At 47.6% G+C, this 288,358-nt stretch overlaps 4 protein-coding genes, 1 long non-coding RNA gene and 1 pseudogene across 7 annotated transcripts; 2 read left to right on the forward strand and 4 right to left on the reverse strand.

Annotated features, from left to right (window-relative positions):
* Positions 1 to 2,015: 2,015 nt before the first annotated feature.
* Positions 2,016 to 149,183, reverse strand: LOC149369494 (uncharacterized). Its single transcript, XM_089558863.1, has 10 exons — positions 149,087 to 149,183; positions 147,709 to 147,861; positions 141,840 to 142,041; positions 105,739 to 105,842; positions 90,540 to 90,742; positions 78,635 to 78,800; positions 42,860 to 43,141; positions 34,407 to 34,551; positions 29,200 to 29,469; positions 2,016 to 2,485 (listed from the first exon to the last, which is right to left on the reverse strand). Exons 2-10 carry the CDS (start codon positions 147,829 to 147,831, stop codon positions 2,367 to 2,369), a joined length of 1,614 nt encoding a protein of 537 aa, XP_089414989.1. The 5' UTR covers positions 147,832 to 147,861; positions 149,087 to 149,183; the 3' UTR covers positions 2,016 to 2,366.
* LOC149369495 (uncharacterized) lies at positions 11,134 to 13,219 on the reverse strand. Its single transcript, XM_089577876.1, has 2 exons — positions 12,224 to 13,219; positions 11,134 to 11,184 (listed from the first exon to the last, which is right to left on the reverse strand). Exons 1-2 carry the CDS (start codon positions 13,217 to 13,219, stop codon positions 11,134 to 11,136), a joined length of 1,047 nt encoding a protein of 348 aa, XP_089434002.1.
* LOC149369496 (uncharacterized) lies at positions 41,160 to 42,183 on the reverse strand. Its single transcript, XM_089558864.1, is given in 1 exon segment — positions 41,160 to 42,183. A coding segment is annotated over 1 exon segment (948 nt). The 3' UTR covers positions 41,160 to 41,235.
* On the forward strand, positions 97,048 to 98,032 carry LOC149369497 (uncharacterized; annotated as a pseudogene).
* LOC149369498 (uncharacterized) lies at positions 113,847 to 119,101 on the reverse strand. Of its 2 annotated transcripts, XR_016285397.1 has the most exons (3): positions 117,177 to 119,090; positions 114,043 to 114,480; positions 113,847 to 113,995 (listed from the first exon to the last, which is right to left on the reverse strand). It is a non-coding gene; the product is annotated as an uncharacterized LOC149369498 (long non-coding RNA). The 2 variants fall into 2 exon arrangements; XR_016285396.1 differs by lacking the exon at positions 113,847 to 113,995 and having other exon boundaries at positions 114,312 to 114,480; positions 117,177 to 119,101.
* A 47,754-nt stretch (positions 149,184 to 196,937) lies between the features above and the next one.
* LOC149369499 (uncharacterized) lies at positions 196,938 to 204,724 on the forward strand. Of its 2 annotated transcripts, none has more exons than XM_089558865.1 (4): positions 196,938 to 197,261; positions 198,522 to 198,629; positions 201,957 to 202,004; positions 204,275 to 204,724. In XM_089558865.1, exons 2-4 carry the CDS (start codon positions 198,570 to 198,572, stop codon positions 204,497 to 204,499), a joined length of 333 nt encoding a protein of 110 aa, XP_089414991.1. In that variant the 5' UTR covers positions 196,938 to 197,261; positions 198,522 to 198,569; the 3' UTR covers positions 204,500 to 204,724. The 2 variants fall into 2 exon arrangements, with proteins under 2 accessions (XP_089414991.1, XP_089414992.1); XM_089558866.1 differs by having other exon boundaries at positions 198,536 to 198,629.
* Positions 204,725 to 288,358: the final 83,634 nt, after the last annotated feature.

Consider the following 288,358-nt stretch of genomic DNA (forward strand, 5'->3'; position numbering starts at 1 on the left):
TCTGTTAAGCCTAGTTACGAAAGCTGCCATCCTCTGCCTGCCAAATCCTCATTGATGAGTAATCCCATACCTAGTTCCACTCTGTCCGCTAATCCACGGCAGCACAGTATGTGCCCACCCTTTAGTACTGTATACGGGTCATCTGTCCTCCGAACTTCACTGAGGCCTATGGGGTCCCATTTAATACGCGTTAGTTCCTCGAACAGCACTGCCGGATAAGCCTCACTGGATAAGGCACTGGCGCCAAACGTCGCCAGGTTCAGTTCACTTTCCAAGGGTGGCCTCTCCGGAGCCACATAATCTGAGCACCTTGAGCTGCGTCGCAGGTCTGACCGCCGCCCTTGGTTAGTTGCTCCGCAGCCACTGGGGACTGAGGGCCGAGGGTTAATTGGCTTGTTCATAGGAGGTTGTGGCCAAGTACGACACCAGGTTTTAGAAATCCTGCTCTGGTGAGGGAGCGGATTTTCGGTTCAGGGCACCGAGGTCAGGCCTCACCCCAGGCCTCATTATGCAGTTCGATAGACACGCGGAGTTTTTTTTAACACGGTCACATTCAGGAGGTGCGATCGCGGCAGTAAACTGATCAACACTCCTCTTCAGTCCTTTCAGTATTTCATTGGTTGATCTGCCTGCCACTCCACGTACTGTATGCTAGGTGTCAAAGATGTGGAATACACCAGGGCTTCCTCGCAAAACACAAAATAGTTCAGGTGATATATTGTGCACAGTCGTTTTTTTATGGCTAGTGTGCGTTAATGGGTGGGCACAGAATTTTAAATTTCTCTGTGGCTGTAAGCACCCCAGTCACACCTGCTGCTTGGCATGTTTTCTTCAGAACCCATAGTGCGTGCTGTTTTTGTCGGATTTGACAAGTAGCAAACGGGTAATGTAAACGGAATCCGGTCATTCTGTCAGTTAAGACGGTCGTCATGTGATATTTAAGGAACAATGCGCGTGTACTCTAAAAGATAAGCGAACTTAAGTGAAAAGAAAAATAAACACAAGCAGAGGGAAGAATGGAAACGAAGAATGCAAAAAAGACATAAAAGCAAGCGAAAACCATCTAAGCATCAAGAAAAGGAACAGTAAGGAAATAAACATACGAGCAATGTGCAAATCTGATCGAGAACGAAAAGTATTTACACCTTCTTATCTTCTGGTTGCTTACCTTTTCTGTCTTGGCGGCTTTGTCTTCACTACAAAAATTGGCGTAACGCAGCCGGACGCCGTGGAGCGGCATGTTCGACGTCTACATTGCATGATCACAGAACATAATTGTTAGAACGCGATTCTGCAAGAGCAGCGCTAAGTTGTGCTCAGTATTCGCACTATTCTTATTTTTGTACTTAACTCTGGTTGGAACCGTTTGCAACTACCTGCACACACGCTTTGCAAGTACAGGATATATGGGCAAGCAACATGCGCTTAGGCAATGAAACTCACGCCCGTCACAGAACTGAGTGGTAGAGCGAAGGGACACAGCATGATTGAGGCCGGACACTGCCAGACACGGCCGTGCGCTGCTCTGTCACTATTTGCTCTTTCTCCCGCGCTTTAGACCTTCGAAATTCCACACCTACTAGCTAATGTTCCGCCTTTGCATACTGACTAATTTTGGTGCGACTTTGAGATGGAGAGCATAACAATATTGCGCGAACAGCACGGGTATGGGTGGCGCTTTACACTCATTACAGGCGGAAGGTGAGAGTAAACCCTGCATTCACTAAATTTAGCGAATTTTGCGTCATAGCTCATACGCTTACTCCAGTTCAATTTAATGATGCACTTAGCCTGTACTGACCAAAGTGCGCAATGACTAACAGGATGCAGCAAGAACGGCTGGCAAAAGAATGCAAAAACTGCTTAACTGGCTAAAGTAACTATACACAGCAGCACCGCACAACCATCAGCTTCTCAACATCGTACAATCTGCAATATCAACACTGTGGGCTGTGTTTCTCATAAAGCAAATAACCCATGTTTGTCCTATCTGTAAAACCTTTATTAAGGGCTTCAGAAATAAGACCGACAACGTGCACTCATAAGGGCAGATCCCTCCCCTTCCCTTCCGTGGGCTACCCGCTTTGTAAAAGCATGAAAAAATTTTCTTTCTTCAGACTTCGGCGTGCTAAACAAGCCCTTTTCGGCTTAATGACAGCATTTCTTCTCCTTTAATTATCACTTTTCGCTGCAGTGAAAATAAATTTTTATATTAGCGAAGGATAGTAAGAATGCCTGTAGCAGACTGACACACGTATGAGAGGAAACACTGCACTAAAGATTGCTGCTTAAAGCACCGGACGGTAGGGGCAGCCGCACAAATGTCACAGCGCGCCCGAGATGCCCTCCTTTGACTTCGTTGACTGCTAGGCTCCCACAAGGCAGCGAACCAGAGCCGGTCGGTTGATTTTGGACGTCTCCGTCTTTGGCAAAAAATCCACAAAAAAGACACCACCGTAAAGGTGCTTGTGGACCGCGAGGTTACCTGCGCAAACAGAGAAAAGATGATGTTTAGGAGCACACGGTGTCGGCAGTAGCTTACCCATCATCATCATCACAGTGACTATACCCACCGGCGAACAAAGGCCCCTCCCATACACCTGCGATTCTCCGTTTCCTGAGCCAGCTACGGCCACCCTATTCCTGCAGACTTCTTAACCTTCTCCACCCATGTAACTTTCTGCCACCCCTGCTAAGCTTCCCTTCTCGTGGTATCCAGGCCGTTATCCTTTACGACCGTCGGTTATCTTGCCTTCGCATTACACGCCCCGCTCAAGCCGATTTCTTCTTCTTGATTTCAAATAGGTTGTCTTTAACCCGCGTTTGTTGCCTGACCCACTCTGCCCAATTCCGGTCTCTTGACGTTACACCTATCATTTTTCTTTCCATAGCTCTCTGCGCTGTCCTCAGTTTAGGTTCAACTCTTTTCGTTTGTCCACACGTTTTGACCCATATGTAAGTACCGGTAAGCTGCAGGTGCTATATACTTTTATAATAACGAGTATTGGTAAACTGCCGTTCATGACCTGAATGAACCTGCCAGATGCGTCCTACCCCATTCGTCCAGTTATTTCACTCTCGTAGCAGTTCATGGTTAGCTTGTAATCTCGAGTGCCCGTGTAAGTCTTGCGCGGCGAGCCAGTAGCAATCTAAAATCAATACGAGAGATCTTGGTTACCTCATGGTCGAACAAATGGCGCACAGCCGGAATAAGTAATGGTACTCGAAGAGAAAGGCGCGGACATCCATCAAAGTTTATTGGAAAAACCTCAGGTGAGTACAGTGCACCCACGTCATTCCGATTTAACGGGATAGGCGAAAATGCGTGTTTACGGATGTACTATCAGCAACGAATGAAACGCGAACAAGAAAAGTGAGGTGGCAACACAAAAACAACAATATCTTAGCTCCTGGATAAGAAATACAAGCGAGGTTGAATAGCACATCTAAAGAAGAGTCTTCGCGCCTTCAAAATAAATATAGTAGGAGCTAGTATAGAGCTCACCCCGGCAATGAGCCGCGTATTTTGCAGTCCGTGGTTCTGTTGTCTTGTTCGCGTTTCATTTCTTGCTGATAGTACCATTATCGGGAGAACTGGAAAAAAAAACAGCTCATATGCACACTTTCCCAGAAGTGGTGGCTTCCCGTAAATGACTTAAGTTTATATAAAAATGATGCGTTCGCGTTTCTTTAATATAGTGTGGCCGTGTAGCCTGTATATGTCTCTGGAAGAGCACGAATACATGCACGCTATTTCAGTTACTTAAACCCACTAGCACTGGACAAGCGGGGATGTACTATCGGGGACAAAAGTGGCATACTTCACGAGGCGAGAGCCGGAGCAACGCAAAACTATGTTGCAACGCCATCTACAGGCGACATCTGAGATCGAGACAGCGAATAGGTGACCTAGCAGGCATGTCACTTGGCTTGTTTCAATGTTTCGTTCTTTAGTTCGCCAAAATGCCGCAGTTTTCCGTTGCTCCGGCTCCCGTAGCGTGGAATATAGCACTTTTCTGCCCGATAGTACGTGCTGCTTGTTTTGTGTATCTCTTACTTTTTCCCGGCTCAAGGACGCCTCTACTATTGCCAATGTCTTCAGCTGCTTTGGTGTATTCGTAAATTTTTCTCGTCTGCACGGTGACCGCTAGCATGGAAGAAGTGTGGACGTGCGTGTCTCCTTTTTTGGTTGTGTTTCACTTTTTGCTGTTCCAAGCTAACCGAATCGAGAATGGAAGCCGAGGGCTTCTTTTTAGTTATCCGTTAATTTTTCCTTCTTTAAGATGGCGGCCATGCAGTGTCAAAGTGTAGGCGCCTACGTGTTGCCTCTCTTGTGTGTGAACTACTTAGGGCTCTTTTTGGTGTGTGCTTTTTGGACACCGAATCTGTGCGCATCGCGAGTACCTCGTCCGCTGGCACCCGAGGGCATTAAAAAAGGGCCGTATGGGCAGGACCTTCGCTCCGCTCCTCGGTGGGAAAGCCGTCCCCGCGTGCTCCCGGGACTCCGAGCCCGCCGCACCGCATTCTCGAAACCGCAAGCTGCTCCGGAAGGACCGTCGCCTTCGGGGTTCAACCTGCCTGCGTGTTGGTGGACGGACTGCCGCCCAGCTCCCCGGTCAAGTTTATGTTCGTTCCCCTTCTGAACTTTCTTCAACTGTCGCTAACTGGACTCTGGCTTTTGTTCTGACCTGTGTGGACGAGTGTTTATTCAAATGTGTAACACAATTCAGTCTATTTAATGCGGTTCGTTTTCACGCATTTGTTTTGTGGGATGTCCATTACGCCTGTATAAAAGCTGTCGTATTCCTCGTATCGAACTTATAAACGTTGTTTTATTGTTGTTATCACTTAACACGTCTCTGTCTCATTCACTACGTTTGCTTACCGGCTACGACGGGGATTTCGATTGATGGTTGCAGCAATCAGTATAATGGCTTTGCATTTCGGTGGAACAACATCGCCACTCCAATTTGGGAGCCACAATTCTCACTCGCTCACTGTCTTCATCGCAGGCACCCTGTAGCCGAGGGAGCTAGATGGCCTGCTCAGACTAACTGAAACGCGGCAACTTTACCGGAATTGATGCAAGTTTAATGTCATACAACAGTACTTACGGCCGACGGGACCAGACGATGCGTCCAAATTATTCACCTCTGTTGCTAATTGACTTATCATTCATAGTTTCAATAAAATTAGGCAAAATTTATTTCCTGGAGTAATACTTCTTTCTACGAATATAGCATGTGAAGGAAAAAAAAACAGCCCACCGACAGGGGACAATGAAGAAGACAACACCAGCCTTGTGTTAGTTCTTTTGTTCTTTCCTTCAGTCAAGATTGCATTTGATGACATTTCCCATCGAATGCAAAGCTGCAGCCCTTTCCTCTCCTTCACGGTTTTTTGCAGGACCACCTAAGGTCCTTTCCTTCTCATATTCTCATTGCTACCGATGCCTCGTAGGATCGCGAAAAGGCAGGTGTGGGCATTATTTCACGTACATTGGAATGGGCCTTTTCTCTCCGTCTTCCTGACTTCACTACAATTTATCTGGCCGAATTGTTAGCAGTGACTTTAGCCTTACGTAAATTAAATCCTACCGTTTCCCAAGTAATGGTTATGACGTTTCCCAAGTAATGGTTATTTGCTCTACATTATCATCACCCACTGAGTCTCGGGTACTACGCCTCTTTAAGTAGCTGACCCCGCTCCATCTAACTTCGGTGCGATTGCTTTGGGTACCTGGGCACATGGGCATTCAATTAAATGAGGTTGCCGATTGCTTAGCAAGGGCCCCTCTCTGCAACCCAGTAATTGCTGTCCTGCCAACCTGCGCATATACATCGGCGGTGAGGTTTCGCAGTTACACATTATTTCAGGAATTTTCAGCCTCGGTACTTACTTCATCTCCCGAATATCAGCATCTTCTGCATCCTTGGAGTAGCAAAGACTGGCGCTCGCGCACACTGGAGGTCTCTTTCACGCGTTTGCGATGCCGAGTACCTCTGCTAAATTTCTACCTTCACAGATCTGGTGTGACGGTTTCTGCACTGTGCCCGTGTTGTGCCGAGCCTGAGACAGTGGATCACTGCCTGCTGTTCTGCCGCCGCTTCTCTTCCTTGAGGAGGCGCCTATTCGAAATTCTGTTTCACCACCTGGGTCGGGCTCTGTCCGCTGCGGTTGTTCTTTCCTTTGGCGCTTCTTCGCACGGACGAAGCCGCAGCAGTGTGCGCTGTGCTGTTCATATTGTCACGACCAGAGGAGCCGTGAAGGTAGACGTCGGGGAGAACCCAAGACCGGGAGCCTTCTTTTTAATTATCGAGCCAGCTTCCACGACACAGAACAGAACAGCGCGCCACGAGAGCCCACCGCCGCTTCGTCGTCGTCTTCGACTCAGCGCGGAGGCCGCGCGGCGCGTTAGGCACGTGGGATTATTCCCCCCCGCGAAAGCAAACATCGTCTCGATGTGGAATGGGATATGTACAGTGAGGGGAGGACTGGGGGTGAGGTGAACTATACAGTGCGCGCTAGATGACATGCAGGGGAGTCAAGTTCACACGTGGGGTAAGGGGAAAAGGTACGAAACAGCGTGAACACAGCGCTCAGTCACGCGAAAAGTACGGCTTTAAGCGCACTACATGCACGATTTCAGGCCGTTGACGCTGAGGGCCGACGACCACAGTTCCATGGGGGACAACTTCGTAGTTGACGCTGTTCAGGCGGCGCAGGACCTTGTACGGGCCAAAATACCTGTTTAAAAGCTTTTCGCACAATCCCTTGCGGCGCACTGGTGTCCACACCCACACGTGGTCGCCCGGCTCGTAGTGCACGTCCCTGTGCCGAAGGTTATAGTGTCGGGCATCGGCGCATTGCTGGTCCTTGATGTGCAAGCGGGCCAGCTGACGGGCCTGCTCTGCTTGCTCCACGAAGTGGCCAGCTTCAGGTGGAAGCTCTGCGTCGCCGTACGGCAGCATGGCGTCTAGCATCATGCGGACCTCTCTGCCATACACGAGACGGAACGGGGTGAACTGGGTGGTTTCCTGCGTCGCGGTATTATATGCGAAGGTGACGTACGGCAAGACCTCATCCCAGGTTTTGTGTTCAACGTCGACGTACATCGAGATCATGTCCGCCAATGTTTTGTTGAGCCGTTCCGTTAGACCATTGGTTTGGGGATGATACGCTGTTGTTGGTCGATGAGCAGTATGGCTAAGCGCTAAGATGTCACGTAGGAGTCGGGCTGTAAACGCCTTGCCTCGGTCAGTAATGATGGCCGATGGGGCGCCGTGTCTAAGCACGATGTCGTGCATAAAGAAGTGGGCAACTTCGGCTGCAGTACCTCGCGCAAGGGCCTTCGTTTCAGCGTAGCGGGTCAAGTAGTCTGTGGCGACTACGATCCACTTGTGGCCGGAAGACGAGAGAGGAAATGGCCCCAGAAGGTTCATGCCGACTTTGTCGAATGGTATTTGTGGCGGCTCGATGCACTGAAGCAGCCCAGGAGGCTTGAGCGCGGGTTTTTTTCGCCGCTGGCATTGCCGGCATGTCCGGACATAATGCTTGACACTTGAAGTTAGGTTGGGCCATTAATAGTTCTGCCGGATTCGGGATAAGGTGCGGGTAACTCCAAGGTGGCCGGAAGTCGGTTCATCATGGCAGGCAAGGAGGACTTCATCCCGCAGATCAGACGGTATGACGAGCAGGTAAGTTGTCGGACTTGAAGTAGAGTTCTTTTTATAAAGCACCCCTCTCCGCAGGCAGAACGACGATAGTCCACGAGCTAGGTTTCGTGGTATTTCAGGGCACCCACCTTCGAGATGTTCGATGAGCAGACGGAGCTCGGCGTCGGCACGCTGTCTGGAAACGAGCTCAGATGTGCTGACCGCTCCAAGGAAGCTATCATCGTCGGTGGTGTCTTGCGGAGGAGGTTCGACGGGAGCACGTGACGGGAGCACGTGATAATGCCACGAGAGCCCACCGCCGCTTCGTCGTCGTCTTCGACTCAGCGCGGAGGCCGCGCGGCGCGTTAGGCACGTGGCAATATTTTCTTCTAGAAATGCAGAGACTCCCATGCTAAGTTAGATTTTAATTTTATTTTTTTATTATTATTATTTTTTCTATTTATTTTTCTGACTAAAAAATTTATTTCGTTATTTTTTTCTCTCTTTCAGTCAGTGCGAAATTGAACCGTTACATGCACTGCATTCGAATTTGCACAAAAAGCCGTCGCTGCGTCTTCGATCTCCCAACTAAAAGGTCCCCTGCCGTTGCGTCGTCCAATATGTCAGCCTATACCCTATTACTACTCCTTTTCCTCTTCTATAAATGCTACTCTTTCCAGCAGTTCACCGCCTGTGTCTCGGCCACTCCCATGTAGTGGGTATGTGGCATTTTATTTGAGGCGAACCAACCAAACATTGTCACTGCGTTTCTTTTTTGCCTTCAGAATGTACAAACAGCTGAAGTCTCCATTTTTGCAACGCTAGCTCTACTCAGCTCTACTCTACTCAGCGCAACGCCTGGTGCCAGTACTTGACGCTCAGGATCAGCCAAGGTCAAAGCGTTCAAGGTCAGGTCAGTCGGTCTAGCTATATCTCTGAGCACAGCACGTCTCATAATGAACCATGAGTTTGGACCACAGGTTTCCCCCATTGGTTAATTATGCAGTGATGTGGACTAATTCTTGGGGCAAAATAATTAGCGTTAATTTGCTGATTGCAATGAAAACACAACTTTTCTTTATAGCATCGAGTCATACCGTTGGAAAGCTTAGGTGAAGTGGAAATGGACTGTCGTAGCAGCGACCCCAATTACTTATTTTTAATAAAAAGCAAAATTTGTGGTATAGGATCGAATCATATGCTATTGGTAAGCTTAGGTTGACTGCAAACGCACCGTGCTAGTTGGCGACCCTCCCGTTAATTACTACCGTTAACTGTGTAGTGTTTCGCAGGACGACACATCGATGAGGACTAGTGCGTGGCCCCCAGGCCCACGCCCAAAGAAAAAAGCCCCGTTTATTGCAACCTGACAAGTATATATACAGACACGGAGTACGTCACGCATGCGCCGAGCATCACAAGAGTACACGTCCACTTGCTACGATAGATACTATCACACGAGGATCGATAACACCACATCTTCCCTTTGCCTTTGAGAAAACTAAAGCAGCAACTTGTAAAACAAAATACAACAACTATTCAATGTAAGCGATTCCATGAATGGCATTCACAAATACCGTACCGTTCCGGCTTTCTTACTTTTCGACCAAAGCGTGCGACATGTTCACCCTGTACCGCAGGCGAAGAGGTTTCCGGCGGCGGCTGCAACGGATCACTTGGGAGAGCTGCTTCCGTTCCGTTCTCCTCGGGACCGTCTGGGACAGTTTGTGCAATGGAAACAGAGTTTCCGTTCTCCTCTGTACCATCTAGGCTAGACAGAAATTCATACTCCCCGTCCCTGAAATCCGAGCGTCTGTTTGGCGCCTGCTTGATGAGCGCTCGCCGGTTTCGTTCAATCTGGCCCCCGCTCTCCAAAACCACAATATACGAGCGTGGCCGCTTTGCGCGCTGAAGCACCACACCTTTTCGCCTGTAGTCCTTGACCCAAACAGAATCACCTGGCACCAACGGGAACATATGTCGGGCAGCATGCCGGCGATCATAATTTTGCCGCTGAGTCTCCCTGAAAGCTGCGTCTTTTTCCCGTGCTTCCTTGAGATTGGGAGTCTTTGGTGCCAGCTTCTTTGGGTGGAGAGGCAAGGTAGTGCGAAGGCGCCGCCCCATGAGTAGCTCTGCTGGCGTTTTTCCTAGGGGTCCCGGCGTGTCCCTGTATGCTAACAAAGCCAGATGTAGGTCACCAGATTTTAGCAACAGCTCTTTCACAGTTTTTACCATTCTTTCTACCTCCCCATTTGCCTGCGGGTACCTAGGGCTACACGTCACACGTTTGAATCCATAACAGTTCGCGAACTGGCTGAACTCCTGGCTGACAAATTGAGCACCGTTATCGGTTACCAGCGTTTCCGGTATACCGTGGGTAGAAAACACTTTCTTGAGATGATAAATAACTTCTGTGCTGCTAAGAGAGGTCAGCGGACACAATTCTGGAAATCGAGATAAGTAATCAACTATGAGCAAGTAGTTACAGCCTTTCACATGGCAGATATCCGCGGCAACCCTTTGCCATGGCCGAAAAGGTGTCTCGGTCGGAATCATTGGCTCCCACGGCTGGAAGCGAAATTGGGAACACCTGCGGCAGTCGGCAATGAATACCGCAAGCTGAGCGCTTAAGCCTGGCCACCACACAGACTCCCTTGCCCTTGCTCTACACCTTACAACCCCCTGGTGGCCCTCATGAAGCAGTTTTAACATTCTGCTTCTAAGGCAGTGTGGCACAACAATGCGAGTGCCGTGCATGAGGACACCTTTACATACGCTCAAAACGGCGCGATCCTGCCAATAGGGCCTCAAAACGGCCGATAACGAAGGTAGACTAGGCCACCCCTCACGGACGTAGCGACACAACGTACGACAAGTCTCGTCCTTCGCCTGTTCTTCGGCTACTAGCCCGAAGTGCTGCGACTCGCTCAACTCAGATAACACGCCGGCAACGTAACAGTTGACTTCATCGACGGAATGAAAGTTCTTCGTCTTTTGGCCTGCCACTGGTGCTCTGGAGAGTGCATCAGCTATTTCGAGATTTTTGCCCGGGACATACTGCACCTCAAAGCTGAACCGCATTAGCCGCATTCTGAACCTTTGAATGCGAGGCGGAACCAGATCAAGTGGCGTCTTTCCTAGCAAAGTAACCAACGGTTTGTGGTTTGTTTCCACAGTAATATGCAGTCCGCGCACATAGCTTTCGAGACGTTCCGCGGCCCATGTTATAGCTAAAGTCTACTTTTCAATTTGCGCATAGCGCATTTCAGTTGGTGTCAATGACCTTGAGACGAAAACAACGGGCCGCTTTTCTTTATTCGGTTGTACTTGCAGTAAAACTGCTCCTAGGCCGTACGACGAAGCATCTGCAGAAATAATCGTTGGACGTTGTGCATCAAACTTAGCCATACACCTATCTGAACAGATAGCACTCTTCACGCTATCAAAAGCTATCTGCTGAGGCGCTGCCCAGACCCACTCAGTGTTCTTTTGCAGCAGTTGACGCAAAGGCGTCGTTGCTCAGCCAATTCTGGAATGAATCGTGAACAATGATTAGCAAGACCTAAAAATCTGCGCATTTCTGCAACGTTCGATGGCGGCTTTAGATCTGCAATTGCTCGAACCTTCGCCGGATCCGGGCGTATGCCATCTTGGCTCACGCGGCACCCAAGAAAACAAAGCTCTTTTACACTGAACTGGCACTTTTCTTTGTTTAGGGTCACACCATTTTCGGCCAAGCGTTCCAAAGTGCGAAACAACCGTTCGTCGTGTTCCTTCTGAGTAGAGCCAAAAACAAGGACATCGTCCATTAGGTTCACTACGCCCGGAATTCCCTCAAGAATCTTGCACATTTGGTTTTGGAAATACTCCGGAGCCGAAGTTATGCCAAATGGTAGCCGCTCAAAGCAATAACGGCCAAACGGAGTAATGAAGGTTGTGAGCGGCTGACATTCCTTTGCTAACCTCACTTGATGGAAACCAGAGTTTGCGTCGAGTTTGGAAAACTTGACGGCACCGCCGAGCAACCCGAGTGTCTCATCAACAGTGGGGAGCACAAATCTTTCGCGTTGCACCGATTTGTTTAGTTGAGTCAGGTCAACGCATATTCGCACTTGTCCTGACGGCTTCAAGACTGGCACTATGCCAGCACACCACTCCGTAGGCCCTTGAACTTTACGAATGACCCCATTCTTTTCCATCTCTTCCAGCTCTTGTTTCACGCCATCTCGCAGCGGGATGGGTATGCGACGAGCAATGTGAATGGCATAGGGTACGGCATCTGGTTTAAGACGAATACAGTATTCGCCTTTCATGGTCCCCAGACCGCGGAACAAGGAACCAAATCGCGTCTGCACTACCTGATGAACCGATGCTTCGTCCACAAATTTAACTATTCCCAGGGCTTCTATTGCGGGTAAGCCAAGAATCGCATTGCTCACCGAATCGACAACGAACACATCCTGTCTAACCGAAGCACGCTTCCACAGAATGTCGGCAGTAAACTTTCCCTTCAAGTTCAACCTGTCACCGCCTGGTCCTATCAGAATAACATCGGTAGGCTGCAGTACCTTGGGCAGCGCTGGAAACGACCCTGGGACAACATTTACCTCGGCTCCCGTGTCAACTTTCGCCGAAACAACTGCACCATTAATAGCAATCTGAACAAAGCGAGCCTTTGCAGATGACACAGCCAAATCTCCCACGGAAAATGTCACACAGTTCATGTTCGGTTGCTCACCCCGAGGACTGCGGATGCCTACCTCTGAAGGCCATGCTTCGGGTTCCGTAGTCATTTGTGTCCGTGAGCAGACAGCTGCGAAATGTCCCCGGCGCTGGCACACGTAGCTAAGTGCTCCTCTGGCAGGGCACGACGACCTCGAATGAGGGCCCCTACCGCAAGCGGCACACGTCTGGTGATCCGGACGTCTCTGGTTCGATGTCCGCCTATGAACAGTGTCGACTTTAGCCCTCGTCCGGGATTCATGCTCTTCGCGGTCCACAACGCTCCGAAGATCCTGCTGCTGTCGCTGCACAGCTTCTTTCAGGCGTGCCTTGGTGAGAGCACTTTTCAGAGTCAGCGCCGCATCCATTTGAAGAGCTTCCGACAACTTTGCGTCCCGTAGTCCAACTACAAACCGGTCGAGAATCATCCGCTCTTTCATCTCCCCGTAGTCGCATCTATCAGCCAGCGTATGTAACTCCGTAACATACTGATCTACAGACTCGCCTGGTTCTTGGTGGCGGCGATGGAAGCACGCACTTTCGTAGACTAAGTTCCTTGTGGCGACAAAATGGGTGTCGAACTGTGTCTTCACCACGTCGTATTTCTTCGAGTCTTCCTCGGACAAGTTGAATGTCTTGAAAATGTTGCGTGCCTGTCGTCCCATCGTGTACAGCAACGTACGCACCTGAGCCTCTTGAGTTCGCTCATTAAGTCCTGAGGCGAATCGGTAGTCATCGAATTCTTGTATCCACCCAGGCCACTCGGACGTCTTGTCGAAGTTGAAGCTCGCTGGCGGCTGCACCAAAAAAGGCTGAGACGAAACCTTCGTTTCTTGCGACATTTTCTGGGCTGTTATCCGGCTGGTATACGATACTGCTGGCGGCCGGCCACAGGCGGTAACCTTACGTCTGCCGTGGGTCCCGTATAACTTGGGCAACCACTTCTGGCACCATGTAGTGTTTCGCAGGACGACACATCGATGAGGACTAGTGCGTGGCCCCCAGGCCCACGCCCAAAGGAAAAAGCCCCGTTTATTGCAACCTGACAAGTATATTGTCACAGATTGGTCCTTAATCACACAGGCTAGGCACAGGCCCCAAACAGAGAAGCAGAGTCTCAGCTCCGAGAGCACGCGAGTTCCACACTTCTTCGTCCTTTCGGCGCCGCCCGGGGACACCTGGCGGCATTATTCCCCCTCCCCCAAAAAAGAAAGCAAAAACGTGGGCGCACATTGAGTGCACGGGAGGAAGTAAGCAAGTGAACGGTCACATGCCGCTCAACGGCTGCAGGGACAAATAAAAAGAACACGCTGAAGAGGCTACGCCCCTTACTGCGTACAGTAAGGCTTCATGCGCAGGACGTGCACGACCTCAGGCTGATGTCGACGGCGCGAACTCGGTAGAGTGCCATCGGGGAGGACTTCATACGTCACATCCGTGATACGGCGTAACACTGTGTACGGTCCAAAGTAGCGGCTCAGGAGCTTCTCCGACAGGCCTGGACGACGTACTGGGGTCCATACCCACACTTTGTCGTCGGGGTGGTACTCTACGTGTCGATGTCGTTGGTTGTAGCGTTGTGCATCCGTGACCTGCTGCCGTCGGATGTGCATACGGGCCAGTTGCCGGGCTTCCTCTGCGTGCCGGGTAAACTCCTCGGCGTCCGACGTGAGCTCCTGGTCGTCAGGGGCGCACGGAAGCATGGCGTCGAGCATTGTCTGTACGTCACGTCCGTAGACGAGGCGAAACGGCGTAAAGCGAGTCGTTTCCTGAAGCGCCGTGTTATAGGCAAACGTCACGTATGGGAGGATCTCGTCCCAGGTCTTATGCTGTACATCGACGTACATGGCGAGCATGTCCGCTAAGGTTTTGTTGAGGCGCTCCGTGAGCCCGTTTGACTGCGGGTGGTATGCAGTAGTCTTGCGGTGGGTCGTGTGACTCAGCTGGAACACCTCGTGCATGAGCTGTGCAGTAAACGCAGTGCCCCTGTCGGTGATTACCGAAGACGGGGCGCCGTGTCGTAAAACGATGTGGTGTATGAAGAAATGCGCGATTTCCGAGGATGTACTGCGCGGCACCGCCTTGGTTTCCGCATAGCGCGTCAAATAATCAGTCGCAACTATAATCCACTTATTGCCAGATGCTGATACAGGAAATGGGCCCAGAAGATCAATGCCGACTTGGTCAAAAGGTGTGCGAGGTGGTTCAATTGGATGGAGCAAACCTGCAGGCTTTAGCGGTGGCGACTTACGACGCTGGCACTCACGGCAACCTCTGACGTAGCGATGGATGGTCGCTGCAAGTTTAGGCCAATAATAGGCCTGACGAACTCGGGCGAGGGTGCGGGCAAATCCCAAGTGGCCAGATGTGGGCTCATCATGACATGCTGAAAGGATGTCGTCGCGGAGGTCTGATGGTACGACTAGGAGGTAGGTCCGGTCACCGTTACGTGAGTTTTTCTTGTAGAGTACGCCATTGCGAATACAAAAAGAGGACAGGTGGCGGGAAAAGGGTCGAGGTACGTTGGAAGCATGGCCCTCTAGGTGATCCATGACAGACCGCAGGTCAGCGTCAGCACGCTGCCTTGCCACTAAGTCCGAACTGCTGACCACACCTAGGAGACGATTGTCGTCCTCTGTGCTGTCATCAGCTTGCTCGACGGGTGCGCGCGAGAGCGTGTCGGCATCTTCGTGTTTACGTCCGGACTTATAGACAATTGTATAATCAAATTCCTGAAGGCGAAGGCTCCAGCGTGCCAGGCGGCCTGATGGGTCCCGGAGATTGGTCAGCCAGCACAAGGAATGGTGGTCTGTGACGACTTTGAAAGGGCGACCGTAGATATAAGGCCGAAATTTCATCCTGGCCCAGATGACGGCGAGGCACTCCTTTTCTGAGGTGGAATAGTTGATTTCGGTGCGCGAGAGTGCGCGACTCGCATACGCGATCACACGTTCCACGCCTTCTTGATGCTGAACGAGGACGGCACCAAGCCCAATATTGCTAGCGTCGGTGTGTATCTCGGTAGCAGCCTCCTCATCAAAGTGAGCAAGCACAGGGGTAGTGTGCAGCCGTCGGCGCAGCTCTGTGAAAGCAGCCTCTTGCGCGGCAGTCCAGACGAACGGTGTATCCTCACGCGTTAAGCGGTTGAAGGGTTCAGCGATGCTGGAGAAGTCTGCGATAAAACGGCGGTAGTAGGCGCACAAATCCAAGAAGCGCTTGAGCGCTTTCTTTGTAGTAGGACGGGGAAACTCGGCTACGGCGGCTGTTTTCTCGGGGTCGGGTTTTACACCGTCGGCGCTCACAACATGGCCAAGAAACCTGAGCTCTTTGTAGCCAAAGTGGCACTTTTCGGGTTTAAGTGTTAAGTCGGCCAATCGCAGGGCATCCAGCACGGTTCGCAGGCGTTCAAGGTGTTGGTCGAAGGTTTCTGAGAACACCACCACGTCATCTAGATAAACTAAACAGGTTTGCCATTTGAGGCCAGCCAGGACAGTGTCCATCATGCGCTGAAACGTCGCAGGCGCTGAACAAAGGCCGAAGGGCAACACCTTAAATTCATATCGGCCGTCGGGTGTGATGAAGGCAGTTTTTTCGCGGTCACGTTCATCAACCTCAATCTGCCAATATCCGCTCTTGAGATCGATCGATGAAAAATACTTGGCGCGGCGAAGTCTGTCAAGTGAGTCGGCGATGCGAGGCAGCGGGCAGACGTCCTTTTTCGTTATGGCGTTCAGCTTACGGTAATCAACGCAAAAGCGCAAAGTCCCATCCTTCTTCTTTACCAGAACAACAGGCGACGACCACGGGCTCTTAGAAGGCTGAATTATGCCGTCTGTAAGCATCTCCTTCACCTGCGTTTGGATGGCGTCGCGTTCCTTCGGGGAAATGCGGTACGGCTGTTGTCGTATGGGGCGAGCATCATCGGAAGTGATGATTCGATGCTTTGTGACCGCCGTTTGCCGCACTTTCGAGGAGGATGCGAAGCAGGTTTGGTATTGAAGCAGTAGAGCGCGTAGGTCGCGCTGTTGAGTCGCTGATAGCCCGGAGCTAATATCGATGCGATCCAGGGACGTGTCCGGTTGTACCATGTCCTCGGACGCAAAACACTCAGTAACATCTGCCAATTGGTCGGCCCACGCGATGGCAGTAGCTCGGAAAAGGCGACGAGGTTCGTTGGTAAAATTAGTAATCAGGAGCTCCGACCGACCGTTATGGAGGTGGACAAGGCTTCGGGCCGAGCAAATGCCGTGTGTCAGTAGCAAGGAAAGGTTACCCTCGGCGACTGCAGGTCCATCACGTAGCCTATCATCGCATTCAACTCTTGCAAAAACACTGGCGCGCGGCGGGATTAAGACACTCTCAGTGGAAATACGAAGGGCGGAGCTGCGTTGAGGAACATCGGAGGTGTCGTCGGCTTTCGCTGTAGAAAACGTAACGGTTCTGTTCCGCAGGTCGATAACGGCACCATTCTCACGGAGAAAATCTACGCCCAAAATCAGGTCCCGAGAACAGTCGCGGAGCACCAGGCAGCTCACTACGAACGTCGAATCGATGATCTGGACCCTAGCCGTGCACTGTCCAAGCGGAGTAATGATATGGTCCCCCGCCGTCCGGATCTGCAGGCCAGAGCAGGGAGTCGTGACTTTCTTGAGAAGCGCTGCCAATTTGCCACTAATAATTGAAAACTCTGCTCCTGTGTCCACCAACGCGCTAATGCTGTGACCGTCGAGAAGCACGGGTATGTCGAGTGAGAATCGCTCCTTTAGATCACCTGATGTCGTCGACGTCGACAAAGCTCTATCATCGGATGTCGGCGTCGTCGGGGGGTCCTTACAGCATCGATATCCAGCGACCACGCCCCCGGAGGTCGCTGTCTTCAGTTTTCCCGGCGAGGACTGGGCGAGCGGTCCGCTGTCGCTCGCGAAAAGTTCTGCGGATTCGGCGAAAATGATGACCGGCGAGGGGACGGTGATCGGGACTGACGGCGCGCCATGGACCACATAGGTTGCTGCGTCACGTACGGTTCAATCGCAGGGGGCCGTTGACCAAATCGGGGTCTTGGCGCATCGGGGGAAAAACCCTGCAGGCCAAGTTCACGATATGGGCACCGCCGGAACAGGTGACCGGGCTCCCCACAATGGAAACACAAACGTCGTCGGTCTGGGCCACGCCAGACGTCCGCTCTGCGCAGGGATCGTCGGTCACTCGGGATGTGCTGCACTGGCTGCACCGAGGGTAGCGGGACGTCGTGATTGGCTTGAACAAACACCGTCGCATTTGGGGCAGGGCGTCGTAAAGCGTCAGCATACGTCGGGCGGCAGTAGTCCGTCTCGATAGGCTGTGTAAATGCCGCTGGATTCGGGGCAGGGCGTCGCAGAGCTTCAGCGTACGTCGGGCGGTAGTAATCTGGCTGTACTGGCTGTGGTTCGCCGCGTAGCAACTGTGGCCTGATAGCCTGCTGCAGCTCGTCGCGGATAACGCCCATAAATGAGCTGGCCGTGGTCTGCGACGTACCACAGATCTTCTGCAGCTCCTCGCGGACGACAGTGCGGATCATGTCACGGAGGAAGTCGGTATTGGTGTTGAACGCCGGGAGAGGCTCAGTAACAGAAGCAGCAAGGACGGGCCGGTCGTAAGCGGTGGAACGCTGCCGGAGAACCTGCTCCATCGTGATAGCCTCTGCTAGAAACTCGGCAACAGTGCTAGGGGGGCTGCGCACGAGGCCGGCGAAAAGCTGTTCTTTCACACTACGCATTAGGTGGCGCAGCTTTTTGGCTTCCGACATGGCTGGGTCAGCCCGTCGAAAGAGACGCGTCATATCTTCGACGTACATGGTAACCGTTTCATTGGGCATCTGCATGCGGGACTGCAGGGCGCGTTCAGCTCGCTCCCGACGATCAGCGCTGACATACGCGGCGAGCAGTTGACGTCGGAACTCATGCCATGACAAAAGAGCGTCCTCACGGTTTTCGTACCACGTCCGAGCACCGTCCTCCAAGCTGAAGAAAACGTTCCTCAGTTTGGCGGCGTCATCCCACTGGTTAAATGTGGCGACACGTTCAAACTGGAGGAGCCAATCTTCCACGTCCTCCAGCTGAGTCCCGTGAAAGGATTTTGGTAGCCGTGGGTTGTGGAGGGTGTAGTACGCGGCGCCTTGCATAACTGGTTGAGGGGCAGGCGCCGAGGTAGTGTCAAATGGCCTGAGCTCAGGAGGCAGCCGGCCAGGTGTCGAGGTAGTCTCCAACAGCCCCTGCTCAGGGGGCAGTCCTAGATTGCCGCGACTGACCCGATGCACTGGCGTGTCGATAGGGAGAGGTCTGGGGTGGTCCTCGGTGTTAGGAGGGGTGTGCGACATATTCCAGGGCGATGTACCCAGCGCACTCCACCACAAATGTCACAGATTGGTCCTTAATCACAAAGGCTAGGCACAGGCCGCAAACAGAGAAGCAGAGTCTCAGCTCCGAGAGCACGCGAGTTCCACACTTCTTCGTCCTTTCGGCGCCGCCCGGGGACACCTGGCGGCAATATATACAGACACGGAGTACGTCACGCATGCGCCGAGCATCACAAGAGTACACGTGCACTTGCTACGATAGATACTATCACACGAGGATCGATAACACCACAAACTGTATCATTTTTCATCAATGTGGTCAGTTACTGACTTTTGATTATCGTTTTAGTTGCTTTTACTGCTAGTATTTCATCGATATCACTTTTTTGCGCCTTTCAATTAGCAGAAGTAGTCTCTGTACTCATTTCGCAAAGCGTTTTACGTTGCTAATAAAAGGTTCTTTTGTTGCTTTCCTTTTTCACCAAGTAGTGGTGAGTTAGACGAGGTGCGGGTCTCCTCACGCAGTGTGCTTTGCCTGCCTACGTTTTCCTCACTGTGGGAGCGTATTGTACAAATATGCCCTAATAAAGACTGTTCTGTACAGTTCTATTCAAAATTTGAGCCGCTGTTACGTTTCGAGGATTCTACGACGAAGTGCAAAGCTGCTGCGCTACAAAAGCACTTGAGGATTCCCTTCAAGAATTTCATCACATTTCTCTCGTTTTGCTTCCCTTCCTCCTTTCTTACTTGGAAAGGCAAATCCTGTTCCAATGAGACTCGTATATGTATTATGTTTCTGTTGTGTCCCCTTATTGCTTTTGTGTGTGTGCGCCCCCTCCTAACGACCACTCGCATTCCCCTCCTAACGACAGTTCGCATCCTCCTCCTAACGACCACTCAATCCTCCTCCTAACGACCACTCAATCCTCCTCCTAACGACCGCTTGCCCCTCGTCGCACGCTGTCACCAGATGCCCCCCCACGGTGCGCCCCCGCACCCTCCTCCTGTTCTGGGAAGCCACTCCCTCCCGTGGACGCTTCTCAGCTCCCTCCTTTCTTCGGGCGGCCAGTTCGGCTGCTGCCTCGGTCGACGCTGGTCGCACCCTCTTCAGCTTTAAATAAACGAAGTCTTAAAGTACCGTGTGCGTCTTCGCTGCATTCAACACAGCGACCGGACACGACAGTGGCGACGAGAAAGTGGATTCGACCCGCGCTACGCAACGCTATTGACAAGCCATGGCTACGCGAGGGTTTCCCAATCAGATACCAGAATTCAACGGCTCATCGTGGTCATCGTGGGTTGGACGCCTTCAGTTCTACTTTGAAGCTAACAACATCACAGACCCAGCCTTGAAGAGGGCCAACCTGCTGACGCTGTGCGGGGAGCAGACCTACGATACTGTCTGCGCCCTTATTCAGCCAAGCACACCAGCGGCAGTGTCTTACGACGACATCGTAAAAGCGCTGCAAAAGCACTACGACCCAAGGCCATCCGAGGTCTACAGCCGGGCTCGCTTCCAACGACGAGATCAACTGGAAGGAGAAACTGTGAGCGCCTACGTAGCCGCGCTCAAGAAGCTCGCTGCCGACTGCAATTTTGGAACGCTGTCGACAACAGCTACCGGGCAGGAGGGAGACGCAGCTTCTTCTGCTAACACCACCATGCTTCCCTTGGACGTGATGTTACGCGACAGATTTGTGTGCGGACTGAGTGACGAGTCACTGCAGCAGCGCCTGTTCGCTGAGAAGGACCTCACATTCAGCAAAGCTTACGACATCGCCGTTCGAGCGGAGAGCGCCGGTCACCAGCAGAGAGGGATTCGCCGGAACACCGAGCCGGTACACCAGACAAGCAACCAGGTGCGCAAGCCTTCTGTTGTTGTAAAATCGGTCAAAAAGGCACAACGCTGCTGGCGGTGTGACGACCAACACAACCCCCAGGGATGTCGATTCCAGTCAGCCACGTGTAATTTTTGCCACAAGCGAGGGCATATCGAAAGAGCATGCATTACGAAACGGAGACTTGCCAAGATAAAGTCACCTTCCCAGCCTAATCACAGCGTCAACGCCTCAGGGAATACGCCGCTATCTGATCTCCATGGAACAACATCAGCAACACCATCTGTGTTGTACGACCTGAACACCATGAATCTCGGCACGCGACCGAAGATTTTTACAGAAGTAAGCGTACATCACCAGCTGATTAAGTTCGAGGTGGACTCCGGCGCAGCCTGTACTCTGATCAGTGAGGACACGTTCCGAACTTCATGGCCATCTGACGCACCCGCCCTGCAACAAGACGACACGCACCTGCGAACGTGGTCAGGACAGAATCTGCCACTATTGGGCTCTGCCAACGTGCAGGTTAACTACAACGGCCAGACCCATACGCTACCTCTGCTTGTTGTGAAGGGCACAGGATCAAGCCTTCTAGGGAGAAACTGGTTTTCTCCACTAGGCGTGATGATATGCGGCATACACCAGACGCCGAGCCAGAACATGGTTGGTAAACATCAAAACGCCGATGCGCTAAGCCGTCTGCCACTAGACGCAACTGTTGACGAACCATTTCCACCAGGAGACGTTCTGATGTTCGAAGCACTGCCAGAACCTCCGCTTACAGCAGGCACAGTTGCAGCATCTACGCAGAAGTGCGCAGCTCTCCGGCTAGTTTACACAGCTGTTCAACAAGGCAACGTGCATAAACTCAAAGGGGACAACTTCGACGCTTACCGCAGGCGAGCTACAGAGTTGAGCACCCATCGCGGCTGCATCATATTTGGGTCCCGAGTTGTGATGCCGAGAGAACTACGCGCACAAGCTATGTCTCTCATCCACGCCGGACATCGGGGCATCGTTGCAATGAAAAAGTGTGCCAGAAGCTACATGTGGTGGCCTGGCATTGACAACGACATCGAAACAGTGGTGCGAGAATGCAAGCCTTGCCAGAGCAGCCGGAGCGCCCCGCCGAAAGCTCCTGTCCCAGAATGGGAAAAGCCAGACACACCATGGCACACACTGCACATTGATTTTGCAGGACCAATTGAGGGCTGCACTTTCCTTGTGGTCGTAGACGCCTACACAAAGTGGCTTGAGATAAGGCAAATGGGACAGACGACTTCGGCAGCAGTCATTGACAACCTCCGATCACTATTTGCAACGTTCGGCCTGCCGCGCAAGGTAGTGTCGGACAACGGAACACCGTTTGTGTCTGCGGAGATCCTCAAGTTTTATCGCGACAACGGGATCTCATCAGTTACATCGGCCCCCTACCACCCAGCGACAAACGGACAAGCCGAGCGCTACGTAGCCGAGCTAAAACGCGCCCTTGAAAGAGATCAGACAGGCTCGCTGCAGCGCCGCCTTGCGCGCTTTCTCTTCAAGCAGCACACGACGGTTCAGAGCACAACAGGCGAGACCCCCTCGAAAATGATGTACGAGCGTGAAATGCGAACCCAGCTCACAGCCATCCTCCCCGAGCCAAAGGCAGAGACGTTCCGGGAAGAAAAAGCAATTCCGCGCTGCGGCACGCTTAATGAGGGGCAGCGCGTCCTCGCCCGACAGTTTCTGAAAAAGCCACGCTGGGAGGAAGCTACAATTGTCAGACGCATAGGCCTGCGCTCTTGGCTCGTCAACATACATGGCACAGTAGCACGCCGACATCTCAACCAGCTGCGTAGATTTACGACGCCGTCTGAGAGCTGTCCGCCAGCGGAGAGAACACGTGCACCATCTTCCCACATAGCCTGGCCCCTCTTCCCGGAAGAAGAGACTTCGCCCAGGACAGACCTAGGAGACACAGCGAACAACAGCCAGCCTACAAGTGTTTCTCCCCCGAGCGCACAAAGCCAGCGCGCCTCCACGCGTGAGCGCCGACCCCCTGCACGATACCAGGCAACTTTCTAAGGGGGAAGGAAGTGTTGTGTCCCCTTATTGCTTTTGTGTGTGTGCGCCCCCTCCTAACGACCACTCGCATTCCCCTCCTAACGACAGTTCGCATCCTCCTCCTAACGACCACTCAATCCTCCTCCTAACGACCACTCAATCCTCCTCCTAACGACCGCTTGCCCCTCGTCGCACGCTGTCACCAGATGCCCCCCCACGGTGCGCCCCCGCACCCTCCTCCTGTTCTGGGAAGCCACTCCCTCTCGTGGACGCTTCTCAGCTCCCTCCTTTCTTCGGGCGGCCAGTTCGGCTGCTGCCTCGGTCGACGCTGGTCGCACCCTCTTCAGCTTTAAATAAACGAAGTCTTAAAGTACCGTGTGCGTCTTCGCTGCATTCAACACAGCGACCGGACACGACAGTTTCATAACGTGCCTCGTTAAAGTGATTTACTTTTGGCTAAAGAACAGACATTAGCCGCTTAGCAGTACCGCGTGTTTGAAAAACATTGATGTATTAATTGAAAACTTTGGCTCTCAGTCCTTAATACATACAAAACTTTGTTCTATCGCTTGAAGGAAATTGATAGGCGAGCTGATGTCGATTTTATTTTCTCTGTAGCTGGAAAGGTACAGATTCTGTGTAAGCGTGTTAAACATGTCTATGACGAAACAAAATTTCGTGCTAGAAGCCACAGGAATCGCTTTATGAAATATGAAAGTCGAACAGTGTACTCCATTTCTTTCACATATCTGGCAACTTGTGTATATTGCCAAAAATGGAAACGTGAGAGGTTACCTACAACTACGATGTGCTAAAATCTGGCAAGCAACACCTGAAGGTTGAAAATGTTTCCTGTGTCCCGTCCTTTGCGCTGCTCCACCACGATGTAACAGCACCAACTAGCCCAGCAACTTGCTCTTCTGAACTTCATATCTTGTTCATCGGGCTCTGTTAAATGTCTCCATTCCAGCGCCTGTGTACGTCCTTCCTTGTTTCCTGTGTCCCTTCCTTTGCGCTGCTCCACCACGATGCAACAGCACCAACTAGCCCAGCAACTTGCTCTTCTGAACTTCATATCTTGTTCATCGGGCTCTGCTAAATGTCTCCATTCCAGCGCCTGTGTACGTCCTTCGTTGTTTCCCTGTGTCCCGTCCTTTGCGCTACTCCACCACGATGCACTCTTAGGAACGTCACATGACGGGAAACAATATGCGTTTGGTTTCGACCAGCTTTGGTGCCCCACTTTTTTTTTAATCCCTGGTTCAAGTTACTTGAAACGACTTGTATGTACAATGCGTTATCCTGGTGCGCAGAGACATACGCGAGGCGCTGCTTACTTGAATGAATGCGTGCCGCATTGGCAGACGGGTGGTGATGCTCACCAATAACGGAACACGACGACACGTTTTGCAGGTTTGACGAGCTTTATCGCCACTAGTAGAGTGCGTCGTTCCTGCGACGCAGCTTGGCTTATGCGGCTCAGCCGGACAGTATGCAGTTGCAGGTGGCTGGCTAGCCGCCGCGCCGAGAGCAGACCAGCTCTGTCTGTGATTGCCAGTCGCCTTTCCAACCGGCTTTTGCTTTTGTTAACGCCATAGCCAAATTAAATAAAAAAAATCAATGGATATCTACAGAGTACGACCCCATGATTGGATCATGATGCCGGTGTCACTCGCAGATTATTTTGTCTTAGTTCTTGATCAGCTCGACTTTACGAATCTCATTTTCGTATGGTGGACCGATAAGCACACTAAAGGCAATACAGCGAATATTTCGAGTGAGATCTGTCTCTGAAAACAGCAGAAAGCAAGGTTTTGATGTTGCGCCGCAGATTTGGAGCAGGTAGAGGGTTGGTAAAAAGCTCCCTGAGCAAACGGTCTGGTTTTCTTCGGTATCTACTGGAATTTGAGGTGTCGATGAAGCTATCAAGGTTGTAAGTGGTAGAAGGTAATTCTTTTGTACTCTACACACGCTGTGAGCTTTACAGCTATCGTAACTACCTGACTACACTGATCAAAAGCTGACCCTGTGGCCTGACAATTTTTGAGCGAGCCTGTGCATTAGCAGGAACATTTTAGTATACTTTGTTATTCAGAGCACACGCGCAATATTGCAGCTACTATTTATATTGTTTGCTCGAAAGTCCTTGTGGAAGTAGGCGGCTTTTAGAAAACAGGGTCCTCGGCAATCTAGCCGCTATTTTCTGCATATTTTGTTTTGCCACAAATTTATCAGCTTTTGGGCTATGATTCCTAGGAATGCAGAAGTCGCAGTGTAGTCGACTGAGTAAGCAGGATCATGTTTCCAGAGCTGTGTTGCCTGGTGATTAATAAAATTAGAGCCGCTTGGTGGTTAGGACTAACCTTAGGAAGGCACACAACGTATTCTCATTACTGCAGCAAATTAGGATCATTGCTACATTCGGCTGTGTGTTCGTCCATCTGCTCTAGAGTACCGCACGGATATCTTACAGTTACTCAGGACGTTACAGGAATCACATTATTGTGAGTTTTGTGCAGTTGAACGCCGAAAAACCACTGAAGCAGAGACTAAAAGCAACGCACGAGGGTGAGCACAAACTGTTCCGAGAGTGCGAGCAAGAGGCTACCGACTTCTACTTCTACTAGCGCATGCATTGATTCGTCTTCTGTAATTGGATGTACCCCCTTTGACACAAGTGAACGAGCAACACGTTTTTGGTTTTCAACCGTTCAACGGAGTCCTTACGTACCCCCAAATGGTATCAAAATGTGAGGACGAGGGTACAGCGTACTTTACAGACTCATAACATAAGGCTATCATGAGTATTTCGCTACTCGACTAAGAAACAAACCACCGTTGCTCGGTTACGCTAACCCCCACTTCTGTAGCATCGACACGTTGCGGCGCGGTGCGGCTAGGGGAAAAAGTCAGCGGAAGGGTAAGAGCACAGTGGAGGAGATTGCTCCCTTTAACGGCCACTTCAGTCAGGTGGTCTGTCATCATAAGGTTTCATGCGGACAATGTGAATGATTTGAGTATGGGGTGACCGGCGCAATAAGTGAGCCGCGGTGGCGGGAGCAACTGCGTACATCACATCACTGATGAGGCGCACGATTGGCTAAGGGCCGAAGTATCGCGCAGAAACTTTCCGGAAATTTCTCGGCTGCGAATCGCTGTCCAAACCCACACAAAGGTGCCGGGCGTTTAACTGGCGTATCGTCGTCCCAGGTTATACCTAGCGGCGTCAGTCTTCTGCTGGCGGTGAATTCTTAGGCATGCCAGTTGCCGCGCTTCCTCAGCACGCTGAATAAGGTGTCTATGCCGAAGTCAGCATCAGAGCCGCAGCAGGGCTCAACGAGCAACATAGCGTCCAGAGAAGTGGCCACATGCAGACCGAAGACAAGCTGCAAGGGTATCAGTCCAATTGTCTCTTTTGTGCGGTCTTGTACGAAAACGTTACGTGCGAAAAAATTGCGTCCCAAGTTCTACGACCTGCATCAACATACGTAAAAGCGTATAGACCAGTGCGCGACTGAGTCGCTCTGCCAACCCATTTGTCTGCGGTGACACACTGTAGCACGTCGATGGCTGGTATAATTCAGTATCACCATGGACGGTGTTAAGCTGGCCGTAAAAGCTGCCCCCGGTCAGCTACAACAACGGCGGGGGCGTCATGACGCAATACAATGTTGTAGACGAAGAACTGCGCCTTTCCATCACCAGTGCTTTCGGCAAGGGAGGTGGCCTCAGCGTACCGCATGAGGCATTCGGTCACGACGACTATCCAGCCCTGTCGAGACGGTGATATCGGAAAAAAAGACCAAAAAGCTGCATGTCCACTTGGTGAAAAGTGTTGTTCGGTGGATGGACTGAGTGAAAAAAATGGGCCTGGTTTCAATGACGGAGATATCCGAAGTTGGATGTCACGGCATGATTTTGCGTAGGCCCGAACCAAGGGAGTAACCTGGACCAATGGCAGCTTTGAGGAATCCGCGCGCGTGGAAGGCTTACTCCAAGATGGCCGGCAGATGGTTCGTCATGCAGGCACTCAAGATCTCGGGCTGGAACTGTGATGACACAAGTAGGAACGCTCCTTTGTTGTTGTAAATGTTGCGCTTGTAGAAACTGTCAGATCGGAAAGGGGAGGTTTGGAGCCCAAGCAGAAAAGCACGTGCAATGAGAGCATCGAAGCCTTCGGGATAATCGATGGGCTGCAATAACTCTGAGTACTCCCTCTGAAGCTGCTATATTTGAATTGTACTAACAGCGACTAGGAAAGGGAAGTTATTGGCGATTTCTTCGGGAACTATTGTGCGGGGTTCCCGTCACATACAATCCGCATCCTGATGCTTACGTCCCTACTTGTAGATGACTGCCTCGTAGTACCCTTGCAAGCTTCAGCTCCATCTGGCCAATCACCCTGAGGGGTCTTTGAGGCTCGCCAGCCTTCAAAAGGAGGGGTGGTCGCTTACAACATGCAAGGGTTGGCCGTTGAGGTAGGATCAAAACTTGCTGTGAGCCCATATAACCGCAAGGCATTATTTCTCTGTCGTAGAATAGTTTTTCTAGGAGCATGTAAGTGTTCAGCTCGCATAAATGATAGCCAGTTATGCATCATCTTGCCACTGTATCAGTACCGCTCCAAGGCCAACAGTGCTGGTATCAGTGTGGTCGTTCGTAGCAGCGTGTTAATCGAAATAGTGAATTACGGAGTACTTTGTAGGCGACAGCGAAGCTCGAAGAAAACACCGTCTTGTTCGCTTCCCCACAGGGAAACTCACCGCTAAGAAGTCACAGTCAGTGAAACTCACAGTCAGTGAGTTTAGCGGTTCAGCGATATTCCAGCGATGTTGAACAAAGCGTTTATAATCGCAGCACTGGCCCAAAAACTGGCGAACGGCCTTCTTGCCAGTTGGTGGCTGAGAGCCTGAGACGGCAGTTGTCTTTTCAGTGTCCGGGGAACCCCTTGCGCGCTGACAATGAGACCAAGGGAGCATGGTTCCTTAAAGCCAAAATAGCAGTTTCCATGTGCGATCGTGAATCATGCGGCTTTGAGCACTTGTAGCGCAGTGTGCAAGCTCTCCAAATGTTTTGTGTTCGGCTGATAATAAACAAGGGAAAAATTGCGCAATCTTTGACGCAGGAGCCCGAGAACAATACAATTAAACAAGTAAAGAAATAAAATATGCAAAGTATATCATGAGTCCAAGTTAACACACTGCGCTGAGGGTGTGGTCTAAAACGTGCTTGTTACATGCGGCAAGAACTACACAGGGCAAGACCGGAAATGCTTGAACACACTGCTACGCCAGCACAATACGTCTTCAGAGACGCTCTTTCTTCTAACCTGGATTTAAATCACGGACATTTTTTTCTTAACAGTTGAGTTCTTGAAAAAGGAATGCATGCACTCCGCTTTTTAACAAAAGTAATGTCCTGTATTCGCATAAAAGTCTCTTAAAAAAGAGGAATATCTGTGACATATCGTATACACAAGAACAGTGACACGTGGGTGAGCACTCGCTTTCTCCTGAACCGAAATAGTGAAATTAGGTATCTGGATTCTTATCAGCAAACCATACTGTACCTTTTTCGGGAAATGCACGCACTCCGAGTTGTAGACTGAGTGTTTATGAACCATGGCTTTTTGAATAAACATTTAGTTGTTAGCAACGATTTCCTTTTCTCCTTTTCTTTTTGCGGCGCTGAGTGTGTAGAGAGTCGGTAAGAAGGCAGTAAATGTAAAGCGGAAATTGCAACTAATATTGCTGACGATGATTTGCCGCATCACATCCACGGCTACCTACGAATTTTTTCCTTTCTGCGGATATACGTGGCAGGATATACGTGCTAGCATGCGTCAATAGAAAGCGTGCGCACGCTGTCATAGAAATGCTTGGCGCTCCCGTGCTCGCTGGACAAACGGCTGGCGTCGCTGCTGACAACGATGAGCAAAGCTGCACTGGCCTCGGGCGGGTTTCGCTCTGGCTATACTATTTAGCCTCGTGGCCTTATCCTCGCCAGCTTTCTGCACGGCGTAGTGCTTCGGAGCCTAACCATCGGAAGGCTGCCGTTCGCCAGATAATATAAAAGAGTGGGTTGCTGTACACATAGTGCAGTATATGAGATGCTGTTACTTAGTTTATTCGCCCATTTGGAACAGAGCAAGAAGAGTCTTGGTCGAAATAGGAACAAGTAATAGAAGCCACGCAATTTGGTAGCGCACTACAGAATGTGCAATCTTTATGCATATCCTGGAACCCGTAAATTCGGCGTGCAGCTGCAATTTGCGAAAAAGGCTAGTCATCGAGGCTATTACAAGATAAGTGTCCAGTGAAACTTTTGGGATTGCGCTGTCCATGTCGTGCAGCAGTAAAGAAACTTTCTGTACAGTGTGGCACGTGCTACAATCAATCCATTTGAGTGCGAAGATGGCATGCGGTACGAAGAATGTACAGAAGCGCTTTTATTCCTGCTGAATGCAATAATTGTCCGCTTCATTGTTTTGTGCGAGCGAATACGTCTAGCCTACAAAAACAAAAAAACTCCGCATCATCACCCCTGCCTAGCGGTTCACCGTATACGGTGTGAAAATGACTGCATGGGCCTCCAGAGAACTCACGTTTCACACTGTCCTTGATGTCCTTGGCGAGCCTCTGGTGGTCGCGCTGGCTGCCTTCTTCCGTAAGAACAACTGCTGCCGCGGGAACCTCACCAAACTCACTGTGCGGTAGGCCCACCACGGACACCTCAGCGATCTCGGCGCAGTGTTTGCGAAGGAGCAGCTCTTCCAGCTCGGCCGGTACCACCTGGTTGCCCATACACTTTATCAGTTGCTTCAGCCGTTCGACGATGTAGAACCGCCCGTCCTCGTCGTAGTAACCGCAGTCGCCTGCGAAAAGTCCGTTGAGCCAACTGAGGAGCGCGTATTTCAAATAACTCCCTGTGGGCCCTTACGTGGTGCATGAAATGTCAGTGAACAGTGAGGGACCTGTTTCCTCATTATGTACTTTCGTAGCTCGGAAGCGTCTGTCGCTATGTTAAAATATTCATTCTCAGGTTTTCCTTGCCTTTCATCCGGCAAGAATGCGCCTGCTTTCCAGGATCGAACGGCATCCTGAACTTAGCGATGGAATTATCCTAACAGCTGACCCATTCTGTCTCTGTTTTCTTTCAATCGTACAAGAACACCTGCAATTAAGCACGCAGCACTGAAATGACAGACCTTCTCGCGCTTCTAAAGCAGTCTTGAAGCGGTGGCGTAAGCAGGAAATCAGCTGTAGAAGACTTAAAACAAGCTGGCGCAGAATGGGAGACGGGCGAACCTCTGCCTTCAAAAGATGCAGAAAAACGCGGCAGCGATGACACCGTCTATCCCGTTGTTCTGTAAAAGAGACCAACGTAACCGAAGATGTCGGACGCGCTAAGTATAAACGTGACTCAAAGCACTGTAGGTAACGGGCATGGATTTTGGTGTGCTCCCTAGAAAACAGCCGAAACGCATGCAGATGACTGCATCTTCGCGAAAAACCTCTCCCTGCCTGCGTAAACTAGACCTATGCTGCAAACATAAAAAAGATGAGCCCAAGTCACAGCGGAGCTGAAATCGTCAAATTGTCGTGCCGGGGTGACGATAAAAAATCATCTCGACCAAAAAGGGGTTCCGAGGAAGTGGTTTTGTGGACTGGTTGGCGAAGCCTCGTGAAGTAAAACTCTTTTCTTACGTCATCCTGTTCAAGAGACATTGTCGTTAAAGGTACACTCTATAATGAATCTGCCTAATGTTTCGTTTCTTCATTCATTTAGATGTGAGTGCACGTTAAAGAACCCCAGGTGGTCGAAATTTTCGGAGCCCTTCACTACGGCGTCTCTCATAGCCTCAGTCGCTTTGGGACGTTAAACCCCAATAAACCAAACCAAACCATCATTTAGAGAACAGTGTTCTGTGTTTTTTCTAACGAAATATGGGGATATGATATCGTTCGAATCTCCTTCCATCACTTCCTCCCCCGCGTGCCTTCACTTTCTCTTTTGAATGAACGCCCCAGCCGCTTCTTGCTCCCACACAGATCCGCAGAAGTGTAATGGTGCACTACGAAGTGCACTGAAAGGCGCGAAAAGTAATTTTCTATTTAAATTTTTTCTTTACTATGGACATTTTTTTACATAATACATATAAAACACTGCCTGGGTCCCTAGCGAAAGGGCCGCCGCGGTGGCTGAGCGGTAATTGTGTGGAAGTGGAAGTTGGATTTATTTTGGCAACAGCACAGTTGTCAAGGAGGTTGACAAAGAGGCAATAAAAGGCCTGACTTAGCCTCAACCTCCTGTAGCATGAGACATGTCATACAGAGCATAGCAAAAAAAGATAGCTACATCACACAGAGCATGGCAAAATAAAGAAGTCGTACAATGTACATACAGCTGTATGCATAAACACATTCACTGTATGCTACAGCTAAAACTCGCAGTAAGTATACATGTTAAAGAAATCACTTAATTAAAAGCGCAGTGGGCAGAAAATGATTAGTCCTCAAAGAAGAGTAGGCACTTATTAAGACGGTTTTTCAACATTCGTAAAGATCTGGTTTCGCTTATAAACTGGTATTTTTTCAGGAAGGTGAATGAGAAGGTCTGCTATGTGGTAGGTCAGTTTTTGCGTGTCATAGCTAGTACGGGTTTTTTGTTTTATGTATCTTGTGTGGAGGAAGTCATAATTGTGTTCGCTCGCAATATACTGCGGTATAAAGGTATCCGGATCGCGATTTAATTGGGCATAAATTACCCTAACTTTTTTGAGACTCCATTTTTCATGGCTAGTATTTGACGTTTTTTTTTTTTTTTCAAGAGCGGTTCAGTGGGTCTTTGAGAACTTCTCGCTGGGCTAGTTGGTAATTCATTGTAAAGCAAATTCGTTGTAAAAAACAAGCGCTCTGTCCCGTTCTCTTGTTTTGTGTGTGTATGTGTGAGTGGTTTTTGGCGCCTTTACTTCTGAGTAGGGCTTTGGTACGGGGCATTTTAAATCAGCACAGAATTCTTTTTGGAGCGAAAGGAAGCTTATTATGTTTGTTTATGCACTTATTCCTCAGATAAGTAGAAAGTGGTAAAGCCTCCACTGAACGAGAGCGTAATACAATACCTTTTTCAGCCAGGTGGGCAATAGATCTCTAAACCTCCATGCAGTTCCAAGTGACAGTGATATTTCGGTTCTTATTTTCTTGTACGTGAGGCGACCATTTCAGAATTTCTTCGTAAACAACCCTAAAGAAAGTGCGCGTGGGGACTCGCTCTGAGATGTCACCATGGCATTTAATGGACATATCGAGCTGAATGGGCTTGTTACGTGGATGAAAAATAATATATTTGGCCTTTTTCGTGTTGAACGCCATCTCTTCATTTTGCAGCCATAACGAAGTTTGTGAAGCCAAATATTTGTCTCAATCTCTAGCTTTAGTCGATTTGTGCCAGAAAAGAATACATTTGTGCCCTCGGTATAGCGTATATAGCATGAAGTGCCTGCTATGTGGGCTAGGTCGCTGATATGCACCAAAAATAGAAACGGGCCAAGAATCGAACCCTGCAGGGCAATATATTTTGTGTATCCTATATGCGATTTTACCTGGCTTATATTGGTCTATTGCGAGAGGTTGGTTAGATAACTTCCTAAAGTTCGTGACAATACCTCTGATGCCAATATTCCATAATTTAATCATAGTACGTCTTGTTTAGTAGTGTCGGACCCTTTCCTGAAGTGAATGAATAATCACAGTGTATATGATTTCTGTTAAAAATTCTCGATTATTTTTCTTTAATTTTAGCAGTGCTAGTTCATATGACTTGTGCTTCTGGAAACCTACTGCTGTTCTGCTACAATCTTGTTAGCATCAAAGAAGCATGCAAGTCTGGTGTCTGTAACGTGCTCTAAAATTTTAGAAAAAAATCGGTGAGAGAGAAATCGACCTGTAGTTATTTACATCATTTGGGTCTTTTTCTTATAAACAACAAAGACCGTGGCTTTCATTAACTGATTCTAAAAAACACCTATAGATAAGATTAGATTGCTAGCGAGGCTTGCAAACTATGCGGGCAACTGCTTTAATTCGTGATGCTTTTATTTCATCGTCACCGCATATACTATTAGTTTTTAAGTTCTGGAGTAAGTTAACAATTTCTAGGTAGTTATGGGAGATAACAATATAGAACTCCTAGTGATTTTAGTGGGATGGAAACTGCAATCAGAAGCACTTGTAACGGTAGCATTCGATCCTACAGAGTTTAAGAAATGATCACTGAAAATGTTCGCCAAGTTTGTTCCTGTGAACGATGGGCCTTAAATTATCAGCCCAGAAACTAGGCTCTTCTCATTTCCTGACGTTGAATCATCAAAATTTGCCATACTTGCTGAAACTTATGGGCATGATAAGCAAATTTTGTTTCATAGAACCATGCACGCTTGTTTATATCACTGCCTAGCTTATTTCTAAATTTCTTACATTCAACTAAATGTTCTGGAGTTTTAGTTTTTATAAATGTGGCAAACAAACAGTTTATCTCGATACATATTTGTTTTCAAAGGCGAGCGTTCAAATACCTCCCAACACGTGGATCATCAAGTGGATCACGGCCGGATGCCCGCTCCGTAGTTTAGGTAGCGCAAGTTAGCCATGCCTGTGAGGTAAAAGATTAGCTTTTCAGCTTCGTCTAGTCGTCCGGCTTGTTCCAAACGCTGACGCACTCGTAGGACATGCGTCAGTCCTCTACGCCGTTTTTATCCATCCTGCTGGCGAAGAGAGCCGGCACGGATGACCGCGAGGATCATTTAGATTGCTTACTGGCTGTTGCCCGGAAGCATTGTTGCCATCGATAGTGTGTAACCGTGGGGTGCTAGGGTTGGTCGACAATGCGACTCATGCGTCTTCATCGAACGTGAGATGAAGGTTTAATCAGAAAAAGGGCGAAATGGTTCACGCAGTTCAAGGGGCGATAGCTCGACCAAAGCCACACGCGTAGCAATATTAATGCGACTTGAATACACGTTCATTCTCTTTGAGCCATTTATTTGAAGGTCTCTTTTTAAGTACACCGGGGTGTCATAACCGACAATGCAGGGGCTTAAAACTAATCACTTATATGAGCCCAGAAAACGTATTTCGCGTTTATACATCGGGAATGCTTTACACCAGAGTGTCACATTGGTGAATAGGGTAGAGGTATTATGTGTCTATTTCTGCCAGCAACAGTACTTGTGCTGCATACAGAGTCCACTTGAAACCAGGATAAAACAAATAAAGTAAAATGCAGTCAACTAAAATACTTAAATGACTTCAGCGCGTTGCGAAACAAGTAAACCAGATATGCCAACATTTCAACGCGCTCCATATTTCTATGTCCTGTCGACAATGACGAATTCATTTCTTTGCAACGAGCCGTTGCAATTCAACACCACTGAACGAGTAACAAGCGTTGTAAATAATTTTTTTGCTTCCTAAGCTTGCGTCGTTGATTCTGTGCTGTGTTACTTGTAGATGTTGGATGTTGTGTTGATTGTGTGTTCATTCAGTCGTTGATTCTCTGTTGGTTTACTAATAGATGTTGGATGTTTTGTTACGCTTTGTTGGATGTTGTGTCCTACGTTTTCCCTGTTCAATCTTGCTTATTCCGCTGACAACGTACAGGCGCAGTTTCTTTTCTCTTGCACTAACCGCAAGCCAGTAGTGCGCGTATAGGAAATACCCTGCCAGACTCTCTCCGAATTTGTTATGAAAATAGTATACGCAAAGTAGGTACAAAAAAGAAACAAATCGCCAGATTACGAAAACTACTTCGTACCGGACTTGCTCCAGCCTTCGTTGTCGATGAGCTCGGCGGTTTCTTTCGGCCTCTTGTAGTAACTCCTGACCATGGACACGCAGCGGTAGCAGATTTCTCCTATTTGATGTGGACCAAGTTTCTGGCCAGTGCCCACATCTACCACCTAAAAGTGCACAAAAGGTAATATCAAACTCTTTGGGCCCAAAAGAAACATCTTTCCTGTTTGAAACGTCCATTACGGGTAATCAATTGGGGTTCACTAGAAGTGCAGAAGTGTGCCTGAGTATTTTTCACAGCACGATTTTATCATGCATTTAGTACACACCATAGGTGCATTAAGAAATGAAGTGGGTTCATTAGGCGGTAGTTAATATTTATCCCATTTGGAGAACACTTAAATGCCTCATGGATTAAAGAAATATTCAGGTCAGCTGCAAGAAACTACGTTGGTTTAATATGAATTTAATATATTGATTACGCCATAACACTAGTCGTGAAAACGTTCACGCTTCTTAAAGAACTAGAACAGCTACTACAAGTGTTTAAAAAGCTAAACAGGTGGCTACCCGTACTCCTGGCGACGTAGCACACAGGTAACTTTTCGGGCACGACGTAGGGCACGGATCATCGCCAGTCTTCAGTAAGCCGGACCCTTAGGGAATGAAGAGATTAAGGAAGTCCTGCATTGAAAGCGTGGATGCTAAAATGCTGTTAGGCAGTCTTACTGCGGTATAGCGGTGTAGTAATTCAACATTTGTGGCGACATTACAGCGCCGAAGCGCAGTGTACACGACAGAGCCGTGATGCAGGACGCCACATAGGTTTCCGAAAAAAAGCGGCAAACAGCGAGCGTAGCGCGGTACTCTTCTTCAAAGTTGTGTTCTGGATGTGTCATTGCCTCGTTTCGTCACAATGATTTATAAGTGCACATTTTCTGTGGCGATGTAAAAACGAGGTATTCTCGAAAGCTCTACAAGCAATGTCCCGTCTCCTCAGTGACAAAGGGAAGAAACCCTAGAAAGCGAGTAAAAAGTAAATGGGCTCTCATATGTTCGTTGGTAGTGCTGTAAACTCTTGCGATTGACGTTCGCATCGTTCACAGTACGAGCTTGTAAGGCGTACCCACATGCTGCGGTGTCTACAGTAATAACGTAGCCTCCGAAACAGTACATATGTCGAGCCGAGTGGTTTCGAGTGCTATCCTTTTTACGCCATGGAAAAAACTGTAGTCAGTGATGGTCCTTTTGTGAGTTTAGATTTGAAAAATGACAGCTTTGGGAGGGATTGGTGACACACTATTACGAATGCCATGTTTTGTATGCAGTACTCTTTCGCTATTGTGCGATAAAGAAACTTTTGATGGGAAGGAAATTTTCGTTGCTGTTAAACCTTATTTGATGTTCAACACAAAACGAATCCAATAAAATGACTGATATGTGTGCCTTGTCCAAGTCCAATCGATCCAGGGTCAATCCTACTTGGAACGCAGAAATTGGAACAGCAAGGCAGTTTGAAATATCATTTGTTTATTTTGTTGCCAGAAAAGTGTTATTGTAGACATGATACGTATTACTACAATACCTTTGGTGGAATCTTCAATCGCAAATGTAGTGTCATGTTGCCCTAGGATGCTTGAGCTAGCAGCGAAGCTTGGAATACTTTATGCACTATTTATTTATGACTGCTAGCGCTAGCACGAGCCATGTTTCGTTGACAGAATCTCGTTACATATAAACGCAATTGTCCACAGGCAAAGGATTCGTTCTAAAACTTTTCAAAGGGTTTCTAGTACACGCAAGTTAAGATCGGGCGCTCTTCAACCAAACATTTTGTTTCGGCGATAATGTTGGATATTAAGACCAGTTGATGCGGTGTTTAACTATATCTTAAGTATCGAACACAGTTTCTGAGCAGCTCCGGGCCTTTAATGCGCTTTTATGAGCAAACAAAAAATGGCAACATAGTGTCACATAAGGCCTTCCAAAAAGCAGCTGTGGCATTTCATTAAGGAGCTAAGCATACTTTCTTGAAATTGGCATAAAAAACATAAAAGTAGAAAAGACATTAGGCCCAGTAGGCTATTTCAATTTGTGTACACTGTATTTGTCAAGGTAACTGTTCGTAAATTTGCACAATGTATGGGCTGAATAACCCATCTGATAATCATGTTTTCTGAAGGTGTAGTTGGCAATGAGTCAGTCACATTCTGATGCGAATAAAAAATTCAGAGGATAAAAGCCGCCCGGTTTCTTTACTAACGAAGTGCATTTGAATTTGAGGAAATAGCGGTGGATAAACAAATTTTGAGCCTTCAGGCGTCCCTAAGAATCCTATGTAAACATGTAAGAAAATACGTACGAATACTCGTAAGCCTAGAGGGGCAGACAGAAATTGTTTCTACTAAAGTGTAATCCAGGGAAATGTAGTGCTTCCTTGGTTATTAATTTTCTATTCGTATTCATTATATTCTAAGCAAGATCTATTTAGCGCGGGAAGCTGGGAACATTTAAGCGCTACCTTTCACACGAGATTATTTCCAGAACGTGCGAGTTCTGGTCGGCTTTCTCCTTGCGAGCTACTCAGGGGAAGAATTACACAAAATTAAAGTTGAAATATGCATGAAAAACACAGCGGCAGCCATAAACAAGAAATGGATACCCTTATATGTAGCTTTGACCCGTATGAATCAAGAATGACAGTTTAGCACAAGTCGAAGTACACAGCAAGTCGTGGAAGCATACGACTATGCAGACCAAGAAATAGAGCTTTAGCGTTCAACCCCCAGCTAAAGAATCAGAAAGAATTATGGAGCGTGTGCCTCGGATAAATGTCAGTGAATTTCGCAAGACAAACTAAAAAAATGCCATTGTGTAAGGTGGGATTTGTTCAGTGAAGCTTCACAACGGGAGCAGGGCTAACAGCCGTCCGAGGTCAGCTTTTCGACAGGAGCGTGCACCAGGCGATGGCACTGCGACCCAAGAGTATGCCCGTCGTCTTCTTTACAATGGCCCCGGACATAAGAGGAACCATCGTGGCGACTTAAGAGGCGGACAAGACAGCGGGGTCGTGGTATGTCTTCAGGCGGTGTATGTGGATAGTCTCACGGCCGCGGCGTCTGAGATCAGGTGACGACGTGAGGGGCTCAACAATGTAGTTTACGGGAGATGTTTGCTGCAAGATGCGGTAGGGCCCGTGATACCTAGCGAGCAATTTCCTGCAGAGGCCCGGAGTACGGGAAGGTGTCCACAGCCAGACAAGAGAGCCGGGCGAGAAATGCTGGGGAGGTTGATCTTCATCGTGGCGGGTTTTCTGAAGTATCTGGGTAGCTGTCGTTAGTGACCGGGCGATCTGGCGGCAGTCTTCTGCGTGCCTGGCGGCTTCGGAAACGGTGGTACACTCAGATGCGTCAGGCTGGTAGGGGAGAACGGTATCAATGGGAACGGAGGGATGTCGGCCGTAAAGGGGAAACAAAGGAGAAAATGCGGTTGTAGACTGTGTAGCAGTATTGTACACGAACGGGTGGATGAGGTCCCAGTTCGTGTGGTTCGAACCAACGTACATAGCCAGCATGTCCCCCAGAGTTCGGTTAAAGCGTTCAGTGAGGCCGTTTGTCTGAGGGTGGTAAGCGGTGCATATCCGATGGATGACGTTGCACTCATGGAGAAGACCTTTGATGACGTCAGATAGGAAGACGCGGCCTCTGTCGATGAGGAATTCACGAGGGGCACCGTGCCGAAGGATGAATCGACGCAGAAGAAAGGATGCCACATCCTGTGCCGTGGCAGCACAGAGCGCGGCGGTTTCAGCATACCTCGTTAGGTGATCGACGGCAACAATGACCCATCGTTTGCCAGAAGCAGTATACGGGAGGGTCCTGTATAAACCAATGCCAACGCGGTCGAAATGGCGAGGCGGACAAGACAGCGGCTTCAACTCGCCAGCAATACGGTTGGTGGGTTTCTTGCGGCGTTGGCAGTCGAGACAGGCGCGTACATATTTCAAAACGAAATTGTACATGCCACGCCAGCAGTATCGGAGGCGGAGGCGCGTGTAAGTCTTGAAAAGGCCCGAGTGACCGCATTGGAAGTCAGCGTGAAAACAGGAACAGATATAGGACCTGAGGTGGCGAGGTATGACGAGGAGCCATTCTCGTCCATCACAATGCTAATTACGGCGATAAAGCAGGTTATCTCTGATCTCAAAATGTGAAGCTTGACGGCGCAGGGCGCGGGATGGTACAACCGCCGAGGGGTCGGAGAGAAAGTCGAGAAGAGCACGAATCCAGGGATCCTTGCGCTGCTCAGAAGGCAGGTCACTGATGGTGAGAGACGGAACAGGGGCGTCGATTTCGCAGAGGCTGGCAAGTTCGGCGGGGAGCGAGACAAGGCGTCGGCATCCTGATGCTTGCGGCCCGATCGGTACACGACTCGGATGTTGTACTCTTGAAGACGTAGCGGCCATCGCGCCAGGCGGAAGCCAACAAAGGGCGTGATGATCCGTAACGACGTCGAAAGGACGGCCGTACACGTAAGGGCGAAACTTGCCGAAGGCCCACACAATGGCGAGGCACTCTTTTTCAGTCACAGAGTAGTGAGACACAGCCTTGGTAAGTGTGTGGCTGATATAGGCAACAACATATTCGTCGAAGCCAGATTTGCGCTGGGCGAGCACTGCACCAAGTCCAATACCACTGGCACCAGTGTGGACTTCAGTGGGGGCCGCCGGGTCGAAATATCGCAAGATGGGTGGTGCCGTGAGGAGACGACGCAAGGTGTTGTAGGCGTCGTCGCATGCGGGTGACCAAGCCGAAAAATCAACATTGGTGCCGAGCAACTGAGTCAAAGGGGCAGCTATTGAGACAAAGTTGCGAATGAAACGCCTAAAATAAGAGCAGAGCCCTAGGAAGCTGCTAAGTTCCTTAGTGGTGGAGGGTTTGGGAAACTCAGTCACGGCTCGAAGTTTCGCATGGTCAGGGCGTACACCATCTTTCGACAGAACGTGACCTAAAATTGTCAGTTCGCGGGCAGCAAACGTGCATTTTTTTAAGTTCAGCTGCAGGCCTGCGTTTCTGAGGCATGTCAAGATGTGCTTTAGGCGACATAGATGCGTTTGAAAGTCGGGCGAAAAGATAACTATATCGTCCATGTAGCACAAGCATGTCTTCCACTTGAGACCACGCAAAACGGTATTCATCATTCGCTCGAAAGTAGCAGGAGCGTTACACAGACCAAAAGGCATGACGTTAAACTCGTAGAGGCTGTCAGGGGTCATAAACGCGGTTTTGGCACGATCTGCAGCTGCCATTTCGGCCTGCCAATAACCAGAACGCAAATCAAGGGAAGAAAAGAGCTCCGCGCCTTCTAGACAGTCCAGAGCGTCATCATTACGGGGCAAAGGGTAGACGTCTTTGCGTGTGATCTTTTTAATGCGGCGGTAATCGACGCAAAATCGAACGGAGCCATCCTTCTTTTTGACGACGACAACCGGTGAGGCCCAGGCGCAGGTGGAAGGCTGAATATCGCCGCTCTGAAGCATGGTGTCTACCTGTTCTTCAATAACTCGTCGTTCAGTGGTGGAAACATGATATGGGCGCTGGCGCAGAAGGCCATGGGCGCCGATGTCAATGCGGTGCTCGACAGTCGTCGTGCGTCCCAAAACACGTTGGTGGCAATCGGAGGAGGAGCGAAACGCCTCAAGAAGCGCAAGAAGCTGGGTGCGCTGAGTTGGCGGAAGGCTGTCGTCAATAGAGTGAATGAATAGGTCGGTCGACAGCGTGGCAGGCGCTGGAGTAGGTGAGCTGAGGGCGTCCATGGCGACCGGCGATGACTCTGCGGCAGCGTCGGGGTGGTTGAAAACATAATCAAAGAGCTGCACGGTTCCGACACACTCCCCGCGGCGCAATGCGAAGGGGCTGAAAAACGGGTGTAAGACCCACAGTGCGGTGAGGCCGGCGGATAAAGTGAGCAGGGCACAAGGCAGAGGCAGACAATGGCGGCGTAGAAAAGTAGGAGACGGCGTGAAGATGACACTGGCCTCGCGAACAGAGTCACAGGAGAGAGGCACAATCACGGAAGAGCACGCAGGAATATCGGTACTGTCGGCGACAAAAGCTTTGGCAGAAACAGGGGCACCACAAATTTCAGGCTCTTGCTCGGGATTCGGCAGCGTAGAGGAAGCTACTTGTGCCCGAGCACAATCGATGACCGCGTCGTGGAGCGATAGGAAGTCCGAGCCCAAGATGACCGAATGCGAACAGGACGGCAGAACGATGAACTCGACCAAATATAAAATATCTTCTATGACTACTCGAGCAGTACACGCTGCTAACGGCTGGATGAGGTGAGCACTTGCAGTTTGTAACGACAGGCCAGAAAGGGGCGTCTTCATTTCCTCAAAGAGCGGCAAAGCGCTGCATCTATGACAGAAACCACAGCACCGGTGTCGACAAGCGCCATGACAGATACGCCCTTTACAAAAACTTCAATTAAATTAGCGGCAGACAAACGAGGCCTTTCAAATTTCGACGACTGCTTAGTTCTCGCCTCAGGAACTGCGGCACCTAGTTTTCCTCTTGAGGGGTCGAGGGACGCCGTCGCATCGGAGAGATTGAGCGCCGACTTGGAGAAGGCGAACGGCGTCCAGAGAAGGCGGTGCGCTCAGGAGAAAAAGAACGGCTTAGGGGCGGCTCAGCAGGAGGCGAATACTGTCGCTGGGACCAGACACCGGAAACTTCTGAACGTGGCCGTGAGGCGTTCACGCGTCGACGGCAAAGCCGCGCCACATGACCTGGCAAGCCGCAGAAGTAGCAGATCGGGCGGTTGTCGGGCGTGCGCCAGGAGTTGCCCAGTTAAGCTGGCGGTCGAATGTTATCAGGCGTGCCCCAGGAGGTTTGCAGATGAGCAGTCGGTGGAATAAAAACAGCAGGCTCTCGAAAAGAACCAGGAGGCGGAGCATAGGTAGGTGGTCGAGGTCGCGCAACAACCTCCGCATAGGTCAGCGGGGCCGTGAGAGGTGTGGGCTGAGGGGCTTGCGGGAGAGCCTCAGCGACCTGTTCTTGAATGACGTGCCTCAGATTCGGAGTTATGAGTGGTGATGGCTCTTGATCGCTTGAAATAAGCGAGAGCTGCCGAGAAACTTCTTCACGGATGAAGCTCTTGATTTCCGGCAGGAGCGATGACTGGCCTCTTGCATCGTTCAGGCCAGCAAGCGAGTCGATGCTCGTGGTGTGTTCGCGTGTCAGAGCCCTCTGCTTGCGTAGTTCGTCGAAGCTCTGACATAGGGTGACGACTACGGCGACGATGCGCTGGTCTCGCGCCAACAACATCTGAAAGGCGTCGTCATCAATGCCCTTGAGGATATGCCTGATCTTGTTGGATTCGGTCATCTGTGCGTTCACCCGCTTGCACAGGTCCACAACATCCTCGATGTAACTCGTGAAGTTCTCTCCTACCTGCTGCGACCGCGCACGCAAGCGCTGTTCGGCATGGAGTTTTCTGACAGCCGGGCGGCCGAATACCTCTGAGAAGTTCGTTTTGAAAACGGAGCATCATGTAATGTCCGCCTCGTGGTTCCGCTACCACTGATTTCCCACGCCCGTCAGATAGAAAATCACATTGTTCAGCTTGGTTTCCGCTTCCCACTTATTGTATGCACTCACCCGCTCATACGATGTGAGCCAATCTTCAACATCATGGTCGTCCGTTCCGCTGAAGATAGCGGGGTCCCGCTGGCGGAGAGAACCAGCGCAGACGACGGCGGCCGGGCTCACTTGTACGGCTTGGTGGGTCGAAGGCATCGCGGTAGGGGTGGCGTTCGGCTGCGGAGTTCCAGGGTGGGAGGATATACCCCGCATCTCCGCAAAATGTAAGGTGGGATTTGTTCAATGAGGGTTCACAACGGGAGCAGGGCAAACAGCCGTCTGAGGTCAGCTGATCGACAGGAGCGTGCACCAGGCGATGGCAATGCGGTTCGCGCGTATGGCAGTCGTCTTCCTTACAATTGGAAGAAGCCCCGTCCAGCAGTGAAGTAAAATAAGTTGTGGTGATACATTGCACAGTTGTTATTGCTGTACTGAGCAGTATAAAGTGAAACGAGACCTCTTGGCTTCTGCGATGGCCACACGTAAAACACAAATATCCTACTATGAAATTACTCAGTTTGCAAGCTCACAGAAGGATTGGGATGTTCAGCTTCTACATAACATTCTGTGAAAAGCACTCTGCGAATCTACCAGTATCTATCGAACAAACTCCCCAAGACACAACAAATTCGTCTGGGATTTCATTCTGAGCTTCAGTGCGCAGAGATGTGATCTGGTCGTTCTCTTTTCCCATGGTACCGAAGACCCTACTCATGATCTAAACCAAAGATATCTTTTTTTGCATTATATTTGCACATGCTGTCATATATTCAACAGTCATTGCCATCTTATCAAAGAACTCTTCGTCTCACCAGTACAGAAAAGAACGTACCTTTACTTCCACCATCGTTGCCGGCACGCCGACGTCAGTACCGCTTTGGGGTTTGCCGATTTTCGGGGGACTTGTAATGATGCCGCAAGACTCGGTCATGCCATATTCATTCATTAAGTTCTCTATTCCAAGGAATGCCTTACGAGCTGCGTCTGCCACAGGCGTTGGGAGCACGCTTCCACCCACGAGGAGGCCTCTAATACTAGGTAGACACCGGCCTGTGCGCTGCATCTCGCGCAGCACAGCTTGTAGCAGGGACGGAAAAAGTACCGTAGCCGTCGCCTGCAGGAAACAAATGTAGCAGTAAGCAGAAAGACGGTGGCTGAGACCGTCTTTGCAGTAGCGCTTTTAACACGTGCGTGAAACCTTACGTCAACTCCACTGCTAATACACATGGGAGGTGGTCGGTCAAATGTTTTAGGGGAATCCCCCAAGGTGGAGTAGATTTGTAATAAGGGAGTAATTACTCATTGGCATCCACCCAAGCGCAGCCATACGGCTACAAAAGAAAGCTATACAGCTTTCTCAGAAACTTCGTAGTTAAAGAAAAATTCGTCCTGGTCCGGGGTTCGAACCCGGAACCACCGCCACACCGGAGCAGTCGCTCTACAAATTGAGCTAACCGGGACGGCAAGCTTATGGTAGGGCGAGAGCGAATTGATCAGTAACTCGAAGTGGGAAGAGTGTTGGTCAAATGTTTTAGGGGAATCCCCCAAGGTGGAGTAGATTTGTAATAAGGGAGTAATTACTCATTGGCATCCACCCAAGCGCAGCCATACGGCTACAAAGGAAAGCTATACAGCTTTCTCAGAAACTTCGTAGTTAAAGAAAAATTCGTCCTGGTCCGGGGTTCGAACCCGGAACCACCGCCACACCGGAGCAGTCGCTCTACCAACTGAGCTAACCGGGACGGCAAGCTTATGGTAGGGCGAGAGCGAATTGATCAGTAACTCGAAGTGGGAAGAGTGTTGGTCAAATGTTTTAGGGGAATCCCCCAAGGTGGAGTAGATTTGTAATAAGGGAGTAATTACTCATTGGCATCCACCCAAGCGCAGCCATACGGCTACAAAGGAAAGCTATACAGCTTTCTCAGAAACTTCGTAGTTAAAGAAAAATTCGTCCTGGTCCGGGGTTCGAACCCGGAACCACCGCCACACCGCAGCAGTCGCTCTACCAATTGAGGCAAGCTTATGGTAGGGCGAGAGCGAATTGATCAGTAACTCGAAGTGGGAAGAGTGTTGGTCAAATGTTTTAGGGGAATCCCCCAAGGTGGAGTAGATTTGTAATAAGGGAGTAATTACTCATTGGCATCCACCCAAGCGCAGCCATACGGCTACAAAGGAAAGCTATACAGCTTTCTCAGAAACTTCGTAGTTAAAGAAAAATTCGTCCTGGTCCGGGGTTCGAACCCGGAACCACCGCCACACCGCAGCAGTCGCTCTACCAATTGAGGCAAGCTTATGGTAGGGCGAGAGCGAATTGATCAGTAACTCGAAGTGGGAAGAGTGTTGGTCAAATGTTTTAGGGGAATCCCCCAAGGTGGAGTAGATTTGTAATAAGGGAGTAATTACTCATTGGCATCCACCCAAGCGCAGCCATACGGCTACAAAGGAAAGCTATACAGCTTTCTCAGAAACTTCGTAGTTAAAGAAAAATTCGTCCTGGTCCGGGGTTCGAACCCGGAACCACCGCCACACCGCAGCAGTCGCTCTACCAATTGAGGCAAGCTTATGGTAGGGCGAGAGCGAATTGATCAGTAACTCGAAGTGGGAAGAGTGTTGGTCAAATGTTTTAGGGGAATCCCCCAAGGTGGAGTAGATTTGTAATAAGGGAGTAATTACTGATTGGCATCCACCCAAGCGCAGCCATACGGCTACAAAGGAAAGCTATACAGCTTTCTCAGAAACTTCGTAGTTAAAGAAAAATTCGTCCTGGTCCGGGGTTCGAACCCGGAACCACCGCCACACCGCAGCAGTCGCTCTACCAACTGAGGCAAGCTTATGGTAGGGCGAGAGCGAATTGATCAGTAACTCGAAGTGGGAAGAGTGTTGGTCAAATGTTTTAGGGGAATCCCCCAAGGTGGAGTAGATTTGTAATAAGGGAGTAATTACTCATTGGCATCCACCCAAGCGCAGCCATACGGCTACAAAGGAAAGCTATACAGCTTTCTCAGAAACTTCGTAGTTAAAGAAAAATTCGTCCTGGTCCGGGGTTCGAACCCGGAACCACCGCCACACCGCAGCAGTCGCTCTACCAATGGAGGCAAGCTTATGGTAGGGCGAGAGCGAATTGATCAGTAACTCGAAGTGGGAAGAGTGTTACTCCCTTATTACTCCCTTATTACAAATCTACTCCACCTTGGGGGATCGCCTTAAGCCAGAATAAAGTATGCACTGAGTGCTATACTTAAGTGAGGAGGGCAAAGATGTATGAGCACACCTTTTACTCGCCAGATGAGCTGAACATTACGGTTTCTAATTTTGAGTCTTCCACACTAAAATGTGTACACCTAAACGCAACATCTGTCCGCAACAAAACTTTTTCTTTAAATCAATTCTTGAGTAAATTTTCTTTTAGCTTTCTGTTATTATGTTCAGCGAAACATGGAGCACGAACGAGAGTGACGTTTTCAGAATGAAGGGCTACAATACGTACTATGTCAACCGCCCTTGTGGTCGCGGAGGTGGCATTGCAATCCTCACTTTGGAACAAATGGACATTGAACTGCTTGATTCATTTAGCATAGTGACTCCAGACTACGAAGTGTTAACTTTCATTGCAGATAAGGTAACATATTCGGTCTGTTATCGATCACCAAAAGGTCATATTTAAACATTTTTTGATTTTTATGGAGGCTTTCTATCATTTGTTGCAGAGAACAAGTATAAGGTGATCGCCGCGGGTGATTATAATATTGATAGGGGCGTTAACACTCTTATTAGTACAATTTTTAGCAACCCTTTCATCTGATATGGTTTTGACAACGTTAATAATGTACCCACCAGGATAATAACTGAATATTGTGAGTCAGTGCTAGACATATTTATAACAAACCTTTCACCACAAGATATAAAAGGTGGTGCCCTGTCGTGTTCCATCAGTGATCAGCTTTCCGTGTTCTTTTGTTTCCAAGTTGCCCGCACTCTAAACTGTTCGTCGGCTGACAGTCTTTACCAGCCAGTAACTGATACGGCTCTCAACGCGTTTACAAATGAGCTGCTTCAAATAGACTGGCGCGAAGTTCTGAATATACATGATGCTAACAACGCCTACGATTTTTTAGGTACCCTCAAAAGATTGTACAATTCTGAGTTTCCTGTTAAACGGCACAAAAAGAGTAGAAAAATTTGAAAGCCATGGGTTGCACATGAACTGTACCAAGAAATCAAAGCAAGAGATAAGCTCTACAGAGAGTTCTTAAACACCCGCAACGCTGATGATTTGACCGCCGTTAAAAGGTATCGGAACCAGCTAACGAAAAAGCTGCGCACTGCACGTAAAGAGTATTTCTCGCGTTTTGGGACGGCAAAAATGTGCAGAGTGAGTTGCTCTGGGACAAATTAAACACGCTACTGCGTCGCGATAACCAACGTAGCTGCATTTCTAAACTACCAATTAATGGCTACGTTTTGCATGAGGCGGAACTGGCTGATGCTTTCAATAGTTTTCTTACAAGTATGAGTACTCCACGCAGTTCCTCAAGTGCATGTAGGTATATCAGCACGTGGAATGAAAAATCAATATTTCTACAGCCAGTGAGTGAACAGGAAGTAATTTCAACAATACAAAATTAAAAAGACAGCACCAGTAGGAATATCGACGAAATTGAAATAAAACCAGTAAAGTATGTCGCAGATGTCATAGCACCAGTTCTAACGCATATCTTTAATAAATGTCTGACGACATCAACATTTCCGGTGAAAATGCAAATTGCAAGTTTTTCTGACCACTGCGAATCAATAAAGAAACACCAGTTTGGGGTTAGGAAGAATATGTCTACTGAAGTAGCTCTGATTCACCAGAAGGAATATAGTTTAACGCAGTTTGAAAGCAAGGATATAGTAGCCAGCCTATTAGTCGATTTTTCCAAGGCGTTCGACTTGGTGAATCATAACGTTCTACTGCAGAAGTTGGACTTTTACGGTATACGAGGGTGTGGATTACAGTTATTACAGTCATATTTATCCCATAGATGTCAAGTAGTCCAAATAAACAACTCGCGATCACGAGTCCTGCCACTGCTTTGTGGTGTTCCACACGGCAGCATATTGGACCCCTTGCTATTTAACCAGTATATTAATGACATCGTTAACATTAACCAGAACGCCAAATTTATTATACACGCAGATGATACTAGCATATTTTTTCTGCTAATAACATCGATAAACTCATCACTGATTGTAATGAAACCATAGTCCAACTGCAGCAATGGTACCCATCCAATTACATGAAGATTGACGAAAATGAAACAAAAGCGGTTGTTTTCCGGCCGAAAAATAAACCTGTTTCTCCTCATGCTCATATTGTTTTAAACTCTCATCCTATTGACCTTGTTGACCATTTCAAACATCTTGGTGTGATATTCACTGCAAATATGTCGTGGGAATCTCATGTGAATTTTGTATTACTGAAACTTCCTCGAATAACTGGTGTAGTTGGTCGTCTCCGATATATGCTTTCTACTAAAACAAAAATATTGTGAAGAGAGGTTTATTGGAAAGCTCGAAGGACTGGCAGCGAAACGATGGCACAGGCTGATCGAGTAGCGGCGGCACCAGAACAGAACCAAGAGCGAGCTCGAGCTCTCCATGCGCGCGGCCGCCGGTATCGGAGGACGCACAAATCGCTTCGTCGTCGTTGGTGCTGGCGCACTGCCTTTTTCATTGCAACTATTGGTCTATAATTCTCTTTTCTGTTCACATGTCAACTACTGCCAGCTTGTCTGGGGCACAACTACATTCTCTAACACACGAAAATATTCCATATGCAAAAACGATATCTACGTCACGTGTACACTGCTGGCTACAATGCAACCACTACAGAATTTTTTCACAGTGCTCATATTACCACAGCCCACAAGCTATACCGTTACCGTTTGAGTGCTCGGTTTAAATATGAAGTGACAAAAAAATATTCATAGCCTGGATGCCTTGGCACATTTAGAAAGAAATGCGAAATGCTATCAGACTAGACATGGCGAAAACTGGAAGGTTGCTGTAGCGCGCTTGATTTCTGGTAGGGAGCGATTGTGTTATTCTCTGCCATCTCTGTTAAAGTACTATCAGTCACTGAATTTTGATTTATTTAGTTGTTCCACTGTTAAACTTAGAGACATGTTTGCCGATTGACTAACCTGATTTCATCTATTCTGATGGTTGTGTTACCTAGCTCTGAACTTTTTTCCTTTATTCTGCACTGATGAAGTGTCTTGATTTGTTTATCGTTTTTTCATTATCTGGGGCTGCCCAGACGCTGCCTTATATATGGGGCTGCGGACTCGTCCAGCTGCCAAGTGGTAGCTTTTTTTCCTTTGCCGTCCATCTGTAGCACCGATGGAAATAAAGATTTGATTTGATTTGATTTGATTTGAGCTCCCCGTCGATCTCGAGGTGAAGGCCAAACACTGCCTGTCGACCCGCGGTATCTGCGTGCCGTCAAGCTGTCAAGATCTCAGGGGTGGGAGAGATTTCCAGCAGGAGTCGTGAACGGACCACGAGTAGCTCTGATTTCTTACCCGCAGCGGTGGGACCGCAGCAGGAGGCGTACCACTGGACCACCTATACGGCTTCTTGAGGGGAGTCTGGCATGTCGCCTTCCAGTCCTTTCATTGCCCAAATGGTAACGTCATGCGCGTAGAACTCGTGGTGTGGGTTGCAGACACGTGCCAGAACAGGGGCGAGGAGGCAGCCCTGTCATTGACCCGTTAAACAAGGTCGAGGAGAGCACCGATGCTTGCGATGCCCCCTCCCCGTAAGGCAGATCGGACCCTATTGGAGAGTTTCAATCCTAGGGTGGCGGTGCGGTGAGAGAAGAATGTCAGTATGTACTTTTAGGTGCGCTCCCAGTAGTGCGATGAGGTGAGGGCGTCAAATATCGCACCCTGCGGACCCTCGTGAAAGGCCTCTCTGAAAGCGAGGGCGCTTTCGCGTGCCTGATCCGCACAGTGACAATCTAGAACGTCCTGTTTTCGTAATATAAGAAAATCTTGGGTCCATATATTGTAACAGTTGCTACACAGAAAAGTAACTGCAGCGGCTGAACGAGGGCACCAGAGAAAACGGACCTCCACTTCAGCGTCGTCTACTTCTTGCGGCTGCGATCTTTTTCCTCTTCTCCGTCCAATCCTCGTGTCACTGCCCCCTCTTCAGGAGCATCGCCCCGATGCGGTGGTACCGTCAGACCGAAGAAAAAGTGTTCAAGAGTTGCACCACGAGTCTGACATCACGGAATATGACTAAATGCAGCCGGAAAGTCACTCGGGGGGTCGCTCGTAGTACGGCTTTATTTGCACCACATGCACAACGTCGCTGCGCTTGCCGTTGTACGATGAACGAGCTGGCGAGGCTGGTGCAACTTCGTACGTTACGTCGCTGAGGCGGCGGACAACAAGGTAAGGGCCGAAGTAGCGGCGCAGTAACTTTTCGGACAGCCCGCGGCGACGAACGGGCGTCCAAACCCACACATAGTCGCCTGGGTTGTAGGTAACGTGGCGGCGTCCAAGGTTGTAGCGGTCAGCATCGATCTGCTGCTGACGATGAATGCGGTGTCTGGCCAGTTGCCGCGCTTCTTCCGCACGCTGAACATAGGTGGCGACGTCGACATCAAGTTCACTCTCACTGTCAGGGGGGTCCACGGGTAGTATAGCATCCAGGGGGGTGGTAACCTGTCGACCGAAGACTAATTCGAACGGAGTGAACTGCGTCGTCTCTTGCTGTGCGGTATTATACGCGAATGTTGCGTATGGAAGAATTTCGTCCCATGTCTTGTGCTCGATATCAATATACATGGAAAGCATGTCGGTCAAGGTCCTGTTGAGGCGTTCCACCAAGCCGTTTGTCTGCGGGTGGTAGGCCGTTGTACGTCTATGGCTGGTGTGCGTGAGCTTGAGTACAGCCTGAGTGAAGCGGGCCGTAAATGCAGCTCCACGGTCAGTAATGATAGCTGCAGGAGCGCCATGACGCAGGACGATGTTGTGGACGAAGAAGTCGGCGACTTCAGCAGCAGTACCGTTTGCAAGTGACGCGGTCTCAGCGTATCGGGTCAAATAATCTGTGGCGACCGCAATGCACCGTTTTCCTCTGGACGACTTCGGAAAAGGGCCGAGGAGGTCTATGCCAATTTGCTGAAAAGGGGTCTTTGGTGGTGCTATGGGCTGCAGAAAGCCTGGTGGCTTTAGAGGAGGAGATTTGCGCCGTTGGCAATCCCGGCATGTTGTTACGTATCTACGCACGGAGTGTAGTAAATTGGGCCAGTTATACTTAAGCCGAATCTTTGCCAGTGTGCGACTGACCCCCAAGTGGCCGGCGGATGGTTCATCATGACAAGCGCTTAAGATTTCGGAGCGTAACTGGGATGGCACAACAAGCAGAAACGTCTCCTTGTTGCTGTCAAAGTTGCGCTTGTAGAGGACTCCACGCCGCAGAATGAAGGACTGTAGTCCACGGCGAAACACACGAGGTACATGAGCATTCAAACCCTCCATATAATTAACGAGTGGCGCCAACTCAGAATCTGCTCGTTGAAGCTGCGCCATACGGGAGATGCTAATGGCACAAAGAGTAGGGCAATCTTCGGTGATGTCTTGCGTAGCCGGTTCCACGGGCGCACGTGATAAACAGTCCGCGTCTTGGTGCTGCCGACCCGATTTATAGGCGACCGTAACGTCGTACTCCTGTAAACGGAGGCTCCATCTAGCCAACCGGCCGGAAGGGTCTTGAATGCTGGCTAGCCAGCATAGCGAGTGATGATCGCTGACAACACGAAACGGTCGGCCGTAGATGTAAGGTCGAAACTTACTCAGAGCCCAGATGACGGCAAGGCACTCCTTTTCTGTCGTCGAATAGTTCCGTTCCGATCGAGAAAGTGTGCGGCTCGCATAAGCGATTACTCGCTCTGCGCCGTCCTGCCACTGTACGAGGATCGCTCCGAGGCCGACATTGCTGGCGTCAGTGTGGACATCAGTCTCTGCATTCTCGTCGAAATGAGCTAGTATTGGTGGACTTTGAAGGCGGCAGCGGAGTTCCTCGAAGGCTGCGTCTTGGGCACTTCCCCATACGAAGGGTGTGTCATCTCGAGTCAAGGCAGTCAATGGCTCAGCTAGGCGAGAAAAATCTTTAACAAAGCGGCGGTAATACGAGCAGAGGCCCAAAAAACGTCGGAGGGCCTTCTTGTCGGTTGGGCGTGGGAAACGGAAGACGGCGGAAGTCTTGTCGGGGTCTGGAAGAACACCTTGTGCGCTGACAACATGTCCTAAGAAACGGAGCTCCTCGAAGGCGAAATGGCATTTCTCTGGCTTGATAGTTAGTTGTGCAGACTGGAGGGCTTGAAGGACAATGCGCAATCGCTGCAAGTGTTGTTCGAAGCTAGACGAAAAGATGACCACGTCGTCCAGGTACACAAGGCACGACTGCCACTTCAAACCAGCTAAAACAGTGTCCATCATGCGTTGAAATGTGGCCGGAGCGGAGCAAAGTCCAAATGGGAGCACCTTAAATTCGTACAGACCGTCGGGTGTCACGAAAGCCGTTTTCTCGCGGTCTCGCTCGTCCACCTCGATCTGCCAATATCCGCTTTTCAGATCTAAGGAAGAGAAGAACCTGGCGTCCCGGAGTCGGTCGAGGGCATCATCGATCCTCGGGAGTGGGTATACGTCCTTTTTGGTAACATTATTCAGTTTCCTGTAATCAACACAGAATCGCAACGTGTTGTCTTTCTTTTTCACCAGGACCACCGGCGACGCCCACGGACTTGTTGACGGCTGTATAACATCGTCTGCAAGCATTTCATCGACTTGCGTTCTAATAGCTTCGCGCTCTTTAGGCGAAACGCGGTATGGACGCTGACAAACTGGTGGCGTGGTCGAATCGGTGACAATGCGATGCTTGGCTACCGGCGTACGTCCAACCTTGGAGCTCGCCGCGAAGCAATCTTTAAAATCAGGTAGCAGCGACGACAGAAGGTTCTTCTGATGAGGTGACAACTCCGGGTTGATTTTAACCTTCTGAAGGGCGTTACTTGGTGCGCCATCGTCGTGAAGATTCACCTGTACGGGGCACAGATTCGGCAACCTATCCACGTCGTCGAGAAAGGCGACGGCCGTTCCCTTGGCGAGGTGCTGAATTTCATTCGTGAAATTCGTCAGAAAAACTGTCGCACAGCCGTCATTCAGTTCGACAAGACCGCGCGCGATAGCCACACCCTTCTCGAGCAACAGCGAAGGGTGACTGTCTGCAATACCTTCGTAGTCGTGAAACGAGTCGTTCCTCACTAACACCAGTACACTGGACCGTGGTGGCAGCATTACGACGTCTTCGACTATACGCAGAGCGTTGACTCCTGGGCCTTCTGTGTCACTCTGCGCCACGTCTTGCTTCGTCGAAAATCTGACTCGCGCCTCGCGGAGATCGATCACAGCACCGTTTGCCTGTAGAAAGTCGAGGCCCAGAATCAAATCTCTCGAACACTCGCTCAAGACGACGAATTCACCCACGTAGACGAAACCGCGGATGCAGACTCGGGCTGTGCACCTTCCGGCCGGGCTAATGAGGTGACCTCCAGCTGTGCGAATGCTAGGGCCCAACCATGGTGTCAAAACTTTGCTCAATTCCTGGGCGAGGGTGTGGCTCATCACTGAATAGTCAGCACCAGTATCAAGTAAAGCCATGGTGTCAGTTCCGTCAATCGTCACACACAAATCAGAAGTAGCGCGTCGGATGCTGTCGCTACCCTGCCCCGGTGAGGAATCAGCGTATCGGTATATCGGCGGCGGAGGATCTTCAGTTTTCCCGACAGCAGCGGCCTTGCCTCCGGAGACCGCTGGAATTAGTTTTCCCGATGTGGACTGGGAGAACGCCGCTCAGGGTAGCCGGCGTCTCGGCGAGGGCTTGGGGAACGGTAACGCAGCGGAGATGACGACCTAGGATCGTAGCGACCGTATGTCCCAGGCCTCTGACGGGCCGACAGATGAGCTTCAATTTCGAATGGTCGTTCGCCGTTCCGGGGGCAAGGGTCGTCGGGCGCAAAACCACGCAGACCCACTCGGCGGTACGGGCAGGCCCTGTAAAGATGTCCCGCCTCACTACAGTGGTAGCAAAGGGGCCGCCGGTCCGGTGCACGCCACACATCACACTTCCGTGGCCGCTGGTAAGCTGGTCGATCAGGCACACGGGAAAGACCAGACGGCTGCGCTGCGTGAGTCGCAGTATTCGCGTCGTAGCCTGACGTTGGGGCCCGGCAGAGGACAGACGCATAGGTAGGTCTGACCTGTCTGTCTTGGGATTTCAGGCAGTTGTTGCTGCTGTGCTGCTAGGCGCACCTCGTCCCGGACGACTTCAGACAGCGATGTAACAGACGGCGCGCTGGGAGGCAGCTGGAGGGCTTGTAATTCCTCCCTGACGATCGACCTGATTAGGTCCCGTAAAACGGCCGCATCACTCCCTAGCGGCATCGAAGAAACAGCGGACCCAAGCGTGCTTACATCCCGATTGTACTGCCGGGCTCGTTGCAGGAGCGTCGTCTCCATGGTAGTCGCTTCCGTGAGGAATTCGGCAACAGTACGCGGTGGACTGCGCACAAGACCGGCGGAAAGCTCCTGCTTGACCCCGCGCATGAGGTGGCGAAGCTTCGTCTCCTCCGCCATGGATGGGTCAGCACGCTTGAAGAGGCGTGTCATGTCCTCCACATACATGCGGACGCTTTCGTTAGTCCGCTGGTTACGGGAGCGAAGCGCAGCTTCAGCTTTCTCCCGGCGGTCTGCGTTGGGGAATGTCGCTAGGAGATTTTGGCGAAATGCCTCCCAGGTGGACAGGTTGCTCTCGTGGTTCTCGTACCATGTCCTAGCGGAGTCCTTGAGCGCAAAATACACGTTATGCAGCTTACGGTCGTCGCTCCAGCCGTTGTAGCGGGCGACCCGCTCGAAGGTGTCTAGCCAGTCTTCCGCATCTTCGTACACGTCACCGTGAAAAGATGGCGGTGTTCGCGGCGTGTGGTAGAGGATGGGCGCCGGGGACCTACTGTCTGTGGCCATTTCCGGTGGGACCGCCGGTCGAGGCTGCGTCATCCTCGTCGGGTTGGCAAGAGGCCCGAACTCAGGCGACTCACCGCGGAGGCGGCGGCTTGGGCGCTGATGGACCGGTGTGAGTTCCGTCTTTATCTCGTAGGCGTACGCAGGTCGGGAAGCGTACCCAGCACTGCTCCACCAGATGTGTAACAGTTGCTACACAGAAAAGTAACTGCAGCGGCTGAACGAGGGCACCAGAGAAAACGGACCTCCACTTCAGCGTCGTCTACTTCTTGCGGCTGCGATCTTTTTCCTCTTCTCCGTCCAATCCTCGTGTCAATATGTGGCACGAATCCGCATAGAGTGTCTGGAAAAAACGACACTGGTTTCAATGAGGCGTTGAAGTCGTGGCAGTACGGCACGTTCGCATACGTTCGAATAGTTTCCTCAAGATGGATTTTACAAATAGTGGTCTTAGATTTTGTACTGCTAGCGCTTTACAAGGCTTGAGAACTAATGAACTTAGTGTAAGTTACGGTTACGATCTACTTTGTTCTGCATGTTAAATTATGAACCAAGGTGCTCCCCTGGCACACGGAAAAAGACAGTTCGACAAGCACACGTGCGAACTTTCAGCTGTGTATTGCAGCATAGCAACATATGTATTTATAATAGCCACCAACGTCCACTTTCACGACTTTGTGTTTAGCAGCTTACGGTACAGAAAATCCAACTCGACTTTATACAAGTTCGTCAAAGCACCGCTTGCAGATTAGCTAGCTTTTTTTTAACGGTATGCCTCTGACACAACAGCGCCTTTTGAGTCTCTCTGCTTGTTAGAACCTCCTGTCTGTCAAATCGTGCCTTTCACTTTCACGTCGTAATATGCGAGACCAAATTGGCACATTTATCGTGATTTTTTTCCGACTTTTTGTCGTGCTCCTTAAGCAGCTGGTTAAGCAGCTGGTACGAGCCATTGCATTGCAAGTGAGAAATTTATGACAGTAATATGCCATTTATGGTTAATGAGCGCAAAAAGACGAAGAGAAGAAGACGACAGCACGACACTTGTGTCGTGCTGTCGTCTTCTTCTAGTTAACCATGGATGCGTACCAACTAGCCCAACTTCTTACGTTAAAGTAATATGCCAGTTTTGTTATGCATGCTGACATATGTGAGTGCGAGGCACGATTCAATGGAGCGAGTACTCCAGGCAGAAGCAGTAATCTAAAGGCGTGAGTTGTGTTAGCGGCGTACTGTGTCAAGAAAAAGAACAGCTAATGCGTAAGCAATGCATCGAGGAACTTTACGAGGCCGAGTTGCATTTTCTGTGAAGACACGATAAGGCGGCGCGATAATTTTTGGCAATTGCGAAGCACAAAGTTGTGAAGGAGCGCGTGGCTGCAAGTTGTGCGGCGAACCTCATTCGGAGAATGTGAAAGCACTGATGTCTCCTTCTTATTCGTCGACTCTCTGCTTCACTTCACACTGTTTGCCTCTCTTTTTGCCTCATTTTCTCGCGTTTGAGGATTTGCATCTCTCTTTTTACTGCTTCCAATTTTGATTTATGCCCCTATTTCCACGTCCTAGAACTATATGCACGCCCAGGGCTTTTTTGATGCCTGAACGACCTTTTGGCCTTTAATTAATCAAATTAATCAATTAAATTTGGTATGCAATGATATTTTATCTTCCCCTGTTCCGTGGTTGTGGTTTTTCCCACAATTTTGGCATCTACTACTCATATCCGAGGGTTAATTGGTTTGTTCATAGAAGGTTGTGGCCAAGTACTACACCAGGGTGGCCAAATCCTGTTCTGATTAGGAAGTGCGTTGTCGGTTCTGGTCACCGAAATCAAGCCGCACTCCAAGCCTGGTTATGCAGTTCCATCGACACGCGGAGTTTTTTTTTTTTACCCGGTGGAGAATTGCGTGGCACCGGGATTCGAACCCCGGACCTCTTGCACGCGAGGCGGATGCTCTACCTCTACGCCATCGCTGCTATAGCTTAGATTTGAAGAGGGAACGGAGGAAACTGGTGAAACGAAAGGCTATTAACGAGTTAGCATTAAGAGAGAAGGTAGAGGAATTCATAATGTAGCTCCAAAACAGATTTTCCACTTCAACTGAAGAAGACGACCGTAGTGTTGAAACAATGAATGATAATCGTACAGCTATCGTTACAGAGTGCGCCGCAGAAGTAGGTGGTAGGATGGTTCGACAGGATACCAACAAGCTATCTCAGGAGACTAAATATCTGATTAAGAAACGTCAAAGCATGAGGACGTCTAACTCCACAGACAGGATAGAACTAGCAGAACTATCTAAGTTAACAAATAAGCGCAAGGTAGCCGACATAGGAAAGTTTAACATGGAGAAAATCGAGCATGCTCTAAGGAATGGAGGTAGCCTAAAACCAGTGAGGAGAAAACTGGGCATAGGTAAAAACCAGATGTATGCGCTAAAAGACAAACAGAGCAATGTCATCAGCAATATGGATAAGATAGTTAAATTAGCCGAAGAGTTCTACACAAATCTATACAGTAGCGAATGTAATCATCAAGTTACTGAGGGAGGCAGTCGAGCACAGCAATGGGACACCCCGCCAGTAACGAAGGAGGAAGTAAAGAAAGCCTTAGGAGCAATGCAAAGAGGGAAAGCAGCTGGTGAGGATCAGGCAACAGCAGATTTGCTGAAGGACGGAGGAGAGCTTGTGCCACAAAAACTAGCCACCCTGTATACGCAATGCCTTGTGACCTCGAGAGTACCAGAAGCTTAGAAGAACGCTAACATTATCTTAATTCATGTGAAAGGAGACGTCAAGGACTTGAAGAATTACAGACCGACCAGCTTATTGTCCGTTGCCTACAAGGTATTTACTAAGGTAATCGCTAATAGAGTCAGGACAACCTTGGACTTTAGTCAACCAAATGATCAGGCAATTACAAAATGAACAAGGGAGGGGAAAACCTCAGGTTGCTAGAGCCAACGTTTCGACAAGGGGACTTGTCTTCGTCTGGGCAAAGCGTTCATCATCGGCAGGGATTAAATAGGGCCTTCGCTCCGAGGAGGAAGGCCCCGGGGGTGGGGAAGGAAAGTGGTGTGGGAGGGGATGCGTGTTAGGAAGGGGAGGGAGGTGAATCATGATTCCTTAGGCTGCAATAGTGGAACAACTTATATCCGGGGGGTGTATAATGAACAAAAGGCTTTGAAGGGGCTGCGACGGGGGAAGGGGATGAAGCGCTGGGTGAACCTGCAAAACTCAGATAAAAGGATTAGTCAGCGTGGTACAGGAAAATGAGAACAAGGAAAAAAAAAATAGGCTGGCACTGGAAGGAGAAAGGAAGGGGGGCATTTCCAAGGAAGGACAAGGCAGGGGGGGGGGGGGGGAAATGGCTCGTGTTCAGAGAAAGCCAAAAAGTGGGGGCGGAGGGGGTAACAGGAGTGTCATGGTTTCCGAGAACTGGTAGTAGGTGATTAGGAGAAAAAAAAGGTGAACAAAGGGAGAGGGTGACAAGGCCGGAAATGGGGTGGAAGATATGACGTGGGAAGGGTGCAAGGAGCGACAGTATACTTATGTGAGGTTCTAGGAAATAGTCTGACCACGTGCAAGACATTTCTTAATTTAAAATTATGCTGACCCGGGAATGTACCTGAGAGATTCCAGGTTTCCTCTGGACATGTTGATCCCTGTTGGTTGCAGTGTTTTAAATTTGTGGATTAGGAATGCTTCTCTGTATTTTCTGTCTCTAGTCGATTTGAAGCCTGACTGAAGAATGAACAATTTGAGTTCGTCGAATTTGTGATGGCGTTGATTAAAATGGGTCGACAGTGCCTTCTGTTCATTCCGTGTTGTGTCAGCCCGGTGCCCGTTTAATCTGGCACTCATTGTTTGTCCGGTTTCTCCGATATATTGTTTCTGGCAGTAGGAGCACTGGAGCATGTAGATAATATTGGACGATGTGCACTCAAAACTGGTCTTTATATCGAAACTGAAATCGCTTGCCGTACTCTTAACCGTAGTCATCATCATCATCATCAGCCTGACTACACCCACTGCAGGGCAAAGGCCTCTCCCATGTCTCTCCAATTAACCCTGTCCTTCGCCAGTTGCGGCCACTATATCCCCGCAAACTTCTTAATCTCATCCGCCCACCTAACTTTCTGCCGTCCCCTGCTACGTTTGCTTTCTCTTGGAATCCACTCCGTTACCACTCTTAACCGTAGTGTCCCTTTGTAAATGTTTGCATGTCTTGCATCTAGGTCGAGAGCATGAAGTTACTGTCGGTGGTGGTTTCTTACCGAGCCTAGCATGCACGAGGATGTCACTCAGGTTTGTGTTGCGTCTGTATGTTACCCTTGGTGCGTCGGGAAATATTTTCTTGATACGGTCGTTACCAGTTAAAATGGGATGGTATTTCCGCAGGATATTGTTTATGTTTGGAAGCGCGTTTGAGTATTTCGTTATAAGTGCAGGAGGTCGTTGACTGTTAGCTTTTGTTCGTTTTTTAAGAACTACATCTCGTTTCAAAGTGGTTGCTCGTTGGAACGCATTATTAAGGGTTGTCTGTAGATGGTTTCTGGTGTTTAGTGTGTTTTTTAGCGAGTGGAGGTGTTTCAGGTAGTCATCATCGTCGCTACATACTCTTCTTAGTCTCGTTGCCTGTCCTACGAATATACCTTGTTTGCAGTGTCTTGGATGATGGCTAGTGAAATCTAAGTATTGTTGTCGGTCAGTAGGCTTCCTGTAAAGTGTGGTTTTGAGCTTGCTATTTTCTAAATGGACAGTGGTGTCAAGGAAATTGACTTGCGTTTTCGAGGAGTTGAAGGTGAATTTAATGCTGGAGTGGCATGAATTGAAATGTGTGACGAATGCCTTCAGGGTCTCAGCCCCATGCTCCCATATCATGAAAATATCGTCTATGTACCGCAGGTATATGAGTGGTTTTTTTAGAAATGAATTTAGAAGTTTAGATTCTAGTAGCCCCATAAAAATTTTCGCGTAGGTGGGTGCGAAGGGAGTGCCCATGCTTGTTCCAAATACTTGAAGGTAGTAAGAAGAATTGAATTCAAAGTAGTTGAGTGTTAGTACCAATTCAAGTAGCGTGAGGTACACTTCAGTTTCGTGCGGGTGAGGACTTTGAGTTAGAATTTTTAAGAGTGCGTCGATACCTTCATTAATGGGAATATTTGTGTACAAAGCGGCGACGTCAAGTGTGACAAGTATGCTATCTGCTGGGATAATGGAAGCGTCATTCAGAGACTCTATTATGCGGAGAAAGTGCGGTGTATCCTCGACAAAGGAAGGGAGGTGGGTGGGAATATCGGCAAGATAGTTGTTCAGGAAAATTGATAAGTTCTCTGTGGGCGTGTTATTGTTTGAAACGATAGGTCTGCCGGGAATATCTGCGGTAAACAAGTCTTCTGCGGAAACCTTATGGATTTTGGGAAGTAGGTAAAAGCGTCCTGCCTGTTTCTTTAGCGGATTTAAGAAGTGGTAATCGGACTGCGTGATTAGTTCTCTTGATAGTAAGTTTGCCAGTTTGTTCAGAATCAATTTGCAGAACTAAGAAGTGGGATCTGAATCTAATTTCTTATAATGACAAGGGTTGTTAAGTTGCCTAAAAGCTTCTTTTTTGTATTTTTCGGCTGGCAGGATAACTATGCTACCTCCTTTATCTGCAGGTTTAATGACTATATCGGTTCTAGAAGCTAAGTGGTTCAGAGTAGCCTGTTCCGTTGGGGTAACGTTTCTGCGTTTTCGAGCTTGCTTTGTTTGGTCTATAATTTCTTTCGAGACAGATTTAATGTACAAGTCTAATTCTGGAATCTGCTGCGCTTCCGGCGTCCACGTGCTTTCGGCTTTGAGAGGGATGGGATTAAGGCTGGTTACTGCAGTAGGGTGAGCACGTGTTGACCACGTGTTACAGGAAAGAGCTAGGTTAGTAATTGGGGTGTTTGCTTTTTCGGCAAAGAATTCCTTAATTCGCAATCTTCGCGCAAATTCTGTGAGGTCTCTGTGAAGTTCATACTCGTTAAAATTATTGTTAGTTGGACAAAATGTAAGGCCATGCTTCCGAATCCGTTTGTCGCTATCACTTAGGGATTTGGAAATATCGACATTGTTGCTGTCAGTGTCCTGCGGCGGAAAATGCGAATCTTTTGTCTGTATCAAAATTGGAGGGCGGTTTTTAAACTGTCCAGATGTATTCGTATCTAGCGGAAATTTATCTCTAATTTGTTTATGCTGTTGTTTATCGTGCAGCTTGCGTTCCTTTCTGGCTACAAAATCTGCTAGTGCCTGGCTTTCGCCCGAATTTAGTTCTATCTTACTAAGTTGATCATCGAGGGAATTTAACTGCTCTTGACAATGTTCTTTTAAAATAGCTATGAATGAAAGGGATGCGTCATTTGAAACCTTTTCCCATCGAGCGAGGAGTTCAGGCCTGAGCGCACCGAGGGAGCACCTAACATTAACTCGAAGTCCTTTGGGTATCGTCCTGTGCTGCGAGTAGGATTTGTAAGTGTGTAGGTGGAATCGGTAGTTAGTTTGTTTAGTGGCTAGTTTTCTGGCGACCAGGAAAATTCGTCTTTTGGGTTCGGGGCGATTGGTGCTGCCAGATGTGAGTCATCTGCGCTTGTGGCGAGTGGACCTCTTGACGAGTGTTGTGTGTTTAGGGGACTTCTGTTTGGGGGTGGTATCGGTGTCGAGGTCCGCGTCGGTGACAATCTGGGTGCTGCTAGTGTGCGTGACTAATCGCTTCGGTGTCTGTGTGAAGTGGTCGCTTTGTTGTTTAGTGGCTACTTTCGGTGTGATTCCTACGTGCTGTTCCGCTGGTGTGGGATCCACGGTTACCGTCTGTGTGCCAGCGTCGCGAGTCTCTGGAGTGAACTGTGTGGAGGTGTCCTGGGTCCTAGCGGGGGCAGGCTGTGTTCGTTCAGGGGTGTTGTCGCTTTTGTGGGTGGTCTGTTGTTGAGTGTTGGCCAGAGTGGGAGATTGAGCATGAGTGGGCTGTAGCGTCCGCCTAAATGTGTTTCTCAGCCGGTACTTTATGTTGTCTGCCATTACTTGGACGCCAAAAAAAATAGGGTGAAGTCTATCTCTGGCCAGGAGTGCCTCGGGGTCATGATGGATCTGAGCGTGGTGGATGATTTCAACGTCTTTTTGGTAATGTTCCATGTCCAGCAAAAAATTGTTAAGCTTAAACGAGTCCTGTGCGTGCGCTGCGAGTTGGCGGAATTGTGGCATGTGTCTGTGGTGCAAGTTGACTACCCTAGGAAGCACGGTTGTCAAGTGCAGTTTCGTGTTTGGTCTGTTGGCATAGACCTCGTGTACCACTGTATTCATGGCCTCAATGGTCTGTTCCGCACTGCTGTGTTTCAGGTCATTAGTCCCGCAGTGAATGACGAAGTGCGTGATGTTCTGTGGTGCAGCGGCTATCAGTTTCCTTATGTCATTGGTTTTGGCGCCGCTCTGAAAACTAATGTATGGTGCATGTTCTCCGGGAGGAAAGTGATTGTGGATGTGCTTGTATTGACTATCACCTATCAACGCTACATGTGCCAATGAAAGAAGGGGGAGAGGCTTACCTTGTTCCGTCATCTTCCGTTGACTGAAGTCCATGGTAGAGAGAGGGTGCGGTAGATGGTCCTTGGCGATCACAAAATGAACAAGGGAGGGGAAAACCTCAGGTTGCTGGAGCCAACGTTTCGACAAGGGGACTTGTCTTCGTCTGGGCAAAGCGTTCATCATTGGCAGGGATTAAATAGGGCCTTCGCTCCGAGGAGGAAGGCCCCGGGGGTGGTGAAGGAAAGTGGTGTGGGAGGGGATGCGTGTCAGGAAGGGGAGGGAGGTGAATCATGATTCCTTAGGCTGCAATAGTGTAACAACTTATATCCGGGGGGTGTATAATGAACAAAAGGCTTTGAAGGGGCTGCGACGGGGGAAGGGGATGAGGCGCTGGGTGAACCTGCAAAACTCAGATAAAAGGATTAGTCAGCGTGGTACAGGGAAATGAGAACAAGGAAAAAAAATAGGCTGGCACTGGAAGGAGAAAGGAAGGGGGGCATTTCCAAGGAAGGACAAGGCAGGGGGGGGGGGGGGGCGGGAATGGCTCGTGTTCAGAGAAAGCCAAAAAGTGGGGGCGGAGGGGGTAACAGGAGTGTCATGGTTTCCGAGAACTGGTAGCAGGTGATTAGGAGAAAAAAAAAAGGTGAACAAAGGGAGAGGGTGACAAGGCCGGAAATGGGGTGGAAGATATGACGTGGGAAGGGTGCAAGGAGCGACAGTATACTTATGTGAGGTTCTAGGAAATAGTCTGACCACGTGCAAGAAATTTGTTAATTTAAAATTATGCTGACCCTAGAATGTCCCTGAGAGATTCCAGGTTTCCTCTGGACATGTTGATCCCTGTTGGTTGCAGTGATTTAAATTTGTGGATTAGGAATGCTTCTCTGTATTTTCTGTCCCTAGTCGATTTGAAGCCTGACTGAAGAATGAACAATTTGATTTCGTCGAATTTGTGATGCCGTTGATTAAAATGGGTCGACACTGCCTTCTGTTCATTCCGTGCTGTGTCAGCCCGGTGCCCGTTTAATCTGGCACTCATTGTTTGTCCGGTTTCTCCGATATATTGTTTCTGGCAGTAGGAGCACTGGAGCATGTAGATAATATTGGACGATGTGCAGTCAAAACTGGTCTTTATATCGAAACTGAAATCGCTTGCCGTACTCTTAACCGTAGTGTCCCTTTGTAAATGTTTGAATGTCTTGCATCTAGGTCGAGAGCATGAAGTTACTGTCGGTGGTGGTTTCTTACCGAGCCTAGCATGCACCAGGATGTCCCTGAGGTTTGTGTTGCGTCTGTATGTTACCCTTGGTGCGTCGGGAAATATTTTCTTGATACGGTCGTTACCAGTTAAAATGGGATGGTATTTCCGCAGGATATTGTTTATGTTTGGAAGCGCGTTTGAGTATTTCGTTATAAGTGCAGGAGGTCGTGGACTGTTAGCTTTTGTTCGTTTTTTAAGAACTACATGTCGTTTCAAAGTGCTTGCTCGTTGGAACGCATTATTAAGGGTTGTCTGCGGATGGTTTCTGGTGATTAGTGTGTTTTTTAGCGAGTGGAGGTGTTTCAGGTAGTCATCATCGTCGCTACATACTCTTCTTAGTCTCGTTCCAACGAGCAACCACTTTGAAACGAGATGTAGTTCTTAAAAAACGAACAAAAGCTAACAGTCAACGACCTCCTGCACTTATAACGAAATACTGAAACGCGCTTCCAAACATAAACAATATCCTGCGGAAATACCATCCCATTTTAACTGGTAACGACCGTATCAAGAAAATATTTCCCGACGCACCAAGGGTAACATACAGACGCAACACAAACCTGAGGGACATCCTGGTGCATGCTAGGCTCGGTAAGAAACCACCACCGACAGTAACTTCATGCTCTCGACCTAGATGCAAGACATGCAAACATTTACAAAGGGACACTACGGTTAAGAGTACGGCAAGCGATTTCAGTTTCGATATAAAGACCAGTTTTGACTGCACACCGTCCAATATTATCTACATGCTCCAGTGCTCCTACTGCCAGAAACAATATATCGGAGAAACCGGACAAACAATGAGTGCCAGATTAAACGGGCACCGGGCTGACACAACACGGAATGAACAGAAGGCAGTGTCGACCCATTTTAATCAACGCCATCACAAATTCGACGAACTCAAATTGTTCATTCTTCAGTCAGGCTTCAAATCGACTAGGGACAGAAAATACAGAGAAGCATTCCTAATCCACAAATTTAAAACACTGCAACCAACAGGGATCAACATGTCCAGAGGAAACCTGGAATCTCTCAGGTATATTCCAGAGTCAGCATAATTTTAAATTAACAAATGTCTTGCACGTGGTCAGACTATTTCCTAGAACCTCACATAAGTATACTGTCGCTCCTTGCACCCTTCCCACGTCATATCTTCCACCCCATTTGCGGCCTTGTTACCCTCTCCCTTTGTTCACCTTTTTTTTTCTCCTAATCATCTGCTACCAGTTCTCGGAAACCATGACACTCCTGTTACCCCCTCCGCCCTCACTTTTTGGCTTTCTCTGAACACGAGCCATTTCCCCCCCCCTGCCTTGTCCTTCCTTGGAAATGCTCCCCTTCCTTTCTCCTTCCAGTGCCTGCCTATTTTTTTTTTCCTTGTTCTCATTTCCCTGTACCACGCTGACTAATCCTTTTATCTAAGTTTTGCAGGTTCACCCAGCGCCTCATCCCCTTCCCCCGTCGCAGCCCCTTCAAAGCCTTTTGTTCATTATACACCCCCTGGATATAAGTTGTTCCACTATTGCAGCCTAAGGAATCATGATTCACCTCCCTCCCCTTCCTGACACGCATCCCCTCCCACACCACTTTCCTTCCCCACCCCCGGGGCCTTCCTCCTCGGAGCGAAGGCCCTATTTAATCCCTGCCGATGATGAACGCTTTGCCCAGACGAAGACAAGTCCCCTTGTCGAAACGTTGGCTCTAGCAACCTGAGGTTTTCCCCTCCCTTGTTCATTTTGTGATCGCCAAGGACCATCTACCGCACCCTCTTTTTACCAAATGATCAGGCAGGCTTTCGTAAAGGATACTCGACAATAGACCACATTCACACTATCAATCAGGTGATAGAGAAATGCGCAGAATATAACCAACCCCTATATATAGCCTTCATTGATTACGAGAAAGCATTCGACTCAGTGGAAACCTCAGCTGTCATGCAGGCATTGCGGAATCAGGGTGTGGAAGAGTGCTATGTGAAAATATTGGAAGATATTTATAACGATTGCACAGCTACTATAGTTCTCCATAAAGTCAGCAAAAAAATACCAATACGGAAAGGTGTCAGGCAGGGAGACACGATCTCGCCAATGCTCTTCACTGCCTGCTTACAGGAGGTATTCCGGGGACTGGAATAGGAAGAGTTGGGGATAAGAGTTAATGGAGAATACCTGAGTAATTTGCGATTTGCTGATGACATTGCCTTGCTAAGCAACTCGGGACAAGAACTGCAAAGCATGATCAATCAGCTAGACAGGCAGAGTAGAACGGTGGGGCTAAGAATTAACATGCAGAAAACCAAAGTAATGTTCAATAGCCTTGCAAGGGAACAGCAGTTCGTAATTGGTAGCGAGGTGCTGGAAGTAGTAAGAGAATATGTCTACTTAGGGCAGGTAGTGACCGCAGACCCGGATCATGAGAGGGAAATAACTAGAAGAATAAGAATGGCGTGGAGCGCGTATGGCAGGTTCTCTCAGGTCATGAATGGTAGCTTACCAATATCCCTGAAGAGGAAAGTATATAACAGCTGTACCCTACCGGTACTCACCTATGGGGCAGAAACGTGGAGGCTAACAAAGAGGGTTCAGCTTAAGTTGAGAACAACGCAGCGAGCTATGGAAAGGAAAATGATAGGTATAACGTTAAGAGATCGGAAGAGGGCGGAGTGGGTGAGGGAACAAACGCGGGTTAATGACATCCTAGTTGAAATCAAGAGGAAGAAGTGGGTTGGGCAGGGCATGTAATGCGAAAGTAAGAGAACCGCTGGTCCTTAAGGGTAACGGAGTGGATTCCAAGAGAAACCAAACGTAGCAGGGGACGGCAGAAAGTTAGGTGGGCGGATGAGATTAAGAAGTTTACGGGGATACAGTTGTGGCAACTAGCAAAGGACAGGGTTAATTGGAGAGACATGGGAGAGGCCTTTGCCCTGCAGTGGGTGTAGTCAGGCTGATGATGATGATGATGAGGACTCATATCCTGCCCTAGCACTATATCGACGTCGTATAACAATTTGACGTCTAAGTGACATTTCTGGTATTCATTAATTAACTATTACTACCCATCGACCAAATTTTCCCGTGCATCATCATCACATTAGCCTCTATTCTTTCTCGCGTAACTGTCACACCAACGAATAAATTGCTGCCAATAAGTTTTCCGGACACGAAATCGTCGACATAGGGAAGTAATGCTTTTGCATTAATTGTTGGCGCCTGTGTTTGTCGTCCTGCCATTTGTGTGTCAGTTTAGCACCTTTTTCACAAGTTAACGTACACCTAATTAAGGCAGGTAATTATCGCGGATCCGTCCAAGAAAAGCAAATAACTAAGAAAATAATAATGCAGTAAAAAGAATATTAGAAAAAGAATACTGGTCAAGTAGAAAGTACATAACAGCTGTTTCATACCGATACTCACCTATGAGGCAGAAACGTGGAGGCTAACGAAAAGAGTTGAACATAAACTGAGGACAACGCAGCGAGCTGTGGAAAGGAAAATAATAGGTCGAATGATGGTCCCCTGAGCAGAAATGTGACTGCTACAGATAGTACACACGACGCTCCTTATCGGCAAACTTTGCCCCACCACACCGCACACTGGCGCCTAAGAATTGGAGAGGGAGGATGCCTGTATCCTTGCGGTTGACGTGAAAACCGAGCGACTATTTTGACTCGCGATACATAGTCGATGCTAGCCTGTTCTTCTTCAGCAGCCGCCGATGAAACTTTTCGAGTTAGAAGGAACAGCAGCACTCTTCTGGGTCTCTCGCTAAGCTCTAGTAGCTAACTTTTGCCATTTTCGTTGTCCCAGTAGATGAGCCTAAAATAAAACAACAACATAACATCTGCTTTCACTTGAGCTTGTTAGAATTCCTCATAAACTGGTGGCAAAAATCCATGAGCTACGTCATACTGCCATCAGCAGGTATGTAGGTAGGGTGCGTAAATATTTCTGATGATTCCATCCCCAGTGCCTTTTCCTGATTGGAGCGGATCGAGGCACCTCCTGGGTGCACTCCTTGTCAAGAAGGCGCCTTTTGATTTGAGGCCTCCACACTGCGTCAACCCCACCGCGAGAGCTTTTCCTTACCTGTATACATGATCCAGAAGGCCCCCACCCGCTCTCTCCACCTTCACTCTCCAGTATCCTGCACCCATGAGAAGCCCATGACGAAGCTGAACGAAAATTCTGCGGAGAAATAAACTTTGAAGACGCATTGGCAAATCGATCAATGCAAAGGGAAATGTGAAAACAGTGCTGTCAACGCAGATTTGTCGCATTGCGTTCTGTCATCGCCTATGCTATTTTTCGCTTTCCACTCAAACTGAGGATGATTTTTTTTTCCTAACTGTAACAACGGCATCCCTAGAGGCATTCCGAAGGGTTTGGATATCTATTATGACCGCGCGTCGGAACTTCTGACACTGTGCGCTATAATTAACACCGCATTTGATAGTCCGTGCGCTAAAAAGACGTTCACAGCAAAAAGGGAATAGAGACGACAGAAAAGAAGCTTCTTTCCTGTCGTATCTACCCCCTTTTTTCTGTGGAGGTCTTTTTAGCGAGCAGACTAATAAATATCAATCTGTACCGACTAGCTAGTCAGAAAGCCTTACTTAAGTAATACCCTTCCATTTCGTACGTCAGGAGCAAGGTAGTCAAAGCGAGGGCCCTCTTTTGCACCTCTTTCTTTTCTCTTTCACTTCCGCTTTACTCTCTTTCCTTTCGGCGCTTTGAGGTGTCCACCAAGAAGTGCGACAGTTCCTGTGCCTTTGCTTCCGTGAAGATTAATTTTACTGTTTTAACTGCCTATAGTGAGATCAAAAAGCAGCATATTCATTGTGGTGAGCGGAAAATAATACATGCTTTGCTTGCTGGTTTATTACTTGACTCATTTGTCATGAGCATAATTAAATACGCACTCATTTATGATGGCACTCTGTCGCTTTCTCGTCCCTTAGACCACTCGGCTACAAAAAAAGTGCGGAGTAACACGTCTCTATTTAATTTACGGGACAGCGTATACAACTCATTCGGTCCAAAAGCCGTCGGCGTAGTAGTAGTAGTAGTTGTAGCTGTCGGCACCACGGATAAAAAATATTTGGGGGCTGCGGAAACATTAGAGGGCATAAGCACGCAATGAAAAAAAAAACCTAGGTCTACGCTGAAAATCGAACCAGGGCCAGTAAAGTTGAATAAGGAGACGCTTCTACTTCGCCACGACAGCTCTTTTATTTTCTTTATTGCATGGAAGTACACCCACACTGGCAGGCTTCACGTGTGAGGTAACCAGGTCACATCACGCAACCGGCCGTACACAATCACGCCAACATCCTGCTTTCACTTTGTCAACACAAGAGAATTCCGGGAGACACACGCATGCATCGAGGAAAGGGAGCCAGGCAGGAGGTCGATATTTCGCGCCATATGCCCCCCCCCCCCCCCCCCCGCACCATAGCTCCGTGCTCTCTGAACACAGACATCGATGAACATGGCAGCTGTGTGTGGCGATCTGTCATGCGGCTCTTCCACTGGCTAACCAGGCCTATGAGCACTAAAAGATCATATAGAACCTTAGAAACTTCCGTTGTAGGTAAAAATCTTATAGTATAGGCGTAAAAAAAAAACACGAAGCAATCATGAATACTTTCTGGCTGTTGACTGAAGTGACAGTTCACAGACCATGACACAGCAGTCCCTTTTCCACGAAGCCACGTTTTGACATGTAAAGTTGAGGAGTGAAATTTAAAAAAGAACGCCTTTGCGGTCGATTAAACACACATCAGTTCCAGCCGTTCTCTTACAGTGTTGACTAGAAAGGAGAGGCAAGCCTGCTAATACATTGGTAAAGCAAAAAACGTCCCAATCAGAGCGTTTGTCATCTGTCTTCTGGATAGAGTGTATAGAAATTCCAAGGAAAACCGTAGAGTGATGAAATGGAATGGGTCGACGACTTCTTTAAAACCACACAAAGACCTTTCACTCCTATGACCAGTGGGTGCAAACAGACTAGGCATATGAACAGTTAGTCGTCTGTTAAACACAGCTAGCAGGAAGGGGTGGTTCAGTGTTCAAAAAAAAAAAACCTTAAAACAAGCTGATGAACAAACACGTGCTGAAGACCACCTCCACCAGCCTCCAGAGGGAGAAACAAATTGTCTCGACGCATAGGCTCCCACTGAGAGCGATGCATAAAAGTTGCAAAATTTCTGTGAATTTCCTGTACTTATTCCCATGTAGAACGCAACAGTTCTATGACGTATATAGGCTTCGAAACCAAGAATATAATAGAAACTTGCTCGGACAAATAGAGACCGCTGCCTACCTATCCGAGCCTGGGTTTGCCGCCTCACTAACGAGATGTCAGAATCCCAGTAAAGCCCACTATTACGATGCTGTTGCAAGAGAACCCGCAAATACTGTAAATCTTCGGAGTTCCCTTCTGATGCCGCCGAAAAAGCTTGGTTTTATACCCCAGTTACCTGTCCAGTACCCCTTTGATTTATCAAAGTTCAGAGACACACCAGAACTATCACAAAACTGCTCAGTTATGCGCAAAACCTCGGGCACACTCTTTTTATCAGAACCGAAAACGAAAACGTCGTCAGCATAAGTAAAAATCTTAATGTCACATTCCGACGGAGACAATTAGCCATGGATTGCTGTGTTCTTACTGATACTACGACATAAGGGCTCAACATATTGTTACTGGGAAATACTATTTACATTTATTTACAAGCGTAAGGGGTTTGGAATGGATAGTTCCCAGCAGGGAGCACCAACGCGAACAGGAAGCTGTATCAACCTCTTTTACTTCGTTTGTCGCTTTCACGCGGAAAGTAACTTCGTCTTCCACTTCCAATTCGTCGTAACATGACCCCCGGAGACATGAGTGCCATCCCAGCGTTTTGCCGGTGATAGAGGAGCGACGTGGTAGGGCTTGAGGCGCATAATGTGAACAATATCGGGGTGTCTGCATGATGAGGATGCAGGTGTATGAGGAGCGAGTTCATAGGTGACGTCGGTTACTTGACGCCCAACACGATAAGAGGACCACAGACATCATAGTCCCACAGATTTTGCCCCCACGGTAAGGGTACAAAAGTTTCTCAGAGAGACCGACGCGGCGGGAAAGGGACCGCAGAAGAACGAGTGACCCCGGTTCGTAGGTGACGTGGCGATGGCAATTATCATACATAGACTTCTGCGCTTGCTGGGAGGCTTGGAGCCAACTACGGGCGATTTGACGAGCGTCTGCAGCTTGAGCAATGGTGTTACGGGCTTAGGCGGCGACGGGACGGTCAGCGGATGGGACGGGAGTGCCCAAAATCAGGACGGCGTGCTTCGCGTATAAGGGATAGAACGGGGAGTAACCAGTTATGTCATGCCGGGAGGTGTTCTAAGCGAACATCACATAGGGCAAGGCAAGATCCCAGTCTTTGTGGTCGCGAGAGACGGACATAGAAAGCATGTCGGCTAATGTCCGGTTCAAACACCCGGTTAGCCCGTTTGTCTGCTGGTGGTATGCTGTGGCACAACTACAGACAAGAAATACCGCCCGCGGTCTGTTAATAATTGAGGAGGGGCACCCATATTGTAGAATAATATAGCCCAAAGAAAGTCAGCGACATCCGTCGCGCAGCATGTTGGCAATGCACGGGTGATCGCATACCGTGTGGCATAGTCTGTGGCTGCTGCGACCCACCTATTTTAGGATTCCGAGGTCGGGAATGGGCCAAGGAGGTCAAGCCCTGCACGGTAGAAAGGCTCCGCGAGAATGTCTATAGGGTGCAGAAGACCAGAAGGTGGCGCAGAAGGCTTCTTCCTGCGCTGACAGAGGTCGCAAGTGGTAAAGTAATGCAGGACTACATGGTATAATTCAGGCCAAAAGAAACGCCGCTGTATCCGGTCGTAAGTTCGTGCCACACCAATGTGTCCGGCTGCAGGCAGGTCATGGAGTTCTGCAATTATAAAAGAGCAAAAGTACTGGGGAATGCCTAGGAGAAAGGAAGGGCCCGTCAGGACGAAAGTTGCAGCGGTAGAGGATGCTATTGTTGGTAACGAAGCACTGCAGTGAGCGCTTCGAGCTTTCAGAGCTGAGGCCCTCGATGATGGTTTGCTAATATAGGTCCTTGCGCTGCTCCTCGGTGATTTTGTGTGGATGAGGAATGCCTCACAGCGAAGGAATACCGCCAGTGTCACTGAGAACAGGTTGCTCGACAGGGTACCGAGACAGGGAATCAGCGTCTTGATGGAGGCGTCCAGACTTGTACACGACAGTGTACGAATACTCCAGAAGGAGCAGCGCCCAGCGGCCAAGAAGCCAGGAAGGGTCTTTCAGCGAGGACAGCCAGCAAAGGGCATGGTGGTCCGTGCCAACAGAAAAAGCACGCCCGAACAAACAAGTATGGCTGAAAATCAGCTACAGCCCAAACCAGGACAAGGCAGTCATGTTGGGTAATCGAGTAAATTTGCTCGGCAGGTGAAAGCAGGTGCCCAGCACACACAACCACCCGGTGTGGGCCCCGGGAGCGTTGTGCCAGCACGGCTCCGATCTCGTAGCCGCAGGCGTTTGCGCAGAGTTCCGTAGGGGCCGGGGGATCGAAATGTGCCAGAAGCGGTGATAACGTCAGCAGGCGGATAAGCGTGGAAAACGCATTTATTTGATCAGGGCCTCAGGTAAAGTCGGTGACGGTCTACAGTAGGTCAGTGAGGGGACGAGCGATAAGGAAAAAATCTTGAATAAAACGGCGAAAGGAGGAACACAACCCGAAAAAACTGCCTATGTCTTTCTGGGAATGTAGAAGAGGGAAGTGCTGCACAGATGAAATTTTAACTGGATCAGGACATAAACCGGAGGCGTCAACGAGATGTCCAAGAATGGTGAGTTGCCGGCGGCTGAATTGGCATTTGGACGAGTTGAGCTGCAGCCCAACCGTACGAAAGACAGTCAGGATACTCCTGAGACGTTCAAGGTGCGAGAAAAACGCGGGCGAGAAGAGAACAACTTCGTTGAGATGCACATACATGTAGTCCACTTAAATTCGCGAAGGAGCGAGTCCGTCATCCTTTCCAAAGTAGACGGTGGATAGAAAGTCCGAAAGGCATGACTTTGAACCCGTATAAACGGTCAGGTGTGACAAAAGCTGCTTATTCGCGGTGCTGATCGTCAGCGGTGATTTGCCAATAAGAGGAACGAAGATCAATGGAAGAAATGTATTGAGATCCGTGGGGGCATTCAGAGCATCATCGATCCTGGGGAGTGGGCACAGGTCTCTTCTTGTGATGCGGCTCAGGTGGTGGTAATCGACGCAGAAATGTCAACTGCCATCTTTCTTTTTGATAAGGATGACTGGAGAGGCCCAAGGACTGGAAGACGGTTCGATGATGTCCGCAGCGAGCATCTTTTCTACTTCGTGTTTTATCACTTGGCGTTCGGAAGTGGACACCCTGTAAGGCCGGCGATGCATAGGAGCGGCCTCACCGGTGTTGATACGATGCTGCACAATAGTCGTACGAGCTAAATGGTGATCATTGAAATCAAATATGTCCTGGAAGGATGCCACAAGATGGGTAAGCGCCTGTGCTTGGGCTGCGGAGAGATCGGAAGCGATCGTATTTGTATAGCGGTCAGGTCTCGAAATGGCTGTGAAGCGACAGTCCGAAGAGGCCGATACACAGTATGTGACTGCGCAGATCGCGTATTCGTCGGTCGAGGACAGCGTGGCGAGGCACATGCCTTGAGGAAGCGCCTGGACGTGAATACTGAAGTAGAGAACAAGTAGATATGCGCTGTTTGCTGAGACTCTATGTGCAAGGACAGCATTCGTTAACAACGTTGAAATTTGGGCTTGTTGGTTCATACTTCGGAGCAATAGCGCAAACAGGACAAGGGACAGAAGACTGTGTGTGTCTACTCGTTTTTTTGTCCCTTGTCCTGTTCGCGCTATTGCTCTGAAGCATTCTTTGTGACGAACAAATCAAGGACAGGAGTGATGACATACTGGCCGTTAAGAAGAGGTAGAACCGATTTAAAAAATACGTAGGTAGCGGTTTCAGGTGGCGAGCAGGTGAACTCGGTGTACAGAGACGGTGCACAACTGGGGCAGGTGGTTCTGAGAGGAACGGTAGGTCCAACTCAACAACACTTGTAGCACAAGCAGTAAGGGATGCGTGCTCACTAAGGAAATCATGGTGAGGAAGTATGATTTCATGATGGCACTGGTTCAGAAAAGTAAAGAGCTCGGTAGTTTGGCGGTCAGAAATCGTCACACGAGCTGCAAACAGGCCGAGAACTGGGGGCGTTGTGCCATTGGCAACACTAACGACGCTTGTAGGAGCAGGCGTCAGTACTTTGCGGAGGCGGCGTCGTAGGTCGGAACTCATCATAGAGGTGTGGGAGCCCGTGTCAACCAGAGCAAAGACGGTCATGCCATCGACTTCTAAAGTCAGTAAATTGCGCGGGGCACGAAGAACTAAACGAGGATCTGGGGCCGGATCATCACTGCAGCATCACCTCTAGACGTTGCAGTAGCTCGCTTTCCGCCTGTGATCGTCCGTAAGGGCTGGGAGAGGAAGCGCGTGGTCTTTGCGGCGAACGGGAGTGACGGCGCTCTGCGGATCGTGAGCGGGGCGCCGAGACGTCGGTGGTAGGGCCTGGTGGGACAAAGGGTCGCGAGAAAGAGCCTAAGCGTGCAGCGTCAAGGCGATTAGGGGGGGGGGGGTGGAAGGGCGAGTAACGGGTCCTCTATGAGGAGTGCCACCGACTACGGAAATGACGGGCGATGAGGCCGACACGGGAACAGTGCCAGACATTTGTGATGTGCGGCACCTGTTGTGGACTTGCCCAGCGACGGCCCCTATTAGAAAACGGCTCCTCAGGGAGGTCGGCCTGTGGTGGAACCGCGACGGGGACTATGTGAAGTGGACTATGGACAATCACTTCACCAGCAGCCTATGCGAGTACCTCGCCGAAACTGGTCTACACTCCTTCTTTTAACTTTCTGAAACCTACATTCCACTCTCCCTTTTCTCAACTTATGCCTCATGGCAGACTTCTGGAATAAATAAAAAAAAGAACAGTTTAAACAGATGGGTCTGTTGTCAGGCGTAAGCCACTCGGCGGGGTTGCGCGGTCGAAGAGCGTCGTAAGCAGGGCGGACAGGGTATAGAGGAGGAACATCAGGTACTTCGGAGGGATGAATAGCAGCGACAGAGTTGAAACGCAAGTTAGCAATTTCCTGTCGCATGACGGCTTGAACAAGTGGAAGGGGCAGGGACTGGTTGGCCACAGGTGTTGCTAAGGGAGCCGGACCAATTGCTTCCAGCTCACGTCGTCCAATAGGGGTCACATTCTCAGGTGAGGTAAGGTGGTTCCGAGAACAAAATTCTTGGCAGGAGGAAGACGCAGCTGTGTTGGGCAGGCATGCGATATGCAGAGTGATCCGTCGGCTTTTGGCATCCTCGAAGCGGCGGCTTTCTTCTATGATTTCGGCAATATAGTCGCACTTTTTGCAAACTAGCAGATTGAAGGCATCGTCTGCGATGCCCTTGAGCACATATCCGTATTTTTCAGCCTTGCTCATCTCTGTATCCACCGTATAACACAGAGCCCACACATCATGAATATAGGCGACGTAGGACTCCGCGGAGGACTGGGAGCGACTTGCAAGATCTTTTAGCGGAAAGCTACCGGCCGAGTAGTTCGCCGAAAAGACCGATAAGTTTCCACTTACAGTCACCCCAACTGGTCAATGTTTCTTCGATGGTATCATACCGCTTCGACACTGTGCCTTTAAGGTAAAAAACGATGTTCGCAAGCATAAAAGTTTGGTTCCAGCGGTTGTTAGCGCTTCACCATTCATACTTGCGTAGCCAAGTCTCAACGTCGGCTTCGTCGTCCCCCAAGAAAGGTCCAGGAGCACGAAGGTGATTGAGGACGACAGAGGACACCGTTGCTGCCAAATAGGGGGGAGATGCTTCTGTCATTGTCAGCCGTAGAAGGCAGCGTCGGCGTGAAAGGTAGGTCGGGGGTGGAAGGTAGCGCCCGCTGCGTAGTTCCGTCTTGTCGCATCTCTACCAAGAATGTTGCAAGGAAATACGATTTACGTTTATTTAAAAACTTTAGGGGTTAAGCGCGTTTCGCGTATCCACAGAGATAAGTGAGACAGCTACTGCGTTATTTCTTGCCTCAATAACCAATTTTCATTTTTTGCCGCCGCAGTGCATCAGTGGTTATGGCACTCAGCTGCTGGACCGAAAGACGCGGGTTCGATCCAGGCCGCGGTGGTCGAATTCGGATGGAGGCGAAATTCTAGAGGCTCGTGTACTGTGCGACGTCAGTATCCCTCTAAAGGACCCCAGGTGGTCGAAATTTCCGGAGCCTTTCACCACGCCGTGCCTCATAACCTGAAACACTTTGGCACGTTAAGCCCCCTAAACCAACAAGTTTCATTTTTTAGAGCGCAGCTCTTTGGCGTCCGTTCCTGGGTTTCGCGTCGTCGTCGGCGTCGGCGTCGGCGTCGGCCTCGTAACCAGCTCCGCCCCCAATGTAACGCTTTTCAATTGGTCGAAATGCTCGTGACGTCACAGTGCGCGAATTTCAAATGGGGCCAATTGTACTTTGGCTAGTAACCATGCAACCAATCAAAGGGATCGTATAGTGATGCTGCAACTAAGTTGGACTGAGTTTAGTTAATTGCTTAATTAATCAATGAGCCTAATTAATATAGAGGAGAATGAAGAGGTCAGAAGAAAAGAAAAGAAAAGAAAGACGCGCGCCGCAGCGACAACAGCGTCCGCGGAAGGAGACGCTGCTGAAAAAAAAAAACATATGTACGAAGCCGCGTTCCCTCCACCACCACGCACTTCCCCACTCAGTAAGACGTTGCTCGTTTCATATACGTTGTGTCGAACATCCTAGACAGTTCCAACAATTGACAGGTTAATGACAGAACACGATGGATAGAAATACAAGAATATAAATATGAAATAGCCTAATTAACCTTTCTAGTTAGACCGCATAAATCAATAAAACCGAGAACGAAATTGGTCGAGTTGGGGAATCGAACCAGGGTCTCCGGAGTGCGATACGAGCACGCTAGCCACTCCGTAATGCCAGCTGAATGGTTTGGAATGAACAAAGGCGCGTCTAGCTAATACGGCGTCTTCGTTCACTCCCATCTTCCCCCTTTCCCTTACGGCGAGGTGCAGGTGTCCACCCAGATATGCGAGAGAGATACATTTCCTTTCCTCAAAAAATAAATTTACCGTCCAGCAAGGCGTACAGCCGAATTGGCGATGGCGTTCTGTGGACTCCCTGGCAGCGTTGCAAGACGCTGTCGCGTTCCACTCTTACAGGCGAATCTTAACATGTTAACCACACAGTAACACACGCATACAGCCAATGGACGCGTCATTCGCTGGCAGCACTTGATTCATCATTCACAACCACATTCTTAACGTACGCTCCCTTGCCGCACATGCCAAGGACGTACACCACGATCACATTCTGCGCCATTCCTCTGTACTTTGCTTTGCTGAAACCTGGATGGATCCCGAAGAGCCTCTCGAAATCATAGATTTCCTATACTGCTGTGGTGCTCGCAGAGACCACAACAGAGCGGCGGGAGTCGCTATCTACTTGCGCACAGGTCTGTCTGCAATACCAGTCGAAATGTTTGGCACGTCACATGAAGTTGCCGAACTGTGCGCCGCAAAGTTGCCCAACGGCTTGCTGGTAGTAGCTGCCTACTTCGCCCCTACCGCACTCACGAAAGACGTCGTGCACTTCCTGCAACTCGCATTAACCGTCCATCGATCCACACCGATGTTAGTAGTGGGGGACTTTAATATTGACATAAAGACAAACAGCAATTTCCTAACACTTATGCGGGAGAACATCCCGTTCCTCTCGCTCGTAACGCGTCCCACGGCTGTGACAACCTCGCGAGGCACTTGTATAGATCTCGTCTTTGAGAATCAAGCATTGCTGTACCAAGTCGAACATATATCAGTCTATTTCTCCGACCACAAAGCTTCCTTCATGACTGTCAAGAACTGTTAGTGGAGTCTTTGTTAAAGGAATACGTGTGAAAAATAAAAAAAAAAACTCTGTGAGAGCGCATACATGTGTTGCTCGATTTCTTTGCCTCAATCTATCGAAAAGGTGAAACAGCTTATTTGCTGCGCTCAAATTTCGCATTAGGAAGTAACGTAATCGTCGGTAATTTTTTTCTTTGGCAGTCGAGACGGGACCGCTTGCACTCCGCCAGGAGGGCTCGACGTCTGAACAAGAATAAAGGCAAGTCTAGTGAATGCACGGGTTTTTTAGAAACGTATCTTCGAGATCTGTACTGAGACGTACGTGAGTTATTGTGTGCACGTAAATTACAGATGTGTAATTAAGCCAGTTCAATGCGTTTCTGCTGCCAGTGGAAGTTGAGGACGTTTCTTAGCTTTTCACACACTGCGATGTGAATGCTGTATTAGAAATATTTCGATAAAGAATTCAGTTTCAGGGGTCTGTCAATGTACATAGTAAGATAAATATTTTCCACAAATGCTAATTCGCGGCGGCCTCTCATATTGCGGTAGTTTATTAGTTATTTGAAGAAATGTATGATCGAACTTCTCAGTGCAAGAAATGGACAATAAAAAAACTCTAGCGCAAAATGTTCTCGATCTATTTCGGCCACGTAGAGTTTTTTAGTGTGCACTGCAGTCACACAGTGCACGAAAGTGGCTGCGTTTCACCTGCATTAAAGTATAGCCGCTGCTGCCACGATCTGATCGCATGTCCTTAGGCAGGGTGTTCGAGCATCATATCCGCTTAATAATCGTCGCAAGTAGGCTCTCATTTGAGCGTGATCTAAAATCTACATATATGCTATAGGCGCACCTCCTGAGCATATTAGACTTTATCCGACACTCTTATTTTGCCCTCTCATGACCAGTTGCTTAAACCTCAACCTCGCTTCCACTTCAGAACATTCGTAATCGCTGTACTCCGTATCTCAAGTTGGAAAGAAATATAAACTACTGAAGAAAATGGGAAGAGCTCGCCTCGCCACGGGGATGAGGGAACAAAGATTCGTCACTCCGAAAGCTGCACTTGCGGAACGCAAGCTCAGCATTCTTTTTTGTACAAGCCGTTGGCTCTGCATTGTCCAGTGGTGCTGTGTTCGGCACAAATCAAGCCGGAACCTTCGGTGAGGCCTCCTGCAATGTCACATTTTCCTAGTGCGGAAGCTTGTTCGCCTTTAGATTATATAGAAGAACCAGGATTGGACGGTTTACTCGGTGAGATGTCGAAGCTGGCTGGCTCCATAAGCTTGGTTGTTGCTGGTGGGCATACAGCGATTTCGAAGGCGGGTGTGCAAGTCTTAGATTCAGTTCAACTCGTACATACCACTTTAGTGACGGAAAACAATATCTCCCTATTCCATTATTTTTGCCTTTGCTTCTGTCAGCGGGAAGTAGGACGCTAGAAGGTGTTGCTTCAGCCAGCTTCTGCCTACTTCCGCTCTTTAATTATTTCTCCCTGTCTCTCTCTGCACTCTCCACTTAAGCAAGCCAAACGCTTTGTTTCAAAAGACTTTGAAAAGCTTAATGCCAAAAGATCTCAGCATTTATGGTTACTGCAGGAGTATTACCAAGAAATATTACCAAGTCAGCTGGAGCGCTGTGACTCATAACTACTGTGTGTTCAAGTGTGAACCCTGGTTTGCTACCTTGTACTTATCGATGGCATCCATGAAATCCTGGGGGCCTTTCGGGGATGTCACAACGCACGTGGCGCCGTCCAGCAAGCCTAAGACGGTGTCCATCATCCCGCACTGGTGCATGATTGGGCTAATGGCTAGGAGCACATCATTTTCGCCATAAGGAACATGCACCCTGCAGAGAAGAAAGGCACGATTGTGTGAAAAACTTCACATCTGAGGCCTACCAACGTAGAAGTCATTAGTATCTGCAGCGGGTACCACCCTACACATTCTTTTGTAAAGGGCGAGATTGTAAGACGTGTGAGTGATGTAAAGAACACTTGAATAGCGAATACTTGTTTAGAAGCACACTGGCATCCATGCTACGCAGTATGATTAAATCAGTGCCTTTGGAAACTAATACGTATGCATTGCTCTTTGAGGTTTGACCCCCGGTACTCTGTCCCGCCAACCTGGTGTTTAGTGGCTAAAGAGTAGCTTGCTGTAGGAACATTTCGTTATGCAATGAAAACGCCGGTTTCCATCAGCTCAAATTATTTTTCAGAACTAGTATTCGTAACATGGATAACCATTGCCTACGCAGCGTTTTACATGGAGGAAGCTATAGGCAATTGTCGATTGCTTATTTCCTGGAAATGCACAAATCACATTATTATAAACAAAAAATTGATTCGATATCAAGGCTTCCGCCTCGCATGTCCAAATTATGGTCACTCTTTTTTATTGCTAACGTTCAGCCCATTGAGAAAGAGAACGGTGATTTTGCAGACAAGAACCACTCTCTTACTTATATGGTAAAGTTGAAAGGACCTTTTAGCTCGGATGCGCCCAGATAAAAAGTACGCGCTAAACAGGATAAATTTCCTTGCCATAAATACTTATCAACTAATAGCTGGTTCAGTGCTCCAAATATGTCTCGTTTAGCATTGAAACTACCAGTGCAGCCGGCTAATCCTTAAACAGCATCACGACAACGTCGTCATAATGGCTGTACACGAGGAGAAAAAGGAGAGGGGCGAAACACGTCATAGACCTCGCGCCGTTACTTCCCACTCATTATTCTCATTTTTTTTCACTGGTTTTCGTCGTCATACTGTGCTGTATCATCGTTCTTTTTCCGGCATCGCTGAAAAAAACTGATCGGATGTACATTTGTGACATCTGTCGTCAAAAAAGATCTAAACATGTGCGTTAACAAAAACTTAAGCGCCTCCTTGAACTGTATGGCTTCATAATACTCCAAGAAACTTTTTTCGCCCCGGTAACCATAGCACTAAGCTGCTCTAATTTGCGTCCCTTCAGAAATGAAGCCTGGAATAATAAAATCTCATGCAGCAAGAATATGCACGAAAGAGTACAAGACATGTTTTTCATGTAATTTAGGCATTCTTTTCTATTCAAAACCTGGTAAATCACTTATACACTCACAAAAGAAAAAAAACCAGCAGGGAAGCAAAGCGTACACTTTTGGAGGAAAAACAAGGACGACGCTAGAAAATAAATGTCAGCGTGGTGTTCCAGCGTCGTTCTTCTATGCTTCCTCGCCGCTTTTACGCGTCTATTCCCGACTAGATTTTTGTCAATCGCAGTAACTTACCATAGAGATTAAGTATCTACAGAACAAGACGCACATTTAGGAGAACTCAGATAGCATTTTCATTTATTTATTGGGTAGGAAGCATTAAACGTTCGACAAAAACTCTATAGTGGGCAATATAAAAAGCATCGAAGGTATTTAGGCCCCTGTATTAGTTTTCAAAATTGAAATAAGGAACATACAAATTCACGGTTTCTTGCCGTCATCATCATCGGCCCGATTAGGCTCACTACAATGCAGAGTCCTTAAATATTTATAGCGCCCCTCACTGCCTCGCGCCAAATGCGGCAAGCAAATTATGTCGAATTTTCCAAAATACTTTCTTTATAAAACGTCTGCAAGGCGTCTACTCGCTTAGTAGGTACTTTCTTGCCGTGAAATAACTGTGATATGTTCTTCGCAATCAAGATTTTACCTATCGTTATTCTGTGCGCTAAATTCTAGCTACATGCTATTAACTCACCTTTCGGCGCTAATTCATGCTTTCTCTCGGTTCCTATAAGGTATCATCATAACTTTTGTGTGTACAGAGCGCTGCAATGCCCTTTGATTCAGTTCCGGTGTTTTCATTGGCCCAGAAGTGTTCTCTGGTATGTACATAAGATGTAATTTTCCTTTGCTAGCATATATGCTGAAGCAACCATTTTATTAATTTCAAAATGCCAGTCACATAGAGTCTCCGTCCACCGAGTTCACCGAATTTCTGTCCTGCGGTGCGGATGGTTCATCACGGCTTGGTGTACGCACAGTCAGGCCGTAATGAAACGCGAACAGAGCCTGTCAAGAAAACAAAATATTTTACCTGCCTACTTTCAGCTGTAGTGTACAACTAGCCTGATTCATGTGTCTGGGTAAGGAGCCTACTGAAATGCAGAATAGAAAATAGGTTGTAAAGGAATATCTCGCTGCAAAGCAGAAATGTATGACATATGCGTGTTCGAGTTTCATTCCGGCCTGACTGTACGTCAACGCACAGGTTCCCTAACAATGGAACAGATAACATACTGCAGAAACTCATGAATCATGGCGAGCTGTAGCCCCGGATGTGTATGCATACAGCATGGACGCACATGCCACGTTCTTTGGACCAGTACTACACCTTAGATCTTCGTTCCTATCAGCGGCGTTGCCTAAGGAGCCATATTTTTCCGAAAATTTTGGCTCCAGTTTTACTTTTTGGGCACTTGTGAGATATTACTACATAGCGTAAGTCGTTTCCGACAGTTGCCCAAAAGTACGTTGCCGATACTTTTATCTTGTTCAGACAAGACACATTGGCAGCTATTATTTATTATTTATGCACAAGAGGAGAAATTTTCAAGATATATTGAGCTTTCGTTGAGTTCTATGAACACCCAGCATTTGGGTTTACATGGACTGCTTCTTAATTCTAACAAATGGGCAGTCCGCGTAAGCATATTTGCAGCACGCTTAAAGCTGCCGTTGAACAATTCAATGTTTGAAATCCAGCTTCGGGTAATACCATTTAGATGATGACATTATATTTTAAGTGTGCTTTAGTAAATACGCAATTAATTCGTTCAGGGTATGCTTATATTCTAACAAACGGGCATTCCGCGTAGACATATTTGCATCACACTTCAAACTACCGTGGAACAATCTAGGGCTCAAAATAACGTTTCGGGGAGCAGCAAAAATTCTCCCTTTCCTGTAGTCCTTTCGTATATGGTAACTTCTAGCAGGAAGACAATCACTACTCATTTACATTACGCGTGGAGAACGCCATAGCGCTATACCGGCAAAGGCGCTTTGGGTACTTCCGGGCCCCAACATGCCTGCGAAAAGGACCCCAACTGGCGAGGTCGGCTGGCTCCTTTAGACGCCCATGTATCTGTTGATTGAAAGTTCGACTCCTGACCTATGCCTGACGCAAGTTTCGACTAGCAGTCGGGTTCTAGATCGCCCACAGAATGGAACGCAAGCACTATGGCCCTTGTGCGACAATTTTGCTGCAAGCCCGCCCCGACTGCAAACCGGACTGCAAGCCCGCTCCTGCCACCGGCGGGGCTGCTCAGTTACTTTGGCAAAAACAGTACTCGATTACGGCGGTGTTCCCTCGCTTTCCTTCTTGGCTGCACCAACGCATTCTAGGCGTTTCTTGCTTTCGCGTGAGGCCACACTAAGTCCGGGCTTTTTGGATTCTTTGAGCGGCAGCAATTCGAACTAAGCCGGCTGAACTCGCTCGACGTATGGCGCCAAAGAATATGCCGCGGTCTTTGCGGAGTCGGACCGCCAGATAATTATACCCGATTTCCGAGGAGACCTGAAGCGTCGACTGACGGGACCTAATAGCAGTGCACAAAGCGCGCTCGTTCCCCATTTGATTCCACACAGTGAGCAGGCCACAGAATTGTGATTATGCCGAAACTAAACCTCTCAAGAAGCACTGCATTTCGTCTTTGGAGAAAGACACGCATGAGCTTGTTAGACATGGCTGTGTTGGCGTCAAGAAATAAAATGTTTTGATGGCAGTGAAGATGATGATATATGCCGTTTAATGTTGAGTGAGTGTATTAGGCATTGCCGCATAAGGTTTCCCACTGTAGTCAGAATTTTTGAAGACGTTCCATCCGTGCCGCATTGATCTTGCCGAAATAAAGCAAAGAAAGGCACAGCAATTGGCATAGTTCAAATGTACACTTCAGTTGTTCCAAGGATGAAGGGTGGAGAAAGAGAAAGAGGTACATTTTCAACCAGCGATGATATTCTTCCGTTTCACGCGAACGCTCTGCTGTTGTGCGCTCCTCATCCTCCAATTCCACAGGTTGAAAATAAATCACCAGCTTCACCTGCGCACGGCAAGTTCATGTTGGCGACAGGCGCATGCTACACATGATACCAGCTGCTAATCATGTATTTATTACTTCGCAAGCGCTGTTCGCGCCTCATGATTTTCTCAACGCTTCGTCAGGCGCCAATTTCCGTAAAAAATATAGATTGGGTGGGTACGCCATCGTAAAAAGTTACGCATAGCCACTCCGTTGAGCGTCGCAACTGTCGTCTCGAGATCATCGTGCTCGTGCGCCTCCTTTCGCGTTCGTTGTTATACCTCCTTCCTGGAGTCTACCTAAACCAATGGCAGTACTGGAGACTAGATATCAAGCTCTGTCTTCCTCGGTGGCCAAAAGGCATGTATTGGTTTATGTCCGAGGGAATCGCCCAGTGCGGAGTAGATTTGTAACAGCGCATAATTACCCATTAGCAACCAAAGAAGAACCGTGGGGGCTTTTTTTAGCTTTCATGTCGCGAGCAAGAGGACCACGGTTTTGCATCCCGGTGACCAGAGCCGGCAAAGTGCTGCATCTTGAAGACAACGCTTTGCCATCCTTGTGCAGTGCTTGCCTGCCGTCTAGTGTATGAATACGCTTATTAACCCTTGGCCCCCATTTCCAAGTGGCTGCCGTCCAACTGACCAAGACAGCGGTCAGAGCAGTCACGCAGCGGAGGGCAGTGAGAATGTCTCGTTTCGTACGGTCCACCATTACAAACTTAGCGTGGCAATGTTCATCCCTTGAGCCTCATTGATTTAGGATAGTATAGCAGTGCTGTTCGAAGAACTTGCGGTGATTAAATCGAATGTTATAGGTTATTATGTTAACAGGCCAAATGAAGCACACACAGAGCTAAAGGCAGGATAGGTACTATGATTTCGGGATTTAGCGGGCAGACGAGAACTAGGAGAGGGATGTCTGAGCAGTAATATTTCGCTGGCAACATACAGGAATTCTATATCATTAACGATAGGTTTCCAGCCAACCAAATTTGTATTAATAAGCTTTACCAATTGAAAGTGGCAGAGGCATACACAAGTGCATTCAGCCGTGATGACAAGATAGTGGAAAGCTCCGATGCGGAGGTGTAACCGGCATTAAGTGGAAAAAAAAACAATTAACTTTACTGGTAAGCACCTTTAATGCCAACGCAGGCAAGATTCAAGCTGAAGAAGAGGCAGTTGGTGACTATGGCACAGGTTCTAGAACTGCCGGGGGCATTTTTAGTTAGTTTACAGAACGATCGAAATATGTGACGGATCATGAACACTTTCCGAAAATGGAAGAAGCGGAAGTGGCCGTGGGAGCGCCCTGATGGAGAGACCAGAGGTAAGATAGACTTCATATTGCCTCAAAGCTTTCTAATATTTTTTGTGATGCTAAATGCCACCGACTCACGGCTTTATCACTTTGTGCTAGAAGATGCGACATTTATCTCGCATGATCGCAGAAATGCGAAAATACACTACTTCGTTCAAGACTGTTGTTTTTGTGTATCTAGAATGCTTATAGGCACCCATAAATTGAGCCCGGCCGTGAGCGGTCGGCGTTCTATTCGACGACTTCCGAGCACGCTTGCTGTCTACTGCCGCAGCCGTCGCATTCAGTTCAATTTGGGCGTGAGTCAGCACTAAATCGTTTCTTTTGGAGACCCTCTTCGCTGTTTTCTTGACTGCCATCACCACTACGTGATAATATTGTGCGCTCGCGCTAGCTCGTCCAGCATGTGGAGATTCTCGGCAATGTGCGATGCAGCGATCATAGGATAGCAAGGGCTCCACTTCACCCCAACTTGATGAGAGAAGAGAAGAAACTATTAAGAAAGAAGCCTATCACGAGATAGCGGTAACAGGGAGGGTTAAAATTAACGATTTCGCATCAGTAGAGATGTTCGGCCTTACTCTAGGATGATGACCGCACCACTGAAGCAGTCGAAGATAATTGCAGAGGTATCATTATGGATCACGCAGCAGAAACAATAGGCAGTACAGTTGTACAGAATGCCAGTAAGCTCTTTCAGGAAACGAAAGAAATGATTAACAGACACCAATAGACGAAACCATCTGAACCAAACGACTGAAGGCGTAGAGTTTCGAACCTCATCAAAAGAGTAAGGTAGCTGATATAAAGAAGCGTAATATGGTGAGGATCGAGCATGCTTTAAAGAATGGAGACATCTTAAGAGTGGTAAAAAGAAAATAAGGCATAGACAAAATAATCTATAGGAACGGGGACGCCAGTGACTTGAAAAATTACAGACCGATAAGCTAACAATGCGTTGCCTACCAGGTATCCACCAAGAAAATCGCTTCCAACATGAGGACACTGTTAGATTTCATAAGGCCAAAGGACTAGGCAGGCGTTTTAAAAGCTATTCGGCAATTGATCATATATACACTATTTATCAAGTGATAAAGAAATTCACACAATATAAGGCACCTCCTATATAAAGAGATTACAAGAAGGCATTAAAGTAAGTCGAAAACTCAGCAGTGAACCTTGCACAAAATAATAAAAAACAGTGAAAGCTGACTATAGCGGCTTCACAGCCGCCATAGTCCTTCAGAAAGAAAGTGTAACAGACTGACGCGTGAGTCACACTGCACAGAATCAAAAGCGCTTTATTGAAAGAACACGACTGCTTAAATGGCTACGGCGGTGGCCAGTTATCAGCAGAACCGGTGATAGCAACACTGGCACACAACTGGCGCATTCTCTCTTGTGGCACACCTATGTCACAGTGGGTGACTGGACAATCTCATTTCATTTCATTTATTGTTTCCTTAAAGGCCCGAAGGCATTACATAAGGGGGGGGGGGACATATTGGTTTACAACGGCGATGATGGGAACATGCATAACAATAAAAAGAACAAACATACAAACAAACATAACAGGGGTTGTAGTCATATCAGGGTTCCCCAGCAGGGGAAACATCATTCATTAAAGATATATCAGACAATCGTTACAAAGAGAGCAGAAGTGATCAATATCTATGTGAGGTGAATTTTTATTTTCTTGCGGAATGTTTTGTGAACAGTGCATGCAGCGATGTCGTTAGGCAGTGAATTCCAGAGTGCTATTCCGTTGGGAAAAAATGAGTTGTTGTAAGCAGACGTGTGGCCACTGATGCGTGCTATCGGGTTACCGTGACTGAGCCGGGAGGACGTTCGTAGTGGGACGGTTAACAGAGCGTGCCGTGATCATGTGTTATGATAAAATGTATGAATTAAGCATATGCGGGTAACGACGCGGCGTGATTCTAGTGTTGAGAGACGGAGGCACTGCTTGAGGGCGGTGACACTGGCTTCTCTTGAGTAACATGAAGTGATGAACCGAGCTGCACGATTTTGTATCGATTCCAATTCGATGGTGAGATACGATTGCCATGGGTGCCAGATGGATGATGCATACTCTAATTTTGGCCGCACAAATGTTTCATACGTGAGTTGTTTTATGTAAGGGATGCAGATTTCAGATTTCTTCTCAGGTAGCCAAGTGTGCGTGAAGCGTCGGAGCAAATGGTTCTAATCTCGGTTACCCAAGAAAGTGTTCATGTGAAATGTACACCTAGATATTTATACGATTTTGTAACGGTTATAGGGACTGACGAAATGCTGTAAGTGTGATTCGTCAAGGTGTGTTTGTGAGTGAAGGACAATGATTTGCACTTACTAAGATTTAAAGGCATCTGCCATTTTTCACACCATGATGCAATTACGTCAAGGTCCTGTTGCAGAGTTAGGCTATCGGTTGGGCCACTTATTGCATTATAAATGACACAATCATCCGCAAAGAGTCGCAATTTTCATTGAACATTAGAGGGCAGGTCGTTGATGTATATTAAGAAGAGTAATGGTGATAACCCGGCCCCTTGAGGGACACCAGATGTAACATCTGTTAAGGGTGACTGGTGTTATTGGCGCATGTGAACTGCGAGCGTCGTCTTAGAAAATGTTCGAGCCAGCATATTAGATTGGCAGGAATTCCCAGGAACGAAAGTTTCGCAAGCAGATGATTATGAGGTACGCGATCAAATGCCTTCGAGAAGTCTAAGAAGACTGCATCTATTTGGAGGTTATCGTCTATGGCCTTGAGGATGTCTTGGCAGCAGTGGATCCCTGACAGCTCACGCTTTCAGGGATCCACTGCTGCCTCATCTATCACAGATAGCGATAAAATTCCAGCAAGGAAGGGTGCGAGTATGGAAACTCAATCACTTTAATGCTATTCAAGGCATGCTTACAGGAGTTATTTACAGATCTGAATTGGAAACATTTAGGGGATAAGAATTACTGGAAAATACTTAAGCAACCTGCGATTTGCTGATCACAGAACATTGCTAAGTGCACCTGAGTCAACACATTGCAAAAAAAATGATCAGTCATTGAGACAGGCAAAGCAGAACGGTAGGTCAAAATATTAACATGCATACAGTTAAAGTAATCTGCAAAAGCCTCAGAGGCGAGCCGCTGTTCTCCATAGGCAATGAAATGTTGAATATTTTAAGGTAATACACATTCACACCTAGTACTGCCAGGTGGCACCGAGCTGGCGACGACAATGTATTGCTCACGCTGTCAGGGATCCACTGCTGCCTCATCTTGCCTTGGTTTGGTTTGGTTTACTGGGGTTTAACGTCCCGAAACAACTCAGGCTATGAGGGACGCCGTAGTGAAGGGCTTCGGAAATTTAGACCACCTGGAGTTCTTTATCGTGCACTGACATCGCACAGCACACGGGCCTCTAGAATTTCGCCTTCCTCGAAATTCGGCCGCCGCGGCCGGGATCGAACCCGCGTCTTTCGGGTCAGCAGCCGAGCGCCGTAACCACTGAGCCACCGCGGCAAGGCTCATCTTGCCTTGCCATGTTTCTCTTCCTGCCTCTTATTAAAGCATCATTTGTGAACAATTACCATACAACATATGACAGAAGCCAACAGCCACAGAAACCAAGGGGCACAGGGGATTATTTATTTATTTATTTATTTATTTATTTATTTCGCGCTGTTGACCAATTTAGATTATAACTGAATATATTATCGCTTAAAGCTAATTGATTAGAAAAGCAGAAGAAAAAACAACCACATGCCGCCAGTGGGATACGAACCCACGGCCTCCGAATTCCGCGTCCGGTGCTCTACCTCTGATCTACGGCGACGGCTGTCAAACCTTCTGCTTTCGGAGGTATTTATCTTTACAAGTAACCTAATCTGAGAGTGTTCATCAGCGCCACCCACGTTCATAAGCGGCGGACGTAGAACGTCCTGAGTTACGGCAGGTGTGACGTAGAACGTCATCGAACGGAGAGGGTGGAAGCTGCGTGAGAACCCTCTTATGCTTCCTATGGCGTCAAGGCTGCCAGAACCGAGGCCCTCGCTAAGCAATTAAGCAAACAAGGGAAGGGGAATGAGGGGCTCGTTATAGCCAAGTAGTGACCACATACCAGGGCCTCGAGAGTGAAATCACTGGAAGAATTAGAATTAGGTAGAGTACATTTGGAAGGTTCTAAGGTCGTGAAAATCATTTTATCAGTATCCTTCAAGTGAAAGGTGAATAAATACTTTTTCTTCCCGCGGTACTCGCCAGTGAAGCCGAAATGAGGACTTGCACCGCGATATGGGAAGGAAAATGAATGGTGTTACTTTAGACAGAAAGAGAGAGCAGAGTGGTTCAGAAAACATACAGAGGTCAATGACATCGTTGTCGAAATCAAGGATTATAATCCGTCTCACAAGATGTTTGCTGCACTACGAAAGATAGAGATCTCTCGTCCAATCAGGATGGCGCGCACTACATTACTGTGTTCCTACGCTCCTGTGGGTCGATCCACCTGATGTCCAGGAGGCTCGATCCATATCAAAGAAGGCGTACAAGTAGTTAGCTTCTTTCTACCTCTAGCAGGTGGCGCTTGATGTTTTTTTATTCTTTCATCTGTTTGTTTTTGTACAGGTAAACGCCAGTTCAAGATGCACTGGCCCCACTTTTTCTTTTTGTCGCCATCTGTTTGTGTCAGTTCCTGTGTTGTCATGTCACAGTTATTTTCAATGTTCTTGTCATGTGTATATGAATTTATTTATTCCAGAATGGTCACTAGACTGTTAAGCTGAGTCAAATGCAGGCCGGGGCAGCCGAATGTCGATGTTGGCTGAATCCAAAACAACCCCATGCGCTGCGTGAAAGAAGGGTGAAAGTCAACGCACAAGTGGTCAAAATTAATCCGGAGCCATCCGCTACGGCCTCTTCCATATCCCGTGAGAGACGCTGCGACGGTACTCCGACTTTTGCGCGCACGTTAGCACGTTAATGGGGCTCATCTCATCGTCCTCATCACAACTCCATTCAGCTCTGCTGGTTGTGTCATCCTCCAGGTTGACAACAATAGGCGGTTCTTGGTCAACAACATCGTCGATGATGTGGTCCAGTTTCCCCATCCCATCTTCCTCACTAATAACATGCTGCACGTAATTCTTCCATTTCTCAGCAGTCACTTGCATGATGCCTTGCCAAATCAGAGGCTCCACGCCTTAGAGTTTAAACGCCTTGTTCTGACTGGCGACGAAACCATTCACACCGCTCCAAACAAGCTCTATCGGGTTCAGTTGACAGTGGTAGGGTGGCAGGCGCACAACTAGACGGCCAGCAGCTTCGGCGATGCAGTCCACACGGTATCGGTCCCCACCTGTGTTCACGTTGTTGACAAGCTTCATGAGCTCGGCCTTCACCACGTCGCTGTTCCATGCGACACGTTTTTCCGGGCAGCCAATTCTGTATGTCCTTTTTTTAAGGCTAGTCACCTGCCGCACTTTATCCTGCTTCACAGAATGATATGGCGCGTTGTCCATCACTGTAACGCTGCCGGCTTCTTCAGGGACAACATTCGGCCCGCCTTCAACGTCTACGTTGTCCACTGGTAAAGCGTTCGCTCGCTCACCTGAGTGAGTTTTGCCGTCCTCTTGATGAGCGCATTCGTACTTGAACTGCCCCCGTTCTCCACGCGAAGCACTTCAAGAAGCCAACTGCGATGGCCTGCTTGGAAAAACAGCGCACTCTCGATGTAGGGCACACAGGCGACACAACCGGCTCGGCCGGCGCCATGTTGGAAAATGGCGACGCATCACTACCTCGCAGCAAGCCTCCGCGGAGCTGTGTTCGTACGGGCTTTGTCAGTTAATTTCACCAGTGATTTAAGTATTCTATACGATCTAAATCTACCAGTCCAAACTATGTTGTCAATTGCTGTGCTTATCATTTGATTAATAGTCCTACACAGCTCCAATATTCGAGGGACTATGTTTTGTGTTCCAGCAGCCCTGATTGGACTAGAGAGCTTTACCTTCCGTAGTGCTGCAAACATCTTGTGAGACGAAGTATAGAAATCGGATGTAGCAGGGAATGTTGCGAGAAAGCAATACTACTGATGGTCGTTAGGCTGAGCGGACTGATTTGCAAGAGAACGACATTGCCGGGGGCCGTTGTCCTCTACGCAAAGTGCATGCCAGCTCTGCGACCGTAGCATACCTACCTGGTGGTGTAGAAGCTGCACACGTAGTTGTAGTGGGTAAGCTCAGCGCCTTTGGGCAAGCCCGTGGTCCCCGATGTGTAGCACACAGCGAGGACTGTTTTTCGTGTATCGGCGACCGGGCTCTCCTTGAAGTTTCTTTCGTCCAATGACGAAAACGTTCGCGTGGAAACAAAGCCCGGAGCATCTCCCATGCAGAAGAGGCCCTGGTTCAGAAAGACAAAGAAATGAATTCTATGCCGGACCAGTCGAAAACGAATGGAAAATATCTTACCCCAGCCCACAGAGTGTACTGCCCTGAAGCAATGGAAAGATAATTTTTGAGAGATTGCACTAAAATAAATATTTGCATCTATGTCATGCCGAGAAAAAATTGACAAGCAATGCTTTGAAACGGGAAGCTGTTTATGAAGTTTTTTTCGCGTATCATAATTTTCCACTATAACATTCAATATATGCATTCATCCCAGCTCGATACTACTGTAGGCTTCTGCTATTTGCTGAAAAACGACTCCGATTGGTTCATTAGGACAATTTTCACTGTTTGTTCCTAGCGCGGCAGATAGTCTAAAAGGAAAATTTTGCTACGCAGCAGAAATGTAGATTTTCCTATCAGTTTGCTGATAACAATACTTTACAATATAGCATATTTGCCTCACAATTACTGTTGGAAGCACAAACTAATAGTTTTTTGTGACACTCTTAACTACTGGAGACCCGCGCAGGGCAAACTTTAAAAGCAAGATCCGGCTACTCATCAAAATGTTACACCATTATCAATACTAAGTTTATAACAGTATCTTACAATATTCTATAGCTGCCTGACAATAAAAAGTGACGTCCAAGAGAGCGGGGATTGAAAGGGATAGAACCTGCTCCTCATCTTGACCGCTGCCTTGGGAACGAGTTAGACGATCAATAGGAATTTGGGTATGGAAGTCTTTCAGTATGTTTACATGAAGTTACACTCAAACAGTGACATTATTTAAAAAACAAACTCCGGGGTCTTCTTTACCCATTCTTAAAGCAAATAATGCTATATCATTCAGATTGCCTGTTATGGTGTCTGATACGAGGATTTAATGCTGATGCCATTTTCTTTCTAAAAGTCCCGTTGGGGCTCCTTTCATAGCCTATATATGGTACTCATAAAGCTTATATTGTGCTTATCAATTTAAAACTTCCAACTAAAAAAGCAGCTTGAGCACGAACAGTGTGGGAGTGACTAGGCACATACATTAGTAGTCAAACCTGAGTTAAGATACTGCCACAAAAATAGTGTTTCGGAGACAAAATTCGAGCGCAAATATTTATACAAAGCACAAATATGGCTCTGCAGATTACGCAGAGTGTTATTAAACTTCATGCCATGCGCCTTGGGTGTAAGAAATTTGATTCGCTTGCGAAAATCTCGTTTTATGAAGTTCTGACGCCGTGTGTGTACGCGTTGAGAAGAGGATACAACAATCGTACACAAAGGCCACTGCGTATCGAGCAAGTGCCCAATCAATATTGATATAAGTAATAAAGTAATATAATTATTATTAATTGATATAAATTAATAAAGATAGGCTGATGACGATAGTTTCATCGCGAACGCCAACTAAATACGGCAGACAAATGTTGTTCTATAATATGCCGTTAATTGTATACAGTTGTGATCAACTCTAATTTGAGAAGGATAACAATATATCAATTCTTTCTTTGCTGTTCTAACTCAACCTGCTGTTGTGTCTTCCCTCTTGACATGAATGTTGACGGTTCTTTCGTTATTGATGCCGTGAACGTGCACATTTGGATGCAGTGTGCTCTCTGTCTAAAAATATCACAGGCATACCATGTGCTGTTGTAGCTTTGTGTGATTGTAGGTTTTTGTGCACTATGAAGCTGCTGTAGGGGGCGGGGACCACCGTCAAGCCTATATAGGCTTTTTGTCCTCGCTCCTCACATCTTTCATGTGAAATAAAACCTGATTGATTGATGGATTGATTGATTGATTGATTGATTGATTGATTGATTGATTGATTGATTGATTGATTGTTTGAGGTGATTATGCCTGGGATGTTAAAGGACGCCGCTCCACAAATATCTTCCAGCAAGAATCCTTTAATGCGTTTTGTAGAACATGGGTTATCTCTAGTAAAAATTTGAATTTCAGCATCTGCGCATCTTTCCCTCTCCTCTGCCCACTTTTACCGCGCTGAAAGGTGGGCGCTCTACCACCGGTCCCACCACCAGGCGTAGCATCCTGAGCCACCGGAGCGACATGGCTTACTCGCCGCGTCCATGGTAGTTGCCTGACGCCTGAAAGAATCTAACCCTAGCCATCTGTTGACCGGCATGCGCAGGAGAGTGCAACGGTGGATGGTTGAAGCATCAAAAGGCGCCGTAAAGGGCTCGCCAACTATTGCACGGAATTGTGGGTTCTATACTGCGCATCGTTTGGCTCAGATGTTCATGACAATACAATATAGTGATTGAGCAAGTAGACGTGTTTTGTTCTGAAGATGTTTCGGAGTTCCTCTAAACTCATTTCAGTCAAATGATGCTCCACCAGACTGACATTTTTGATGAAACTCCCCCTGAATCAACGGCTCCTTTTAGATAGTTGTTACTTTAAGAGTTGCCTCGATTTGTTTGGGGTTACATCGCTGCTGCAGCGTCACTAGCTGGATGCGTACTAACAGGCTTTGTATACAACTCGTTCTTCTACAAAACTCGCCTAATAAATTCCTTGCTAAGAAAATTAAAGACAACTTTTCAGGCATTCAACGTTGTCATCGAATATTTGCCGCGCTATTTTTGCAATCCAATTCCGAGCCCATGCACCGCGATAACCAGCAGAGGATTTTTCTTGCAGAAAAATTGGACCTAGTGCGCCGGTATGTGAATACAGTTAGTTGCTCGTTTAATTTTATTTCGAGATTGCTCTCATCCATTTAGTAAAGCATTCCTCCAGATTGCCTTCATTAGCCTACTTCCCTGCTTTGCTACCGCCCCTCTTCGATCTGTGCACGAAGTATGTGTTGCGTTTTGAGAGCGAAATCTCTACTTCACGATAAAAGCTGCAAAAGCCGTATCATCGCTGAAGCCCGAGCTAAATAAATAAGCAAAATAGCCGCGACCAGGTTCGAGCCGGCTACGGCGCGAGCACATCAGATTCACTGACCAGCGCACGCGAGCACTATATTATCGCCGCAGCTGATAACGCCTCCTGTTAAACTGGAACATACTCTCACGCGTTGCATTGCACATCGTCGCCTGCATCAACTTCCATCTGCGGTACGAGCAGATGAGATAAGAGCTTAACCTTATACAATGTCGTCGCCAGACGTGCCAACGACCTAGCAAAGCGAAACCATGAGCCAAACAGGCTAAACAGATGTCTTCGCACGGAAAACGCTGCGAATTTTTCACACTCTGGCTTTACAATGAGTACCTTTCATCTGTTTCGCGCAAGACTCTTTCCAGGGAATGTACGAGGTCTGTTAGAAAAGTATCCGACCTTTTCCCGAAGAAAAAAAACTGGCATAACTTGAGCGTTGGAAACCTAATCACCTTCAAAGTAGTCTCCTTGGGACTACACACACTTCTCCCAGTGGTGCTGCCATTGTTGGAAGTATTCCGAAAAGGCCTCTTTCGGAATGGAGTTTAGCTCAGCTGTCGTTGCAGCCATAATGTCCTCTCTTGTCTTAAATCGGGCTACTTTCAATGTCCTCTTGATTTTGGGAAACAGCCAGAAGATGCAGGGGGCCATATCAGGAGAGTAGGAGCCTGTTGAACTACAGGAGTCTGAATTTTCGCCAAAAAAGTCTGAATCAAGTGCTAGGAATGTGCAGGAGCATTGTCGTGATCGATCCGCCAATTTCCTGTTGACCTCAACTCCGGTCTCTTGCGCCGCAAAGCACCACGTAGGCGACGGAGGACGTCCCTGTAATACTCTTCGGTCATTGTTTGACCTTGTGGGGTGCGTACTCATGGTGTGCCACACAGAGGGAGTCAAAGAAAGCTGTCAGCATCACTTTGACATTGCTGCGCACTTGGCGGGCCTTCTTTGGTTATGGTGACATGGAATGCTTCCACTGTGACAACTGGGATTTGGTTTCCGGCTCGTACCCGTACACCCAAGACTCGTCACCAGTGATTATGGTGTTGATGAAGTCGGTGTCACTGTTTGTGGAATCTAGCATGTCCTGTGAGACTTGAACACGAAGTTGCTTTTGCTCCACCGTGAGCAGCTTCGGCACGAATTTCGCCGCAACTCTCTCTATGGCCAAATCTTCGGTGATAATGGAATGTGCAGAAAAATTGGTGATGTCCACCTCTTCCGTAATTTCTCGGATAGTCACATGACGGTCCCGCATCACCACAGCGTTCACTTCGGTAATGACCTGGTCATTTCGGCATGTTGATGGCCCACCGGAGCGTGGCTCAATCTCCACCGATGTGCGGCCGTCTTTAAACCAATTGTACCGCTCCTTAATTTGTGTGCTGCTCATAGCATCTTCACCGAAAGCCGTATTGAATATTCCGAACGGTTTCCACTTGGCTGTCATCCAGGTTCTGGCAAAATTTGCTGCAGTAGCGCAGCTCCTATCGCTCCGCCATTTTCCTTAGGATAAAAAACCGACGAGAGCATTGCGCACTGCCTCACTCAAGCGCTGCGTCCCAGCGACTGACGCTATCGGCAGGCCGGAAAAAATTGGTGCATGCGCACGAAGGTTCATGGTCGGCTCGTGCAAGCGCGCTTGTTTTATATCCATCAGGTGTTCGCAAAAAAAAATAAAGTCGGATACTTTTCTAACAGACCTCGTATAACGATGTCTTTTACGCCTCCACTGTCTTGCTTCTGTTTACTTCAGTCTCAAGGCACACGATGTATTTACGTGAGCGAGTAAAGTGCTTATTGTTTCTGGTCCCAAAACGTGTTAATACAAGAATGCGGTGAACGGCTACATCTGCACTTTCATCGCAAATTATGCCTGTCCGTTTTTCGTCTGTCCACGCACTGACTGTTTCAACGCTAAACACGAACCAAAAAATGGTTCCCTCCGTGGAACTGCTTGCGTAATCGGGCTGAGTCTTCCTGATTAAGTACGCTGTTTTCATAGTGCACTTGCCGGATTCTATCAAAATTAATTAGAAATGAGCGTCGCGTGCAGCATCGGCGGCCGTAAAAAAAAGCAGCTTTCGCGTAGGTGATACATGTGGCGATATCTGGCCCATATCTGGCCCATATCTGGCCCGAACGAGGCTATAAAGAAAGCCCAGAGACCTGCGGCTGTCACACTGGCAACGGCAGCGGCACGGGAAAGTCACCATCTTAAGAAGTTTTCTCTGCAATTGCAGATATGAAGTTTTGACATCGACTACAACCGTCTGCGTGCACGTGTGCAGGTTGCTGCGGAAGATAACGTCATCCAGGACTGCATCGCTACCGGCCAGCGGACAAGCCCACCCATCGGACGAGGCTATAAAGAAAGCCCAGAGACCTGCGGCTGTCACACTGGCCGCGGCAGCGGCACGGGAAAGGCACCATCTTAAGAAGTTTTCTCTGCAATTGCAGATATGAAGTTTTGACATCGACTACAACCGTCTGCGTGCACGTGTGCAGGTTGCTGCGGAAGATAACGTCATCCAGGACTGCATCGCTACCGGCCAGCGGACACGCCCACCCATCGGACGAGGCTATAAAGAAAGCCCAGAGACCTGCGGCTGTCACACTGGCAGCGGCAGCGGCACGGGAAAGGCACCATCTTAAGAAGTTTTCTCTGCAATTGCAGATATGAAGTTTTGACATCGACTACAACCGTCTGCGTGCACGTGTGCAGGTTGCTGCGGAAGATAACGTCATCCAGGAGTGCATCGCTACCGGCCAGCGGACACGCCCACCCATCGGAGGAGGCTATAAAGAAAGCCCAGAGACCTGCGGCTGTCTCACTGGCAGCGGCAGCGGCACGGGAAAGGCACCATCTTAAGAAATTTTCTCTGCAATTGCAGATATGAAGTTTTGACATCGACTACAACCGTCTGCGTGCACGTGTGCAGGTTGCTGCGGAAGATAACGTCATCCAGGACTGCATCGCTACCGGCCAGCGGACACGCCCACCCATCGGACGAGGCTATAAAGAAAGCCCAGAGACCTGCGGCTGTCACACTGGCAACGGCAGCGGCACGGGAAAGGCACCATCTTAAGAAGTTTTCTCTGCAATTGCAGATATGAAGTTTTTACATCGACTACAACCGTCTGCGTGCACGTGTGCAGGTTGCTGCGGAAGATAACGTCATCCAGGACTGCATCGCTACCGGCCAGCGGACATGCCCACCCGTCGGACGAGGCTATAAAGAAAGCCCAGAGACCTGCGGCTGTCACACTGGCAGCGGCAGCGGCACGGGAAAGGCACCATCTTAAGAAGTTTTCTCTGCAATTGCAGGTTAGTTGCTGCTCTGTTAATATATCTTCCCGCTGTCTTCTTTTACTGCTGCTGCTGCTGCTGCCAAAAGTGTCGCTATGCCCCTTGATGAACAGTGTGGGTCATGTGATATGCAACTCGAGGAACTTGATTCCAAAATCGACTGTAGTGACTGTAGATTTGTCTATCACACGAAAAAATGTGCAGGAATTTCAGATGCTACTATCAAGTGAAAAGGGGAGCAATATCGCAGTGCGTGGCGTTGCTCAAATTGCAGGCGTTCGAAAGGTCGTGCTCCACAACTCGATAGATCCAGCATTGATACGGATGACCAGGATGTTCGTGCACTGCTGAAATCAATCAATGAAAAGCTGGAGTACCTTTTACCGCTAAAAGAAACAGTTGACAGCGTCGAAGACACAGTTCAGTACATGATTGACCAGTACGATGAGCTTCTAACTCGGATAGAAAAGAACGAACGTGAGGTCAAGGAACTGAAACGCAGGGTAGATAAGATTGAGAAGCAATACGATGAAATAACGCAGCTGAAAAACGAAATGGACTGTTTGGAATGGAGAAGCCGAAAGCTGAACCTTGAATTCCATGGGATTAAAGCAATGAGTTAGTTAGTTATATTGATTTTTATGGCGCAAAAGCAACTGAGGCTATGATGCGGGTTATTAAAGCAATGAAGGATGAAAACCTGATTGATGAGATAAATAAGCTGGCAACTCTAAACAACCTGCCACAGCTTCAGGAAAGTGACATAGTGTCATTCATCGCCTGCCCTCAAAGCAAGATACCTGGTATTATCTGTCGTTTCGCCAAACAATCAGTGAGAGACAAATGAGGGAAAACAGGAAAACACTGTGCCAAGGAAATGACAGCATTTTTGTGTTAGAAAACCTGACAAAAAGGACACATACTCTGCTTACCGAAACAAAGCTCTGGGCCAAGACAAATAACTACAAATACGTATGGCACAACAACAACAAGGTCTTGGTCCGGAAAGCTGATGGGCAAAACGCGGTGGTCATTTCCTGCTCTAGTGACCGCGACAAACTTAAGGAACAGATCAGCTGAACACAAAGAACACTATGGCACCTACACACTCTTATGTATTGCCACACACTTTCAACCATCACTTAGGTACAGCGTTTTCGAAGGCTTTCAAATGTTTTCACTTAAACATACGTTCTTTTACTTGCAAGGACTCAACTCTTTTTTGAGCAAACAAAGCAATCCTTTGGCGTCATTATGCTGACAGAGACTTGGTGTGTTGACGATGTGAACATCTTTCGGCTTCCATTGTACAATACTTTCTACCTGAATCGATCAACAGGTCGTGGTGGCGGAATATGCACCTTGGTTAAAAAGCCGTCTGCATGTGAAATATTGAACCAGTTTTCAGTAATAACTCATGACTATGAATTTTTATCAGTGATACAAAACAATACTGTTTTCGCTGTTTGCTGTCGCCCGCCGAATGGTTCCGTTACATCATTTTTGGAGTTCTTAGAAACTTTTCTCATCTTTATAAATGATATTTTCAATTTAATTTATGGCGGAGTCATCAACATTAACATGATGAAGAATGATTCACCAAAACTTAGGTTATATACTCTCTTGGAGATGAATGCGTGTTGGAATACTATCAGTCTTCCTACCAGAGTGACCGAGAATTCGTCATCTTTAATTGACGTATTTATTACGAATTTAAGTTCTGAAGTCATTAACGCTGGCGTCTTCGCATCGGATCACAGTGATCACTTGCCGATATATTTATGTTTCAAGGGCCACGTACGAAACAAGGAAACAAAGACGAACCATTTCATTCAACTAATAACAGATCAGACTCTTTCTATTTTTCATGAGAAGATAGCTCAGACATGTTGGGATACTGTATACGATCTTAAAGAAGCAAATTTGGCTTACGAGGCTTTTTTCAGACTATTGAAAGAAAGTTATGACATTAGCTTTCCTTTTAAGTGCATTAAACAAAAAAGGAAAATACGTAAACCTTGGATTAGTGCAGAGCTATGTGCCAGAATACAGAGAAAGAATGCATTATACAGTGAATTTATAAAGACAAGAGACCCCGAAATATTTCAGGCTTTTAAAAAAATTAGGAATCGTTTAGACAAAGATATAAAAAAGGCCAGGCGAGATTACTATACACTTTCCTTTAATTCACTGGTTCCACGTACGGCCACAATGTGGAAAAAACTGAACTCTTTTTTGAATTGCAATATTCCTGAGGAAAGGATACAGAGCTTAAAAATAAATGGTCTTGAGTTAGAGAAAAAAGCACTTGCTGACGCTTTTAACGAACACTTTGTTAAAATTCGAAGTAACAACGCACCAGACAAGGATCTCGATGGTATTCCATACAACTGTAGCTCTATATTTTTGTATCCAGTAAATGAGGGAGAGATAATTAGCACAATTCACAGTCTAAACAATAGTACCGCGAAAGATATTGATGGTATCCAAATAAAACCCATCAAATATGTTGCTGACCTTCTCTCTCCTTGTCTTACATATATCTTTAATATCTGTATAAGCGAAGGCACGTTTCCTCGACCGACGCAGATAGCGCGAGTCGCTGCGCTCTTTAAAAAAGGCGATAAAAACGACTTAGGAAACTATCGACCGTTATCAATCCTTCCCGTCTTTTCAAAAGTCTTCGAAAAAGTTATTTTAAAGCGACTATCTGAATTCGAGCAGAAACATTGCCTGCTGACTGATTGTCAGTATGGCTTCCGTAAGGGTTTAGGCACACAACTCGCATTGCTACAACAAAAAGAACACATACTAAATCAGTTTGAAGAAGGAAGACTTGTATTAGGAATTTTTATTGGCCTGTCAAAAGCATTTGACTCCATTAGTCATCAACTTTTAATTAAGAAACTCCAACACTATGGCTTTCGTGGTAAAGCCGCATCTCTTATATGCTCCTACTTGGAATTTCGCAGACAAATAGTCGTCATAAACAACCACAGTTCTAAACCATTATCTATTTCAGCAGGGGTCCCACAGGGCAGTATATTAGGACATTTTTTTATTTAATATGTACGTGAATGATATTGTGAATATTGATATTATTATTAACCGGTAAAACTAGTGACGACCTTGTTGATGCTGCTAATTTAACATTAATAAAACTAGACGAATGGACGCGTAAAAACAGCCTGACGATTAATGCGAACAAAACAAAAGCCGTATTCTTTCGAAGTAAAAACAAAAACATAACAATACAAAAGTCTATCTACTCAAATGCCACTCCTCTCGAAATAACTTCCAGTATTAAGACATTAGGTGTTATCCTTCCGTAGAATATGTCATGGGATGTCCACGTGGACAGCATGCTTATTAAGCTGGCACGGGTAATTGGGCTAGTATACCGCAATCGCAATTTACTACCACCAAAAATCGTACTGTTAATTTATAATACCCTATTCTCCTCCCGACTCAATTTTTGTCACTTAATTTGGTCTACGACAACTTACGGAAATTTGCAGAAGCTTGACAAGTTGCAGAAAAGGTTTGTAAGAGTAATAGAAAATCTTCCGTTTTATTCACATACGCATCATCTATTTCCCAAATACAACATAATTCCTGTTACCAAGCTGTTTGATTGTATCCTTTGCAAGGCAATTAAGAATGAAAACGCCAGCAACAGTTCATTTCTACATCGTCTAGCCAGGTTACAACAAAATACTACTAAACGCCAGACACGTTACACGGAGCTCTGGAAAGTAAGGACGTTTCGAACAACATACGGCCTACAAACACTGCAGAATAAACTACCCCGGTTACTAAATGATTTAAATCATAAACATATCCAACTTGAAAAGGTGACGTTCAAAACACTCCGCCGGTATTTCAACATGTACTAGGACACTTCGCTTGCCATTCCTGTTTATCTGTCACATTGTTGTTTACCCTGACTGTACCGCTTGTCTGTATTCACTTTGATTTGAATTTTATTTGAAGCAAAAATGTGCTTAATTTATCTGTTACTTTCGCTAAACTCTGCCATCGCACATGAATGTTCCATTGCTATTGTAAGTGCTTTCTAGCTTCATTCTAAAACATTTTCTGTATACTTTTCTGTAGTTCTTATGAGTGATTGTAATTGCAGATGTTTTCATGTTATGTTCTATTTTCTTTTTGGATAAGACATGCCGTTTCATTGCGCCTATGATGCTGTCAAGTGTATAGGGGGGCCTCCGGCTTTGTCAAGCTGTCGCTTGTGACAGCTTTTACTGAGGGTCTCCCGCGCCATGTATTCATTTTGCGCAAATAAAACCATTATTATTATTATTATTGTTATTATTATTATTATATTTAAAAAAGGCTTTTTTAAGCCAACATGAGGGGGGCAAGGAATGAGCGGCTCATTTGAAGACGCTTTCTGCAGTCAAGCGCACACATCACGAGTGTGGCTTACGCGGACGGCGTTCGTTGAATCCGAAGTTCATTGTAAATCGACTTTGCATGTTTCTGCAAAAACTCTAATTCCGAAAATAGTGACATTTATTTTTTTAAGTGAGTTATGAGCGTCCATTTCTTGGAAAAAAAACCATATCGCGTCGCCCTCCCAGCATGCTCTATCGCCGAAATCTTTAATATAACAATTTACTTTACGGACGTTATCGCAGTTCAACCGATAATGGCAGCTGATGGCAACATGGCCTTCTTAACAAGGTGTATATTGGCTGGAGAGTGATCGTACTTCGCGCACATTATCTTCATTAGAGCACGTCTGTGAAGTCGACGTCCACACCAATGAATTCATCCAAGAGCTACCCGAACGGTCGTGCATCAACGACGCGCTGCCGCAGACGCACCTGATCACATGCGTTCTCCACATCACCTTTCTTTCGTGGGCATCCGCAGCTACAAAGGTAGCCCAGCGCATGTGTGCAAAAAACGTCTCAGCTACACAGTCTGCTGTCTGCGCGTCGTCTGCGTGCGGTGGTGACACAAAATGTGAAGAGCTGGCTGGACAGGCGACTCCTACTATGTATTTGACCAGCGCGGCCGGTCAGGCCATGGAACTTCGGAAGTCACTCCAGTTGTTTGATCCCCGACTGCATCTGTAGCTTCGCTTTCGAAGCTGCCCTTTTCTCGCGTTTTGCTGACCCTCTGCCCAGTCTACACACACGGATGAAATGAGCGACCTTGTACGCCATCGCATCGCTCTTTTCCGGCGGCTACCTACAATTTAAATGCCGCCGTTTTCTTTTCTTTTTTTCTTCGCCACGGTATTTCCGAACTGGTGTCAGAGAGGCTGAGATACACTGTTTGCACTTGGCATTTACTGGCCGCTGCACGAGGTTTTGGAATGCGGAGGAAAGTTTTCAGCGCGTCCTCTTTCGCTATAACCGAGTGGTGCGGCTATCGTTATATCTGAGATGCATTGCCATAGCTCTAATATTTATTCTGATGGTAGCGCCATTCTCGATCGTAATAAATGAGCGTTCGTTATATTTGCGGCAGTTATCAGTGGGCTGAATTGTATTGTTATATAGTCGCATTTACCGCCCACTTTGACTTGCCTCTGAACATTTCACTCGTTAGCACTGCTGCTATGACCTTACACAGCGGCGTCGACACCAGCGGAACTTTTCAAAAGTGCTGCTGCCAGTCGCCGAGAACGGATTCGCCATCGGAAGCGACAGGCGAGGTCGAAGGGGCTCAACAGCGCAATCGCATAAAGAAGCCTTATGGGACAGCTCTAACAACAGAAGACCGGCATGAATTACCTGTCGTAATTCATTTATTATATGACACTAGTCGTCCTTCTGGGCGATCGCACAAAACTCGTTCGTAAGTAAAAATGTAATTTCTTGAAAAGAGGTGTTTTTTCAAGCCATCGAAACAGTGGTCAGCACGCATGCATGCCTGCATTCGGGTAGTCTAGGCGTAGCACGAATGACACCACAACATTTTTCTATAATCTACACACGAAAGATTTACCTGCGAACGCGTAGCATGCACTAGAGGTATACTTTCCTCTCATCGGTTAATTGCACTCTGTACGATGTACCGGAAAATCATCGAACATTGGTTGATTACTTGCCAAGGCGCACTTTTAGTTTGGGATGTGCTTGTTTTAAATTCCCTCCGAGTGCCTTACACTAGCCACTGAACTTTTTTGTGTATGAACCCTAAAACATGATTTTTCTGATTGTACTGCATGCCGCATGGAAAAGTGTATGCTGGCCAGTAATGCTTATAGGGTTTGACGTCCCAAAGCGACTTAAGCTATGGGGGATGCCGTAGCCAAGGGCTGCGGAAATTTCCACCACCTGGGGTTCTTTAACGTACACTGACAACGCACAGTACCATTTTCGACGATTAATGCCTCAGCTAAACGGCACTTTCCACATAACGACTTTCCACACGACAAGATACCATTGTAGTGGTGCTGTCTATACTTGCCGCCTTTTATTTGTGTTGTGTGTAGAGTATTTGTGAAGGTAGTGCAGCGCAGCCACTAAGTGATCGCGTTATACCGGATGTTTCAGCGAACACTTTCAAAAATTAAAAAAAACGACTTTTCAAGGTAAGATTACGGATTTTGGGGTATGGTATTGCCAGACGTGGCGAACACCAGAAAAACGGTGAATCATCTTAACTAGTAACCTGGTTAACTAATTTCTAATAGAGTTTTCACAATTCACATTTTCTAAGAAATTCAGCGGGGCAGTTTGTTGACCTAAAGTGCGGTGAGGCGAAAGCCTTAAGCGCGGTGTTGCTGCTTGTGTCACTGATATGTTTTTAAGATGTTAAACTGAAACGCGACAGCGTCTTGCAACACTGCCAGGGAGTCCACAGAAAGTCATCGCCCGTTTGTTTCTACACCTTGCTCGACGGTAAATTGGTTTTTAAGGCGTAAGCCTTTAATGTCTCATCGTTGTAAGCAGCAGTTGTCGACAGAAATGTCACGCTTTTCACTTGGTCGAAACGGTCGTGACGTCACAGTGCGCCAATTTCAAACGGGGCTAATTGTATTTTGGCTAGTAACCATGCGACCAATTGAAGGGTAGTGATGCTCCAAGTAAGTGGGACTGAGCTTAGTTAATTGCTTAATTACCCAATTAGCCTAATTAACTTTTCTAGTCAGGCCATATAAATAAATAAAATCGAGTAGGAAATTGATCGAGCTCGGGAATCGAACCCCGGTCTTCGGAGTGCGAGACGAGCATGCTATCCACTACGCGAAGCCAGCTTTTTTCCTTTATTGCCTGTCTTTGGCTCATGACATTGCACAACAAAAATACAGTGGAAAACTCCACACCGCCATGCCAGCTCGATGGTTTTGAATGAACAAAGCAGCGTCTAGTGAATACGGCGTCTTCGTTTACTCCCATCTTCCTCCCTTCCCGTTACGGCGAGGTTCACGTGTCTACCGAGGTATGCGACACAGATACATTTCCTTTCCTCAAAAACCAATTTACCGACGAGCAAGGTGTAGAACCAAACGGGCGATGGCTTTCTGTGGACTCCCTGGCAGTGTTGCAAGACGCTGTCGCGTTTCAGTTTAACATCTTAAAAACACATTAGTGACACAAGCAGCAACACCGCGCTTAAGGCTTTCGCCTCACCGCACTTTAGGTCAACAAACTGCCCCCCTGGATTTTTTAGAAAATGTGAATTGTTAAAACTCTATTAGACAGGACATCCCTTATGACACTATTATGCTCCTTGGCCTCCATAGTTTATGGAAAACAAGGACACAATTCAACAATGCAGAAGTAGTTGTGACATCTCCACGCGAGCATTTCATTGAAGGTGTCATACGTCTGAGGGAAGTGTATCAGGCACTGCCTGATCAGCCAAGTTGGTTAAATGTGTTGGATGACTTGGTTGAACGGAAAAAACTTTTATCATGCCGTGTCAGTGCAAGGGTTGCTGACATGTTTTACTTCTTTGTACCCGTTGTGAAAATGCAATAAACAAAAAAAGGCATGGCGGAGTGATTAGCATGCTCGTGTCGCACTCTGGAGACTGGGGTTCGATTCCCGAACTATACCAATTTCCTACTTGGTTTTATTTGTTTATCTGGCCTGATTATACAGGTTAATTAGGCTAATTTAGTGATTAAGCCGTTAATTAAACTCATTCCAACTTGGAGCATCACTATCCGATCCCTTTAATTGGTTGCATGGCTACTAGCCAAAGTAAAATTGGCCCGGTTTGAAATTCGCGCCCTATGACGTCACGACCATTTCGAAAAATTGAAAAGCGTGACATTTCTTCCGACAACTCCTGCTTACAACGATGAAGCATTAAAGGCTTCCGCCTTAAAATTAGAGTTAGACGCCTGATTGCAATTAGAGACCTGTAGCCAGCCGTTAGCAACAGCCACATCAGTTTTTAGATCTAAAATTTCAAAAACGTGATTACCCTTGGCGCTGTGGCTCGGCAAAATTTGGCTTTTTCAAGTAGGTACGTGCCGTCCAGGGGTTGCTCTTCCTGCATGCTTTAATTCCAGTCTGGATAACGACAAATACGTCGATTCCGGAAAAAGGAGGAAAATACGGGCAAGCGTCTACTCGACGGAAAGGTTTTCGTAGCAGTCTTTTATTTCTTAGAGTGTATTATTTCGCCACTCTTGACATTTCTTGAAAACTAAAACGTTTAGAGAGGCCGCCTTATGCTGTCACGTCAGTATATTCTTCCCATTTCTCTAAACTGCGTCACCAGTGATGAGTGTTTCTTTCTGCTCTGTTACATTTCATGAAACACCCGTTGGGCTGTACAACGATTCCTCTTACCTTCATAGCGAGGTTGGCAACTGCTTCGCGGGCCTTCTCTGTGTATTCTTCGTCGGTCAGAATGTGCGTGCTGTCGCTGTCTTGCGCTTGGTAGCGTAGTTCGCCTGCACAAGAGCATGGTGTCGCTCTTAGAAAAGACTTAAAACAAAAAGATTTCGTAATAAATTAGTAAGTTCGCCTCTACAAGTTATTCTGTACCGTTCAAAGCACACTGCCATGATTAGCGGCTACAGACGCTCGCTAGTGTGCGAGAGACAAAAAAAAAAATAAAAGTGTGTACGGGTGAGCTGACTCATTATGCTCATGAACCTAAACAGGTCCACTGCAGTACAAAGGCCTCTTTCATATCCGTCCAGTCTGCCAGCTGGATCAATTCTATTCTGAACGCTATTCTTAATGCTTTGAGCCTATTATCTCATGTCTCAGCGTCTCAGGGGGTACGTTGCAAATACGTTATGTCAAAAGGGTGCGATATGTATAACGGGCGCTATATGTAGAAACGTTTTAGCATGATACGTGTATTCCTCGAATAGTAAAGGCCATATTGTTCATTGAGCAACCACAGACTGTCTCCAGTAAAATGGTTGGCATCCTCATTTCAAGACGCCGGTGGCTTTGCTACTTCGCGCACGAGTCGGATAAACTTGCGCTGATTGCTCAGGTCGATGCTGGACACGACTGACTCCTAGTGCTCACATGGTGTAAATGGTGTTGTGAGGTGTGCTGGTTCCGCCGGGATACTGCAATGAATAATGGAATAGCGTGGGTCGATTACCCCACCTAGGGCAGGCGTGGAGGGGGTTCGGGGTAACGAGTGGGGTGGATGACAGGTACGCACCAACACAATTTCTAATCTGTATATATATATATATATATATATATAGAAGATCGGTCTGCCGATCGAAACGTCGAGTCGAATAAATGTTTCCTTTCACGAAGCGTATACTTCGCTATATATATATATATATATATATATAGCCAAGTGTACGCTTCGTTAAAGGAACCATATTTATTCAAGTCGACGTTTCGATCGGAAGACCGATCTTCTTCAGGAGTGATTTTACATTGTGAAGCAACCCCTTTTATAGGGGCGGGCACAGAACAGGTAAGTGGGAAACACCAAGCACATAGCAGAAAAATACGCATAAAAAATTATTAGAGGCAGTGCGACCCACACACACACACACCACAAAAAAAAAGAGTGCGAGGAACAGGTACTCAGTCAGAACATACAATGTCCAGATGCGGCCTCTGCTTTGTTAAGCACCACAGGCTTGCTTATTGACAGTCGTGTGCTGTCGACTGCAATACATAGGCCAAACAGACAATTCCTTCCGTTTCAGATTTAATAACCAACGCTCACATACCCAATCCCTCCCCAACCTCCCTCTTTCGAAACACCTCCGCGAGAAAAGTCACGAGTTTGACAAACTTAAAGTAACAATACTACAGAGTGGCTTCAAAAACACTCGTGAGCGCGAGCAACGAGAATCATATTTTATTTTTAAATTTAACACAGTGCAAAATGGCATTAATGAAACTTACGGCACCCTCAAATCTCTTCCGAGGTCAGGGGCCTACGAAATTAAACAAAGCAACACTAAGTCGTCTGAGGTCATACCCCTTTCTGCATGCCACACCTGTGCCACACCTGTGCCGTTTCCCCCCCGGGTGTGCTCACCTTGTGGTCACGCGAATGCCGCACAATTTCTTTTTTATTATTTTTTTATTTTTTCCTTTTTAATTTTACTATGTAAGCTCACATTTTTTATATATTTTTTTCTTATATTTTTTCTTTTTTTTTACATTCGTTCCAATACTTCCCCTCAACCAGGGGTGGGTACACTATAGCTGGGTGCGAAGAAAAAGCATTACTTTAAAGGTTTTCTTTTACCTATTTCACTTTTTTTCGAGGTTTCTTCCTTGCTCTGTTCATTTTCCTTTTTTTCCTTCTTTTTTTTCTGTTGTCTGCTCTCTCTGTTGGAGGGCTTTATTTTTTTGCTCTCGCGGCCAGGAGAAGGAACAAGTTTTCGTATTTTTCTACGAAAGTTGTTGCACGGCCACGCACTTGTCGAGCACCTCCCAGCTGGACACGACTGTCAATAAGCAAGCCTGTGGTGCTTAACAAAGCAGAGGCCGCATCTGGACGTTGTATTTTCTGACTGAGTACCTGTTCCTCGCACTCTTTTTTTTTGTGTATGTGTGTGTGGGTCGCACTGCCTCTAATAATTTTTTATGCTTATTTTTCTGCTATGTGCTTTGTGTTTCCCACTTACCTGTTCTGTGCTCGCCCCTATAAAAGGGGATGCATTCACAATGTAAAATCACTCCTGAAGAAGATCGGTCTTCCGATCGAAACGTCGATTTGAATAAATATGTTTCCTTTAACGAAGCGTATACTTCGCTATATATTCTTATAAGCAGTCTAGTACTTCACGCTTTCGCAACCTATTTTCTTCAATGGCTGCCATTAGCGCTTCAAGGAAAGTTTTCTGGAAATTCCCACTCCACGCACCAACATGGGCCTTAATTGGAGATTCGCAGACCAAGCATCTGTACAACCATTTCGACGCTTCAAGCCTGTGCGCCCCGGCCTTCATTTCGCTGCCTGGAGCCGGCATCAACGATGTGAGAAACCTGCTGGACTTGGTGCCTCCCAGTGTCAGCGGACTGATCCTTCATTTGGGTACGAACGACATCTTCGGTTCAAGCACGGACACGGTCCTTCGCCACTATGAGGAGGCCCTAAAGTTTATCCGCAACGCACGGCCTAAAATCGAGGTGGTGTATGCCACATTAGTATTACCCCGGGCCCCTAACCGCCGACGAGGTTCCGGAAATAGGCGGACAGTGGAGAAATTCAATGAACGAGCCATTGAGTTCAACTGTAGACTGGTCCAACTGTGCGCCAAAACACAAGACGTGTTCTACATCCACCACTACCTGGAGGCCTTCCCCGCGACCAGAGTCCTAGCCGCTGACGGGGTGCACCCAAGTTTTGGAGGCGTTTCGGTGCTCGCCTGGAATATTTACAACCTTATCCTCACTGCCAGACAACACTGCTTGGTCCCATGGCAGGATCACCTCACTTCCTCAGAGAAGATCCTCCCGTCCACCCGCATAGCTTCGAGCTATTTTGAGGTCTCAAGCAGAACAAATCATCATTCCAGTGGCCCTGCAGGGCCAGATTTCCCGACCATCGCTGAAGCAGATAATCTCATCAAGCGAAGACAGACACCTGGTTTGCAAGGCTTCCGTCAGAAGATTCCTCCGAAAAATTGCTCACGGAATCCGCCGCGAAGAACTTCAGCTGACGCCAGGCCCCCGAGGGCAGCTTTGCTACCAACCCCAACACAGAGAGCCCCAGAGTGTACGGGTCTTCATTCAAAGCCGCCAAACCAAGCAGAGTTGCGGCGCGAGACCCCACACCCGAGAACCAGAGCTCAACAGCAAATGCCCCGTCCCCACTACCGGCGCCCATTGTACCGGCCGAGGCGTCACCGGATGCCACACCAACGAGCCCCGGATCACGGATGGCCCCCACCTGAGCACCAACAACACCGGCTTCTGGATCCCGGCAAGCTTCCGTCATCATCTATGACTTCGGGAATGACGCCATCACGCCGAAACAAAGATATGACCTCAGACGACGCTGTGGCTCAGCCCAACGGCTTAAGTTTAAACAATACTGACGGGCCGACCAAGCTCACGCGCCCACCAGCTCTCCCTCTACTTGAGCCACACGCTCTCGGAATTTTTTAAAGCTAAGAAAAATTATTGAGAAACGAATCAAGCACCAGCTCCACGTAAAATCCCTTCAAATATACCTTAAATCAGAAACTGTGCCGAAAGGACTTTTTGTATCTTTAACCCCATCCATTAGCAACCTTTCGGAATCCCATCGCCTAGCATGGAGCACAGAACTACTTAAAGCATCCACAAACCTTTTAAAAATAACAATTGAGCACTTCAAAAAGACGTTGGCATCACTAACACTAGAGGAGAGGCGGGCGCGTCAAAGCATGATACTCACAACATCCGAGGTAAATGAGCGTGAGGTCTTCAAGCCTAACAAAAATCAGCAAATTTCGACGAAAAAACTTACTAAATTTTCCCGTGATGGCATCCTTGTCGAGGATTGTATAGAGCTCACAATGTCATTACAACTAGCAAGCCACATACCCACACCCGACAATTACAAGGAAACCGTAAACCAACATCCAACCACATTAGACCAAACACCCGAAGAGCCACACCTTCCGGAAAATATAATTAACCTGTCAAGCTCACACCTCACCCCCGAGGAAAAGTCACCGCTGTCGCGTGGCCTTAAATTCTGCCCAAGCCATAGCAAGTATAACGAGTACAAGTTGCTCCAGGATCTAGATAACTTTTCGCGAACTCTCAGATTACGGGAATATTTCTTCGACAAACCGAACACAAATAATGTGCGGTACCCCCAATCTCAGGAACAGTGGACACCCAAAACTTGTAGGGACAGACATCTAGACCTATATATCAAAGCGGTTCAAAAGGAGATTCTTCAAGGTTTTGGGACACGAAAATCTGGGCCACCTAACCTCACAAAAAAAGAGCGTAACGCCTTAGGCTCACTTAGCAAACAAAACCGACATTGTCATCAAGCCCGCCGACAAATGTGGAGGCATAGTTATTTTAGACAAGATAACTACATTCAGGAGGGCAACCGCCAGCTCAACAACCCAAAATTCTATACTAAACTCCCATCAGACCCGACCGCTAAGCAAAAGAACATCGTAGAGCAAACTATAAAAAAACTAACAGATGAAGGTGAATTACCACCGCGAGTAGGTAAGGCGATCACGCCAAGAAATTCCTCCGCGGGGCGCTTCTACATGCTTCCGAAAATACACAAACAGAATCATCCAGGGAGACCGATTGTTTCTGGTATTGGCACAATAACAGAACCGATCTCAGAGTATATCGATTCGCTCATCAAACATATACCTCCGAAACATCCATCTTACATACGCGACACTAATCACTTCCTGAAAGAATTATCGAATGTCACCTTCCCTCAAGGCGCTTTCCTAGTTACCCTGGATGTGGTATCACTTTAACATCCCACATGACGACGGAATTCAGGCAATGGTTGGATCATATAAAGAATACAAAATTCTAGACACCCCTAGTCCATGTGCCGTCGAGACACTTGCAAATTTGGTCCTTAAACTTAACACCTTTGAGTTCAACAGTTCATATTATCTTCAAACTAGCGGTACAGCTATGGACACAAAAATGGCTCCAAATTACGCCAACATATTTCTGAACAAAATTGAATCTGACTTTCTGTCCTCACATCCAACAAAACCAGCTTTTTACAAACGCTTTCTGGATGACATATTCATAGTTTGGACAGAAACCGAGGACGAACTCATCTATGTTATCGCCTCATTCAACAAAATCCATCCCAATATCTCTTTCACTAACACCTACTCAACCAATAAAATTAACTTCCTGGATGTTCTGGTTCGAGTAGAAGGAAGTACATTAATCACTAGTGTCTATAAAAAACCCACAGACAGACAAGAGTATCTTCATTTCAACAGCTGCCACCCACGCCATTTCAAAACTTCAATCCCATACTCACAGGCCATCAGATCCAAACGAATTTGCTCACGATCGGAAGATTTTCACGAAAATGCTAATCGCATGCGGGACACTCTAAAAAAAACATTACCCATCTTCTAAATCAAAGATGCCATTAAAAAGGCAGAAGCAACTAATATTAATCATGTCATTAAGGAATCTCAGCCATCATCACAGCGCTGTAATCTTATACTAACCTTCACAAATAATCTCCCGAATATTAACAACATCCTAAAAAAACACTTTAATATCATAGAACAGAGTGACCGTCTTTCAAATATTTTCACAACGGTCCCCCAAGTAACATATAGGAGACCAAAAAATCTGCAAAACCATGTTGTCCATTCGACAGTCAATAAACCGAGAGCTGTAGGTTTCACATCATGCAAAAAAAGCCGATGTCAAGTCTGCAAACACATGGAAACCATGGCACTGGCTAAAAGCACCCATTCAAATTTCAAGCATTCTATCCGGGAAGACCTGAATTGCGATTCCAGCAACGTGGTTTACATGCTCGAGTGTGGCGACTGTCGAATGCAATACATAGGCCAAACAGACAATTCCTTCCGTTTCAGATTTAATAACCACCGCTCACATACCCAATCCCTCCCCAACCTCCCTCTTTCGAAACACCTCCGCGAGAAAAGTCACGAGTTTGACAAAGTTAAAGTAAAAATACTACAGAGTGGCTTCAAAAACAATCGTGAGCGCGAGCAACGAGAATCATATTTTATTTTTAAATTTAACTCAGTGCAAAATGGCATTAATGAAACTTACGGCACCCTCACCTCTCTTCCGAGGTCAGTGGCCTACGAAATTAAACAAAGCAACACTGACTAAGTCGTCTGAGGTCATACCCCTTTCTGCATGCCACACCTGTGCCACACCTGTGCCGTTTCCCCCCCGGGTGGGCTCACCTTGTGGTCACGCGAATGCCGCACAATTTTTTTTTATTTTTTATTGTTTCCTTTTTAATTTTACTATGTAAGCTCACATTCTTTTTATATATTTTTTTCTTATATTTTTTTTCTTTTTTTTACATTCCTTCCAATACTTCCCCTCAACCAGGGGTGGGTGCACTATAGCTGGGTGCGAAGAAAAAGCGCAACTTTAAAGGTTTTCTTTTACCTATTTCACTTTTTTTCGAGGTTTTTTCCTTGCTCTGTTCATTTTCCTTTTTTTCTTCTTTTTCTGTTGTCTGCTCTCTCTGTTGGAGGGCTTTATTTTTTTGCTCTCGCGGCCAGGAGAAGGAACAAGTTTTCGCATTTTTCTACGAAAGTTGTTGCACGGCCACGCACCTGTCGAGCACCTCCCAGCTGGACACGACTGTCAATAAGCAATCCTGTGGTGCTTAACAAAGCAGAGGCCGCATCTGGACGTTGTATTTTCTGACTGAGTACCTGTTCCTCGCACTCATTTTTTTTTTGGTGTATGTGTGTGTGGGTCGCACTACCTCTAATAATTTTTTGTGCGTATTTTTCTGCTATGTGCTTTGTGTTTCCCACTTACCTGTTCTGTGCCCGCCCCTATAAAAGGGGATGCATTCACAATGTAAAATCACTCCTGAAGAAGATCGGTCTTCCGATCGAAACGTCGAGTTGAATAAATATGTTTCCTTTAACGAAGCGTATACTACGCTACATATTCTTATAAGCAGTCTAGTACTTCACGCTTTCGCAGCCTATATATATATATATATATATATATATATATATATATATATATATATATATATATATATATATATATATTGTAAGGCTAAAGAAGATGCATCTGATGGTTTTGCAAAGACGAAGACGAGGTGACAGTGCTCTCGAGAGTCTTTGGCCAGCGCTACACTTGTGTGCCTTTCGCCGACCTGATCCCGGACTGCTGCCGTTGCCATTCCCGTCGCCCCAGTACCTCGTACTAAACCCCCCGTTACATTTGGTGGAGGTGCTGGGTAAAAACATCGGCCCTGGAGCTCCGTAGTCGTGCTCTCCCGACGCGCAAGATGCCTGAGGACGTCCAACACCAGGCCGTACAAGTGGGCCAGGCTGTCATCTGTGCCGGCTCCCTTCGTCAACGGGACCCGACCATTTTCAGCGGCACCGACGAGAACGATGTTGAAGATTGGCTCACATCGTACGAGCGGGTGAGCGTATACAACAAATGGGACGATGTGACGAAGCTAAACAACGTCATCTTTTACCTCGCCGGTGTGGCTAACCTCTGGTATCGCAACCATGAGGCAGATATTCAAACCTGGTCCACCTTTAAGACTAAATTTTCCGAAGTATTTGGTCGGCCGGCTGTCAGGCAACTCCGAGCCGAACAGCGATTGCGCGAACGATCTCAGCAGGCTAGTGAATGCTTCCCTTATAAAAATTTCTATAGAAAGTCCATAGACTGTCTATAGACTTTAGTCTATGAAGTCCATAGACTGTCTATAGACAAATCCTTTAGACTGGTCTATAGACAGTCTATAGATTTATGGCCATACACTTTTAGTAGACTTTTGTCTATAGTCAGTCTATAGACAAATGTCTACTGGAAGTCTATAGGTCTATAGGAAGTCTATAGACACATGTCTATAGACAGTCTATAGACGATCTATAGACTTATGGTCATACATTTCCTATAGAGTTGTCTATAGACCGTCTATAGACACTTGTCTATAGACGGACTATAGACGACCTATAGACTTATGGCCATGGACTTCCTGTAGATTACTGTCTATAGACAGTCTACAGACAAAAGTCTACTGGTCCAGTAGACATATGTCTATAGACTGTCTATAGACATTCCATAGGTGTGTGGCCTGGCAGTGCTATAGACCTTTGTCTATAGACAGTCTATAGACCTCTGTCTACTAAACTATTAGTAGACCATTATCTATAAACTGCCTACAGACAGTCTACAACCACTGAAAAAAAGTCACCAGAGTTCACAAATGACACAATCAATATACTTACAAATTTAGTTTTATTTCCAAGCTATCCAGGCCGGGAATATGCAATACATGGACCATAAGAATGCACAATAACATAAATGTTGAAAGTAACAGTCCCGCTAGTTTCCTCAGAAGCTTTCTTGCGGCCTGTTGTCTGCAGTCAATCATCCGGGCATGTTCACCTGTACAGCACAAAGGAAAAAAATAACAGAGGAACTGAAAAAAAAAAATTCCCATACCATCTCTACACATGTGCTTTACAATGAAAGGCATATCCTGGCTATGCCATTCTAGAAAGGCAATCTTGATCTTTTGGTTTGGTTTTATGGGGTTCAAAGACCCAAGGCGACACAGGCTACAAGACGCTGAAGTGAAAGGCTGCGGAATAATTTCGGCCAACTCTGCAAAGTACACAAGCCTTTAGCATTTTGCCTCTATTAAAATGCGACCGCATAGGCCGGAATCGAACCTGCATCTTTCAGGTCGCCAGACGAACATGATAGCCACTGAGCTATCACGCCGGCGCAATCATTTCAGTAAATACACGACAGATTATAAGTGTCTTCATAAAACATTGTAACAAAGACCCGTAATCCCTGGAGCACTCTACTCTGAATCCAGTACTGATACTGATTTCTGTATGGCAATCCTTTTACATTATTTGTAACAGAAGACATTGAACAATTGTGCCACATATCTGCATTGACTCGCAAGGAGGTGTTAAGAATGCCAGCTCCATAAAATACAGATTCAGCGCACCTTACACAGGGATCCAAAAAGAAGAATAATGCAGCATTTATTCTTATAACCGCTATAGAAGAAGCGCTTCAAAATACCCTGCGTGAAGCCTGGTATACCCGGCCAAATTTTTAACTGGCTCTGGTGTTGCATCGCTAAATGCACCTTGTAAAAAAGGTGCCTTTTAGCTACACTGCTGGCATATTCATGCTGTAATTTGAAGAGTGAAATGTCATTTCGTGGTTCCTTTTTGTTCATATAATGTTTGAGTGCAGCACTTGCGTGTTTAGATCAACGTTATCAGAAATATTCGTCTGCCACTACAACAGCTGAAACAAGCGGCAGACGCAGCAATGAATCTGGTCCATATGGCCTCATCCTCTGGGTAAACTACCACTCCTTTCATGGCGGACAAGTCGTCTACCTAGAGTAAGTCCAAATGCGCAACCAGAACCATTGGTGCGTATTCCGCTTGTTTCGGCTGTTCGTAGCAGCAGACGATGAATATTTCTGATAACTTTGATCGAAACACGCAAGCACTCCACTAAAACGTTATATTAACAAAAAGAAACTATGAAATGCCATCTCACGTGTCAAATTACAACATGAATATGCCAGCAGTGTAGCCAAAAGGCACCTTTTTTACTCGGTTCATTTATCGATGCAACACCAGAGCCAGTTAAAGATTTGGCCGGGTGTACGTAAGCCGATACTCAAACGGGCACAAGCTATACAAAACCAGCAGGCAGAAGCGACCAGTTCACCACAGATTTGCGCCTATAACTTGAAGCACAAAGATGGAACAGCATACTCATACATCTGCGCGTGCTCTTAGAAACAAGCGGGTTGCAGCGCTTCCATGACGCGCTCATTATTCAGAAAACCCATACTGCACACAGAGGCTGCAGCTGCGCCGTTTCAAAAGCAGTCGCGAGTTTAAGAAAACAAATTACTGTCACGATAAAATACCGTCTGAAATTCAATTAGTCTTTCCTTCAAGTGCAGCCCCAACAGCGCCGTAAAGAGGTGTGTTTCTTGCATGGAGGTAGCCTAACCTAACGCTGCTAGAAAAATCAACGAAAGCATTGAACGCGCTAAAAGTAGGAAGTATTTAAATGAAAAAATTAACGCTTTCAACAGGTGCAGCTATAATAACACGAGAGCTTAATTTAATTTTAGGCGCAAATAAGCGGCGAATTACATCGGCGCTTTCGTAAGTTAGCAGTCTGAAATCAGAAACACATACTTTGCCTCTCGCGCAAATGGTATTAGAGAAATCTGTGCACGCGTGAGCGGGATTCATGAACGAACCACTCGGAAAGAAATGTAAGCCACCTCTTGTCGAGCCGACCTTTACCCAGCTTTCAAAATGAAGTGCCCGCAGGCGAGCGGGGGCGGCCAACGGCTCTGATGACAGACATGAAGGAATCCGTACGTGTGCAACGACGGGGAGACGGGATGGAGCTCGTGGGTTCTTCGCGGTGTTTGAGCACGCCTGCCAATCGCGCGGGCAATGAATTTTATACCATCACACTAAAAGCATTCCTTCAGCGCTGCTTAACTACAACATTGACAAACGTCTCGCGCTCCAGTCTGTAGCGTTACAAGACACCTTTGCTGAAACGTCGGCGCCCACGACGCGCACCGAGCGAGCGTCCATACGTAGGAAGGAAATGCACACCTCAAAAAGAACAGCACTCCAAGGTCCAGACAGGCGATAACACAAAGATTAGAAAATAAATGTAATCCACCACAGAACGAGAGTGTATGTAAGTACGTTTTCGGAGGTGCAAAGTAAATTGAGCTCACACGGCGCTAACTACTGCACAGTTCCATTTCGGCCGTCATTCACAGGCTAAACGACATTTCTGGCCGCGCGTCTACCTTGAAACACGAAAACTCTAGTAGACAGCTCGCGAGGAGCGGCTTATCATCAAGGGCATCGCACAGACTGCCTTTCCGCGCGTTAGTAAAGACAGCGGCACAGAGATAAGCAGCATTAGTCGAGAACCCGATGGCTTCCGCCATAGAAACGAAGATAGGACGTTTGTCACTGCGCACATAATCTGTTCTGCACACACAGCTCTGCTTAGAGTGGTTTAGGAGACCAAATGAATAAAATATAAACGTATAGACTTACCGTAAGCGGACGATGCAGCTGGATTTTGAAGAAAACGTAATCCGCGAAAAAAACGCCGACTCCACCGATGCAGCCACGCACAGGGTTGTTTGCAGCCCGAATGATTTTCCGCCGTCTCGTGGTAAAACGGTAAAACGTGAAACAGAAACCCATTTCACGGTCGTATCTTTATCGCTCGCACTCTTTCCGTGTGGAGCTTGATCTGATATCCAAGACCCCAGAAGGTAACTGGTTTATAAGCGTGAATTCTTCGCATACCCTCTAAAAACCTTATTGTTTTCGTGAAAAGAGAACCGAAATCTAACTGCTTGACTGTATACGCGCCGCATCTCCCACCGAATAGTATGTGGTACAATTCTCAAATAATAATTATAATGTTGCATAGCATAACGTCTTTTTTGCGTGTGTTCGTGTTTAGAAAACTGATATGCTCGACATCAGCGTGTCATCTGCTCCGAAGCAACAGGTGCAAGGGTAGGAACGAAAAAATACTGGCTTTCTGATTGTTGCGTCGGTGAACTTATTCACGTGAATACAAAATGCAAAGGTATAAATGACAGATGTTAATCGCACAGAGGACCAGGCTCTTTGAGACTATTCTGAGGTGTTTCTAAGCGATGGGCGCTTCCTTGAATTCTCACACCCGTCTTTCCCCCTTTATTTTCAGGACGTTTTAAAGAGAAATGTAGAAGCGTTGATGAAATGTGTCTGATTTCAGCGCGTTGGACAGTAACGATCGAAAGATGGAATGGAACTGTGTCGAGCGATTCCTTTAAGGGACAGCGTATTCATTCGATGTAGTACAGTTTGCGGCGCCCTTACTTCAAGAACGGCTGCCTTTCCGCGGCTTACTTGTTAGCATTAAATATTTAATTGTATTGACAATATACGTCACGATATAACGAAAAGGAGCTTGTCAAGGCTCCTGAAAATATACAGGTGGGTGTTGTAATGTCCTCACGCAATACTTTTTTAATTTCCGTAATAGCGAAGGAGGTGGAGGACTCCCGACATAGTTGCGGTCACCAGATGCAGGTCCCCGCAGCATGCAGTGCAAAAAGAAATTGACATTGTTCTATACTTAGTCGAAAGTCAGTGTATCGAACATTGTTAGATAAAATTAGGATTGTTATAGACTGGTCTATAGACAGCAGACTATCTATAGTGTACAGTGCATAGACGAAAGGAAATTGAGGTATTTGTAGACTGTAGTCTATAGAGAGTCTATAGACCGACTATAGACGAAAGGAAATTGAAGCAGCTATAGACCGTAGTCTATAGAGTCTATAGACCGTCTACAGACGAAAGCAAATTGAGGCTATAGACCTTAGTCAATAGACAGTCTATAGACCATCTACAGACGAAAGAAAATTGAGCCAGCTATAGACTTTAGTTTATAGAACGTCTATAGACAAAAAGAAATTGAGGCAACTATAGACCTTTGTCTATAAAGAGTCTATAGACCGTCTATAGACAAAAGGAAATTGTGACAGCTATAGACCTTAGTCTATATCGTGTCTATAGACCGTCTATAGACAAAAGGAAATTGAAGCAATTATAGACTTTAGTCTATAGAGAGTCTATAGACAAAAGGAAATTGAGGCAGCTATAGACCTTAGGCTATAGCGAGTCTATAGACTGTCTATAGACGAAAGGAAATTGAGGTAGTTATAGACCTAAGTCTATAGGGAGTCTATAGACCGTCTATAGACGAAAGGAAATTGAGAGAGCTATAGACCTTAGTCTATAGGGAGTCTATAGACCGTCTATAGACGAAAGGAAATTGAGACAGCTATAGACCTTAGTCTATAGATAGTCTATAGACCGTCTATAGACAAAAGGAAATTGAGGTAGTTATAGACTTAAGTCTATAGAGAATCTATAGACCGTCTATAGACTAAAGGAAATTGAGGCTGCTATAGACTTTAGTCCATAGAGAGTCTATAGACAGTCTATGGACAAAAGGAAATTGAGACAGCTATAGACTTTAGTCTATAGATTTTCTATAGACTGTCTATAGACAAAAGTAAAAGTCTATAGGATGTCTATAGAGTCTATAAAAAGTCTATAGAAAGTCTATAGACCATTTTTATAAGGGTTCACTAGCTACATTGAGGATGTCGTCGACTTGTGCAAGCGGGTCAACGCTCGTATGTCGGAAGCCGACAAGATCCAACACATCTTGAAAGGCATCGATGACGACGCTTTTCAGATGCTTCTAGCGCGCGACTTGCGTACCGTTGCTGAAGTTGTCACGCTGTGTCAAAGCTTTGAGCAGTTGCGCAAGCAGAGGATTCTGACACGCCAGCGGCCACAGCAGGTTGAGTCGCTTGCTGGGCTCACGCCTGCTCCTGACCCATCGCTGCTACAGCAGATTAAAGACTTCGTGCGGGAAGAAGTGGCACGTCAACTTTCCTTTCTGCCGAGCGCTCACGACCGACCATCATATCTGGCTCCAGCCCTCCGACATACAATTCAAGAACAAATTGCTGAGGCTCTTCCACCGGCCCATCCGTCACCACCTGTCACGGTTCCGCTGACATACGCTGACGTTGTCGCCAGACCGCAACCTGTGGCGGCTCCGCTCACATATGCCGAAGCCGTCGCGAGACCGCCTCCTGTCGCGGCTCCAGTGACGTATGCCGATGTCGTCGCAAGACCGCAGCCGCAAATCTATAATGCGCCTCCGGCGCATTTGCGAGGGCCAGTGGCTTACCGTCGACCTACTCCAAGGGTCAGCGATTATTGGCGCACAACGGACAATCGGCCGATTTGCTTCTTTTGTGGTCTCCCAGGTCATGTATCTCGGCATTGCCGCCGTCGTCTCCCGGACGCGGAAATTCCTCCCCAAGCTCCTGGGTACTGGCCTCCACCGAGTCAGTACTCTGTGCCAGCTGCGCCGCCGCAAAGTCGTACTTTCTCGCCGGACCGTTCTACCCTCTCCAGCCGCCGGCCCTCTTCTCCACGACGCCGGTTTATCTCGCCTATGCGACGTCGCCCCACCGCTAACCAGGAGGAAAACTAGGCGCCGCAGTTCCTGAGGCGAGAACTGCGTCCACAACGAACTTCGAAAGGCCTCATCCGTCAGCCGCTAACCTCATTGAAATTTCCGTCGACGGCGTTTCTGTCATGGCGCTTGTCGACACTGGTGCTGCGGTTTCCGTCATCGACGCAAAGCTGTGTAGTTCTTTAAGAAAAGTAAGGACGCCAATTGCTGGACTCTCACTGCGCACTGCCAGCGCTCAGAACATCCAGCCGTCAGCAGCGTGTACCGCTCGCGTTGTCATCCAGGGGACCATCTATGCCGTCGAATTCGTCGTATTGCCCTGCTGTTCTCATGCTGTTATCCTGGGCTGGGATTTCCTATCGCGCCATGCTGCTATCATCGATTGTGCTCGAGCTGAAATCGAGTTCTCTCACCTGCCCGAAGCTGTCTTGGACACTGCCCCCCCTTCTGGTGCCTGTGTTAAGGCCCTCGTTGCCGAAGACATTGACCTGCCTCCCTGCTCTTCTGTCCTCGTACCCCTTTCTTGCGGCCCTCTTCGCGACGACACTGTCCTGTTCACTCCGTCCTCTATCTTTCTGCACCGCAAGTGCCTGCCTCTGCCATACGCCGTACTGACTATATCCGCTGGCCTCTCCGTACTGTTCGTGTCTAACCCATTCTCGTTCCCCAACGCCTTGCGCCTAGGTGAATGTCTCGGCTCTGTACAGCCATTCACGTCTCTGCTCATCCGCGAAGAGGCGGACGACGCGCCGCACCTCTCCATAGCCGCACTCAGCCCACCTACTGCTGCGCCCGATCCCTCCTCAACCGAAGCATTCCTTCGCTCCATCGACGACAACCTTACAGCGCCGCAAAGGGCACAGCTTCTCACTTTACTTGATCAGTTTCGCTCCTCATTTGACTCACATCAAAGTTCCTTGGGCCAAACTTCCACTGTCACCCATGCCATCGACACAGGTGACCACGCACCGCTGCGACAACGTCCCTATCGTGTGTCTGTCGCCGAGCGCCAAGTTATTGAAGACCAAGTCGACAAGATGCTCCAGAGCGGCGTCATTCAGCCCTCAAGCAGCCCATGGGCGTCGCCTGTGGTGCTCGTCAAAAAGAAGGATGGCTCCATACGCTTCTGTGTAGATTACCGCCGCCTTAGTAAGATTACGCGTAAAGATGTCTATCCCCTCCCGCGCATAGACGACGTTCTGGACTGTTTGCAAGGGGCCGAACTCTTTTCCTCCCTCGATTTGCGTTCCGGGTACTGGCAAGTTCCTATGAAAGAAGCCGATCGCCCCAAAACCGCCTTTGTGACACCGGATGGCTTGTATGAATTTACGGTGATGCCCTTCGGGCTTTGTAACGCCCCCGCGACTTTTGAGAGGATGATGGACACCATTTTGCGCGGACTTAAGTGGAAGACTGGCCTTTGCTACCTCGACGACATTGTGGTCTTTTCCCCGGACTTTGACACCCACCTCTCCCTTTTGCAGCACGTCTTGACCTGCCTCTCTGACGCCGGCCTGCAGCTGAACTTAAAAAAATGCCGTTTTGCCGCCCGTCAATTAACCATCTTAGGTCATGTTGTCTCTAAGCAGGGTGTCAGTCCCGACCCAACGAAACTTCGTGCTGTGGTTGACTTTCCCAAACCCACCTCCATCAAAGACCTGCGCACCTTCCTGGGTTTGTGCTCGTATTTCCGCCGATTTATTCGCAACTTTGCGTCCATTGCTGCGCCTTTGACTCAACTGCTGTCTGGAAGTGCGGATTTATCACTGTGGTCTCCAGCGTGCGACGACGCATACAACACCTTGCGCCGTCTCCTCACGGCGCCGCCCATTCTGCGCCATTTCGACTCGGCCGCTCCTACCGAAGTGCACACGGACGCCAGCGGTGTTGGCCTCGGCGCTGTCCTCGCCCAACGAAAACCTGGCTTTGACGAATACGTCGTTGCTTATGCTAGCCGCACACTCACACCAGCAGAACGCAATTACTCCGTAACTGAAAAGGAGTGTTTGGCGATTGTATGGGCCCTCGCGAAGTTTCGACCGTACATCTATGGGCGCCCTTTTGACGTTGTGACCGACCACCATGCGCTCTGTTGGCTTTGCAACCTGAAAGACCCCTCCGGCCGCCTCGCTAGATGGGCCCTTCGCTTGCAAGAATATGATATCCGCGTCGTGTATCGCACCGGCCGCAAGCATCAAGACGCCGATGCACTGTCACGCTGCCCCCTTCCAGCCGAGATCGCCAGCCTTTCCACCTTTTCCACCTCTGGCGCTTCTCTGCCCTTGCTTCATCTCAGCGACATGCCTTCAGCGCAACGCATGGATCCGTGGATCGCTTCCCTACTCGACTTTCTCGCCAACCCGACGGCTGCTTCCCCGTCACGTGCGCTCCGCCGCCAAGCTGCGCATTTTGCGATTCGTGACAACCTACTTTATCGCCGTAACTACAGCTCCGAAGGTCGCAAGTGGCTGCTCGTTATTCCACGCCACTTACGCTCGGAGATATGCGCATATTTCCATGCTGCCCCCCACAGTGGTCACGCGGGCGTTTTCAAGACCTATACCCGCATACGGCTGCGCTACTACTGGCGCGGAATGTACACCTTCATCATGAAGTACGTACGCTCATGCATTCCCTGCCAACGTCGCAAGACACCTCCCCATCGTTTTGCTGCTGGGCTGCAGCCGTTACCATGCCCTCCACGCCCATTCGACCGCGTTGGCATTGATTTATACGGTCCGCTTCCCTACACTGCAGCCGGCAACCGTTGGGCTATTGTAGCGGTGGATCACCTTACACGATATGCCGAAACTGCTGCCCTTCCGGCTGCCACAGCGACGGACGTTGCCTCCTTCATTTTGCACCGATTCATCCTTCGTCACGGTGCACCTCGTGAACTGCTCAGTGACCGAGGCCGCGTGTTCTTATCTGAGGTGGTGAAGGCGCTTCTCAAAGAGTGCAACACGATTCACCGAACTACCACCGCCTATCATCCGCAGACCAATGGCCTCACTGAACGATTTAACCGAACCCTCGGAGACATGCTCTCCAAGTACGTCGCTTCTGATCACACGAATTGGGATCTAGTTCTTGCGTACGTTACTTATGCGTACAATACCGCTACGCAGTCCACCACCGGCTTCTCTCCTTTCTTCCTACTTTACGGCCGCCAACCCTCTGCTACTATCGACACAATTCTCCCTTACCACCCTGATGAATCTGAATATCGGCCTGTTTCCCAAGCCGCGCAACACGCCGAAGCCTGCCGCCAAATCGCCCGCTCACTCACGACTGACACCCAGTATCGCCAGCGCTCCCGCATCGACCAAGACCAAACCTCACCGAACTATTCTTCTGGAGCACTTGTGTGGCTCTGGATCCCTTCAGGAACTCCCGGTCTCTCCTCAAAATTTCTGGCAAAGTACCATGGTCCCTACCGTGTACTGGAGCGCACCTCTCCGGTTAATTATGTCGTGGAACCCCTCACGCCATCTCCTGATCTCCGCCGCCGAGGACGGGAGACCGTTCATGTCCAGCGCCTCAAGCCCTACTACGACCCCGCCGTCTTGCCATCATCCTAAGTCGCCAGGGTGGCTCCTCTTGTCCACGGGGCGATTGTAAGGCTAAAGAAGATGCGTCTGATGGTTTTGCAAAGACGAAGACGAGGTGACAGTGCTCTCGAGAGTCTTTACCTCTAAAACTCTTAATCATTGAAACAGTTCACCGCCGGTGTCTTGGCCACTCCGCCGTAGTGGATATGTGCCATTCTACTTGAGGCCAACCAACCAACCAACTTTGGCCAGCGCTACGCTTTTGTGTGCCTTTCGCCGACGTGATCCCGGACTGCTGCCGTTGCCATTCCCGTCGCCCCAGTACCTCGTACTAAACCCCCCGTTACAATATATATATATATATGTATATATATATATATATATATATATATATATATAGTCTTAGGCTGATTAATTATTGAGAGCCACATGCCCCACTGTAAGTAATACCCATATCAGTTTTTAGAATTTTGAAAACGCGGTTACCATTTTTGGTGTGGCCGAACAAATTTTCCTTATTTCGACGATTTACGTGCACGGGAGGTCGTTTTGCCTGCAAGCTTCTCATGAGTGCGTGTTCTCTGTTGGACCACTGCGACGAGAGTAACCGCATATTTGAAATTCTGTAAGTTGATATGATATTACTTATGGTTGGCTAGAATCCAAACAATAATTAAAGTCAACTTTTCAATATTAGTGAGCCCGCCTGCTAGTTAGCACGTCTTAGCTCTATTCTGTTAACATACACCACTGACTATGTCATGCCGAAAAAAGGTCTCTTCTCACTCAAGCAGCCTATTTTTAAGAATTGTGTAGTCTCAGGTGAAAAGCCCTGTATATACAGATAAAAAATTGTTGGTGTGCACCTGTCGGCAGGCAACAGCCTCCTCTGGGTAACCCTTTTGACTAGGGCGGGGGAGCGGGGTTGCGTCCCGAATAAGGCGAATGATCCTATAGCAAAAAAAGGCTGCGATAAAAATATATAACAAACATGCTGTGTTTATGTAATATAAATTTTATGTTGTCTCCATAATAAAAACCAAAATGCACGATTTTTAAGTGTTCTAGGAGTAACGTTTTACGCATTCTCACCAACATGTCAAAATTACAACTTTTATCAGCTTAGTACACTTACTCTAGATTGAAATATGCTAAATATATACAATCAATACATTACATGACTTTGAAACTATGTTCAGGTCGGCTTACAAAAATCTACTTGAGGCGTTGCCATAGGCATACTACTCGGCTTGCCTTCTATTTACACCGCCCCCCCCCCCCCCCCCCCCGTGAGAAAAGGTGCATCATCTTGCCCTGTGAGACATTTCTGGTGCAAAGACTGTGGGCCTCAAAATGTCGCACTAGTGTGGGGCTGGTCGCGTTCGAGGCTGGGAGCGATCAAGAACAGAACTGCTAGTCGCTTTTAGCGTCCGTAAGGAGTAGAAGTATTAGACAACAGATACGTGGGCGTCTATGGGAGCCGGTTATCCTTTCGAGTCGAGGTCCTTTTCGCTGGGATGGTCTGTCCCGGAGGGGCCCAAGACGCACTTGTTGGCCTAATGCTATCTGGTTCTCCACACGTGATGTAATTATCTGGTGGTTGTCTCCTTACCACAAGTTACGATAGGTGAAAGGATGACAGAAAAAGAAGCGTTTTGATTGTTCCTCGAAACGTGATTTCGAGCACTAGATTGTTCTATGGTAGCATGAAGTCTGCTTAAAATACGTTGACATGACTGCCCGTTTGTTACAATTCCAATATACTTCAAAAGAGTTAATTTATTCGTCACGAAAGTGCACTTTTAATACACTGACAAGATGCTGCAACCGCATGTATATTTTTACGTATTTCAAACGTGCTGGAAGCATCCTTTACTTAATGTATTTCCGTGAGAATTTAGGAATATATTTCGAATACCGGGCACAAAATTTCATCTTCATATGTTTATTTAATCATATTCAAAAAATTGGCGGAAGCTTAGCTTTGGTTAAGCCTGATAGGTTGCGAAAGCAGGTGTTTTGTACTGCCTATGCAGCGCCTCTAGTGGGAAGAGCGCTGCGCGGCGTGCCAAGCGGCCGCCGTTACCCGATGAGCCGAGTTGGTAGTCCGTCTCTCGCTCTTGGTATGACGTCACGGTGTGACGTCACTAGGCATGGTATCACGCCAGGGATCATTCTAAAGGTCAAACTTGCCAAGTGGCCGCCGCTACGCGAAAGGCCGTTCTTGGGAGTAGTATTGCTTTCGCAATAAAATACCTTTATTATTGAATATAAAGGTCCTGCCGTGCATCCGATGCGTTCTGATTGTCGCTAAGAGATTTCCAGGCGTTCTCCACCATTTGGACGGGAGAGGGTTGAGGTGCGAGTGTGCCTGTCGAAAAATACGACAGAGTGGGTCCCCAAGGACGAAATAATGTTACGTCGATCTGTAGTTACGGCAGATTTTTCTGTAGTATTTCTAAGTTGTCTGGTGTCAAGACAGAACTAGCTCTGTCGTTACGCCAGATGAGTGGACAAAGCTACAGAAAATACCAGTGTCACTACAGGAATTTCAGCTGTGAGGAACCAAAATTAATACAGTAAAATCGGCTGTAACAAGAGAAAGTTTTATATGGATTTTTTGATAATGTGGGTCCGCTCGGTTTCTCAACGCGTGAGCTAGGCCGTTCACCGCCTCATTTCCTTCAAGTTTTTCATGGTCAGGGGTTCATGATATTCGGTGGAATTGGGTAAGTGGGGTTTGGAATCCTGTCCAGAACAGTACGGCCGCAACCGCATTCGTGTGTCTGCCTGTAGTGCAGTCTCAAATGTTTTGCTTGGAGTTGGTAATGGCATGGGATGGTATGACTTCCTAATCGCAGTGTTGTACATCGAGGTCAATGGCAAACGTTTCTGCCGTTGCCGGGTCATCGGCTGTGAGGAATGCACTCACTGTCAGTTGGTGATTTTTATTCACTGTAGCTATGGCAAATGTGCTGCGCTCTGGATATGCGGCCACATCGACGCACAGCGCATGGCGGTCGGTATTCATGCGGCGGCAGATTTTGCTCACTAAGCATTCCCCTCAGCCTTTGTGAGTAATACAGTGTATCTGGATTCAGGTGTGGGTCACCTAAATGGAGGTGCAGACGCTCGGGGGTGTGTAGAATTTTTCAGGAGATCTCGCAAGTCCCCCGAAAGCACACACCCTCGAGGATGTTTCAGCTGCAGTTTTTTGGAGCTTGATCCTTTGCGATGTGGAGACGGCGTCCTTGATCTCTTGAAAGAAGCTGTGGACCCCGAGCTTGACGAGGCGTTCAAGAACGGTGTTGGTAGAATAGCAAGGGTTTTTTTTTTATAAGCACTGCAAATAATAGCGCTCCCTTGGTCCCGTTCCTTCTTGGCGAGCTGGTGGCAGTGAAGCCCATACCATACGGGACTGGTGACGAGCGCTTGTAAGCAGCGCAGCGTACATTCCTCACGCATGCCTTTCCCGTTGCGGGAAATATGCGGTGGTTTATGCCCGTGAGTTTATGGACAGTTGTTTTTAAGCTTTTCATTTGTGTTTCTGATGCCGAGGGTGCTCTGCGCACACAGCCCGAGAAAGGGAACTCGAGAATGAACTCCGCTACTCGACAGCACTCGTGTAGGGTGGGCCTAAAATTCACTCCAATACTACGGGGTGAGCTAGAGAGATTGAAGGTGAAGGTGCCCGGTCTACCGCGTTTTTAGGGTAGGATTTCGAGCAGGACATGATTGACGCAGGGAGGTTCATGGTGTATATTACCGCACTGATGGTCTTTGCGATTAAGGTGGGCACCCTAGGGGACGTGGCGGTCGTTGCTGACAAAGTAGTTGCCGTGATAGTAGGCTGAGTGCCCGTTTCCTTAGTGCAAATACTTCCTGGGGGGCGGGAGTTGTTCGAATAAAGAAATGCGAGAAGCCTTGCTGTGGCTAAGTGTCACCCACACTTCGCGCACTTTTACGTTGGAAGTTCCCAGACACCCTTAGAGCGTGTGGGGGTAGCGGTCTCGGACTCGAAGGAGATGCCCTCGACTCAGCGTGGCAAGCTCAGCGGAGACCAGCTACCAAGTGACAAGAGGTTTTTGGGCGTTCGGTGCCCAGCTTTCGCTGGTCGCCAGCCAGAGAATCGGTCGGAGCCAAGGGTTCACAAACAAAACCAAGTTTATACAGCAAAGAGACGATACAGAGGATTACACAATCACTAGTACAAACACATACAAAGTGATTAACGAAACAATGCAACTCGTGCAATGTTAAACTCGAGTGAGAATACAATACTCAAAGGATATATTGCACCTAAAGTGCTCTAAGACAAGAGAGAGAGGTAAACAAACAAAACACAATTTGTTCACCGGGCACTGCGGCAGTCCGACGACCAGAGTTCCACGACGATGCCGTCCCGCAGACTGGCGAACGTTGCCTCGTTGGTCCGATGCTGGCCGAGTGGTGTTTTCCCGGGAGTCGGACGGGCGCGCTTCGATGAAGCTTAAACGGCGGTCCGGACAGACTGGTAGCGGCCAACGCCCTTTTTATAGCTGCGCTTGCACGTCTGTTTGTTCTACGCGCCAGAGTAGGCGCGCACATACACGCAGCATCTCCCGTGCAGGTTCCCTTCCTTTCTCTTGCTTTCCGCGCGTCCTCATTGGTTAAAGTCAGGAGTCGTTTCGCGAAGGTTCCAGCGTGTTCTAGCGTGGCGCCGCCGTGGCGGTGTAGCCGCCGTCCGAGTGCAGAGGAGGGGGACCTGTCTTAGCGCACGCAAGGCTTCCCCCTCTTCCCCGGTTAACAGTAGGAACAACTCGGATGTTCGAGAGAAATCTTCGGCGTGGATGACTCATTTCCTCGGCGCACGCCGCGTCGGTGAGCTGTGGTGGAGGGGAGAGGGAGCCACGCACTTAGCGGGGGCTTTCCCTCTCTCCAGTTTGGCTCGCGCCGGCGAGACGCCGTGCGCGCGGCGCTGTTTTTCTTTGTTTGCTTCAAAAATGCGCCGAATTTTGTGACACTGCCCCTTCCTTTAAGAATATTGTGTAACAATATTCACAAATCACAAAATTCGCGCGCACATGCGTGCGCTCACAAAGTCAGTGGCGAATGCCAAAATACATACATCTATACCTTGATGCTTTCATATACATAACACAGTACAATAGACAGATTGCACTCCAAAACACGCCGCAGCTCGGCGGTACAATTCGCGCGCACATGAATGCGCTCACAAACTACATGTGAAAATACATACATCAATACAATGATGTTACCACATACTTAACTCAATGCAGTGTTCACAATGCACATAAAACACGCCGCGATTGGGCACAACATTAACAAACACAGCATTGCAAACATGGAGCACGCAAGTATGAGGCATACTTTCGCCTAAACTTCTAAGTTTGGCCTACACAGCGGGCTCGGAACAGGATTGCTTCGCTCAAGGTTTCAGTCGCGCTTTTAGTCCTCTTACGCACGCGACTCTGACTTTTCTTTCTGTCGCGAGCTCTGCTCTTCTTTCGCCTGGTGTTGAGGCTTCTCTTCCGAACGCGGTTTTGGCTCCGCTTCCTGTTCGTACTCCTGTCTGGTTTTGCGCCCAGACCTCGAGCTCTTCCTCTTTTCCTGTGGTTAGCGCGTCGGCTACGAACGAATTTAACGCCAGTTCGCATATGACGGCTCCACTTCTCGTGCTTTCCTTCTTGGCGTGCGCCCTTCTGTTTGCGTTTGCGCCTCCAGACTGAGTCCTTGTTTAACGCTGGGCTCGTTCGTGTAAACTTTTTTCTGACTTTGCGGCGATGTTCCCGCAGTTCACTTGGACTCGACTCAACTGTCTTCAGCTTAGTTCTGTCTCTGCTCATTTTCTTCCTGAATTTTCTCCAGGGCTTCTGCTTTTTGGCTTCACCTACTTTGGTGGTGTCCGACTCATTTCTTTTTACTTTCTTCCGTATTCTCCTTCGGGTCAAGCCCGGTCCACTGTCAATTGCGTCATCCGCGGTGTTGTCTCGCGATGAAGCCACTGGTTCAGCTCTGTTTTGTTCTTCGAGGGCTGAGCTTTCTTCTTCCAAATTCTTTTTCTTCTTTTGGAGCCTTCCTTGTGAGGGGCATTCTGAGCATGGCTCATTAGCCGTTGATGACTCATTCTCCTCACTTTCGCTCAGTGTTGCTTCCTCAGCTTTCTATAATACTTTCTTGAGCTCGTTAGTTTGAGTGCAGTGGTGCTCCATTCTTTGTACTGCACTGTCTCCTTCCTCCGAGGCACAAATTTCCTCGCCTTCCTCTTCGGGAAAGCCCTCCTCGCTGCGCGATGGTTGAGTCGGAACGGCTTCCGGGTCATCACTTAGTGCGCTCTCCTCAGGTATTCCTACGTATGAGCTTTCACACTCAGTGCCATTTAAGCACTATTTCTCGTGGTCTTCACTGCCGGGCACAGAGGTGTTGCACTCGGACTGCTCCATAGAGATCCGAACTGCTTCTTCGCCCTCAGGAGGCTGCTCTAGGATTCCATCTGACTGACGCGTTAGATTGGCCTTCACCTCAGTGCCTACCGCCTCGGTAGTAGCTACACAATCAGTTTCTAGAGGAAGCGACACTTCGTTCTGTTCTTCACTCTCTGTGCTTTCAGTTGTAGGAACAGGCTGTTCCACAAGCTCACTCTCACTAGTGGAGCTAGTTAGAACCTCTTCTGTGGTTGCTAGAGACCCAATCTCTCCGCTCTTCGGCCCGATATCCGCGGAATTAAGCTCCACTGACTCCCCGACGTTCCTCGAACGCCGCATTTCAGCAAGCTTCATCTGAAGGATTGCCATCTCTCTTTCAAAAGCCCTTTCGGCTTCTTCACGTTTCCTTTGTCTCTCTTTCTCTCTCTCTACTCCAGCCCTCTCTCTTTCCTGGTCCACCCATTCTCGCAGTTCGGCTCCTGTCATCCCCATCTGGAGACCGACCTCTATTAGCTCCTTTAGCTCCTTAAAGCTCATAGTTGAAGACCTAACTCTACATTCAAGGCAATGAATACCTTTCCACGGTGAACCTCACTAACCGCTTCAGCACGGCACCTCAAAATATCGCTCTGCTGCTAATACTCGTTTATGACTCGTAAACTCCTTCCGACTCTTTCTCCGTTCTCTGTGCTTGCAAACACTAAACGTCCTGTCGCGGACGCCAGCATATATTGTCACCCAGGCTTCGCGCACTTTTACGTGGGAAGTTCCCAGACACCCTTAGAGCGTTTGGGGGTAGCGGTCTCGGACTCGAAGGAGATGCCCTCGACTCAGCGTGGCAAACTCAGCGGAGACCAGCCACCAAGTGACAAGAGGTTTTTGGGCGTTCGGTGCCCAGCATTCGCCGGTCGCAAGCCAGAGAATGGGTTGGAGCCAAAGGTTTACAAAACAAAACAAGGTTTATACATCAAAGAGACGATACAGAGGATTTCACAATCACTAGTACAAACACATACAAAGTGATTAACAAAACAATGCAACGCGTGCAAAGTTAAACTCGAGAGAGATTACAGTACAAAGACAATATTGCACCTAAAGTGCTCTAACAAAAGAGAGAGAGGTGAACAAACAAAACACAATTTGTTCACCGGGCACTGCGGCAGTCCGACGACCAGAGTTCCACGACGATGCCGTCCCGCAGACTGGCGAACGTTGTCTCGTTGGTCCCATGCTGGCCGAGTGGTGTTTTCCCGGGAGTCGAACGGGCGCGCTTCGATGAAGCTTAAACGGCGGTCCGGACTGACTGGTATGTGTGTGTGTGTGTGTGTGTGTGTGTGTGTGTTGTGACTGAGAGAAGGATGAAAAGGAAATTGCACGGGCCTGCTACTGGCTCGAGCCAAGCCACCACCGCTGCCACGTGCAGACAGAGGAGAGTTAAAAGAGCAGAGGAAAGAGAAAAAGGAAAGAAAAGACGCGCGTCGCAGCAACAACTGCGTCCGCCGGAGCGGACGCTGCTCAAAAAACAGATAAGCCGGACTGACTGGTTGTTGTTGTTGTGACTGAGAGAAGGATGAAGAGGAAATTGCACGGGCCTGCTACTGGCTCGAGCCAAGCCACCGCCGCTGCCACGTGCAGATAGAGGAGAGTTAAAAGATCAGAGGAAGGAGAGAGAGGAAAGGAAAGACGCGCGTCGCAGCAACAACTGCGTCCGCCGGAGCGGACGCTGCTCAAAAAACAGATAAGCGGCCGAAGCCGCGCTCGCCGAAGCGAGAACAGATACCCAAGTGGACTACTGACTGGTAGCGTGCCAACGCTTGCACGTCTGTTTGTTCTACGCGCCAGAGTAGGCGCGCACATACACGCAGCATCTCCCGTGCAGGTTCCCTTCCTTTCTCTTGCTGGCCGCGCGTCCTCATTCGTTAAAGTCAGGAGTCGTTTCGCGAAGGTGCCAGCGCGTTCTAGCGTGGCGCCGCCGTGGCGGTGTAGCCGACGTCCGAGTGCAGAGGAGGGGGACATGTCTTAGCGCACGCAAGGCTTCCCCCTCGTCCCCGGTTAACAGTAGGAACAACTCGCATGTTCTAGAGAAATCTTCGGCGTGGATGACTCATTTCATCGGCGCACGCCGCGTCGGTGAGCGGTGGTGGAGGGGAGAGGGAGCCACGGCTTACCGGGGGCTTTCCCTCTCTCCCGTTTGGCTCGCGCCGGCGAGGCGCCGTGCGCGCGGCGCTGTTTTTCTTTGTTTGCTTCAAAAATGCGCCGAATTTTGTGACACTAAGGTTGCAGCACTTCCACTGACAGATTTCTAGATTTTTCTGTGTCTAGCGGCCCGCACTGTCCTGGCTGGTAATCATGTAGCAGTCGCTCACGTCGTCCGAGTTGGCCGAGCGCCAGTAAGCCTTGCTGGGGTGGTCAGAGGCGGCAACGCGTTTCATGGAGCCATGCTCGAGCATGTGCACACTACGGCGGAGGACGTCGCATTGGGAGCAGAGCCATTGTTGCGCGCAGAGCTCTTCCTTTTGCGCGATGAGGTGCTTGAGTCTAGTGTAGAATCATTCACTAATTGGTAAAGAATAGAGAGAAACAAGTGAACAGTGTTGTATTATCATCGCCACCAAATATTCCGCGCGCGGAGGAAATAAACCATGGGTTTACGAACACCATAACAGTGAGTTAGAGATGCCTCCCAGTTTCTTTAGGCGCCAATGGTATGTACATGTCGCGAAATTCTATAACAAAAACTGGCACTGCGGTGTTGCCCAAGAGGTGCGGCCATAAAAGGGGGCTTTGTGCCAACTGCGGTGGCGACCACTCGGGAAGCTACAGTGGATCTGCTTACCGTGCCAGGGAGCTGCGTCATTTTTATATCTTTATATTTGCATCAAGACATCAACCTGAAGAGCAGAGTGTTCCGGTTGCCGACCAATTTCGGGCGGTGGAGTCTGTTCCTGACGCTGCTTATGCTGCTAGCGAGAGGAGAACAGCAGCACACAGTAAAAAAGGAAGACCTCTCAGGCTTAACCCTAGTCTTTCAATCCGTTTAAAAGCGACCGGAATGTGCCAAGAGCGCATCTTTTGGCTGATATAGTGAAGCAGAGTGTTGCAGATGATAACGGGGCCACAACTCAAGATCTCTTCGAGATTCTGCGTGTCCTGCTCCCCGCCATCAGTTATAATGTTCGCCGAATCCATTAACAGCTCCCTTGAGCCGAAACATCGTTTTGAGTTTGCGAATATCGTTTTCGCGGCGAACTCTACCATGCGGCCAAAGGAAATTTGAGATGGTTATCGGACGGCCGCAAATTGTCATTTATTATGCAATGTAATTGCGCTTAGATAAACACTCGAATTTATGTAGCAAAAATTTTCGTCAGTGAAGAGCGATTTCGTGCAAGGCGATGTCGGATGTTGGACTAAGAAGCAACATATTCACATGTAGGTATCTCGCACTTTCAGTCTGCAATATAAAATCTCGTCATAAAATCATCAACTCATCATCATCATCATCATCATACACATCGGCGACCTTTCATTGGACGAAATTCAATCCTCTGTGTAAGGCTACAATATACAAGAAATCCCTTTGACACGTCTTGTACATCCGTCCGCAGGTGGTGGTGGTGTGACATTTTTATTAGAACATCCTTGATGAGAAGATGTAAAGGAATAACTTTCTATAGGAGCGCTGTCGACATGGCCCACAGCCTCGAGTTATGTAAAGCAACTTCAACGCCACTAGTACCTCTTGGGCAACACAAAGTAATCAATATTTATGATGAGCTCTGGGAGCCATAGCCCGCTTTTTACAGTTAACCAGTTAACGTGTTGTGTTGTGTTGGGTTTAATGGCGCATAAGCAGCTAAGGCCAAGAACAAGGTATGGAAAAATTGGCTTGAGCAGAGTTTGAAAACAAAGTGGATAAAAACGGTGGTGTAACGAGCAATTGCAGAGGAAAGTTACCACCGGAACAACAGTGTGAGGAACACACACAAGGAGCACAGGAATTCTATAGCTGTACCTATGATGCATATGCTGGGACACAACCTCACGAGTACTCAAAAGCAGGCTCACTTGAAAGGTATGTTCTCCGCTACCAACAGGTTAGGAGATGTTTTTTCAAACCTGTTAACACTCCACGAGTTCAAATTTTCGCATGTTCAGTAATCACAGCGCACTGTTTCCCTCCTCCTTCCCACATACTGTTCATTCACAGTCCGTCATAAGTAGAATGCTATGTTTGATATTTAGGAAGATGGCTAAACATGCGACAGTTCAATCAGGAGAACAATGCACATAAGAGAACATATGGATACCTTAATGTGCGTTGCTTTGATTGCAGCCACGCTTATTACAAGCCGATTGACTTTTTACTGAAGAGCGTCACTTTGTGTCTAGGAACAGCTGACAAGAAGAATCGTTGAGGCTCTTTGCGTAACCCTCCATTAAAATTCATGTTTCAACGCCCCACCAGTTTTGTTAACCCTTATTGAAATAGGTTGGCTTTTCCAAAAATACTGACTGTTTCCCTCTCATATCGAACGTGGCCTGCAAGCTAGGGTCGAAACTTCCGGTTCCCTTCAATACGGCGTCCCTCATATCTAAGTGGGTTTGGGAAGTCAGAACCCCATGAACCAAACCACAAATTAATAATTTTGCACTGTGTGTTGTGCTCATAACGAAGACACTTAAAAAATAGCAAGATCCATGTTTGTTCATTTAACTTAGCGCGCAGTGAAAAATGAACAAAAACCAACTATCCCAACACATTGCATTAAATGAAGAAAGCGGAAGACACGGACGAAAAGAAAGGAGTTAGAAAGGCGTTTCAGTGACCGCATGGGAGCCTTGTTCACAATGAGAACAGCAGTAATAGCGTCGCTGTTTAAACACAACGCTTGAGCGAACCCAGACACCTGGGTCCAACATGTCGATTCATGTATATGTTCTGTCGCCTGGATTATCAATGAATTCAGAGAGAGCCGCGACTTCTTGTCCCATTGTTTTTCGACAATACGTACCTTTCTGCTCGATTTATTTTGTGTGTGGCAGATATTGAGTTCTCGACAAGTGGATTGTGGTCCGCGCGCTGGTTCCTGACGTCACTCTGGAAATCAAGCATTTTTTTTTCGTATTCAGCTGACTCACCGATATACAAAGATGGGTGGTCGGCAGATGGAATTAGGAACACCATGCCAAGAAATTTTTCTCTCTTTAGTTTATTCTTGACTTTTACCGGGTAACTCCTCAGTTTTTTAGCTGGCGCAGGCGTGGTCTGTACATCATTAGAACGTAAGATACCCGCCACCGTTTCCTTGGGTTGTTTGCAGCATCGGACGTTTAAATTTGTCGTTGTACAGAGTCATTGACGTGTCCAGGATATACACAAGAGGGCAGATGAAGGCGTGCATGCTCCGCCTCAGTGAGCTGGTCTTCCCGTCAGGACTAGACGTTATTTCGAAGGAGAAATAAAGAAACAACAAAACGCTCTAGGGAATCAGGGTGCACAGGCATGAAATGAAGGTATCGGCCAGTGTTCGTGGGCTTTCGGAAAGCGTTAAAATCTAGATCTGAGGACTGCCGGGATACGACCAAATCCAAAAAGGGGAGGCGGCAGTTGATTTTCTTTAACGGTGAGTTGTATTGCAGGTTTTGAGTTCAAGTGTACAGTAAAATTGTGCAATGCTTGGTATTTTCAGGATACAAAACCAGTTGTCCGCGTGTATCAGGAACATTTTAGGGGCAGGCGGTAACGATGGAAGTGCGTGGCCTACGATGTTTTCCACTGTCACGTCACGGACCGTCACGGACGACCCCATATCTGCGCCATGAACCTGCTTGTATGGGACATCCTCAAAAGTGAGACACCCGTTCGACAGTGAGAAGTGGAGAAAACGGGTCCGGTCGTCCACATAGACCGTATTTTTTTCTGCCCGTGTCGGGTTCGCCTTAAGGGCTTCTGTGTCAAGGTCTATTGGGACCGTTGTGAAGATGAATTTGACGTCGAATGAAACCATGACTTCTCCGGCGTCGATTTCTAGGTGCCGAACTTTTCGATGACGTCTTGCGTGTTTTGAATGTGTGTGCGGTTCCTGCCGACCAGTGGAGAAATTAATCGGTTCAGGAACTTATGAAATGTTAAGTTTGGCAGCAGTGCACATCTTGACACAGTCACTAACATTTCCTGCACTTTGCAGCTACAAATCCGGCATTTCATCGACCCAAGTTCCCGGGATAAGCTGTTCGCCGTAACCGGACACGCGCCAGATCTGAGTCACCGCCGTGAAGAATCGCGGACCTATCGGTGGCTCCTGCGCCTGCGCCAGTTGCTGACCCGCCACCTCGATCACCTTTAAATAGCTGCAGCACGTCGTACGGCACCCTAGTTTGGCAGCAGTGCACATCTTGACACAGTCACTAACGTTTCCTGCACTTTGCAGGTAAGCTGAATCTTTCTAGGCACTCTGTCCGTGGTTTTTGTATGTTTGCACTGCTGCCAAATAGTTTCATGCTGTGCACATATTTCTTTGTACAATCGTAAACCCTCTTAGCGCGAGAGTAGTGTATTTTTCATTGGTGCTTCCAAGTGTGCATCGTTTCTTTTTTCTTTTTTTTTCGTCATCTGCTGTGAACCATGCCTAGCGAACTTGAGAAATTACGGGATGAATTAAGAAAGGAACTTGCGAAAGACATTGCGGCACTGCGAAGCGTTCTTGAACGTGACTTGAGGAAGGAGCTGCGAGAAGTTTCACAGAGTATAGATTACTGTAGCAAGCAATACGATGACATTGTCACTGAGTGTGCTGCGCTGAAGGCAGAAAACAAATCCTTAAATGCTGAAAATGCCACGTTGACCTCTGACCGTGATGCGCTACAAAGACAAGTGTCTGACTATGAACTAAGGCTCAACAGCTTGGAACAATATTCCAGGAACCGAAACGTAGAGATCACTGGCCTGCCGGTAACCGAGAAGGAAAACCTTCCTGAGGTTATTGAGAGGATCGGGGAAGTTTTGAATGTACCCGTGACATCCGACGACATTGAAGTGCGCCACCGTGTGCCTGCTAAAAACTCTTCGTGCCAGAACTTAGTGCTACGGTTTCAGAAACGCTCAAAACGCGACGCCTTCCTTGAAAAAGCCAGAAAACAAAGAATTACCACAGGCGATCTTGGGCACCCTGATGAAGATGCAAATCCTGTCTATATAGATGAGCACCTGTGCCCTTCACTCAAGAAGCTGATGGGGCTCACTGTTGCTCGTAAGAAAGATAAGCAATGGAAGTTTGCGTGAACGAGGAATGGCCGCATCTTTGCTAAGAAAGATGTAACTTCGCCAGTGGTCCGGATCGATTGCGTCAATGACCTCGAAAAGATAGTCTGAAGATTTCGTGCGCCTACTGAGATTTCCCTTTTGATTAGGCATGGCTTCCCAGTTCTTTCTACCTGCAGATATCAATAGCCTTTTTGCAAAAAACAAAAAAGTAACGTCATTCTTTCATCTTAACGCACAATCTTTGCGCAGTAAAGAGGATGAAATAATCGCATTTCTTGGCTTGTTTGATTTCGAGTTTGACATAATATTTTTCACTGAGACCTGGTACCGAACTGATCATGAAGCCCTTATCATGCCTCATTATAACTCCTACGTGCTAAACCGCCCAAATAAAAAAGGCGGTGGAGTAATGATAGCTGCAAAGGAATCCGTTCGGTGTTCAGTTCTTCCTGACTTTACTAAATCATGTGAAGATTTTGAAATACTTTCTCTAAAGGCTGGGCTGAACATTTTTTCTGTTTTGTACAGACCTCCATGTGGTAGCATCCCAAACTTTCTTTTATTTCTTGACACTTTTTTAACATGGATAACAGAAAACAGATTTTACTTAGCCCTTGGCGGCGACATCAACATAGACTTTTCTACACCCTCAACTCAGCAGCGTCAAATAAATAACCTGTTAGACTGTAACGGTTTCATTAATGCCATCATTGGTCCAACGCGCCTGTCCACATCGACCGCAACTTCTATAGATGCTTTCATTACAAATTTGCATGACAAAACAATCGTGTCTGGCGTTATCTCTGGCCAGGTTAGTGATCACCTACCAATTTTTTACTTCATAGATAGTCGTATAACAAAGTCCAATAAAACTACTCAGCAACAGCGGCAGTTAGGGAATAAGGATACCTTGACACACTTTCGGTCTAGACTTCAGCAAATAGACTGGAGTCCAGTTGATGAGGTTACAGATCCTGACAAAGCATATGATATATTTATAAGGATCATAAAACCGGTATATATTGAATGCTTCCCATATCGAATCACCAGAAAACCAAAGAATGCTCGTAAGCCATGGATAAACAAAGAATGTTTAAAGATGATACAACACAAAAACTACCTTTATAATTGTTTCATTAAGAATAGAAGCACTGATGACTTTCTTATATTTAAGGCGTACAGAAACAAGGTGACATCATTTCTGCGTCAGGCAAAGAAAGAGTACTTCCATAGTCTTTTCAACAAGGATGTTCTGAAGCGAACTGATAAAGTATGGAAACAACTTAATACCATTATTAACCCATCCAAGAGCATTAATGAACTGGAAGTCATGATAGATGATGAGACGTTATCAGGAAAAAAGCTGGCTGATTCTTTTAACGATTTATTTGTGTCTGTTGCGCATACTATTCACGACCCTACTTGCATGAGATATCTTGGTCAATCAAACTCCTTTACCGCTTTCCTGGCTCCAACAGACCAAAACGAGATTACGCGATGCTTTAATAGCCTCAAAAATAGCAAGTCGAAGGACGTGGATGGGTTCCAGATCCAACCGTTCAAACATGTAATTGATGTCCTTTGTACTATCTTAGACCATGTCTTTAACTGCTGTTTCGCCCAGGGCACCTTTCCTAGTAAGATGCAAACTGCGAGGGTCATCGTAATTCATAAAGGAGGGGATACTAACAATTTATCCAATTACCGTCCAATATCTATACCCCCGTTATTTTCTAAATGTTTAGAAAAGCTGTTACATAGCAGGATTCTAGGTTTTTGCGAAAAGGATAAGTTGATCACACCTAGTCAGCATGGATTTAGGAAATTACACTCCACTGAGACCGCTCTTCTTACACAGAAGGAGCTGATTTTAGAATCTTTCGAACACAAAGAACTAACACTAGGCATTTTTATAGATTTTTCTAAGGCGTTCGATCGCGTTAATCACGAAACCTTATTAGTAAAACTAGACAGGTATGGCGTCCGAGGTTGTTTTTATAGTATCATTAAATCATATTTAGAGGCCCGTTTTCAGCAGGTTGTGATTGATAACACACTCTCTGACCCCAAGCATATTGCTGCCGGCGTACCCCAGGGTAGCATACTCGGACCGCTACTTTTTAATCTCTACATTAATGATATTGTAAACATTGACCCTAACACAACTTTTGTTATCTACGCTGATGACACCAGCCTATTTTTCAGGGCACCATGTGTATCGAGTCTGGAAGTAACTGCTACGAGGTGCCTACGTTCGCTACACCACTGGTAACTTTCCAATTCGCTGAATATCAATATAAGCAAAACAAAACTGTGCTTTTTAGACCCCGTAATAAGTCTGTTTTTGAGTTAACGTTATCAATCGGTTCCTCAAAAATACACGTCTCCTCTTCCGTTAAAAGCCTTGGAGTCACATTCCACGAGAACTTATCTTGGGATGTTCATGTTGATAATACAGCTGCCAAAATTTCAAGAGTAGTGGGTATCCTGTCCAAGTTTCGGTACTACTTTCCACAATGCATAAAAAAACTTTTGTACGACTCTTTGTTCACCAGTGTTATAACTTATTGTTTCTTAGTCCGGGGTACAACCACTGTCTCCAATAATACAAAACTCCATGTACTACAGAAAAAAGCAGTTCGTGCGATTAACAACATTCCAAATGATGCACACACCAAACCTGTCTTTGAGGCATTACACATTGTACCTATTGTGCAATTGTACTCTGTCCTGCTGCGCAAAAAGTACACATCAAATATTAATCAAGGAACTGCATTCCTCGCTGATTTGTCTAGACTAACATGCAGAGAACGCCCCTACAATACGCGCATCGGAGACAACTGGTATTTACCGCGAACGCGAACTAACTACGGCAGAGAAATGCTGTCCTATAATATCCCGTCCATTTTAAACAATTTGTGAAAAACTGTAATTAGTGAAGAGTAACAGCATATAGTTTCTTTCTTTAGTGTGCTAACTCAGCCTGCTTTTATGCCTTCCCTTTTTACGTGATATGTTTGATGGTTATGTGTTTTTGATGGCCTGAACGTGTTTATTTTCGATGCAATGCGCTTTTGTTTTCAATATATCACAGGCATAACATATAATGTACCGTTGTGTGATTGTGGGTTTTTGTGCACAATGTAGTTCCTGTAGGGGGCGGGGACCTCCGTCAAGCCTCTATAGGCTTTTTGTCCCCGCTCCCCACATCCTTGATGGGGAAATAAACCTGATTGATTGAATGGCGAACGCCTGAAATTCACTATAAGGAGCAATGGGACATGAGACATATAAATCTGCCTGTCCGTAGATTGCATGGGCTGAACCATTGTGGCATAGCGGGTAGTAATATAGCGGCTTGGATAGTGGGAGAACCATTCGAAACACGTCACCCAGCAGTTATTGTAATTCTCTGTGGACCTTTGCTGTCAGGTCTTGAGCGAGTCGAGTGTAGGTACCACCGTCTTCTAAGAGTACCAACATCTTTTTGAAGTCGCACTTAAACAAAATAACAGTGACGTTCCCATTGTCGGCTGGTAGTATGTGAATTAGTGCGCTTTTGGCGTGTCAGCGAAGAAACCGAGGAACGCGACCATAGCTTAGAAACGACGCTGTCAACGCCTGTGCGCGCATCATCTCAGCCCAGCGGGTAGACCAGGCTGAGAACAACTTCCGCAGCTCGTCTAAGCTTTCTTGTGTCGGAGGCAGGACTTGTTTTGAAACTGACACGCCAAGCAGAATGTCACCGTTATGCGACTTGTGTAGCACTTAAAGTGACGTAGCTGAAAAAGCGTCATCTGGGGTCGTACATACGTGGCGCCGCCTGTAGTATGAACCTGGGATGCAAGGGTCCTTGATGTACAGTCTTTGCCAAAAGTAACCAGGCTGTATGGTTTGCTTCTCATTCGTATAGCAGAGCCCTTACGGCTTTCCTTAAAGTAAAAAAGTACTTTGAAGGTGAGGACAGGGGTTCTCCTTAGCGTACAGAGATTTAGAGCTAGAGAGCTGGCGTAATAGCTCTAATATACGACTGAGAGGCAAACCGTGCAGCCTGGTTACTTTTGGCAAAGACTGTACATACATTTGAGCCTGTCGTTCAGAAACACTAGCGCCTCAATTGATGTAATCAAGTAGAATCTACACAGTACATACATACATTAATGCATGGAAATGCCGAGGGACACTGTTCACCCGCTGTCACTTCATTTCGTACCATCCAGTCTCCATTCCGTCCAATAGTTCGCGGCGCAGTGTAACTACATAGCGTAGTTTAGAATATAAGCCCTGCGCGGTTGTTCTCTAACAGACCTCCTCTTGAACTCTACCTCGGGTGCAGTATTTCTGCACAACGTGTGTCTCCTGGTTGCACTGAAGCGGTCAGAAGTATGAGGCGTTTTTCTGTCTGATTCTTACCTTCGGTGAGCGATGTCTTGGCGAGGATAACGGTTGCTCCTGCCAGAATGCAGCCGTACATGGCGATCAGATTTTCCACGCTGTTCTTCAGGTGCACGCACACTCGGTCACCATTGAGCAAGCCGTGTTGGCTAAACCCAACGGCGTACCTCTCCATGCGAGCCAGCACCTCGGCGCGAGTGAGGCTGGTCACATCATCGACCTGCGACCGGTGAGCACTTCTTTAAAAGCGTGAAACATCAGTATCCAAATTATATCCTTATCGCTCGTTTCTGGTTGATGAGGCATGCATTTATGGACAGTGTTGAAATGACGCCCAACCTGTTCCCGACATCTCTTTCCTGAGTAGCCGAAAAAAAGAAGGCACTGAGCAAGAAAACAAGAAGTATTGAAAAAAGCGCAGAGTACGTCTAAATACAAACTCATAACAGGTTACCTGGCTCTGAGAAACAAAAATCGCAGGTGTATAAGTAAGTGATCAGATTCGATGGAGAGGCAGTGATAAGTATTAACAGAGGCTGAATAATGTCCCTGTAAATTAAAGACAATGGTGCTTGCAAGTTATAATGCACTGCGCTAATATTAGGCATTCTATTTTGAAAACATCAGTGGAAACAAGAGGACACGACACAATGAAGCGAAACCCGCACAAGCACTGCAATAGCAGACGAGTTGACTAAGCCAGAGAAGGACCTAGATGGGCATGAGAGCCTACCAATACAAAGTTAATATCTGCAATTCGTGCAAGGCAACCTGCTTATCGGACAACTTGAGATTTTTAGATGGCTTATACACTGCTCCGACACACCGATAACGAGGTACTCCACTCAATTCTCAGGCGTGCGCCGATAACGGAGGCTAAAAAGGAACCCTCGAGCTTTTGAACTGCGCCATGCATTTTTTTTTTCTAATGCGTACGCACAAATCCAAGGATAGGTCAATACAAGAGCGACTGTGAAGCGCTTCCACATAATATTACAGGCGTGTGTTTGTGCAACGGCCTGTCTGGATGGTTTCCAGGGAGTCTCATATTAGACTGCGTATATTTTTAAAAGAGGCTTTTTAAGTTAGAGGAGCTCTTTTTTTCGACATAGTATTGTCAGCTGTGTAGTACCATGATACAGATAACACGTGCTAACAAGTTGGTTAACTAATACCGAATAGCTAACTTTTTCAGAATTACTGTTAAGCTGTCAAATTATTGTAAGGTGTGTAGTCCATCGTGTGTAATATCCATGTCAGTTTTAAAATTTCGAAAAGCGAATACTCACGGCGCTGTGGCCCTACATATTTTTTGCTACATCGTGCCAAAACACATGCGTTTTCGAGAAGCTTGCTGTGATAGCGACCTTTGTAGTTTACGTTGCTCGTCGAAATAGCCAAAATTTGTTGGGTCACAGAGCCGAAGGTCTCCGCGTTTTCGAAATTCTAAAATGTAATACAAATATTAATTGCGGTTGGCTATAACTCCACCAATAATTAAGAAGCCTAAGAATAATAGTTAAACTATACAATATTACTTAACCGGCCTGCTAGTTAGCACGTCTTAGCTATATTGTGATGTATTACACCGCTGACAATGCTCTCACAAAATGCTGTGCCGAAGAAAATGCGCTATTTAAACTCAAAAGCACCTTTTAAAAAATTGTACAAAGTCTTAGGTGAAACGCCCTCTACATAATGGCCTAATGGCCCTGTATATAATAAAAGCAACAACAAACCGCAAAATTTATCTCTTGAACGCAGCACTTTTTTTTTTTGAAGCCGTCGCGGTAGCTCAGTTGTTACGGCGCTCGGCTGCTCACCCGAAAGACGCGGGTTTGATCGCGGCCGCGGCGGTCGAATTTCCATGAAGGCGAAATTGTACAGGCCCATGTACTGCGCGACGTCAGTGCACGTTAAATATCCCCCAAGAGGTCGAAATTTCCGGAGCCCTTCTCTACGGCGTCCCTGACAGCTTGAGTCGAATTGGGACGTTAAACCTCCACAAACCAAACAAAACTGAAGCATATTTTCTGATTTCTTGCTATGAGTACTGCCTCTTTATCCCTAAGGCATTTAATGTTCTGGGTAATGTTTGCTTCCTACTAACCTTCTATGATAAGTAACATAAAATATCAACAATTGCTACTTCATTGAAGCCCCTTTTCTGATTTCTTCCTATAAATACTTATTTATTTATTTTCTTACCTTGAGGGCGGAAACATTATAGAGGGGAGTGGGCGAACAAATCATTAGTGCACAACTAATAATAACAAGTAAAGCATGGTAAGGCACGGTAACTCCTGATTATATAGTGTTAGCTAAAGCCAATTTGAATCAGGTGTTATCATAAACAGAATCAATGTCGGAAGGATGGCATCAAAATACACCAGAATGCTTGTGCCGTGCATAGCGAGCAAGTAGCTGAGCGTTCTCGAAGTAGGGCCGTGGCGCGTAGCAGAGAACACACTGAAGTGGACACCGCTACCAGCTAAGAATTTGGTGCCGGTGGTCCTGTCAGTCACGTAGAAAACGGCAACAGGGTTCCTGGCCTTGGCCGCTGGCTAACGCTGGCGGTTGGCGGTCTGATTTCCCGCCCAAGAGCGATGGCCTGGATGGTGAGGGCGAAAGGTGGTCCTGGTAACCGCGACAGGATGAGGCAGGCCGTCGTTGGCGCACGCGAGGCCTGCGGCGTCCGAGAGGCGTTTTATCAGAGATCAGGTTATCCTTGCGCGGTGAGAGCTGATCGATAGACGCAGACGCAACAGTCTGCCCCGGATAAGAAGGGCTCGGTGATTGCTGCACCGAGGCGGAGGTCGTGGAAGAGCTGACGGCTGCAAGCTGCGGACAGGAGCTGCCGACCTCCAAGATCTTATCGATTAGGTCTCTATGTTAGGTCGGCGAACTTGGAGAGATCCATTGTGAAGGCCCCGGCCAGAATCATAATCACAGTCGCCGGAAGCCGCTGGAGATACTGCTCACCTAGGAAAGTGTCGTCCACCATTGAGGCTCGTGCGCCGAGAAGCTGCACTATGTAACGGAGCAGTTGACGAGGGTGATGGTCTGTAATCTCCCCAGCGGACCCTGTAGAATACGCGTCCCTGTAAAATACGCGTCCGATGTGACGCTGTAGTGCACGTGAGAAGCGCCGCCTGGAGCTGGTCGTAGGCATCCGCCGGGGTGTTTAACTGGAACCCGGCGAAGATGTCGTACCTCTTCAGCCGCGGTGGGAGAAAGTGGGGAGGAAACCTATATATACGGCATGGCTTGCGATGTGATTCGGTCCAGGACGAAGTAGGCCTCGATCTGGAGAGACCAAAGCACCGGAGTGCTCTCTCATTAAGGCGGTATGCGGACAGCAACAGCTGGGAGGTGTTCCAGGCCCCGAGGCGTCACAGTCGCAGCCTAGCTGCGTTCCGCCTTCCGATGGTCTCGGTGGTGCTTCATCCCTCCACCTCGTCTGAGCAAGTGCCAAAGGGACCACATCTTCAGGTCATTAGCTGTAGAGTGCAGGAGGAGACAGTACCAGAGCCAGTCGTCTGCTCGATTCTGGAACAGGTTTATTCTTTTTCTGATCTCCTCGAGTCGACACGGAGCCCGAGCCTTTCTGTCACGCGGTTCGTGGCGCTTCATCTTCCTCGCGCGCTCCAATCATCCAGAGACCTCAGGCGTGCCTCTAGGGACCGTACTCCTCCTAATTTACTCTAATTATCTACCAAAGTCGATTAACTCTGCAGTTAGGCCTTTCGTAGATGACTGAGTTATTTATCGAGTTATATGTCGACAAATTTACCAACTCCATTTCAGACCTGTTTATATTGCAATGCGGCTTAAATAAAGTATATAGTTTGTGTAACAATTGGCTTATGGAACTGAACACTTACTAACAAATCTAAGGCTAGGTTTCTTTCACACCGGTCTGCTCGCGTGAATCTTAGCCCCTACCGTATTTCAGGCTCCGTACTTGAGCAAGTAGCCATGTATAAATATTTATGGTTTCATATGACTGCTAACCTTTCATGGCAGGCGCATGTCGATTATATTGTTAACAAGGCTAACCGCATACTTCGCTTCTTGCGTCGTAAACTTTTCTATGGCTCCATCTTCTTTAAAGGTAGTACTGTACAAAACCTTAGTGCGAATTAAATTAGAATACTCATGCTCTCTGTGGGACCTGGAACTCGAAACACTTTATAATAAATTAGAATCAGTACAGAAGCATAGCGTCCGATTTATATTGCCCAACATTTCCCGCACTATTGGCGCAGCTGCAACGAAAAATATTTTGAACCTTTCTAGCCTTTCCCTTCGTAGAACACACTCGTGAATGCTAAGCTTAACAGTACGTTTTGGTGGGCTAGTTGGTGTGACATTGTGTTCAGGAAAGAAAAAACAGCGCTAAATTGTACACAAACCACACAGAAAGACGGACAGGACAGCGCCCGTCCTGTCCGTCTTTCTGTGTGGTTTGTGTACAATTTAGCGCTGTTTTTTCTTTCCTGAACACAATGCTAAGCTTTCACAAAATTTACTGCCAAAACCTACATTCAAAACGGGATCTTCTATCTGTGCCATCTTTGATGTTACCTCACAAAGATAGTCGCCTTAAGGTTCACATCCAGACCTGCCGGACCAATGAGTATTATAACTCGTTCATACTGAAGACGGCCAGCAATTGGAACCACATGCTCTCTTTGGTTGCCGATATTTTTGACACGTGTTTGTTCAAAACAAACGCTGAAAACGTAGTATTTAACTAATTTGCCTTGTTACCTCATCCGCACTTATATTTTATGTAAGCAAAGGTTTTCTTTGCTGTATTATAGTTTTGTTTAGTTTTGACGCGTTATGACTACTTTTCATCTGTTCATTTAATTTCCTTCTGGAACGCCGCCTGGGGACTGGAAAGTATTGTAATAAATTAATAAAAGATGGCGATGCTATGATATAATTGTTTAACTCGTCTCTCCCTGCGATCATAATCCTCCATATGTTTTCAACTTATGGCCTCCTAATGCACGCATTGCTGCGATTCTAAATCTACCGTGGATGCACCGAAAAGAACCCCCCGAGACACTTCTAGACAGCCGCAAGTTCCCGTTATGCACTCGATAAATAAGGCGGCCAGGGAAGACGCGACGTCGGAGCGACTTCCTGCCGTATATAGCGGTATACAGCATAAACGTCGCCAGTGTCAGTGATGTCGTACATTGCAGCAGGCATCCATAAAAAAAAACACGATGCAACGACAGCGCCACGGCACTGTTGGCGAGGCGAAGACACTTTGGGGCTCAGTACTGATCACCGAACCAGCCTTGTCTCGGAATAATTTGCGTGGCTCTATTCAAAACAAGGGCCGTGCCGAACATTTTTCTGTGCGAGGAAACGTCGTGCTTTGAGAGGCTTCGAACGCCGCTGCATGCAGGGGAAGGCTTTCCGCGCTTCCAAGCTCCTTGGAGTGGCTTTAATTTTCATCCTTAGCTAGAAATACTTTTAAAAATTATTTCTCACATTTTCCTGCTAATTCTTGAAAGCATCAGAAAACTCATCGAGAGTCAATTTTCGCTTTTGGTCTAATTTATACTGAATATTGTACGAAAAGTGGAAAACTCTGAGAATGGTTCGTCACTGTTCATATCCACAGTGTGGAAGGTTTTCACCTCACCAGCTGCGGCACTGCGCAGTTCTCATAAACTTTGCGAACTGGCAAGGCGCCTGAAACACCGCGGATTTTCATGAGCGGCCGTATCGATGGAGTCTTGGGTGCCAAGCTGCCTTTTTCACGGAACACAAAGTCAAAATCGCACTGTTAGAGTTAGGATCACATTTGAAGCTCTAGAGCAAAGCAGAAATCTCATCACGTGGGACAGGACAGAAGTTTACCCACAAGTGCCGTCTTGTATGGATTTGTCAGAAGCTTCTCCCTGGCCAGTTGGTAGAAGGAGCAGACTGGGATATCGATGCTCGGGTAAGGAGACAGGACGACGCCATCTTCGATGCGGGCCCTCATATTTACCGAGTGCGCAGCGACTTCGATGTTCTGTAACGCAGAAGTAGCATTCGTCAGCTTCTCGCCACAGGAAAGGGAGCTGTAGCGTGGGCCATGCTAGCCGCACGATGACTTTTAATATTACATTTTGTTCTGCATGGGTGGTGAAGTAGGGACTTGGGAACTTTCTTATGCGTCCATCATTACCTTCTCACAAAATGATCCACTTATTTGATCAGTGATTACCAAGGTAAAGGCGAAATAAGATTAACGCTGTCTGCCGGTTATCGTAATCACCGGTTAAGTGTGAATTCAAACAATAAGTTTACCGAATGCGCGACTAGTTCGTTATTGAGGAGAGAGTTATGAAGAATATTCTTTCTTGCTAACTCAACAGTATAGAGAGGAACCACTTGCGCTATGTGCCGATCACATTTATTATGTGCTCCTCCGCGCTAGGAAGCATCAGAAGGCATCAGACATTGGAAAGAGGGCCACAGCTTATCAGTGCGAAAGCATTAGTTGGCCATGCTAGAACTGTCCGCAAAATATGTCGCCAGAAGTTGGACCCCCCGTGACGTCACCAAATATGTGACGTCTTCGGCCATATGACGTCATTTGAATAAAACGAAAATTGGGGTCCAGGTGGGAATCGAATCCGGGCAGCAGTGTGCGTGATGACGAGACAGGACCCCGCAAACTTTAGAGACAGATTACGTCACAATAAAGCTGACCCACTATCGCTGCCACGTGCAGACCGGAGAGAGGTGGAATGATGGAAAGAGACGCGCGGCGCAAAACCAGCCGAAGCTACGTAAATATAAACCATCTTCCGTTTTGGTTAAATTATTTGTGTTATAGGCACGCCTACAAACAGACTTATTGCCTGGTAGCTTGAAACGGCGGTTTCTAGGGTAGATTTTGTCGACGGGCGTCAGTACTAGGACTTGTTAGGTTATGCTTTTAATGGCGCCCTAATGGAATCCATTGTTATGTACCGTCATTCTCGCCGAAGAAATCAGCCTAATCTGGTGCAGTGAATTTACGTTTCATGAGCATCTTGGAGCATTTTCAGTTCCAGTAACGCTTTGTTGGCTGCCATTCCCCATCCTTTTCTTCTCTGCTCGAGCAGTTCGGTAGGGCAATGGCAACAACATTGACAATAAACAAGCGAGATAAAAACCCTGCAGTTTTATAGGCATATGCCGAAAGAGATCCGCGCCAGCAGTCGGTTCATTATATAGCATCGTATAATGACACCTTCTAGTGCACATACCTCTGCACAGGAAGCTCCTTATTCAGCAGTGAACCCTCAGGGTATGTGCCGCCTGCTGCGTCCTATTTCGAGCTTAGACAAAGGTCAGGCAAAGTCGCCCTTATCCTTTTATTGTTTCCACTCTCTCGCCGCGGATAAGGCGTGATGACACAATGGCCGTCAGAGCGATAACGCTTCACATTGAAGTGGCTGCGCCGTGGACTGGTAACCAGGCTGCAAGATACCCCCGCTTATGGTCAACACCTTCAGCCAAGCACTAAACGTTTCCTCCTCTCACTGGATTCACGCCACAGATACCAGGCGATGTCTCCGGCATTCCGGTCGCATCCCAACAGCGTGCTGTCTACAGGGGCGCTCTCGTAATCGCATTAGAAGCTTGAACCTCGCACACAGCTTGCGCGGACAGTTTTCACGTCTCAGAATGAAAAACTGACCTGAAGCACTTGCTTTACCACGGTGTAGGAAAAAAGAACGGAGGGCTTCGCTCCCATGGAGGCTTCCCGGCCATCAAAATTAAACATTCAACATCCGCTTTAACTTTTCATGCTAAACAATATTTCCAACAATGGGTGGGCGCAAGCGGAACTCATAATTCTTGGGCGCCTATTTATTCACAGAACGCTGAACAGGAAGTGGCGCCGACTCAGAATCCATCCCTTGTAGTACTGCGTTGTTCTCTAAGGTATACGATGCTGGGCGAGTTCGTACCTCAACATTATGAAAGAGCACAGTGCCAAAAAAAACGGAACAGAAGAGAATAGGCACACACACGAGCGCTGAGTAGCAATAGAGTTGTTCGTCAGCGCTCGTATGTGTCTGTTGTTTTATGCCCTCTTTCTTTTCAGCACTGTTCCTTTCTAATGTTTTGTTCCCTTATGCTCTTTGAACTTCCTTGAAAGCAAAGGTACTCTGGTTTCGGAAACGCACTGAAACCCGAGGCAACTGGCTGCTGGTTATTATTCCACGCGAGCAATTCATGCAAACAAAATCTTGAAATGAAAATACCATATGTGTCAGGTTCATTTTCTCGTATTACATAATCAAAATTCTTGTTGGAACCCAAGTCACGGCTGGGGTTCAAATTCTTAGCCAGATTCGAAAGGCACATCCAAAAGCTTGAACTGGGCTGAGAATTTGAATGAATGGCGAAGTACTCTGTGCAATGTGTATTCGGTGTAATGTATGAGGGTATTCGGTGTTATGCTCAATATCGTGATTCGTTCACCATGAAGCATTCATGACGTTTTTGAAACTAAAAATGCTATAAGAACCATGTATTCTAATGTGTAACACATTGTTTGTAAGAAGATGCGCAACATAAATTTGGCGTCTTCTATTATGAATTGATGTCATAGTGTACATGAAAAGCCTCAGGCCGTCATATTGACGACCTAAATGTATTTGAGATTGGCAAAAAGACGTTTAAATGATGCCACGCTGTACAATGAAAAGACGCCATGCCATCATATTGACAAACATTCGTTCAAATAACGCCATATTGTAATAACAAAACACATAAGGCCGTCATGTGGACGGCTCAGTTGTGTTTCTAATTGACAGGCAACACGTCAAAATACTCAAAAACACCGTAGTTTGAAAATGACGGCCGGCTGTCACTTTGACGGTTAGATGCTCGGAAATAGACCTGCCAAGATATTTCCCATTTTGACCGATTTTTTTGTTTTTGCAGTGTACCATTCCGGGCAATTTCCATACATGTCCCGCACCTGTCGCCGCCGCCGCCACCGCCACCGCCGTCGCACGGCCGAGGCCGCCGAACTGCCGTCCAACCGACAGTTCTCATCCGGCGCCTGTGTTTGAAGTTCCTCACGCTACGACGCCTTTTTTCTGACCGCTTCGACAATTCAGTCCGTGTGCAATATTTTGTGGCAGGAATTTTAAAAACTGGAAAATAGTGAGATACTATCATAGTCCTTCAATGCCTTTATAATGATGTAACTTCTCCGTGACGCTATGGGAGACCTTCATATGTTGACCGCGCCTTCCACGAGGCGGCGCTAAGTGTCCTTTGAGGGCAACGACGCTAGCAAGCGAGCGTCTCTACGGCCGTGAATCTACGGGCGGAATGGGACGCCGGCGGTGTGGCAGCCACTATTTTCTCCTCTGACTTTCCTTTCGTTCGCAAAACAAGTACAGTGCACGTGACGCGCTAGCCTGTGATGCCGAATACTTGCTGTGTGACGGGTTACCGCTCCGGCTAAGGAGGTATACGCAGGAAAAGACCTCGCTGTTCTGTCTGCCGAGCGACGCCGCGCAGTGTGAAATATGGAAGCGGCCGGTACCCCGAAAGGAAAGCGGTGGATTTAGCTTCTATTCCACGCATGTTCATGTCTGCGAGAGACATTTGGCGTCATTGATTAATTCAACCTGACGAGTCTGTGGTCAATGGAGAAGCAGTGTCGCTGCAACGCGAGATGCTGAAACTCGGGCCCGGCGCTGTCCCACGGATATTCGAAGGCCTAACAGCGTACTCTGAGCACGAATCTGTGACGATGTGACATTTCAGACAGCTGTACTCATCAATGTGCTTATGGCTTTTAGTGCGAAAGCACTACTTCACGGGGTCAAAGTCAACCAAGAATCATGTGGCATCCCGGATTTGAGAGTGCAGAAATAAAATTAATACTGCCGCGACTGGCTTTCGAACTCCCGGCGGCGCGAACAAATAAGTTTCTCTGGCCACTACACGAGAGCACTGTGCTATCGCAACAGCAGATCACGCCTCGTGTTAAACTGCGACAACCTCTCGCGCTGCGCGCATTGCACACCGCCGTCTTCATCAAGTTCCACCTGCGGAACGAACACATCAGATAAGCTTAACCTCGATCAGAGCTTAACTTGAGTCTAATATTGTCGGCAGACGTGCCGACGACCCAGCAAAGCAAAAGCATGAGACGAACAGGCTAAACACATGCGTTCGCCCGTGTGCTCGATTTAACTACGTTCAACCGCTACCGATTTTTATTTTTTTTACATGTTGCTCCGTGATTCCCATCATTGCTCATTTTTGATTTTATTGCTTGGTCGCTCACAGCTTGTCTCTTATTTTGGTAGAGCAAAGCCAGCACATGAGCGATGGAGAAAAAAAAAATCAAAATTTCTTTCCACTCGCCAGCGCCTCCGTGGTAACAGCGTCACAGAGTGCAAATATATGATTAATGTAGCAGCAGTCTTCAGCAGCTGGCTTTGCCACCTTCGAAAGTGTCCACAGAAAAAAATTCAGATAGCACCATCAAACTTCCGGTGCATTCGTCATGTGATCGCTTTTGTAGCGCGCCCACTGCGGTTCTTAAAATGCCGAAATAACGTATTGTTATCAGCATTATTGAGATTGCAGTATTTCTCACAAGGCAAACGCAAGCCGTAAGCAGTCTTACGCACTGAGATGAAAGCGAGGACTAGGCCGAGACAGGCGCAACCTAGACACATATATATATATATGCTACTGACCGCTGCGCTAGGTCTTCCAGAATGACATTGCAGGCAATTTGCGGTGAAAATGAATGTGCAGGCTGGACGCATGTATAAAAGTTGATGTTTTATAAAAAGCGACGAGAGAAAGTAAGCGCGTTAATTGTTGGTCAGAACACAGCCTCTAACAATGTTTACTAGCGGCCGCCGTCGATCACAGAGGGTTTTTAGTGTGTCGTTGTTGCAGCCAAGCTTTCAGGTGGCAACAAGTATAGTACCGCCCATCCTAAGCAAAATTACCGATTCCCGGAAAGCATAAATACGAAGCGAATATGAGTCTGTTGGCCGCAAAACAGCCGCTGCGAGCAGGGTTCGCGGAGCGACTCGTGCCCCCTCACCGACAGCCAATCAATCAATCAATCAATCAGGTTTATTTTCACATCAAGGATGTGGGGAGCGGGGACAAAAAGCCTATAGAGGCTTGACGGAGGTCCCCGCCCCCTACAGCAACTACATTGTGCACAAAAACTCACAATCACACAACGGTACATTATATGTTATGCCTGGGACATATTTAAAACAAAAACACATTGTATCGAAAATGAACACGTTCAGGGCATCAAAAAACACATAACCATCAAACATATCACGTAAAGAGGGAAGGCATAAAAGCAGGCTGAGTTAGCACACTAAAGAAAGAAACTATATGCTGTTACTCTTCACTAATTACAGTTTTTCACAAATTGTTTAAAATGGACGGGATATTGTAGGACAGCATTTGTCTGCCGTAGTTAGTTCGCGTTCGCGGTAAATACCAGTTGTCTCCGATGCGCGTATTGTAGGGGCGTTCTCTGCATGTTAGTCTAGACAAATCAGCGAGGAATGCAGTTCCTTGATTAATATTTGATGTGTACTTTTTGCGCAGCAGGACAGAGTACAATTGCACAATAGGTACAATGTGTAATGCCTCAAAGACAGGTTTGGTGTGTGCATCATTTGGAATGTTGTTAATTGCACGAACTGCTTTTTTCTGTAGTACATGGAGTTTTGTAATATTGGAGACAGTGGTTGTACCCCAGACTAAGAAACAATAAGTTATAACACTGGTGAACAAAGAGTCGTACAAAAGTTTTTTTATGCATTGTGGAAAGTAGTACCGAAACTTGGAGAGGATACCTACTACTCTTGAAATTTTGGCAGCTGTATTATCAACATGAACATCCCAAGATAAGTTCTCGTGGAATGTGACACCAAGGCTTTTAACGGAAGAGGAGACGAGTATTTTTGATGAACCGAGTGATAACGTTAACTCAGAAACAGACTTATTACGGGGTCTAAAAAGCACAGCTTTTGTTTTGCTTATATTGATATTCAGCGAATTGGAAAGTGACCAGTGGTGTAGCGAACGTAGGCACCTCGTAGCATTTACTTCCAGACTCGATACACATGGTGCCCTGAAAAATAGGCTGGTGTCATCAGCGTAGATAACAAAAGTTGTGTTAGGGTCAATGTTTACAATATCATTAATGTAGAGATTAAAAAGTAGCGGTCCGAGTATGCTACCCTGGGGTACGCCGGCAGGAATATGCTTGGGGTCAGATAGTGTGTTATCTATCACAATCTGCTGAAATCGGGCCTCTAAATATGATTTAATGATACTATAAAAACAACCTCGGAAGCCATATCTGTCTAGTTTTAGTAATAAGGTTTCGTGATTAACGCGATCGAATGCCTTAGAAAAATCTATAAAAATGCCTAGTGTTAGTTCTTTGTGTTCGAAAGATTCTAAAATCAGCTCCTTCTGTGTAAGAAGAGCGGTCTCAGTGGAGTGTAATTTCCTAAATCCATGCTGACTGGGTGTGATCAACTTATGCTTTTCGCAAAAACCTAGAATCCTGCTATATAACAGCTTTTCTAAACATTTGGAAAATAACGGTGTCCCTATGGTGTTTCACATAGGGACAGCGCGCGCCACTAGCGGCGCGCGCTGTCCCTATGTGAAACATTGGCCGGAGTTTCGTGACCAGAAAAAACATTGAAGGACTATTATACTTTTAAATAAATAGTGAAGTTTATTGTCAATTCTTACGATATGTAGCGAAATCTTTCTTTTAAAGCCTTCCATCAATCGCATCGAAGAGATAAGACTTCCATAGACTATCAACAAGGAACGCTTTTGATGATGGCGAAAAAGCTAACTGGAAAAAAAAAAGCGTCTACGTTGGGTGACCTGCGGATATATTGATTGTTGTAGTGAAATCTTACAAGAAATGAAAATTCCTGTTCATAAAAGGTTTTCCCCTCAAAAATGCTTTTGTCCAGAATTGCGGAGTATGGGCGTATTTGATACGCTTGCTGATTGCCTGGTCATGAGGCCCGGCTTTACCGTTGTCGTGTGCCAGTATCCCAATGTGCAGGTTACTGGTCTCCTCCAAATGATTACTGAACGCCACCCAGGCAGCAGCATTCTCTATCGGGGTGAGAATGACGATTCGCCGTCCATCGATGTAAATGCCCTGAGCCCGCTAATTCGTGCACTCCACACTTCGCCTCCATACGTTTTGCGCACGTCGAAAGTCGCCCACCACATTGACACCGGTGATCATGCACCTCTGCGCCACCCCCTATATGGTGTCTCCGCCATTGAGCGCCAAGTTATTGAAGAACAGGCTGGCACCATGCTTCAGTGCGGCGTGATTCAGGCCACACACAGCCTATGCGCCCCACCCGTGGTACTCGTGAAGAAAGATGGCTCTATTCATTTCTGCTTCGATTACTGCCGCCTAATTAAGATCACGCAAAAGGCTGTTTACCCTCTTCCTTGTATCGACGATGCTCTGGACTGCCTACAAGGAGCGGAACTCGTCTCTTCTCTCGATTTACGCTCTGGGTACTAGCAGGTCACCATGGCAGCCGACGGTCGCCCTAAAAATTGCATTTGTAACCCCTGGTAGCCTGTGTGAATACAACGTCATGCCTTTCGCCTTCTGCAATGTACCGGCTACCATCGGGAGCATGATGGACGCCATTCTGCGTGTCGTGAAGTAAAAGTGAAATGAAGTGAAAGTTGTTGCCTGTTATCTGAACGCCATCATCATCTTTTTCCCCCACTTTGAGACTCATTTGTCCCGGCTGAAGCACGTCAAAACCTGCCTTACCGACGCCGGCCTTCACCTAAACTTAAAAAAAGTGTCGATTGGCTCCTCGTGAAATGAGAGTTTTCGGTCACGTTATGTCAAAGGAGGGTATCCGTCCTAACACCGCAAAAATTCGTGTGTTAACTTCGTTTGCTGTGCATTAAGGAGCTGCGAAGCTTCGTCTGCCTGTGTTCCTATTTTCGTCATTTTTTCGCCTTTTTACCGCCAGTGTTGTCCTTTTAACCCAGCTTCTCAGAAACAACGTGGATTTTTTGCCTTGGCCGCCTATATGCGACGCCACCTAGAACACCTCACGGCACCACTCACGAAGCGCCCCTTCGACCAGCAAGCCCCAACGAAAGTATACATAGACGCCAGTGCCATTTGCCTCAGGGCTGTGCTCGCCCAGAGCAAGTCTAGATTCCAGGAATGTCTAGTTTCGTACGCCAGCCGCGCCCTCAAGAATAACGAATCCAACTACTCCGTGACGGAAAATGAGCGCTTGGTGATTTTCTGGGCCTTTGGCAAGTGTCAACTTTAATTCTATGGCCATCTTTTTTACGTGGTCACCGACTACCGAGCCCTATGTTGGCTTTGTTCAATAAAGGATACCTCTGGCCGCCAGGCTCGATAGGATCGTCGTCTACAGACGCGACTTCTACCGATCAGGCTGCAAGCTTCAGGACTCTGAGGCCCTATACAGCTCCTCGTTACCGGCCGAGATTGCGAGCGTCACCGCTCTGGAATCCGCTGAGCCGTCGCTCACCACATGCGACAGGCCTTTCGAGTAGCTTAAAGATCATTGGATTGTCTCTCTGCTCGACTTTCACTCCGACCCGTCTACGGTTACAGCGTCCTGGGCCCTTCGTTGCCATGCTTCACAGTTTGCAAGTCGCGATAGTGTGCTTTATCGGCTTAACTTTAATTATGTTGTACGGAAATGACTTCGCGTCATTCCCCGACATCTCCAGTCCCAAACCTCCACCTGTTTCTATGCTTATCCGCAATGCAGCCACGCGGGAGTATTTAAGATGAACACTCGCATCCGCCTTCGGTTCTACTGGCGCAACATACATACGGGTAACTTCATTATCAAGTACGACCGCTCCTGCCAGGCCTGCCAACTTCATAAGCAACTGCCTCAACACGCTGCTGACAAGTTGCAACTGCTACTCTGTCCGCCTCGCCCCGTCGACCGGGCTGGAATTGATATATGGACCTCTGCTGCACACCGTAGCTGGCAGACGCTGGGTCATTGTTGCCATTGATCACCTGACCCGTCATGATGAAACTGCCGCGCTGCCGACTGCTACAGCTCGTGATGAGGTTTCTTTCATTTTGCAGCGCTTCCCACTTTGCCACTGTGCTCCTCGCGAACTCCTCTGTGAGATAAGATGCGTCTTCTGCTCTGACGGCGTGAAAGGTTGACTCGCCGAGTGGAATATAATTCATCGGACTTGTATAGCCTACCAACCGCAAACCAGAGATCTAACCGAATGAGTTAATCGCATCTGGGCGACATGCTGGCCATGTACTCTTTGCCAAAGGTAACCGAGCGACAGGTTTTTGCTTCTCAACCGTATAGTGGAGCCTTTACGGCACCCCTAAAGACTGAAAGGTGCCACAACGTCAGGACAAGGGTTCACCTTACTTTGCACAGATTGAGAGATTAAGGGCTGCCATAGATGCTTCGCTACGATGCTTAGAAAGATAGCATAGTTGCCGGGTTACTTTTGGCAAAGACTGTACGTTGCAGCCAACCTCAGAAACTGGGAGCTCGTTCTACCCTATATTACGTACACGTAGAACTTTGCTACCCAATCCACGAACGGTTTCTCCCATTTTTTCTACTCTTCGTCCGGTATCCATCCACTCCCATCGACACGGTTATCCCCTAGCGCCCTTCCGCATCTGAATGTACAACTCTTTCTGAAGCTCCACAGCACGCAGATGCTACTGCCAGATGGCACCGTCTCTCACGAAAGACGGTCAGGGACGCAAAAAACGACAGTATGAAAAATGTCAGCTTGACACAGCTTTCCCACGTGGTTCACTCGTCTGGTTGTGGATACCCTTTTGGGACCTCACCCCCCCAGGAAACTTCTTTCGAAATACCATAGCCTCTACCGCCTCCTGGAAAGCACATCCTCAGTCATCTACATTATTGAGCCCCTCACACTGTCTTCCGATCTCCGCCGATGTGGCCGGAAGACTGTGCATGTTCAACGCATCAAGCCGTATTACGACCCGGTTGTGTTTCCGGCACCCTGGGTCACCAGGATGGTCCCTTTCTCTGCGTGGCCGTTGTGAAGCCGCCCTGCCATCGCTCAGAGCGAAAGCCTGCTGACCCTGACACACCAGGGACTGTGCTTTGCCTCCATGGTATCCCCGCTGTCTGAGCGCTCACCTAAGCCCCTGTTACAAAAACAAAAATGAATTACAGGCTACCCGAGCACATTAAAAGCAAGAAACATTTACAAGACACTTTGACAAACTCTTTAAGCATTGCATTTACCGGTTATTTCAGTCGTATATTTAATGAATGTTTGCCAGGAATAAGCACGAATAAAAAGCACTTCCAGGTCTGGTTGCGGCAGCTGTAAACGTAAAAAAATCTCAAGAGATAATAATGCTACCAGTACGTATGCGTGTCTGTCAATAACAAGAGGTGACTTTTCTTGATCCCTGGAGCAAGAGCAAAACGGCGTTCTTAGTAGTCAATTCCGGCCCGATAGGCATGTGACATTGTGTTTTTTCATTTTTCCGCTTTATAATAGAGCCCGCAATCGCACTGAATATAGACTGGTTTAAGTTCACGTAAGCGTTGTCCACTTCTTGCCATCCCTGCGTTTCAAGGGCTACTTGTTTGGTCGTTTAGAGGGTAACTGTTTTTTTTTGTTCCAACCAATTCGTGGTTGCACTTTTACTTTTTGAGTATTGTTCTTGTTTTAATTTTTATTTTCCGTCATCACGTTTCGTCCTCTTTTACTGTAATCTCCCTGGTTCTGAGGGTCCTTGTCTCCTGCATTCTTAGTGCATGTTGCTATATTCTCAGGGCAGCTGTTACTAGTACAGTTTTTTGAAACCGGATGAGCTACACATGAAGCACTGGCACGCTCTCACTTGATATAGCAACCGCACGCCAACTGGGGAATGCAGCTTTTCCCCTAGCTATTTGAATCCTGACGCTACGTCAGGTGTCGCCTCGTCCAGATTTCATGCCAGATTATAACAGGCAGTGTCAACTGACAGGTTGCACGCATTACGTACTGGCGCTTCACGGGAACACAGCAGTCTTCCTCTTCGCTCAACGCCAGTGCTGACCCAGGTAAACAATTTCGAATATCTTTGATACCGCGAAAATAATCTAGGACTTCTAAAAGTTTTGTGGCAAACAAGTGACCTCGATTACTTTATCTAAACTGGGGCGTATCGTCTTTGCCAAAAGTAACCGGACAACTACATTGTGTTTTCTATCGCCAAAGCTGAGCCATCACGGCCCCACTATATCAAAAATATCTCCTGTGAGGTGAAGGGTTCGCTTACCAAACAGATGATGCATCAAGTGCTCCGCTGCATGGCTATGATAAAACTCAGATGCGTTGTTACAATTGTTGATGATATCTTTTTGTGCATTCTCTATGTGCAGCTTCGCAGCTGCGACTTTGAAGGCGATTTTGGTCTCGGCGGCCGCATTTTCATAGAGTTAAATACAGAAACGCCCGTCTGCTGTGCGGTGTCATCACCGTCCAAGAACTCCAGGTTGTCGAAATCCTTCCAGACAACTCCAATGCGGCGTCCCTCATAGCCCACGTGCCGCTTAATGAGGTTAAACAACAAAAGTGATATTTTACAACCTTTGCGAATCCTGGACTTATGAAGCTGGATTGAGAGGCTGTCGCCTCGATTTTAAGGCCGGCCAGTGGCTTTACGCGAGCAATAGCAATCATCCCTGGGCTGCCAGATAATTAGAATACATAGATTTTAATTGCATGCAGCCATTGGCGAAACGAGTTTAGGATCTAGAAACAAATGTTGAACACCATTCTTTTCCTTATTCATAGCAACTGCTCGAAAGCCTAGGTGAGAGATGTTGATCTAGAAATTAATTGCGCACGGCCAGATGTCCTGTATAAATTGCTGGAGACCAAGGGAAGTTGGCCAAATGAAAGATAGAATACACGGAGAAAAACACCACTGGTGGAAACCTCGAACAATTTATCCATGGGAACTTGAAACACAAGCAACGTACCGAGAAGAATAAAAAGATATCCAAAATCGGAACCACGTTCCTCGTTCGCATATGACAAGGTCATCAGTGAACACACTGTACCTTACAAAAATTGACACTATGCGCAATAAAGCAGGATAAAAGAAGAGAACATGATAGTATTGTTGCCGGTGGTCGAATCGACCCGTGTGCAGACCAGATATCAGACTATTAGTAGTGTTTGGTGAAATCAAGATAACCGCTGGTCCTTAAGGCTAACGCCCCGCCGCGGTGGCTCAGTGGTTACGGAGCTCGGCTGCTGACCCCGAAAGACGCGGGTTCGATACCGGCCGTAGGGGCCGAATTTCGATGGAGGCGAAATTGTAGAGGCTCGTGTGCTGTACAATGTCAGTGCACGTTAAAGAACCCCAGCTGGTCAAAATTTTCGGAGCCTTTCACAACGGCGTCCCTCATAGCCTGAATTGCTTGGGGACGTTAAACCCCAATAACGAATCAAAGGTAACGCAGTGGATTCCAAGCGAAGGCTAGCGTAGCAGAGGGCGGCCGAAAGTTAGGTGGGCGGTTGAGAGTACTAAGTTCCCGGGGATACGGTGGCTGCAGCTGGCAAAGGACCGGGTTAATTGCAGAGTCATGGGCGAGGCCTTTTCCCTCCAGTGCAAGTATTCAGATTGATGATGATGGTGATGATTATGACATTGATGTCGAGTAGAACGCGTTGGGATCTCGCCTCCAGTTTCATGAGCGCGATCACTCATGGCGGTGTATTAGCGCAGTGACGGAGATTTGTGCGTTCGCCTCAGAATTGTGGTGCCCTCTGCTGTCTGCTGGGCAAACTAGTAACAGAGCGCAAAAGGGTGGCACTTTAGCACGCGGGTTTAAAGCTAGAAGGTTGATCAAGTGTTTGATCAAAGGCCATCGTGCCATCACCCGTAATCTTCAAACCGGCCACGCGCTGAGACTTCTAGTGTGTCGAAGCTCCCGAAGGGTATTGCATTTGTAAGCGGTCGCACAAATACGGCCTCTCGTTTGAACCTGGTTTGGCACATGCAAGTGCCCGCGTGATCTTGCGTTCGGAGTGTATTACGCTCGGATGTCTGTTGATGATCAAGATGATTTCCAAATTCGGGAGAAAGGCTCTGCCGGTGGCCGAGTGGTGTAAATGGGAGGAAAGCGAACGTGAAGTACTCGCACTGCCGGAGGTTAGAATCTCTCGAGGCCGTCAGCAGGGTGACTTATGATAATACTTTTTGGAACGCCGTTCACCGACAGACAAACGCCTGGTTTTCGTTCGCATGAGCGCACAACAGAAACCATAGCAACCTATCTTCGCACACTTTCTTCATATACATCCTCATATATATTGCCACGAATCTTTGTAGTGTTTGTCCATGCTGCTAGGCTGCCGACACTCCGCTTTATCGCTTCGTTTGTGACGCAAGGCGCGACTAGATCTATCTCGATTGATAGCATCCAGGCGCAACCGATTATTCTTTGCTCCAGAATGTTCTAGTAGCTTTCCAAGCTTTATCTCGAAAGTTCGCCATCAACTTTAAAAAGAGCACAGCCGAGAGCGGTGGGAATTCTGTTCGACGACCACCGAGTACGCTCGTTGTTACGCCGGCGCTGAGTGATTCACTTCTATGCGGGCGCAAGTCAGCCAAAGTGAACAGTTTCGTTTAGAAGACATTCTCGCTGTTTTCGTGTTCGCCGGACTGCAGTCACGACTGCGTGACATCTGGTGGAGGAGCTGACGAATGTCCCTGTGACTCTCACCCGCTGGGAACGGCCAAAACAGCCCCAGCGATTTCGAAGAAGATTACGAGAAAGCGGCAGAAGCCGTCCCAACCGAAGACGAAGTACAAATCAGGCGTCGTCGGCAGAGGCGTTCACCTCAATACGGACTCCTGTCGGACAGTACGCGAGCAAAGAAAGACTCGTCAATTCCGTCGTAAACCATGGCTACGACACCAGCCCCCATTATTTTGTACCAGCCCCGACTGCTGCCCACGTTCAACGCGTCACCGGGCGAGGATCCAGAAGAATGGCTGGAACAGTTTGAACGTGTCGCCGTGTTCAACAGTCGGGACGCCCAGACTAAAGAGACCAGGATTTCTTCGCTTTGCAAGGACCAGGAAGAATTTGGTGCAAAAACCACGAAGCTACCATGGCGACGTGGGAATCATTCAAGCGGGAGTTCCTGAAGGCGTTATCAAGCGTTGTCACAAAAGAAAGAGCTCACCTGCTTCTACAATCACTCATCCAACACCCGTATGACACTGTGACCGCGTACATAGAAGACATGAAGCGGCTTTTTCGACGTGCCGATCCTGACATGACGGAGGAGAAGAAGGTGGTGCTTTTGATGCGTGGAGCTATAAGGAGACACTTTTCGCTGATCTGATCCCCAATCCACCGAAGACGGTCGCTGAATTTACCAGTGAAGCAGCCGCCATTGAGAAAACCTTGAATCGCGAGCACACCATTTTCCTCAACAGCTTCAAGGGAACTAGACTACCCTCTCAGATGTCACAGCATTCGGAGGCAACCTGCGGGATGTTATCCACAAAATCGTATGGGCAGAGCTGCGTCGCCTGTTACCATCTTCCACCCATCCTCAAGTAGCGACTCTTGAGGAAATCATCCGCGAAGAAGTACAGCATGCATTTGGCTCCCCGTCACAGACGACACCAAACGGAAGCAGAAGCTATGACCTACGCCCCCGCACTACGCAGCCCTGCGCCCCGACGAGACCCCCCAAGCAATCTTCGACGGGCACCAGCTCTACAATAACGACGACCCCTTGCTCCCGCCCACCCACCTTACGAGCGACGCAGTGGAACTAGGAAATTCGACCAGTGGAGGACTCCCGACAACCGCCAACTGTGTTTCCATTGTGGCCATGCCGGGCACAAAGCAAATTATCGGATATCTTCAAGATGCAATTCATATGCTGACGACACTACCATGTATAACGGCGATAGTGACATCTCACGTCTCATTTCTGAAGATAACTGTGACCTAGAAAATGTCCTCCCATATAAACCCGTTAAACATAAAAATTCATTTTATTCGCCTCTCATCAGGGAATGTTAGCATCTATTTGTCTGTCATTACTGCAAGCCGAAACATTTTACCATCTAATAGTTCTATGTACATTGGTGGTCAATAAACAACTATATGATCTATCATAGCTATATTGCTTATGTAATTCAAGAAATTGCACCTGAGATAACAATTCTTATCAAAACAGGCGGCCCTTACACTAGCTTTAAAAAATTGACCACACTGCATCACTCATTTTATTCACAAACACATCACTTACGGCTTAAGATGGAGAAATACGTAGTGCTCTCGCTTTGCGTAAAAACAATTAATTCAGCACAAAGCCATCAGAATTATTACATACCGACGGTTTTCTGGTAATGTAAGATCTCTACTCGGTATGAATAATGTCCTAACAGTTACTGAGACAGACAGAAAATGTTTATTTCACAGAATGGTTGGATGGGCCTTCATTCCAAGAGCGCATCGGCTTTTGCCGCTGCTGTTTCCTAGTTCGCCAGCAAAAGCTGTTCTTTCGAATGTGAGCTGGACAGTGCCGCCTCCCAGTCCTCAGTTGTTAAGTTATTTATTCTTTGTATACTTGGGTTTTTCTGGCATGCCTATACGATATGGTATAAGTCAGCCACTTTGACACAGAAGGAGCAATACGGATAGTACAAATTTAAAAGTTAGAGTCCATTAAATTTTAATTTGATATTCTCTTCTCCACACTCATCAACACCCCATTGCTGTCACTTCTGTTCTTATCATCGAGCCTCGCAAAATCAAACCATCGATGGCTTCTAGTAAGAATTTACTTCCTCCAGAAGTTCGTACAAAATATGATACGCAGACCGTTCAGTTCTATTCGACATCATTCATCGAACTATTTACCACTGAACGCTCAAATTCAAGTTCAGTGGTACCAAGTGCAACATTGTCAGCCAAAGTTTGAAAATTGGAAAAAAATACCACACTCTTAAAGGAATATCAAAGGTAATGGTTCATTCTTCTGATATGGAGGAAAATATTTCGTTTCTTTTATAGTCTTTCCATCGATCGCATCAAGTAGTTATGACTGCCATAGTAAACCAATGCAGAACGCTTTTGATGTCAGCAAAAACATAAAAAAAAATATCCTGTCAATAGTGAAACATCTTGGATAGTCTCGGGTATGTTCATTTTAAGCATGTTAAACCAAAAACCTAACAGCGATTAGTTAACTATTAGTTTCTTTTATTTTACCAGAGACTGTGTTCATTGTGTCCAACTTTATGGGTTTTGCTTCAATTAAGCATCAACTTTCATTTCTGAAGTGCTGCGCATTCTTTTAGCCATCCAGAGGTTAGCATGTACATACAAGAGGTCCCCTCTCCGTCATAGACTACGGTGTCTCCTGCATACTAATTAGTATTCATGAACTAAGCGAGAGACAGAATCCTGACTGCGATAATGCGAGACAGGCAGTAGGTAGGGCACTAGCTGCACCGGATGGCTCCCGACTTCTATTTTTCTTTTTAACTGTCACTTGCACTCATTAAATCAGTTTCACCACCTCAGCAAACGAAATAGGGACATCAGGTGCCACGGAAAGGATACGCTTGCAGCCTGAGGGCTTCTTTGTATTTATACATCGTTCAGCGCAGATTGACGGCGAAATTTACAGCGGTCATTTTTCAGTGACAGAGCGTTTAAAAAGATGTCAATTCGCTGCCAAGACGTGCATATGCCATGAGACAGGTTTTTTTTGTTTCTTAGCCGCATGACCAGCTTGTGGAAAACAATTTCTCAATAGCAGGTGTTGTGCACGTTTAGTTATAACGAAGGTAAATGATTTCTATTTCTCTTGCTTAAAAGTAATCTCGACAATATCGTCAAGAATATTTTAAGTACTTTTCCCTTGGTTTCCTAAGGAGTGAAATTTACTAACACACTAACTTGCTAAACAAGCGCAAACACTGAATTCTATATCTCAGCAAGAAGCTCAAGCGAAAGGTCGGTTAGACTGACAAGGCCTAGTCCGTTTCACATTAAGCAGTAAAGCGCAGCAAAAAATAAAATTCTTTACGAAGAGAAAAGACTCGCGAAGTTCATAAGAAATAGACAGAGCAGCACGAAAGTGTTACAGAGAACAGGATTTAGTTGGCAGTGGGAGGAAAAGGAGGAACAAGCTGAACCGGGCTACGGCTTAGTTGAAACATTCGACGAGAGCCTTCGTGCCCCTTCCTTTTCTTCCTCTTTATTCTTCTCTTCTTTAGTTATTTTCCCTTGTTCTTCTTTAAATCTTTCCCTTGCCTTTTTTTTACTTGGTCTCGTTTTTCTGTTTCGGCCTCCATGACGGCGACTTTTCACTTTCTGCCTCTCGTCTACTCTGACTCTTAGTATGGTTCGGTCTGGCTCTTGGTGTGGCATGGCAGCGAGTGCGATCGGCGCCATGCCAGGGCAATGCCAGCAAAGGCAAGCCAATTAAACACAATAAAAATATGAAAATGTGACGGAGTAGCGTTTTTGCGAAACACAGAAGGACATTATTAGTATTGATAAAAAAAAAGAACGTTTCTGAACATGAAGGCAAGCAAGTGAACTATTGTAAATGTGTAACATGCAACAGATTCAGTCCTGTTCGTTACTTTCATTAAGACCGTTCGAACAAGCAATAAACTAAAAGTCAAGTAAAAGTTGCAGGACACCTATTCACTATTGCCTCCTCTGTGGCTCAGTTAACCTGTTAACTATGACATTCGATAATGCCATAGCATATGGGTCATCCTAGACTTTGCCACCGGCCAATCATGGGAGGTGGTAGGTCGCAGCTGGTTTCCTGTGCACTAACCTTGGCACGTTGTAGCAGTCTCTGTGGCAGCCGCCTTCTGGTCTCTCGCTCCTCTTTCCTAGAGGGAGAGAAGGGGGTTTCTCTCTCTCGACTTTCCCACCTGACAGCCATGCCAAGTGAGAGGCCGCAGCTGGCTTTACTGCGTCTGTCTGCCAAACACGTGCAGAGGTGCCACTTGACTCGTTGCAGGTAAGAAAATGTAACAGTGTGCGGCATCTTGAGCAATAGCATGAAGTAAATTAGAGGATGAAGTGTCTGACAACGATATTTTTTCATTTTTATATGTTGTTGGCGTGAGATCTAAGATCTAGAGTCCGCTCGTTTCACGTTTCAGTTTCCTAGATGAGTACTGCTATAGCTATTATAAAGGCAGAGCTGTTATATATAAGGTTTTTCTGTAGGGACATAGGCAAACTGCCATTTCTTACCTAAGAGAATCTGCCAAATGAGTTCCACCACCAAATTGTTCCAGCGGTTGCACTCTCGTGATCCGGATCTGCTCTGACTGCCTGCCCTAAGTAGGCGTATTCCCTTGCTACCTCCATCACCTCGCAGCCATTTGTGAACTTCTGTTGCCTTTCATTACTTTTGAACATTACTTTGGTTTTCTGCATGCCCATATTTAACCGAACCGTTCTTCTCTCCTTAGCAAGGCTAAGGTGATAATGAACTCATGCGCGAACTGTTCTCCTCAACTCTTCTCAATCCAGGCCTCTGAATAGCTCCTGTAAACAAGCGGTGAATAGTATCGCCTAGATCGCGTCTCTCTGCCTGAAACCATTCCTTATTGAAATTGTGCTACTTACTCCATGGAGGATTATGGTGTCTGTACTGTCGTTATATATATATTTACGTAAGGCTCGAGCACACCCTGATTCCGCTACGCCTGCATAACTACTTAGGTTTCGACTCAGTCAAATGCTTTCTCGTAATCTATGAAATCTTAATATAGGAGCTGTTTATAATCTGCGCATTTCTCTAGGACCTGATTGGTAGTGTGAATATGGTCTATTGTCGAGTATTCTTTATGAAAGCCTGCCTGGTCATTTGGTTAATTGAAGACAAAAGCTGCCCGGACTGTATTAGCGATTGCCTCTCTGAATATCTTGTAGGCAACGAACGGCAAAGTCATTCGACTGTAATTTTTCAATTTCTTGATGTGCCTTGTCTTATGAATTAGGATAATACGAGCGTTCTCTCAAGCTTCTATTACGCTTGAAGTCATTAGGCATTGCGCATATAGGGTGGCTAGAATTTATATTACCACATCCTATCCGTTCTTCAACAGATCTGCTTTTACATGATCCTCACCAGCTGCTTTCCTTCTTTACATCGTTCGCAACACTTTTTTCTTCCCCTTTCGTTACTGGCGGAATCTCCCTTTGCTGTGCTTCACTTATTCTTCCATTAACTTTCTGAATACATTACCTGCTGTGTAGGACACTAACGTCCTGACTGCAGTCTACTCCAGATTAATGCCACAAAGACTAAAGCAGTACTTTTCAGACCAAAGTACAATATATTTTTAATAATTGGTTCGCAATGTATTAAAATAACCTCTTTGGTGAAGTGTCTGGGTGTGATAATGCAGATTAGTTTGTCATGGGACCTACATATCTAAAACCTTGTTAGCAAACTTGGCAGAAAGAAAGGCATGCTATGCAAGGTTCGTTTCTTAGTGACGCTTATCGTTAGGATTTTAATTTATAATGCTCTATTTCCACCAAACCTTTCCTACTGTCACCGTGTGTGGAGCACCACAACATGCTCATACGCTGAGAGGTTACAGAAAATTAAAAAAACCGTTCTTATTATTGCTAATGCCCCATTTAAGGCTCATACTCAACTTCTTTTCACATAAGTGAAAGTAACACCAGTCAGTGACCTCTACAATCTAATGTCAAAGAAACGCTATGAAAGAAAACGGAACATGGGCTCGCTATGCTGGAACGCCAGCAGCGAGAGCAACAGCGAATTTCCCACGACCTACAACAACAGATCCACGCCTTGACCCAAACCCTCCAGACACCCACCTCCTCTCTTACCTCCCAGCTTACCAAGCTAAATGAGCACCTTGCCACACTCACCACTCCCTCCTCCACCGCCCAGGTCGCCCCTTTGGCTGTTCTTCTCGAAACCACCACACAGGCACACCACACTCGCTTGGTTCTGCAGATTCTTACCACCCTCCAAGCACAATCCAAACAATTCGAATCCTTCACTTCTACGCTCCAATCCCTGCATGAGTCACTGCCCCCGGCCAAAAAGAAGGAACGCGTACCCTCACGAAGTTCTACCTCTACACTATCATAATGGCTTTTGGCGAGGACCTCGAGATTGTGCAGTGGAACTGCCGAAATCTGTGCCATAATAAGACCCCCCTCCACCAGTATCTACTCGCCCGCCCCTCCCTGCCCCATTTTCTCCTTCTCCAGGAGACCCGGATGGCCCGCACTGTCCCAGGCTACCGCGCCTACCATGACGCTACGGCCACACCACTTGCGTCTATTTATGTACGTAGCGACATGCTCGTGGAGCCACTTGATATCCCCTCCGTCCTTCTTAAATATTTAGTTGGTGTGGTCTATTACCACCCTTCTTCCCGCGTCTCACTCGCCCTTTTGTCTTTCTACAACCCCCCTGTTACCTCCTCTTTATTTTCCGCCCTGGGCAAGTTCCTTCACTCTCTTCCTTCTAACTCCCATCTCCTCTTTGGTGGTGACTTTAATGCCCCTCACACACTCTGGGGCTACCCTCAAACCCTCAAACCCGGCCGCCTCCTCCACTGTCTGGCCCAGGAACGCCACATCACCCTTCTCAATACTCCTGGCTCCCCTACTCGAGCGGGCACTGCCTCACAGCGTCCCACGACACCCGATCTCACTTTCTCTCGGGGTTCACTTTCATTTCACTGGCAAGTGACAGCCGAAACTCTTCTCAGTGACCACTATCTTGTCCACATTTCCACCTCTCTGTCCCACATCCCTCGAAGTCATCCGGTCACTCATACTGACTCGCACGCCTTCCGCGCTAATCTCTCCTCTGACTCCTTTCAATCCTACGACGACTGGACGTCGCGCATCACTGCAGCGCTCACGTCCAGTAGCCGTCGTGTTCGCTCTTGTCACCCAGTCCCAGACCCAGATCCTCACCTACTCCGTTTATGGCGTCGCCGTAAACGTCTTCAACGCTCCTTCCGCTGCCAACCCCACAATGCCCAACTTTCTTTCCGGATCACTGCTCTGCGGGCCGAGATCGTCGCCCACTGCGCCTCACTCGAGCACTCTCGTTAGAGTGCTCTTTGTGACCGTCTTGACTCTGCATTGCACTCGCGATCCACATGGTCTCTGTTCAAATCCCTCCTTGGCACTAAGCCTGCCCTTGCTCCCACTCTAGCTAAAGCCCTCACTCAAGGAACTCCCTCCGATGTCTTTGATCAGCTCGCCTCTCTCTATCTCCCGCCCCCTCTGGCACCCTCCTACCCGGTGTACTGCGGTGGACCTAACCCCGATCTGGACCAATCCTTCAGTCTCCGGGAGCTCGAATCGGCTCTGGCTGCTAATGCTACACGCTCGGCTCCCGGTGAGGATGCCATTACATACACCACACTTCGCAACCTTCCTGACTGCGCCAAAGAATTCCTCCTTAAAACCTACAATGATGCATGGGACAGCGGCTGCCTGCCCAGCTCCTGGACCTCCTCCCTCATTTCTATGATTCCAAAGCCGGGCAAGCCTCCCTCTCTCTCTCTAACCTCCGCCCAATCTCCCTGGCATCATGTGTTGGTAAGACCCTTGAGCGAATGGCCCTGACTCGCCTCTCTAATTTCCTCGAGACGAGGGAGTTCTTCCCTCATTCTCTCATCGGCTTTCGACGCCACGTCTGTGCACAGGACATGTTTCTAGTTCTCCAGCACACGTTTCTGTCACCTACCCCCACTCAAATTCACGCACTTGTGACCGTCGATGTTCGCAAGGCCTTCGGCGGTGTTTGCCACGACCACATCCTTTCCCAACTCTCCTCCCTAGACTGTGGCTCCCGCATGTACTGTTATATCCGCTCATTCCTCTCTAAACGTGTCGCTCGCTTTCGAGTCGACACCTATCTGTCCGACCCCCACAACCTCACCCGAGGCACTCCTCAAGGTGCTGTTCTCTCTCCTACCCTTTTCAATCTTGCTATGGCCCCTCTCGCCTCCCAGCTAGCTGAAATTCCCGACCTGCATCATATATTTTACGCCGATGACATCACTCTCTGGAGTTCGTCTGGCTCTCCCGGTCACGTACAGGACACCCTGCAACGTGGCCTAGATCTCATCGACTCCTTTCTCACCACTGCTGGCCTCTCTCCTGCTCCTGAAAAATCCGAGCTCCTTCTCCTCAACTATTCCTCATACCAGCGCTCACACAACCAATTCGTCTCTCTCCACCTTTCTGGCTCTCCCATTCCTGTCGTCACGCAGTGCAAAGTTCTTGGCTTTCCTTTGCATGCAGCCAAGAACGTGCAAGCCCTCCACCGTGCTGTCACCACCTGCCACTCCGTAACTCACCTCCTGCGGCGCGTGGTCACTCGGCGTTCAGGTCTCCACGAGGCTCATGCGTGCCGAGTTGCCCACGCGCTGGCCCTCAACAAGGTCTTGTACTTTGCACCCTACGTTTCCTTCAATCAGACTCAACTTAACGCTCTTGAGACTGCCCTTGTGGGCCTCTAAAAGGCAGCTCTCAACCTCCCTATCACTACCTCTACTGCAAAGATCTTTGCAACAGGCCTCTTTCATCCTCTCCGTTCTCTGCTCTCTCTCCATCATGTCTCGCAGATTGCCCGGCTTTCCCTTACCCGTCAGGGTCAGTGGTTACTGACTCAAGCGGGTATCTCGCCCATTCCCTGCGCCCCGTTTACCTCTCCTATTCCCACCCCGGCTCCCAATCTTTGGATCCTCCCCCTTCCGTCCATGTCCCCCGTTCTGCACGCCGGCCGTCGTCATGCGGCCGCACAGCACCATTCCCCTCTGTTTTATACCCAGGGTGTAGCTTACACGGATGCCTCCTTCGTGGCTCCTCGAGGTTCCTGCGGCTACGCCCTGTACCACCCCCACCTCCCCGCTCCTGAAACTCACACCAGCGGGCCGTTTCTACGCCCTCCGGGTGCATTGTCCCTCGAGGTCCTCGCCATTGCACATGCCCTCCAGTCATTTGCCCTCCTTCCCTCTCTTCAAGAGTACACAGTCTATTCAGACTCACAAGCCGCTATACACCACATACAGAAACGCACCCTAACCCCTTCTCTTCAACAGGAGGTCGAACGAGCGGTCTCCGCTTTGCAGCCTTCCATCGTTTTCCTCCGCTGTGTCCCTGGGCATTCAGGGATTGACGGCAATGAGCTGGCTCATCAGCTCGCCCGTGACACACTTTTCCGGGCACCGTTGATCCCCTGGCCCAAGCCCTCGGAGGACGGTGGGAGACTCACCCTTCGCCGCACCATAAAAGAGGTCTACCTCAAGCTCCGCCTCGACAAACGCCTTTACCCTCCCCCTCATCCATCACTCACAGTGCCGGAGGCTCGCCTTCTTCGGCACGTTCAAATGAATGCAATCATCACCCCGTCTCGCCTCTTTCTCTATCGCTATCGATCGGACCCTTCCTGTCCCAACTGCCCCTGTATCTATGCGGACCTTGCCCATTGCCTCTTCTATTGCCCGGCTGCTCAGCAGTCGGGTTCCTACCCCCCACCTTCTTTATCCATCACCACCTGGCTCGACTGGCTTGGCGCTGAAGGGGAGGAAGAACAGCGACTTCTGGTCGCCCAGGCGGTCGATATGCTCGGCCTGTAAATTTTGGCCGAATAAATGTCTTCTACTACTACTACTTATGACGCTTTCTTTGATTACCTAGAAAACTTACTGTCAGAAACTAATCACTGTTCACCATGCAACAACGACATCTGGTACGTCCCATTTTTCGCACGAACTACGGGCGTCAAATACTCGGGTATATTATTCAAAACGTGCTTAATTAGCACTGAGATTTTAAGCACCTGATTATGCAGTTTCGCATGCTGCTCATGTTCTGCATTTTTTTTACTCTTTCTACTTATTTGGTTTTTCATTTCCTGTGTTGATGCATTTTTCATGCTTTGTTGACTGTCATGCATTTATTACCATCCTGAACCAAAATGAGAAAGAAGGGAATCTGTAGCTGTCCTTTTACTGTTGATGGCATTCCATCCGTGTACTGTTTTTGCCGCTTTATCAGTATGTAGTTGCGTATCCCTCTGTCAAGCCACTCACAAGCTCTTTGGATACATTCTTAATATCCTTCATGCTTTCAGAGCTTGGGCCTTGGCCTTTTTACATCAGGTGTAGGATATGCAGGCAGGCTAAACGAGAGAATGCCAACCCTTCTCAAGTGCAGCTAATCTACTTCGGATGATCGATAGGTGTTGCCCGGAAACTCGCTGATGCCGCATGACGTTTCCGCATTGTGCAGCCCAGAGTAATCTGCGCATTACTTAAGAAGGCTGCTGGCGTAAATATGCAAGCTGTTTGCCCACACACAGCCTCCTCGACTTTGTCAGGATGCTGCACGTTCACCCTCATATAGTCCGCGCGTTTAATGCACACTCTGCATGTTTCTTCACTGCGGAGCTCAAACTTAGCCCTTTTCTGCCAGATATGTAGGATACAGGCGGGGAATATGTAGGAATGGCAATTTTGCTCATGCTCAGCCCATAAATTTTCTACGCAGGACCCATGTAGGCTACAGCCAGGAATACTGGAGTTAGCCTTCACATAGCCTAATTGGCTCTATTTGTGGGGTCTCTATAGAGGGCAGCCTCTATTAGGGGTGCGCGAAATTCACCACCATTTAGTCCATCTTTCATGCACACGAACGGCATGCAGCTCATGCTTCTTCATTTCATATCCGATTTTGGATACAGGTGAAGAAGACGTGGGAATGGCAAATGTGACCATTCCCAACCCACGCGGGACAGTCGCAGGTGTTGCTCAGACAGCCAAAGCTGCATGCCTAGGCTTCGCCGCTGTGAAGCCCAAAGTTTAGACCCTATATTTTCAACGTGGGACCCATGTAGGCTGAAGGCGGGAATACTAGCTCTTTGCTTACACAAAACCACCGCGGCTCCTTCAAGGTGATGTACGGGCAGCCCCTTTTGGGATTGCTCGCACTTTACCATAATAGAACCCGCATGTATCTGCGGTGCTACCTCGGTGGGCTGTCCGGTTTGTTAAGGCCATGAATTGCCGACGAGGGTCCCACTCAGGCATAAAGTGGGCTGCCCAAGCGTTTTATGCCAGCACGGCACCCACGAGAGATTCATGCAGGTTTTCTGCACGTAGCCACCAGCCCTCATTGCCAGTGTCGGCCCCGCATGGGTCAGCCACCTTGTGCCACTGGGGAGCAGAAATGGCTAATTCATCGGCACGTACAGGCAGCAGCCCGCACAGGTATTCGGTCATGTTGCTCCTGGCAAAATCAGAGAAGTGAGGAGCAGAACTCTGAAAAACATTTTCTCATCGATTAGGGATACAAGTGAAAAGCGGTGCTCTTTATGTCATATATGACGGAAGCCAACAGCCACCGAAACCAAGCAGCGTGGGTGATTTTCTTTTTTTCAGTTTCTAGTTTTTCGTCAATGGGGGATTACTAGAAGCAGAAGAAAAAAAGGTCGCAGGTTAGGATCCTACCGTCGGCACGTGGTTGTTTTTCTTCTGCTTTTATTAATCTCCCACTGATTAAAAACTGCAAATTGAAAAAAAAAAGACCTCCTCTATCCTGCTGGACTTCGGTGGCTGTTGGCTTCTGTGATGTATGCCATAACAGGAGCATCTTTGCTCTCGACTTGTATCCTTAATAGTTTAGCGAGGGCCTCGAATCTGGCAAACTCCATACCATATGTAGCATAAGAGCGTTCTCGCACAGCTTACACCCCCACCGTTCGACCAGGTTCCTGCGTGGCAATCACGGTTATGTAGGACGTACTACGTCCGCGGCTATACACGAGGATGGCGCCCGTGGACACTCTGAAGTTTCGCTTACACTACACACGAATACATCTGAAAGCAGCATATTGGACAGCCGTTACCTGGGCTGAGTTGGCAGAGCACCGGACCCGAAATTCAGTGGTCGTGGGTTCGGATCTCATCGGCGGAATGTGGTTCCTTTTTCCTTCTGCTTTTATTGAGCTCGCATTGATGAAAAACCAGGCATTCAAAAAAGAGACAACTATGCTCCTTGGTTTCGGTGGTTCTTGGCTTCAGCGTTGTCATCGATCCAGGATCCAGGATATAGTGAAACCCCTGAAAGGCTTCTGACGGCGCCGGTTATAGACGTTTGCTAAGGACGTTTGCTTGAAGATCAGCGACACCTCCGTACTGTATTTACATCTACGGCGCTACTCTGCAGCATCTACCATTTCGCTGCTCTAAGATGGTGTTAGAGCCTAGCCTCATTGAATCCTAGATGGGAGTGCGGTATTTCAGGCATTGGATCACTCGTATACGCGGCGACCTTTGCAGTGCGCAAAAAAATGGACTAATTTAGAGTTATCTGCACGAACAAGATCTCTTGTCAGTGATGGGCTAGAAACTGCTAGCATAAAACCTCCAACGTTATCGTAATCAAATGCACCCACTGTCTATCGGGAAACGTTGCAGTTGTGCACATGTGTCGCTGGACTTTACTTACGTAGCTTCAGTTTTATGGGAAATAATTTGCACCCACTTTATGACCCAGACTGGCGCGCCTAGCTGCTGTCTTTTGCGACGGCAGTCAGCAGTGCTCAGGGAACGATACTGACAGCGAGTGCTGGAGTTTCGCACCTGCTTTCAGTGCGCTTACATCACACACAGGTCTGAGCTGCACATCTCTTTGCTTCAGATTTTTTCTTACCGTTTTCGCATACTTGCGGCCTTCCATCCATTTATTATTTCAAACTAATCGCTTCAGATTTCCAGCCACCAATGTCTCTAAACCGTTATTGATGACGTGCTCAATGCATTATATTTCGTTTAGGATGTTCACTTGCTTTTATCGCGGATTGTTGGCTGTTATTAGCAAGCGCCGACCAGTTGTCTTGCTCTCAATTCCACAATAATGTTTGGACTGCGTAACATGAGCCAGTATAAAGTTAGCAAAAACGTAGTGGAACGTTATAGTTTTCTTTTTCAAGTCATTGTGACATTCAGCGAAGGTTATTCCTGTCGGCTTCTCCGGATGCCGAAGGCGGACTTAAAATGCAATGAATTATTGCAATCTCCTTTCAACAACGAGGATGTTAGAAATGAAAAAAAAAGCTTGCAATTTATTCACGAAATAACGGCTCCTTGCTACAAACATGAACCGGCAGACATGTAGTTATGCTCTTCCCTTCATACTTCACACGGTTAAGGGGGTTTAATGTTTCAAAGCGACTCGGGCTACGGGGAACGCCGTAGTGAAGAGCTCCAGAAATTTCGACCACCTGGGGTTCTCAAGGGTGCACTGACATCGCACATTAGACGGGCCTCTAGAATTTAGCCTCCATAGCAATTCGAACACAACGGCCGGGATAGAACCCGCGTCGTTCGGGTCAGCAGCCGAGTGCCATAACCACTGAGCCACCGCGGTGGCCAAGCGAGAAAGATCACAATGTGAAACTTGAGGAGACGCAAAGAGGAAACAAATAAGGCAAGTGTTTAAGCTGCCGTGTGCGATGAAGCCCACGGTAACGCTGCTGTAAGCCGCCGTCGCCAGTTTCCAGCTTCATGTTGACCGTCCATCAAACGCGTGTGCAAGCAGCAACAACTGCCTCTATCGGGCAAAAAACTGAACCACGTCATCTCTTTATTGCAGGGTTTCAACGCTGCACACTTGATGACGATGAAGGGCCGCATCGAAAATGGCGTCGTCTGTTCAGGCTTACCAAGCATCGAGATTCCCCTGTGCTCTTTCTACGCCCTCGCCAGGAAGAAGCTTCTTACGAACGCAGACAAGATAGCACTGGTGAGCGCAGTTCTTGTCCAGGCACAGGCAATCGACTCCAGCCTGCGCTTCAATACTAGGAGTGGATTAGGTCCCGACATGCACTGTCTGTTTCTACGAATTGCTTCCGCCATATTCAATTTTATTACCAATTTATGAAAACAAGTCTGAACCAAGTCTGAACAGCACTCACATGTTCTATCTTGTTGCACTTGTGGCACTGAACAGGCCTTGGAACATACCGGCGGACAGGACGCGTCACATAGCCCAGCTTGACGTGCAATGGGACAGAGGGAGTTTCAAAAACTAACTTGACACTCTTGGAGTGGCCGAAACGATTAATGTCAACTATGCGGGCCGTAGAATTAATCAGCGTCCGCAGGTCCTTGTCATCTATCTATGGGTCAACAGGCTCTTGTCATCTATCTACGGGGTGACATCAATGATAACTCTATTGGTACTCAGCTTCCCGTGAGCAACGCGTAGGAGCGGACCGCCATGCCGCCGAGGACACCAATTTCTTTCAGCTTGTCCACTGATGCCTAAGATTTAACATCTACTGCCAAGACATTCTTCCATGCACTAATTCTGACTTCACAGACTTGTCCCTGAACCACCAGATCGAAAAACTGGGTGATTTGCTGTCTGCTAATGGTGTTCAGATTAGCCTTCTGGACTGTAGGAACGAAGGCCACTGAGAAAACTTCTGGCTTGTCAACAGTCCTCGTAGGCAACTCACTCGTGGTTGTGTAGCGACGTTCCAGCTCAACTCTCCGAATGTCCTCACGAAATTAGACCGGCCTCTCCTCGTTGGCCTCACGAAGCCTCTGATGTGCCGTTGTTAATTTTATCGAAATTGGCTATTTTGCGGCCCATCTTGGTGGTCATGCTTCCCACATTTACGTTACACATTGCGTGCTGTACTGCAGTTAACAATCTAGAATCTAGAACGGGCTCCACAGGAGCGGCCGACGCGCCCAGTCCGAACCGGTTTTCGCCGTCGTTCAAAAGCACTGGTGCTGTAACGGAACACAGGATTTTGTTTGCGCCGTTGCTCACAGCCAATCTGAGTAAGAATGCGAACCTGCCAGCCCGTCCGTACAAAATCTATTGCGTTGTTCAAGCGCTGCCGGCATGTGTCGATCTGACTGCAGTATCAAAGTTGGAAGTTTTCTTGAGCAATCATGTTCGGATGCTTACAATCAGTATGCCGCAAGGCATGCAGGCGTTATCGGTGACGACCGAAAATAACTATCAGAAGTAGAAAATGCCTCGTTATACATCAAAATTCAAACATCGCAGCGGGGGCGTAGTCATTTGAAGATCCGTCTCGCATGCGGCAGGAGCGGAGTTCGATCCACAGTGCCGCCGGGTCATCATCATCATCAGCCTGACTGCGCTCACTGCAGGGCAAAGGTCTCCCTCAAGTCTCTCCAATTAACCATGCCCTTTCCAGCAGGAGCCACCGTGTCCCCGCGTACTTACGCCGCTACCCACCGGTGAAACGATGATTACAAGCTTCCCCTGAATGGTGCTCGGCTTCTTTACGGTGAAATGCTTTAGGGCAAATCGGTGTCTGACCCCACCTTGAGTATTAAAAACAAAGTAGTGCTCTTTGGCCACACATGCCGCTGTGGCATAAAAATTCATTATCATCACCAATTTAAAACCAGCCTAAGAGGAAGGCCTCCAGCTAGCGATAGAAGAAGCGACAGGAGGCAAAACCGCTAAAGCGCAATGACAGCTACAGCAGGTCAGGTAGTGCTGATAAGGTCATGCCTTATCTGCATTTTTATTATGTTCATGTCGACAGAGATTTTTCTCCGTAATATGGGGATTTCTAAGGTTACATTTATATTCAAAAGATGGAATAGAAAGGACATGTCCAAATACGGCTCTATATCGGTTTTTCTGGTGTTTTGCAGAGGTCTGGAAAGAATAATGCTTATTGTAACTACTTAGGCTAGTTAGTACATTATCCAAGAGGTAACAAAAAGTGCTTTTTAAATGAGATACTACGCCACTGAGACGATTTTTGAAGTTTGGTGGCTGAATTCCTAGCAACTCTAGTCCTTATTTGACCTGTTAAATTTGTCGTATACAGGATGTTTCACCTAAGAATTGGCACAATTCTTAATTATAGGCTTTCTGAGTTGGTACAGCACTTTTTCGGCATAGCATTGACAGCCATGTAGTCATTGGAGTAGGCTAAGTCGTGCTAACAGGCCGGTTAACAAACATTGAATAGTCAACTTTTTAAGTATGGCCGTTAGGCTCCTTATTGACAGGCGAGCAGCCCTCCCTGAGTAATATACACATCAGTTTTTAGAATTTTGACCATTCGGTTACCCTAGGCGCTGTGGCCCCAAAAAAGTTTGCTTTTAAGACGAGTTATGTAGAATGGAGAGTTTGCTTGCCTGCAAGCCTATCGAAAACACGAATTTTGGCACGATGCTGCCAAAATTTCCTCTTAGGAGAGCAGAAAGTTGGGCAAGTTGGTTGATGTGCATACTGAAAAAATTGCGCAGAAAAAACGAGGACAAAGCAAAGACGAGACAAGAATGAGCGCTAACTCACAAATGAAGATTTATTCCAAAACACATGCACATTTTTGTGGCGAAGGTAGATAGATGCATTGAACAGAAATCAGATGGCCTAGTATTGAAAATATGTAGGTATGTTGATGATTATTTAGTGTTTTCTTCTGAACCTAACCTGCAACACAAAGTTGTCAACGTGCTCAAATTGTTTAAAGAGTGCGGCCCCGGTCTCAACTTTACAGTAGAGGTACCAAGAGACGGAAAGCTCCAGTTCCTAGACCTGTCGTTGCATTTTCGCCCCAAACACGTGTGTTGGACATACCATCCCAGGGCCAAGAAATCTTTGCTGGATTACTCATCCGGCCACTCCAAAGTCATCAAGAATGGGATAGTCACTTCCTGTCTTAAGGCGGCCGTCTTCAAATCGTGCCCATATCTCATGAACGAAAGTCTTGCGTCTCAGTTGGAAAGGCTGAGACTGAGCGGGTACCCCCCGCAAACAATCGTGGAAGCCTGCGGCAGGTTGGCAAGGTGTATCAAGACAGGTTCGAGGCCCAAACGCCGGTAAACATACCGGCGAAGGGTCGCCGTTATACCATACGTGCACAGGTTGGCGCATGGGCTGAACAACGTAGCTGGACGTTACAACGTTCCTGTTGTGTTTTCCGCCCCTAGAAAGTTTGCTTCAATCTGTTCCCAGGTGATCAGTCGGAAGGAAGGTGGCGGGAGAAGGAAAGGAAGAAAAAATGAGTGCAGTATCAAGCACAGAGCCTCGTTCGTTCCTTGTGCCAGGGGAGTTGTACATAAGCTGCCGCTATCCTGTGGTTCGGTGCAACGTCTATAAACGTTGGTTCGGTGTACATCGGCCAAACAGGGTGATGCGTCAACGAAAGATTAGGTGAACTCCGAAGATTACTCAGGGGAGATTCCCTTGACAACCTCCCAAAACATTGCCGCACTCGCGATGCCGATGATAAGAAGCTGCAGTGTAAACCGCTCTTTGACAAAGCAACAATTCTGTTCAGGCATAGGGACCAACTTGTGCGGGAACTCATGGAAACGTTTCATATGCGTATCAGCGGTGATAAATGCATCAGCCAGACTTCCATCCGCTTCTCTGTTAGGGAGTTCCGCTTTTTGGCAAAATCACTAGGGCAGACAGGGGGTGACACGTGATGTTCTTGATGTCAACTTGGTATGGTTCGTTTTGTTTTTTCTATTTATATGTGCATGTGTTTCGGAATAAATCTTCAGTTGTGAGTTAGCGCTCGTTCTTGTCTCGTCTTTGGTTTGTCCTCGTTTTTTCTGCGCATTTTTTTCAGTATGCAAAATTTCCTTACCCACAGCACCAAGGGAAACTGTATTTTCGAAATTCTAAAAACAGATCTGGATATTACTTAACGTGTGCTACGTGCCTGTCAATAATTAAGGAACCTGACAGTAATAGTTAAAAACCTAACTATTCAATCTTAGTTAACCAGCCCGATAGTTGGCATTTCTAAGGCGTATTCCGATGTACTGACCAGCTGGCAATGCTATGTCGAAAACGAGCTCTTCTAAATAAAAACCCTATTTTAAAAAATGCTGTAAAATTTTAGGTGAAAAAATCTGCATTGTGCCGCTTATAAAGACCTACTGCGTACGTCAAAGATCCATATTCTATCTCTGCAGTGCGCCGCTTTTTTGTGCAGCGCAATACTACATTTGCCATTGGTAAGGTGTCTTCGCTGATTCAGCTCGCGGAAAATAGAGGTAGCCATGACGCTGTTGCACTGCGTAAATACACATCTAAACCTTTATTACGCTCAGTGTTCACAACGTCGAATGTTTCTAGGTGATGACGTGAAATTTTAGTCCTATATCCCAATATTCTTATCTATCTGCGGTTTGTGCCTCAAATCACGAGCAAGGAGAAAAGTAAGCTCTCGCAAACATTTTTTTTCTTGCAAAGTTTTCAACGCTACCTGTGTAGCCAGTTTCAGCCGTTCTGAAGATCAAAAGTCTCCTTTGGTTCTTCTCAGCTAGGATAAACAGGTGCCATCACTACCAGCAGGGAGGACTCAATTACAAAGACGCTTAAGGTCATACTAGTGAAATTTTTAACCTAGAAGCGGATAAGATCGTGCGGGCTCCGCATACCATTTCGCGCAGCCTGCTAAAGCGCACCAATGTTAACTGGAGGTCTTGGCATTTTCAGTGCAACGCCACCCACTGCGAGACATAGTGCAGAAAAAAAAATAATCGCTTCCAGGTCCTCTCTTTCGTCAAATATACGTTTACGGGATGACCAGCCAGATTCCCTATGAAGCGCCATTATCTTTGCGCATCACGGAGGTTACACTTGAACAAGGGTGCCTGCCGTCGAGTCATGGGGTCATTGTGACGAAAAGCTCACAATAGCAATGCGTTCGCATTAAAACACGAAGATATGCAGATGTGACACCGAAGAAAATGCAGGAGCAGTCTTACGTTTGATGGACTTCCCTTGGCAAAGACGTGGGAAACACAGCACGCTACGGTCACACTTTGTAAAAGTGTCGTCCCAAGAACCAAGACAGTGAGGCCATGGCATCCGAGGCCATATCGAATTAGCGTTTGGCAGCTCCTCCTTCACAAGGCTGCGGAAGGTAGCTGCTGTCTGTTACTGTCGGTCAACGTCGACGTAAAAGAAGGTCAAGGTGCTCCCATCCTTGCAACAGCCAGTAGAAGTGTGACGAAAGGTTTCAGTACTATCTTTACAGCCTATGGCAACGTCCAGGAATAAGTGACGGAAAATCGTCCGCAGCTTACCTAAAAAAACCATCAAGGGTTCCTGCGATAACGCGTAATCAAGCATTCGAGGACGGCTCCATATCACGGCATGTGCAACGGGACTGCAGAGACAGCAAGAAGGTAAAGGTTGGTAATGTCGTGAGAGTCCAGCGCACAGAGTCGATCACACTTGTCTAGAGTGCTCGGACGGTGAACTGCGGAGTAAATGAACTGCCATTTTTTCGCAGCAGCTTTTCTAGGTATTAAGCGGCTGTCGAGCGCAAGCATTATCAATGAAAGTCAGTTCTGTTTCATAACTTCTCTTCATTCTCCCCGAACTGCACCTTTCCAGCGCTCTAGACAAGTGTTATCGAATCTGTAGTGTACAAATGAACGCTATTAATATAGTGTTTTTCGACTGAACAAACCAAATTCTATAACGGCAAAGGCGACAGCACAACTGTTCTTGAAGCTTTTCCCTTAAATAAAGTTCTGCAGGTTACATCGTGGATGGTCCGAATATGCACTCAGCAATGCAATCAGTAGGGAGGGCGCGCAGAAGACCTCCCCGTTAACAACAAAACTATGTCAAGACAGTGCTAGGTGAACATGAATACCTGTAGGAGACTGCCATCAAGCAAGTTGTGAGCACAACTAGATATCTCGTCACGGCAGGAAACCCAGCACGATCCAGGCATGCTGACGACTTGAGGAATCGATGGAATCTTGTCTCGGGCTCACACCACATTGAATACCTAGGCGTCGCAGAAGTCCCGTAAGCCAAAGGAGGTCAAGCGTCCTTACATGAACCATAGAGCCTTTTTAAGAAATAAATGCTCCCATTCAATTAATTTACCTGCTGAAAACGACCTCTTCCTGTTGATGTAGCGGCAACCACGACAGCACCTTGGCGAAGTGTCACCATCCAAAGTTGGATAGCCAGGAAGCGGCCAGGTGGCATCGTCCGCATCGCACAGCAGTGAAGAGGTCGACATGGTCAAAGAAAAACCTGACTCTGGGGAAACCTAAGAAATAGTTTCGGGAACGGCATAAACCAAGCAGCAGCACCGCTATGAAGGACAAGCAACCATCCCTTCAGAACTTGCGAAAGGTATGAGCCAGACGACTTCAAGATGCAGAAGAAATTGGGTTTAGTGAGTCCGGTTTGGTAAATACAAAAAGTTCCCGCCTCAACCAGTCAATTTAGATCACTGTTACGTTACAGTACTGATTGCACACATTTTATAAGAAGAGCGTTCATTGGGAATTAAAGTATCTTCTTCCTGGCACCAAACGATTAACTTGACGCTTCTATCTCGATAGCCCAAAAACATGTAATATTCGCCTTTGTCGCAAGAAGCGACATGCCGAGTGAATCACGTTGCACTTTTGACAGACGCGCAGCCGATTTGCAGCGAGTGGTCAGGAAGAATGAAGCGCCTTTCATTGTGTGCGTTTATTTTTATTATTTATAAGTGTACCCACCGCGCCAGTCTGGAACTACAGTGGGGAGGGAGGGGGAGGAAGGTAGAGGTACTGCAAGGCAAAAACGTCGTCATCATCATTATCAGCCTACTACTCTTACTGCAGGGCAAAGACCTCTCCCATGTCACTCCAATTAACCCTATCCTTCGCCATTTGCGGCCACCGTATCCCAGCAAACTTCTTAATAGTATCCGCCTGCCTAACTTTATGCCGCTCTCTGCTACATTTGCCTTCTCTTGGAATGCATTCCGTTACCCTCAAGGGCGACCTGTTATCCTGCTTTCGCATTACATGCCCTGCCAAAGATGTCATTAACCCGCGTTTGTTCCCTCACCCATTCCGCCCGCTTCCGACAGCTTAAACTTACACCTACCATCTTTCTTTCCTTACCTCGCTGCGTTGTCTTTAGCTTAAGCTCAACCCTCTTCGTTAGCCTTCATATCTCTGCCCCATGGGTGAGTACCCGTAAGATACCGCTGTTATAGACTTTTCTCTTGAGGGTTATTGGCCAACTGCCATTCATGATCTGAGAGAACCTGTCATATGCGCGACACCCATTCTTATTATTTTACTTATTTCACTCTCATGATCAGGATCAGAAGGCACTACTCGCCTTAAGTAGGCATTTTCTCTTACTACCTCCAGCACTTCGCTACCAATTGCGTATTGCTGTTCTCATGCTAGACTTTTAACACTACTTTGGTTTTCTGCAAGTTAATTTTTAACCCGACCGTTCTGCTCTGCCTATCGAGGTCATTGATTCCCGCTTTACAGCTCATATTTGAGTTACTTAGCAAGGAAATGTGACCGGCGAATTGCAAATTACTTAGGTATTCTTCATTAACTCTTATCTCCAACGTTTCCCTTTTCATGCCCCGGGATAGCTCCTGTAAACAGGCGGTGAATAGCACTGGCTTGATCGTGTCTCCCTGCCTGACACCTTTCCTTATTGGAATTGACAAAAACATGGTGCAGGTGAATTATAGAACAACAAGATTGTGATCATATGAATCAATTCAGCCTAGTAACGAAAGAATCCCTCGATTAGGCGGCTCAAAGAGCACCGTGAAGTCGATTCTATTGCTTAGCAGTTTTGGGCGAAAATTACATTTTGAAGGGATCTGTTCTACAGTATGTTGCTTTGCCATCCTTGTGTGATATAGATGTAACGATATGCAATCGTGACTTAACATTACCGACCGGGCTCAATGCCTGCAATTTATAATGAAAGATATAGCGGAATGAGGAAAAAAGAGGAATATTTCCCCGTTTCTTAAGCGAACCTTAGCCGAACCCGTATTTTCGCCAGTTGTTATTTTGTAATGCTTTGCCACGGTATTAAAAAGGGAGCGCGCTGTCAAATTCTGTACCGTGTCTCGTAATTTATGTTCACATCATCCACACTGGGCGCCCATATTCAAGCACAGTTCCAAAAGAAATCTTCGATAATGCTTTCGTTTCAGAAGGAAATTGTTTCATGTATTTGTGGATGAACACTAAACATCTAAACGTTGTAGATGCAGGAAAATGAAAGTGTCGATTCCATGAGAGTTATTTGTTGCGAGGCACAGATTCTAAGTTCGTTCAATTAATATTTCAGATTCATTATTGTCTTTTTACTAGTGAAACACCACTGTAGAATTTTGTTTAACTAAATCACTCACGGTGCCGGAGGCTCGCCTTCTTCGGCAGGTTCAAATGAATGCAGTCATCACCCCGTTTCGCCTCCTTCTCTATCGCTATCGATCGGACCCTTCCTGTCCCAACTGCCCCTGTATCTATGCTGACCTTGCCCATTGCCTCTTCTATTGCCCGGCTGCTCAGCAGTCGTGTTTCTACCCCCCACCTTCTTTATCCATCACCACCTGGCTCGACTGGCTTGGCGCTAAGGGGAGGAAGAACAGCGATTTCTGGTCGCCCAGGCGGTCGACATGCTCGGCCTGTAAATTTTGGCCGAATAAAGGTCTTCTACTACTACTACTAAATATGCATGTTTGATATATCGCACCATGTGGCATCTTGTTTAAGCTTTCGTGTATTTGTATGTTGTCATTAAAAATTGCTCGTTTGGTTTGGATTGTGGGGCTGAAGTCCCAAAGCGAATCAGGCTATGAGAGACGCCATAGCACACGGCTAAGGAAATTTCGGCCAACTGGGGTTCTTTAACGCGCTCTGACATAGCCCAGTACACCGGCTCCTAGTATTTCGTCTCCATCGAAATACGGCCGCCGCGGATGGGATACAACCCTTGTCCTCCGGGTCAGCAACCGACCACCATAATCACTTAAACACCACGGCGGCGTCATTCAAATGTCTAATTTGGCTGTAAAACACACAGCTGTCCGTGAATACCTGCATACTTGAGAAAACACCCACAATTATCATTCATATGGACCGAAAAGAATAGTGTGCCTAGGCGTGACCCTTGTCATACATCTGAAGACGCATCACGACAACGTTAACTCTTCTCTTCTCCAGGTAAAATTGCATGTTGTCTTTATACAAGAGAATGGTTTAGTATCCGGTTGGCAGGCGATGTATTTATTGTATACCGTGCCAGCTTTCCGATCAAGAAGGAATCAGCCAGAACATTAAAAGCTTTTTTTTTTTAATCTTAAAACATCTGTTATACAGGGTGCTTCAGGGAAGTTAGTTAGTTTATGGGGTTTAACGTCCCAAAGCCACTAAGGCTATGAGAGACGCCGTTGTGGAGGGCTCCGGAAATTTCGACCACCTGGGGTTACTTAACGTGCACTGACATCGCACAGTGCACGGGCCTCTCGAATTTCTCTTCCAAAGAAATTCTGCCGCCGCGGCCGGGATCGAACCCGCATCTTTCGGGTCAGCAGGCGAGCACCATAACCACTCAGCCACCCTGGCGGCTGTGCTTCAGGGAAGATTTCAAGTAATTCTCATAAATAGGTCTCTTGCGGTAAAAATACGGCTTTTTTGGCATAGTAATACTAGTGTTGGCGGACACCAGAAAACGGTAGAATCGTCTTAAGTAGTAAGCTGGGTAACCATTTTTTTAATAATTAGCTTTTAAGTAGAAAACTGACGACCCTAATTGCACTTTGAGGTTTGTAACCGATCGTTTGCAAAAGCCATATCAGCTCTTAAATTTTCGAGAACGCGATTACCCTTGTCGCTGTGGCTCGAGAAATTCTGGCTGTTTTGACTAGTTACGTGCACTGGAAACAATGGTTTGCCTGCACGGTTTAGAAAGTGCATGTATTTTCGCATGATCAAGCCATATTTTGTCGAGCCACAACGCTGTATAGAATCACGTTATCGAAATTCTAAAAACTGTTAAGGCTCTTACTAAAAGTTGACTGCAAATCTCTAATTGCAGCAACATGCCTAACGGTGATAGTTCAAAAGTTAATTTTCCGAAATTAGTTAACTATCACTTATTACTCAAGACAATTCACCGGCTTTCAAGTGCCCACCAACACTGGTAATACTATGTCGCAAAAGCTTTTTTTGTCACCTAGAAAAGCTTATTCTTGAAAATCCCTTTATCTTCCCTGAAACACTTTGTATTATGGCTTAAATCAGTAAGTTGGCAAATACATGAAAAACTGCTTCGGAAATCCTGTGGTCGAGGTTTGAGTAACGAGTGTAGCCCGATGTTAGCGTAGATTTCATGCTCGAGAAGCCTACAAGCGACACCTCTTAGAGAAAGTTGACGGTAACTATTTATAACATTACGAAGTCCTTATACGCGCATTGCCACCATATTTGCAACTTTCCAATGTAGAGGCAAAGCGCTCTCTTTCAGCGATGTACAAAACTTAATGTGCCCATATTTGAACACAGAATTACGAAAAAGCCGTAGCCAATCCGTAACGGTGCTACATTGGACTTATCGGGACGGTATAATAATGTCTCATTGTCCTATTCATTGGTCGCATAGGATCCATTGGCTCACCGAGTAGTGAACCGGGAAGAACTAATGTTCGGCTTCCGTGCCTACGGGCACAAAACGGAGACTTCAAGAATTACTTAAGCTAATCGGCTTTATTAAGATTTTCATCAATAATGTCATGGTTGGGACAACCTGGCCGAATGGAAACGTGGTAAACTGCCTTATTTATTCAAGGTGTTCCCTGTCTCGTTATTGCAACGAGACAAAGTATGGACCCTTCGCATGTGTAAGAATGAGATCGAAATCTTTACAAGGCAAGTTGCTGGGCGAGTTGCTTCCGATATTCCATGTCTAGAGCGCAAGAAGGACACAGGCAGGGACACAACGCAGCGCTCTGTTGTGTCCCTGCCAGCGTCCTTTTTCTTGCCCCGTTCGTTGCGCTGCAGATATGGAATATCGAAATCTTCACTTAACGCATATAATTGTTGCTTTCGTTGAAATGAAGGGCTGTCTTAGAAGGCTGCGTATGCTATTTTTGCTTCTCGGTTACTTTGCGTACCTTTCCTGTGCACAGAGGTTTACTTTTGCTGTGCCACAAGGTCAATATTCAATACAGCACACATTCGCGAAGCAGTTGAAAAAGGTTTTTTTTTAGTGTGTTCTATAATTCCAGAGCACTTCCAGATTCAGGTAATGCTTGAAACACATCCATCTATGTAGCGAAAACGAGATATCTGGCGAGCGTGCTTTCGCGAACGTATATATGCGCCGCTGTTGGTTACTTGCTAAACTGATATGCTCTAAGCTAATGCCGGTCATGACCGCCATGTGGTCGTTTGTACCTGGCAACACCAAAGTTGACCCTGCTGCCGCAGTTTAGTCAGTAAGCAACGGGTCTAAACCACTGCTTCAACGTTGGGTTCGCAGCCATTTGAGTTAGTGAAGATGAGCTACAAGACCACATTCCCTTTCCTGACTTTCCGTTAATATTCAGTGAAGGGTCTCCTTGTTTCGGGGAGGCCGCCGTGGTGTCTCCGTGGTTATGGCTCTCGGCTGCTCACTCGAAAAACGCGAGTTCGATGCCGGCCGTGGCGGTCCACTTTTGATGGCGGCGAAATTCTGGAGGCCCGTATACTGTACGATGTCAGTGGACGTTAAAGAATCCTGGGGGGTCGAAATTTCCCGACCCCTTCAAAATGGCTTCCCTCATAGCCTGAGTCACTTTTGGACTTCAAACCTCCATAAAACCTCAACCAATTTATTTCGGGGAGATTAAAATCCGCACCAATGACCAAATAGTTATTGTTTATAGTTCCTAATGGCTGTTTAAACTTGCAGAAGGCATCAGCTAGACTACCTGAATCCCGATAGAAACGACACACCGACACCCTGTTTCCATTTTGTAATCTGGTTTAGGCCCACACTGCCTTCATTTCACCAATTTAAATAGTTATGGTGCGAGAAGTGATATTCTTGCTGAACAAAGTAAACGCGCCTATGCAACGGCCATCGCGATGTTATTGATAGCATGTAAACATAAAGAAGAACTCGTCTCTAGATTGCACCAGTCTCTAAGTATGATTCTGAACCTAATAGCACATTAGGCATCATCATATGTACAAGATCTGAAAATCCATCTTTATTTTGATACTTGGATAGCTGATTTATATGCGTCAATGATGACAAACACTCAGATTCTTGCCAGGTGCTAGCACCTTCGTTATTTGTTTAGGTCATGCTCAGGAGTTTCTCTAAGAATTTATTCCATCATTTTTTGAACTGACGGTTTAAATCGCTAGCTTCAAGAAACGCGGCGTGGAGGGAATTTTAGTACTGTGCCATGCGTTTCCTGGATCGGCGGAGTGCTTTCGTGGATGCACGAAAATGCGAACCACTTCCAATCTTCTCACATCATCATCATCAGCAGCAGTAGCCTGAATACGCCCACTGCAGGGCAAAGGCCACTCCCCTGCGTCCCCAACTAATTCTGTCTTTTGCTTGCTGCGACTACCGTATCCCAGGAAACTTCTTACCCTCATCCCACAGCTAATTTTCCGCCGCCCCCTGCTACGCTTTCTCTCTCTTGGAACCCAATCCGTTGCCGTTTAGGCCCAGCTGTTATCTTTCTTTCGCAATACATCCCCGAACAAAGCCCATTTCGTGTTCGTGATTTCGGCTAGAATGTCTTTAACCCAAGTTTTTTCCCCTCACCCACTCTGGCCGCTTTCGGTCTCTTAACTTTACACCTATAATTTTCTTTCCACATATGCTGATGCTCTCACACTGGACGCTTAATAATTGCGCAAAACTATGATTTCTTTTCCAGCGGCATTCGTTATTGGGAGCCTCCTTAAAACATCTTTGAAGCCAAATCCGTTGCAATGCGTGCCCCCTTCGCTGTTTGTTCCAGCAAATTGAAATTTGCTTGAAGATGCTTTATGTTATCTAAAATGCAAACACAAGTTCAAATATAGGTTTATTTGAAGTAAAAGCTGATATAACATTTCGGTTGAAGAAGCCTAATTTTGAAACGAAAATTATATTTAATATAAAATACAATTCAAACTTAACGCTCACAAGTTGGATCTATAAAGTGAGAAAGTTTCAGTATTTGAAATTGGAGGTGAAGTAGAAATAAATACTTATATCTTTCAATACACTTTTTAATTCCAAATTTATGATTTAAATATAAAATTAAGTTTGGAATAAATGTATTGCTGAGTCCATATATATTTTTAATGTGTACAACTCAGAAACACACTTAAAAATTTCTTTTTTGCGAACATTACTTGTAGAGAGCAAACCGTCTCTTTTATGAAGAAGAATATCATGTAGGTGGATCCTTTTATAGGGAGCCCAGGGAGCATAAATGAGCCTGCGAACAGCTTCTGTTGGAAAAAGTTGTCCTGTTAGGCTGGCTTGCAGAATTCACAAAGCTGTTAATAGGGTCCTAGTGAAGACTCTAGCCGAATGTTTGAACACAAACACAGCCTGGTATGGACAGCTTTTAATCACTCCAATCTCAGACGCATATATATCACCACCGGACTGTCGGCGCAAGATGCCGTGAAGTGGTCTCTTCTGGAAATGCATAAAACTGGAATCATTTTTCGAGTAGTTTGATACGGGTCTTCATAAGGTAATTACCACATTTAAGTGTAGTAACTGAGATGTACGAACATAATTCATGTGAATAGGTCAACCATGTTGCTATTCAGCTAGTTCAGTGGCGGATTTTTCCCGCGCAGAGATTGTTTCACATGAAGTGAACGACACGAGAGAGACATCCAAAAGGCTTCCTTTAATAGTCAAGAAACAAATCAGCAACCAGGGGAGTTTTATTTTCGTGAATACAGCAGGGCGCCTTTAATTTCATTCAGGCGCAATGCAAGAACTTGAATACAGAACAAGGTGGCAGGGCCGGCAAAAGAATTCTGCCCTTCGCTTTTATCCGTATGATAACAAAGCTTTCCTTGCAAATGCTACTCCATCTATGAAATCACCGATAGGAAAGGATGTTACGTTGGTGTTCCTAAGGCACCGCTGAAACAGGAGAATAATACGGCGCCGGTTGAAACAGTCTAGTGGGCATTGCTATTATCAATACTTATTACTTGGTTCTTACAACGAACGAACGCGAAGTGTTGACCGAGCGTATGATCGGTTTTCTGTGTAATATTCTTTGTTCTTTATGGACATGGGAGAATTGCTCCGTATGGCAGATAAGGAATACATGAATGCATTTAACACGCTATTTCATATGAAAGTAATCAGAGCGCAAAAAACTTTCCGCCGTCTCCTAATTTGCTGCGCTTCCTGTGCGCATAGAAACGAGTCACAGGTTTGCCGACTATCCTGAAAAATTTAGGTCAGCGTATAGCGAAGGTCCAACCATTCGAAAGATCCCTCGTGTGACTATGCCATTTGGCGCACTGTCCTAGGTAGGGCTGCTGGACCCCTGCTGGGCCCCTGAAAATTTATAGCGGTTATGCATAGGGAACGTACTGAACATGTTGCGCCTTAACTGAAAGAGCCAAATTGGAATGTCTTAAAAATGGGTGTGTTTTTAAAATTACTACTCCAATTCTTATTTACACCAAATTAGTGTTCTATATTAAAGGGATCATCGTGTATTACAAAACATATATTAACATATATTTGATGCCCCTAGAGTGAACCTAAGTGCAGTTGCTGAAAACGCACCATGGAACCAGGTAAGTATACGCTACAGGCGTGTTCTCAGAGCGTTTAAGAAGAATTATCTATAATTTTGAGTTTTATGCCTGTCTGTCATGATATACCTTTCATTAGAACAGAAAAACTTTCTGGGGGCGAGTAAATTTCTTCTTAACATCAAACCGCGACTCAGGACTTCTCCACTGCACACGAAATATGGTCTGCTCGCATCAGGTGTGACGATATTCATTTGTCATTTGCATCAACGTTGCACTTTTAAAGCGCAAATAATCGTAATTTTTGTTTATTCAGTGCTATATTCACAACAGTTGATTGACAATTGACAAATCTTACCGAGAAGTTTGATGTTGCGGCAGCAAATTCTTTGGGCAGTCGTAGGTGTGTATATAAAGGCCCGTTCTGTTCGAAAAGGACAGTGAAACAGCATAGAGACACATTTTAGAGAATTTGTTGGCACAGGTGCTAGAAATTAGAGCAGTTTGGGCGCACGAGAAGGCGACGCCAGGCAGAGAAAATGTTTATAAAGCATTTTAGGTGGACTTTCTTCAAATAAATATACTGTTTTTTTGCACAAAATAAAAGGAGTGGTAGTTGGGATGGTCAAACGGCCGAGTATAGAGTCTGCTAGATATGCTTCAGAACTGAATAATGCTGCAATTTTTGAGAGGGGTTCTAACTTCTAGAAAAACGACTGTCATCACTTCGACCGCCATTGGCTTAAGCTTGTGAAGCTGAGAGACGTGGGCGTGGTTGAGCCGTATCTTCCTTTAATTTTCGTCTCGGCCAGCATGAGCCCCATTTTTTTGTACTTTCCCCAGAAATGTGCAGAGATAGCATCCACGCTTATGACAATCTATAGTTCCTGTGCCTTCCTCGTTTTTGACTTGTTTGCTTTATGAGGTTTAACGTCACAAACTCCGGCTAAAAGGAAAGTCGCTGTGGAGAAGACCGGATAATTACGACCACCGGGCTTTCATTAGCGTGCACCGACATTGCAGGCTACTCGGGCCACTGTGGCCGAATATGTGCACGCGCCTTTCGTGTTCACACTTAACATCAGAAAGAATGAGTCACCTCAACGGCGTTTTTTTCTAACATTACAACTAATAGGTCAAGGAGTGCTCAAAACAAGATTTTACTGTAATTTTAGTAGGAAGGTGCTACTTCATGAGGAAAAACCGGTTTATCGGGTTATGTGAAGCTCGACCTTGAGCCGCACCTTCTCCATGAGCAGTGTTCCAGGATGGCAAGCACGCCGGATCCGGACTTCGACCCGCCGCTTCCGGCGTTCACGTCCTAAGGTGTCGGTGGATAGTAGTTGGCTCAGCTGGAGGCTGTGCTTTACCTCAACAATATCACCATGCAGTGTTTCCAACACGCAGTACCCTTGACATCCTTACCCCCCGTCCTCTATACGCATGGCCTCTTTTGTCTTGGTATGCCGCTCTTACAATGAACTGCACGCGGCCATTCAAGAACACTTCTTTGACTCTTCCCGCTGCCGCTCTATGACGCGTGTGTCCCACTTTGGTTGCTGCGACAGTCCGGCTTATCACCAGTCCTGTTCTCTACTTCACGGTTTCATCGACACACATGCCATCTGAGCAGCCACTGGACGTCTCCCTGACAATTTTCTCCAGCATCTCCGCTGGGCTGTGCCATGACAAGACACATCATGGTTTCTTGGAACGAGGTCTGCCACACCTCCTGCACCGACAACTGTCATGTGCGCGCCTTTGGATCTGCGTATGGCCGGGCACTCAGCGAATTGCAGGTTCTCCGCGACAGTCTTTTGTCGAGCACGGCTGCTCCCCACCACCTTGGTCATCTCTCTCCGATGAATCCCTGCAGAATGCGACTCCCACTTGGCCGTCGCCTGGATTACAAACTTATCTTGCTGCGCCCACAGCTGATTGGACATGAGACGACTCACCCAGTGGCTCTGCCTCCGTGAAAAATCTGATAGCCTCCGAAGGAGGTGCTATTTGTAAGACCTCCGAGCACAACAACATGTCCCAGGCAACGCAGCTTATGGTCTCAGCACCAAGGCGTCCCGTTCATTCTGACACCAAAGTGTCGAACTTGCGTTTTGCGGCTGCAGCCACCACTTCCAGCATAAAGCGGCCACGGGCTTCATATCAGGTTGAACTCACCCGTTGCTCGCTCCGGGTTCGCTTCCCTTGACGTAGTTTGCCGTCTTCAGCGCCTGCGCCGTCTTCTCCACAGGTGGTACTTTTACCGCATTGTCTGGGGCGAAGCACATGACACGCACGCAAATCCGGCCGCTGGTCCATCTTCCGGCCAAACCCGAGCAAACTGTCAAACGCACAGGCTGACCTCCCGAATGCTTCACGAACATCTCGCCGACAATTCTTGAGTAACTTTTCAAGCCTGGTGCCTACGCCATCACTCTCATATATCTACACCCCTCGCCTGTTTAGAAAGCAGCCAGGCTGAACCACCTTATCTTGTTTCTCCTGCAAGGCGGTCTTCCTGAACTGTTGACCTTAACTTACCGGCCTTTACGTACCTATTCAGAGGTTACATATTTAAAGGTTACCATTACCTAAGTAAAGCAGCATTATCGATATTCGCAAACACAATCAACTGTTTCAGGGACGAATTCATGAATTAGAAGGCCAGAGTAGTAGAAATAATTGAGTGTTTCATGGCATCGCGGAGGATGACAATGACCACGAAACATGGGATCAAACGGAAAAAAAACTTCTTAGCGCCCTGTCAATAAATGTAGACCCCGAAGTCTCGCCTAAAGAAAAGGGTAGAATTTCAAAACCAGAGAAAAATTGTCAAATGCAAAAAAAAAGAACAACAGAGAGGCCGGATCCCCATATTTTAAGTTAAATTACAACAATTGGTCGTGAACGACAGATACTCCTTGTACGACACTGTCAACGATAAAAGATTTCAGATTAACTCAGAACGCACCAAGCCGATAACCCAATATGTGCCTTCGTCTTTCCCCGCTGCATCGAGTCCTGGTACCGAGGGGTAGTGACCGTTGTCTGAGCCTAGGGGAAACGTGTTTTATTTACTAATATCCGAAGTGTCATCAACAGACGTAGGGAACTTTGCTCTGCCATAAGTGCGTGTTGCGCTGACATCATCGTGTTTAGTGAATCGTGTTAACACCGTTCACCCTGTTCTTTCGGCGTTCCCGAAAACATCTGCCTAGGTCCGCTGCTTTTTCTAAATTTATCAATTACTTCCCTATTGAAAAAACTCTGCGTGAGTTTGCACGAGAACAGTGATTTTTGTACGATCACGTTCATTTTGCACACAAATGCGCAGAAATTGTGCGTTACCTGTACGCATTCTGTGCGTCCTGTGTGTACATATGCGCGTACTGTGAGCTGATAGACGTTCACGCACACTCTTTGCGTGTAAAAAATCGTGGACTCTCGTGGAGAACTCTCTGTACGTGGACATCTGCGTGCTGAGAGGGGCTTGCCGAAGCTGTGCGTGCTTATGTGCGTACTGAGCAAGCTCAGTGAGGCTGCGTGTGGCCATGTGTGCGTTTGCTTGCTTAGTAGCAACTTGTCGAGACTGTAAAGGCCCATTTAGGGTGAAAGCAAACAAAGTTCGAGCATTCAGTTAATGATTACTTCTCAATAATGAGCAATAAGCTCACGTTTTGCTGTTTTATAATTTTCGTCTTGGCGTAAGTACCCATTAATCATTTTCAACTTCAGCAAACAAATAACTAAAAAATTATCTTTTAGTGCAAAATGGTTTCCTTCGATACTGCAGGGACCTGTACATGACAACATGCACACTGAGCAAGAGCTTGTCAACATTGCAAGTTTGTAGTAAAATAATGTAAAAAACAAGCTGCTAATGACTCTTACAGCATCCTTCAGTTCTTCCTTTAACCAATTCTGAAAGTTACAGATATCTTATAGATGCATGATGAAAGCCATCCAGAGCACTTATGTTGTTGCCCGTCATGCAGACAGCCATATTTCGAAATCAGAAGCAACACAACCATTTGTTGCTTGCACTCGAAAGGAGTCAATCAATGGAATAACTCTGAAAGGGCAACAGTGTTTGTTAGGTGCAACAAACAAGCTTGGGGATATAATCAGGTTCAATCAAACATGACGTGCAGAAAGCGAATTGTGAGCTGTAACAGGAATGTTACGAGGCAATTTCCAAAACCATTTCCAAAGCAATTTCCAAAGTCATTAGCATAAATTTACATACACGTAAAAAGGCCATGTAAGCCTACACGAAAAGGCAGTTTTGAATTCACAGTTGGTGTCAAAAGTTCAGAAATTAGTGCCCTCTCTCAAATTCAGTGACAAATCACAGATCGATTAATTAATTCCCAGTATGGCTCCAGAACAAATCCAATGAATCTCAAATGTGCGAAGTATATATACCACACATGTTGCCTGATTAGCACCAGCATTGCATGATGCATGACGAAGTATCACACTCTTCATTCTTCTTCAATCTGTTTTGAAATTTGCACTACCACAAAGACCATCTGGATGCGCTATTATTCCGTCATATTGCTGAGTGTCACATTCGGAGACCAAGAGCAACACAACAGTGTGCTGCACATGAGCGGATATAATGCACTGGGACAACTGTGCACAGTAAGGAACGCTTGTAAGGCGTCAGGTATTTGCTTGGGGAATGTAATCGAGTTCAGTCATGTTTCATGTGTAGAAAGGAAGATAAAAGTTGTAGCAGAACTATGAAATCCAACATCCAATACTGAACTTCCCCAGGTGATCTACACACACATAAAAAGCACGAAAGGATAAGCTCAGCTGTACTGTTAAGTTTGATGCCCTTTGAGGTTTGACTTGCGCGTCTGATGCAACCATCAGATACCATTTTGAAGTTACCAGAATGCCCAAAACAACTTTGTTGAACTGTTCTACTCTAAACTGAAATACTTTTCCTTAAAACATTTTTTTTGCGACATGCTGTGTAGCTAATTATAAAATAAAGAAAAGAAGCTGATAAAATTTTCTCATCTCAAACGTACTGATAAGTACACAAATCTGAGTGCTTTCAAGAGAGGTGACGCACCCGGTATTCAGTGTCCAGAAGCATACATAATGCTGCAGAATCCTATAGCAAGAAAATTTCTTTTAGTTGACAGATGGCTATGTCTGGTTACAAAGTCAATACCAAGTAAGGCACATATCCTAACCTGCAATTACAGGAAGCTGCACGTGCTTCATAGGCTGTAACTCCGCCAATAACTACTACATATTTCCCACCTCTAGCACGAGTGCGGAATCAATATACAGCATGGAAACAGCAGTTTTGTTGCTTTAGCTTCTTTACTATGCTGTTTAGGCAAGGGACGATTTGAAATATTTGCATGGGCAGTTCTCGATTGAAGTAACGTAAAAAACATCCGCACTCCTTTCTGCTGAAGCGACTGGTGGACCACTTTTGCATGTCGCATCTCGTATGACTTGCTAAGGGTCCAGACTGACACACGCACTTCGTCAAACCTTCACACAAAACACTCTTCGCTTTTGCTATAAGCTCCGGCCACAGGCAGTAAGTGTCCCGTCACCGTTCACATCGCAAAAGAAGGCAGCGCTCGCAGGCGGTCAGTTTGAGCTGACAGCGACAGGTGTTGCAGGCACACCGCCGACTAAGTTTCCAAGGAAGCCACACTGTAGAAGGGCGCCGTCTTGTAATCGAAACACACCACAGAAACAATGGCCACTGTCGCTGCTTATGAGCCAGGCATTTTTGCAACGAAGTTAGCAGTGCAATAGGCCGAAAGGTTCGACTCATCAAACGACGGCACCGCACTGCTGACCTCATTATCGTTGTCGACCAGACATCCATAGCACATATGCCCCGACGGATCGCTTAATTGGGAGCTGCTACTACTCTTGGATGAGAGCGCGCCCACCGGCAGCACACACCGGTAATCCTCCTTCTTTTGCGATTCCAGCACAGTAACAGCGGCGCGCAAGACAGCCCAGCAGCAGCACGAGAAAACAAGCGAAGCTCACGGCGGTGATCTCAGAAACCATGCCGCATGTCGGATAGGCTTTGGATTTGACGAGCTAGACCATGCCCACTCACGCACGCACGCACGCACGAATGTACCGACACGCATATTAATGCGTCCATGCGTCACAAATTTCTCAAGTTTTTAATGCTAATATGTGCACAAGAACTTAATTATTTTTGTAACGAAAGTTTCATTTGGTTTTAGTTCTTTGCTATCGCACTGCCCAAAAGCATAGAGCCCGAAAGAGACGACCTGGAGGAATGCCTGGAGGCGATGCCTTTCTAAACGGGTCTAAGGAAGCCGGAACTGGCCGAAGCGCTAGCCAACGAACGCAGCGTATGGGGAGGGACAGCATGGCGGTCAGCGTTACTACGTTTGTCGTGGTCCTTTGTGGTGCCGAGGGCGTGAACGATCGCTGGCATGAGCATTTGTCACTCTTCCGATATGTGATGTGCCGACAGCAGTGAAATTCGCTGGTGCGATGTACGAAAACGTGGTAAGGTGCTGAGTAAACCTGTGTTTATAGCGTGCGTCAGCGGGCTCGACGGATAGCGCGTCGTCCTTTGCGCGCCTTCACTGGAAACGCTATGCTGACGGTGGGGCTCATTTCCTCCATGGCGGAGCAGCTGGTGGGAGACCACTACCCGGGTGACATCTCGCATCTTGGGGGTAAGTTAATTTTCTTCGAACCTGTTCATTATTTCAAAGCCTTTGCGCACAACTGGCCACGTCAACACAGCTAGTACAGAGACGCGAAGACGCAGTGCGTATCGCGGCAGCACGCAGCGCTGAAAGGTTGTTTGCTGGCGGCACACGGGCATGAATGCGCGTGTAGTGTCAGTGGTCACACGTTCATGGTCAGTATGCCATGCAAATATGCACAGCTGATCCGAACGCGGGGTGCACGATATCGGCGCCGTACTGCCGCCGTACTGCCATTCATCTCTCGCCGAGAATGGAATATGTGCCCACCAATAGATCTTCGGCCCGGGCTTTACATTCTCGCCGCATGTTACGCTGTAATTGAAGTAACAGCGCTCGAGCAGTTTAACTACGTAGACTGCGATTCAGCTGTATGCGTTTGGATTGAGCTTCCTCCTCTTTCACTTGTATTTCACTTGTACTTTTATAAATTGTGTATTTAAGGTACGAAGCTCCATATGATCCAGCTGCGTTCGTACTTATAGCCGAGCCAGTGTAGTCGAGCCTTGAATAGCAGAACGGTGAGATAAAAACAAATTGCTCTGAAGTTTTTCGCCTCTATTTTGGCATTCGCTTTTTCATACTTTGGCTCGGAGCTGAAATGGTACAAACAACTGCAAAATGCACACAGGTGCCCTAGCTCCATTTGCCCTAAATCCCGAAGTTGCAGTGAAATTTAAGGGTAATTGAGCCTTTAATATGTACGAAGAATAAACTTGATTGTTTCATGATTATAACCAATGGCGCAAATAAATCTGACTTTGACTTAAATATGCTGAGGTACCTCTCCAATACCTTATTTGATGTTAAAGGAAAAAGTGTGGTTTTTCTGCAATTGGCACTATTAATTCATCATACCTGTGAGAATGTGAAATCATTGCTAATCATGCCAGATTTCAAATTGAGGGACGCATGCAGAATTTGAAGCAAACCAGCCTTCTACTGAAAATATCGTTCTGCTGTGGTCTGTTCTTTTGAATCGTGGCATGTATTGTAGAAACGATGCTGGATATCGATATGCAAGTGATGTCTCGTCTGAGGCTAGCTTGTGAATGACTGCCGTGGTTATGAATTTCTTGTTGCCTGGCCCACTTCGAAATGTGGTTAAACAGTTGTGTTCCATTCTGCGACCGGCTCCTTTTTGTGCCTTGCACTTTGCCTTACATGCTTGATTCTAGTCCATTTTTTGCACTGTGCTGCTGTTAAATGTGTCTTTTTACCTTGCAGCAATCTCCACATAGCTTTACCAGCAATGCCTCTTCCAAGCTCTCCAGTATGGCTGTGCCAGCCTTTCACTTGGTGCTAGGATGCCCAGCAAGCAAGCAGGCTTTTGAGGTAAGCACTGAAGACATCTTCCGACACAAGTAGCTTTTATTTTCCTAGTCCACTGCTACTTGTGTGACCCCTCGTTATGTTGATTTTGGCAAGTTAGGTTGCCTATTAAGGGCTCTCTTTTGTTTTTCACCTGCTGCTGTGGCCTACTGCATTGGTGTTCGGCTACTGAGCCCAAAGACGCGGCATTGAATTGTGGTGGCTTCGTTTCGACAAGGCGAAATGCATATTTGCTCGTGTGTTATGCAATGTCAGTGCATGTTAAAGAATCTTTGGTGGTCGAAATTTATGCACAGCCCTCCTCTATGAATGGAGCTATGGTTCAACTTTGAGGCATTAAAGGGACACTGATGGCAAGCTGAAGTTGACCTGTGATGATGAAGTTCCGCATCCTAACCACAAAGACGACACTTTTTCTGAAAGTGGAGCTTTATAAGCCAGAGAAAGCAAAACATAATATTTTCATCAGCACCGGCTGATTTCGGAAGTAAATTGCGATGCGCTGACTCCGTTTTTTTTTTTGGCACAGATTCCAGAGGCTAGGCTGAACTGCCATTCACCTCAGAACGGTTATCATGGAGTCCTTTGTGTAGACTTCATGAGTTCAAATCGAGTGGCGGGAAAATTTTTAAATGTAATTTTTGCGCCAATCATTGTGTTGATGGCCTTTGCACTGCTGTTAAAAACCGGGATAGCAGTATGGTATCCCATAAAACTAGGTTCAGGACTTGCAGGAAGTGGTTTATCACATTCCGCTAGCTTGTGCAAGAAACTACTTCAGGGATATGTGCAGGTGTCTTTAATGTGTTCCTGAGTGAGCACTAACTCGTTAGGGGGAAGGCAGCTTCTAATCTGGCACTACAGTGCCAATGTCGTGAGTGTAAATCATAAGATGACCCATCAGTATGTACGCCTGATTTCTGTGACACTTCAGTGGTGTATAGAAGTGGTAAACAAATCTGTAAGGTATTTGATGCATATCTCCAAGGCAACGGCTGTATGAGTAGCGAAGCCATTAGTCAATCTTCAACGGAAAGAATTTTCTCTTTTAGATGACGTGCTTGTATATCAGTGACAGTTATTTGTTGTCCTGCCTTTCGCTGGTGTGAGTCATGTGTGGCGCATCTTCATGCGAGCCTTCTTTTCCTTTACAAAAAATTCAATTGATAGTCCAACCTGTTTTCTTCTCTTTTCCTGTGTTGCATCTTTTGGCTGGTTTTAAATCTGTAACTGAGCTCAGACCGTGATAATTACAGCCGGTAAACAGGGCTACTGAATGTGAGCTTGGCATACATGCGTACTGTATGTGTGAAAGTGCAGTTTACAATATTCAGAAATGCTTGATAGCCTTACAAGAATCTAAAATTTTGTTGGAATTCCTATTTGTTCTCTGTTCAAGTGTCGAGAGTTTTTCCGCTTCATCGTGTGATTAGAGCCACTTTGGTACTTAAGCTGAAATCTTTTCTTTAGCCTGCATGTTTATCACTTTTGGGACAGAAACGTGGAGGCTAATGAAGAGAGTTCAGCTTAAAAGAGTATAGACACCTAATCTTGGTGGCATGTTTTCTTCTCTATAATGGTGCGGAAGACACTACTGTGCATGAATCACCATCTGGTATTCGTGTGAGACCGCTAAATAATTTATAATCAACTTTTTCTGCCATCCTGTTTCGGTGAACAATTTGACTATGGCTATGACATCAAAGAGAGCTTATAGGTCACGTGAGGCGTGGAAAAACTGCACTTATAATCGCTGCTTCATCGTTTTAATTCGCTACAGCGCTGACGCCAGCATTCCTTAAGAGCCAGAAGTACCAATTGTATTGCAGTTTTTCATGCCTCACGTGACCAATAACCTCGCTTTGAAGTCACAGCCATCATTCAGCTGTCGAAACCGAAACAAATACAGCAGGAGAAAGAAATTTGATTATAAATTATTTAGCGGTCATAGGAGGATGCCATGTGGTAATCCGTGTATAATACTTTATGCCTTATTACAAAGGACAGCAAAGTGAGCTATGGAAAGCAACGATAAGGACAGCAAAGTGAGCTATGGAAAGAAAAATGATAAGTCTAACATTAAGAGACCAAAAGGGGGCGGAGTGGGTGAGGGAACAAATGCGGGTTAATGACATGCTACTTGAAATTAAGAGGAAGAAATGGGCCTGGGCGGGGCTTGTAATGGGAAGACAACATAACCGCTGGTCCTTATGGGTAATGGAGTGGATTCCAAAAGAATGCAAGCATAGCAGGGGGCGGCAGAAAGTTAGATGGGCGGATGAGATGAAGAAGTTCGCGGGGATATGGTGGCCACACCTAGCAAAGGACAGGGTTAATGTGGAGACATGGGTGAGTCCTTTGCCCTGCAGTGGGCCTTGTCAGGCTGATGATGATGGTATGTGTCGCACCTGCTGCTTCGTGCTATCAGCTGGCCCATGCTTGGCCGACCAGACTAGCCAAATTTGTGATGTGGGTTTTCTATTGCACCTGCATTTGTGTACACAGAGGACTTGAATGGTAGCAGGCGATGCTGTGCATGTGTTCACGCCACAGCACACATGACCCACACTGAAAGCTTCTCTGCCTTTAGTAAGACAGCTGCGTCAGTCTGGGGCATAACGTATCCCAGTGCTAGAGTATGAGTAAATTGCTCTGGAATTTTAATCTGGTATCAGGTAGCATAGCGCAAAAGAAGGCTAGCGCGGCTGCCTAATATTCTCTTGGGCAGCTGTGTTGGATTTTCAGTGCCTGTTAGTGTAATCCGTGAAAGTTCACTGTAACCCATTCGTTTCGATGTAAATTAGGAAGTCCTTAGAGCCCTGTACTTTTTAATGATAATAACAAGGTAATGCAGTAATTCAATTGTACCTGTTCTCTTTCAACACAGTAAAGTGCTGCTGGGTCGAGATCACAGTTTTACTTTGTAGGTGTGCTCAGGCTGTCATCATCATCAGCAGCAGCAGCAGCAGCAGCAGCCTGACTACACCCACTGCAGGGCAAAGCCTCTCCCATGTCTCTCCAATTTTGTCTGTCCTTTGCCACTTGCGGCCACTGTATCCCCACAAACTTCTTAATCTCATCCACCCACCATTTTTTCCTGTGTGTGTGTCTTCTTCGCCATTCTGAAATTCATTCATACAAATGGATTGATGCACGTAGTGTCAGGTGCGTAATGTGATACCACCAGCTCACCCCAAGCTGTGCTCAGATTTGCCTCATTGCTGCAGGAGCAATAAGGCAGGCTTGAGGCTGAGTGGTGCAAAAACATGATTTTTCAAGAATGTCTTTGTGGAAATTGCAATTAATCATGTGAATTTGCTTTCATTTTAGGAGCTGCACACAAGCTGTGCGCCTTTCCATGCTGATCATGCTGGCCAGGTACGCTTATGGTTACATTGCTAGGTTGTTTTCATAATGGCAGTTGTGGATTTCTGTGTGGTTTTAAAACATAAATTGTATAAGTATTTGCCCTGCCACAAAAGTATAGTGGTGCATTCAAGGCCAGTGTTACAAAGGGATGTTTTGATTGCTGCAAGAACTTGAAGGCCCCTGTGTGGTCACTGTGGAAGGCCCCCTCCCTACTTAGGAATTGCTATTTGGGTTACTCAGTCATTTGGCAGAGGAATAGTGTATAGAGATAAGAGATGGAAGAATGCTTCCAACTAAAGAAAAAAATCCAGCAAGCAGTCATAGAAGCAGAAGTACAAAAATGGCAAGGCTTTCTCTAATTTACATCGAATCTTTTTCACTTAGACTTCTTATTGCATAGAACGGCTGATGCTTGGCTTACACACATATTTTCTTTAGGTATGCAGTAGGTCTCACATTCTTGTATGATATGGTCACGGTGCCAAAAAATGATGGTGGTGTTAGAAAACTCGGAATATAGAGGAATTTTATTGCTGACCTTATGGAGAACTATGGTAGCTGTGCAGTCGTTATAAATATCTTCCAATATTTTCACATAACACTCTTCTACACCCTGATTCCACAATGCCTGCATGACAGCTGTGGTTCCACCGAGTCAATTGCTGTCTGGTAGTCAATGAAGGCTATATATTAGGGTTGGTTATATTCTGCCCATTTCTCTATCACCTGATTGATTGCATGAATGTGGTCTCTTGTTGAGTATCCTTTACGAAAGCCTGCCTGATCATTTGGTTGATTGAATTCGAAGGTTGTCCTGACTCTATTAGTGATTACCTTAGTAAATACCTTGTAGACAATGGATAGTAAGCTGATCGGTCTGTAAATCTTCAAGTCCTTGACATCTTCTTTCTTATGAGTTAAAATAATGTTCGCATTCTTCCAAGCTCCTGATACGCTCGTGGTCACGAGGCAAGCGTGTACAGGGTGGCTAGTTTCTCTAGCACAATCTCTCCTCCGTCCTTCAACAAATCTGCTGTTACCTGATCCTCACCAGCTGCTTTACCCCTTTGCATTGCTCCTGAGGCTTTCTTTACTTCCTCCCTCTTTACTGGCGGGATGTCCCATTGCTATGCTCTACTGCCTCTCTCCGTAACGTTGTGATTACATTCACTACTGTAGCGATTTGTGCAGAACTCTTCGGCTACTTTAACTATCTTATCCATATTGCTTATGACATTGCCCTCTTTGTCTTTTAGCGCATAAATCTGGTTTTTACCTGTGATTAGTTTTCTCTTCACTGATTTTAGGCTACCTCCATGCTTTAGAGCATGCTAGGTTTTCTCCATGTTAAACTTTCTTATGTTGGCTACCTTGCACTTATAAATAACTTCGATAGCTCTCCTAGTTCTATTCTATCTCTGAAGTTAGACGTCCTCATGCTTTGGCGTTTCTTCATCAGACCTTTCGTCTCCTGAGATACCTTGCAGGTATCCTCTCGAATGATCTGACCACCTACTTCTGCAGCACGCTCCAATGAATTTAAATATGTATTTAAAGATAACAGTTAAGGTGGGAGATTGAGCTTCGAGATTTGCACTTCATCTTGGGAGTTATGCCACTGCTACACAGAATACTTGATCGCCGTAGAGATATTTCATCATCTCGCACCAAGCTGCTGTGGCGCCACTGTCACAGTTGATAATTTTGCTGGGAAGCTGTTGTAGTGCTCACACAGTTTTGAAAAGGTGGTATTCATTGTATTTGTGCTATTGGCAACAGTGATAATATGCTTGCTGCAGTGTTTTGTGGCTAGCCTTCTTTTTTTTTTAGTGAAATAAGTTGTACATTTCATGTTGAGTATTCTTTCAGCGATTAAATTGCTTTGATTTTATTCCTTAGTGTATAGTTGCGAGTGCTCCATGTCTGAGTGCAAATTTCTACCACTGAAAAGCCTTCAAAATCTTAATAGATGTCCACACTGTTCTAGGGACTCAGTGGCTATTGGAAATGCCCATTTGGCTGTATTCAAGTGCCGTTGAGTTAATAGCCATTTGAAAGCCTTCAAAATGCCTGTGTGACACGGTTATTAGATTTTGTGCAGGTTTGATGCTGAGCAGTCTGCGTGCTTGAGTCGGGTTTTCCAGTGTCTGTATTTCAAACCTGAAACTTTTCGAAATCATCATTGGTTCATTAATGGAAGAAGTACTTGTGCCCTTTTCTGGAATTCCCAGAAAACAGATTAACTGAATTTTTTTGCATATACTCCTACCTTTTTGCAGGTGCTGCATAGTGAGAACCTGTATCAAGACGCCAACCTGCTGGACTTGGAGAAACTGAAGAAATTGTTTAGCCACTGTGTGGCACCCATCATGAGGGATGTGGCATTAATAAAGCCAGTTAAGGTGACCTTATCTATGTCCTTTTGCAAGCATGCTACACACATGAGAGCCATCCCACGAAGCACCGTTTCTGCAAAGCTTGTTATCTCACAACATGCATGCTGAATGAGGCAGTGACAGACAGATGAGGAGGCCTTAATGCAGTACATTAGCGTACCGTGTTGAGCAGTGATGTAGGAGCCTTGCAGCCATGCAAGGTATTATCGGTATCATGATGGTAACTCCATTAGACACTGTCTAGTGCTCTGTGAGCCAGACTCGGCTCTTGAACATTCTGGGACTCACCCTTGGCTCTCGGACATTCTGGAAGCCTCACCCGGCTTGCGCATATTACGCGAGGATTTCTCCTGCTGTACGAGCCTTACGCGGCTTGCGCACTTATGTGAGAGATGTCTCGCGTTTGCGAGCTTGCTCGGCTTGCGCAAATTATGTGAAATATGTCTCGCGTTCTGCGACCTCGTTCAATCGTCGCATTTTGCGTGGCAATAAACACGCAAAGATAGGCACGCAGAATTCACGCTCAATATTTTCAATAGGGTTATGCATTAATCTTTCTTCTTCCGTACATCTTTTTGCTAATGGCTGCTTTCTTTTTCAGGAAATAACAAACGATCGTGACAAGCACATCATCCAGACTGACCTTAACGCTATATTATCACGATGTAAAACTTGAAAAATGACACTGAATGCAGAAAAGTGCGAACCTATGAGCATTTCTACTGTTAATAGTGATTTGCCCGTATATAGCCTTAATTGTGTTTACTTGAACCAGTTGAAAGATATAAGTACCTCGGAATTCATAACACGTCTAACCTTAGCTTGTACGCGCACATTGAGTTCATCCCTAAAAAATTTAATCGCATGCACTTATATCTGAGACGTACATTTTACGCAGCCCAAGCTAACATCAGACTTCTAATCTATACCACACTCGTATTCTTACAACAAGAACATGCTTCATCAACAATATGCTTCAGCACACGGCGTAATGAAGACGAAGTGGTGGGCGCGCGTTAGTTAGAACGCGCGGGAACTTATCCACGGCCGGACGCTGCCACCGCCGCTCCACTGCTCTCCCTTCTTCGCAAGTCTCCTTATAAATGTGGCCGTGGTCGCCTTCTAGGCAACCTCCAAAACATTAAGGTGTCAAACTAAAGGCATTCAGATCTTTTAGGTACTAATGCCGGAACTTCGGTTACAATATCTGCTTGATCCATGGCGGAATTTGTGTAAGTACGTGCTACAGCAATGTTCCGCAGCGGCAGTTGTCAAAATTTGATGGCAATATTCACCTCAAATATGGTCCAGAAACCATCAACTATGCAGCAGTTTTGAGGTAATTTGTGTTATCATAACAGAGAAGACGAAATATTAGTCAATGATACTGCAAACTGGTTCGATAAGTTACCGTCTTCAATGTATGAAATTGCTCAGCTTGCGGACTTGTAGTTTGTCTTCAGAGATTAACAGTCCCAGAAAAAGGCGGTTTCATTTTCTGCTGTGTTACACAATGCATCTTTGCGGTTCGGCTTCCTCTGGGCGCAGCCTGGTGCTCTTTACGGTGATGTGCATCGCGCTGCTGTTTCACCAATATGCGATGAACCATGACGGCCATTATTGGGATAGCGTTAAAGAGTTTGGGCCGCATAAAATCCGTCGTCGGCGTCGGTGTCGTTGGACAAGCACGAAAAATCCACTAAACATTCGCAGAGAAGCAACTTAGCAGGCAGGTGGGACCTAGGTCCCGTAACCTTCTGGCGTAATCAAAACTTGCCCAAAGGATTGCGAACAAACTGTGCACAGTGTCCGGCGGCCGTCAAACTTATCATTGCTCGGTCCGGTTGCAGCGAATGCGATCGAACGGCAGTGGGACATCGCTTCACAGCTACACCACTCATACAGGAGTGCTAGGGGGATTCCCAGGGACCTATGAATGTTAATCAGAGAATGACCAATTCTGCATATACGAGCTATAAGCCATTAAGCTATCGCGTCCTCTCCAATGTTTTAATGGCACGTTAGCGACTCAGAGCCTATTCAAAAGTCCGATACAATTTACTACATTTCGCTTTCTTTAGTGCCTACATATATGATGGACTGCCTAAACTGGTATAGTGTGGGGTATTCTTTCTGAGCAAACAATACCCTAAATAAAATTTTGCTCATAATTATCATGCTAGTTATTTACGCACGTGTTTTCTTTAATGCAATTAAGAGCGGCATTCATTTATTTATTTATTTATTACCTCAAAGGCCCCGGTTGTGGGGCATTACATTCTGGAGCATTCTACTTCAGTTAACCTTGTAACATTTTTCATAATCAGCTCAGGCCGACAGCCTCAGTACCCTCTGTCTGCTTTAAATGCTTAACAAACACTGAGAAAAGGAAGGAACGTATGTACCACTTAGAGGACAGGAGAAGCTAATAAAAAATAACTTATACGGGAACAAGGAAGATCAATTATAATTTCCTGAAGAAACTTAGAGCGCAGAATAAGTAAATTCTTGGGTCCAAATAAAATAATTTTCCTTCATGGCATGGGGCATCTGGGTGTGTTTCTGTAAAAAGGATAGATACGTTTTCATCGCGCTTATAGGGTGCCGTTGCAGTCAGACGGAAAAGTGAAAAGTAAAAAATTTGATCCTCGCTTTTTTAGTTAATTCGCTTTTTCTTGACATTGAGAGCAAAAGCAAAGGGGCCATAATCAGTCGCAGCATTCAAATTACATCGCTGAAAATCGTTTTGCAGCTTTCAAAAAGCGGTGATCTTTTCCCTCACAGGCCTTCAGTTTAGATCGAACTAGCCGCCCTCATTAGGCATAGCAAGTGCAAACAATACGATGGCATCCAAAAGTGTTTCCCTGGTTGTCAGGCTACCATTTTACTTCTGATGGACACGAACTGGAACCGGAAAGAAACCACTCAGTTGGCCATCAAGCATTTTGCTGCTATTGCCTCCAGAAATTGGCTGTTTGTATATTTTCCGTTTTTCATTTGAGGTCATCATCATTATAATCATCATCAGCCACAGCATGCGTGCTTCCACTAAAGGACAAAGCGGCACCCATGTTTCTTCACTTTACTCAGTCGTGCCAGCCGCGCCCACCGACTCCTCGATGACTTCATAGCCTCATCTGACCACCTAACTTTCTGCCATTCCTGCTAGCGTTAGCTTCAATTGGGATTCAGTCCATTGCCTTTAACGATTATCGAATATCTCTCCCTCCTATTATGTGCCCCATCAAAGCTGACTTCTTGAATTCGGATGGAATCTCATTTACCCACGTTTGTTCTCAGTCCCATTCTTTTTCTTGCTTTCTCTCGCCGTTATACCTAACATTTTCGTTGACACAGGCTTCTGCTTTGTCCTGAATTGAAGTTCAACCATTTTCGCTACAGTCCATATTTGTACCCTACGGATGAATACAGGTGAAATCCTGGTGTTATATTATTTTCTCTTGAGAAATACCCAGCTATTTCGTGGTCATTACCCGTAATTTATCTTACCAGTTCCAGCACCTTGCCGCCAACATAACCTCCTGTTCGCTTATGAGGGTGTGGAGAATTTTTTCAGTTTTCTGCTTATTAATTATTAGACTAATTATTAATCAAGCTTGGCAATTCATCTACTCAGTGATTAGCAGCACAATAAAAGGAGAGAATCGCATATTACGGAGGAATTTTTCATTATCTCTATTTCTTAAATGCTCTAAATCTAGGTCTCTGAATACTTCTTGTAAACAGGCAGTGAAGAGCGTTAGAGAGACCGTGTCTCCGTGCCTGGCCCACTTAATTATTGGAATTTTATTGCTGTCTTTATACGCGACTGTGATGGATGTGCTGCGGTTATCGCTATTGTCCAGTATTTTAAGCGAAATTGTTCCGTCTTATGATTACATAGCACCTGTATTACTGCTCATGTTTCAACTGAGTCAAGTGGTTTCTCGCAATCAACGAAGGCCATATATTGGGGTCGGATATATTCTGCTCATTTCCCTATCACCTAATTGTTAATGCGTACAAGGCCTCTAGTCCAATATCATATAACATAACCTCCGTTGTCATTGTTTGATTTAAGTGTAAGACTGCGCTGATTATATTAAACATGCCTCACTAATTACCACGTAGGCAACGGAGAGTTATGTGATCTCTGTATGGTAAAGGCTCATTTGCTTTTGCGATTGGTCAGAAGTTTGTGTTATGTTTTCATTTGCGATATTATCCAGGGATCTCTTCAACACCAAAGCAATTATACAGCAAAGAGAGGGCATACCAGGTTTTCGACGCGACTTTGTGTGCAGTAATGGAGCTGAAAGGCAAAAAGAGGCAGTTATAACTCACAAAAAATTAGAACTCTCTCGTTCAATAATGGTTAACAATGATTTCATTGAAAAAAACAAAACCAGCTTGGCCGAGCAACATAATCACGGATGGCTCTTTACTTTATATAAGATTTCCAAGGGCTGTTTTGCGCCTAGTTTCTGTGTGAATACGTATCCGCCGTTCTATCATGACTGCTTGCAAAAAGTTTCTCGCCAAAGGAGATTGAACTATACTGCGAGTTTAGCGGTGATATGATTGGCCGTCAGTGTCTGGAATGGATTCAGGCTCCTCTGTCGACGTTCCTATACGGCGCGAATCGCAGTTAGTGCATGCCATGTCGCCCAAATACCGACTCTTCTGCCGCACATCGGCCCGTCATTCACCAGAAGTCAATGACACGTGCTCATGCGGACGTTATTTTTGAAAACTGGGCAGCGCATACTGCTCAACGTCTAATGACAATGATGGAGTATAATTCCCTTACATTAGGATTTTAAACTCCATAAACATAGCTTTGGACTCTGGCGGCCCATGTAATGATAATTGTAGTGATCACGGCCTTTCCTGCTCCGCCGCTTTCTATATCTACAGAGCCCAGCTATGAAGTTACGATCGCATTTATCACTCGTCGCAGGCTACTCGCGTCTCAAAAACGTGTTGTAGGGGGCTCTAAAAAGTACGTAGCACCTCAGAAGCCAATTTTTTTGTTGCGTGTTTTTATATCTATCCTATTGATATAGATCTCCTCCAAACATGGAACTGTGTATATCATTATAAATACAGGCGCATACTGCATAAAGTTCATACACAGCAAAGTAGCCGCGCCTTATGCGCTACGCTGATTTTCACGTCAATTCGGACCAATGGCGGGAGTAGTGCTTTATTTCTAGATTATCAAAATCTGTCCCGTGGCTATGGTAGGCTTGATTTTCTGCAAGCACTTGTGCGAAAAGATGATTGCAGGTCTCAAGTGAGAGGTTAAGCAAAACAAGCTTCGTTCCGATGTCCCCTCCCTATATGGTGCGAGCACCATAGCTTTGTGGGAGACGGGCTTAGGATTCGGGCAGTTGCATTTGAAACCATGGGTAGAGCCATTTCTCATGAGGCAGTTCACGGTTGAGGGGCACTGGTAAGAGGTGCGCTCTTTTAAACTTTGTCATACTTTTGGTCATACACTAAATATGTATAAGATTTGTCTAATTTTAATGAGCGTTATATAAGTGAATACACTGGAATCAGTAGGCATTAAGTTCATAGGTCAATAGTTCTTTAAATCTTCAGGGTGCACTTTCTTCTAGATTATAATGATGTTTGTAGTTTTTCTTGCTGCCGGTAAATACAATCTGCTGAAGAACTAGGATTATACCTTTGCATGTTTTTCCTGCATATTTGCTATGCCCACCCTCAAGGCAGCCCCAATTTTTCCATGTTTCGGTGCCGCTTTTCGCTTCTGTTTTCTTATAAAATTACCTTCACTTTCTCTTTCGGGGCCCATGGAGTACTGATGTCATCTTCCCCGATTTTTCATTGCTACAGCATGTATCAGTGGGCGGTTCTACATATGCAATTCTAATTGCTTTACGCATTAAACTATTTCATCTGAAGTGGTAATGACATTGTCCTCCTACCTTCTGACAACATGCATCTGCTTTTTGCCGTCTGTATTATTTCTTATTATGTGCGTGTGGTTAACTTTCCTCCAATTGGTTTATCTAATTCATGTGCCAAAAGTATTTCATGGCCTATCTTTTATTTAACTGAGTTGTCTCCCGAGGAAGCTTGCCAGTACCCTGGATAGCTAACCCACATCGTAATCTGTAGCTAACTAAGGAAATATACAAGTAGGTCCGTAATTGTTGGCTTATAGGCCAGTGCCATCTTGCTTGGTTAAAGCTGAATAGCTAAATTTAAGTCAACTATGGACCTCTTTCACCAGTAGACTAGTCACCAGTAGACTAGGTTGATCTCTCGCCTGTGTTCAATGAATGTCTGTTGTCTTTAGGTTCTCTCGTTTTGTTCATTTTGTTTCCAATTTCTTTTCGTAGGCAATTCCGCTATTGGGGCAGGTAACAAAGGTTATACTCCGCGTTTAATAAAGGTTACGCTGTCAGGCACAAAAGATTCAACAAAAGAAGTCTGCCGTTTGGAGCACTACGTGGTGCTCAGTATCTTCGGTGAGAGGCGCAGTGAATCTCTCAAGCGTATCACAATTTACTCTTTGAACTCCATCAGATTTCCTTCCATGGTATGACAAACGCACGCACGACAGTTATTCTTGCCCAGTTAGTAAGCGCATTCCAAAGTCTGCCTTGGACGTAGGTATGCTATGCATTAGCTTCTAGATCTTTCCCGCATATAGCACAACGGCTTGAGCAAAAAGTATCACAGAGATGTACATGCCATTAAACTAGCCAACACAGATGACCCGTTGTGAGGTGGAATTGATTCTCTGCAGGTGTTCACAGCTTTGCAGATCAGGAAAGTGGTCTGTGGAAGAACGCATACATTCATGTGACAATACACAGAACTGAAAATAAAACTTCTGGCCTTAACAAATAGTACTCCAAAACAGGTGAAAATCAGAAGGCAGCCTTTCTTTGGCCATCAAAGTGTTGACACAACTTGCAATGGCATTTGGGGACAAAGCAACTAACATTAACTTTATGCGCAATTACCATCTTTAGCAAAGTAACAAGGCAAGGGGATGTCACCTCTTGGGCTCTAAATTTGTTTGCGGTTAGGAGACCCCTTCTACTGTCCCTTCCCGTCCTTTTGTATTGGGGGGTGCATCAAGGGTTTTCCTCTACGCCCGAGAATCAAACCCTGATGTCTGTTGCTGTCCCGGATGGCATCATGGTGCCTATAGTTCGGCTACAAGGCAAAATATATTTTTTGAAAGTGTAAAGGCTTACACTTAATATGCGGCTCAATTGGAGCGCTGCCAACTGTCAAGTTTCCTTTTATTGATAAACCAAAAAAAATAAACTTGTGATATGTATTTTGAACGCAGTGTTAAGACAAGCGGTTTTTGTGTTTGATGTGATGATGTTTTTGTGTCGTTTTCTTCTGTCATGAAAAATTTTAGCTGCGTATGTTTTTCACGTTATTACAGGAATATTTTTTAGCAAGAGGATAAATTCAGGGCAGATCGCAAGATCACACTGTTATACAGAAATTGACTTAAAGGCTCGGACTTTGTTTGCGCCGAAGCTCTGCATTTATTTTCACGCTCTTTATGATGGTTCGAATGTGCGGGAGAAAAACATTGATTGCAATATAAGCGTAATGATATGAAACAATGCACTAGAGCATGAAGAAGCAGAGGTGCTCTCATAATTTTTGTGCCCAAAAAGACGCCATACGTAGAAGAAAACTAATAAGTGCTAAGGGCACCGACTCTTCGATGTTTCTTTGGAATCTGTGCTTCGGACTGTTTCCAACTAGCAAAAGGGCTTCTTGAGCTACAAATGTGTGGTGATGGTCTGTGAACCTCAATTCGGTCTGCACTGGTATCCCGTCAAAAATCGCACAGGCAGCTACTGCGAATCGAGCAGTATCATGCCCCCATCAACACGGAAGAAGTGAAAGAGCAACCCCAGGCAACACAAACCGTTGGCCCAATACTGGGAGAAAGTTGGCTATGTCTGGCCCTATATAGGACCAGTGCTGACTTTGTTGTCCCTATATTGGCATCGCCATTTAGTATCATATCCAACAATGATCCTACTTATCCGCTGTTCTCCCAATATTGGCTGTGCCCCTTTATATCATCTCCAACAATGGCCCTAAATATCCGCTGTTGTCCCCATATTGGCAATGCCGCTTCATTACACCTCCAAAGATGGCCCTACTTGTGCGCTGTGGCCTCCATATTGGCAATGCCGTTTCGTTACACCTGCAGTGATGGCCCTACTTTCTCCACTGTAGCCACATAATGGCAATGCCACTACACTAGACCTCCAACGATGGCCCTTCTTGTCTGCTGTTATCCCCATATTTGCAGTGCCACCTGATAACACCTAAAAGCACGCTATTTTCGCTGCATTCGCAATCCAACTCCAAGGCGCATCCAATGATCTCCCTGCTTTTTTCAATGACGATTTTCGTCAAACGTTCTTTTTGATAATCGCGCATGTTTGGTCATTTGCAATTAGTTCCCTTGTTTCATGAACTACAACAGCGTCAAACGCTGATGTCAACTTACTGAAAACAGCGGTGTAAATAAGCCAAGTGATCTAAAAATAAGCAATGGTCAGGTTCATTCCAAAAGGCAACAGTTTTGAAAAGCGGCTTCTTTTATCGCTATGGTATCTGGTGTAGGGGGCAAAGAAACTTTTTGCTTTGAATCTTAATCAGCAGGGCTCAGGAAAAAAAACACAGAAATGATCTTTAGCGTCTGCCTGTAAGCTGCGCACCACTATGTTTCGCTATTTGATCTTCATGCAAGCTCAGTGCTTCGCTGCTACTATAAATAAGACTGGCTGTGTGTAGGCCTAATCTTGGCATGCATGTAGAGCTGTTTGAAAAAGTCTCGGATTGCGCAAATGCCGATGTAGGACCAATATTCGTGCCAATTTCCGCCACTAGGCCGCCGCGGTGGCTCAGTGGCTATGGTGCTCGGCTGCTGGCCCGAAAGTCGCGGGTTCGATCCCGGCCGCGGCGGTTGAATTTCTTTGGAGGAGAAATTCGAGGCCCGTGTACTGTGCGATGTCAGTGCATGTTAAAGAACCCCAGGTGGTCGAAATTTCCGGAGCCCTCCACTACGGCGTCTCTCATAGCCTTAGCCGCTTTGGGACGTTAAACTCCACAAAACCAAACCAAACCAAACCAAATTTCCGGAGCCCTCCACTACGTCGTCTCTCATAGCCTCAGTCGCTTTGGGACGTTAAACCCCATAAACCAACCAACCAATTTCCGCCACTCTTTTGCCACTGTCGACGCAATCAATTTGTGCTGCTTGGGACAGCTATGATGCTAAAGCAAGAAACTTCGTGAAGAGGGCAGAAAATTCAAAAACACAGCGACCCCAGGCTGCCTGTAAAGCCGGGCTGGGCAGCCAAGAAGTTCTGAAGCAGGCATTGATAGAAAATAGGGCCAATTTGCGTCCGAATATAGCTGTTCTCAAGGGAAATTTCTCGCGAGGATCGTGATTGTGCACACGGAGCTTCCTTAGTGATCATTCATAGCAAAGCTGAATAATTCGGTTTTCTGGAGGGTGATCCCACTTTGCCCCGCGCACTGTCTTATTTCGCCCCTTAGCGTTAGGGTTTTTATACTCATCAGAGCGATGCCCAGTCCGCAGCATGTAATGTGTTCTCCTTGTATGTTACATTGTCCAAAACTAAAACTAAAGCAAATCTTTAAAAATAAGTATAGCGAATTGCCTTATAGTTAATACCAGTCTGTCGGCCTACGCTAGGAAATTTAGCCTTCGGTGTACTTATCAATTTTCGAAAAGCACCGCTACCGCATTTCATCTCGCGCTTAAAAATTTAATACTTTTTACGGCGTACACATTGGTTCAAGTAGCTTCTCAACCGCCACGTGGCGAATGTTTCCGAATGAAATGTTTGAAAGCCATCGGCCAGTAATTTAAAAGTGAATTACAGCCGCTTACCCTCATTCAACTGAAAATGCACAGCGATAGAAGGTTCAAGAAATGATTAACACATAACTGACGCCAGGCATGAGGCGACAGCAATCGTGTTTATGTTATGGAAGAGTTACAATGAGCGCTGCTAAACACGATCGTAGTCAGAGATAGCCGCAGTAGTGCAGTAGTGACTGAGCCGATCGTTCCGAGGGCAGTATACTCTGCATCATTGCTTTGGTTTGTTCGTCCGGTGTGAACTCTGTCGCCGAAATTAGCTTTCCCTGGAGGACTGAGGCCACAGCGCTCTATGTTATTGACACTGTTCCTACGCTGGTGCGTTTGTTCGCTGGGAGGCATATGCAACATATAAAGACAGCGACGGCGACGACACCGCGAAAAAGTGAGGACTAAGCTACTAGTGCAAGGTCTAAATTTTAATTTGCGAAATGCATGTTAATCTCCAAAAATAATACCTAGTTCACTGCGTAGGGAAGAAAAATAAGCATTTGTCCCTTCTTAACGCATAGTGTTTTATTGCCTAGCCAATTATACCAAGCTCTGGCGTCCTCGTGGTTGCCGTTTTTTATAATACAGAAGCGTCTTGAGAGTTCAGCTTGATTCAAGTGGATTACAAGCAACCCCTTACCGCTTGCACTTTGTTGCGTGGTATCATCTTTGCAACAACAAGGATCTCTGCATTGCACATTGTCATTGTTCTTCCAAAGGCTTCTTTTATCCTGAAAAGATGTGGTCCAATTTCTGAAAAGAAAATAATAATCACTGGTACAAATCTCAGTGGTGCGGCAAGAGGGCAGCGCTAGGTAGGTGGTAAGTTGGTAACTGATGAAACAACGCCAAAGAATTCGGTGATAGCTGCTGTGGTGCACTTTTTTCGGGGTTGAAGGCAAACGCACAGCAACAATCTCTCTCTGTACGAGCCCCTTAAAAATAGAGCGGACCACGGGGGAGAGAGTGAAAGAAGCATGAGACAGGGGGGCGGTTTAGTTACGGGCGCTAGACAATCTAGGAATAGTTGCATGCAATCACAAGACACAGTGGACGTGTGCCGTTTCCGTTCTGCCTTGATCGTAAAGTTACCGTGGCAAATTATGACACATTATTTGATAAGAATATGTGCTATTTTTTTATTAGAGCATATGTTGGCCTTGAGCTGATTCAAAACATTACTTTCAGGTTGTATGCATAGTTCATGGCGATAAAAATACGGGAATATGGGCGTAATGACTTCTTCATTGAACGGCGTACTAAGCTCTATATCGCTGCACGCGCTTCACTATGTTGCCGAATTCGATGAAAATTTTCAAGAGGGAAGTGTGTCTTCTGATTAGGCATTTAAACGAGATAGGTGAATCCCCTGATTTTATGTCCTCGGCTTGTGTGATAATAACGTCAACGTTCAGTCAAAGTTGGTTGATAGTCAAGGTGGATCAAACCAGCTGAAGGGGACGAACCCTGTTGTTTTCCTCATTTTCATTTCCACTCGTGTAGCGGACACGCCCACAAAACCCGGTATTGACAAAGACAGCATGGGGCGTTTGCATTCACGACTCCTACACCAGGTCGGCGCTTCTCATACTATGACGTCAAAGGGAGCGAGAAGAGCCGGTAGTTGCGTGATCATGATCCGGGGCGAACACATTAGTTTCGTTCAATAAGAAGTTTCCCCTGTCAGCGAGCGACCTTAAGCTTGGGGATCATGCACGGGCTGTCGTCTGCCTTGCTCGGTTTACCGGATTGATCCCTTTGTCTAGATCCGTGGGCGGACGCCATCTACATGAATCCGAGGCCGCTTGGTTCTAAAAGCTGCGTTACCAGGCGTGTTTTATCAAACCTCCTTTGTTTTGTGCTTGTGGTGAGCATCATGAACGGTTGCGCTCTCAGGTTTACCTAAGCCCTGTCGTGTTATTCGAAGGGACACCTTCTTGGAAGCCAAACTTTTGAGATTCCTACCATTTAGTGGTGGGCAGTTTCATTGTGATCTGATGTAATAAACTCATGTTAAAGAAAATGCAGAATACTTTTCTTTAAGAAAGGAGACCACAGACATCAAAGCAGAAACATTTTCTAATCTTTAAGCAAGCACCAGCTCCTCTACCAGCCGGGGGTTGAATTCGCTGCTCACCACCGTTCAAAAGAAACAAAATACCTGTTTAATCAGGCAGATACAACCGTACCGTATTGACGAGAAAAATATTGAATACAGTAGTACCTTAAGGAGGAAGTTCCGGCTAATGGTTTTCATGGTTTGAAAAAAGGCGGAATCTCTTTGGCAGAGCAATGTACTTACCGCTGTTGAGAAAAAATGCAGGAATGTCAAGTATTTTAAAGCTGCACATTAAAAGAGGTGAAAGAATTTTGCTAATCACTGAAATATAGACCGCACGTAGTTATAAATGAAAGCATTTCGCTGTGCTGTGAGAAACGAAGTATTCCTACTCTTTGAAGCGTGCTCTCGAAGAATTAAATCCGCCTAGATCTCAAGCGTTCATTCCAATGGTGCTTTGTGTTTACTTGAAACGTGAGATAAGCCTCGGCACGTGCTAACAGCTGGTTCTCCAGGCCGCAAGTCGAGAATGTGACTGAATAGTAGAACAGACGACTGCATTTCCACCAACAGCAGACGACCACGCCATTTCCACCGACAACATTCGCTCACACTTATTGTTCTCTTTTTAAGTCGCTTGCGTTCCGGCTCGATTTTAATTGTAGAGATTATCCAATACAAACGCTTCGTACTTTCTACGTCAGGAAAAAACGCTACGCACCGTCACCACCGATACGATACTTCAAGAGAAATGGTCCTATTGAGAAAATTAGTGAAGACAACAAAATGCGTTCAGATGAATTCCCCATGTTTAATTTCCTTTCACCGCGGCGAGAAAGCACGGCAGTACGCCCCACAGACGTATCGTATGCCTACTTTGGGAACAGCAGGCAACCAGAACAGGGACGTTTGAAGTACATGCCAAACGATGCGCTGTGGATGGTTCGAAGTGAATGAACAACATCAAAAAAACAAGAGGCGCTGGGTTGGAGGGCCAAGTTGCAGAAGGCATTGCACATAATTTGATGGAGTAACGTGGCGAGACACATCTACAAGGTGATGGCGGCGAACCATCAGGCTGGCGTCCGCAATTTGAGCAAAAGGTAAGAAGCTGAGCAAACTGGTCCCATTCCTGCTAGTGGCTGGCTCTTTTTCTATCTGCATATCTCTTCACTGTGACTCACCTCCTTCGTCTTTTGGAAATCAGGTGCCAGCACTGTGCAAGGCAGTTAAGGGACGGAAAGAACCGTGGTCTAGGTTTCGAGACGAAACAACTGGCCCGCTTGACTATACATTACAAAAATTTAGAATATTCATTCAAACGACACCGAGCGCCGTGTTTTCTTAACGCGGATTGGATCACGTGGGTTTATCTTATTCTTCATAGGACCATTCTGTGCACCTACTCACTTCTAAAACGCTTTCGCGGGCGGTTGTTAATAGTAATGAATATCGTAACGTACAACCCGCAGGAGAACTACCGCAGCATAACCGAAAAACTGTGGTGGTCCGGAAGTGTCCGTGCGGGCGGCGAGGGAGAGGCAACTAACTTCTGCGTCTACTAATGCATGCGCTACTCCTTCATCTACAACGGCATGTATCAATGCCCGCCTCATCTGCAGCATCGACATGCGGTTAGCAGGGAAAAGTCAGCAAAACGGCACGCCGCGGCTGCAGTTAACCGCGGTTCACTCAGCTGGTGTGTCGTTGTAAGGCTTCATGCGAACAATGTGCACGACTTCAGTACGGTGCAACCATCACGGGGAGCAAGCATGACGGGCGGGATCAACTGCATACGTCACATTACTGACGCTGCGCACCACTTCGTAAGCGCTGAAGTATGTGCACAGCAGCTTTTCAGAAAGTCCGCGGCGACAAACAGGCGCCCAAACCCACGTCAAGTCGGCGGGCGCTTAACTGACAAAGCGGCATCCGAGGTTATACCTAGCGGCACCAGTCTCCTGTTGACGGTTAACTGACAGGCGGGCCAGATGCCGCGCTTCTTCAGAATGCTGAACGAAGTGTCTACGTCGCGGTGAGCGTAAGAGTCGCAGTAGAGGTAGACGGGCAACACAACATCCAACAGAGTGGTCACCTGCCGACCAAAGAAAAGCTGAAAGGGCGTCAGTTGGGTTGTCTCCTGCAGGGCGGTGTTGTAAGCAAACGGTACGTACCGCAGAATGGTGTCCCAAGTTCGACGCTCTACGTCAAGGTATATAGAAAGATTGTCGAGTAGTCTGTGCTTGAAGCGGTCTACCAACCCGTTTGTCGGCGGGTGATAGGACGTAGCACGTAGATGGCTGGAGTGTCTCAGAGTCATCACGTAGAGTTTTAAGCGGGCCGTAAAAGCTGCCGCCCGGGTAATGACAAGAACTGTGGGGACTCCATGACGCAAGCGAATGTTGTGGACGCAGAAATGCGCCACTTCAGCAGCAGTGCCTTTGGCAAGGGACATGGTTTTAGCGTGCCGCGTCATGTAGTAGGCCTCGACGGCCATTCACTGTTTCCCAGACGAGGACTTCGGAAGAGGACCAAGGAGACCCGTACCCACTCAGTTGAAAGGGGACTTCGGTGGAAAGACGGAGCGATGAAATCCGGCTGGTTTCAATGTTAGAGACTTCCGACGCTGACTGTGTCACGGCATATTCTTGCTTAGGCCCGCACAGATGGGATCAACCTGGGCCAGTAATACGTTTATCTAATCCGCGCTAGTGTGCGGCTAACTCGAAGGTGGCCGTCGGATGATGCATCATGACAGGCACTAAAGACCTCAGGCCGCAACTGGGATGGCCAGACAAGTAGGAAGGCTTCTGTGCTGTTGGCAAAGCTGCGCTTGTCGAGAAAAACAGATCGTAAAGTGGAAGTGCGGAATGCACGAAGAAAAACAAGTAGAACTTGAGCGTCGATGTTATCGAGGTAATCGATGAGCGGCACGAACACCGAGTTCGCCCTCTAAAGCTGCGCCATTGGATTGGCACTAACAGCGCCCAGAAAAGGAAATTAACCTCCTCTGATAGGCGCACGTGCCAAATAGTTCGCATCCTGATGCTTACGGCCCGATTTTTAGACGACTATCTATTTATTTATTTATTTATTCAAATACCTCACGGGCTCCGACTGGAGTATTATGTGAGGGGGGTTACATAACTGGGGTGGGAAAAAGAAGCAAGTAGAACATGGTTATTTTAACATCGTTATACAAAGAACAAGCAACCAACCAGAAAATAGAACTAAATTGAAAAACTAAATTGAAAAACGCACTACAGAACACACTTCACAAGAAAATGCTACTTATTTTTTCTTTGAAAATAACATGATCTGAGATGTGAACAATGTTGTCAGGAAGACTATTCCAATAAATGATTGCACGGGGCAGGGCTGATGAGTTGAATGCAGTGGTCCTTCCCGAAAGGCGCTTAAAACTGAGGTGATTATGCAATCGGTGAGATGTGCGGGCCGGTTTTGTAAGGGGTAGTGTGAAGGAATGATGGCTGTAAACAATTTTATGGAAGAGACAGATAAGTGCTATTGTTCTGCGAGATTCTAAGGATGGAAGGGATAACGAAGCCTTAATGTTAGTTATACTGGAATGTCGGCAATAGTTGCGAGAAATGAAGCGAGCGGCACGATTTTGTACGCGCTCTAGGGAATTAATTAGGTACTGTTGGTGAGGTGACCAAATGGAAGATGCGTATTCAATTTGTGGGCGGACGAATGTCTGATATGCGAGCTGGCGTGTGGAAGAAGGCGCACCTCTGAGGTTACGCTTTAAATAACCTAATGTACGGCTAGCTTTGGCAGCAATTTTTTCTATGTGGGTTTTCCATGAGAGATTAGATAAAAAGTGAACGCCAAGGTACTTGTACGATGACGCAAGAGTGACTGGACTGTTGTTAAGCGAGTAAGTGAAAAGGTAATTAGACCGTTTACGGCTAAATGTCATTAACTGGCATTTATCAGTGTTAAGGGACATTTGCCATGATGAGCACCAGTTATTAATGCGATGTAGATCTTCTTGAAGGGCGATGTGTTCCCAGTTCCCAGGGGGCACGACACCGCTTTCAACATGAAGCACTCACCGTTCGTGTTCTTCCAGGTTTTCCTGGTTCTTCAGTTCCCATGGAATACACCGACTGCGGATTCACTGCAACTTTGGACGCTGCCAAACGCAACCAGACCCCACAGCTGGACGAAACCGCCCTTCCTGGACGAGATTGTCAAGTTCGGCTGGCAACCGGAGCCATATACATCCGCCCACCCCGCTATCAGTGTTGGAAGCGCGGGATATAATCTTCAATCGGACAGCGTTTTCTTGGGGCACGACACCGCTTTCAACATGAAGCACTCACCGTTCGTGTTCTTCCAGGTTTTCCTGGTTCTTCAGTTCCCATGGAATACACCGACTGCGGATTCACTGCAACTTTGGACGCTGCCAAACGCAACCAGACCCCACAGCTGGACGAAACCGCCCTTCCTGGACGAGATTGTCAAGTTCGGCTGGCAACCGGAGCCATATACATCCGCCCACCCCGCTATCAGTGTTGGAAGCGCGGGATATAATCTTCAATCGGACAGCGTTTTCTTGGGGCACGACACCGCTTTCAACATGAAGCACTCACCGTTCGTGTTCTTCCAGGTTAGTTACAATGATGACCCTTTATCTGCTAAAACCTCGAATCGTTTTTTGTTCGTGGTGTCGTGCCCCAGACACTGGTTGCATGTTCTTACGGGTTGTAAAACTAGAATGGCACTCTGTATTAGCAGCATCCTGTTAGCGCTTTCTGGAGACGTAGAGTCAAATCCCGGTCCGCCTGGCACCGATCAAGAAAGCGTCCTGGCAACTGTACTTGAGACAGTCCAGAGAATTGAATCTGGCCAGGATGGTATCAGGAATGACCTACGAGCACTAAAGCAATGGCAGGCATCAGTGGACGTTGAACTAAAACAGCTATCTACCAGAATTCGCACAATCGAGGTCGAAATGGTGGAAATGAAATCTACCATTTCTACGCCATCCACAGAACTGTCTACAATAGGTCCCTCAAATATAACCGAGCAATTAAAGATAATTACCTCACGATGTGACGACACAGAAAAGAGACTCCGCCGCTCTAACCTACTTTTCTTTGGTATACCTGACAACGAGTCCGAAACATGGTCTAGCTCAGAAACAAAGGTGTTGGAGCTGTGTGCGGAACACCTTGGCTGCACACTTGAGCCAACACAAATTGAAAGGGCTCATCGGCTTGGTCGATACCAACCAGAGAAGTGTAGGCCGATCATCGTCAAGTTTGCGCACTACAAGGACAAACAGCAGATCATAGATAAAGGTCACAAGTTTAAAGACACACAGTATGTCGTTCGCGAAGATTTTTCTTTCCCAACACGCCTGGCCAGGAAAAAACTGATAGATTTCGCAAAGTCGGAGGGCGGATCGTTTAAGCTTAGGGTCGATAAACTGCGCATGAACGACACTGTATATATGTACGACGCTGCTTCTGACACTGTCAAACAATGTACCCGATAGCAAAAACGAAGAGCGGTTGTACACAATTCTGACTATCAGCCACAACCTTCATACGGCGGCACTGCCCACCCTTCGCTTTCCATATCTTTCACTAACATACGTAGCATCCTTCCAAAGCGCACCGAACTTTACTCATATCTTGAAGATAGTAACTCTGACATATTAACTTTAACAGAAACGTGGCTGCACTCGGATATAACTGACGACGAAATCTTACCTGACTCTCGTGATTTTGTTATTTACCGCAATGACAGACCTAATAAAAGAGGAGGTGGCGTGATGATCGCCATAAAAAAACACATTCCTTCCTTTCGTGTTAACATTTCGTCCCCTCTAGAAATTTTATGGGTTTGCATCACGTCCTCATCGCTTAAGTCTCTTCTTGGCATATGTTACCGACCACCAGATAGTTCAGACTCTTTCGTAACAAATTTGCATGCCAACCTCTTAGATATAAGAAGTAACTTCCCAAAGGTCGACATTTATTTATTCGGTGATTTTAATTACCCGAATATCAACTGGAATACCTTAACTGCATCGGCACAGGACTCGCTTAATTTCGTTGAACTAACATTAGACTTTTCTTTAACTCAGCTAGTTTCTCAACCTACGCGCGACCTTAACATATTAGACCTTGTTCTCACATCGGCTCCAGACAATATAAGCCCGATCTCCCTCACGGATGGTTTCAGTGATCACAAACTGCTCCATTTCACTCTAAAAATGCCGTCACACCAACGCAGACCACCTCAGAAATATATCTTCGACTATAACAGAGCGAACTACGATGCCATTAACCTCGACTTACAAACATTCTGTGATTCCTTTCTGCAATCCTTTCCTAATCAATCTGTTAACGAAAACTGGCGTCACTTTAAAGATAAACTCACGCAGTTAATGAACACCTATATACCCCGCATATCTTTCCGTGCTAACTCATCTAAGCCGTGGTACCACAGGAACCTGCGTACATTGATGAACAAAAAAAAACGACTTTTTAAAACAGCTAAACGGCTCAAAACACCCGCATCATGGGAAAAACATAAAAACGCTGATAAAGAATACTGCGCGGCCATACGGAAAGCTAGGCATAAGTTCATGGCTCACGATCTGCAATCCCTCCTTAAGCACAATCCAAAAAAAATTTTGGAAAACATTATCACCTTCCGAAACTTCTTCAGATTTTACGTTGATTGATGAGGCTGGAGACCCCATTGCTCAAGACGAACGCCCTCAGACTTTCAATAACTTTTTCGCTAATATGTTCACGAAGGAAGACTATTCCAATATTCCATCGGCATCAGAATATGACTATGACTACATGAGCCCAATAGACGTTACTGTTGATGGCGTTGCGACATTGATTAACAATCTGAAATTAAGTACTTCATGTGGTATTGACGGGATTAATTCGAAAATTTTGAAACATACCGTGGCTCATTCCAGCGTCATACTCACTCATATATTTCGGCAATCACTTTCAACAGGCGAGATACCATACGAGTGGAAAATTGGAAAAGTTATTCCAATTTTCAAATCCGGTGACCGAACTGACGTTGCTAACTATCGCCCAATATCTCTGACATGTATATCTTGCAAGCTTCTCGAACACATCATTGCATCTAACACGGCATTACATTTAGAAGGCAACGGTTTTTTCTTTTCAAAACAACATGGGTTCAGAAAAGGGTTATCATGTGAAACACAACTACTCGAATTTACTAATGAGCTGTTTCACGGTATGGACGAAAATCTTCAAATCGACTGTATATTCCTAGACTATGCTAAAGCCTTTGACCGCGTCCCACACTGTCGTTTAATAGCGAAACTCTCATCATTGCGCCTCGATTCATTAACAATTTCTTGGATAAGAAACTTTTTATCATTTCGAAAACAATTCACTTCTATTGATAACCATTCATCCCCTTTAATTGATGTAACATCAGGCGTACCGCAAGGTAGTGTAATAGGCCCGTTACTTTTTCTGATTTACATCAATGACCTCCCATTAGGCATTACATCAACACTCAGAATGTTTGCAGACGATTGCGTTATTTATCGCAAAATCCGCTCCTTTAATGACCACATCGCCCTTCAAGAAGATCTACATCGCATTAATAACTGGTGCTCATCATGGCAAATGTCCCTTAACACTGATAAATGCCAGTTAATGACATTTAGCCGTAAACGGTCTAATTACCTTTTCACTTACTCGCTTAACAACAGTCCAGTCACTCTTGCGTCATCGTACAAGTACCTTGGCGTTCACTTTTTATCTAATCTCTCATGGAAAACCCACATAGAAAAAATTGCTGCCAAAGCTAGCCGTACATTAGGTCAACAAGTTCTCACGCAAGCGTAAGAGTAACACCCAGAAATTTTCTGAGTGCTGCGTGCAACCTCCCCCTCCTTGTGGCCTTCTTTTCGCCCATGATCTTTACACACCGAATAGAATAAGAAGAGTGTTCGTTTTTTTTTTCGAAAATATTGATGTACTTTGTTGCGGCCCTACAATAGGAAGCGGAAGTGATTGCAGAAAAGAGTCACTCTCCTTCGTCGTCACACAACGTTGGACACTGGTTGCAATTGTAGGCACAGTTCACGCAATTAAACATACCCTTTTCATGGCAGCATTTTTTCATCTTTGTATTCTCTTCAAATGATCAAAATTTATTGCGAAATTAAAAAACTTTGTTTAAAGCGCCTCCGCGGTCGGGCACAGATTGACATGAATGGGGTAGAATTTTTGACGAATCCCATTCGTCCGCAGTTGCTGACTTTGTACAACAGAAGGATCTGTGCTTCTTTATATGTGTGAAAATATACTAAATAGTCGCAATCTTTTGTACGGCTGTTGTTTGCGAGAAAATTATATTTCTTTGCAAATCAAGACATCGGCGTCCTGCATGCGCTCGTATTTTTATGTAGATATCACAACGAGCAAATAAACTAACCCTTAACGTTAATTAAAGCAGAAAATTGACTGAGATATTGTTTGGGCGCAGGCTCCCTTTCTTCTTATTTTTTTACCGGCGGAGAATAACAACCACCGAAAAATATTTCTGGTTACGCTGCTCGTAAGCTCCACATAGCCAAACATCTTGGGGGTCATTGAGGCTCACCAACCAGCATAAAGAGTAGTTTTCACTTGGCACACGGAAGGGTGACCCGTACAGATACGGTCGGAATTTGATGATGACCCACATCACTACAAGACATTCCTTCTCCATCTCAGAATAACTGGTCTCAGAGTACGTTAGTTTTATACTGGCATAACAGATTACCTTTTCTGCACTATCTTGCCACTGTATCAGAACCGCATCAAGGCCAGCACTGCTGGTATCAGTTTGTATGTCCGTGGCAGGGTGTTCATCGAAATGACCAAGTATCGAACACTTTGTAGACGGCTACGAAGCTCGACGAATGCAGCCTCTTGACCGATTCTCCACAGGAAGGGCGCGTCGTCGTGAGTCAGTGAGTTTAACGGTTCATCGATCTTCGACAAATCTTGGACAAAGCGTTTATATATGGAGCACAGGCCCAAAATCCGGCAAACGGCCTTCTTGTCAGTTGGGCGTGGAAACCCTGAGACGACAGCGACCTTTTCAGAGTCTGGGAAAACACCTCGTGCGCTGACAACGTGACCAAGAAAGCAATGTTCCTCAAAGACATCATGGCAAATCTCGGGTTTGATGGTGTGTTGCGCGTTTTTGAGTGCTTGTAGCACAATGCGTAACTCCTCCAAGTGTTCGTCAAAGGTAGTCGGAAACAAGGCAGGACAGCCTGATCGAGCCAATATTTATAGATACTTTTTTAGTTCCATAACTCCTCGCAGCGCCCGTAGGGAGCAGGCGGCCTGTCGCCGTCCCCGCCACCGCGGCGCTGCAATCGCGGGTTGAGCTAGGAGAGCGAGAGTCGTCTGCTAGAGTCCAGCGTGCTAGCACAAGCACTCGCATTCGAATCATCGCTGCGCGACTGCAGTTTTTTGTTTCCGGCTCTTGCCCGGAGGTATTTCATAACATATGTGTTCTTAGCGCGTTTGCGAACTTAAGAGCGGTATTCTGAGCCGTGTCACAAGCGGCCGTTTTGTGCGGGCAATGACGAAATGCATGCATGCTTCGATTCTGCTTCTCGTGAGATGAACCTAACCTTGCTACTTCAATAGATTCGGATTATCCGCCGAACCAGTTTTTCGCGACTGGCTGTTGTGTCTCGCATTTCGCGCAAAATTGCCTTTACGTTTTATTACAGCAATACTGGTGCAAATAAAACCCGCTACTGTCTCGGTGGCTACGGCCCGCGGCTGCTTTCCCGAAAGCCGCGAGTTCGATACCGATGTAGGCGAAATGCAGGAGTAATTCAAGGCCCTTGGCATTTAAATAGAAAAATTTTATTCACAAAGCCACTAAATATCATCGCTGACAGATTTGCTGTCAACTAATTTGTCTGACAAGCTTCGCCTACTTTCGCTCTTTTTGTGATCTAAGGTCGCAACTATTTTCCAAGCACTTTGCTCGCGCAAAGAAGTGCATGCGCGTCACTAAATAAAAGTAAATTAATTGAGCTCTGAACACCTCAGCATGCTCTGGTAAACCAACACCATTCGTGCCTTTTTTTACAAGAGAATCCAACACGTTCCAAAACAGGTCGCCGAACAACTCGCCCTTTCAAGCCTGTTTTATAGCACCCTCTACCGCACATACACAGGCAAACATCTTTTCGGAAGGGTACGCGATACTGGCACTAACATACTCACATACTCGAGCTCAATAATGAGCATAGCCTCACACGGCAGAGAATCCTGCCTGCCATGTGCGTCACATTGCGCCACAGAGTTCATATTGCGCTTTATTTTTCATTTTGAAAGCCACATAGCTTGCCGAATAGTACAAGGCTGTTTCTTCTGGTGATGGAACACTGTATCTGTGGTCGTTGGAAGCATCGGAGAAGTCCCTGAAAAGTATCGCCATCAGCTCCTGACAGATCTGTTCTTTCAAGCCTTTTTCTGGATGAGGGCGTCGCGACGCTTTTCTCCGAGGCTCTCGAAGGCACTAATTAAGACACTATCAGTTCCCGTCTCACAGTTCCCTTCACAACTACTTCAACAGGTGTGTAAAAGAAAGCAGCTTAAATAATTGGCTGAACTTGGTCACTGTAGGGTGGTCTTCGTCACCTCCTAATGACCTCACTAGGCCAAAAAATCTCTGAATTAAAAAAAAAAACATTATATATGAGCATTTATAGGCTTTTTCAACGTGCCAGTATAATTACCTCAAGCGGGTCTTGGTTTAACTTCGCTCTGAGTATATAGCTGAGGCTCTTGTTGTGTAGGAAGTCTATAATGGACAGCACTGACATCAATGTCACCCTCAGGGACTCAACGGTTTGATTTGATGCAATGAGTTTGATATTTCCTCTTGCTTCCGTACGGATGGCGTTTCTCCGGGTTGCTCTTGTACCCGCTGGTACAGCTGGGCACGAAGCAAGTGGGCATCGTCGCGCTCGAAAGCTGCTTCACGGCCAGCAGCGTTTGTTGTTCTGAGTGCACGATGGGGACCACGTGTTCGCAGAGCGCACAGGAACACAAATGGACTAAAAAAGGCAACGACAATCCCGCGCACGGGCTAAGTAGTAACTGCAGGAGAGGAGCAGCGCGCGCGCCGGCGACCGCGCAAACATCGACTGCAGCGCCCTCTCACCGCCCGGGTACAAGCAGCGCCCGCTTTCAGAGGAGGAGTTATGGAACTAAAAAAGTATCTATAAACGTTGGATCGAGCCGGAAAGAACGGTGCTCACCATGCGTTAGAATGTGCATAGAACGTGGTCGGCGCTGAGCAGACCTAATGAGAACACCATGAGCTCGTACACCCCGTCGGCCGTCACGAAAGCCGTCTTCTTCCAGTCTCACTCCCCCGCATCGATATGCCAGTACCCGCTTTTAAGGGCATCCCACAATATGTATTGCGCTCGGCAGTGGGCAAGCTTCTTTTTTGGTCACGTCATTACGTTTGCTGTAGTCAACACAGAAACACAGAGTATTGTCATTTTCTTTAAAAAGAACTACAGGCGATGCCCATGAGCTGGTGGATGGCTGAATTACATCGTCTGCAAGCATATCGGCAACCTGATCCTCAATGGCTTCGGGGTCAGTGTGGGAAACATGGTATGGGCGCTGCAGGCGAAATGGACTCGACGATCTAGGCAGGATCGGCACCGGGGTCCTCGTGGGAGTGGCTATGTCAACTGAACTCGGCGGTCGAAGTTGCGTCGTCTTTGTGGCCGTGGAAGGGACTCAAATTCAAGCGACTCTCCGCAGAAGCGGACACGGCGGCTGGGTCTCTGGTGAGTAGCTATGAGTTCGGTAGTGATGCTGGACGGAGGGCGCATGTCGAGAGGCGAACCCAGCACCTATACCAAACTGCAACGTACAACGCGAAGGAGAACCAATGAAGCAAAGCCGAAAAACTGCGGTTGTCCCAAAGTGGTCCAAGCGTGAGTGATAGGTAACCAGTCTCCCCCTCTACTGATGCATGCGGCATTTCTTCGTCTGCAGTGCCATGAATGAATATTCTCTTGTTGAACGTCATCATCTGCTTAGCAAGTTTGATCAGTCTGTCCGTTTTTCAGAAGAGATCTGTAAGAACCTTCGACTACTTTCCCTCTTTGATGCTAGAAGTTAGAATTTTAAGCGTACTAAGTAAAAAAAAACACCATCATAGCTTGCGCAAAACCCCTGAACTCGTTCCAGATGTGCGTCTTTTAGCCTTTCGTCACGCTGCTCTGTTCGGTTACGCCCATTATTTTAACGCAGGTTACGGCCATTATATGTAAAGCGATTGCAATAGACGTATATAATATATGGTTACAACTAGCTATGCCACTCTAGCAGGCGCGAGGACATTCTAATATCGAGTTATGTCGCAAAAAAGCCACAGGCTTGCCCAACGTCGCCACGCGATACTGTTACCGGTTGGTTTCAGCTTTCCGCATTAGCTTGTTGAATGTTATCGTAGTGTACGCCGCAAGTTTGATCATCCCCGCCGTCTTTCAGGCGAGATTTGGAAGTGTTTATTAATTCTACGCCTCAATTTAACCTAAAAGTTTGAATGTTGAACTTCTTCACAAAACGAATCTCTACCATAGCTTCCGCAGTCGTTTTTCAGAACTCCTTACATAAGGGCCGGTTTTAACCTTCCCTTCACGCTACTGCCCAGGATTACACTCACTGTCAAACTAATGGAATGTCCTTGTAAAGGTAAGCCCTGTGCTGTGCCATACTCTCTGTGGCTTTAGCAGAGCGAGCTCGCTCTTATCTTGGGAATAAGCCGTAAGATTCAGTGAAATCGGCACCGGATATCGCTACCATTTGTCGCGAATTGGGGTAACGCGTCCCCTACCGTTGAAGGGGAACGCTTTCGCGTGCAGGCATACCTCTCTGTATGCTAACAGAAGCGGAGAGATAAAGTGATCCCAAGTTTTGGGCTGCCCTTGACTGAGCTTCCGTAGCATCCGCCTGAGTGTGCCATTAAATTTCTCCACCATTCCATTGCACATTGCATGGTAAGGGGTCGTGCTGAGATGTTTCACCGCCAAGATATTATTGAACTCTCCTATCATTTCCGAAGTTAAACAGGAGCCCTGGTCACAGAAGGTTTCTCTCGGAAAACCTATTCTTGAAAATATCTCCACCAAGCCTTCTGCCACAGTTGCTGAATCTACCTTTGCACAGCCTAGCCGTCGGTATACCGCATGGCGAAATCGACGAGCGTGACAATGTACCTATGCCCTTTCACCGATGTGGGCGAAAGCGGACCGATAATAACGACAGCGACCCTATCAAAAGGAGTGTCGATAAGAGGTCCCAACAGGGCCTTCCCTATTTTGCTCTTCGGGCACGTCCTTTCGCAGGCGTCGCACGACCTGATATACCTTTTAATCTCCTCCTGCACTCCCGGCGAGTAGAATTCTTCCAGAACTGGATCTTTAGTTTTCTTAATGCCCTGATGCCCCGCCAACGGGCTATCGCGAGCAAGCCTTAACACCTGCGATCGGCAAGACTTTGGAAGTGCTACCTGTCGAAAATTTCTGCAGGGGCGAAATGATAGAGGCGGTACAGCAAACCCTTTTCGACAGAATACGAGTGCGAACTACCGCGTTTATCATGGACCTTTCTTCCTATTTACAGCCATTACGCCTTCAATGAACCATCCTCTCTTTGCTCTTTTTCTAACTCCTCCTTGGTGTACTGCATGGCAGCGACGCGTAGACCAGTATTTTTCCTACTTTGTACAGCAGCTTCCTTTAGAGCCAATACCACTTTTGAGCCCTCGCCATTTTCGCAGGCAACCTCGTCATTGACTATGCCAGTATGTAATTTAACAACGGGCCTTGATTTCTTCCAAATAATATCTGGATTTGACGGCTCACGGGCCTCTGGTATATTTCCAATTATGACATCGTAGAATGGTGTCTCCACGCAATTCACCAGGGCCATACCAGTGAAATAAGTGGAAGCGATATAGACTTCTGCTTCGGGAACTTCCTGACTACTACCACCAACAAGGAACACCGTAGATCTCGAGCCGGTGAGAGCTGAGTCAGGAACTAGGGCCCTCCGCACAACCACCGCATTGCTGCCCGTGTCCCGTAAAACACGTACGGGTAGGCCACGGATCTCTCCCTCTAGGACAGGCATGTGTAGTGCGTGCGCAGGATTTTTCCGGACAAGTCCGACCACCACCTTCTCCTTAGCTGGTTCAAGCACATCTGCTTTTACGGACATCGCTTCAGGCGCAACACTGGCTGAACATGACAGGACGGCTGTTTTTGATTTTCTTGCTTTCTTGAGCAAGAACTTACTTCGCGCCCTGTTTTCCGGCAATAAACGAAATAAAGCTGTTTTGGCTTTGAGCGACAGTCGGCTGCCTTATGACCTAGACGATTACAAATGAGGCACCTTACTGACTATCTGTTTGTTGGAGCATCCTTCTCTTTCGGAATGCCCACCTCGAACGGTTCTTTGAACGAAGACAAGTTTCTTTGCCGCTGGGCCTCTAGAAAGTTGTCTGCTGCCGCAGCCATTTTGACCAGCGTCTTCAACTTTTTTCTTGCAGGAAAATCGCCAGGCGAGTACGGCAGTTCCTTATGACCTGTTCGGCCACCATCAAGTCACGTAAATCATTGTACGTCATGGCCGTTCCCGACATCTCGACTCATCGATCGAAAACACTGAGCAAACGTGCTGCGTATTGCTTGCCTGTTTCTTAATCAAGCGGCTTGCTTTCACGAAACCTTTCGCGATAACCCTCTGCTGTGAAACGAAAATGTTGGAGCAAAACTAGTTTTGCCTTATCGTAATCCATTGAATCTGCTCGAGATAGTCGACCGAACACACGGAGAGCCTCCCCAGTCAAAGACATACTGAGTGCTGTAGCCCATTTCTCCTTACGACAGCTGTGCCCTTCTGCGATACGCTCAAAAGGTTTAAGGTATGCATCTAAGTCATCCCTGCAATCGTCGAAAGACGGGATCAGCTTGTGTTGGCTAACCGCTGCTGAGGGCCCCGGTGCGTATTCGCGGTTACCTCCACCAGCTTCTGCGAGCCTTAATGGGAGCTGCAATCTACGCTCCTCAGCCTCTGCTGCAGCGCGTTGGGCTTCTGTTAGCGACTTTGCATGCTCGCGTTCGGCTTCACGTGCAGCGCATTGGGCTTCTACTTCGGACTTTTCGTGCTCGCGTTCGGCTTCTGCTTGAGCCTTGGCATGCTCGCGTTCGGCTGCACATGCAGCGCGGTCCTTCTCCTGCTCAGCGGCAACTCACGAACGCAGCTGGCCATCTCTCATCTTTGCGTAATTCAACGAATTCGCTTAGCGTTGCCATCGTTTCTTTTCAGAGAACCATCAAGAAAAAAAAAAAAACACGGCTTCGTCCTGTCGCGCGGACGCCAAATCGTCGCGAATTGGGGTGACGCGTCCCCAAACGCTGAAGCAGAACGCTTTCGCGTGCAGGTTCGAAGAAGAGAACAAACGAATTAAACAAAACAAAATGAAACCGTGTTGATACTTTAAAGGAAAGGGAGCAATTAAAGAAACGAAAACACCAAGGAAAAAACACACTAGACACGCGTACAACACTACGAATAAAAAGGAGAGAGTCCACCGGATACAAAGCGTCCAAGGTGGACCGGGAACGCCTTGCAGGCAGCAAGGACGCCGCTTGGCGACTTGCGATGCGTCGCTGGCGTTGCGTCCATTGAAGCGGTGGTAGAGAGCCAGGAGATGAATAACGGAAATCCACACGGGAGACGCTGACGAACTTCTGTCAGCCGCCCCCAAGAACTGGGCAGCTGCAGCAGGAAAACCGTAGCCAGGTCCTGTCGACGGCGTTCCAAAACACCGTAGGCTTGTGCAGCCTATCCAAGGAAGCCTTGGCAGCAAGGACCCTCAATCCTTCTGCTGCCTCTTCCGATCTCGAGGGGCCGCAGCAGGCCTGCGTCGTTGATTCTAGGGTAGTCCACGGCAGCACACACCCGAAATCTGACGGCTGCCACCTCCACGCTTGAATGACCTGACTTGTGGTGCGGTGTCTTCCTCTACACCTCGGTTTTCTGACATGTCATCCCTCCACTCCTCGTGCCTGCCTCGCGCACACCATTCGCACGCGCACGCGTGCAACGCGGGGCTGGCACGCACGGCGCTCCGCCGTCCGACGCACTACTGCCGACACGCCGCGTTCCAAAAATCCCTCGACAGTTTAATGTGTACATCACACCGGTACGTCTCCTCTTTGAGCAATTTGGCGGAACTGTTGTGAATTTACGCAACAGCTGTAATTCGCCAATACGAAGGGAGTCATAGTTCGCTGCCGGGTGACCTTACCATCGCTTTCGCTAGAGTCACGCAAAGAAAAGCACAGCTAAATATGCCACTGAAACGTGGAGAGCAGCGTCAGTGTCGTGTTGGCCAGGGGTGCGACCAAGGGAAGAAAGGACTGATTTATTCAAGCGTGCAAATAGTTGGGCCACCCCTTCATGGCTTTGTTGGTTGCACACGTAACTAAGGGCACCTAGTGTCACCCTTCACCCCAAAAGTGAGCTAACATTCATGATGAAGGTGACAATGGAATAGAGAGGGTAGGACAAATGTTGAGAGGTGATACTTCTACGGCCTCTTTTCTGCTTTTCAAAGCATGGCGAAAGTGTTTGATGTTTTAACTCAGTAGGTGTATCGCCAATGCGGAGCGGAGAGTAAAAGGGATCCGCTGATACTGCTACTGGCTCGTTTCGGCATCATCATCATCATCAGCCTGACTACACCCACTGCAGGGCAAAGGCCTCTCCCATGACTCTCCAATTAACCCTGTCCTTTGTCAGTTGCCGCCACTGTATCCCCGCAAACTTCTGAACCTTATCCGCCCACCTAACTTTCTGCCGTCCCCTGCTACGTTTGCTTTCTCACGGAATCCACTCCGTTACCCTTAAGGACCAGCGGTTATCTTGCATTCGCATTACATGCCCTGCCCAAGCCCATTTCTTCCTCTTGATTTCAACTAAGATATCATTAACCCGCGTTCGTTCCCTCACCCAAACCGCCCTCTTCCGATCTCTTCACGTTACACCTATCATTTTCCTGTCCATGGCTCACTGTGCTGTTCTTCAGCTGAACCCTCTTTGTTAGCCTCCACGTTTCTGCCCCATAGGTGAGTACCGGTAGGATACAGCTGTTGTATACTTTTCTCTTCAGGAATATTTGTAAGCTACCATTGATGATCTGAGAGAACCTGTCATATGCGCTCCACCCCATTCTTATTCTTCTAGTTATTTCCCTCTCATGATCCGGATTGTCTTACTACTTCCAGCACCTCGCTACCAATTGCGAACTGCTGTTCCCTTGCTAGGCTGTTGAGCATTACTTTGGCTTTCTGCATGTTAATTCTTAGCCCCACCGTTCTGCTCTGCCTGTCTAACTGATTGATCATGATTTGCAGTTCTTGTCTGAGTGGCTTAGCAAGGCAATGTCATCAGCGAATCACAAATTACTCAGGTATTCTCCATTAACCCTTATCCCCAACTGTTCCCATTCCAGTCCCCAGAATACCTCCTCTAAGCAGGCAGTGAAGAGCATTGGCGAGATCGTGTCTCCCTGCCTGACACCGTTCCGCATTGGAATTTTATTGCTGACTTTATGGAGGACTATAGTAGCTGTGCAATCGTTATAAATATCTTCCAATATTTTCACGTAGCTCTCTTCTACACCCTGATTCCGCAATGCCTGCATGACAGCTGAGGTTTCCACTGAGTCAAATGCTTTCTTATAATCAATGAAGGCTATATATAGGGGTTGGTTATATTCTGCGCATTTCTCTATCACCTGATTGATAGTGTGAATGTGGTCTGTTGTCGAGTATCTTTTACGAAAGCATGCCTGATCATTTGGTTGACTAAAGTCCAAGGTTGTCCTGACTCTATTAGCGATTACCTTAGTAAATACCTTGTAGGCAACGGACAATAAGCTGATTGGTCTGTAATTCTTCAAGTCGTGGACGTCTCCTTTCTTATGAATTAAGATAATGTAGCGTTCTTCCAAGCTTCTGGTACTCTCGAGGTCACAAGGCATTGCGTGTACAGGGTGGCTAGTTTTTGTAGCACAATCTCTTCTCCGTCCTTCAATAAATCTGCTGTTACCTGATCCTCACCAGCTGCTTTCCCTCTTTGCATTGCTCCTAAGGCTTTCTTTACTTCCTCCTTCGTTACTGGCGGGAGGTCCCATTGCTGTGCTCGATTGCCTTCCTCAGTAACTTGATGATTACATTCGCTACTGTATAGATTTCTGTAGAACTCTTCGGCTAATTCAACTATCTTATCCATATTGCTGATGACATCGCCCTGTTTGTCTTTTAGCGCATACATCTGGTTTTTACCTACGCCCAGTTTTCTCCTCACTGATGTTAGGCTACCTCCGCACCTTAGAGCACGCTCGATTTTCTCCATGTTAAACTTTCTTATGTCGGCTACCTTGCGCTTATTTATCAACTTCGATAGCTCCGCTAGTTCTATCCTGTCTGTGGAGTTAGACGTCCTGATGCTTTGGCGTTTCTTAATCAGATCTTTAGTCTCCTGAGATAGCTTGCTGGTGTCCTGTCGAACCATCCTACCACCTACTTCTGCGGCGCACTGTGTAACGATAGCTGAGAGATTATCACAGCTATCGGCATCATGATGTTTGTCAAAAATTGCAGCACAATCTGAATGCTAGGGAGGCGCGGATGGAATCTCGCCCGTGCGCTCCACAGACTTCGAAAGCGCTCAAGGAAGCTTCACTGATTGCCGGTGGAGAGCGCGTAACCTTGAGTGTGATGTATGATGCGCACACCACGTGGACCGCGTGAGGCAGCGCCTGATGGAGAAGCCGTGACTGGAGCTTTCTGGAAAGCCCATTACAGGCCTGACTAATGGCGATGCGTGCCTCGGTGGCAGGCAGGAAAAGGTGTACAGGTAATAAATAGTACGTGTATATGTGCCTCTGTTTTGGGCCGAAGTTACGAACAGATGGAACACCCCCCGCCAAACTCTGAGACCCTGAGTATCCTCCCTCTCGGAGTTAAGACCTCAATTTTTATCTTTTTGCACTCTGCACCCAGGTCGCTACCTGGTTAGGCCTGGCGGCTGCTGGCTCGGCCATGACTGACCACGCACCTGTTGCTGGCCTGGCCCTGACACCTGGACTACGTGTGGATCTGCCATCTCCTGAGGTCACCTTTGACCTCGACACGGACCCCACCGTTGCCAACCGAACGGCACGGTCATGCCAGATGGACATCGTCTTCTTGACCATGGTGCCGCTTCAGGTGGTGAACCTCGATCACTTTCGGGCCCATATTTGACTCTCTTAACCGCCGTCCCGGGCGTCTCCTGGCCTCCTGCCGCTGTCCCAAAGACCCTAGGCCCCGACAACCTAGAGATGGGCTCCGACAACCTAGAGGCCCCGACAACCTCCCTTTTTGTGGCGCACGAAGAACTGCTGTCCATCATTAACCACGGAAAAAAACAATATCACAGCAGGAGTACGGTCCACTCTTGTGTGCCTGGTCTCCGCCATGAACGCTAATGTGCAGCACATCTTTGCCTGCGCAATCCGTGACAGGGAGCGCGTCTGCGCTTTTCGGGACCAATTTATCGCGCGGGATCGTGACCTGAAGGTCCTGAGGGCCCGGAATGCCGAAGTTTCTACCAGGGCTTCCGAAACCGAGGCAGAACTTCGCCTTTTGAGGGACGGACCGAACGTTCCAAGACCTTTGCGACGGCCCTGCGCGGCGGTGCCTGCCTTCTTCCACCTGTCCGCGTTGATTCAGGCGCCGCGACCCAGGGACACCCAATGTCCGTCGAGCTCAGGGACTCCGCTCCGGCCGAGGAACCGCATCAAATGCTTATAACGTCTGTTGGCGCTCCCGACAACATGGATCGCGAGGTCGCTACCCTTATCAAGTCGGCCATCGCCCCGTAGTCTGAGGGAAATGGAGCCGTCACACTCCGACCCACCCGCCGCACCCTGTTGGTTACATCCCGGGACCCTGGAAACCTCGAGCGCCTGCAGGCTGCCATCACCCGTATCGAGGCCACCCAGGCTTCTATCAATGTCCGGATGCCTCAGCGACGCAATCCCCATATCCGCCTTTCCGGAGTTGATCCTGATATCCTCCTGAGGATCTCGTGACCGCACTCAACCAGCGTAATCTGGCATTCTTTCTCGATGCGCAGAGATGTAAGCTCAGATTGTCCTTTGCACAGCACTCTGGACAGCGCGTTCACGTCCTAAAAGGCGACCCTCCCGCTTTTTGCGGGCTTCGTGAAGCACTTCGCGAAACCGTGGGTGGACCTCCGTTGAGGTCCAGGAGGACCTCCACGTCCCGCTGTGCACGTTCTGTGCTCAATACGCCCATCCTCTTAAGGTGTGCCCGCATGCAATGGACCCCTCTAAGGCCTGCTGCACACGATCCGCGGGGTCACCTTCTCGCACAGTGCTCCCGCCCTATACACGACAATAACGCCAAGTGCGTCCCGTGTGACGCGGCTAGCCGCCCCTCTAGACATCAAGCCGGGCATGTCTCCTGCTCAATTTTGCAGGAGCGCGCTGCTCGCGTCCGTGTCAGGAAAGCTTATGGCCCTTGGGGCCGCGATCGCCCTGCGTCCCTCTCACGCGAACCACCAGGTTGCGACTCTGGTTGTACCTACGGCCTCCTACACTAATTTTATGCGAAGCATACTAAAATAGCCCAACCCAGCTCCTCGAGCGCGGCGGTGTCGTTACCATTGACCTTTCATGACCTCCATGTCATACCACGTGATGCGTGACGTCACAGCAGATGAAAAACGGGGCCCAACTCGCGCCGTCGCGCGAGGCGTCGCGGCCAAGGAGGACCACGTGATGCGTGACGTAACTACATAGGAGAAACGGGGCCCCAGCTCGCGCCGTCGCGCGAGGCGTCGCGACCAATGTGTTTCCTGCTTCTGCCGCTAGGTGCGCTGTAGTGAACACGTGATGCTGGTGCGGCGGTATACAAGGGGGTGAGCCTGCCTCTGCTAGGCTTACACGGGATAGAGATGCCTCCTGGAGACAGGGCTGCTCGTTGGAATTAGAAGCAAAAATTACGAGGAACTTTAGCGGCTAAAGTGCTGAAAGGCGAAAGCCTGAGTGCTGCATTCTGCTACACGATTGTTCACTTCACATTTTGTTGGTGCATTAATTAACTGCCAATTAATGACACTTAAGCTTCGCCTTTAGGAGTGGAACGCGACCGCGTGTTGTAGCGCTGCCACGGAGTCCATTGAACGCCACCACTCGTTCGGCGCGATGCCTTGCCCTTTGAACGCAACGCTTTTTAAGGAAAGTAAATGGCGCAGTAATTCTCTGTCGTCTCGGTGGACACCTGAGCCGCAATGTAGAGGAAGGGAGGAAGTGGAGTGAAAGAAGAAAGAGGGGCCGTAATGAAGAAAATGAAAATTGTATTTGAGGAAAGGAAATTACGCATTAACTGTCTCGCATATATCAGTAGCACTAGTCGAAAATTGTATTTGACGAAAGAAAGTTGCGCAGTAACTGTCTCACATATTTCGGTGGACACCCTTCAAAATTCGCGCGTGGTGACATCACGACAATTCGGACCAATCTGAAACGCGGACAAATACGTCTTGCTCGTCAGTAAATTGTTTTTTGAGGAAAGGAAATGTATCTGTCTCGCATATCTCGGTGCACACCTGAACCTCGCCGTAACGGGAAGGGAGGAAGATGGGAGTAAACGAAGACACCGTATTCACTAGACGCACCTTTGTTCATTCCAAACCATCGAGCTGGCATAGCCGAGTGGTAGTGTGCTCGACTCGCACTCCGGAGACCGGGGTTCGATTCCCAAGCTCGGCCAATTTCTTTCTCGGTTTTATTTATTTATCTGGCCTGACTAGAAAGGTTAATTGGACTAATTGGTTAAGTAAGCAATTAACTAAACTCAAACTTACTTGGAGCATCACTATACGATCCCTTTAATTGGTTGCATGGTTAGTAGCCAAAGTACAATTGGCCCCGTTTGAAATTCGCGCACTGTGACGTTACGACCGTTTCAACCAACTGAAAAGCGTGACATTTCTTGTCGACAGCTCCTGCTTACAACGATGAGGCATTAAAGGCTTCCGCCTTAAAAGTTGCGGCGTGCTACAGAGACTGATGAAGAGCGTGAAGAACGTCTAGCCAAGCGGCGTGCTCGATATGCAACTCGGCGACAATATGCTTCGCATCTGACTAGGCTTAACCTAAGCTAAGCCTCAGCCATTTTTTTCCATCCTATTCTTCCTTTCTTGCTGCCCTTTATCACTTGCCTCCGTAGCCGGTCCTCGGCCCCCCTGCTTCCAGCTCCTTCACGATGTATCAATCACTCGATCATTATTCCTCATCTTTTTGCGGTCCGTGGCACGTTTCAGTCGCTTCTCCAATGTTCCGTCTCGTGTCAGCTCTGTAGAAACATTACTCGTTTTTACTCCTCTCCTCCTCTCCTCCGTGCACGAACACTTCTTCGTGTGTCCGTCGCCCCACCGCCGCCCCACATCCGCAGGATCCTGTTCCCTCCATTCGCTTTCCTTACTTTCCTTTCTCCTGCAGCTGTCGTACATACGCAATCCTTTTCTACTTCAGTTATCCGCGTTTATATGCCTCTTTATATCGCAATGTATAGTTTTAGTTTTCTCCTGACCAACCTTGACAATACCCGGCGTCCGACGACTGCCCTCTCGAGTAATATCCTCTCTCCTCTGTTTTCTCTGGCCGTGGTGGCGGCCAGAGAAAACAGAACCGGGAAAACAGAAAACGGGAACCCCACCACCTGATCGGTGGTGGGGTTCCCGGTCTTCCTAGTGGGGTTGCCGTCTTCCCTGCGCAATCACATCCGCGCTCGCTGGTCCCTGCGCGGGATCCTCCTTTTCAGGCGTTCCCTATTTACGCCTCCACATTCATTTTGGCGGTGCTCTGCACATCCCAGTCTGCTTGCTTCCTCTTTGTCTCTGTTTACTTCCTGCCTCGCGCCCTATTTGACTCTTCGTTAGGCGAACTCGACGAAGTGGTCGCTTTGGCAACCGGCCGCCCCATCTTCCTGGCCGTGACTTCAACGCCAAGCATAAATTGTGGAGCCCCGCACCCTCCGACTCGCGTGGCTCCAAACTTGTCCACTTCGCCCTGGCTCGCCAACTGACAGTTTTAAATGATCCTACTTCCGCCCCCACATACGACAACTATTCCGCGGAGTCGTGGATTGATGTCACGCTCGCTTCCCCGTCCCTGCTCAGTTCCGGATGCACATGGACCGTATCGAACGCCGAATCTCCGTCCGAGCACTCTTATATTGAGTGTCAATTGGTCCGCTTTCTCCGAAGCAGCACCGCCGAACGGTTGCATCCCGGGCTCGTCGGCTTCAGTGCCTCGCAAGGGACACATGGTTCCCGCGGGTTGGTGGCGCCAATCTGCGCTCTTCCGACGCACTGGAGACCGTTGCCAACCTAGTCCACGACCGAGTTACCACGCTGATTGAGCGCCACAAGCGTACGGGTGAGAGTGCTCCAGCACCGAAGCCATGGTGGTCCCCTGAGCGGCGCAGCGTTCGAGCTTTGTGCCGGCGCTTCCAGCACTGCTCAGAACCATCGTTGCGCTCCGTCTATCGCACCGCGTTTCAGGCGGCACTTGCCTGTAACCGTCGCAACATCAGGGAGGCGAATCACTCGGTGTTGCGCCAGGCCTGTCACGATGCGACTCGGAAAAACCTTTTCGGCGCATTCCTTCAGAAGGCATTCGCCAAACTGCCCGCCCCTTCATTCCTACCACCTGTGGACACAGGAGGGGGCGTTCTGAGGACTTCTGTCGTCGAGTCGGCAGCACTTTTTCTCCGGACACAGGTCGCGTTTGACAATTCTTTGATAGATTCACCATTACACGAGTCTATCCGTGCATCGGTTGAGTCGCCTCACCATATTTCAGTACCGCCAGACATCCTGTACTCGCGTAACGAGCCTCAGTTGCAGTGAACGCCCTCGGTACTGCCACGGCTCCCGGCCTGGATGGGTTGACTGCGTCCTTGGTTACGGGCCTCTGGCATGCCCACCCGTCCTTCTTTCTCTTCCTTTTCAATGGTGCCCCCCGTCTCGGCCATTTTTCCTCTGCGTGGCGCAGGGGGCAGATCATCTTCCTTCCTAAACCAAACCGTCTCTCTTCCCTCGCTACTTCCTACCGGCCAATAGTGATGAATTCAGTCCTCGGTAAACTATTAGAACGCCTACTTCACGGTCGTCTTCACTATTTCTTGCACGCAAGGGGCCATCTCCACCCCAACCAGTTTGGGTTTCCCCATTCGCGCAGCGCAGTGGAAGCACTGGCTTCGTTGCGAACGGTTCTGGACAATTTCCGCATATCCTGCACGCCCGTGGTTCTCATATCACTTGATTTTCAGGGTGTGTTCGATGGCGTTTCGCACCCCTTCGTCCTTCGCTTCTTTCGCTCGTTTCTTTCCCTGCGCACGGTGGTGTTGGTGGCGATGAAAAACATTTATTTGCAGGCCTAAAACAAAAACTTATACCGAAGCACTGTCGGTGGCCTTCAGGCTGCCAGTTGCGTCCAGGCCGTGCCCAGTGGCGACGTCCTCTGGCCAGGCCTCCAGCCGAAGTTGGAGATTCGGCTCGGTGCTGGAAAAAAATGGCTGAGGCTTAGCTAAGGTTAAGCCTAGTCAGATGCGAAGCATATTGATGGCTAGGCTTGGTAATACATGGCTTTCCTTGGTTGAATACTTGGTCATTTTAATACAACCACTAGAAGTGTAGCAAGGATTGCCGCGGCAGCTACATACGAGATCATCGGTGAATTCAATGCAGAGTGTACAACCGCTGCCCCAGCACCGGCTACAACAGCATTCTCGGCACCCATGGAGAGTACATTGGAAACACCCTTAGTTATTCCACCACCGCCACCATTCTCTATAGACTGTATTGATGTACCCCCAGCAGCAGCAGGCAGCGCCTGTGATGTGGAGCCTCCACCGCCGCGGCCGACCGCGCGAGCCGGCAGCCCATCTCTCCTCTGCTGTGACGTCATGTTGTCACGTGGTCAGCCGCCGCGCCTCTGATGTGGAGCCTCCACCGCCGCGGCCGACCGCGCGAGCCGGCAGCCCATCTCTCCTCTGCTGTGGCGTCATGTTGTCACGTGGTGTCACGTGGTCACTTTGGTAGCTCCACCGCCGCGCTCGACGGGCTGTAGTGTAGCTCCAGTAATATGCTTCGCATAAAAGCAGCCTCCCACTGTCGCGGACTGTTTACGTGCCAAGAGGCAGGAGGCAAAGTTTGCTGGACAGGAGAATAGGATATGAGCGTAGTCGGCTCTTAGGCTGTCACATAAGCAACAGGCCGGCGAGTACGCTCCGGGGTGGAGGAGTGCAAGACGTGCGGTGCTGGGAAAAGTGTGGGTCTGAAGGTGGCGCCACAAGCTTTGGTGCTGCTGGGAATGTGATTTCTGCGGTGGGGACATAGTGAGACGAGAAATGCGGTAGTTTAAAGTAATATCATGGTACGTGAGGAGCGCGTCACGCGTATCCATTCCCGGTGGGAACGGGCTTGCTCGCTCTGTCGAATCGCGAGCGATATAAGTAGCAGCCTCGCTGCCAGCATGGGCCGCGTGAGCGTGCACCTTGATGATTTGGATGGGGCGAAAGGGAGTGGTGTCTGAACGTAAGGTACCGATGGCCTGGGGTGCCATCCGTCCAACCGCGTAGTTGTAGAACGCAGGATTGGAGTCGCTGAAAATGTATTCTGCAGAGGTCTGCATGATGGCAAGGGCAATAGCTACCTCCTCGGCGTCTGCAGAGGTCGAAGTGTAGACTGAGGCAGTAATAGTGGGTTGGAGAGAGTTGTCAGTGACTGCAAGGGTGTGGGCTGGGTAGTGGCTGTACGAGGCGGCATTCACATAAGCCACGGCAGGTTTCCGTCCGTACTCACGCCAAAGCACGGAGGCTCGCGCTGCTCTGCCGGAGGTGTAGTGTTCAGGATGCATATTCTTAGGCAGGGATGAACAGTTAGCAGGGACGACATGTGGGAAGGGATGGTCAGTGAGGTAGGAAGGGGTATAAGAGGGGAGAGCTTAAGGATGGAGAGAAGTGCGCGACCCGGGTGGATGCGGGAGAGACGGAGGAGCCGCGCTGTACGATGGGCCTCCGTCAGATCTGTAAGGGAGTTGTTGACGCCCATAGACAATAGCCGAGCCCGCGAGGTAGATGTGGGAAGGAACAGGGCCGACTTATACGCCTGGCGAATGAGGCTGTTGACTATGTCCTCCTCGGTGTGAGAAAAGAAGAGATAAGGAAGTCAATAGGTGAAGCGATTTAGAAGAAAGGCCTGGACCTATGTCGCGAATCGGGGTGACGCGTCCTCGACTGCTGAAGCGGCACGCTTTGGCGTGCAGGTTCTAAGAAGAAAATAAACTAATCAAACAAAACAAAACAAAGCCATGTTTATACTTTAAAGGAAAGGAGCCAATAAAAGAAACGAAAACACCAAGGAAAACACACACTAGATACGCGTACAACACTACGGATAAAAAGGAGAGAGTCCACCGCATACAAAGCGTCCCAGGTCGAGCGGGAATGTCTTGCAGGCAGCAAGGACGCTGATTCGCGATTTGCGATGCGTCACTGGCGTTGCGTGCAGGGAGGTGGTGGTAGGGAGCCAGGAGGTGAGGAACGGAGATGGACACGGGAGACGCTGACACACTCCTGTCAGCCGCCCCCAAGAACTGGGCAGCTGAAGCAGGAAAACCGTAGTTAAGTCAGGTAACCGGCGTTCGAAAACACCGTAGGCTTGTGCAGCTTATCCAAGAAAGCCTCGGCAGCAAATACCCTCAATCCATCTGCTGCCACTTCCGAACTCGAAAGGGACGCAGTAGGTCTACGTCGCTGATTCAAGGGAAATCCACGGCAGCACAGACCCGAAGTCTGACGGCTGCCACCTCCACGCTTGAATGGGGCTCAATGGTCTTGCGTCGATGATTGAAGGGAAGTACCGGCAGCACGGACCCAACGTCCGACAGCTGCCACTTCCACGCTTTAATGGCCAGACTTGTGCTGCGGTGTCTTCCTCTACACCTCGGTTTGCTGACACATCAGCTCTCCGCTCCTCGTGCCTACCTCGCGCACACCATTCGCACACGCAACGCGGGACTGGCACGCACGGCGCTCTGCTGTCCGACGCACCACTGCCGACACGCCACGTTCAAAAATCCCTCGATGGTTTGGTGTGCACATGATAACCTAGCAGCCGAGGTTGTGTTCGCGCATGCCGTGGTGGCGGTTGGCAATACGGCGGATGAGGCGGATGGTCTCCCATGGTAGTCTGCCGTGCGCGCTCTGGTGAGGAGGTGCCTGCCAACCATACTCTCGGCAGCCCTGAGGGATCCCCTGTTTCATTCCTTTTATGGAACATAATCGCAGACCTTCTCGAGTGTCCAATGCCTTCTGGCGTAACAATACAGGCGTATGCCTATGATACCATTGTGGTGGTTCCAGCCCGCACGTGCGAGTAGCTGGAGCAGTTTTGTGCAGACGTCCTTGACAGAATAGCCTGTTGGGCCTCTCTTTCGCGGGAGGCGATCTCGTGGACAAAAACATTTTGTATGCCGTTTTCCCATGACATGAGCGGAATGGAAAAGCGTAATCGCACCGTGTCCTTTCCGGCCGCCCCTTAAGTTTAAAACATGAACTCAAAATTGTAGGCCTTGTCTTCGACCGCCACATCACTTTTCTACCTCATGCTCACTTCCTCCGTGACAAGGCAGAGATCTTCACTTCGCGTCTTCTCTTATTTCTATAGTTCTACCGTCCCCCCCCCCCCTTTTCTCTAAGTAGGCTCTATTCCCAGATAATACAACCCGCTGTTACTTTCGCCATACCCACTTGGTGGTCTCGCAGCGTCCATTCCAGCCTCGGGAGAAGGTTGTTTCTGTGCAGCGCGTCTCTCTTCTCTCTATAACAGGGACGCATGGCTGCGCGTCAGGCACTCCTCGGGGTACCCCCTCTTCCCTTGGAACTGGGTCTGTTCTGCGCGTAGTACAACCTTTTAAACGGTGTAGATCCCGTCACTTTTGTAGGTCGCACTTATCTACCTTCTGATATCTTGCCCCGCTTTTATCCCTGGGGCGACCATCCCTTTCTGGCTTCCTCGTTCACCTCCCCCCGTCTTGTCCCTTCTCATTATCCCTCTCAGCCCTCCCTTCCCGGCCTTCATTTATTCACTGACGGTTCTTATACGCCCCACTCTGCGGGTGCCGCTTACGTCAGATTCTCGTCTTCTGGCGCGCTGCGGAAATTTGACCGGTTTGGTCTCGAATCAGCCTCTAGTGCCTTCTGCGCAGAGGCTGTTGCGTTTCATGAGGCTTGTTATGTCCGGCGCGCCCCCTGTCCTGTACCCTCGGATGTCTACTCTTATTGCCTTCCTCTCCTTCAGGCTCTTCACTGTCTTTCCACGAACGACTTACGCGTCCGAGACATCAAGCGCATCCTTGCCGCCATTTCTCTTCAGCGTCCTGTCTTCCTGTGTCATGTCGCCGCCCATTGTGGTCTCTGGGGCAACGAGCTCGCTGACTGGGCTGGCTCAGTGGCGTGGGCGCGCGGCCTCCTGCGGCCGTCGTGGCTGTAACGCTTGTCAGTGCGCACCCGCGTGCGTACCACCTTACTGAGGCTTTTGTCACATACCTGGACCGCAGGACTTTCTGACCCCCTCCTGGCTGTTTTTGTACCCTCTATTAACCGTCTCCCGCTCCCTTTCTCACCACCCCAATCTCTTGTCTCTCGTCTAACTAGCCACGGCCGCTTTCCATCGTACTTTCATCGCTTTACCCTCCTTCCTCCGCATTTCTTGTCCGTGCGGGGCAGCTGTGGATGTTGTCCATTATGTGCGTGCCTGCCCTCTCACCTCGGCTTCCCGGCTATCCGCACTTTCTCTCCCCTCATGACTTCCCGTCTTTGTTAGGTTCCCTTCGGCCTCTTGCAGAAGTACTGAAGCTTGGGTTTGTTGGTGTTGATACATAATACAAAACGTATGTTGCAGAGCGAACGAAACGGCGACAACAGGAGAGAACAAACACGACAGGACAAGCGTTACACCTCCAACTGATAGTTTATTGAAAAACCAAAGCTTATGTACAGTCCTGCTGATCACCTTGTGGAAATCAATTAGCTTTCCAAAAATGCTATTTCATTATCATGCATGACAAACGATGGTGCACTGATACATTGACTGCCTGCTAATGTGATATGGTTTGCCTCCACAATCTCTCTTTCGACTTGGTCTTTCCCGCGCCCAACAGATTTGGTTTTTCGAAATATGGGTTTTGCATTTGCCGTCACGAGAATGCAAGTTGCCCACTGTTCCCTTCCTTTACCGAATTGACGTGATTCCTACCTCTTTCATTAAAACAACGCTTATTTGCAAGATGATACTCTATTACAAGTAATGCACATGGTATAAACTAAGTTATTTGTGCAATGCGGGAAACACAGTTGGTGCTTGATTGCGCATGCCTACTTTTTCTTTTTTACCATCATTGGGCACATTTTTGACAGCTTGCTGCGAGCTGTGAAAAGCACATCTGCATTGTATCATCTTGCAATTTTTATTAAGTTGTGGGATACCTTATGAACGTACGGTATCACTTCAGTGGGCTTCCTGTGATATTAATCGATCTGCTCTTTACGGCTCTTCTTATTTTACAGCAAGTTTTCTGCCACAGTTGATACAGTATCTGCCGGGAAGCCTGACATGCGCAGCCGCTCTATTTGCAGATTAACGCTTTCTTGCAGTTGATGCGGAGAACATTTTTCCAACGCTGAGTTGAGACAATTCAGGGCAATACTTATCTTGATTAACTTCGAGTGAGCACTGCTGTACGGGAGAAGTGCCTTCTTCGATCTAAGATTGAATATCCAGCAGATATGGTCTTCCAAAAAAGAAAGTTTTAGGTGGAGAAACTGCATGCTGTTACTGCATGCGAGATCGAAAGTAAAATTCAGGCCTTCTGAAGCATCTCTGAAAGATCCACGAATATCAGCAACTGCTTCGTCAATAGTTAAATCTTTCGGCCTGTCAATCATCACCAAAAAGTCATCCACATATCTAAAATAGCGCAGGTGAGGGACTGAACTTTGCAAACCTTTGTGAACAGTAGAAAGAAAAATGTCAGTAAGAACGGGCGCAACACACGAACCGATGCAAATTCCAGCCTTTTGTGAGTATAAATGGTCGTTAAAATTGATTGCGGTTGCCCGACGATAAAATTCTCATAGGGCTAAAAAAGAATCGCTCCTCACAGCCGACCTGTTATATACAGCCCACTTCTCCCGTCTCTACAATTACATTTTTCACAGCCCTCAACATTTCTTTGTGTGGAAGCAAGTAATAAAGGTCCACTATGTCAATAGAGAAACGAAGCATGATCTAGTGGTCACCTATGACCTTTCTTGAGTTCTTCAACAGCCTGAAGATTACTTTGTACTAGTAAAGTGTCTTGGGTCTTCAGGGTCTTCAGTTGCATTTGGAGATAATTTGATATTGCAGAATGCCAGCTACCCTTTTCTCAGACTATACCTCTGAATGGATAATTCGGCTTGTGCGTCTTGAACGAGAAGAATGCTTCAAGGGTGCTACTCTCAGAATTCTCGACTTTGCTTGCGACTGAATTCAGCTGTAGGTTCCGTAACATTTTAGTAGATGTGCTCTTCTGTGATCGCTTCTTGAACTTAGTCTTCTTGAAATTCTTCTCAATGGCCTTAATGCCTTGAATGGCCAACTAGCCCAAACTTCAGTACTTCTGCACAGTTTTTCTCCTACACTGAGCGCTTTCCTTACTGTAAAAGCTAGGCAGAGTCCCATCATCACTTGTGCGAACTTAATCGCAGTTACCCCGTGCCAGTGTCGAACACTTTCGTTCTGCGTCAAGCAAGGTGTGGTGCCCCTCGAAGTTCAAGCTTTGCTCGGAGTTGTGTCGCCGTCCCTGGGCCACGCAAGGCGGTTGTGCAGAATTCTCAAGTCCGAAGGACGGTTCAAAGTCCGAATGTATGAAGACTGGCTTCGTGTACTCGTCCATGAAAGAGAAGACCCGCGCGGTGAGGAAAGGAAGCTCGACGAGTACAGGAAGTTGGCTGCACAGAGCACGGAATTCTTATGGCATAGAGCCCGTCTATTCCTTCAGCCAAAGAGAAGAACCCAGACAGCACCCAGCCAAGACGACTTTTTGGGCGACATTACATTGTCGGATGAAATCTGTTGCATCTTTAAAAACGGGCCCTAATTCTGCTTTGAGCCTGCTCCAAGGAAGCCGGAACTACTGGCCATGGTGCGCCGCAACGCAGCAAGAGCGAAGGAGCGAGACAAAGACAGAACCATTGGGGACGGAGCTGAATCCGTTGCAAGGAACGTGAGTCTTATATCAAAGCGCGGTCCTCAGGAAAAAAAGGTGGTTAGCAGCATGGCCTCATTGTTATACAATCCGACAAAGAAGGAGGTTTTCTATTGCTACCAACAGGGGAATATGAAGAGAAGGCCATTGAAGCCATTGAGAAGAATTTCAAGAAGACTAAGTTCAATAAGCAATCACAGAAGAGCACAGCTATTAGAATGTTACAGAAGCTACACCTGAATTCAGTCGCAAGCAAAGTCAAGAATTCTGGTAGTAGCATCCCTGAAACATTCTTCTCGAGCAAGACGCGCTAGCCCAATCATCCATTCCGAGTTATAGTCTCAGAAAAGGGTAGCTGGCAGTCTGCAATATCAAATTTTCTCCAAATACAACTGAAGACCCTGATGACCCAAGACCCTTTCCTAGTACGAAGCTCTCTTCAGGTTGTTGAAGAACTCAAGAAAGGGCTCGGGGTGACCACCAGAGCATCCTTCGGTTTCTCTATTGACAACGAGGACCTTTATTACTCTCTTCCACACAAATAATTGTTTAGGGCTGTCAAAAATGTAATTGAATACACGGGAGAAGTGCCCTCTCATAACAGGTCGGCTGTGAGCAGCGATAGTTATTTAACCCTATAACAATTTTATCCTCAGTCAAATGCCAACAATTTAACGACCATTTCTAGTCACAGAAGGCTCGAATTTGCATCAGTTCGTGTGTTGCACCCGTTCTTAATGACATTTTTATTTTTACCATTGACAAAGATTTGCGAAGTTCAGTTCCTCACCTGCGCATATTTAGATATCTAGATGACATTTTGGTGATGATGGACAAGCCGAAAGATTTAACTACTGACGAAGCAGTTGCTGATATTCTTGCATCTTTCAAAGATGCTTCAAAAGGCCTGAATTTTTCTACCGAACTCCCATGCAATAACAGCATACAGTTTCTCGACCTAAAACTTTTTTTTTGGAAGACCATATTTGCTGGTTGTTCTATTCCGGATCGAAGGAGGCACTTCTCCCGTACAGCAGTGCTCACTCGAAGTTAATCAAAAGAGGTATTGCAATTAATTGTCTCAACGCACCTGTGGAAAAATCTTGTCCGCATCAAATGCAGGAAAACGTTAACCTGCAAACAGAGCGACTGCGCATGTCAGGCTTCCCGGCAGATTGAAATTGAAATTGAACTTTATTCCGTCGAGGCGGAAAGGGACTCGAACAAAAGTGAAAAAATATCACTTGACGTGGTTCGAGCCGCCACTTACAAGGCATACAGCAATTCCACATTAACTTATATAGCAGCATAATGAACCCAACGAAAGCACATAGCAAGTAAATCAAGATTTTCCTGCCTGAAAAGAAAAATTAGTTGGTCGCATTCTACGTCAAAGTCTTCTTTTGGTTTGGTTTGGTTTATGGGGTTTAACGTCCCAAAGCGACTAAGGCTATGAGAGACGCCGTAGTGGAGGGCTCCGGAAATTTCGACCACCTGGGGTTCTTTAACGTGCACTGACATCGCACAGTATACGGGCCTCTAGAATGTCTTCTCCACAGAAATTCAACCGCCGCGGCCGGGATCGAACCCGCGTTTTTCGGGTCAGCAGCCGAGCACCATAACCATTGAGCGACCGCGGCGGCAAAAAGTCTTCTTTTGCAGAACAATGAGATATCTTCATCATATCAAGATTAGCATAATACACTTGCAATAAAAAAGCATCATTATACAATTAATAGCGAGCATAACCATGCCTCTTGTGTAAAAAAATTCTTCAGAGTTTGGGTGCTAACACTTTTGATATTTAGGTCGTGTTTATGGAGATAATTAACAAGGTTGGAAGTGAATATTCGAGCATTTGACGGCTGATGGTTGTGCGCATGAATGGAATTTTCGAAATTTTAGGCGAACGCGATGTAGATGTACCTTGTCTTAAAGTTAGATTTGATACGGTTTGAATGAGGACGTCATTGTTTTGGACATCCTGTTTATATCTTTTGGCTAAGATATAAGAGTAGAGCCTATGCAGCGACAGTATTTTGAATTGCATAAACAGCTTCTAGAGTGTGCACAAAGATCTAGGCCTGCAATAAGGCCTGCTGCTTTTTTTTTAGCATGTGAATCTGTTGCATATTTGTAAAGTTGTGCTTCCCCATACAAGAAAACAAAAATTCAGGGGGCACTTTGACTGTCTAAAGTAGGTAGAGGCGGAAGCGTTTTCCGCACCACCTTCGCTGTTTCTGTGGCACCGGTGGCTTCACATATATTTGAGTAGTAATTACTAAGTGATGACAAATTACTAATCAATGGTTAATTACTGATTAATGCCTGAATACTAATTAACTGCTAATTAATGACGCTTAAGTTTCGCCTTTAGGAGAGGAACGGGACAACGTGTTGCAGCGCTGTCAGGGAGTCCACGGAACATCACCACCTGTTCAGCGCGATGCCTTGCCCTTTGAACGCAACGCTTTTTGAGCAAAGGAAATGGCGCAGTAATTCTCTGTCATCACGGTGGACATCTGAACCGCACCGTAGAGGAAGGGAGGAAGTGGGAGTGAAAGACGATAGATAAAGAGGAGCCGTAATGAAGAAAATGAAAATTGTATTTGAGGAAAGAAAATTACTCAGTAAATGTCTCACAAAATTCAGGGGAGCACTTTTTTGACCTAAAGTGTGGTCACTGATGCCCCTAAGAGTGGAACGCGACAGCGTCTTGCAACGCTGCCAAGGAGTCAATAGAACGCCATCGCCCATTCGGTTCTACGCCTCGTTCGTAAGTAAATTGGTTTTTGAGGAAAGGAAATGTATCTGTCTCTCATTTGTCGGTGGAGACCTAAACCTCGCGGGAAGGGAATGGAGGAGGATGAGAGTGAGCGAAGACACCGTATTCACTAGACGCGCCTTTGTTCATTCCAAACCATCGAGCTGGCATGGCGGCTGATCACGGTAACCCCGGCACCAGGTAAGCGGAGTGGATAGACCGGGGTTCGATTCCTGAGCTCGACCAATTTCTTAATCGGTTTTATTTCTTTATATGGCCTGACTAGTAAAGCTAGCTAGGCTAATTGGGTAATTAAGCAATTAACTAAGCCCAGTTCCACTTAATTGGAGCATCACTATACGATCCCTTCAATTGGTTGCATGGTTACTAGCCAAAGTACAATTAACCCCGTTTGAAATTCGCGCATTGTGACGTCACGACCGTTTCCACCAATTGAAAAGCGTGACATTTTTTGTCGACAAATGCTGCTTACAACGATGAGACATTAAAGGCTTCCGCCTTAATAGTTTACATGTGACTAAAACAACGCATTGAACAAAAGTAACTTAAATGGGGTCGGTAGGAAATATTTTAATTTTTCTAGTATGGCGGCGCTTTTTGAAACTCGGGAAAAAATATTGTTAACGTGAGTGCCCGAAAACATGTGTTTATGAAAATGCACACTAAGTATTTCTGTTGTATCCACGAGTTCTATAGTTCTGTCACCGCGGGTTAAATTAATACGTTTCACTGATGACTGCGTTGGAGTGAAGATAATGACTTTTATTTTCTTGCTCTTAATCTGCAGCGAATTCGCGACACTCTAAGAATGTAAATAATTCAGAGAGTTCCTAATATTATTTTCCAGGGAGTAATAACTATTGCCTCGTAACAACAAAGTTGCGTCATCAGCATAGGTTATAAATTTTGAAGCTGTAGGGATGCTTAATATACCATTGATATAGAAATTAAACAACAAGGGCCCCAGGGTGCTTCCTTGAGGTACGCCTGCATTAATTGTTTTGTAGGTCGACATGTAACTTCCGACATTGCTCGACATTGCTTCCCTATTTGCATGTATCACGTTATTAATTGTAGTGCAGTTGCTCGTATGCCATACAATTCTATTTTTTTAGTAGTGTTGAGTGGTGTCGGCTGCCGAATGCCTTCGAAAAATCAATATACAGGCGAGCAGCTATTTCTCTTTCTTTAAATGCTTTTAGGATTATTTCTTCTTGCGCTAAAAAAGCAGTCCCGGTAAAACTGTCTTACGAAAGCCAAACTGAGAGGTGCTGATAAGATTATGCTTACTGGCGAACTTTATTACTTGGAGATGTATTATCTTTTCGAAGCCTTTTGAAAAAAAATCGGCAAAGTAGAAACCGGGCGGTAATTGGATAAAGAATTTTTGTCACCCGATATAAAGACAGCAATAACTTTACATGATTGAATTCTGTCCGGGAAGATGCCTGTTGAGAGGTCGAGATTATATATGTGATTGAGCTCTGGTAAAATTGGGTCAAGAGCATATTTAACAGGTTTTATTTGAATATTTCCTAATTCGTTGGCATGGCTATTACTAAGTGATATAAACACTGTGTAGATTTCACTTTCAGAAGTTGGATCTAAAAAAAATATGTTAAGGCTCCTGACTACAGCATTGTCGCTAGAGGGCAAGTACATGAGAGCGAGCAATAACTTGAAACCACGTTTATGGAAAAGTGGTTAAAGGCTCCAGCTAATTCTTTATCACGTAGTACATCATTGTTTACTGCTATTTCGGCGGGGCTTTTGTTTTGGGGAAAACGGTTTAACAGTTCATTTGATTTATATTATTTGGCTATTTCTGTTGCTACGAGGTTCGAAAAATATTGTACAGGTGAATACGTTTTGTATTGCTTAGCAGTGCGTCTGTCTTGTTCCTGTGTTGCTTAAATTTCTTTCAGTCATTTCGTTCACGGGTGTTCAGGAACATTTTATATAATTTCTCTTTCTTTTTTATCATCGCTATATCAACAGTTGCAGAAAACTTGCTGCAAAAGAAGAAGAGCAGTAAAAAGCGGGTCGATGAAGATCACAGGAAGCCCACTGAAGTGATACCGTACGTTCATAAGGTATCCTACAACTTAAAGAAAATACCAAGAAGACACAATGTAGATGTGCTTTTCACAGCTCCCAGCAAGCTTTCAAAAATATCCCCAAAGATGGTAAAAAAGGAAAAGTAGGTATGCGCAATCAAGCACCAACTCTATTTCACGCAGAGCGCAACTAACGTAGTTTATAGCATTCCCCTTACTTGCAATAGAGTATACATCGGGCTAACAGGAAGTTGTTTTAATGAAAGAGCGAGGGAGGGAGCACTACAATTTGGTCAAGAAAGGGAAGTAGTAGTGCTATAAAAATTTATTCCGCAAAATGGGACGGGGTTTAGGGGTAGGAAGGGAAGAGTGGGCAACTTGGCATAGATTGTCGTGACTGCAAATGCAAACTCTTATTTCCAAAAACCAATTTTCTTGAGCGCGGGAAAGACCAAGTCTAAAGAGAGATTGTGGAGACAAACCTTATCACATTAGCAGGCAGTAAATGTATCAGAACAGAATAGGCTTGGGAAGGTTGGTAATTCATTGCAACAGCGTAATCATGGCGCGGGAAACAACACAGGACAAAGACGAGACGGGACAAGCGCTTGTCCCGTCTCGTCTTTGTCCTGTGTTGTTTCCCGCGCTATGATTACGCTGTTGCAGTCAATGTATCAGCGCACCATCTTTCGTAGTGGATGATAATGAAATAGCAGTTTTCGAAAACTCATTGATTTCCACAAGCTGATCACCAAGACTGTACATAAGTTGTGGTTTTTCAATAATCCATCAGTAGGAACTGCAGCGCTCGGCCTGTCGTGTTTGTTCTCTAATGTGGTCCCCGTTTCTTTCGCGCTGCGAAAGATTTTTGTGTTGAGTACCGGTCTCATGCTTTGCTTATTCGCGTTGCTGTTCGCGTTTCTTCTTTTCTTTCACCTGTCTCTCGTGTTTATTCCAGCCCGGATGGCTCGTAGGCCGAAGCGTGGCCTTGTGCTAGAGCATCCGCCTCGCATTCGGGAGGTGCTGGGTTCGATCCCCAGTGCCGCCGGGTACCCAAAGGTGATGCAGTGGGTACAAGATTTCCCCTGGCCTGGTGCTCGGCTCTTCTAGGGCGAAATGCTTGGGAAAAGGGTCTTAGACCAAACAGTTGCCTTGGCGGATGAGTGATAAGTTCCCCTGCCAAGCAACCATAAGTCCGCCTCGTGCGGCATAAGCCACATTTGTGGCCCTTTTTTTTCACTTCTCCCAAACGTACACCCCTAAAGGAAGCCGAGCGCCAGGCCGGGGGACGCTTGTACCCTTTTGACCGGTGGGTGCCCGGCGGTGGGTTGGTTTCGAACCAACCACCTCCCCCAGCCGAGACGGGCGCTCAAACCACTAGGCCACGACTCCATAACACTTCTGCGCCTCCACATCTCTCATGTGGTCGGGGGCACCATATGGCAAATTTTGGTGGGGCCCTGCTCCTGCCTCATGGGCGTGGTGGATGGCACGTGGATCTTGCTATTTCCTCGCCTTGGGTGCACACGCAGTCTCTGTTTTGTTTTGTTTCCTCTTTGTTTTCTTATGTCCATTTTTACTCTTTTTGTTTGTTTTCAGTTTATTTTTTGCTTTCTCTTTTCTTTCTTCTAGCTGTTATATTTTTCATGTTACTTGTCTGGTTATTTTTAATTTCGCTCGTTCTTTTTCTTTGCTTCTTTATCTGCCTTTTCCTCATTTATCTTGATTTACTTTTCTATTTCCCGTTTTTGATGAGCCGCCGCGGTGGCTCAGTGGTTATGGTGCTCGGCTGCTGACCCGAAAGACGCGGGTTCGATCCCGGCCGCGGCGGTTGAATTTCTTTGGAGGAGAAATTCTAGAGGCCCGTGTACTGTGCGATGTCAGTGCACGTTAAAGAACCCCAGGTGGTCGAAATTTCCGGAGCCCTCCCCTACGGCGTCTCTCATAGCCTTAGTCGCTTTGGGACGTTAAACACCATAAACCAACCAACCGTTTTTGATGTACACCATTTGTTTTCTTAAGCCCATCATCTCCTGTTTTTTTTCTTATTTTATCCTTCCTTTCTTTTTTTTCTCTCTTCTTACATCCTACAGATCCCCTCACCTTCCCTCCTCCTGGCCGCCTGGGAGCCTCTCTGAAGGATCTGGGCACGCTGGACCCATCCATGCTTCATTTTCATTTCGTCCTTCTTAATTCTTAATCCTTCAGGGGCGTCTTGCCCTAAAATCACTTTTTTCTTCCATCATTTGTGCCTTTTTTTTCTCTTGTAGTTGGTTTTTCTTAAATTTACTTTTGGGCGTTGGCCCCTTTTCTTTATTTCCAATTTGTTCGCCTGCAATAACCTCTGGTTGGGTGCGAGCTTGCTGTCACATTTTTTCATTGTATTTTTTTTCTTGAGAGTTCTGCAGTTAAGGGGATAAAGGGCACGCCTTATATCGGAAGGACGTTTAGCGCTGTCACTCAGCCCATGCCATAGGCCAGTCTTCGGAGACGCGCACCCGCACGGCTCCTGGTTCCACAACACTCGCCCATCCACTGACCAGCGAGGCAGAGCGCGCGAGTGTCGAAGTGTCGAAGGTAAAAAGAGACCACGTAGTGGTCGCTGCCCAATGGCACTCCTGTATTGAGCCAGTCAGGCCTCTGTCCGTTCCTCGTCAGCGTGAGGCAGGGGCTCGTATCTTTACTAACGCTATTACGAATACGGATGGGCTGTTGGGGGTCGTTCAAAATGGTTCAGCTCGGGTCTTGAAAGATTTTCAACAGCTTTGCGCCCTGCGGGTCGACTTTTATGCCAGATGTCGCGCGTTAAAGAACCTGGAGACGACAAGCTGCGCCCTACCCGCAAGCTTTACCGCACGCCTGGGGAGGTCCACCCTAGCTCCTGTCTTTAGGAGAGCTTTCTACATTAAGGAGGAAGACGCTTTGTTCCCCTTTTTTTCTGGGAGCCACTTCTACTAGCATGTATTCTGCTTTGGCGTCTTCTTTCTCATGCTGGATCGCTGTGATATTCCTGTGAAATAGGATGGCGGTGAGCAAATCCCGCTTCTCCGCCATGTTTAATTGATGATATGCCTCGTAGTTGGCTACAGAAACTAGCCCCCTATTTTCTAGCAGTGCAATAATGTCGGGTCACGGAGCGTGTCCAAGACGCCGAAGAGGCTGCAATAGCACTAGCGATGGTTCAGAAAGGCACCAGCACAATTCTCAGTGATTCCAAAACGCACCTTCGCAACTTAGCGAGGGTACGCATCCCCGCTACTGCATAAAAAATTCTACGTACGATGCCAAACAACAGGAAAGAAGTGAATCTGGTGTGGGTCTCAGCCCACGCGGGTTGGTCAACCGAGAGTTGGTCAACCGAGCCGGTTAGGGGTCCTCGGACCCTGATGTCCCAGGGGGTGATACGCTAATTACATATCAGGGCATAACAAGCTATTACAGGGAGCTTAGAGTGAGCCTGTCTCCTCCGCTAGTTTCGCTCTGCCGCGAACAGGCTACCACGTGGCGGCGACTGCAAACCCGGTGGCAGCCAAACCCGCGGACATATTCCAATATCTTTCCCGTTTTGGTAAATCCGTACTCTCAGCTGTGCGGGGAGTCTGCCACCTTAGACCACATAATCTGGGACTGGACGGAGGATCCGCCTCCGGCAGATCTAGTTCACATCTCCCACGCTTGAAAATTGGGAGACTGTTTTCGCTAGCCCGGACCCGGAAGGTCAGTCCATGGCCACGGCAAGAGCGCAGGAGGTCGCCGACAGACAAACTGCCGGCCACCTGGAGCAGCTAAACAACTCAATAACATCACCGCCCTGTTGCTGACAATAAAGTTTTTTCTCTCTCTCTCTCTCTCTACTACTCGTTCACTTTGTCTGGTCACTGCGCGTTAATGACATGCAGAACTCCCCCCTCCCCCCCCCCCGCCCCTCACCTCCTTTACCGCGTCGCTTTGACACCGGTTTTTCTTCTCTCCTGCGGTTCAGTTGACTATGCGGCGACGAAGTTAGCCGCGAAAATGCGCTGACGCTCTCTCATCTTCGTTCACTTTTTGTCATGCAGTGTTTCGCGCATTTCCTTGTTTTTCCTTACCCAATCCAGGACCGATCAAAGATAACAGCGCCAGCCTACGCGTACGTCGAGTGTAAGGATGGTGGAACCCTATCGTCCCTGTCTCAGTGACGAAGGACTTCATTCCGAAAGACGAGAGTGGTGAACACTAACATAAACATATGTTTGAGCAGTGAAGGCCACGATGGGGAAGAGGGATTTTATGACGACGACGCTATGTTGCTAGCACATAAGTGCGCACTTGAAGTCACTTTGTTGTGTAACTACTGTCTCCACCTCGGTTGCATGCTCGGCGTGAACAGAAACTTCCAAACAGTTCAGCGTCTTTCTTTAACCAGCGATTTCAAGAGTGTCCAGCGTAGAGGGACAAATTACCGAAAATTTTTCTTTCAGTTGCATACCGAAATTCATTGCTCTTCATGAAATCATATTTATGGTGTGTCTTCTTTCTTTACATAGGCATATGATTTATACGTGCAGGAGCAATAACTGAGAAGCGTCCTGAGGGGAGTGTCTCAAGGCCCTGAACAAACATCTCGCTTTGTTACTGCGGAATATGCCGTAAATAAAGAGGATGACCATGCAAGCATTGGAATCGTCCGAGCTAAAGTTTATAGCAGCAGCCTCTTTACACACCAGTGGTGGAATAATGTTATGATGCCGATTCGCAAAACATCATTGAATAAAACACCAAGCGTGTGAGGTGCACAATGTTGAGCACAATGCACAATGCTGGACATTGCCCATGCGTCACATGATGCCTGCTTGTTCGTGTTTTCTCGTTCGTCCTGTCCTTTTGTGCACCATTCTCTCTTTTTTTATGTCATGTGACTTTTTATGCCAGCCGCTCCGTGAAATTCCTGGTAGCGCCTATACCTTGTTTTTCTTTTCTTTCGTAAATCTTAAATATAAACAATCCACAAACACATTACCGACCATGATCGTCTGTTACAATGTGAATTATCTATTACCAATCAGTAACTATCTAGGTTACAGTGCACGGCATACTACGCCATTCCATACATATACACACCATTTGTTTCAGTACAATGGTGCATCTTAACGCCGCCTTATCATTCCGTGCAATTTCCAACCCTTAACCAACGACCCTTCAAGGCCTAGGTGCAGCAAAAAAAACAAAAAAAAATCCTTTGTGGAATATTTCCACCGTACGAACCATTCAGTGGCGCCGTACCGCGGCCGAACTGTTTAAGCTGGGATTTGCCAAGCCTTGCGCACTCGAGGTGCTCGAAGAACGTCGTCTTTCGACCGAGGTGGGCTCGGAAAGCATATTGTCACCGACAAACGGTGACAATATGCTTTCCGAGCCCACCTGACGTACTGGGGCTGGGTTCTAACGCAAATGTTTCTTTCTCTATTGCCTCGTTACAAGAATTGTGGGACTTTTTCTGTCTGCATAGTTATAACGCTTCGCGACGCCGGGATTTCAGCAGAATGAGCTTCTTCCGCGGTCGTGCAATACCTGAGACGGTCCAATAGACCTCTCCCGGCCTGTATCAGAGCTCGTGTTTCTGATCTTATGGGTAAAAGTGTTGTAGCCGTGAGCGCTGGAGCAGAGTCAGAGTCATGGTGACGAGCAGCATAGACGCTTCATCGGCACGCCCGTGTCGAGCCGAGAATCCCGAGCGCCCGCGGAACGCAGCGCTTATATTGCGCTGAGCGACGCGCTATCAATGTGACGTCGCAAGCGCTTCGCATGACACCACACTCCTTCCCACATTGCTTATGGCCTGCACCAATCGGGGGGTTTCCTTGCACGAGCACTGCGTCGTAGAGTATGTGCCGGTTGAGGGGATGCACGTTCTCGAAGAGGAGACGGCGGTACAGATCCTTGGCGTGCACTGGCATTCCGCTGACCCAAGGGAGCCGAGTCTTAGAGTGGCTCGGGCGGTGCTCCAGCAGAGCCCGTAGACTCCAGCACGGGAACAGGATGCCGCGTAGCAGACGCCTCCAGCACAGGGTCTGAAACTGTACTTGGCACCAAACAGGGAGGCCCACTGTGCCCTTGTTCGTCACTGTCAAAATAGCACGGACGGAAATTGCCTATCTGCACGAATCTGTTTCCGGATCCTACACGCACAATGTACATAACACCACAGCACCTTTTTTCAATGACCCCAGGCAACCAGCTGGCCTCACCCGGACGAAGGCCTTGGACCAGAACCCTTTCGCCCTCTTCGAATGCCGTCCATTGCCCTCTTTTTTCGTCGGCTTGGCCCTTAAGTTAGGGGAAGCGCTCTTCTTTACGTCTCCCCAGGTCGTAATGAGGTGTCCTGATATCAGGAACTCCGTGCTTGAGCAAAAACTCTGAGAAGTTCTTCGCAGTCAACTGTGGCCCGTTGTCCGTGACTACCTTGTCCGGAGGACCATACGATGCGAACACACTTCGCAGCTTTTCAATAGTCCTGTCTGTCGTTGTAGAATTGATCACGAACACTACTATCCATTTTGAGTGCGCGTCCAATAACACAAAAAGCCACTGGTTGTGTGTGAATGCGAAATCCAGGTAGATTCGTTGCCATCTGCGGCTAGGCCCTCCCCAAGTCTGTAGTGGGGCCTTCGGCAAAGCATTCTGCGTCAACTGACAAGTACAGCAACCATTAACAACACACTCCATGTCTTGGGTTAACTGAGCCCACCAGGCAGCTACGCGCGAGCATTTTCATACGTGTAACTCCGAGGTGACCTTCGTGCAAAACAGCCAACACTTGTTTGCCCAAGCAGTGGGCAACAATCACACAATTTCCCCACGTAGCGCAATGCTGGTCTACGGACAATGCATGCTAACGAACAAAGTACGGGGACAATTCATTGTCAGCTACATGTGTAGGCCAGCCACTCATCGTGTACATCAACACTTTAGATAGCACAGTGTCAGTGCTCGTTCCCTTCCTAATGACGTTCGCGGACAAGGGAAGTTCACTGACAACTGAGAAAAAATGTACTTAATCTGAGACATGTAGATCATTCGCCAGCGGCAAGTGCGAAAGCGCATCAGCGTTTCGAACATCGCTGCCCTTACAATACACCGATTTGTAATCGTACACCACTAGCAACAAAGCCCAGTGTTGCATGCGTGCCGCTGACATTATTGGAACGGGCTCGCCGTGAGCCAGAAGGCTACCTAATGGCTGGTGACCTGAATAAATGATGAAGCTACGCTCAAAGAGGTACCTGTGAAACTTCTTCGGCCCAAATACCACGACGAGAGCCTCTTTTTTGGGGTGAGCACAACCTTGCTCTGCTTTGCTCAGCGCCCTCGACACATATGCGACTGGCTTTTCCTCTCTACCAATCGTATCAAACAGAATGGCGCTAACGCCTTACGTGGATGCATCACACACAAGCTATGGTGTGATCGTAGGAGGTTGAAGCCTTATCTTTCGTTAGTCACAGTCCCCTTTCCTGAAACGCTTGCTCTGCCTTGCGTGACCACTTAAAGCCTTTTCCTTGGTTAACAACGCCGTAAAATGACCTCAACCTTGTGGCCATGTTGGGAACAAACTTTATAAAAAGAAGTTAATAAAGCCCATGTAGGCTCGCAAATGTTCCTCATTCTTTGGTGCCCGCGCCTCCGTTATCGCCTTCCCTTTTTCATCTGACGGGCTTATGCCCTTTTCGTCAAGAATGTGCCTCAAGTACGAGACCGACGTGTGAAATAGCTTGCACTTTTCTTTCTTCAATCGTATGCCTCGGTCCTGAAACCGTCACAGCACAGTTTTCACTTTATGAAAACACTCGTCAAATGTATCCCCTGCAATCAGCACGTCGTCCAGTTAGCACGCTACCCGATCAAGTCCCTTCAAAACGTCACCCATGACTGCCTGACAGATTGAAGGTGCGCTCTTAACGCCATAGGGTAAACGCGTGTACTTGAAAAGTCCCATGTGTATCTTGACCACGACTAGCGACTGCGCCTGCGGATAGAACTCCAGCTGCTGATATGCAGTAGACAGATCAAGCACCGTAATAAAATTTCAACGGGGCACTTTGTTAACCTAAAGTGCGGTGAGGCGAAAGCCTTAAATGCGGTGTTGCTGCTTGTGTCACTGATGTGTGGTTAAGATAATAAGCTCCGTCTCTAAGAGTGGAACGGGAGAGCGTCTTGCAACGCTGCCAGGGAGTCCACAGAACGCCATCGCCCGTTCGGCTGTACGCCTTGCTCGTCGGTAAACTGGTTTTTGAGGAAAGGAAATGTATCTGTCTCGCATATATCGGTGGACACTTAGACATCGCTGTTATGGGATGGGAGCAAGATGGGAGTGAACGAAGACGCCGTATTCACTAGACGTGCCTTTTTTCGTTCCAAACCATCGAGGTAAGCGCTCTGCTTTCGGTCTCTACTTCCCATGTAAAAATGGCTTCTGCATCTCCGTTCAAAGTCGCCACCATAAACGTTAGAGGTCTGGCAGGTAAAAGAAAACAAAGCCAGCTGTACCGACTTATAACGGAGCAAAATATTGATGTACTGGCTGTACAGGGGACTAAAGTTGACGGTGAACAAGAGGCCGGGAGCATGGTGCGACGCTTCACGTCTAGGTATTTTGGTGTTGTTAGCCATGCTGTGTGCAGATCGGCTGGTTGTGTTCTTTTTGTTAAGAAGTTGCCGGGGCTAGAGGTACACGGTCATCATTAGTGCATGTCGGGTCTATACGTGCCACTCGATTTTTCGCTGAGGAACACTGACTGGCGTATTGTTTGCTTGTACGCGCCTAATGCGGTTGATGGCCGAGCCGCATTTTTTGAAAATGTCGAAAAACGGCTTCGCACGGACAGACAGCTCATTGTTATGGGCGATTACAACTGTGTCCTTAGCGCGCGCGATAAGACAAGCGTACACGGTTTTCGAGGTAAAAGCACTGAAGTGTTGTTGCGAATGATTGAGAAATACAACCAAGAGGATGTTGGATTTCGGTTTGTGGGGTTTAACGTCCCAAAGCGACTAAGGCTATGAGAGACGTCGTAGTGAAGGGCTCCGGAACTTTCGACCACCTGGGGTTCTTTAACGTGCACCAACATCGCACAGCACACGGGCATCTAGAATTTCTCCTCCAAAGAAATTCTAGCCGCCGCGGCCGGGATCGAACCCGCGTCTTTTGGGCAAGCAGTAAAGTACACACGGTTCCAGGGCTCAAGTCACGCACGGCTAGATCGCATTGATGCATCTGTGGTTACCATACCTAAATGCAATAGTTATGGAGTTGTGCCGGTATCATTTTCTGACCAGTGTTTGGTTCAATGCAGCATAGAGGTCGTTAAAAAGGGTAATAGTTTTTCGTGGGAAATGTGGAAATTAAGTGACACGTTACTTCAGAACGAATTTTATAACCGAACTGTAAAAGAAGAAATATCCAAAATACCGCTCAGTAGAAACATGAGGATATGGCAGCACTGGGAGCTCACTAAGGAAACTTTAAAATTAAAGGCAATAGAAAGAGCTACCTGTATACATCATAAGGCGAAACAACAAGAAACGGAGCTAAAGGCACTGCTTCAGAAGATGCAAAAACAGGAATGCCGAGCGCCTGGTGAATCGATAGACGACATAGGAAAAACCAAACAGAAGCTAGAGCTAATCGAAGAAAAACGTTATCGGGGAGCGCTGGTGAGGGCAAGGGCAGAAGACACAGCTGCAGGGGAAGCGCCAACAAAACGAGCTCTTGGCTTGGAAAAAACTCGTGCCGAAACAAACCACATTACGGAAATAGAATGGAGAGGTGTTTTAACAACGGACATCGATCACATCGAAGCAGCCTTTTTCGAGCATTATCGGGCGCTCTTCGCATCGCATCCGGTTGACGTTAGCACATTTAACGAGGCGTTTCTAGCCCACATACCGCGTCTTGACGACGAAACAAAAGAGAGATTAGAGCGGGACATAACGCAAGGGAAAGTGTAGCAAGCATTAGACAGTTTAAACCTTGGTAAATCGCCTGGAGCGGACGGGTTCAGTGCGGCTTTCTGTAAAGAATTCAAACATGCTATTTCCTCGGTTTTGAACGTAATCTTTAATAAAGCCTTTAAAGTAAAAGCACTGCCTCTGTCATACGGGTCGTCCCATACTGTTCTGGTTCCCAAAACGGAACCCATTGATAGATTACGACAGGTTACAGCATACCAACCAATAGCACTCACTAACGTCGAGTACAAAATTTCCATGAAGGTTTTGGCGCGAAGGTTGCAGACTGTGATTCATTACTCAGTTGGTCCCGATCAGACCTGCGGGATTAAAAGCAGGTCCCATTTACCAATATTCACGTAGCGCGGAGTGTCTTAGAATGTTGTGACGACACTGCTGGTCGGGTGGCTATACTCCAAATTTATCTAGAAAAGGCATTTGACTGCGTAGCCCATGAACTTTTGTTTGCTGTATTAGGCCACGTTAACGTAGGTTCTGTTATCCGTGAGTATGTGGTCCTGGCATACCGGAACTGCACGACGAGACCGATTGTTAACAACAGTTTGGGGGCCGCCATTCAAGTGCAGCGCTCAGTGCGCCAGGGCTGTCTCCTCAGCCCCCCTTTATTTTGTATTTACGTCGGGAGCCTTTGTTTGAAAATTCTGAAAAACCGGAGTATCAATAGATTCAGTTTACAAGCAGCCGAAGTAAAGCTCTTGGTGTAAGCACATGACATTGCTGTGTTAGCGGTTGACGAGGGAGGCATAAGCGAGGCTGTTAAATGTGTAAGCGAATTAAGCCAAGATACCGGCAGCGGGATTAAATGGTTGAAGTGTCTCAGGTTTTGCATGGAAGGTGGCCATCTACGCCTGAACGGTTCGACAGTGTGCCTTGGACTACGGCACCAGATAAGTACTTGGGCGTTCCGCTCGATGCTTTCCGGGACAGTGAACAGTATCGGAAAGGTCAGGTCAAGGAGATACGGGAGAGAGCGGATAAGTGGAAAGGAACAACCTTGTCCATTTTTGCCAGAGCCACTGTTTGCAACTTGTTCTTTACCAGCAGGCTCTGGTACGTAATGCAGGTTTGCGCTGTTCAAGGTTAAACATTCAAAAGCTACACAGGATTTTCGCCGTCCTCATCTGGTCGTCTGAATGGGAGCGTTGCAGCCGGATCAACCTATTCAGACGGGTACAGGAGGGAGGGCTGAGACTGGGCCATTTTGGTTTGGGGCAGCTTGTCAATCAATTTTTTGTTTTTTCAGGACACAAGAGACCCGTTTTTGCGCACCATATGCCAAGATGGGCTGCGGCGCATGCTGCCGGAGTATGTAGTCTCTACTAGTGAGGTTTACTTTAGGATCTGCGGCTTTTACCGGGAAATTGTAGCGAGTGTGAGATTCCTTTCCGCACGGTTTTCAAATGATTTCCTGACGACGGTGAAACGGAAGAAACTGTACTGTGCTTTCTGCGATATAGTTTTCCCAGTGCCCTTCTACAGAGCCTTGTACAATGGAGGCCCAGACAGAGATGTTTTAAAGAGGGTTAAAAAAATGCAGGTGCCGCCAGGAACAAAAACCTTCTTTTGTAAGCTGCATACTGGCACCTTACCGGTTAAAATATTTTTAGAAGAAAATTGATTTTTTTTTTACCCTGGGGATCTCACTGTTTAATTTGCAGAAAGCCGGAAACAATAGACCACGTGTTTCTACACTGTTGGGAAGGGGTTTATTTTTGGTATGTATTGCAGCGAACCCTAAAGAAAAACTACCACTTGACCCGTATGGCATCCGGTACTTTTTTATAGAAAATGAGGATGGGGTGCCGTTCGACTGAATAATGCTGATAGACCTCCACTGTATATGTTGCTCCAGAATGGCTGGCTACAATTGTGACGAAGTCGCAAGACCTGCCCGAACTTACTTCCGGGAAAGCATGGACTGGTTTCTGGCCACCCAGAAAACCGCTGCGGAGCCTGTGGAGGGGCTCTCGAGACTAGAGCGGCTGTGCAATTTGCGTGAATTTTTATCTGACGAAGCAAGATTCATGCTGGCTGACCACGACAGTGCAGTGTGTATGTACGTAGCGTTTAGTGTGCTTTGCTGATTGTTTGTTTTGTTGAATGTTATGTGTCGAAACCAGGCAATCAGGGAAAATTGGCTGGCATGGCGGAGTTGTTAGCGTGCTCGTCTCGCACTCCGGAGACCCTGGTTCGATTCCCCAACTCGACCAATTTCCTACTCGGTTTTATTTATTCTTCTGGTCTGAGTAGAAAGGTTAATTAGGCTAATTGGTTAATTAAGGCATTAACAAAGTCCCACTTACATGGAGCATCATTATACCATCCCTTTAATTAGTTGCACGGTTACTAGCCAAAGTACAATTGGCCCCGTTAAAAATTCGCCCACTGTGACGTCTCGGCCATTTTGACCAATTGAAAAGCGCGACATTTCTCTCGACAACTCCTGCTTAAGCGATGAGGCAGTAAAGGCTTCCGCCTTAAAATATTTACACCTTGACATTTTTACAAGAAGCAGCTTCATAACGGGAAGGGGGGTAGTGATCCGTTCTTAGGCATAAATTTAGCATCGCTTTGAAGTCCGCACACACCCTGTTCTTGCTGGTCGGTTTCGGCACGAGCACTAGTGGCGTCGCGCACTCACTCTGCTTAACAAGTACTTACACTCCTGCCTTCACGAGATTCTGCAATTCTGAAGACACCGCATCCCTAATCGCAAGTTGCACCGCTCGCGCTTTACAAAAGACTGGTGCATTATCCTCTTTCAGCACCAATTTAATCGCGCTGTTCTTGATCTGGCCCAGAGCAGGCTCAGAAATCTTGCCTTACTTTTCAAGTAACGCCTACACTTTGTCCAGGCAAACCCTATGCATACATGACCAGTCTAACGTAAGTACCGCCAGCCAGTCACGCCACAACAGCACAGTGTTGGTATTCTCGTTTGTCTTCATGACAATTAACGGAAGTTGCTTGTGCTCACCGTTGTGCTCTAGCGAAACGGTTAGTGTCCCCGTTAACGGCACCTGAGTGCCTCCAGTTTTCAGCATTAGATTGCATGGCTCTTTGGTTAGGGTGAGCCAGTATCTCTTGCACAGCGCTTCTTCTACAACTGATACAGACGCCTCCGTGTCAGTCTGCATGCGAACTTTTTTCTGCTCAATCTCCAGGAACATTTCGTAACGTCCGATGCGCCCTTCACATGAATAAATGTAGCGCAACACCAGTTCACCCGTATTGCTGTCCTCAGCTATGGCGTTCACAGAGTCTCTGCTCTTGTCCTTTGCATTCGCTAAGTGTCCAACACGGTTACACAACTGACAACGAAGCTTCATGCTCTGAGTCGCATCGGAAACAGTAATGCGAGTTCGTCGCCCTTGCCCCAGCGGGCACCGCAGAAGTTCCTTCTCTAATACGCGGTGTGCGTTTCACGCCGTCTCGCTTTCGGTAAAGAGCGCTGACTATCCCTTACCCCACGTCTAGTTTAAAATCCTAGCTTTCTGTGCGGGCCAATTCGATACTCCTAGTGATATCGCAGGCAGTTCTAAAAGTTAGTTTGCTATCCATCAGCACTTTTGCTTCAGCAATTCCGCGCCCGGTCTTCAGCAGTTCCGCGCCCAATTCCGCGCCCGTGGACATCACAGGGAGACGCCTTCTTTAGAGGCCGTGGGTTGACCACAAGGCTTTCGTCAAGAACACTTTAGAATCTCCAAATTATCCTCTGCATTTTTTTGTGAGGAAAGGGAATGCGCAGTATCTGTCACACATCTCGATGGTCACCTGAAACAGAGGGAAGGCGCATAACTGCCCTCTTGGAAAAGTGGACACCTCCAGCGGGCTTTAATCTACGTGGCCGTAATGAAAAATATGCGCTGCATGCTTTGGCATTGACAACGTTGTGCCAGAAATGCTGCCACCTGCCAGGGTAGCAGGCTGGGTGGGGACTTCAGTGTAGATATAAAGACAAGTGGGTATTCCTTACCACTTATGTGGGAGAACATCCCGTTCCTCTCGCTCGTAACGGCTCCCACAGCTGTGACAACCTCGCGAAATACTTGCGCAAACCTCGGCTTTGAGAGCCAGGCATTGGTGCAGCAAGTCGAACATATATACATATATTTCTCCGGCCACAAAGCTCCCTTCATGACAATGAAGAACTGTTAGTGGAGTATTTCTTGAAGAAGAAATATGTGTGGAAAGTTACAAGTTGTCTCTAATTGTACATACATGTCTTGTTCGAATTTCCATCAATCCATCGAAAAGCTGAAACAGCTGATGAGCTGCGCTCAAATTTCGCATTAGGAAGTGACGTAATTGTTGGCAGTTTTCCTCATGTGGCCTCATTTTACCTCCTGTTATTTTTCATCCCGCTGCATTAGAATGCCTCAGAACATAGGTACTGTAAGATGGGCACTGGGATGGTTAGAGGTGCTGGGCGTTACAACTGCCCCCCCCCTCCCCCGGGGAGGAGAGGCGCCATCCTGGCGACTTACGGGGTACGTGAGATGGCCGGGTCATAATACGGCTTTAGGCGCTGCACGTGAACAGTCTCGCGTCCGCGCCGGCGAAGATCTGGAGATGGCATGAGCGGTTCCACCACGTAATTAACAGGCGAGGTGCGCTCCACAACTCGGTAGGGGCCGTGAAACTTTGCAAGAAGTTTCGAGGAGAGGCCCGGAGTACTGGATGGAATCCGGAGTCACACGAGGCTACCAGAAGAAAAGTGCGGGGACGTGTGATGGCTGTCGTGGCGGGATTTCCGACGGTATTGGGCCTCAGTTGTGAGAGAACTGGCTATTTGGCGACACTCTTCTGCGTGTCGGGCAAATTGCGAAATAGTAGTACACTCAGGTGCGTCAGGCTGGTATGGGAGAATGGTATCGAGTGGAGCAGAAGGATGACGGCCGTAAAGAAGATAGAACGGGGAGAAGCCGGTAGTCGACTGCATTGCGGTGTTGTAGGCGTACGTCACATACGGAAGGACGAGATCCCAATTGGAATGGTCTGATGAGACGTATATAGAGAGCATATCACCGAGGGTACGGTTGAATCTTTCTGTAAGGCCGTTAGTTTGCGAGTGATAGGCAGAGCTAGTTCGGTGAATGATGTTGCACTCGCGGAGCAAGGTTTTGACAACTTCAGATAAGAAAGCGCGGCCTCTGTCACTCAGCAGTTTGCGCGTTGCGCTGTGGCGAAGAATGAACCGTCGCAAAATGAAGGAGGCGACGTCAGACGCTGAGGTGGGTGGAAGGGCGGCGGTTTCTGCATACCTCGTCAAGTGGTCAACTGCGACGATAGCCCAACGGTTGCCGGCTGCAGTGTAAGGAAGAGGTCCATACAAATCAATGCCTACGCGGTCAAATGGGCGTGGTGGGCAAGGTAGCGGCTGCAACTAGCCTGCAGAACGGAGAGCAGGGGGCTTGCGACGTTTGCAGGGCAGGCATGAGCGGATGTGCTTAAGGATGAAGTTATACATTTCGCGCCAGTAGTAACGCAGCCAGATCCGATTGTATGTTTTGAAGACTCCTGCGTGTCCGCATTGTGGGTAAGCGTGGAAATAATCACAGATTTGCGAGCGGAGATGGCGAGGAACAACTAATAACCACTTGCGACCATCTGCGCTGTAGTTGCGGCGGTAAAGGAGATTATCACGAATGGCGAAGTGAAGAGCTTGGCGACGGAGAGCGCGTGATGGAGAAGCCGCCGTAGGGTTAGAGAGGAAATCAAGCAGAGACGCAATCCAAGGGTCCATGCGCTGCGCTGAAGGCATGTCGTTGATGTGAAGCAACGGAGGTGAGTCTTCGAGTGTTCAGAGGCCGACGAGCTCAACCGGAAGGGGGCAGAGAGAAAGGGCGTCGGCATCTTGGTGCTTGCGTCCGGTGCGATAAAGTACGTATTCCTGCATACCAAGAGCCCATCTTGCGAGGCGGCCGGAGAGGTCTTTCAGAGAGGATAACCAGCAAAGCCCATGGTGGTCCGTCACGACATCAAAGGGACGGCCATAGAGATAAGGGCGGAATTTGGTAAGAGCCCAAACGATAACCAAGCACTCTTTTTCCGTTACTGTGTAATTGGACTCTGCCTTCGTCAGGGTGCGGCTTGCATAGGCGACAACGTACTCATCAAAGCCATGTTTGCGCTGCGCGAGTACAGCTCCGAGACCAACACCACTGGCGTCTGTGTGGACCTCGGTAGGGGCCGTCGGGCATGCGACAACTTTCAAGTTGTCGCATGCGGGTGACCACTGTGAAAAATCGGAGCTGCTGGATAGGAGTTGTGTTAAAGGGGCACTAATAGATGCCAAGTTTCGAATAAATCTACGAAAGTAGGAACACAGGCCAGGGAAACTGCGCAGTTCTTTGACAGATGTAGGCTTGGGAAAAGCAGCGACCGCACGAAGTTTGGCTGGGTCTGGAGAAACGCCTTCCTTGGAGACAACGTGCCCTAAGATAGTAAGTTTACGAGCGGCAAAACGGCGTCAGAAAGGCAGTTCAAGACGTGCCTCAGGCGATGGAGGTGGGTGTCAAAATCCGCAGAAAAGACGACGATGTCGTCGAGGTAGCAGAGGCATACCTTCCATTTTAATCCCCGCAAAATGGTATCCATCATCCTCTCAAATGTTGCAGGCGCATTACAAAGGCCGAATGGCATAACTGTAAATTTGTATAAGCCGTCGGGGGTTACAAAAGCGGTTTTGGGGCGATCGGCCACTTCCATGGGGAGCTGCCAATATCCGGAACGAAGATCAAGGGAAGAAAACAGTTCGGCCCCTTGCAAATAGTCCAAAGTGTCATCAATGCGCGGAAGAGGGTAGACATCCTACCGCGTAATCTTATTAAGGCGGCGGTAGTCGACACAAAATCGGATGGAGCCGTCTTTCTTCTTGACCAGCACAACAGGCGAAGCCCGAGGGCTACTGGAGGGCTGGATCACGCCCTCTTGGAGCATTTTATCAACTTGCTCTTGGATAGCATGGCGCTCGGTGGCAGATACACGATAGGGGCGCTGCCGCACTGGTGGGTGGTTGCCGGTGTCGACACGATGGGTGACCGTGGAAGTTTGGCCCAAGGAACTCTATGACAGTCGGAGGAGGAGCGGAACTGGTGAAGGAGGTTAAGAAGCTGCGTCCGTTGCGGGGAGGGAAGATCGGTGTCGATAGAGCGAAGGAAGAGGTCTGTAGCGGAGGAATCAGGCGCAGAAGATGGAGGGCTGAGCGCAGTCATGGCTAGATGAGGCGAATCGGCGGGGTCCTCACAGGTGAGAATGGACGCAATAGATCGTATACTGCCGAGACATTCGCCATGGCTCAAAGCAGTAGGGAAGGAAAACGGGTTAGAGACCCATAGCCTGGAAAGGCCAGCAGAAATAGTGAGCACAGCGTAGGGCAGCGGGAGGGACTTGCGGCGCAGGAAAGTGCAGGCGGGCGTGAAGAAAACAACGTCATCACAAACAGAGTCACAAGAGATGCTTACATGCACAGTGGAGCTGGGAGGAAGGATGATGTGTTCGGTGACGACGGCTTTAGCGCAGGGAACAGGAGCAGCGTCTGGCGATACATTAGGCAAAGCGAAGAACCCAACTTCTGCGCGAGCGCAGTCGATGACAGCTTCGTGACGCGACAGGAAATCCCACCCTAAAATTAAAGAATGTGAGCGAGAAGGTAGCACGACGAACTCGATGCAGTATACGAGGTCTGTTAGAAAAGTATCCGACTTTATTTTTTTTTACAAACACCTGATGTATTTGAAAGAAGCGCGCTTGCACCAGCCTACCTTGAACCTTCGTGCGCATGCACAAATTTTTTCTCGCCTGCCGATAGCGTCAGTTACTGGCACGCAGCGTTTGAGTGAGTCAGTGCGCAGTGCTCTCGTCGGTTTTTTATTGCAAGGAAAATGGCGGAGCGACAGCAGCAGCGCTACTGCATCAAATTTTGCCAGAAACTAGGCGGCAGCCAAGTGGAAACCATTAGGAATATTCAGACGGCTTTCGGTGACAATGCAATGAGCAGCACACAGATTAAGCAGCGGTACAATTGGTTTAAAGACGGCCGCACATCGGTGCAGAGAGAGCCACGCTCCGGTCGGCCATCAACATGCCGAAATGAAAAGGTCATTGCCGAAATGAACGCTGTGGTGACGCGGGACCATCGTGAGACTGTCCAAGAAATTGTGGAAGAGGTGCACATCACCAATTTTTCTGCACATTCCATTATCACCGAAAATTTGGCCATGGAGAAAGATGCGGCGAAATTCGCGCCGAAGCTGCTCACGGTGGAGCAAAAGCAGCTTCGTGTTGAAGTCTCACAGGATATGCTGGATTCCACAAACAGAGACCCCACCTTCATCAACACCATAATCGCTTATGACGAGTTTTGGGTGTACAGGTACGACCCGGAAACCAAATCCCAGTCGTCACAATGGCAGAACTCCACGTCACCAAGACCAAAAAAGGCCCGCCAAGTGCGCAGCAATGTCAGAGTGATGCTGACTGCTTTCTTTGACTCCCTCTGTGTCGCACACCACGCGTACGCACCCCACAAAGTAAACATTCACCAAAAGAATACTACAGGGATGTCCTCTGTCGCCTGCGTGGTGCTGTGCAGCGCAAGAGGCCGAAGTTGAGGTCAACAGGAAATTGGCGCATCCATCATGACAATGCTCCTGCACATTCCTCGCACTAAATTCACACTTTTTTCGCGAAAAACCAGACTGCTGTAGTTCAAAAGACTGCTTACTCTCCTGATATGGCCTCCTCTGACTTCTGGCTGTTTCCCAAAATCAAGAGGCCATTGAAAGGAGCGCGATTTCAGACAAGAGAGGACATTTTGGCTGCAACGACAGCTGAGCTAAACTCCATTCCTAAAGGGGCCTTTTCGGAATACTTCCAACAATGGCAGCACCACTGGGAGAAGTATGCGGAGTCCCAAGGAGAGTACTTTGAAGGTGATTTGGTTTCCAACGCTCCAGTTATGCCAGTTTTTTTTCTTCGGCAAAAGCTCGGATACTTTTCTAACAGACCTCGTAGTGTGTCCTGGATTCGAACTCGAGCGGTGCATGCTGCTAACGGCGTAATCGGCTGTGCGCTGGCCGTGTGCAGCGTGAGTCCCGAAACTGGCGTCTTAACTTTCTTTAAAGAAGTACATAACTTTTCGTCCATTACCGAAATCGCTGCACCGGTGTGTATCAGAGCCATCGCAGGCACGCCCTCAACAAAAACATCAATAACGTTCGCAGGTAATCGATGAGGTCTTTGAAATTTCGACGGGGGCGCAGTTCTTGCCTCCGGAACTTCGGCGCCTAGTTGTCCTGCTGAGGAGAATTATGGAGACGTCGCATGGGGGAGATAGAGCGCCGTCGTGGCTAAGGGGAGCGGCGGCTGGAGAGCGCTGAACGATCAGGGGAGGAAGGACGACTTCGCGTTTGGTCGACAGGCTCTGAATACTGACGGTTTGGAAGCCAGTACCCTGAAGATTGCGCACGTGGTGCTAGCGCTTGGCGATGGCGACGGCAGTAGCGCGCGACGTGGCCAGGCACTCCGCAAGTGTAGCATACAGGACGGTTGTCACTGGTGCGCCACGGATTGCTTGCTCGTCAAGCTGGTCGCAGGGCAGGTGCCGACGCTTGCACAGGCACGTACTATCAGCGTCAAAGGAAACGCGAACAAAACAACTGGAACGCGAGCACAAAAAAATCAAGCATATTTGAGGCTGGGGATGAAATGCAGGCGTGGGGTGTTAACATTTCAGAAGAGCGGTCTTTTCGGCTTCGATGGGAAAATGAATTTCTCATGTATTTTACCTCCCTAGTACAAGACGACGACGGGGGCTGTATTAGGAAGTCGGCGTTAGTTCGAGGACCGCCTACAGGTCTTAGGGCGAGGTCGGCGCAAGGCATGGGACTGGTGAGAGACCTTGGAACAGCATCGGCGTAAATCAAGGGTGCGGCGACAGGTGGCCGAGGATGGAAGGATGGAAGGATGGAAGCGCCTCAGTAACCTGGTCTTGTATAGCGTGTCGAAGAGCCGGGGCCAAATAAGGCGGCACCTGTTGAGGGCTAGGCAGAAGAGAAGAGAAGTTGCCGAGCTACCTCTTCACGGACGAAATCTTTGATCTGCTGCAGCATAGAGGTGTTGTCAGCCGCAGGCGCCAGTCCAGAATGCGGTTCAACCTGGGCTTGGTGTTTCCGAGTCAATAACCGCTATTTGCGCAGCTCCTCGAAGCTTTCGCAGAGCGTGAACACTTCCTTAACGGTTCGCAAGTCGTGGGCTAATACCATCTGAAAGGCATCATCGTTGATACCTTTCAAGATGTGTTTTACCTTGTCGGCTTCGGCCATGTTCGCATTGACACGTTTGCATAAGTCAATGACTTCTTCTATATAGCTGCTGAAGCTTTCGCCGACGTGCTGCGAGCGTTCCCGCAAACGCTGTTCAGCCCGAAGTTTCCGGACAGTGGTGCGACCAAACACTTCGGCAAGCTTCGTTTTGAAGGCTGTCCCTGTTCGGATGTCTCCCTCATGGTTACAATACCAGAGGTTAGCGACCCCCGTTAGATAAAAAATTGCGTTGTTCAGCTTCGTATCATCGTCCCATCTATTGTACAGGCTCACCCGTTCGTATGACGCGAGCCAGTCTTCCACGTCATTCTCATCGGCTCCGCTGAAGATTGCCGGATCTCGCTGTCGAAGGAAGCCGGCGCAGATGAGAGCTGGTCCCGTTTGCACAGATAGATTTTGGGCGTCTTCTGGCAGCTCGTGCGTGGGAAGAGTGCGGCTACGCAGCTCCACGACGGAGATTTCTACCCGGCGACCTCCACCAAATGTAAGATCGGCACTGCGATGGTTAGAGGTGCTGGGCGCAGGCGGTAGACACAGAGACACAGGCCTCGTAGACACAAAGGTTGAGCACCGAGAGCACACACACAAAGCGATGGCAATGCCGCTCAACACAACGGTCAGAAGTTCGTCGTCGTCTTCGCCTGAACAGGAACTTCTTCGTCGCTACAGTACCTTTTTATAATATAACATCTATTTTGATTTGCCAGTGCTTGCCGCATAGATGTCAACACCTATTTTAAAAATTTGGAACTGGTAGTCGGAGCTGATCAGTTTCAGTTTTGCGAACAATAGAGCGTGTGCAATTAAATGGAGGACACTAAACCAGTAAATAAAAAATTCTGGAGAAGGGAAATGATTCTTGCGGATATCTATATACCCCAACCCGAAGATTATGACAAAGATGCACGCAGCATCTTTCCGACTGTGTCAATAAAAATTATTTGCTCGAAAATTGTCCTGTTTGCAAAAAGAGGGACATGTAAAACTTGAAAAAGGAGATGTCTTACTTGGAATTTGGGTATTGCAAGAAAAACTGTTGCCCCAGATGAGTGTTGTGTAAAAGAGAAGAAACCATGTTTGTAGAAGCGAACAATGTTTGTCCCGGGGATGTCTTCTCATTATCGGCTTGTTGATACGTTGAAATTTCATCTACCCTGCGGCAAAAACAAGTGAAAAATTTGTCATCAACACTGACCAAAAGGGTACAGGTCGCGCCACCAAACCTTTTCTTGAGGAAAGCTCTTTGGAATCGCTTTTTTGCTGAACAGGGTGGCGTTCTTTGCAAAGAGAAGTATCGACAGCCGTAACAAAAAACGAGGCAAAGTAGCATTTGTCAACGAAAGATATTATTCTGTTCTTTATGCCCGCAAACGGGTAACAGTAAAATTCTCTTTGCGCTTGTAAAAACAAAACTCTTTTCAGCACAGCATCCTCCCGAAATCATTATCATCATGCGCCTGACTTCGCCCACTGCGGGGCAAAGGCTTCTCCTATGTCGCTCCAAATAACACTGTCCTTTGCCACTTGCGGCCACCGTACCCCATAAACTTCTTAATCTCATCCGCTCTGCTAACTTCATGCTGTCCCCTGCTACGCTGCCCTCACTTGGAATCCATTCGGTTACCCTAAGTATCAGCGGTAATCTTGCCTTCGCATTAGATGCCCTGGCCAAACCCATTTCTTCCTCTTGTTGAGGCCATTGAAAGAGACTCTCTCTTTTAAACACTTCTGAGGAAAAAGGAATGTGAAAACAACGAAAAGTCTGAGAAGCACTCAGGAAATTCTAGATTTAAATGGGATCTCAATAACGCCGTGTTATGTCTTCGACATTAAAGATCGCTGCTTTAGGAGCATCCTAAAGATTTTTTATATATATTTTTAAGCTTAGTTGTCTGAAATACAAATTAAATTTTGTGCATTTTCGCGTCTTTCTCTCTCTTCTCGTCACTTTTTCCACACCGAAGGCTGCCCACAGCACAGTCGGCCGCACCCACTCCGCCCTACCACTCGCTGCCAACGCACGCGGGAATTCCCCAGAGGGCGGAGCTTCGTGATGTTCCTGAGTGGCGCAATTGATTGGCCGTGGCCATGGTAACTGTGTGACGTCTGAAACAACACAAATCTCTCCTCCGGCATGCATCGTAGCGCGGAACGAAGGAGGGCGCGAGTTTTGAAAAGTAGCCGGAAAGGATCACTAACTTTTCAGCAGGATTGTGGGTTCTCTGCAGGATGCCAGTTGTCAGTACCTCTTCAACGCGCTGAATAGACACAAAAAAGTTCTTAACGAAGTGAAACTCTAGTGCGTTAACATAACTTTACATAAGCTATTCATAAATATCAGCAGAATATATTGCAGAACCACTGAATCAGAGGAATATTTAGCTTCCTTTTCTGATCTGCAAATATTTAATCTTTTAGAAGGCATTTTGCAAGTATACACAGCGAAAAATATATTCTCGCTTTTTAAAGCGTTATTATTAGAGACAATACAGATTACAAATCGAACTTATTTCCAGAGACAATTAAGGCTTAGTAAATTGCAAACATAACAAACCCTTTGGAAAATTCAGCGCCATCTGGGGTGTGGTGCGCGAACCGCCGTGCCTCCGCCATTACTTGGGCGTACAGTCGCGGGTAAAAAAGATTAGCACAAATCACTGGCAATCAGAATTCGTGTATCTCACCACGCGGCGCTGCGGTAAGCAGACCTACCTAACGGGCCGTTTCGATATTTGCAGTCTAGGGGGGGACGGCAGGAAGTAAGCTTTATCAAGCGTGCACCGCCCGAGCGTTGAAGTGCCGGCCCTACGTGACTGTGCTTGCGGCATTTATTTTGGCTCGGTTATCATGAGCAAAGGTGGCTTCTATTTATTCCTTTTTCTTATGTCCGCGATGGTTTGTCAAAAGGAACTAGCGGGAACAATAGACGATAACGCTGCTTTTAGCCAGTAATTTTGCTGTCCTGGCTGTCCGCTGAACCCCCCTAATACTGTAGAATGGGAGCGGCCCGGCACTCTCGTTATCAGCCTCTTCGCCACCCGCAGCGCCGCGCGTTGTCATTACGGCGCTCTGGTGTTCCGTCCTATGTGCTAATCTTTTTTACCCGCGACTGTACGCCTGCCGGACTGCGCTCGGCCGGATTGAAAAGTAGAGCGCGCGGCGAAGCCACAAGCGCAATTTTCTGGTTTCTGCGTCCTAACTATCTCCCGTGACATTGGCTCTCTGCTCCAAGCTACAGTCGCGATGCCGGCATGCTGCTGTGTGCCTTTCTGCAGCCAGCGCGGCGTAAGAGACGCGCACGGAGACAAGCTGCGTATCAAGAGAACGGAACGCATGAAGTAGCTGCATGCTTCTTTCTTCTCGTCCGGTACCTGTGCGTTTTCACATCAAACTAAATGATACAAGTATTGCATGAGCAGCAAAAAGCTCCTACTACTGGAGTCTCAATAAAGCTGTGCTATTTCTTCGATATTAAAGAACGCTGCTTTCGGAATATCCTCACGCAAGATTCTTTAAATACTTTTTTAGAAGCATAGTTGTCTGAAGTCAGAATTGAATTTTGAACATTTTCGCGCCTCTCTCTTTCTTCTCGTCACTTTTTCCATACCGAAAGGTACCCGCAGCCTAGCCGGCCCCACCCGCTCCGCCCTGCCACCGGCTGCCAACGCACGCGGGAATTCTTCAGGAGGCGGAACATCGTGATCCTTCTGAGCGGCGCAGTTGACTGGTCGCGGCCATGGTATCTGTGTGACGTCTGAAACAACCTAACCACAATCTCTTAACAGGCATACGTCGTAGCGTGGAAGGATTAAGGGCGCGAGTGTGAAAAAAGCCGGAAAGGCTCACTAAATTTTGAGCAGGATTGTGGGTTCTCTACAGCATGTCTGTACTCGGTAGCACTTCAAAGCACTGCAGAGATGCAAAAGATCCTTAAATAAGTGAAGCTGTAGTGCCTTTACGTAATTGTACTAAACCTATTGTAACGACGAAGAAGTTCTTGTTCCGGCGAAGACGACGACGAACATTTGACCGTTGTGTTGAGCGGCATTGCCATCGCTTTGTGTGTGAGCTCTCGGTGCTCGACCTGTGTGTCTACGAGGCCTGTGTCTCTGCGTCTACCACCGGCGCCCTGCTCCTCTAACCGTCCCAGTACCCATCTTACATTTGGTGGAGGTGCTGGGTAGAAATCTCCATCGTGGAGCTGCGTAGCCGCACTCTTCCCACGCTTGAAATGCCAGAAGACGCCCAAAATCAATCTGTGCAAACGGGACCAGCTCTCATCTGCGCCGGCTCCCTTCGCCAGCGAGATCCGGCAATCTTCAGCGGAGCCGATGAGAATGACGTGGAAGACTGGCTCGCGTCATACGAACGGGTGAGCCTGTACAATAGATGGGACGACGATGCGAAGCTGAACAACGCAATTTTTTATCTAACGGGGGTCGCTAACCTCTGGTATCGGAACCATGAGGGAGACATCCGAACATGGACAGCCTTCAAAACGAAGCTTGCCGAAGTCTTTGGTCGCCCCACTGTCCGGAAACTTCGGGCTGAACAGCGTTTGCGTGAACGCTCGCAGCACGTCGGCGAAAGCTTCACCAGCTATATAGAAGAAGTCATTGACTTATGCAAACGTGTCAATGCGAACATGTCCGAAGCCGACAAGATAAAGCACATCTTGAAAGGTATCGACGATGATGCCTATCAGATGCTATTACCCCGTGACTTGCGCACCGTTAAGGAAGTGTTCACGCTCTGCCAAAGCTTCGAGGAGCTGCGCAAACAGCGGTTATTGACTCGGAAACACCAACAAGCCCAGGTTGAATCGCTTTCTGGACTGGCGCCTGCAGCTGACAACACCTCTATGCTGCAGCAAATCAAAGATTTCGTCCGTGAAGAGGTAGCTCGGCAACTTTCTCTTCTGCCTAGCCCTCAACAGGCGCCGCCTTATTTGGCCCCGGCTCTTCGACAGGCTATACAAGACCAGGTTACTGAGGCGCTTCCATCTTTCCATCCTCCGCCACCTGTCGCCGCACCCTTGATTTACGCCGATGCTGCTCCTAGGTCTGTCACCAGTCCCATGCCTTGCGCCGACGTCGCCCCAAGACCTGTAGCCGGTCCTCGGACTTACGCCGACGTTCTAGTACAGCCCCCGCCGTCGTCCTATCCTACAATGTACGTGCCTGTGCAAGCGTCGGCACCTGCCCTGCGACCAGCTCGAAGAGCAAGCAATCCGTGGCGCACCAGAGACAACCGTCCTGTATGCTACACTTGCGGAGTGCCTGGCCACGTCGCGCGCTACTGCCGTCGCCATCTCCAAACGCCAGCCCCACGTGCGCAATCTTCGGGGTACTGGCCTTCACCCCGTCAGTATTCTGAGCCTGTCGACCAAACGCCAAGTCGTCCTTACTCCCCTGATCGTTCAGCCCTCTCCAGCCGCCGCTCCCCTTCGCCTCGACGCCGCTCTATCTCCCCCATGCGACGTCGCCCTGATTCTCCTCAGCAGGAAAACTAGGCGCCGCAGTTCCGGAGGCAAGAACTGCGCCCCCGTCGAAATTTCGAAGACCTCATCGATCACCAGCAAACCTTATTGATGTTTTTGTTGAGGGCGTGTCTGTGATGGCTCTGATAGACACCGGTGCAGCGATTTCGGTAATGGACGAAAAGTTATGTACTTCTTTAAAGAAAGTTAAGACGCCAGTTTCGGGACTCACGCTGCGCACGGCCAGCGCACAGCCGATTACGCCGTTAGCAGCATGCACCGCTCGAGTTCGAATCCAGGACACACTATACTCCATCGAGTTCGTCGTGCTGCCTTCTTGCTCACATGCTTTAATTTTAGGGTGGGATTTCCTGTCGCGTCACGAAGCTGTCATCGACTGCGCTCGCGCAGAAGTTGGGTTCTCCGCTTTGCCTAATGTCTCGCCAGACGCTGCTCCTTCTGTTCCGTGCGCTAAAGCCGTCGTCACTGAAGACATCATCCTTCCTCCCAGCTCCACTGCGCTTGTAAGCATCTCTTGTGACTCTGTTTGTGATGACGTTGTTCTCTTCACGCCAGCCTGCACTTTTCTGCGCCGCAAGTCCCTCCCGCTGCCCTACGCTGTGCTCACTATTTCTGCAGGCCTTTCCGTGCTATGGGTCTCTAACCCGTTTTCCTTCCCTACTGCTTTGCGCCATGGCGAATGTCTCGGCAGTTTACAATCTATTGCGTCCATTCTCACCTGTGAGGACCCCGCCGATTCACCTCATCTAGCCATGACTGCGCTCAGCCCTCCATCTTCTGCGCCTGATTCCTCCGCTACAGACCTCTTCCTTCGCTCTATCGACACCGATCTTCCTTCCCCGCAACGGACGCAGCTTCTTAACCTCCTTCACCAGTTCCGCTCCTCCTTCGACTGTCATCGGAGTTCCTTGGGCCAAACTTCCACGGTCACCCATCGTGTCGACACCGGCAACCACGCACCAGTGCGGCAGCGCCCTTATCGTGTATCTGCCACCGAGCGCCATGTTATCGAAGAGCAAGTTGATAAAATGCTCCAAGACGGCGTGATCCAGCCCTCCAGTAGCCCTTGGGCTTCGCCTGTTGTGCTGGTCAAGAAGAAGGACGGCTCCATCCGATTTTGTGTCGACTACCGCCGCCTTAATAAGATTACGCGGAAGGATGTCTACCCTCTTCCGCGCATCGATGACGCTTTGGACTGTTTGCAAGGGGCCGAACTATTTTCTTCCCTCGATCTTCGTTCCGGATATTGGCAGGTCCCCATGGAAGCGGCCGATCGCCCCAAAACCGCTTTTGTAACCCCCGACGGCTTATACGAATTTACAGTTATGCCATTCGGCCTTTGTAATGCGCCTGCAACATTTGAGAGGATGATGGACACCATTTTGCGGGGATTAAAATGGAAGGTATGCCTCTGCTATCTCGACGACATCGTCGTCTTTTCTGCGGATTTTGACACCCACCTTCATCGCCTGAGGCACGTCTTGAACTGCCTTTCTGACGCCGGTTTGCAGCTAAACTTGAAGAAATGCCGTTTTGCCGCTCGTAAACTCACTATCTTAGGGCACGTTGTCTCGAAGGAAGGCGTTTCTCCCGACCCAGCCAAACTTCGAGCGGTCGCTGCTTTTCCCAAGCCTACATCTGTCAAAGAACTGCGCAGCTTCCTTGGCCTGTGTTCCTACTTTCGTAGATTTATCCGAAACTTTGCATCGATTGCTGCCCCTTTAACACAACTCCTATCCAGCAGCTCCGACTTTTCACAGTGGTCACCCGCATGCGACAACGCGTTTTATACCTTACGCCGCATCCTCACCGCACCACCTATCCTGCGCCATTTCGACCCGACGGCCCCTACCGAGGTTCACACCGACGCCAGTGGTGTTGGTCTCGGAGCTGTACTCGCGCAGCGCAAACCTGGCTTTCATGAGTACGTTGTCGCCTATGCAAGCCGCACCCTGACGAAGGCAGAGTCCAATTACTCAGTGACGGAAAAAGAGTGTTTGGCTATCGTTTGGGCTCTTACCAAATTCCGCCCTTATCTCTATGGTCGTCCCTTTGATGTCGTGACGGACCACCATGGGCTTTGCTGGTTATCCTCCCTGAAAGACCCCTCCGGCCGCCTCGCAAGATGGGCTCTTCGTATGCAGGAATACGATGCCCGTGTAGTTTATCGCACCGGACGCAAGCACCAAGATGCCGACGCCCTTTCTCGCTGCCCACTTCCGGTTGAGCTCGCCGGCCTCTCAACACTCGACGACTCCCCTCCGTTGCTTCACATCAACGACATGCCTTCAGCGCAGCGCATGGACCCTTGGATTGCGTCTCTGCTTGATTTCCTCTCTAACACTACGGCGGCTTCTCCATCACGCGCTCTCCGTCGCCAAGCTCCTCACTTCGCCATTCGTGACAATCTCCTTTACCGCCGCAACTACAGCGCAGATGGTCGCAAGTGGTTATTGGTTGTTCCTCGCCACCTCCGCTCGCAAGTCTGTGATTATTTCCACGCTGACCCACAATGCGGACACGCAGGAGTATTCAAAACATACAATCGGATCCGGCTGCGTTACTACTGGCGCGGAATGTATAACTTCATCCTTAAGCACATCCGCTCATGCCTGCCCTGCCAACGTCGCAAGCGCCCTGCCCACCCTTCTGCAGGCGAGTTGCAGCCACTACCTTGCCCACCGCGCCCATTCGACCGCGTAGGCATTGATTTGTATGGACCTCTTCCCTACACTGCAGCCGGTAACCGTTGGGCTATCGTCGCAGTTGACCACTTGACGAGGTATGCAGAAACCGCCGCCCTTCCATCCGCCTCAGCGTCTGACGTCGCCTCCTTCATTTTGCGACGGTTCATTCTTCGCCACGGCGCACCGCGCGAACTGCTGAGTGACAGAGGCCGCGTTTTCTTATCGGAAGTTGTGCAAGCCTTGCTCCGCAAGTGCAACATCATTCACCGAACAAGCTCTGCCTATCACCCGCAAACTAACGGCCTTACAGAAAGATTTAACCGTACCCTCGGCGATATGCTCTCTATATACGTCTCATCAGACCACTCCAACTGGGATCTCGTCCTTCCGTATGTGACGTACGCCTACAACACCGCAACGCAGTCGACTACTGGCTTCTCTCCGTTCTATCTTCTTTACGGCCGTCATCCTTCTGCTCCACTCGATACCATTCTCCCATACCAGCCTGACGCATCTGAGTGTACTCCTATTTCGCAAGCTGCACGACACGCAGAAGAGTGTCGCCAAATCGCCCGTTCTCTCACAACTGAGGCCCAATACCGTCGGAAATCCCGCCACGACAGCCAACACACGTCCCCGCACTTTTCTTCTGGTAGCCTCGTGTGGCTCTGGGTTCCATCCAGTACTCCAGGCCTCTCCTCGAAACTTCTTGCGAAGTTTCATGGCCCCTACCGAGTTGTGGAGCGCACCTCGCCTGTTAATTACGTGGTGGAACCGCTGATGCCGTCTTCTGATCTTCGCCGGCGCGGACGCGAGACTGTTCACGTGCAGCGCCTAAAGCCGTATTATGACCCTGCCATCTCACCCACCCCGTAAGTCGCCAGGATGGCTCCTCTCTTTCCCGGGGGGGCAGTTGTAACGACGAAGAAGTTCTTGTTCCGGCGAAGACGACGACGAACATTTGACCGTTGTGTTGAGCGGCATTGCCATCGCTTTGTGTGTGAGCTCTCGGTGCTCGACCTGTGTGTCTACGAGGCCTGTGTCTCTGCGTCTACCACCGGCGCCCTGCTCCTCTAACCGTCCCAGTACCCATCTTACACTATTAGTAAATATCAGAACAAAAATAATGTAGAACCACTGAATCAGACTAATATTTAGCTTCCTTTTCTAGCCCGCAAATATTTAATATTGTTGCCCTAGTCGACGGTTGCGCACAACATTGGACAGTGAATGCTTCGTCACAACCTATTTTGATCCCATCGGGGCTTAAACTCGCTCGGATTCATGCTTATGACATTCTTGCTATCCAATCCGTCTGTGAGTGCGGGCCTTCCAGTCGAGCAGAAGACTTTTCCGCCAATATCATGCGCATGATCAGCAATTCGCTTCCGTCGTCCGAACGGCTCTCTTAACAGACTGTTCTTAACCAGTTTACGTCGGTATTTGATTTCGCTCAGCCAGCCATTCCACCTTCGCTGCCAGTTTCTCGCACGCAGCATCACACCAACACCGGTACCGCTCATCCGATCAGACAGAAGCCTTATCGTGTGTCCCAGGCTGAATGAAAGCTAATCAACGAGCAAGTGCAGGATATGGTACAGAAAGGTGTCATCCGGGAGTCGTCAAGTCCATGGGCTGCTCCAGTTATACTGGTACGCAAGAAGGATAATTCCTGGCGCTTTTGCTTTGACTATCGTGGGTTAAAAGTTGTGACGAAGGACGTCTGCCCGTTCCCGCCTATTGATGATGCCATGGACTGTCTTCAATTTTCGTCGTACTTGTCGTCGGTTGACCTGCGCTCTGGGTATTGGCAGATCCCCATGCATCCATCGGACAGAGAGAAGACAGTTTTTACCACACCCGATGGACTGTATGAATTTAATGTCATGCCCTTTGGGTCAAGCAATGCCCCCGCAACTTTTGAGCGATTTATGGACACAATATTTCGTGGGCTTAAGTGGGAGGTCTGTAGGTGTTACCTCGACGACGTGATCATTTATGGAAACACCTTTCGCGAGCAAAACGAAAGACTAGGTATGGTGCTGGCTTGCTTCCCAAGAGCTGGACTGGTCTTAAACTCCAAGAAAAGCGACTTTGATGAACGGCAAACCCTTGTCCTCGGGTTTCTTGTCGACAAGGATGGTATCCGGCCAGACCCACAGAAGATCGCTGCCGTGCGGGAGTTCCCACAGCCATGCTCTTTGAAACATCTTGGAAGCTTTATGGGCCTCTGCTCCTATTCCCGCCGCTTCATCCAAGGTTTCACCCAACTCACTCGTCCTTTGACTTCCCTCCTTCATAAAGACGCCCCGTTTGTGTGGTCGCCTTCCTGTCAGTCTGCCTTCCAGAAGCTGAAGTTTTTGCTCACTTCTGCACGTGTTTTGCGCCACTTCGACCCGGCGGCGTCGACGGAGCTCCATACCGACGCCAGCGGTGTGGGCGTCTGCGCAGTTTTTATCCAACCCCACAACGGCGCCCAGCACGTGGTCGCATAAAGAAGTCGCACTTTGACCAAATCGGAAGGCAACTACACCGTGACGGAGGTCGAGTGTCTCGCTGTCGTCTTTGCTGTGCAAAAGTTTCGACCATATCTACGTGGACGTCACTTCAATATTGTTACAGACCATCACTGGTTGTGTTGGCTTGTTGGCCTCCGCGATCCTTCCGGTCGACTCGCTCGATGGGCTTTACGCCTCCAAGAATATGACTTTACAGTGGCGTATAAGAGTGGTCGCCACCATGCTGATGCCGACTGTTTGTCTCGTTTCCCTCTGAAAGGCACGGCAAGTTGCGAAGAGGACTTCGATGACTGTTTATCTTCTGACTCTACCGAGTTTCCTAGCCTTGCGACTTTTAAGCAAGAACAACTCAAGGATCGTAGTCTCCAGCCGCTGTTTGATCAAGCCCGTACGTCTGCTGCTGTAACGCCGTTCGTCATATCGGAGGGCGTGCTCTATAATAAGAACTATTCCGTGGAGGGTGCACGTCTGCTTTTGGTTGTCCCTGCCAGTCTTCGTGGCATTGTCCTGCATGCCATGCATGATGATATTTTTGCCGGACATCAAGGGTTTTCTCGCACGTTACACAGGACGCGGCAACGCTTCTACTGGCCTCGATTTTACAAGACAACTCAGCAGTACGTTGGAGGCTGTCAGCAGTGTCAACGCTTTAAGCATCGCACTGCCTCGCCCACCGGCTTGTTGAAACCGATTAGACCGCCTCACTCCCCTTTTGAGAAGATCGGGGTCAACTTGCTTGGATTGCTTCCCAGGTCTACCACGGGCCAACGCTGGATTATAGTTTGCGTCGACTACTTGACTCGCTACGTGGAGACAGCTGCTCTTGTGTCCGCCAAAGCAACATACGTCTCGTCCTTTTTGATACACTCGGTGATCCTTCGCCACGGAGCTCCGCGTGTCGTAATCAGCGACCGTGGGCGCCAGTTCATTGCCGATGTTGTGGAAGAACTACTACGGCTCTACAATTGTGACTATCGTCATTCGACACCCTATCATCCGGAAACGAATGGTCTGACGGAGCGCATCAACCGTACCCTCACGAACTTGTTGTCCATGTATGTAGCGGCCGACCATAAGAACTGGGACACCGTGCTACCGTTTGTAACATACGCTTACAACACCGGAACACACGACGTCACTGGGCACTCGCCGTTCTTTTCTGCTCTACGCGCGCATACCACGCACCTTTCTGTACACGATTCTTCCCTTTTCTGACCATCGTTATCCGTCCATTTCGCAGACTCTTTGCCGTGCGGAGGAAGCGCGACGGCTAGCTCGCCTCCGAACGCTCAGTGCACAAGTTCGCACCATGAGCCGTTACGACAGTGGACACATTGCCCTGACGTATGAGCACGGTAACTACGTTTGGCTGTGGATGCCATTGCGTCGACGGGGCTTCTACTAGAAATTCCTCGCAAAGTACTGCGGCCCTTTTGTTGCTCTGGATCGCCTCAGTGACGTTAACTACACAATAGCCAAAGTAACCCCAGGCAATCGCCGCTCTCGCAAGGTCCACGTTGTTCACGTCACCCGTCTTAAACGCTGCAATCACAGCGCTGACTAATTCGCTCGAGGACGAGCTTCCACTGCCCCGGGCGAAGTGTTACGCCGCGCTGCGGCGCTGCCGCACTGCAGTGCAGTGGAAAGAAGATGAACATGGTGTGCACGAGACTGGTGGAGCCCGCTTGACGCTGACCGTCCAATGACGTCCCCGATCCCGACTTGTAAATAAAGCCGTTCCCGTCCTCACAACTTCGTGACAATATCTTAGCTCGCATGTTGCAGGTATACGCAGCGAAAAAATTTTCCCGCTTATTAAAGCGCTAACATTCCAGACAATACAGATTAGAAATCCAAGTTATTTTCAAAGAGACAATTTAATCTTAGAAAATTACTGACATAATTGGCAGTCTCCGATTCTGCTCTTCTTGCCGCTTTGGGAACACGAATGCAAGTCTTGACAACCGAACAGTGGTCCAGAAATTATTAAAAGAATTACTCTTACTTGTAGACTGATTTACGAAAATAAAACTGAATTTCGCAGTTATGCTTTACAGGTATAACGCTCGGCTTTCTTCCATGCCAAATAATTCTGCTCTGCCTAAGAATATTATCCCTGCAAACAAATGGCAGGCCTTCAGCTGTTCCCCGGCAGCAACTGCGCAGCGTGTTATCATGCACAGCGCTGCCCATTTTACTGGCTTCATCAGGGATTCTAACCCGCCAGTTGGCTCTATCCTACGCGCCTCTAGACTTTCACTTTAAAGTATAGAGACCCGTGCTTTGCGATGTCAGTAGAGCGTTAAAGAACCCGTGGTGGTCGAAATTTCCAGAGCCCTTCACTACTGTGTCCCTCATAGCCTGAGCCGTTTTGGATTGTTAAACCCTCATTTGCCTAGGCAACTATATTACATGATAAGTACGCTAAAAAATATACATTTCATGCATTAAAAGTATATTCACTTTGGATTATTAAGGGTCTACCAGTCGTGTGATGAGACTGAATAATGTGAGTAGCACAACTAATGACTGACCCGGCTATAAGCGTTGAGGGCAAGGAGCCCATGCGAAGTTATCGAGAGGTCTGCAATTTTGAAACGTCACGTGACAGAACTGTAACGGGAAAGGTGTCGCCGCACAGGAAATGCCGACAAAAAGTGACGTCAGCAAACTGGAATTTCTCTAACATACCCTCGCGAGACACGACGCTTTAACTTGTTCGGTTAGGCGTTTTTTGCGCCAGGACTATAGGACCCAAATCGTTGCACAAGTGGCGGCATGCCTGGTTCGAATCTGGGGCCGACATAGATCCGAATTGCTAGTCGTGACGTGCATCGAGCATTGATCAGGAGTCGATCTGTCAACCAACAAATTCATGGACCTCTATGAGAGCCGGTTTGCCTTGCCAGTCGGGGTTCTTTTTCGCTGGCATGTTCGGGCCCGAAGGTGCCCAGGGCGCTCTTGCCAGTATAATGCTATCACGTTCTCCAAACGTAATGTAAATAAGTGGTGTTTACTTTCCTGCCAGAAGTTACCATAAAGAAAAAAGGACGATATAAAAAGGAGAGCAGCTTTCACTGTTTCCGAAACCTGATTTCAAGGTCTAGATTGTTCCACGGCAGCTTTATGTATGCTGCAATTATGTTTACGCAGACTGCAAAATTTGTAACATTTGCAGAACATTTTGGACGAATTAATTTCGTATTTACGAGAGTAGAGTTTAAATGTATTGCCAAGATGCAAATTCCATTTCCCGGCACGAGATTTCGAGCTCGATTGTTCTACGGCAGCTAGAAGTCAGCTGCGAATACGTTTAAAAGGACTGCCCGTTTCTTAGACATGACGTATACTTCGCGCGAATGAAACTCATATTTACGAAAGTACTCCTTCAATACATTGATCAGATGCAAAAGTCGCAAACATACCACAGTAGTACAAGGTGGTGGGCCCATGCGGGTCCTACATCGGCAATGAGGGCTGGTGGCTGTCAGCAATAAACCTGCATGGGTACCCCGTGGGTGCAGTGCTGGCACAAAACGCTTGGGCTGCCCAATTCGTGCCTGAATGGGACCCTCAGCGGCTAGGCATGGGCTTACACAGACGGGGCAGCCTACCTAAGTCCCGCCGCAGGTACCGGTGCCGTCAAAAGCAAATGGAAGGCAATATTAAAGAAAAATATTAATCATTTCCCCCCCCATTCATGCATCCTTGAATACATATGTGCAGCCAAATTTTGGTTTTTCGAAGTGCACTGTGCACAACAAACATGGACCATTATGCTTTAGATTTAAAGAGATTAAATTCTTTTGACAAAGTCGACCTCCATTTACTTTTGATTCCGAGTGTACATGTGAGCTAAGATGGGGGCTCTGTTATGGTGAAAGGCGGGCAACCCCAAAAGGGGCTGCCGTACATCACCGGGAGGGGGCCGCGGTGGTTTTGTGTGGGCTGGTATCCCGCCTTCAACCTACATGGGTGCCAGGTAGAAAGTACAGGGCCTAAACTTTGGGCTTCACAGTGGCGAAGCATTTCCGGTATGCAGATTAGGCTATCTCCCAACAAACACAAAACCTCCTCAAAATCTCCCAAAAATGACCCATCGGGACATTTGGAATCTCCCCAGGAGGTGCTCATTTTTCCCGAACACATCTAAAAAACGTCCCCACAACTAGCAATGTCCAAAAAGTTGTGCGTCCCATGGAAAGCCCCAAAAGGTTAATGCTCGATTTCTCGGCTCTGGTTCAATAAAATTATTCCTCATTTTTCGTGCAGCCTGCAGGCATCCAAGCGCACATATGTGCCAAATTTCAGGTGCATACTTACGTTACAGGTGGTGTAATCCACCTTTCCACTCGTCTGAATGCGTGCTGGCTCGGCCGTTCTGCACTTATCCGTTTACGTGAAATGTCCTAGCATTTTGCACACAAAGGAAATATGAACTCAAAAAGTCACCCGATTTGGCTCATATAAGAGCAAATAGCAGCGCCATACAGAAGTAATTTCAGTTTACTAGCTGTGCTCTTAGCACGAATTGCATCCTGTCGTCCATGCCGGCGACCGCACCATACACCACCACAATCAAAATGCATTCATGTTTCAGTCAAAGAA

The sequence above is a fragment of the Amblyomma mixtum genome, chromosome 1 (genome assembly GCF_055824585.1).
Source record: "Amblyomma mixtum isolate Tamu chromosome 1, ASM5582458v1, whole genome shotgun sequence".
Classification (NCBI taxonomy): Eukaryota; Metazoa; Arthropoda; class Arachnida; order Ixodida; family Ixodidae; genus Amblyomma; species Amblyomma mixtum.

Bases quoted from the DNA above. Each gene is read 5' to 3' on its own strand.
- LOC149369494 (XM_089558863.1), bottom strand. From the start codon at position 147,831: ATGAGGGCCCGCATCGAAGATGGCGTCGTCCTGTCTCCTTACCCGAGC. The intron at 90,743-105,738 runs GTAAGAGGAATC...TTTCTGAACCAG, and splicing joins TTGCCAACCTCGCTATGAAG to GGCCTCTTCTGCATGGGAGA. The intron at 34,552-42,859 runs GTACGTTCTTTT...GTGCACTTTTAG, and splicing joins CAACGATGGTGGAAGTAAAG to GTGGTAGATGTGGGCACTGG.
- LOC149369495 (XM_089577876.1), bottom strand. From the start codon at position 13,219: ATGTCGCAAGAAACGAAGGTTTCGTCTCAGCCTTTTTTGGTGCAGCCG. The intron at 11,185-12,223 runs GTACTGCAGCCT...GATTCATTCCAG, and splicing joins CGTTTCCAGCGCTGCCCAAG to AATTGGCTGAGCAACGACGC.
- LOC149369499 (XM_089558865.1), top strand. From the start codon at position 198,570: ATGGCTGTGCCAGCCTTTCACTTGGTGCTAGGATGCCCAGCAAGCAAG. The intron at 198,630-201,956 runs GTAAGCACTGAA...CTTTCATTTTAG, and splicing joins CAAGCAAGCAGGCTTTTGAG to GAGCTGCACACAAGCTGTGC. The intron at 202,005-204,274 runs GTACGCTTATGG...ACCTTTTTGCAG, and splicing joins ATGCTGATCATGCTGGCCAG to GTGCTGCATAGTGAGAACCT.